General features: G+C 49.3%; 4 protein-coding genes, 1 long non-coding RNA gene and 1 pseudogene across 18 annotated transcripts; 4 read left to right on the top strand and 2 right to left on the bottom strand.

Moving 5' to 3' along the window:
• Nucleotides 1-63,684: 63,684 nt before the first annotated feature.
• Nucleotides 63,685-69,437, bottom strand: LOC118649747. 2 transcript variants are annotated; one of them, XR_004965728.1, is made up of 3 exons: nucleotides 69,341-69,437; nucleotides 64,335-64,523; nucleotides 63,685-64,220 (listed from the first exon to the last, which is right to left on the bottom strand). It is a non-coding gene; the product is annotated as an uncharacterized LOC118649747 (long non-coding RNA). The 2 variants fall into 2 exon arrangements; XR_004965729.1 differs by lacking the exon at nucleotides 69,341-69,437 and adding an exon at nucleotides 67,750-67,814.
• A 2,546-nt stretch (nucleotides 69,438-71,983) lies between these two features.
• On the top strand, nucleotides 71,984-207,330 carry ANK1 (ankyrin 1). Of its 10 annotated transcripts, XM_036297064.1 has the most exons (44): nucleotides 102,728-102,766; nucleotides 103,027-103,123; nucleotides 107,438-107,539; nucleotides 128,079-128,177; nucleotides 132,724-132,822; nucleotides 133,406-133,504; nucleotides 134,510-134,695; nucleotides 136,519-136,617; nucleotides 137,043-137,141; nucleotides 137,433-137,531; nucleotides 139,596-139,793; nucleotides 141,125-141,223; nucleotides 141,645-141,743; nucleotides 145,236-145,334; nucleotides 146,708-146,905; nucleotides 147,499-147,597; nucleotides 148,420-148,518; nucleotides 152,679-152,876; nucleotides 154,556-154,654; nucleotides 156,756-156,854; nucleotides 157,099-157,197; nucleotides 158,281-158,373; nucleotides 158,793-158,865; nucleotides 160,386-160,482; nucleotides 161,615-161,693; nucleotides 163,785-163,882; nucleotides 163,973-164,197; nucleotides 165,135-165,289; nucleotides 165,891-166,102; nucleotides 166,579-166,783; nucleotides 167,145-167,241; nucleotides 167,499-167,727; nucleotides 169,291-169,416; nucleotides 169,525-169,644; nucleotides 171,271-171,349; nucleotides 171,663-171,737; nucleotides 173,115-173,246; nucleotides 174,101-174,247; nucleotides 188,015-188,573; nucleotides 191,546-191,843; nucleotides 196,867-196,950; nucleotides 197,975-198,040; nucleotides 198,375-198,507; nucleotides 204,808-207,330. In XM_036297064.1, exons 2-43 carry the CDS (start codon nucleotides 103,085-103,087, stop codon nucleotides 198,471-198,473), a joined length of 5,655 nt encoding a protein of 1,884 aa, XP_036152957.1. In that variant the 5' UTR covers nucleotides 102,728-102,766; nucleotides 103,027-103,084; the 3' UTR covers nucleotides 198,474-198,507; nucleotides 204,808-207,330. The 10 variants fall into 10 exon arrangements, 9 of the variants coding, with proteins under 9 accessions (XP_036152955.1, XP_036152954.1, XP_036152961.1 ...); XM_036297062.1 differs by lacking the exons at nucleotides 102,728-102,766; nucleotides 103,027-103,123 and adding an exon at nucleotides 71,984-72,109 and having other exon boundaries at nucleotides 197,975-198,115; XM_036297061.1 differs by lacking the exons at nucleotides 102,728-102,766; nucleotides 103,027-103,123 and adding an exon at nucleotides 99,943-100,067 and having other exon boundaries at nucleotides 197,975-198,115.
• On the top strand, nucleotides 182,777-183,298 carry LOC118649746 (60S ribosomal protein L29-like). Its single transcript, XM_036297071.1, has one exon. It carries the CDS (start codon nucleotides 182,792-182,794, stop codon nucleotides 183,281-183,283), a length of 492 nt encoding a protein of 163 aa, XP_036152964.1. The 5' UTR covers nucleotides 182,777-182,791; the 3' UTR covers nucleotides 183,284-183,298.
• A 2,534-nt stretch (nucleotides 207,331-209,864) lies between the features above and the next one.
• Nucleotides 209,865-213,924, top strand: NKX6-3 (NK6 homeobox 3). Its single transcript, XM_036297240.1, has 3 exons — nucleotides 209,865-210,322; nucleotides 212,188-212,357; nucleotides 213,685-213,924. The coding sequence occupies exons 1-3, from the start codon at nucleotides 209,941-209,943 to the stop codon at nucleotides 213,922-213,924; spliced, it is 792 nt and encodes a 263-aa protein (XP_036153133.1). The 5' UTR covers nucleotides 209,865-209,940.
• A 13,888-nt stretch (nucleotides 213,925-227,812) lies between these two features.
• GPAT4 (glycerol-3-phosphate acyltransferase 4) lies at nucleotides 227,813-268,462 on the bottom strand. Of its 4 annotated transcripts, XM_036297194.1 has the most exons (14): nucleotides 268,343-268,391; nucleotides 253,182-253,236; nucleotides 250,675-251,675; nucleotides 241,486-241,555; nucleotides 241,018-241,318; nucleotides 239,763-239,837; nucleotides 238,943-239,032; nucleotides 238,676-238,769; nucleotides 237,972-238,087; nucleotides 237,059-237,114; nucleotides 236,529-236,614; nucleotides 233,532-233,660; nucleotides 233,374-233,453; nucleotides 227,813-231,571 (listed from the first exon to the last, which is right to left on the bottom strand). In XM_036297194.1, exons 3-14 carry the CDS (start codon nucleotides 250,861-250,863, stop codon nucleotides 231,463-231,465), a joined length of 1,395 nt encoding a protein of 464 aa, XP_036153087.1. In that variant the 5' UTR covers nucleotides 250,864-251,675; nucleotides 253,182-253,236; nucleotides 268,343-268,391; the 3' UTR covers nucleotides 227,813-231,462. The 4 variants fall into 4 exon arrangements, with proteins under 4 accessions (XP_036153087.1, XP_036153085.1, XP_036153086.1 ...); XM_036297192.1 differs by lacking the exon at nucleotides 253,182-253,236 and having other exon boundaries at nucleotides 268,343-268,462; XM_036297193.1 differs by lacking the exon at nucleotides 253,182-253,236 and having other exon boundaries at nucleotides 268,311-268,452.
• Nucleotides 259,650-259,899, top strand: LOC118649801 (annotated as a pseudogene).
• Nucleotides 268,463-285,081: the final 16,619 nt, after the last annotated feature.

Below are 285,081 nucleotides of genomic sequence, written 5' to 3'. Positions count from 1 at the left end.
ATACATTCTTTGATTGGCTGCATTTGGGGGGATCTGAAGAAAGCCCAATATTGCCTTCTTTTCTAATCATTTGCAATGCAATGGAAATTTGTAGGCAGGCAGTGGAACCATCTAATTTTTTGGTGCAGTGAATTCTACCACTGAGCATGTAGCTATTTCCTTGCAGGGTCTCTGCTGCACTAAATGTCAAGTGGTTTTAGCCATTTGGAACAACAGCCGTGTTTGCCCAGGGCCTCAGGGAGCCAAGCCGAGGAGGCACAGAAAGGAAAAGCAAGCCCCAGAGTGGGAAGTGACCATCACCACTCTGCTGTGCAGGCGATGCCGGCGGCCCTTCCCGTGTAAGCAGCGCTCCCAGAAGGGCCCTCAGCCTTCCGCGCACGGCCGGACCAGGCCCTGCTCCTGGACTGCAGAGGTGTCTTTGGTTGGTCCAGTGATTGGAACCACAGAGGAGAGATGAGGGGACCTGCATGAGACTGGAGTGGTTGGGCCAGCCGTATCACTTATCACCAGGATGGTAGATGGAGGGTCATGCGGGCCCATGTTGCCCATTTGTAAAGGTCCTCAAATTTACACTTCTGTTGTTATCTCCAAATAAGTTTATACATTTCATCCAAGAAAAAATTGACAAGATCAAAGAGAATGATTGGTCTGGTGGGGCTCAGTGCTTGAGCGTTGACCCATGCACCAAGAGGTCACCGGTTCAGTTCCTGGTCAGGGCACATGCCGAGGTTGTGGGCTCGGTCCCCAGTAGGAGGCATACAGGGGCAACCTATCTGCTGTTTCTCTCTCATCGATGTTTCTCTTTCTCTCTCCTTCTCCCTTCCTCTCTCTGAAGTCAGTAAAAACATATTTTTAAAAAAGAGAATGGTGTTCATCACACATCTTTACACCCAGGTTCCGTTGCTAAATGACATCACTAGTATATGTTGCAATATGAATTGATATTCATTTGGCTTTTGGATAGTATAACTCTGTTGCATTGCGTGTTCATTACTAAACGTATTAATTTATTCATTGCAAGCTTTAAAAATACAACTTTGGTAACCCTGCTTTGGCTTCTCTTCTTATTTTAGTACCTTGGGAACCTCAAAAAGTGGAAGTGGCCCTGCCCCTCTTGAGCTCTGGGAGGTGCTTGCAGGGGCTGAAGATGTGGGAATATTTCAGCCTGCGGTGTGTCCATCTTCCAACCCAGCGCCTCCCTCCCTGCTGCAGAGGCAGTGGGGGGGGATGCTGTTCCGGGTGCTCCTGTCATCCCCCCCCCCAACCATCCGCCAGACCAGGAGAGCAGGTTTTTGAGGGCAGAGATGTTATGCCCTTAATTATGTCCAGAACTATATGGTTTGCACATCATTTGCTTCCCAAAGCTGCTGTTTAAAGTGGGGCAGAAGCTGAAATTCAGAACCTGGAGCAAGTGACCTCTCTGTCAAGGGGACCGCGAGCCAGCCTCCGGGACCTCTCTTCTCTTGCTCACCCCAGCAAACTAGCAAACTGCTTGCTCACCAGTTCTGCCTGTCTCCTCTCAAGATAGCAATGCCTTTTTTTTTTTTAAAAAAAAAAAACAAACCTCAATCTAAGGCCTCCTTCCCCCATCTTCCAATAAAAATGAGCAAGCTTTGGGGAATGGATACTGTGTGCCAGGCTCTTTTCACACATGTTAACTCATTCCCATGCTTTGCCTTAATCATGCCTTTGTAAGGCTGATTTGTTATCCATTTCTTCCTCCATCAATGCCAAAGCCCATCACTCTCTTCTTTAAGACGCCTTCCTGAATGTCCCTCCTCACTTCCACCCGTCAGTCTTACTCTACACTCTGCTATTTGTCGACATGTCATTTTTTCCAGTGTGTGTGCATGTGTGCGTGTGCGTGTGTGTGTGTGTGTGTGTGTGTGTGTGTGTATCACACCCATTCTTGTTTCCTCCCTTCTCCTAAGTTGTAGGCTCCGTGAGGCCAAAGTCTAAGTCTTTGTACATAACCATCAGTGAATATTTATGGCTTGAATTGACTTAGAAGCTACCTTTAGTAGGTTCAGACTTTTTTCTTGGTCTTTCTATTTGATTTTGGAAGACTTGGCTCTTTTTCCCCCTGAATTATTCTGACCAAAGCAAAGTCTGTCATCATCATAAAGTTTTTGTAAAAAGGCCGATAAGCTTTGCTTGACTCCATATCTCCATTTTTGGCTCTTGAAAAAAACAGTTCAGCTCATTTGGTTGGGCATTATTCTGTGCACCAAAAGGTTCCTGGTTCAATTCCTGGTCGGGCTTAATCCTCAGTAGTGGGAGTGCAGGAGGCAACAGATTGATATTTCATTCTCCCATCAATGTTTCTCTCTCTCTCTCTGCCTCTCCCTTCCTCTCTCTTTAAAAATCAATACAAAAGAAAAACAGCTTAAAAATCTATGTCTTACAGAGCATTAGGCCAGGAGTCAGATGGTTCTGGTTTCAGCTCTTGTATTTATCAGCTACGTGTAGTGAACAAGCCTGAATTTCTCTGAGTATGAAATCTCGGTATTTGCTGGGAATGCCAGCACATTATTATTGCAGGGCTGGTAAATGAGAAAAGGGGACTTTAAATCATACATTCATTTCATTTTTAGGAATGGAATGAATTTTCTGTTTTGACAAGATTTATAATCGTAGACTTAGTTATCTACATGGGTCCAGTCTATAACTTTGAGATGGGCTTTATTAAAGTCCTGCCTGGCAATTGTATCTGCATATCAAAGGGAGAACATAACAGTGGTTCCGAGCCCTGGCTGAGTAGCTCAGTTGGTTAGAGTGTCCTCCTGGTACGCCAAGGCTGTGGGTTTGATCTCTAGTCAGGGCACATACAAGAAGCAAACAGTAAGTGCATAAATAAGTGGAACGACAAATTGATGTCTCTCTCTCCCCCTCTCTCTCTCTCAAAAAAAATAGTGGTTCCTAAATTTTCTGAGAATACCATTGCTGTGAGGGCTGTGACCGACCAATCTGGGCTGTGGAATATCACAGATAATGGAACACATGGTGCTATGGGCAGTCAGACTCCTCCAGGGAGAATCTGTGCATCTTAGGAGTGCAAGCATGATGCATCTTGCAAGAAAGGAGAACTTGTGTCACGGACACCCAGAGCTAAAGCAAACAAGATGCACTGGCCAGCCAGTTATTATTATTTTTTAAACAACTTTAAAAAAAATGTGACTGGATGCTTCCCCTCAGAGAATATTTCTCTGAGTTTTTGCTAAGGTGCTAATATACTAGGTAGCTTCAGTAAATACATTCCAGTCCATTTCAGAGTATGATTGACAATGATAGCTGCAAAGCAACCTTCTCTGTTGACCAAAGGTGGGGTCTGTATTTACTGAGAGCCGCATGCCCTGGAGCCATTACCTCATTGGATCCCTCAAAGGACCATCAGAGGGTTATGATGAGGTCAGAGCTGGGCTCAAACCCAGACCCACCTGACTTCAAATCTTATTCACAGACCTCTGCACTAGGCCGCCGCCTTAGGCATTTGTTGGACCCTCAGGAGAGTCAAGGCTGTGCTAGGCATGGCAGGGGAGTCTGAACTGATGCTGTTTCCCCTGCCTTCGTGTGAAGGACTTGCAGGTTCGTGGGAAAGCTGCCAGAGGAGGAGGTGATCCAAGCAGCACAGTGGAGGCCGGTGATGTGGATTCAGGACAGAGCGCTGGAGTCTGGATTCCAGTGGGAACAGGGGTGTCCACAGGCTCTTCTGTGGTCTCAGGATTGGCCCATATAATGGGCAGGACCTTGTCCAGGCACATGGGTAAAGACAAGAGGCCAGATAACAGAGCCACTGAAAACTGAGTCCTTGGGGTCACTTGCTCTGTGTCTGGCTCTCCTGCCTCACAAGACGGCTCTTTCCCCCCTACTTCTTGTTTTGGAGATTTCTCTACCTATCATATCGTCAGCATCTCCTCCATATAATTGTTTAATGATGTTCTGACATTACACACATAGATACTGAGTAGATACTGGATTTTTGCTTGATATGGAGAGGAACCCCTGGGCCTCTGAGGTCCCCGGCTTTATGTGATGTGATTGTTAGAAGCCGGCCTTGGGGTTGGGTGTGTCAGGGGCAGGTGAGAGTAGAAGATGAGCACAGCCCGGCTCTTGCCCGAAGTTCTCACGTTCAGCCGCTGGATCCCTGGGTCTCATTTCCTGCCCCATGAAGTCAAGTGGGTTAAGTAGTGCCCATGGAGAGCAGTGCAGTCAGGGAGAGAACTGGCACAGGAGATTAGGAGGCGCAGAATACCATTAAAGTAGAATTGGGAGAGGAGCGGACAGAGTGAAAGGAAGCATTCAAGGAAGAGGCAAGGAGGCACTTAATTATGGACTGGCCAGAGCCAGGACTCCTATTCCCAATCCTGAAATTGAAGGGACAGCCCCAAATACCAAGTGAGACCTGCAGGAAAAGAGACCCTGCAGGGTCTGTCCTAATGGGCCCTCAGCTTTGCTAGTGTCAGAACCATCTGTGGGGAGAGGGCTTCTTACAAGCAGACCTGCCCCACCTCCCACCACAGAGCCTGCTGGGAGCTTCTTGGAGAGCCCTGGTGCTAGCTGACTGACAGGAACAAGATGATGGAACGTAAAGGAGAAGCAAACCCGGAGATGAAGGAAAGAGGTGAGGAAGTAGAGGATTTGCATTCGCTTGTTACTTATTCTGCGTCCAATTCCCCAACAGAAGCAGGCAAGTAATGAGTTGACTTTAGTGCTGTGGTCAGTTCCATGGGGAAGTCAACTTGGCCAGGGCCTCTGGACTGGGCCTGGGAGGGGATGGGCTGGGGAGGTTTCTGGGATGGAGGCTGGTTCTTCACAGGCTGCTAGTGGTCAGCCTGGTGGACAAGGGGCAGGTCATTTAGCTGAGGCAAGAGCTTGTGTGGAGGGTGAGCAAATGAGGTCTGGAAGAGGCAATGGTCCAGGAACTGTGGGCCCAAGAGCTGGAGCAAAGAGAGCAGAATGAGGGAGGGCAGGACGAGGCTGCAGAAGGAGCTGAGACAGGGGCCCAGGCTGGGTTCAAAGGGCAGAGGCAGCCCTGAGGGGCTCCAGGCAGAAGGCTTCTTGCCTTCCATGAAGAAATGGGTTGGCGTGGGGGGTGGGGGGACATGGGTGATGCGGTGGTGAGCTGGGCATCTGGAAGCTGAGCGGTGATAACCCAGCTGAAGGATTGGCTGGCTTGATCTGGGGTAGCTGGTGGGGATGGAGAGCAGGTGACAAACTGGAGATATTTGGGTGGTTGAGAAAGTTGGTCTTTCTGGGTAATAAAGTGGGTGCAAGCAAGTAGTCCAGCATGAAGCTGTAGGTTTCATTTTGACATGTTAACATGCGTGTGTGTGTGTGTGTGTGTGTGTGTAATTAAATGTCTACAGGACCTCATTTCTGACTTGGTATTGGGTAGTTAGTTGGTGGGAAGGGGAGGGGGAACAGGTGAGGAGGAAAATAATAATTCCTTTTTTGGGGAATATATCGTTAGGCAGCTTCTTGGGGCTCTGACTTGATAGAGGGAGAGAGCTAATAGCCAGGTTCATAAATATCAGGGAACTTGTCAGGCTCACGGTGGAGGGGAGAGGCAGTCAGTTCAAGCCCAAACTCTTTTGGAGTGCAGATCTTTTAAGTGATGGCTTTATTTTATTTTTGAAAAATATTTTTTATTGATTTCAGAGAGGAAGAGAGAGAGAGAGAGAGAGAGAGAGAGAGAGAGAGAGAGAGAGAGAGAACATCAATGACGAGAGAGAATCATTAATTGGCTGCCTCTTGTATGCCCCTACTAGGGATTGAGCCTGCAACCCAGGCATGTGCCCTGACCAGGGAATCAAACCATGACTCTCCTGGTTCATAGGTTGATGCTCAACCACTGAGCCATGCCTGCTGGGCTAGTGATGGCTTTAAATAGGGCACATGCACGTGACAAAGCTCCCAGGGTCCTGTGGAAGGGAAGGAATCTGACTGGTGGATGCTCATGCTGGCAGGGAGGGCAAGCCTGTAGGGCCGGAGATGGGCTGTTAGGAGCAGGGTCGCCCTGCCTCCTAAACAAATGACTTTGGCTTCATCACCCTTATGGTGAAATGCTATGCAATTACTCAGATGATGCTTGAACAAATATGTTTTTAAGAATATGCTTCTAATAAAAAACTAGGAATGCATTTAGATATAATGTAATTTTAAAATGTAATGTAATGTAATTAGAAGACAAGGTAGGGATGCCCTGCTGTCAAAGGGCATGGCTGGGTCCTCCCCGCCTGTGTGTCTTCTGGAGATGAAAGCTGGAATTTATGGATAATGTCACTCCCCCAATAAAGAATTCCAAGGTGACGTGGACTAGAGCCAAGTAGGTGCTGGCTCCAAGTGGAGCTGGAGCGTGGTCCCGAACGTCTGGGCAGTCAGGCCTTGGCATGTGGAGCTGTCCATTGTAAACCAACCTGAAAATGTGTGTGCGCTGGGTCTAACACTCCACTCTGCCGCCAGAGCCATCTTCCAAAAATGCAAATCAGATCTCGACAGTTCTTCCTTTAAATCCTTCAGTGGTCTCCTAACTGCCCTTAGAATAAAGCCCAGGCTCGTCACTTCCCAGGCGCCCCTGTGGAGCCCACAGCGGCCTGTCCCATCTCCTCTCTCTCTTTCCTACGGGCTGCGCTCTGCTGTGTTCTGAACTTGTTCCAGTGCTTAGGGTGCGTGCGCTTTCTCTGCCCTTAGAGATTCCCGTCTGCTGAATCTTTCACTTCAAACCCTGGACTTCAGTTTAAACATTGCCTCCTAAATCCGAGGTGAGGTTGGGCCGCCCTTCCCCGTATTATGCTGGCGTGCTCGTGGGACCAGAAAATTAAGAGGACTTTTGTGTGTCAGGAGGTCATCTTTGATTGTGATGTCCAAGCAGCCATGAAGAGATGAGGGCTTTGGAATTAGGTGGAGTCAGATGGTCCTGGGTTGGTGTCCTGGCTCAGATGTTACAGCTGGGTGACTTTGGACTAATTGTTCAGTTACTCTCCCTAAGCCTTCGTTTTGCCATTTGTAAAGCGGGGAGAATGTCTACCACGCAACCATGCAGGGTTGTTGGAAGGATGATATGAATTAACTTATGTAAAGCACCTGAGAGGTAGTAAGCTCTTAATAAATGCCTGGTCCAAGGCCTCAGTTCCCACTCACGTCCATCTCCTACCCTGGTGCAACCATAAAATCAAGACGGGGGAATTAATATGCTGTGGATGCAGTGGTGATGGGGTGTGTGTGTGACAGAAACACACATCTGCACCCAGAGCACTGAATGGATAAAAGATATCTAAAAATATATGGCCACCAGAGCTTTCCTTTTGAAAGTTAAATCAGATTTAAGAGGTGAAAGTCTGGGCCCACTGAGCTAAATTCTCACGTTGTATATACTTTAAACATAGTGCGTTCCTTTCCGTCAAGGTTACACCTCCAGGTTGAGAGTATTCAGCCAGTATTGCTGCCAATTTCTTAAATGAATTAGGAAAGACTGTGGAGACACGTGAGCCTGATGTGAAACTTCAATTAAAGTGAAGAACCGGAAACAGCGCAGGTCAGAAAAGCCTGAGTCCGAGATGCCTGTTGAGTTGTCTTGAATTTATGGCGATGCTAGATTCTCCTTTGGCGTGGCAATTGGCGAGTTCACTGTGATGCCGTCTGAAGGAGCTGCTTCGGTGTCTGCCACTCTGAAATGAGCCCGCGGATCTCAGGTTCTGCCCTGCCTGCCGTGGGATGCCTCGGGAGGGGCCAGGCGTGCGATGGATTCAGTCCCAGAGTCGTCTCTGCTTTAGGACAGCACGCGCTGGAAGAGCCCATGCCGATCTGCCGGCACTGAGCGATGCCTAGGGAGCCATGTTCGGGCAGCGTTCTCCAGCAGCCGTGCTCCACTATCTGCTTTAGGGTTGTCTTTCTTTTAACGTTGTCTTCTTGCTTGTCGTATGTGTCATAGCCTTTTGACCTCATTCTTGGACAGATCTGCATTTATTTGAAGGACATCTGGGCTGCACGCTGTGTGGTTGAATCTTAGCACTTTAACCCACATGCTTTCAATATTGTCCCACACAGGACAGGACAGAAAAGAGGCAGATGGGAAAAACGTTCTTCATGATTCTGTACCAAGGGAAAAGCTATACCATCATTAGATTCTTCAGGAAGAACGTTGACGATCTCTCCCACGAACTCACCTTTCCCCACCCTGCGTGCGTCGCCTGCGTGCGTCGCCACTGCTCTTGCCAGCCTTCAGTCCTGCGGTCACCTCCTCTGGTCTTGTCCCCCAGCCCAGGCTTTCTCTTGCAGCAAGAGTCATGGTTTTTCAGATGCACTTTGGTAGTTGTCACTTCCCTTCATAAGACCTTTCAGTTACTTCCCATTGCTTTTAGAATAATGTCGAACCCTTTCCCATGGCTTCCGAGGTCATCAGGATCTGCCTACCCCTGGGTCCTTCTCCCCGCTCCCAGGGTCTGTGTTGCTCTGCGGCTCCTGCACCTTCTCCTGCGGTTCCCTTCTCTCTGGAGCTCAGTCCAATCCAGGGGTGGGCAAACTTTTTGACTCGAGGGCCACAATGGGTTCTTAAACTGGACCGGAGGGCCGGAACAAAAGCATGGATGGAGTGTTTGTGTGAACTAATATAAATTCAAAGTAAACATCATTACATAAAAGGGTATGGTGTTTTGTGTTTTTTTTTAGTTTTATTCATTTCTAATGGGCTGAATCCGGCCCTCGGGCCGTAGTTTGCCCACGGCTGGTCTAATCCCTGCTCATCCTTAGCAGCCCAGCTTCACCTCCTCCGAAAAGCTCTCTTGAGTCTGGGTCAGAGATGCTACAGAAGGGGTGCCTGCCCTGAAGGGAGGTTGGTAAGATGGTGTTCCTGCAAGGGTCCAGGGAATTTCCCAGGCCTTTTAAAGCTAATGACACTCTCAACGAAGTCCTGCGGACCCAGTCAGGAGATGACACGAATGCATTGTCTTGTATTTCTCAGTTACCAGAGCCTGAGTGTGCTCTGGATCGTAGGAGCCTCTCCTTCCTCCCCTCAAGTCTGTGAGCATTGAGTACGTTGGTTGTGGATGAAAAGAACAGACCCTGGATCGAGAGTTGCAGATCTTTTCACTTTCTTGGGTAGCTTTGGACGCTTCTCTGAGCCTCAGTTTTCCTACCTCTAAAGTAAGGGGATTCTAAGCCTCCCCTGGGATACTTGTAATTCTGTTGATTCTGTGAATTTACAAGGCCACAGGGCAAAATGGTTCCAGATGCCAACTAGCTTCCCCTGGCCTATGGTGTGCTGGGAGGGAAATCTGGGTGGAGGAGGTCGCCCTGGAGCCCAGATCTAATGGGTACCAGACTGTAGGGCCCAGCGTGTCAGCAAAAGTGTGAAAGACCACCAAGGATAGGGTTTGGGTTCGGCTTCTTCACACTCATCCCATCCAACGAATTATTTCTACAACACTGACCCTGGGCAGATCGAGGAGAGGAAACCGTCCTGGCCAAGTGCAGGGGCCACGTGGGCTGTTAGAGGTCATAGTGCTCAAGGTGAACAGCTCCGGCCCTTCGGGCGTGTGTTTTTACGGAGCCTGTGTCACCGGCTCCCCTGGGACTCTCTACACCTCGCGGAGGCCAGGAGGGCGCCTCCTTCCACGTTTGTAACAAAGAGTGACCTCTGGGAGGGCAGAGCGGACCTGCCCCAGGTGAACAGAGAGAGCAGGAGGCAGGGGCCCTTCTATTTTCAGTGCAAGGTGACTGGGCCTGTCACACTCAGAGCTGCTTTCAAGGTCATGAGCAAGGCGAGCCCCCTCCTGTGGAGCTTGGCGGCCTTGACTCCAGTGGGGGAGGGGCTGGAGCAGCCCGTTCTCCTGTGTTTTCTTGGAAAGCAGACCCAGGCAAACCCACGGCCCCGAGCACGGGCACCTGCTGCGGGATAGACTGCACAGTGCGGCCTGTCAGACAAGCCTGGCTTTTCAGAGACTCCTCTTTTAGAGGTGAACTGCCCATGTTGGGAAAATGCCAGCTTTGTCACTTACCGAGATTCTAAGGAGCCAGTGTTCTCAGGAGAGGTCAGAGCTCCAAACTGAAGTGCTTTTTCAGTTCCAGTCCTGGCCCACCGGCCGCTTCTCCCTGGAAGGCAGCGCTCACTGCTTCAAGGGCAGCCCAGGCGCTGCACACCAGTCCCGTTTTCTTCAGTGGCTGCTCTGGGGGACTGGGAGGGGAAGGCGAGGGCTGTCCCCATGAGGGGCATCTAGGTCTGGGCTGTTGTTGAACTAGAACCCTCTCCAGGGGTCGCAGAATAATTAGGCCCCGAAGAGCCCTGGGAGCAGGGCAGTGGATGCCATGAGGACAGGAGCCATTGTTACCTGGAATTCGGATCGCCAAGCGTGTCCTCCCAACAGCCCTGTGGAGCAGTGGGGGTCAGGTCCCCGGTTCAGTACGACGCAGGAAGACTGAGTGTGTTTCACTCTCCCAAAATGGTTCCAGATGCCAGCTAGCTTCCAAGAGGCACTGGAGCTGGAGCGGGAACCTTGGGCCGCCTCTCTCTACAGTCCCAGTGTTTATAACAAGCAGGCGGTAGCAGATGCAGGGTGTTGTGGATTAAAATTCGTGTTGTTTTCTGTTTTTCTCGTCTCTCAACTGCCTACCCAGCTACCAGCAAGAAAACAGCGAAGCCCAGCCAAGGGTGGCTGATGTTCTCTCCACTGAGAGAGAGAGAAGGGAAGGCAAGGGCAGCAGTGACCCGCACAGGGGCCACACACCAGCCGCTGTCCAGGTGAGGACCTTGGAGAGCTCAGCAGGGTTAAGTCACTTGCCCCAGGCCATCCTTTGGCTCAGAGCCAGGCTGGGTTCACACACAGGGGCTGCCTGATTTGAAATCCTTCACCTTACAGTCTCTGGGGCGATTGTGAGGATTAAACAAAATCAAATAGATAACGTGCCTAAATGGGGAAGGATGAGGAGCAAAGAGTGAAAAACATGTAACAGCACTTCACGCAGAGCCGAGAGCTGGGTGAGAACGCTGCATTTCAGTTGCCTGGACTGTGAGATAAAACACCCCTCCCACTTGGGGAGAGTAGGCATGCACTCCTCCCAAAAGAGCCAGCCCCAGAGGTCGGGAGATAAAGATAGAGATGGACACACAGGTAGACAGATAGTTACACACACATAACAGGCGGGGGCAACCAGGGCCTTAGGAAGGGGCCATTAGGAACTAAGGATGGCCCTGACTTTGTCCCTAGATAGTGTCTGGGTGAGCGTGGGAGGGTGACTCCACTTCCCGGGCCTCTGCTCTCCCATCTGCCTTGTGGAGGGCCTGGAGGTGGCCACTGACGTAGCATCTCGGAAGGGACCTTGGAGATCTCATGCCCCATCCCCTTCATGGGGAAACTGTCCAGAGAAAGGAAGTGATTGTCCAGATCACATAGTTATTTTCAGTGGCCAAGCAAATACGAGAAGCAGGCCCCCAGGCTTCGCTCTTCTGGCCCTGGTGAGAAAATCTAGCCCTTATGAGCTATGGTATTTATTTATTTATTTATTTGCACAACCTGGTGGGAGGGATGCAGAGAAGGGAAGAGGGACTCTGGTCCTTTTGTTCCACATGGAAACAGCCCCACCAAGTAAAGGCGGCACGAGGAAGAGTGTGCAGCCTTTGGCTGTGGCCCTCTGCCTGCAGGTGGAGGGTCTCAGTGATTCAGGACCCTCCAGCGCCTCTGCAAGGGACGAGGCTGCCAGGGAGCTCGGTTTGGGCACAGAAGCTTGAACCTTCCCTGGGCCTGGTGGAAGGAACTGTGCCCTGGATAGATTATTCCAAACTGGTCCTCGTCCCACTGCCCTAATTAGTGCTCTTTGGAGCCACGTGCAGCTCCAGGTGTGTTCAGGGCCCGATGGGCTGTGAGTGGCCTGATGTGGACACAGTTTATTCCACACACCTCTGGCCTTTGGGGCACATTCATCAAGTGCAGCTGCTCCTTCTGTAGGTGGGAACTGAGGCCTGGGTGGCAGGAGGGACCTCCGCAAGGCTATGGCTGCGTGGGGCCTGGATCTCAGACTTCTGAGTGCTATTTGGGTACAAGGTCTGGTTGCCCCTTGAGTAATGGCATATGTCTATCTGTCTGTCTATCTAATCTTAGTTGTCTACTATTTTGTTCTGCTTCTTCCTTGGGGAAAGAAGGAATAAGAAACGCTCTTTTGTCCTAGCTGGTTTGGCTCAGTGGATAGACCCTTGGCCCACAGACTGAAGGGTCTCTGGTTCGATTCCAATCAAGGGCATGTACCTTGGTTGCAGACTCAATCCCTGGCCCTGATTGGGGCTCATGTAGGAGGCAACCAATCCATGTGTTTCTCTCACATCAATGTTTCTCTCTCTGTGTCTTTCCCTCTCCCTTCCACGCTCTCTAAAAATCAATGGAAAAAATATCCATAGGTGAGGATTAATAAACAAGCAAACAAACAAAGCCTCAGTGTAGGTACACTGCACTTTTCATACTTGACTTAAGCCCATCTTTTCAGCTTTAACTTCTTCCTTCCTTTCCTTCATCTCCTCTAAATATGTGCTGGGCCATTCCCTACACGCTCCCATATCTCCTCCCAGAACCTGCCCCCTCCATCCCCATGCTCTACTGTGCTGCCAATGCTGGACACAACGTCCAAAACCCCTCTCCCCTTGGCTATCCAGTAAGCTCCTATTCATCTTTGAAATCCAGAATAAATGTCACCTCTTTCAGGAAGCCTTCCCTGACTTCATTAAGCAGAAATCATTGCCCCCTCTTTTGTGTTCCATTAGCACTGCTCATCTCACTCTCACAGCACTCATCTGTTTAAGTCAGAGCTGGGTGAACTTTTTATGGTAAAAGGCCAGATGGTAAATATTTTTAAGTCTCTGTTGCGAGTATTCGGCTCTGTCATCGTGGCAAAAAAGCACCATAGGCAGCACACAAATGGATGAGCATGGCTGTATTCCAATAAAACTTTATTTGTGGACGCTGACATTTGAGTTTTATTTCATTTCCACGTTAGGAAATGTTATTTTTTGCTTCCCCAAACCATTTAAAAATGTGAAAACTATTCTTAGCTTGTGGGTTATACAGAAACGGGCAGCGGGCTGGATCTGGCCTTGAGTGCAGTGTGCCAGCCCCGGGTTAAATGCTTGTTCTCCTTGTTAGACCGTGCACAAAAGCTGGACCTCGGTCATCTCTGCATCCCCAGAACCTGTTGATTCATTAAACACACACCCAGAGAATAATCATTGCTGGTTTCTTAAACAATCCTTTGAGGCAGGGAGACAGAATAGGCATGACTCCTCCTATTTCACAGACGGGAAGACTGAGGCTGTAGGACTGGTGCCCTGGAAGAACCTTGCTTCTGATTTCCATTCCAGCAGGGGAGTTGCTGCCTCTGATCCTGGGGGTGTTGTGGTTGCTGTGCCCTCCTCAGTCGCTGGGGACGCTCTGAGGAGCTGGGCCAGCAGGATGGCTCAGCTGCTGGATGCCGGAGAAGACAGCCAGGAGCACCTCTTCCCATTGCGAAAATAGTTGCCGTCTGGTGCCTGCCTGGGGAATAGGGCTGTCAGCGTGGCTTGGTTTCCTTTCTGCATCTCTGGCATGGTGCTGCTCACATGAGCGGCAGCCCTGTGGGTGCTGCTGAGGAGGAATTGTTACACATAGCTAAAATTAGATGCTTTGTTTGAATTATGTTAATTTGACTTAATTGCTGGGGAATGTCAGTGTTCTTCAGAAATCCCAGGGCTCTGCGGGTCTGGGTGAACAATAACCCGTGTATTTGTGTCATGCCTCCCTAGTCCCAGTACTTCCACCTTCATTTTCTCATTTGCTCTCTCACAACAAACTCAGGAGGGCAGCAGCCCAGCTGCGATCCCCTTTCTCCTGGATTAGTAAGCCGAGGCCTGGGTGGCGAGGTTACATTCCCCAGGCCACAGCTCTGATTTCCAGGTGGCTTCCATTCTACTGGCGCTGTCGTTTAAAAACATGGTGGTCCACCTCACTCCTCCCTGCTCCCCTTGTTTGAGCTGTTGTCAAGGCTGGCTGCATGCATGGGCAGTTACTAGTAGTTACACAGGGTCCTGCCGATAGCAGAGCATTTGAGCTTGCTTTAAATGCTCTGCTATGGCCATTTGGAGATTATTCATCATTAAAAATTCCTACTTTAAAATAAATATCTTTTCATTAATTTTAGAGGGAGGAAGGGAGAGGGATAGAGAGAAACATCCATGAGAGAGAAACATCAATCGGCTGCCTCCTGCATGCCCCCCACTGGGGATCGAGCCCACAACCCAGGCATGAGCCCTGACTGGGAATCAGACCGTGACCTCCTGGTTCATAGGTTGACAACCACTGAGCCACGCCGGCCGGGCAAGGTGAGGTTCTGCTGCGGCTTTTGGTGCGAAGGCCAGCAGGTCAGCCTCCAGCTCCTCCTCCGCCAGGAGCACAGGTGTGCCGCCAGGAACAGGCTGTCCTGCCTCTCCGCGACCCTGGCCCCGCCCCAGCCTAGTGTCCACTGCTGGAGGGTGCATGTGCTCCCACAGCTGGGGTCTCACTTTTCTAACCTCAGCTGTGCCTGGTGATTCTCTTCCTGGGGTCCTTCTGTGACAGCGTGGAGGTTCCATAACATATCTTTGTTTTTCTAAAAAAAAAAATTAGACATGGAAATGATTTTGATTTGCTAATTTGTAAATACAAGTCTTCCCACTCAATCAGATCTAGGTTTACATTGATCAAATGGCCTTTATTGGGGAAAAAAAATTCCACAAAGCCTGTCTGAGGCCTTGATGGATTGTTCCTGTAAACATAAGTATGCAGAATTGCTCGGAAAAGTTAAAAGTGGTACAGGAGGGGGGAGGTTTCCATTGCCCACACATCTCTCATGCTGGTTTCTAAATAAGATCCATCAGTCCGACGAGCGTCAGGTACGGGGATGGTAGAGGTTTTCCTTTGCACCTTCAGCGTTCAGGTTGGAGGTCAGGCCTCTCAGTGGCGTCAAAGAAAGTGCGTAGGTTTTAGTGTTGGACAGTCCTTGGCTGATCCAAGCTGTACCACAGGCTGAATGAGCTCCTCTGAACCTCAGTTTTCTAACCTGTAAAACAGGTTACCTGTCCCTCCTCCACCTCTCCAGGCTGAAAGGAAATGCTAAATGTGTGTCTGTCTCCACCAGCCCCCTGCCATGCACACTCAATGTCAGTCCCTTTCCCTGGTGGGGTGGGCATCTGCCAGCACCAGTGTGAGGAAGAGGACAGGCAGCTGGGGGTGGGGAAGCATTGCTGCAGGGGTGGTACCCTCTGGAGCCCCTGGTGGCCGCCCACCTTTAGGCCCTCTGGCGGTGCTGGCGGACCTGCATGTGGCTGGGGACCACTGGTGGGATCAGGGTCTTCTCTGGGCGCCTGCAGACACGCCAAGACCGGGAGCGGGGCTGGGACACTTGCAGCCTGTGGGTTAAAGGAAATGGGCTTCTGGACTTGGGCAGCAAGCGCCAGGGGAGGGCGGTGACTTAGAAGGAGCCTGCGTGCCTGCATGGGCGAGTGCCGGGGTGCGCGTTGCCTTGAGCAGGAGCCTAGGATGCAACCAGGTTATTGAAAGCCAAGCAGGTGTCCTTGGGCCTCCTTTCTCTTGCCTGGCAGCCTCTCTGCCCTGGGGACTTGCAACATTAGATCATCTAAAAACACAGCAAAAAGAACAAAGAAAGATGTTACTGTCCCTCGAGGGGCAGGGCCCCACGTGAATGGGTGATCTAGGGAATCAGTCATCGCCCTGGAACCTCTTTGCTTTCCAGCATGCGGCCGTGCTACCCACGTGCTAGGAAGAGGGGCCCTGGGAACAGCTATTCCTTCAGTCAGCAGTTGTTGAACACCTGGCACAAGAGACCAAGGGAACTAGACGTTGACGGCGTCTACCTACTAGGTGTTCGGAGAGATGTGTCCTACTGTGGAGTCTCGGCATTGAACCTGGGTGGCCCGTTAGGAAGAGCCGGGATTTGGGAGTTGGATGGGTTTGGGTCAAGGCTAGGCTCCACCTGGCCACGTCACTGGTGCTTTTTCTCACCTTGTCCGTTCTCCAGTGTCAGTGTTTAGGTCACATATCCAACTCGTGGTGTGGAGAGGGCAGTGGTCGCTCTCCACGGCTTCTGGGCTCCTGGAGCTGAGGATTCGGGCTACATCCCGCCTCCCCATGCTGTGCATCCTCCCCTCACTCCTCCTGGCCCCAGGTTCTTTAGCCACAGCCCCTTCTGCTAGCCCTTAGCTGGGCCTGAGTGCTGGGACCTAGCTTGGCTGCCACCCTGCACTCCGGGGCTGCAGAGGCCTGGAGGAGCAGGAGAGGAGGGCTTGAGGTCAAGGATAGGAGGGCGAAGGAGTAGGAAGATGGGAACCTGGTCACCCCCATGTCCCTTCCAGAGCAGCTCTGTGCCCTCCCACCCACCACCCTAAGCTCCATACATGGGCAGGATGAAAGATGCTTCCTGTCTGGACCACCACCAACGCCCACCGCCTCTCCTGAGAATCGTGCTGGGGTGGAGAGTTTTGTCTTAAGTCATACCGGGAAGGTCCGTCACACGGGAGGAAGGGGGAATTTAAAGGCGGGAAGTCATGACAGGGAGGGGGAAGCAGAGGGAAATGAGGCCAGAGCTCGGGAAGCAAAATCCTCAGCTGTAAATTTTTCCTTTGCCTGTGCCGGAAAGTGGACAGCTGTGCCCGAGGCACTCTGGTTATGGGCCAGCCGCCTCCTTGTTAGCACACGGTGCCTGGAGACAAAGGGAAAGGAGGGGGTGCTCTCCTGTACCCCGTGTCCCTCTGCGTCAGTTCCCAGAGTGATGGGTATTTACCCGGCACCACAACAGGCCTGCCGGTGCCTGGAGGCGCAGGACCCAGGTGTGCCGCCAAGAAGCGCAGGTGAACTTTAGGCAGTGATGACTTTGCTAAACTGTTCTTAACCATAACACCCTGGTCCTTTTCTGGGGCCCACCACAACCTTTTAACTTAGTGGGAACAAATGATGATGGATATGAAGAAAAGATCTGGAGCAGAGGCATTTCCCAGATCCGGCTGGTCCTTGAAGAGTGGCAGTGGGCCTTTCTCTGAAAGTAGCCACAGATGCTCCACATCGGCAGCAGCTGCTGTCTGACGAGGTGCCCCTTAGACAAATCCCATGCCTCGTCCACCAGAATGCAGCTTCCCTTCCACTTCCTTCGGGATTCCGAAAATCTGAGCTGCTTCAAGGACCCACTTCTCTAGGGCGTCTTAGTACTTCCGAGCCGTGTTGGTGTTCCGCTTGGCTGGATCTGTTTGGCTCTTGGAGAAACACGTCCAGCCAAGGCCTGAGGTAGAGGCATTGCTGTGCTGGTAGCCTGGTTGCCCTAGGAAGACATGAGGCGCTCCAGGAAGGAAAATCAGCTGCAGGGCTGGAGGAAGTGGCCGCAGCGTCCAGGGCCTCAGAGGCCCCTCACTGTCCGGCTGTGAAGCAGGCGAGGCACAGAACCACCCCATTGGGTGGTAGCCCCTCACGCCCCAGGAAATATCCGTGAACCTCAGCCGGTCCTTTGCCAGTTTACAGAGAGCTCTGGTCTGCACTAGTTTAACCCTTAAAGAGGCATTGCGATCCCAGCTCGAGTTTTGGAGTAGGGTCGCTTGGATAGAAATCCTAGCTTCACCATTGGTAACCTTGAGCCAGTTAACCCCTTTAAGCCTCAGTTTCTTATCTGTAAAGTGAGAATGAGGCTAATAATGCCTGTCTCGTGGGGTGTTGTGAGGATCAAGTGAGATCACGAATGTAATTTGCGTGGTTCAGCGTGTAACTTCGGCCGTTGATATTACCATCTTCATTGTGCCAATAAGGAAAGTGGAGAGAGAAGCTGTCCCCGAGAGAGAGTGGCGCTGTCGGGCGGTGATGGATCAGATAGCACTTTAAAAAGCATTCTCAGAGAGGTGCTCAAAACATGGGAGGGATAATGAGACTAAATGAAACTTGGAGGCAATGGGGGAAAATGTAGGCATGTGTTTCCTTGCAGGTGAATCAATCAAGTCTTTTAACTAGAATGGTGGTTTTTTCCTCAGGAAGGCGAACTGTAGCGGAGGGAGGGAGCACTCAGGTAGAAGGAGCAGGTGCAGAAAACAAGATCCTGCACGCGGATGGCTTCCGGCTTCGGCCCTCTGCAGTGTGCTTGCTTTGTCTTCAGTGGAAAAGCATTGAGAGCTTAATACTGTTTCCATAAACCCTGTTACCGGTGGTTCTGCCACAGACGGCTCTGCCTTTGTCACCAGGCCCTGCAGAGTCCCCGTCCCTGAAGGGGACTGGGGCGGTGGAGGTGCTCGGAGACTTGGGGATCTCAGGCAGCGTTTCTCAGGTCAGGGCAGTGGGAAGCCGATGAGATCATTCCAGGGAAAGACCTGGGCAAGCCTCTCATCTTTCAGAGGCTTTATTAAGCCTTTCTGCAGGTATGCCATCTTTTAAAAATATATGTATATTTATTGATTTATAAAAAAATCAATAAATCCTGTGGCTGGAAGAGAAAGTGAGCCACACTGGACAGACACTTTAAAAAAAAAATCTTTAATCTCCCTTTATAATCCAGAGGAAGGAAGGGAGAGGGAGAGAGAGAAGCATCAATGATGAGAGAGAAAAATCATTGATTGGCTGCCTCCTGTATGCTCCTACTGGGGATTGACCCCACAACCCACAACCTGGGCATATTGTGCCCTGACCGGGAATTGAACCTTGACTTCCTGGTTCATGGGTCAACGCTCACCCACAGAGCCACACTGGACAGGCACCTTTCTTTTTTTTTCTTCTTTTTTTTAATCTTTAATCTCCCTTTATAATCCAGGTTGAGGATAAAGTGAGTGCCCTGGAGGCTTTAGCACCCCCAAACAGAGCTTGAACATGGCAGTCAGGAGCGGCATAGCCACAGCTGCGAGGCCTGGCCTCTGTTAGCCCAAACATTGCCCCTCCGTCCACCTCTCACCCGCCCCGCCTGCCACTGCCCCATTTTCATTTGCCAGGCCCTGGACCCAGCCCTGGACCCAGCCCTCGGGGCAGTTGTCCCAGTGCTGCTAGTTCTCCCATTTCAGAGCAACTCAGATCCACAGAAGCCCAGTGACAGGCCAGAAGCCACACGGGTGGTAATCTGCAGCCAGGGTTCTAATCCAGTTCTAACTCCAGGGCCCCAGCCTTTCCCTATGAACTAAGCCGTATTTCTGGAAGGTCATTCCAGGTGAAGGTGACAGGGAGAGCAAAGGTCCAGAGCCACAGACCTGACAGCCATGGGGGGCACATCTAGCCATGGATGAGTGATCAGTGCACCTGGGGTGCGTGCCAAGCAGGCTGGGGGGCAGCTCCTCCCCGCAGCCCCGGTGAGATGTTAGGTTGGAGTTATCTTGCAGCATTCTCCCGGAGGAAGTGTTTGGAATGACTAAGATGACGCAGAGCTGGGCAATGCAAGGCTCGTCTGTTTCTGAAATATTAAAATCACTCTGAAGTGAGTTAGACTGAGCAAAGTGATGACAGCAGCTTATAAATAATAAACCGGTCAGGGGCTGCTATCACCTGGAGTGTGGGAGCTGTGGGGCACTCTCTCCTCCCTCACCCTAAAGGCTCTCCTCCCAAGCCAGGGGAGGGCTTCCGGCGCTGCTGGTGCTGGGCTTTCCTAGAGCTATGGGCCCACAGCCAGCACAGCCCCTGCCCCTGCTCCCTGGCAGCTCCTGCAGTTTAATGGAAACAGATTCCAAACACACGTTTCTACCACGGCTCCACATGCAGCGTGTGTTAGCTTGCTGGGCTACTGTAACGAAGTACAGTGGGGCCTTGACTTACGAGTTTAATTCGTCCCGTGACGGAGCTCGTAACTCAAATTACTCGTATGCCAAATCTTAAAGTGAACGAGTGAGACACGTGATGCTGGGCTGATGTTGTGGCGTTCACTGTGACGTCCGCTGCGCCAGCTAGCGGTGGGGTATCTGAAGCTGGCTCGTAACCCGAATTTTAGCTCTCAGGGACTCTCATAAGTCAAGGTCCCACTGTACAATAGAAGTGTACTGTCTCACAGCTCTGGAGGCTAGAGGCCCAGGACCAAGGCCTGGGCAGGGCTGGCTGGTTCCTTCTGAGGCTGTGAGGGAGACTCTGCTCCAAGCCCCTCTCCTGGCTGCTGGAGGGTTGCTGGGAGTCTCGGGCATTCCCTGGCTTGTAGATGCATCCCCCTGATCTCTGCCTTCACATTCACATGGCCTTCTCCCTGTGCGTGTCTGTGCTGTGTCCACACATTCCCTTTGCAGAAAGGACACCCATCCTATTGGAGTAGAGCCCACCTGAATGACCTCACGTTAACTCTATTACCTCTGTGAAGACCCCATTTCCAGATAAGGTCACGTCCAGGTACTGGGGGTTAGGACGTCAACGTATCTGTTTTGGGGGTGGGGGGAAACATAAGTCAACCCAGAAGTCACAAGCTGTGAACAGTGTCATCCTGAAACCTGTGACTGTCCTTGGAGAGAGCTCTGGGCTCTGAACCTCTGACTCTCAGAGCTGGTAGGGGCCTCCTCTAGGGACAGGGGACCTCTAAAAGGGGGCCTGTGGCAGAACGCCAGCTGCCCGAATCCTGGGCCAGAAGACTTGCTGCCACACTCTGTGCATCCCCTGCTGGGACTGTTAGGTGTGAATGCATATATTTTTACGGTCGGAGGAAGGGAAGGAAATGTGCGTGTGCCAGAAACTCTCACATCTCATTTAATTTCTCTGAGAACATCTGTGCTGGATATGACCATCCCAATTTTTTTTCTTTTTTTTTTTTTTAAAAAATTGTGGTAAAATACACGTAACATGATATTTACTATCTGAACCATGTTTAAGTGCACAGTTCAGTGGCATAAGTGCATTCATAATGTTGTGCAACCATCGCCACCCTTCATCCCCAGAGCTCTTTTCATCTTGCAAAACTGAAACTCTATCCTAGTAAACAATCACTCCCCATTCTCCCTTCTCCCCAGCCCCTGGCAACACCATTCAACTTTCTGTCTCTATTGACTATTCTAGGTGCGTCTTGTAAATGGAATCATACAGTATTTTTCTTGTGACTGGTTTATTTCACATAGCACAACGTCCACCGAGTTCATTCATGTAGTAACTTGTGTCATAATTTCATTTCTTTTCAAGACTGAGTGCTGTCCCATTGTATGAACATGCACCATCTTCCTTATCCATTCATCTATCCATGGACACTGAGGTTACTTCTACATTTTAGCTAATGTGAGTAATGCTTCTATGAGCATTGTACAACTATCTGTTCAAGTTTCTGTTTTCAATTTGTTTACATACACAAGAGTAGAATTACTAGATCAGCCCAGCTAGCGTGGCTCAGTGGTTGAGCATTGACCTATGAACCAGGAGGTCATGGTTTGGTTCCAGTCTGAGCATATGCCCAGATTGCAGGCTTGGTCCCCAGTGTGGGTGTGCAGGAAGCAGCTAATCAGTGATTCTCTTTCATCATTGATGTTTCTATCTCTCTCTCCCTTCCCCTCTGAAATCAATAAAAATATATTTAAAAAAAGAATTACTGGATCATATGGTAATTATGTGTTTAATTTTCTGAGAAATTGCCATACTGTTTTCTACAGTGGTCGTGCCATTTTACATTCTCACCGGCAGTACACAAGAATTCTAATTTTTTTATGTTCTTACCAACACTTGTTTTCTTGATAGTAGCCATCCTGATGGGTGTGAGGTATATCATTGTAATTTTGATTACATTTTCCTGATGATTAGTGATGTTGAGCATCTTTTCATATGCATATTGGCCGTATTTGTATATCTTCTTTGGAGAAATGTCTAGTCAAGTCCTTTGCCCATTTTTTAAATTGGGTTCTTTGTTTTTGTTTTTTGAGATTCAATACATCCCCATTTTAAGGATGAACAAAGAAAGGCTCTCAACAGGTAACTGGCCAAAGAGTGCACTGCACAGGTAATGGAAGAGCTGGAATTAGGACCCCAGCTGGCCCACAGCAAACTTCATTTTCTTTTCCCTTTCCACTGTGTGCTGCCTTAGAAGAGGTTGCTTGTCGCTAATGATTGCTTGGAAAGAGGGGAAGAGGAATAAGTCAAATCAATAGGATGTGCTGAAGCACCTACTGTGGGTCCAGCCCCTGCCTAGATTCGATGGAGATGTCAGGAGGGCATGTCCTTCAATGGCTCCCAATCCACTGAAGGAAGAGAAGATTCAGACGCATAGATGAATCAGAGAAACAATAGGGTCATAGTAAGGTCCGCATTAGTCTGAGTAGACAAGTGGTGGTCTTGACTGATGTTCCTGGGGAGTGGGGAGTGTTAGCTGAGGGCCTCTTAGATCAGGACCCAGCCTGATGGGAAGGGCTGGCCTGGGTGGGTATGTGGTCTGGGAGGGAATCGATGGACTTGCTCCATTGGCCATGGTAGCTGCAGGGAGGGCCACTTCTTGAGGACAGTGACTACCTTGGGCATGAGTTTGGAGGACAATAGGAGAAAAGGATGGGAAGGGACAGACGGTCACATGATCATGTGAGAGCCTGGAGGGCAGGGAAGGAGCTTGTCCTTGATTCTGGAAGGAGTGTTATCAAGTTTTTCCATATGCACTACTGGGATGCAGAACCTAGGTGTCCCCATCAGAGTGTCACTGACAGGACCAAGAGCTCCGTGCCTGTAAGCTTGGGTTGCTGCCTCTGAAGCGCCAGGGATTTGGCTGGTGTCCATGTCAGGCCCACCCCTGGCCTCAGCCTCTTTCAGCTCAACTCTGGGCGGGCTCAGAATTTATTTCATTGACTTCCTTTAGAACTTGTGTCTGTTCATCTTCCCTAAAAAACATGATGGCCACATGTTTCTCAGGCCTCTGGCAGCCTTGACGAGTTCCTAGATTTTTGTGTACAGCTCCTTCCATGATCCATGGAGCTAGGGGTTAGCAAGAGGCCCCTTGATATTGGGGGTCAAGAATCCCCAAGTAACAGTGGTGGAAGGTGTAGGGAATTCTTTAGGATGGAGTGACACTCATGTCCCTGGTGCCCAGCACAGGGCATGAATCATGACTGGAGCTCAGTGCATGTGGTTTGAACGAGTAAAGGTGAGTGAATGATGGAGAAGGTGACTCTGCCTTGTTTTCAGAAGTGACTGGAGCCATATTTCATTAAAAAGTGTCCATCAAAATCTCTACTTTTTTCTTTTTTTAGCAGCAAATTTAGCCAGCCTTTGTTCTTATTATCTTGTTCACGCACATGATCTCAGGGTCTGGTGAATTGTCTGCTTTCTTAGATGACCTTCCACGGGGCACAAAGAGATGACCCTCTCAGGTGGCTGTGTTTGTGTTTCTTGGAGGGTGGTCTCCGGACCACCTGAACCCCAGTCATCTAGCACAGGTTCCTATCACCCAGTCCTGCCCTCCTCAACCTACAGAACTGGATTCCCTCGGGGTGGACCTCCAGACACTCATTCTTTTTATCCCTTCGCCTTAAGTAAGTCTTCTGTACACTCAAGTTTGAGAGCTACTGCACTAGAAGACCAACAGGATTGCTGAGTTATTGGACATGTGGACTAGTAGCAATACAGAAAGTACATGTAACTCCTAGTTACCATTTTGACTGAACATCAGCTTTTTTTGAGTGCGGTGTCACCAACTCAAATGTGAGCTGCCGTATCCTGTAGAGCGTCCAGGTATTAGAGCGCACCCACCCCGAGGCCTCCGAGGGTATAGCCTTTGCAAGTTCTCGGGCTGCTCTCCTGCTTGGGGGAGCATTTCACATCATGGTCCTTCCCTTACCCCTGTCAGTGTGCAGGGTCTGTCGTAAAAATGCAGTATCTGGTCCCGCTGCAGAATGACTGAATGAAGATCTGACGATGGGGTCCCGCGACCTGCATTTTAAGCATGATCCCTAATGATTCTTCTGCTCAGTAAAGTCCTAAGAACCACAGTCGTCACCTCTCTGCCTGGGACCTTAAAGTTGGCTTGGGGGTCCTGGGGGCTCCGGCTGGTCTTGAGAGACTGGAGGAACTGGGGGCGTAATCTCGTCCAACCACACAGTTTTAGAGATTAGGGAGAACTCGCTTTCCACCATCTCTCCACTGCGGATTTGCCAGGTGGGTAATTAATCACTTTAACTATGAACAATCATGCTTAAGCTACATAATCTTTACTCCCTGGAATGGAGATAAGAAACGCCCTAACCTTTGTAATAGAGATTGATAGGATTGAATCAACTGGTATAAATACAGTTGTAACAAGACAGCAAGACTCAGAACTTAGAATACAGAACTAAGAAGAAGACAGAACCAGGAGGCACAGAACCTACACAGAACGTTCTCTAGAGACAGAAGAACTTCGCTGGAGAGAACATGGCAAAAGATCCTGGACTGAACCTGACTACAGAAATTGGCAAGAGAACCTGACTAGAACCTAGTGACTGAACCTGGCTGGAGAACCTGGACAGAACCTGGCTGGAGATCCTAGCGAGGGAACATGGCTACAGAACCTGGCTGGAGAACCGGGAGAACCTAGCAAGAGAACATGGACACAGAACCTAGCTGGAGATCCTAAGCAGAACCTCTCTGGAGATCCAGACCAGAACTTGGCTGGAGGTCCTGGCTGGAGATCCTGGCTAGGCTGCTGATCAACTGAACGCTGTCTCCGTGTCATTCCTTCCTCGCCGACTCCGTCCACGCCTTTGGGAACCCCTGGACCCCCTGGGGTTGGACCCCGGCAGAGATTCACAAGGGAAGCCATTACATATCGAGCTTCTCCCACGTGTCTGTCATTCCCATGCTAAGCGCCTCTCTTCTCATTTAATCTCTCCAAAGAAGGTCAAGTGTTCTCAGGCGAGTACTTCCCCTGCCCTTTCTGATTAGGACGTGCTTTCCCTGGGCGCTGAAATCCTGGCCATTCCTCTCCTTCCTCCCCTCCTGAGCCTCACCTTTTCATGTCTTTCCCTTTCGCTAATCAGGCCTTTCTTCCCTCTGGAAGTCTGACTGGCCACGATAAACTTGTTCCAGGGACTTTGCTAAGCTCTTCAGGAAAGATTTGGAACAGAGCACTTTTGACGCAGCGTTTCCTCATCCCGGTCTTCAGTGAGGTTTGTAAATAATGAATCAGACCGGGGTCAATACCTGATGGCAAATGATTTAAGGTTCCTACCAGATGATCTGTTGGAAGAGGTTCGCAGGTACACTTCTCAATTATTCACAAGATATATCAAGTTATAAAGCATTCACGAGATGATGATAGATGCGCCTGATGAGATGCCATACACTGTCCGGAATCTGCATCCAGGCCTTGCACTTTCAGAAGGTCCCCGAGAGGACACACTCTGCCTCAAGAATTGCACGTCATCTTGGTGCAGTGGCTCTGAACTGGGACTGATTTTGGCCCCACCTGCCGGGGAACATTTGGAAAAGTCTAGAAACGTTTAAGTGGTTGCAACTGGGAGGAAGGGTGCTACTGGCATCCGGTGGTGGAGGCCAGAGAAGCCGCTTAAACATCCTACAGCTCAGCCCGCACAACAAAGTTTTATCCAGGCCCAATGTCACTAGTGCCAGTGGGAAGAGCCCTATTTCAATACTCTTACCGCTCCCCCCCTCCCCAAATTAAACAGAGTTAGCGCATGATCCAACTACTGTCACCAAAACTTGCTTTAGAAAGAGCACTCACCCGTCCATAAATATTTGCAGGGATTCAACTGTCTGCCTGGACCTGGGCTAGGTATTGGCGATACAGAGATGAGAAACGCTGTCATTTCAACAAAGGAACACAGTTTTTTGGGAGATAATGAAAAAGAAAACCAAGCAGCATAACAATGGAGAGGTGCCGTGCTGCTAGCAGCACAGGCTTCCTTGAGAAGGCCACGCTTGAATGGAATCCTTGAGCATAATCAGAGGCTGATGGGTGGCTGCAGGGGGTGGGGGACAGCCTGGGTGTAGGTGCTCCAGGTGTGGGAACAGCACATGCAAAGGCTAGAGGGAGGACCTGGCATGCTTAGGAGCTGTGAGCCATTCACTCTGGCTGCAACAGAGGGTACCTGGAGGCGGGGGGAACTGCCAGGGCCAGAATCCCCCTTTTCACAAGCTCTGTTCCCTAGGCCTGGCTGACAGCATTTAAAGACAATTCTGTGGGTGTCACAGTATCAGCTAGACACGACGGGAAAGAGGGATGGGCGTCATCCAATGAGCTGTCAAGTGGCTTATTGATGAGAGAGGCTCTTCTCCCTCTACACAATTTCCCAGCTCCTCCCAGTTCCCACCCCCTGCAACCCTGGAGCAAGCCCATCATAAGAAAGGTGGGGAGAGGAGCATCATGGCGGTGTGGGGGCTAGCCTGGCACCGAGCTTCCCTTGGTGACGCTTGTCTTGAGAGGTCTCCTCCAAGGCCTCTTCATGAACTTGTAGCAACGGGCACCTTAGCTGCTCCTCAGGGTGTTGGGGTCTGTTGTCCCCCATGCTCAGACTCCATTTGTGAGGTGGATGTAAAAATGATATTTGGACAGAAAAAAGTATGGAGGTTCCTGAAACAAAATTGAACAGAATTAGCACATGAGCCAACAATTCCACTTCTGGGTATATGAAAGAATTGGAAGCAGGAACCCCATGTTCACAGCAGCATTATTCACAGCAGCCAAAACGCGGAAGCAGCCCATTGGCAGATGCATGGACACACAAAACGTGGTCTATCTATACAATGGAATATTATTCAGCCTTCAGAAGGAAGGACATTCCGACACATGCTATATGGGTGAGCCTTGAGGAGATTATGCTAAGGGAAACAAGCTAGTCATGAAGGGACAAGTATTGTATGATTCCACTTACATGAGGTCTACTTAGAGTAATTCAGTTCTTGGAGATAGAAAGTAGAATGGTAGTTGTCAGGGGCTGGGGTGGGAGGGATGGGGAGTTGTTGAATGGATGCTGAGTTTTAGTTTTTCAAGATGAAAGGCATTCTGTAGATGGATGGTGGTGATGGCTGCACAATGGTGTGAATGTGCTTAATGCACTGAACTGTATGCTCAAAAATGGTTCAGATGGTAAATTCTATGTTATGTGTGTTTTACCAACAATAGGAAAAAAAAGAAAAGAATTACATTTGGGAAAAGGCACGATGTCTTTTTTTTTTTTTAATTAAATCTTTATTGTTCAGATTATTACATTTGTTCCTCTTTTTCCCCCCCATAACTCCCCTCCTCCCAGTTCCCGCCCCACCCTCCGCCCTCACTCCCCACCCACTGTCCTCATCCATAGGTGCACGATTTTTGTCCAGTCTCTTCCCGCATCTCCCACACCCCTTTCGCCCCCAAGAATAGTCAGTCCATTCCCTTTCTATGTCCCTAATTCTATTATAATCAACAGTTCATTCTGTTCATCAGATTATTTCTTCACTTGATTCTTAGATTCACTTGTTGATAGATGCATGTTTGTTGTTCATAATTTGTATCTTTACCTTTTTCTTCCTCTTCCTCTTCTTAAAGGATACCTTTCAGCATTTCATATAATCCTGATTTGGTGGTGATGAACTCCTTTAGCTTTTCCTTATCTGTGAAGCTCTTTATCTGACCTTCAATTCTGAATGATAGCTTTGCTGGATAAAGTAATCTTGGTTGTAGGTTCTTGGTATTCATCACTTTGAATATTTCTTGCCACTCCCTTCTGGCCTGCAAAGTTTCTGTTGAGAAATCAGCTGACAGTCGTATGGGTATTGCCTTGTAGGTAACTGAGTTTCTTTCTCTTGCTGTTTTTAAGATTCTCTCTTTATCTTTTGCTCTTGGCATTTTAATTATGATGTGTCTTGGTGTGGTCCTCTTTGGATTCCTTTTGTTTGGGGTTCTCCGTGCTTCTTGGACCTGTAAGTCCATTTCTTTCACCAGGTGGGGGAAGTTTTCTGTCATTATTTCTTCAAATAGGTTTTCAATATCTTGCTCTCTCTCATCTTCTGGCACCCCTATAATTCTGATGTTGGTACGCTTGAAGCTGTCCCAGAGGCTCCTTACACTATCCTCGCATTTTTGGATTCTTTTTTCATTTTGCTTTTCCGGTTGGGTGTTTTTTGCTTCCTCGCATTTCAAATCATTGACTTGATTCTTGCACTCCTCTGGTCTGCTGTCGGGAGTCTGTATAATATTCGTTATTTCAGTCCGTGTATGCTTAATTTCTAGTTGGTTCCCCAATATAAGATCGAGGGTCTCATTAGTTTTCTTGTAGATCTCATTAAGTTTATTGGCGGCTTCTAAACAGTTCTTGAGAGACCTTAAAAGTGTGGTTCTGAACTCTATATCTTCCATTGACAATTTTGTCCTGTTTCTTTGTCTCCGCATTTTGTTATGCTTCCTTGGTGCACCCCCTAGTGGTCTTTGTTCGCAGTCTTATAATTAAACCTTGATTGTTGTAGCTAATACCAGGGAGGGTTTGACCTCCAGGCCAGGTGGCTATGAGAATCAGCTGTGTCAGCAGTGAGAGAACTTCTGTCCTCTAGGGAGGTGCTAATCTAGCCTTTGCCTGAGGCTATCCGGCAAAAGCCTCAGTACAGGGCTTGGGCGGGGCGGGTCGCACAGGATCAACAGGGTGGGCCGGAGAGAGCAGTTATGGCGGCTCTCAGTCCTGTCCCCAGGGGCTCTGCCTCTCTGAATCCCAGCACCCGCTGCAAAGCTCGGAGAGAAAGCTGCACTCGCTCTGACCGAAGCCAGACAGTCCCGCTTCTCCCGTTTGAGTCTGGGTCGCTAAAGACTCGCCGGGATCTGGAGCTCAGATTCTGCGACTCCCTCCCGATTGAAAACGCCAACCGCGCCCTCCGCCGCCAGCCCGCTCCGCGCACTCCGCACCTCAGAATTTGACTTCAGCACTGCGCCTCCTCTGAGTGTCCGTATGCGTTTCTCTTTCCTCCTAGTTGTAGGACTTCCACTCAGCCAGCGTTCCTGTGGTTCTGGGTGATGTCCCTTCCGTTTTTTGGTTTCACTTTTGAAGTAGTTGTTCAAAGCAGCAAACTCCGGCGTTAACCTATACCGCCATCTTGGTTCTCCCCACGATGTCTTAAAACAAAAGAGAATACAGGTTGTCCCTGGGTGGCCCTGTGCATTTGTATTGTGGATTTTGTAACGTAGAAGAGAGGGCAGGCTCCAGACCCCTCCACTGAAGGGGTGTGAGCAGAGTTCCCCCCGGTTCCAATGAGGCGGCTGCGGCTGTGAGGAGAAGTGAGAGCTGATAGAGAGCCCAGTAGCTGGTAGGTTTGGGGCATGAGGCAGCTCTCAGCCAGGGACACTGGAGACCCGTGGAGTGGCCGCTCCACACTTGAATTTTGGAAAGATTTTCTGGGGCTCCTGTGGGCAGTGGTTTTAGAGGCTGGTGCAGGGACAGGAGGGAGAGAGTGGTGAGGAGGAGCTTGAAGGTAATTAGGAGGTGATTAAATGATCCAGCTGGGAAGTGATGAATGCCTCAGGGAAGTTGCGGGGGTGGATGGAGAAGAGGGAATTGATTTGAGAAATATTTCCAAGGCCCTCCATGGGGAGGAGGGGAAGCGTGTAGGCGGCAGTGAGAAAGTTAATGAGTTCCGTTTGGGATGTGTCCTGCCTGAGGTGTCCCTGGGTCACCTGCTCAGGCTGCCAGTGGGGTGTGTGGATTTGGCACCGGAGGCGAAGAGCCAGGCCAGAGATACAGATTTGGGAGGCATCGAAGCACAGATAACAGCCCGAACCGTAAGTGAGGAAGCCATTCAAGTATTCATTTCGCAAGTATTCGCTGAGCTCCGACTCTGAGTTAAACGCTGCCAGGCGGAGCAGGTGCACGCACTCAGTTCGTTATGTGCTCAGGTGGGATTGGTTGAGTAGTCACTTTTGTATGGACCGGGCACCGCGCTGGGAATGAAGACGAAAAAGGCCCAGCTCAGCCCCATGCAGGCTTGCAAAACTGTTGTTTCACGGAGACCATCATCTTTGGATGGTTGTTGAAAGTCCCCCCTCAGACTCGCTCAGAGAAGGTAGGCCTGGGGCACCTGCAGAGCTAACAGCCCCCGAGCATGTGAGGCTTCTAGCAGCTTCAGTCAGTAGTGGCTCCTTCATTGTACCCGGTGCTGTTCCTATAAATGAGCAAAACCCTCCAGGGCTCTTGGCCAGCTCTTTAATGCTTTAATCCATGGGGGTGAGATCTCGAACCCCTCGCAAGCGCAGTGTTCGGCTGCCTCGTGAGTCTGTCTCTTTGCCAACTCGGGTGCCTGGGCTTGTGTTTCCAACTGGACGCTTTAGGCTCTTTGCGCCTATTGATCCCGGGCTCACGGAGTCTTCGGGAGGCCAGAGGATCTTAGGAACTCAGCCCAGGTCATGTCTGCAGCCAGTCTCACAACCGAGAGCTCAAGGACCAGCCACAATGGGGTTGGCAGGATTGGGCATGATGTGCTGGGTCTCTGAGGCCACGAGGCCTCCTTATAAGGGCGAGTGGATGGAGGGAGGCTGCTAGTTACCGCTGGGTCCCTTCTTGTCACCTTGGTACCAGGCTGGTCACAGTCCAGCCCCATACAGCTGTCCTGGGCTGCATAGTGTTCCTCGGGAAACAGTATAAAAACCCAGGGGTTTGGCTGCATGAGCACACAGCTTTGAGCAGGGGAGCTCTGGGCCCCGGAAGAAGCAGAGAGAGGGGTGATCAAGCCTCCGGTCCTGGATGGCTCTGTGCACTCCCCCATCCAGGTTCAACGACAGGCAGGAGTTACGTGGATGAGGTGGTTGGAGTGATCATTTCCCCTTCTGATCATGTTCACCCTCTCTGTGCTAATCTCTCTTTAGGGCTTAATTTCCCTTAAATTCTCCCATTTATTTTATTTACGATGCAATTACTGTGGCAGAAGCGGATGAGGTTTGCTGTTGTTGACAACGCAGCCCCCGCGTGGTTACCAGACAGTAAATCCTGTGGCTCTGCTATGAGGCGATTTCACAAGCAAGGAGCAGCCATTGGTGGGGGGCCGGGGAGGGTAGGCGGTTCCTCCAGCCACTGGAGCTGAACACCTCCAACGTTCTCATGCGCAGTCGCCAGCAGCTCACCTCTGCAGGAGAGGTGGTCTGCGGCCCATGTGGCCACCAGTAAGTGTCCGCGGTGTTTAAGGAAACCCGAGTACGGGCTTTTTCATATATAACCCAACAGGAGAAATAATATTCCATTTGGCTTCTGGAGGAAATGGTGCATGAAGCTGACGCATTCCTGGCACCTAATGTTACATAATAAGAACAAATATGAACTGACTTTGGCGCTTTTTCAGTCCCTGGACTCACAGGAACAGCCTGAAAGAAAGAATATTTTTTTTATTTTAGAAGTAAGAGACCTCAGCTCTGGACCCCAGTTCATCTCTTACAATTTGTATGACATTCCTATGGCACTTTCCTGGGCCTCAGTGGCTTCATCTGCAAAATGGAGTTGGCAATACCTCACTGACAAGGTTACTACTTAGAATACTTTTCAACTAGTCCAGCTAACAATGTTAATATTCATTATGTATTAATATGCATAATGAAATGCATTAATGAGAAAGCAAACTACCAAGCAGTACAGATCATATTATGCCACTTTGGTCAGAAAATAAATATTTGAATACCAAAAACTGCCTGACAGGACAGCCACCAAGCTGTACACAGTTTTGGAATTACCTTTAACGTGTGAGATTATGACTTTTCTAAGAAGGCATGCTAAGAAAGTAATCTATGAGTCTCCTTTAAGATTTAGCAAGGAGAGCAGTCATCCAGGGGGAGGCTGAGAAACACCTTGCCCTCCGGTCCTCCCAGATGCCGGTTCTTGAGCTTCTCCCCTGTGTGGCCATCTGTCTGGAAGGCTGGAGCGTGCTCCCGCATTCATTTCCGCCGCAGTCTTGGGCGTAGGCCTGGCTGTCTCTGATGCACTCAGTCAGGTCTGGTAGCCCAGAAGCGTGGAGTCCTGGAGACAGGAAAGTCAAGGCACCGAGTAAGAACTAACAGCCGAAGTAGCAGCGGAGTGGGGATGCCCAACCAGGCTTTTCCTTCTGTAGCTGAGCTCTAAAGTGGTGTTCCCAAAGTGTGTTCCACGGTGTTCTACCAAAAAGCGAAACACAGTTCTATGCTCCAACCAGTCTGGCATTTCTTTACTGCAGGGCCCCTCGGTGCCTTTATTCTGTGCATTGCAACAGTACAATAGCGGTTATGTTCTGCTGTGTTGCCAAACACTTTTGACCATGGGACCCTTTAAGAATGGAGCATGTCATTGTACTAGTTTCCACAGAACACACTTTGGGAAATGCTACTCTCTAGGATTATGCAAGACTGTCAAACTCTGCATCCTAGCAAACATGACCATCAGCTACCACGTTGTTGGAAGAGAGCTTTATCCAGTGCACGTGACTGTGCTCCTTGAGAGTCAATTCCCACTGAGGGTTGGTGTTTGTCAGTCTGTCTCTTCCAACAGTTTATTGTCCAGTCAGCCCTTCTCCTCAGATACACAGGAAGCCTTGCCTCCCATTGATTTTCCTGCTGAGCTATGGTTCAGGGGACCTTGCTGGGATTCTCACCACTCATGCCAGGGTTTCGAGGATGAAGCATTTCTGAGGTTGTGAAAACAGCAGAGGGGTTTCTGGAACAGCAGTTACCCTGTCCACAAACTGCTTGAGACTGTTTGACTTGCTTTACATAGTGTTTGTGTATTTGACCTTAGATGTTGCTCTATGCGCGTCAGGAGAGGTCTCTAGGGCCTGCTTCACCGCTTACAGGTTCTCATTGGCAACCCTAGAAGGACCCCCCTGGAGAATGCTCTTATCCTATCTAATAAAAGAGCAATATGCAAATTAACCATCACTCCATGACAAAGATGGTGGTGCCCATGGGTGGGGGGACGGGACACACAGACGCTGGCATCATTGCAGGTTGGGCTGAGGGACTCCCCGCCCCGTGCACGAATTTTATGCACTGGGCCTCTAGTTTACTTATAGACGCCTTCATTTACTTTATTTGGCCCATACTTGGGAGAGATGCTTATCTTAAAACCAATTCGTGTTGGATACCTATTCGGTTCCTGCACTGTCTTGTGAGCGTTCCCTGTATTAATCCTCACAGCTGTCCTATGAGGTAGGTACTTTTATTACTCCCGTTTTTGCAGATGAGGAACCTGAGGTTCAGAGAGGATAAGTAACATGCTCATGTCACACAGCTAGAGTTTCCCCCTGAAGCCACAGCCCTGAGTGAAACCCTTAGCATCTGGGTGTCTCATGAGTAGACCTGGAGTTCATCATTTTATCCTGGCTACGGTTTTAGAAAGGGTGTTCGGCCTGTTCCTTGGCTGCCCCATTTCCTTGACAGGGCTGACCTGGCTCGTTTGTAGATTGGGGTGCTTTTGCCTGTGAACCCCTGCAATGGAACTTGTCTAAGCCCCGGCGAGGTTGCACCTCTTGCTCAGAGGCAGCACACAGGCAGAGCAGGGCGCTCCAACGTGAGGCATAAATCTTGAGCTATTCTTGGCCCGCAAAGATGAGACTTTAATGATCTGGCTCCTCTGGGCCTTGGAGACTTAGCAGAATTTTAAAGTGTCCATCTAGAATTAGGCTCCCCCCTCCCTGCCCCCAGCTGTCTCCACCCTCTTTTAAGTCATAAATGTTTGAGCAGATTCTGTCTATATTGGTCTTGGCTTATTTGCTGATGGTGGGTATCAGGAGGGAGATGGACTTGTCCCAGGTCCTTCTCTCTGACCGTGTCCCCCTCCTCATTTCCCCTTCTTTGACAGTGGGATCAAACTCTCTGTGGCAGGGGTCAGTCAGAGGATTGGCGACTTTCATGAGAATCTGTGCTGTGGACGCATAGATGCTTCTAGTGGATTGGGGCCAGAGTCGCCTGTCAAGCTGCCCTTTGTTGTTGTGGCCACCGCCGCCCCCCTGATGGGACTTTAACACTCTAGTCCCTTAGAGGTCGGGAGACGGACGGCTCCTAACCCCATGCTTGAGACTCTGCACAAATAGTTTCATTCCTGGAAACATTAGCCAAGGAAGAAATCAATCAATCAATAAGTATTTATTGAGCTCATAGTCTGTATCTGTCCAAAAAGTAGCCACTAAAGCAATATGGATTCAAGAAACTGAACTCTTGTCAGAGGGTCAGGCCCCAGGAACATTTTTGTAGGTGCCGCTGGGCTCACTGCCTTCACCTCCCAGCCTGAGGGAGCTTGCTTTCCCACGGTGGCCCCTGCCTGCTCTGTATTCTAGCACCCTGGGGCCTCAGAGACCCCCATGTGGGGCCACCCAAGCCTGCCTTCTTTGGGTGGATAACCCCTAGGATTTGATTCTGTTGGTCTCTGTTCAGTATCCCCCTCCCTTAAACTACCATCTCTGAACATGGGGTGTCAGGGGTGACCTTGGGCAAGGTTGAGTCTGTTCTCACTCTCTACCTTCCTTCCTGTTTTGAATTCTCTCTATTCTTCAATGCCCTTTGTGCACCCTCCTCTGGAAGCCTCCTCCTGTTAGCGGTACCCCCAAACAGTTCATGAGAAAGGCCTTAATTTGGGGGGGGGCATTAAAAATGTAGTTTTTTTATTATTTAAAGTATTACATATGTCTCCTTTTTCCCTGATTAGCCCCCCCCCCCCCCCAAAGTGGCCTTAATTTTCTAGGCACTCTGTAAATCGTGTCCTATGTGGGATATTTTACATACGCATGTTACTTAATCTGCACAACAGCCCTGTGAAGTAGGTTTTATTGTTGTTTGTTTTTTCAGACAAGGAGACTCAGCTGAACTTGCCCTGTGTTTCATAGATGATAAATAGAAGGACCAGAATTCAAACCCAGATCGGCCTGACTCTTGATCACCAAGCTCTCAGATGCCCCCCACTGTCTCCACTCATCATGTGAGTGGCTGACCTGGCATTTAGTGTCCATAGCCTGTGTCATTATTGTTTTTTGTAGGGTGACACTCATTTCTCCAATGGGACTCAAAACAACCGGAGGGATGTCCCACAGTACTCGCCCAGTGGTGCACACACATGGAAACAGATGCTAAACAAACGTTTCTAGACAGATGCTTTGGGTGTTACCCCCCGGGCCTAAGTGGATTTTGAACAGAGTCCATCCATGTCTTAACACAGGAATGAGTTAAAGAGGGGATTCAGAGCATGTAAAGGTAAGAAGCTTGTTAGGGGGGCTTGTCAGTTCTCATTAAGGGAGAGGAAAATAGGAGAGGGACACTGAAATAATATTTAGTAAGCACCAAGGCATCGTAGCAGTACATTAAATATGAGGCATACACAGTAGTCTCTTTTCATGCATTGCCTGAAAACCCTATGAGGTGGTGTTATTATCTTTCCTATTTCTCTGATGGGAAAATGAGGCTCAGAGAGATTGAGTGGCTTGTCAAGGACACAGACCTACGAAATGAATGGGGACTCAAACCCAGGTGTTTGTGATCATAATGCATCTAGCTGCCACTTTGCATAAGGCCTCTCCTGTCTAATTTCTAAGCCGTGTTTGAGCAAATGATTTAAAGTGAGTCTTGTGGGTGTTAACATGAGGTGAGGTATAGTCATGTTTAGAAGACTAGAGCAAAGGCGTCAAGCTTGCATTTCTGTGCGGGATTATTAACCTAAAATATCCGGACACTAGAGACTCTACAGATGGCTCTCATGAAGTTCCCTTGAAATTAAAAGCAAGATGTGTGTTTTGCCTGGGAGATGGAAAGGGGCCATAGCTTTCATCCAATTCTCGGAAGTGTCCATTGACTCAAAAACAGGTTAAGGGCTGCCAATTTAGAGGGACAGAAAACAGATTCCCAAAGGAAATTTCACCCATGGACTTCTGATGGAGGAGGCTTTGTCCTGAGTCGTTGACAGTAGAATTCCACAGTCCTTCAGGAGGGATGAGTCAGAAGATCTCAAAAGCTTTAGATTCAGAATGTCCGGGCTCTGAATCCATGGAGACTGCAGTCTGCAGGCCGGTCCTACGGTAGGTGATGAATTGGATGTGACAGAAGGTGGATGGTACGGGAGCCAGGAGCTGTAGGATCGTTCCCTTGGCAAGGGCAGGTCCCGGGTGAGGCGCTGCCCTCTTGGGTTAATGCATTCGGCGTTCTTGCTGATGCCAGGGGAAAGGAGGAGGAGGATGTGCCCGGCTGCAGAATGCACCGAGAGCAATGTCCAGATTTAGATAACCCAAAGTGTTGTCGTGGTCACTTTATAAAAATAGGGCCAGTTATCCTGGGTAGGCAGAGAGCTTTTCCCTGACTCTTTTACTTAGATTGATTCGATTTTCAGCACGCTTGAACACAAACACATGGCAGTGCATCTGCTGGTGCCCCCGTACATAAAGTGGCTTCTTTAATTGAATTGGACTGTGAAAAATGCTCTAGACATGACCCAGTGATCGGAAGTGTTGACCGGAGGAGGATGGATGGCTTCGGTGCAGTGTGGTTTGTTATACATCTTCCTCCACGCAAGCAACATTCTAAACGGGCGGGCTCGGGCTAGGTTTGCAGCCCACTTTCTTCACCTTGGAATAGAAAATGGAAAGTGAATGAGTCTAGAGATCACCTGGATTCTAGTTGGGCCACATCTTTGTGATTTTGATCATTTAACATTTTTATGTCCCGTCGCAATGCATCTCATTTATTCTATTATCTATCTACCTACCTACCTATCTGTCTGTCAACCGTCTTTCACCTGTTCAATCAACATTTCTTGAGTATCGCTATTAACCAACACTGCAGGTGGGAATACAATCGTGTCTGAGCTCTAGATACTAGTGCTGTGCTTCTCAGTGTTAATGTGCACACAGATACCCTGGAATCTTGCCTGTTAAGGTGCAGACTCTGAACTGTAGTTCTGAGGTGGGGCCCGAGTTCTGCATTTTTAAGATGCTCGCAGGCAGTGCTGATGTTGCTGGCCCAAACACCACACTTTGAAGAGCAAGTGGCTCCAGGTCTCCCATCTTCTCAGCATTACTGTGAGGATCCAGGGGGTTAATGTATACAGAGGGACCTTAGAAAAGCAGAGGTACTTGTCAGATAGCATGTCTGGTCTTGCAATGTACCCTTTCTGGGCCTCCAGACCATTAGGTAATGTCGATGGTTTCTTTTGGAAGTGTCATTTGGCCTCCTGGTTGGCTCCTGGTGGAATGGGGGCCAAGCTGAGCTGCATGGATACCAGAAGACTCAAAATTCAACCTGACCTAGGTTCAACGTTAGGTCAGGCAGTTACATAAACTAAGGTCCCTTCTTCCCCTCCTCTCTGTTTCACGTGAGTTTTTCTATGAAAGACATTCTCTTTCTCCTGAGATTGCCCAGAACAGTGACCCTCTGCAGGGAGATGTGGTTTTGCTACTTAACTAACTGGCAGGATTGAAAGCCATAATAAGTAGCCAAGTATTTAATTTCAGATTAATTAGTACATAAATACTATGTTAGCCTGATAAAAGGAAATGGTTTCTGTCTTTTGTGGGGAAATGGTCATGTTGTATATTAAGCCTAGGGCAGTGATGGCGAACCTTTTGAGCTCAGCGTGTCAGCATTTTGAAAAACCCTAACTTAACTCTGGTGCCATGTCACATATAGAAATTTTTTGATATTTGCAACCATAGTAAAACAAAGACTTATATTTTTGATATTTATTTTATATATTTAAATTCCATTTAACAAAAAAATCAACCAAAAGAATGAGTTCACGTGTCACCTCTGACACGTGTGTCATAGGTTCGCCATCACTGGCCTAGGGTGAACTAGTAGCCCTTCATTAGCCAATACAATATGAACCCAAGGGAAGGTGAGATTGGGGGTGTGGGAGGATTGAATTTAGAGAAGACAAGAAGCAATTTATTCTGGTTTCTGTTTGCTGTCTTTAAGATATAAAAATTAAAATAAATTTGATTGTTAAAAGGAACAACACATCGATATAGCCTGGAGCAAAATCAATAATAAAATTTCAAGTTGAAAAATTACGGAGGGAGAAAAACATTAAACGTTTAGACCCCAGAAGAAAGAAAAGTCTAAAATATATTTCATTGATCTTGTCAGAGCATTTTCAAGTTTACTATTTCAAGTTGCTAGTTTGCCTTTCCAATGCAGAAACTCCAAAAGTTTATTCGAACAGTGCATTAAAGTGACATTGTAAGCAAAGTTGCCAAAACATTTTTGTAGAGTAAATCATTTTTCAGCAAACCCTGACTCTCTTTGGCATGTCAGTATCAAGAGGAAAGCCAGGGAAAAGAACCGTTTTGTTCTCTTATAAATTGACAGTAGTCATGTTCCTGAAAAGTTGAGTGTCAAATGAATTTTGTAAATTGTGTCTGATTTTTGAGTGCGCTAGGGGAAACCCATAAACACAAAGAAGCCCTTTGGCTAAGGGAATGCTTTCTTTTTCTCTTGTTTGGCAATTTTTAAATTTTCCTAAGTCTGGATTTTTGTATAGCTCGTCTGTTTGAAGCAGGTGCCCCCTGTGGATGAAGGGAAGAGAAGGCAGGATAGTTTGTCCCAATCACAGTCTTTGGGGTGCAAGCCGAGTGCTGGGAGGACATTTCAGTGTCAGGCCAGATGCCCGAGCTCTGGAGCCGCCTTCTTCCTGGAGGACCTTCAGGAGCCGAGCGAGTCTTACGTACTGTGGCCAGGGCGCGAGGAGGGGGCACATCGCAGCTTTGGGGCCAGACGGACTGAGCTGGCTCCTGACTCCATTAATTCAACTGTGTCCTCCCGGGGAAGTCATTGGACCTCCGTGCCCTGCAGCTCCTCACCCCTGTGATAGCTGGGGCTGTTTGCTGTAGAAGCTGCTTATGGGGTGAAACAAGGTTGTGCCAGGCAAAGAGCAGCTGTTCAATAGATGGTGACCACATCCAGTGCGGGTGGGGCCCCTGGACTACACGGTGGTTTCTCCCAGATGCTTTCCCTCTGCACCCCCATTCCCGTTCCTACTTTGTGCTGCTCTTATAGTCCACTAAAGGCGCTATCTCTCCCAGGTCTGCGTAGAGAGTGCCATGATCAATCGCTAAGAGGTAAGTGGTGACATCAGAATGTCACCGTTGCCATCTAGTTTTCATATCAAGCTGCTGCCCCCAGCTCTACCCCAACCCCAGGTGCCCAGATAGGGGCAGAACCTTAGGATGGCCAATCCCTCTTACTGACCCACTCTCGGTTTCGGGACTAATGACTTAGAGCAGCCCCTGCCCTGACCTCTCTGGGCACTTCCACCCTTGATGCCTTCCCAAGGCGTTCTTGTTTCTCCTGCTTCCTCTTTCAAGGCTCAGCACTCCTAACTCTGCTCTTCCTTCCGCCTGAATTTTCCCTCCCACAGAGGTGGCCTGGTCTCAACCACCCAATAGCTGTGTGACCTGGATACACTAGTTTTCATCTTAAAGCCTCCGTTTTCTTAGTTACAAAATGGGAATGGTGATGTCGGACTGATAAAGTCTTGAAGGTCACAGATAATATACAGACACAGATAATATACAGAAAGCCCTTGCCATGGGTTATTATTAAGAGCTCCTTTAAGGGTCCAAACCGGTTTGGCTCAGTGGATAGAGCGTCGGCCTGTGGACTCAAGGGTCCCAGGTTCGATTCCGGTCAAGGGCATGTACCTTGGTTGCAGGCACATCCCCAGTAGGGAGGGTGCAGGAGGCAGCTGATCGATGTTTCTCTCTCATCGATGTTTCTAACTCTCTATCCCTCTCCCTTCCTCTCTGTAAAAAGCAATAAAATATATTAAAAATAAAAAAGAGCTCCTTTGAGGTAAGGACTGGAGGCCAGCGGTGGAAGGATGCAAGAGGTGAGCCAGTTAACAGATTTGCTTTTATTTCGTAGAGGCTTTCAATACTCGGATGCGAAGGAACTCTTTCCGGAGGCAGAGGGGTGACGGGCAGGCAGGAGGGAGGGGGCATAAACATTATCGAGTGCCTGCTCTGTGCCAGGCACTGTGCTAGGCCCCTCCTGCTCAGTTAGCTTCATGCGAACCCTTTCCCCTGCCTTCAGTTCCCCTGGGTCTAGTTAGGAGATCCAGTTGGTGGCAGCGTGGGCTCTGGCTTTCCTGCTGACCTGCACCATGCCATGGCTTCATTCCTCCTATGTTCTCCGTGGTTCTCGGGGCTTTTGAGAGGGAAGGAGAAAGGAAGAGAGAGGGAGAGGGAGATTCAAGAGAAGCAGCTGAGTAAGCTGATGGTCATGTTAATATTGATCAAGATGTAACCGGTTCTTTCTGTGAACCCTGCGGCCCCACTATTGATCTGTCAGCACTAAACTCGAACAGGAAGGCATCTGACTGTCAGAGCTCAGGCGTGCGTGCCAGCTCAAACGTTGGAGCCAATTTTGCGTCAGAGGACACAGGTTGGATTTCTGTGGAGAGACCTTCTTTTCCAGAAACCGTGGGGATTCCTTTAAAGGACTTCCCTTTGGTGGCAATGCACTCTTCCTGCCCGAAAAAGAAGAAAGGTAGGTTGGCCTGGTGACGTGCAGTGGCTTTGGAGTGAAGCATACCTGTCTTTGGCCCCTGGCTCAGACACTGCTTTTATTAGCTGTGGGACCTCGGGCATATGGCAGAACCTTTTCATTCATTTGTTTTTCATTTGATGACTATTTATTGCATACTTGCTATGTATCGGCTACTTGGGATATTCCAGTGAGTAAGTTAGACCTGATGCCTGTTTTAGTCACGTTCTTTTTTTTTTCTTGCTTGGAGAGGTAACTTTTTATGTTAAATGTTTATTATGAAAAATGGCAAATATACACAGAAGAAGAGTTTTCACTGATCCTTCACTTAACTGTCACCCAGCTGCAACACTTGCTAAGCATTGGGAAGAGCTGTCAGCCAGTCGACTAAACTAGTGCACCGTAATGAGAGCTAAAGGAAGCTGCTGTGAGACCTTAAGTGAGTTACTGCGCCTCTCTAGCCTCAGTTTCTTCATCTGTAAAATGGGAAACATGCGCCTACTTGATAGAGCAGTGAAGAGGATTAAATGATGTATTTCTCATAATGTGATAGGATCATGACTGCAAGATTGTGTGGCCCCCATACATGTGAGCAGTCATACGGCTGCTGGGAGGATTCAGTGAGAGAATGGAGAGCTGTTGGTGTGGGGTGATGATGGTGCCATAGCAGCAATGTGATAAGGGAGCGTGGATATCATTGTTCGGATGCTGGCTGCTTATAGCAAGTGCCAGGCCAATAGCATGCACTTGATTGTTGATGACAATGATGATGGTAATGGTGATAAGTTTTCTCAAATTTCAGGATGGTTAGTGGAAAAGAGTTAAGAGGGTATAAGAGGGAAAACTGTGATTGACATGTGCTAATGAAAGAAACTGAAGAGATCATTTGGAAAAGGAATTCTCCTGTTAGGTCAGAACAGTAAAGGTAGTATTAAATATTAAAATGCTGAAATGATGTAAAACCCCCAGTGTGTGATGATACCTTCCCTGTGCAAGGTGCCTGCCGGGCTGAGTTCTGCGGGGCTCACGGTCAAGGTCAAGAGCCTTCCTTCACCTTGAAGGAGATTATTCCCTGTTTAGGGAGATACAATAGAAGCTCCTGATAAATTATGAGAACAAATTATTTAAATAACAGCCCAGAGAAGCGCTGACACAGGTGAAGCCGATTAATTGGCGCATTAATTGTACAGACATCAAGTGCTCCTGAGTTCAGAGAACAGATCGCTTCAGGCAAAGACACAGGGGCAGCTCACCAAGAAGCTGGGTTTCCGTTAGGTCTTCGAGGAGGAAGAGGAGGAAATTGAAAGTGCGTCCTTCCAGATGTGGTCCAGAGGTCAATGAAGTAACGTCGTGTAGAGTGGGTCCAAGCTTCACACAGTTTGGTGATTTTGGGATCATTTTTTAGGTTTGGTTCAAATCCCAGGTGCCCTGTCTGGCACTGCAGAGTAGAAGCCCAATAAATAAAGCCCAGGTTTGCCCAGCTGGCATAGCTCAGTGGTTGAGCATCGACCTATGAACCAGGAGGTCATGGTTTGATTCCTGGTCAGGGCACATGCCCGGGTTGTGGGCTTGATCCCCAGGGGGGGAGGCAGCCAATCAATGATTCTCTCTCATCATTGATGTTTCTATCTCTCCCTCCCTTTCCTCTCTGAAATCAATAAAAATATATTTAAAAAAATAAAGCCCAGGTTTTAGGGGCTGTAGGGCAGGCCCCACTCAGAGTGATGCGACCTGGGAGCAGGGTCCACACAGGTGAGGGAAATCCTTTGCATGCCAGCCTTGGGCAGTCGACCTCTGCCTTTGGACTTGGGGTGTCCAGTTGTAAAATGGGGATGGACAGACTGAACTCTCTGCATAGCAGGAGTTGTTATGAGGATGACAAGACAGGACGTTGGGGGACAGTTCATCCAGCTGTCTAGACTGGGGCTGTTTTCAAGTTGGTTTCATCTAATCCCACTTTTGAAAAGGGTGAGCTTTTTCTTCACCGTCAGGGATCCATTTCCGCAACCCCCAATATCCTGAGTGGTTTGCTGAGAGATTGTCCACACAGGACATAGTCTTAGGGTATAGATGAAAGTGTCCCCAAGTGGGCAATGGGCTAGGGCTGGCCGTTGTGCCTTGTCCCCTTTGGTCCAGCTCTACAGAGACAAACGATATTGAGCTAAGGTGTTAATGACTGTTAATGCTTCATGACTTACACTTGCCTTGTGAAGTGCTTGCATTTTAGCCAAGACCTTCCAGCAATATCCTATTACAAAGGAATTACTCTGTGGTGGAGTCTGTGTGATCTGGTGGGAAAACGTTAGATATTTATAAGGAGGTGTGGTGTGTGTTAGATGTTTGTGGCAGAATAATGCGTATGATATAGTTCCATTTTTTAAAGAACAGAATAAATCAATTGGATAATCACTGTGAGGACATATCTATAATAATAAAAGGTAACATGCTAATTAGACTAGATGTCCTTCTGGACCTCATTCTGGATGAAGCTAGAGCCAGAGGGAAGCCAGCCTGGGTCCTGGGTGCCAGAGGGAAACGGGTGCCGGCAGCCGGGGGAAGGAAGGCCTACTCTTGCACGAATTTTGTGCATCGAGCCTCTAGTCCTATATAATAAAAGGGTAATATGCAAATTGACCTAACAGCAGAATGACTGGTCACTTTGACATGCACTGACCACCAGGGGGCGGACGCTCAATGCAGGAACTGCTCCCTGGTGGCCAGTGTGCTTCCACAGGGGAAGCACCGCTCAGCCAGAAGCGGGCTCATGACTGGGCAGCACAGCAGTGTGGTGGGAGCCTCTCTGCCTCTGTGGTAGTGCTAAGGATGTCCGATTAACGGCTTAGGCCCGCTCCCGGGAGCAGGCCTAAATCATCAGTTGGACATCCCCCAAGGGGTCCCAGACTGCAAGAGGACGCAAGCCAAGCTGAGGGACACCCTCACGTGCACTAATTTTCATGCACCAGGGCCTCTAGTATGCATATAAATGCATGAACAAAAAATCCAGAAGGATATACATCAAATTAGTAACAGGGTGAATTTGGGGAGCATCTGAGCTAGGAGGTAGGATGGCCAAAAATGAGTATAATCTTTTGTATGATGTTTCTGTTTTCTCCAAGGAGAACATATTCACATGTCAGAGCAGAGGGTTTGAGTCTGTGTGCTGACTCTCTGAACCTGCTCACGGGTAAAATGAAGATGAGTAACCTTCACTGAGCTGTTAGGTGCTCGGCACGTAGAACCCATTGATAAGAGTCTGTGTCATGGTCCCCTCTGTAGCAGAGAGTGACTGGATGCTCACTTGTCCATTTCCTCTTCCTGTTCCACAGGAAGACTACATTTCCCAGCCTCCTTGCAGTTAATAGTCACATGACTAGTTCTGGCCAATGAAATGTGTGCAGAAGTGATTTGAATACCATTTCTATTAAAACATTTTTAAAAATCATCACCTGAGGATATGTTTATTGATTTTAGAGAGCCTGGAAGGGAGAGAGAGAGAAAGAGAGAGAGAGAGAGAGAGAGAGAGAGAGAGAGAGAGAGAGAGAGAAATTGATGTGAAAGAGAAACATTGATTGCTTGCTTTCTGTATGTGCCCCAACTGGGGATTGAATCTGCAACCTAGGTATGTGCCCCTACCAGGAACTGAACCCACAACCTTTTGGTGTATGGGACGATGCTCCAGCCAACTGAGCCACCCAGCCAGGGCAGAAGTGGCCTCACCACAAATTCACCTGCGCCCTCCTCCTCATATTTATCTCCCGGGTAATCGTTAGAGACAGGGTGTCCCAGGATGGAAGGAGCCTCCATCTCCAGTGTCCACCGGGAGGACAGCCATTTGAAAGGTCACCCAGCTCACGTTAGCCTGTGACATGAGCAGGAAGTGAAGCTCTTGTGTCAAGCACTGAGATGGGGGCTGTTTTGTTGTCAATACCAGGTGTATTAATTGCCCTAATATCGTGGTTGGCAAACTGTGGCTTGCAAGCCACATGCGGCTCTTTGGCCCCTTGAGTGTGGCTCTTCCTAAGCCTTAGGAGTACTGTAATTAAATTAATAACAATGTACCTACCTATATAGTTTAGGTTTAAAAAATTTGGCTCTCAAAAGAAATTTCGATCATTGTACTGTTGATATTTGGCTCTGTTGACTAATGAGTTTGCCGACCACTGCCCTAATGTATCTTCTCTGTTGGCTCTGAATTTGTGAGTCTGTTCTACTGTCTAAATCTCAGTTTGTTCATTGTAAGGTGGGGAAAAGTCACTTATTCTTTTGGCCTTTTTTGCCCGCCTCAGAGGGTTATGTATGAAAATCCAATGAGAGATCGATGGGGAAACTTCTCTGTGGCTGCTGAAGGGATGTGGAAGGCAGGTGGAGACTGAAGAACTGCCTCTGGGAGTCCTCTGGGCCTGTGGTGAAGACAGGCTGAGTGGGTGAGGCCCTGAGAGGGGGGTCTGGCCTCAGGCCATCTAAAGGGGTGGGGTGGGCGGGTGGGGAAAGAGGGGCTGGGGAGGAGCCTGTGGCTGGAGGTGGTTGCTGCAGCTTCTCCCATGACCGTAAGATCCATGGGTGGGGCAAGGATCAATTCCAAGGGTCGATTCACTGCAGGCTGATAAGAGACCCGGTGAGTTTTGGGGAGTTGGCCATTGCCCAGGCCAAAGCAAAAACTTGCTCGGTAAGCAGTAATTAAGAAGCAATTTGCCCTTGGCCCCTGTTCCCCGGGACAGGAGCCAGCTGGCCTGGGGAGCCGGCTCAGATGGGGACAGGTGACGCACCTGCATGTGCTACAGCTCTCACAGCCCCGGGCAGACGTCTGTCCTAACTCTAGCCCAGCTCATCTGGTGCTCCTGTCCTGGGGGTGAATACTGCTGAAAGGGCGCACAGGTGGGTCTGCCCCACGGCCACGTTACAGTGTAATGGTCAGTGTGGTCCTGTGGGAAGAGCGCCGGACTCTGATCAGGGCTTTGGTGGTCTCCACAGAGAGCTGCGCGAACCAGGCCATGCACAGCCATGCTCTGGGCCTCAGTTAGTCAAGGGAGTCTTGTGTGTCCAACCGTAGACCCTGGGAGCCAGTGCAGCACAGACAGACAGCAACCCTGCCCGCATGAAGCTCCCAGCCTGGCTCACCGCTCCCTGCCCTTTAGCTCAAGAATCCTCAGCTTCCACGGGCCATGAGCTCGGACGTCTGAGGCATTCCATGTTGCAAAGAAAATGGAATGGATTTGGAGATGAGGTAGGGGGAAAGGATGGAAGGAAGCAGGACTTTTTGTGATTCCAAAATACCAAGCAAGTCTCTGTGTACTACATGTGCTGGTGTACTTTTTGCCTGTGGAAGCTTAAGGTCGTTTTGGTATGTTCAAGCAAGTAGTGGGAGAGGAAGAAAAACAGGTGGGGATGAGGAACAGAAAGGCCCATTTCCTTTTGCCTTTACTCATGGTCAGACTAGTTCATAGGAAGGCATAATTTATGTACCTCTATGCAAATACTCACGCAAATGAGTCGGTTTCCTGACTCACGGTTTCACAGTGGAAACTCCCAGTCTCAGAGCCCTCTCCCCAAGGCACACTCCTTTGCATGGGGCCTCTCTTAAGCTTTCTGGAGAGCAGACCCTGCGGCAAATCACAACTCCCCAGCAGGCAGGCGCCCCAGCCCGAGGCCACTGAAGAAATGGGAGAGGCACTGAATGAAGAAATTGCTAGTCCCTTTGTTCAAACATTCACATTTATCTTGCGTAAGTTGCTAACCTCCATTATCGTGTGTAAGAATTGCTAACCACCCCCCTGCCCCTGTTTTGGGCTAACGGAGTGTCTCTTTCAGAATAAAAATGAACTTGGTCAGTTAGCTGCATAAAGATACCTTTTTCCTTCCTCCCAACCTTAAGCTGGTGCAAACCCAGTCTCTGGCCAGGGAGGGGGAGCCAGAAGGCGTCTCCGTTCTTGCTTCTGACCTTTCCTCTCCCAACGCTGTGCCTCCTCGCTCCCCTCATTGTTCTTTCCTTGGATGAAGAAATTGCATTTTCTATCATCTAAAGCAGAACCGACCACGTAATAACAGCAGCTGACATTCACAAACGATTGGCAGTTTACACAGCTCTCTCGTAGACTTTTTGTCCCTCCTCGCTCTTTGCCCCGTCTCTTTGGAGGTAGGTCTGTACTTACAGTTGTGGAAACCCCAGCTCAGGGAGATGAAAGGTCTGGTCAGGGATCAGGTGGTGAGGCTGGAGCCCAGAGCCTCTGACTCTGTAACTGCTCACCCTCCACAGCAGTGTGTGTGTGTGTGGTGGGGGGTATGTCTGTGTGCACAGGGTGCGGTCAGGATGTACAGTGGTGATGGAAGGCTGCCATCTGTGCTGGCTATCCTGCCGGCAGGTGCGAGGCCTGTGGACATCCATCCACCCTCCTGGCCTGGGCCTGCCTGTGCCCCACAGACTCCCCGTTCCCCTGGGTCTGGCTGTCCTTATTAGACCAGGCCACACCCACCATTCACCTGTGGGTGCCCTGAGGGGGTGCCAAGGTCCTCCAGGTGGAGGTGTTGGTCAGGGCAGAGCACAGCTGCCTCTGAGACTTCAGCTTCACAGGCCAGGGACACACCCGAGCCCCCTGGGCTCCCTCAGTGGTTTCGTGATGAGATTGACGGAAGTCCTTCCGGACCTTCCCTCTGATTCCTGCCTGCTCCTCTCTGGGGTTAACAAGTTCCATGTATTTGTGAGCTGCTATAAATTTGTTCTCAGATCTCCTTCTTCAGACTTCGAGAGAGATCTGCCTGCTCTGGTGTTCTAGTGTTTGGTAAACAAGTCCGTGCCCGTTGGTCCATCTCACTGAGATTTTCTGGACTCTACTCCCATCGTCATCATCCCCTCGGCCTCCCAGGGAGCCCAGGGAAGGTCTCGAGGGACAGAACGGATCTCGGGACTCCCAGTCGCATGGTCTGCATTTGCTGTGCACTTGCTCTGTGAGCTGACACAGGGCTGAGAGCTTTACATGCACTGTCTCACCTAACACAGGTTGTCACTCATTTTATCTGAGTAATGGGTGCACAGGGTTAAATGTCAGCAACAGCCCCCATCCCTCCCTCCCCTGGCCCAGCCCCCCCTGGCTTCTCTTCTTTAGGTCTTTGGGTGGTTACCTTCGTGTCTAAATATTAATACACTAGAGGCCCAGTGCATGAAATTTATGCATGGGTTCGCTCCCTAGGCCTCGCCTGCGAGCAGGGCCATCTTCCCGGCTGCCGGCAGCTGGCCCTACCCCCCCCCCCCCCCCCCCCCCCCCCCCCCGCCACTCACCCTAGTTCCATGTTCGCCATCGGGCAATCAGAGCCTGAAGGCCGGGGGAAGGGACCCAGAGGTCGACCGTTCCCGCCCACTTGCTGGCTCCACCCCTGCCTCCGCCACGGGTTGCCCTCGGTGTGTGGGGTGACTGGTGGGGTGGGGGCCTTGGCCTGGCACCACCTGTGTCCCCCTCCACCCACCCCCAGTTCCCCGTTTGCCATGGGGCGATCGGAGCCTGCTGGCTGGGGAAAGAGACCAAGAGGTGGTCATTGGGCCTCATAGTGACTGGTTGAGCAGTCGTTCTGGTCGTTCCACCATTGGGTCAATTTGCATATTACCCTTTAATTATGTAGGATGTTCTCATTTGATCTGCACAGAAATTACATGAGGTAGGTGCTCTTATTATCTCCATTTTACAGATGAAGAAACTGAGTCTTAAAGGAGACACATGGACTGCCCAGGGTCACTTGAGCTGGGAAATGGCCCGACTCCAGACCTTTATTTGAAAGCCACAGTGGAAGAGGGACTCTGTCCTTCCCCTCTCTTTCACCCTGGTGTCCCCTGGGTCCCCGCCCCCCCATCGCCATCCCCAGTGTCATTCCCTGGCTTCCAGGGCAGCCTGGTTAGTGACCAGCACGGTGCCTCGTAGTTTCTACCTGGCTCAAACCCTGGCTTCCTACCCGCTGGACAGGCTGACCTGCCCCTGTCTCCCATCCAGCGCCATCCCTGGGTTTCAACAAACCACTTGTAACACATCAGGTTATTTCGTTCAGAAGGGATGCTCCCGGCAAGACAGAGCGGGACTGGCCGGGAGAGCCTGTGCCCGGTGGCGTGTGCTGCTCCTGTCCCTCGGGACGTGCCTCACCGAAATGCGTCTGTTTCTGAAGTCCCCCCTAGCCCCCTCCCATGACTATGGTATTTAGTTATAGCAGCCTGAGCAGACTAAGACAAATTAAAATGTGAAAAAGTAGACCCAGCTGTAGAATTAAGGAGTATCATTAATGACTATGTGTTTTTTATAGTACCCTTTTTTAGAATGGTTTTAGATTTATAGAAAAGTTGTAAAGGTAGAACAGAGAGTTCCTATATACACCACACCTGGTTTCCCTTATTATTAACATCTCCCATTACTGTGGCACATTTGTTACAATTAATGACCCAGGGTTGATACAGTTTTATAACTAAAGTCCATGCTTTATTCAGATTGCTTAGTCCTTCCTCATGTCCTTTTTCTGTTCCAGGATGCCACGGTGTATTCCGTCATCCTGTGTCCTCAGGTTTTCCTTGGCTGTGACTGTTTCAGACTTTCCTTGTTTTTGATGACCTTGACAGTTTTGAGGAGTGCTGGTGGCTAATAATTTTCTAGGGTATAATTTTGGGTGATTTGGTTGTTATCAGTCATTGACAAAGATGAGGCCCCAGTCCTTAGGGGGTGCCCAATCCTTATATTGAGGAAACCCCACATTGGGTGAGGATTTGGGGCTAAATACACCTTTTTGCAGGGCAACATTTATTTTTATTTAAAAAATACTTTAAAATTGATTTCAGAGAGGAGGGGAAAGGGAGAGATTGAAACATCAATGATGGGAGACAATCATCAATCAGCTGCCTCCTGTACCCCCTCACCCCCCCAAACTGGGGATCGAGTGCAGGGCAATATTTCAAGGAACTCTTATCCCACCCATCTGAGCGAGCCAGAGATGGAAGGGCCTCTCTAGGGCCCTGGGGAAGCCGAGCCTACTGCCCGCCAACACTGTCCATTGCACAGTTGTCTCCGGGGAAGGGGCCCTGCTTTACCGTGGCCCCCTGATTCCCTGTGCGGCTCAGGGAGGGAGCAGGCTGGGTGGCACACGGTGGCTCTGGGTGCAGACTGCCTGGGTGTGTATTCAGCTCTCCCACCTACCGCCTGGGTAACTCTGGCCAAGTGACTCCGTTTTCTTATTTCCATCAAGGTGCGGATAACAGTAGTACCCATCTTAGTTCATTCCTGCAAAGCGCTTGGAGCATGCCTGGCACAGAGTCAGCACTATGATTATTACATAAAAGTACCAATTAAAACGGAAAATTGCTGACACAGAGGAGGCAGGTGAGTTCCTCTTTCTGCACCTAGCGGATACAGGTGATGGGGTTGTTATATATTTGAAGATCTCTTTAAGACACAGCACAGGAGAGTGTGGCACATAGTACGTGCTTAGCAAACATTAGCTATTATTAGGATAGTATGTTTCACAAGCACCCTGGGCTCCTTGCCATCCCTCAGACCCACCCGGGTGATCCAGGTTGTATAACCTGTGGGCTGTGTAGTCAGATGGACTAGGGATCAAGTCCTGACTGCTTTACCTACCAGCAATGTGCCTCACTTTCCCCTTCTGTAAAATGGGGATAGCAATAATGCCTCTTAAAGAATTGTTGTGAGAATCAAATGAGATGATGGGTATTGGCATATAAAAGTGCCCAATAAATGGTAGTGATTAATGTTCATACATATATCCATGGCACTGTTTTTGTGAGAGGCATTGTTTAGAGGCTCAGAGAGAGACCACCCATGGCAGGAAGGGGTAGATATGTGGAAGAGGTGACATCTGAGATCCAGTCCCTGGGGCTTAGGGTGCCCGAGCTTTCCCTACAGCCTCAATCTTTAAGGTGAATATGCTTATGCTCCTGGTATTATTTATCTGTCTGTTATCTGCTAAACTCAACACTTTAAAAGATCTATCCTATGCCACAGACCTGCCAAAAGCTTTCATGCATATTAGTTAATTTGCTTTTCACAGACAGTAGGTAAATGAAGGCTCAAATAACCAACCCCAGGTTACGAGACTTAACAATGGAATGGGAAGCCCACAGTCAATGTGTTTGCTCCCCAACTTGGGAACAAAAGGGTCATGTGCTTGAGAAATAAAAAACACACTGTCTTTATTTATGAAAAGTAGACCTAAATCTCACCTGACCAAGGTCTCTTTCTGCCTTGTTCACCTTCATCCCTGAACATAGTCTAGGAAGTGGCATCGAGTCCTTGTTTAAGAACGGTTTGCTGAAGGATGCATGACTGTAGAGATTTATGGCTAAACAGCTCGACTGCATCCTTTATCTCATCCAAGCCTTAAAACCACCCTGTGAGAAAGGGCTTGGTGAGACGATCCCCATTTTCAGGGTCAAGGAAATGTAAGGAAAGCGAACCCTTACGAGGGCCTTCTCCAGGCAGATGTTTATTGGTGTAATGTCATGGGATCAGGCATAGTTGCTGTGATGTGTCACACAGCTGCTGACTGTAGAGCCAGACAACAGCCAGGCCCATGTACTGCCCCCCTCGCCCCAACGCCTCCTGCCTTCATGGCCCTGGACTCTGGCTGAGTGGTTGCCAGTTGGAAGCCAGGGCCCTGAGAAATGGAACGTGCCTAGGACCCCAAGACCTGCACCATCCAGGGGAAGGCAGGGCCCCAGCCAGCGGTGCTGAGACTATCAGCACAGGGCCTGCCACCGTGTCTGCGTGAGGTTGTGCTGGCTGCATGGCGACTGCTGTCATCGGGTGTTCTTGTTCTTTAATCACATAGTACCTGCCATTGTGGACAGGAGCAGAGCAAGACGTTACTGGAGGGTGCAAACCTGCCTTCATTTCTTTGTGTTGCCAATGACTTCCTCTCCCAGAAAGAGCCAGAACTGAGGCCTTTGTCTTCCTAAAAAAAGTATTTTTTGGTTAACGAAGGAACTGACTTGTCAGCAGGTTTCCTTCCTGGGAAGAGATGTGCATGAAAGGAGGTCACTTTGACAAGGCCTGTGAGTTGAGCTGGGCACAGGGGAACTTTCGGGCAAATTGGGGCCTATCAGAGCGGCGGGAGAATTTCTCTGAGCCTCAGAGAGCCATGTTGTTCCTGATAGAGTTCCAAGGGGGAGCATCAGCCCCCCCCAATCCGAACAGCTGTGCTGGGCCCAGGACCAGAGAGGGTGTGGGGGTCAGCACATTCGACCCCAGCTGCTCTCCTTCCCGCCCTCCCCACCTCGGGAGTCAGCGGGTCCCCTCCCCTTTCGCGGTGGGGGCTTTGAAGACACTGGCCAGAGGCATGGGGGGGGGGGGGACTTTGACGGACGTGAGGGCCCCTTGGGGCTGGGAGGCTTTGGTCTGCTCTGGGGGAGCCACAGACTTCCTGCTGGCAGTGCTCCCGGGCAGTCCTGACCCCCATCATCACCTCAGAGCGGGAGCGACCTCAGCTGCCCTCCAGTCCGGGAGTCCGAAAACTTCTGTAAAAGGCCAGGCAGTAAATATTTTAGATTTTGCAGACCACACTGTCTGCCACAACTGTTATTCCTGATTGATTTTTCAACCATTTAAAAATGTGAAAAACGTCCTGAGTTCGTGAGCGGTACAGAACAGTCCATGGCTGGATGAGGCCTGGAGTCCCCGCTCGCCCACCCTTGAACTAGTCTGTGCTCCTCCTCCTGCCTCCTCACCTCCCCCAGGACAGCGTGGTTATCCAGCCTTGGCCCCAGTGTCCTCCCAGCAGCCGATCGATTACCCATTACTCCTCAGACTGGATGTGGAGAGACTCACTGAGGATGGCCCTGGGACGCCTCCTGCTAGCTACACCCCTTGTGGCTGCTTCAACTGATTCCCTTACCTGGAGTGAGTCACCCCCGCATGACCATCCTAGTCCCTGTGGGAAGGTGCTGGAGATGGGGGGTGCCCGGTGGAGACCAGTGTGTGCAATGTCAGGAGGAGAACAGTAGGCGGCAGCACTGAGTCGCATTTACTTATCTTCACCCTCTGCAGGTCCTTGGGCCCAACAGGACTGTAGCCTTTGCAGCCCATCATTCCACAGACAAGGATGCCAGCTGCAGAGGGGAGGGCAGATGTTCGGGAACTCTAGGCTCCATCTGCCACATCGCGCCCACTAAGGCTGGGCCATGTTCTCATACTTTGTGTTACCTCTTTGATGCCTTCAGGACATCGCCAGGGTGACCACTACAAGACTGCCCTGGACCCTGATAACCTCTTTCTGCAGATCCAGATCCAGACGCACTCATGCAGCTCTGGCTGAAACGGTGGGCGGGGGCGGGGCCAGGCTGGAGACTGGAGAGCAGGCTTTGTTGTGATTTGTGTCCAGGTCTGACGTATCACCTGAGTGTTCTTCAAACCTGTCTCCTGCTCACCAGCCCATGCTGCTCTCTGCTGCAGTGACTGTCCTGAGATGCCCCTCGGACATGGCACTCTGGCATGTTAAAACCTCCATGCTGCTCAGAAAAGAGTGAAAACCCCTAACTTGCCATGCCAGGCCCAGCAGCCCTCCGTGCCGATCTCTATCACTCTCCAGGTTTATGCTGCAGCCACACTGCTCTTCCCGCACAGTCTCAGCTGTTTCTTGCCTCCATGCCTTTGCCCATATGGGGCCCTGTGCCTAGAGCGCTGGCCCTTTCGATCTCCCAGCTCCACCCTGCCTCCTCCTGGATAACCTCTGCTTCTCCTTTAAGACTCTGCTCAGACAGGACCTGCAGGGAACCCAGCCTGAACGTCTGGCTGCAGCCCTGCTCTGCTCCTTCACTCCCCACTCGTCTCTGTCATCCTGTTGGCCCCTGTGGTGGGGGTGGTCCCCAGAATGTGACCTCCAGGAGCGCCAGACCTGTTTTGTGTGTGTCTTCGTAGCCCTGGCACTAGCAAGGCACCTGGAACACAGACACGCTCGGTAAATATTTGGTCATTGTATGAGTCGGAGAATGAGAATTGGAGGCACCATCTGGCCCTCCATCGGGCAGACGCTAACCTGTGGTTTGGAAACCAGGGCCAGGAGACGACCCCCGCCTCGGCAGGGTCCATTCCCCGCTGTGGCCATCGTTTTTGTCACAACTCCCCTCCCAGTGTCTAATCTAACCTAAATCCCTGGTGTTTCCGTGTAACCTTGTTCCAGCGACCTCACAGATGGGGAGCAGCTGCTTAGCATCTGATGGAGCTTTTAATATAAATTCCAGACAGATTTTTCCCTCTGCTAATGGCAAAATAAAAGGCCCCAGAAAACAAATGCCACCCCCTTTCCTGCATCGTGGGGCTTGTGGGTGGCACCTCCTTCAGATAACTGCTGTAATCACAGGGCCTTGGGAAGTGTAGACACTACTCTGAGTCACCCAAGGTGGCTGGGAAGACCTCGGAGGTGGGGCGAATCCACCTGAGGTTGCAGAATTCATCTGAGGAGCGGGCTATACAAGCGGCCCCTCATATCCTTGGAGAGGGTCTGATGCGTGCTGTGCTGGCGTGGGCTTCGGGTGGCCCTTACCCCAGCTGGGGAGTCTCTACCTCAGGCTAGGTTTGCCTGCCCTGCCCCCCACATTTGACCTTGCATTCCAGCTTCTGGTGGGGAGTAGGGTTTGGGGAGGGTATGCTATTTGCCTGACCTCCCCCCCCCCCCCCCCCAAGCACCACAGTCTGCTTTGGGGCCGGGTTTCTAGAGATTTGCCCAATAGGCCCACTTCTCTAATCTCCAGGGGATGCACCAAGGGGAAAACAGATTGAGGGAGGTGCAGCAAATTACCTTCTGACGTGTGGTGAGGCCACCCTGCCATGGGTGGAGGATAGTGGAGTCAGATTTAGCAAATGAAAATGCACGCAAATGTTATACCAAAACGTTACTCATTGTTATCCGAAATTCAGATTTACTGGGCATCCTGTATTTTCTCTGGTAACCCTGGAAGAGAAGTCTCCCTTGAAGGAGGTAGGCACTCCGGTGTTAATCAATGAAGAAGTGGGTTTGCCCTAGCTGGTTTGGCTCAGCCGATAGAGCTGTCAGTCTGTAGACTGAATTTTTTCGATTCCAGTCAAGGGCACATACCTCTGTTGCGGGCTCAATACCCGGCCCTGGTCGGGGCATGTGTGGGAGGCAACCAATCGATGTGTCTATCTCACACTGATGTTTCTCTCTGCCGCTCCTCCTCCTTCCCACACTCCCTGAAAACCAATGGGGAAATATCCTCGGGTGAGGATTAACAAAAGAAAACAGAAGAAGTGGGTCCTCATTCTGGGTACCTCATCTGGCACCCAGGTTGCTCCTCTTGGCTTTGCTTTCCTGGGGCGCCAGGTCTTCAGCCAGCCCAATGGCAGAGGTGGTCTTTGTCTCATTGGCGCTGGGTGGGAGCTGGGCAGCGAGCCCATGAATCGGGCGTTTGTCTCTGGGTTTATTTCCCCTTGCTATCCTGAACCTTTAGTTATGTTCCGTGACACGTTCTGCCCTGGCAACGTGGTGCTGAGGGCACGGAGGGAATGGCATGGTGGGTGCGGGAAGCGGCAGTGGGGAGGGGGGCCCTGGGGGGCCAGAGCTGACTTTGAGGAGCCTGCCCTTTCCCCCTCTCTCTCCTCTCAGTGGGGAGTCATTTTTTCTCTTCAGTCTTGAAGGATCTGGGCTTGAGTTTTAAAATATTATTATTTTTTTAAACATAGCTACTTTTCTTTTTTAAAAAAAATACATTTTTAATGATTTCACAGAGGGAGAGAGAGAAACATCAATGATGAATCATTGATCATCTGCCTCCTGCACACCCCCTACTGGGGATCGAGCCCACAACCTGGGCATGTGCCCTTGACCAGAATCGAACCCGGGACCCTTCAGTCCACAAGCTGATGCTCTATCCACCGAGCCAAACTGGCTAGGGCTTAAAATATTTTTTAACATTTATTTTTTAAAAATTCAATTACAGTAAAATTTACTTCCCCTTTTCTTCAGCCATATGAGTTGTTACAAATGCAGTCATGTACCACCACAATCAAGATTCAGAACATCGCTCCATCACCCCCCGCACCCCAAATCCTCTCGTGCTGCCTTTGTAGTCACATCCTCCCCAGCCCCCAGCCCTGGCAACCACAGTTCTATTCCTTGCCACTACAGTTTTGCCTTTTCCAGAAAGTCATATAAATGCATCTGGCTCTTTCTACTTGGTATTTGAGATCTATCCAGGTTGTTACAAGTATCAATGGTTCATTCCTGAGTAGTAATTCCGGGCATGGGTGTGCCAGCTTGTTTGTTCACTCACCTACCAAGGACATCTGGGTTGTTTCCAGGTTGGAGTGGCTATAAATAAAACATGTTTAATGTTTTTGTGTGAACATAGATTTTCATTTATCTTGGATACCTACCCAGGAGTGGGGTTGCCAGGTCGTGTGTTAAGTATACATTTAATGTGAGAAGAAACTCTCTGAGCTTGATTGTTACTAGGGAACTAGTGGGTACCCACAGCCATCCCACACGTTTCAGATGATGGAGAGGTCCAATGATGAGTCCAGAGTTTCAGAGAAAGTCAGCATCAGGGTCCAGGCCAGAACCTGGCCCCCTACCTCCCAGGTCACTGTTCTTCTGCCTGTATCTTCCCTTTGTCATCTTTCACGGCAACTCCATTCTCATGAGAGATCCTTTCTGGAACACACTGGGCAACCCCTGAGCTTCTGCATCCACTGATAAGGAATGTGAGCCCGGGTGGCGTGGCTCAGTGGTTGAGCATCGACCTATGGACCAGGAAGTCACAGTTAGATTCCTGGTCAGAGCATATACCCAGACTGTGGGCTTGATTCCCAGTAGGGGATGTGCAGAAGCAGCTGATCTATGATTCTCTCATCATTGATGTTTCTTTCTTTCTCTCCCTTTCCCTTCCTCTCTGAAATCAATATATCTAATCTAATAAAAGAGAAACATGCAAATTGACCGCACCTCCGTTATGCCACAAGTCATGCCCACCAGCCAATTAGCAACTATATGTAAATTAACCCAACCAAGATGGAGCAAGCAGGAGGCTTGGTTGCCCCAGCGATGGAGGAAGCCAAGCTTCCCGCCTGCCCTGGCCTGCTGTGGCCTCCGCTCAAGGTAACGAAGTTTCAATTATAGAAGAATTCCCAGATACCTGCTTCCAGCCAGCCTCCACTGGGAGCCTGCAAACAGCCATCAGCCTCTCACCCAGGATGGCCACACCCTAATGGGGTGAGGGTCCCCACTGGGGGGCTTGGCCAGCCTGCAAACAACCATCAGCCCCTCACCCAGGCTGGCCAGGCACCCCAGCAGGACCCCCCACCCTGAAGGGGGTGTGGCCAGCCTGAAAACGGCCCTCAGCCCCTCACCCAGGATGGCCAGTTACACCAGCGGGGACCCCCACCCTGAAGAAGGTGTGGCCAACCTGCAAACAGCCATCAGCCCCTCACCCAGGCTGGCCAGGCACCCCAGCGGGACCCACACCCTGATCTGGGACACCCTTCAGGGCAAACCAGCCGGTCCCCACCCGTGCACCAGGCCTCTATGCTATATAATAAAAGGGTAATATGCAAATTGACCCTAACAGCAGAATGACTGGGAATGACTGGTCACTATGACACACACCACCAGGGGGCAGACACTCAATGCAGGAGCTGCCCCCTGGTGGCCAGTGTGCTCCCACAGGGTGAGCTCTGCTCAGCCACAAGCCATGCTGATGGCTGCCAGTACAGCAATGGTGGTGGGAGCCTCTCCCGCCTCCTCAGCAGCGCTAAGGATGTCCGACTGCAGCTTAGGCCTGCTCCCTGCTGGCAAGTGGACATCCCCCGAGGGCTCCCGGGCTGCCAGAGGGATGTCTGATTGCCAGCTTAGGCGTAATCCCCTGGGGAGCGGGCCTAAGCCAGCAGGTGGTCCCAGACTGTGAGGGCACAGGCCGGGCTAAGGGACCCCCCCGAGTGCACAAATTTTTGTGCACCGGGCCTCTAGTATATATATAAAAGCCTAAGCAACCATTATGACTGGACGACTGGCTGGTATCTATGACACGCACTGACCACAAGGGGGAAGATGTTTAATGCAAGAGCTGCCCCCTGGTGGTCAGTGTGCTCCCACAGCCAACCTCCTCTCTCCCCCGTACCCCCCCCCCCCCCCCCGCCACTGGGTGAGACAGCTGGCCAGGCCAAGGGACCCCACCCGTGGATGAATTCGTGCACCGGGCCTCTAGTATCTAGTGTGTGTGTGTGTGTATTTTTTTTTTTTTTTTTTTTAAGAATGTGACCAAAGAATGTAATCCACTTGGTGAAGAAGCCTAAATGGCCACCTTGATGAGCTGAATTGCTCTTCAAGGGTTCTGAGAGGATTGTAGACTCAGCCCTGGCCCTAGTTGTTTGGCATGATGGAGCCTTCTACAAAATTACTCTCCTATGATTCATCTACAAAATTATTCTTCTGAGATCTTCTCAAGCAGAACCGACACAGAACTAGTTTTCTACGTTGCCTTGGGCACTGGGTCCTGTTTACTTTGTCTTGCTCAGTTCTGACTGTATCACCCTTGTATCTGTCATTTGGGATTTCAGTCCTGTCCCTGAAAGTTGTAGTCTCGACAGTAATTCCTTTATCAGCGGCAAGTTTAGAATGAAGACGGTAGGCTCCGTACTCCCTGGGCGTCTTGGCTCTACCGCAATTCCAGCTTTTGAATGTTTCAGTGCAGGATTAATTGTTATTCATGCTGTCATTGTTATGTAGGTCACTTATTCTTTGGAGCAAGTTGATGGGATTTTATTATCTGTGGAAAGCAGTCATACCAGAATGGATAATACTTTTGACTGATGATTTAGCTTAAAAATAGTTTCCTATTTTAATAAACCTCATCAGGAACAGATGACCCCAGAAAGGAACTGCCTGCTTATCTGGTAGCCTGTGTACTTTGTAGACATTTGTGGGTTTTGAAGAAAGGGAGAGGGGCTGTGGCTGGGTGGTCTTGGAGACGGGGGCCCAAAGCCGAGCATGGGGCATGGATTGGCTGTCCCAGTTCGACCCGCTTGCTTCTGCATAGAGACCTGCAGTGTCCCTCATGTTGAGAAGAGGCGGGCAATGGCTGGGTGGATGTTTCCAGTTGGATTCATGTGGCACAGAATGGGATTCCACAAAGAGGTGTTTAGTACGCGCTGGGTGCCAGGCAAAATGTGCTAGGTCCTGTCACTTACACTATCTGGGGGACATACAGGCACAGATAGAGGAACCTCACTTGCAAAAATGAAAAACCGGGCCGTGTCAGACTTCTTTGTAAAAGGCCGGTGAGGCGATGGCAGTCTTTTAAACAATGAGCTCCTTTAATGCCCTTCGTATGGAGACTCAAAAAGAGAACCTGAATTTTGGAAGACTGTTTATTCTAGGGAACTATAAATGCTGGATCTTATACAGTGGGTTAGACTAGGAGAAAGCAGGTCATAGTGGTGAGGATTAGGACTCTGGAGTTAGATCCAGTTCCACTCACTTCGTGTGTAGCCTTGAGCACATAGCCCTTAGCCCCTCTGAGCCTCAGTTTCTGCATCTGAAAAATGGGGGTAGTGTCGGCCCCACCACACAAGGTTGCAATGAGGACTAAGTGATGTACCTACAGCCCCTCAAAATCATCAGCTAAGATCATGCAGGCAAAAGAAGAAACCTCATATTTTTCTTCTAGGAAATGCCACAATCGTAGCCTTTCAAGGAAGCTTCTGACAACTGACTCAGATGCCCCTGCAAACGATGGTCCCCATCCGAGGCCTAGGAGGATGGGAAGGGACATCAATGAGACGGTGGCAGGCTGTGCAGTGAGCAAGGGACCATAGCCCTTCCCTATTGGTCCTAAAGTCAGAAGAGGATTTATTCGGTTTTATTTTAAACAGTGAGTCTGCCCCCGGTTTGAGGCCAATGGGACCAAGACAGCCCAGCGGCCGCCAGGGGGCGCTCTCTCGGGGACCCGTGGTGTCAGGGTGGGTGCGGGGCTCAGCACACCTACCAGATCAGGGAGAGGCCCTCTGTGTCTCTGCAGGGAGCAAAGCCCCGGGGCTTCTATGGAGACGGCCCTTGCCTGGCTGTTTCCAGGGTTCCCTGGAGGGACAGCCGCCAGCACCTTCCCCTCCCGGCTGCTTTTGCACTGTTTGCAATGACTGTCCTCAATGTAGCTCCCCCACTGAAGAGGTAAAGGACTGTGAGCATGCGTGTAACGTGTGTTACAAGTGCCCTCTCCCCAGCCCCGTCGCTGTCGCGTGCGCAGGCATCATCCAGCTCACACAGGCACCAGGGCCTCTCTGCGACTGTTTCAAGGATGTAAGAGCTTTCGGTACAAAGCTCACCACAGAGGAATACACAGGGGGCACTTGGACCCCAAAGGAGAAGAGTCACCCCATCCGTAGTGACCATGATGATGATAATTATAAGGAAAGAACGGCTCTATAGCGGATGTGACTTCTGGGGTGCACCTTAGCGGCTGTTAAGGAAGGGGATTCAGGCAGGAAATAGAGGCTGGTGGCCATGATGGAGCTTGCAACTCGCTCCCCCCCCCCCTCACCATACCCCCCCCACCCCTGCCTCCACCCCACCCCTACAACACACATCTCAGATTGGCACTTTAAAATTTGGAACATGGAGAAGGTGCAAGTGGAGGAGGTTGTTTCATAGAAAGTTAGACCATGAGCTGGAAGGAGGCCACGATGCCTGTACAAATGCGGAAACACGGCCCAGAGAGGTAAAATGGCTTGTCTGAATCATACAGCCAAGCAAGTGCAGGGCTGGGGGGCACGGGTGGGGATGGTGGGGTGTCTGGAAGGAAGAGGGAATAGCACCCAGACTTCCTGCCCCCCCCCTTTCTCCTCTGGCACACAGCCTTTACTATGAAATTAAGCATTCAACGTGGGTGAGGGAGGATTTGTAACTCCAAGTGGATGCTGGGGGCGGGAGGTGGGGGGGTGTTAAAATCCCTCTCGTGAGCTAGGGAGGAAGTGTCCTGTTTCCTTTCTGTGGTCCTGGAACTGAACTGGAGTTGAATGATCTCAGTCCCTTGTTTCTAAAAGAGGAGTTGCAGAAAGTGGGGTGGTTACTCTTTCTCACTCCAGCAGGGGGCGCCTGTGTGGATTTGTGTTTGGGAGCAGAGGGGAGGAATCTCCTGTGCAAAAATGGGGTCAGAACGGTGCTATTTTAATATTAGAAAATAGCTGTCATTAACTTGCAATCCCCTCTAACCTGAATTTTCTTTGAAAGAGCTTTTATTTTTATTTGTAAGTTGTGAAGAGAGTATGAGAGTTTGCATCTCCTTATTTCTTGGAGGTTTGAAATAGTCCAGCTCTAGGGTGACCCACCCTGGATAAACTCTAGCCCAGAAAGTTCCAGGATGGTCCTAGCCCCAGTCAGTGCTTCTTAGAGAATTCTGCTGTGTCCACACCAGCCAAGGGAAGGGCCGACTTATGAAAATACAAGGTGCGAGCCCCATATATTTCTAGGATAAACTTGACAAAAGCATTTTGTAAAGACTGGTTATTTATTCCTGGCATCTGGCAGCTTTGTTCACCTTTGCATAGAAGCACCAAAGGTCAGAGGGAAGAATGGATTCCTCAAAATATGAACCGATCTGCAAATCAGCAAATCTTTACTGATGGCCCACTGTGTCTGAGACGGGGTTGCTGACCTTTAGGGACTTCTATTCATTCCAGGAATTAATAGACCAATTCTCAGAGTTATTAGGAAAGACAAGACAATAGATCAAGCACTGCATTATGCATAAACAAAGTCTGGGCATATTGACAGGAATGGAATGAATACAGATCGGGATTATTAGGCAGGGCTGTGCAGGATGAGGAACTAAAGGTGGGGAAGATGTGGCTGGATTGGGGAGGGGAGGGGAAGCTGAGATACAGAGGCGCGAATAAGAGTGATGAGTTTATTGTCAGAGGGAGGCTTGAAAGAACTACAGCCTACAAACCAGTATACAGAGTACAAATCCAGTTTTGAAGAAATACGTTTTATTCATATGCAAAGAAAAAATGACTGTAAACAAACGTATCAAAATCTAGTAGTGTTTATCACACGATGGAGGGAATAAGGATGATTTTTAGTTTCCTCTTTTTACTTGGTAGTTTCTAACTGTTTACAATGAAATGATTTATTCTCACAGCCGGAAGAAAAACAAAACCCAATGTTCCTTATTAAGAGGGAGATGTCTGTCTGGCGGGTGTTGAAGGGCGGTTGGCAGACGCAGCGTGTGGGGGCACAGTGAGCATCACTGGCATGAGTGTGATGAAGTGGGAACCAAAGGCTAATTCCAGGGGGCACAGAGGCTGGAGGAGTTGCCCAACTTTTCAACAATTGCCATCAAAGATTCAGAAAGCAGTGATCACTTATATTCGTAGAAGTATTTTTCATTACTTAATCCAAAGGGCAAGGAACACCATGAATTTAAACAATTATTGTGTAGCCAGAGCCTGTATAACAGAAAACGGGGTTGGACTGAAGTGTCACATTGAGTTACCCTGATGGTCCTTTGTGACAGTTGCCTCACTTTCTTGCTCCACCCACTTGGGACCAGTGGAAGGTAAGAAGAGAGGCCCATGAGGTCTTCACCTTTGAGTCCACACACAGCGGGAGCCCGTGAAAGGAAGACAGACCCTTGATCCAGGTGGGCCAGTCTGGAGCCAGCCCCCTGCACTCACTGGCTAAGTGTGGGTGGAACTGGGAGGGTTAGTAGTTTATTTGGCATAAACTCGTATGCAGATGCCTCTGTAACTAAACTCCCTTACACGGCATTCAAGAGAATCCCACTCTTTTCTAAACTCTGCTGTCTAGAAAGTCAGACTTGTGAAGGTGGGGGTGAGCTCCCACCTTTCCTAGACACGCGCCCGCGTTCTCTGGGGAGAACTCATTTAGGCATTCGAGACATGTCCTTGTGCCCCACTTCTTGAGTCACAGGATCCACCATTGCTCTGCCTCATAACGGAATGGTGGGTTCTCTGTTGAAATAGTGAAATGGAAACAGTAAGAATCTGCAAAATCCAAAAATGATTTTGCAAAGGCATCATTTTTCATGTTTGTGCTGACATCTTTCCAGAAGTGAAAGGATTTTTTTTTAAAGAAAATTTTATTATAATGAATCATAGCACAAAGAACATAGTAGGCACTTTATACATCTGTTGCATGAATGAGTTATTGAACCAAAGGGATAATAATAATGTATTCATAGAACATATTTTGAAGTTTAAAATATATTTTAAATGATACTGTATACTGCTTATGGAGACAGATGTGTGTTATAAAAGTACATAGAAGTGTGTGGGGTGGTAGATACTAGATTCATAACATTAGGTAGCAAGGAGGTGATGGAGAAGGTGGATTTAACTATTTCCAATGTTTTATTTCTTGAGTGTTGGATACATAGCAATGTGTCGTGTTTTTCTTTGTCATCTTGTATGCTTTAAATATTGCATGCTACACTTTAAATATAATCAAAACTACATTTAAAAATATCTCTAATATGAAGATTGCTTTGCTGGAGAAAAAGGAGAGGGCGGTAAAGTTGAGTAAATAGGCCTGTTTCTTCCCTGAGTTGGGCGCCTTTTTTTCATGTTGCTCACTACCTCCCACTCCCTTTCTTATCTGTATCAACCACTTCTCTCTTCCTAGACTGTCCCTTCCAGCGTTTCTAAGTAATTATATCTTCAGCTACCGGCTAGAAGAAAAATAGTTTGTGCATCAACATGGAGGCTCTTGATGAGAGCCAAGTGCCTTCGTTTCTTATAGGCACCACCATCTGCATGAAACAGTCGTGCTTCGTACATGAGAGGAGACGGCCGTTGGTTGGGCACCAACTCTGTGCCCATATTACACGTTACTTCACTTAATCCTCTTAATAGTCCGAAGTGTAGGTGGTAGCTTTCCTATTTTATAGACGAGCGATGGCGGCTTGGTGGTGCTTAGAAACTGGTCCAGGATAAGGTGCCTGTGGCAGGCGGCTGACCGCCGTTGCCCGTGTTCTCGCCCTGTGCTTCCAACAAAGGGATGGAGGTCCAGCCGTGTTTTGACTCTCCACCCTGTGACGAGTGGCACACATTTGGGAGGTGCTTGGAGGATTAAGGATACAAGCTGGGTGATTCCAGAGATCAGTGAACTTCTCTGGTCTGCAGGGGGTTCGGCTCATCACCCTGATGGTAACGGCAATGGTCCTGTGGTCTCCAAAGCAGGGTCCATGTACCCCAGCAGTGTGCAAGAAAATGCAGGAAGAACATATTTCATCCTTTTTAAAAAAACATATATATATATCTGAATATATGTTTATTGATTTCTGAGAGGAAGGGAGAGGGAGAGAGAGATAGAAACAATGATGAGAAAGAATCATTGATTGGCTGCCTCCTGCATACCCCCTAGTAAGGATGGAACCGGCAATCTGGGCATGTGCCCTGACCAGGAATCTAACTGTGACCTCCTGGTTCATAGGCTGACACTCAATTCACACCAGCTGAGTGATAGTTCATCCTTTTAAAATTTCTGTTTTGTTGTGTGTTTTATAATATACATAATGTTTTGGCATCGTAGTACATGTATATGATTTGCAGGTACATAAATGCCCATATATTGAATGCATGTGCTAAAAAATATTTTTATTAATAGGAGTGTGTGATTTTAAGTTTGGAGACTTTGCAAAATCTACTCAACTGAACTGGTCTGTCTTGTTTCCAGTCAACCATGATGTTAGTATTTGAGTGTTCAACGCACTCGAGTTTTCTAGCCCCGATGCGTGTCCTTTCTGGTGCTGAGTAAAGTTGGACGTGTGGTCACAGAGACCCTCTTGGGAATGTTGGTGAATCCTGAAGAATTGGAGAGGAAAACAGGAGGCAGGTAGCTATCTCACTTTTCAAGAAAACAGATTTCACAATGCCGACTTCCTGAAAAAGATGTAGAATGGGTTATTAAACAGATGGCTTATGACCAGTGAGGGGGAAATAGTGGTCTCTGGCAACTAGCATGGGTTCATCAAGAATGAGTCACGCCCAACTAACCTCATTTCCTTTGTAATACTTGACAGTAGTTTACTGACAGAAATCTCTTGTTCGTTCATTCTTTCATGCATACATACATTCATGGTCCACTTGGCAGGCAATTACCGAGCAGCTCTTGTGTTTAAAACCCCATGTTTCGATGGCATCTGGCAATGAACATATTGTAATATCTGCCCCCAAAGAGCTTTCCTTTTAATGAGAGAGACAAACATGTACACAGATAACTATAATGAAATAAAGTAACGTCTTAAGAGCCACATAGTGGTTATGTTACAAACAATGCAGTTGTATTATAAACAAACGTGTCCAGGAGTCAGCATGAGGAGAATGCTGTAAGGACAGGGACTCCTGATAGAGCGTAAGGACATCCATTTCAGCGAGGAAAGAAAACAGAACCTCGCTCTCTATTTCTTAATATCTCATTTCCGTTTTCTCTTTTGCCCATGCTTTATAGTGACAGAGTCTCTGAGGATGTTGCTATGGACAACATGGAGAAAAGTGAAGACATTTGGCTTGGATGATGGTTGTTAAGTGGCTTGAAACTAGTTGGGCAACCGTACTCAAAGTGGGTCACCTCATGGACCAATGCCGGCCCACGGACAGGGCTTAGGTGACGTGGTCCGGGGCCCCATCCTCAGCCGGGTGCTAATGAACTTCCCAGTTTCCAGTTGGCCTGCAGACATAGCCAGCTTTGTCACTGAACTCTGGGAAGGTGGAGCATTAAATGTATATCAGTGAATGGAGACCATAATTGCTCTCTGTCCTGTGTTTCGTCAGGGTCTCCAGATGAAAGCCTTGGAGAAACATGGATCAATGAAAGGTGTGTCTGGAGAAAAGAAAGGTAGCCGTAACAGCTAAGCTACATCTACTGAGCACAGGCTATGCGCAGCCAGCATGGCGAGTGCTGTGCAAGCATGATCTCGTTCAGTCTTCACAGAAGCCTGTGAGGCAGACGTTCTTGTTATTCCTACTGGACACGGTCAGGTTTAGGGAGGTAACCCAACCTGAGATGGAGCTGGAATTTAAGACGGAGGCTGTCCAACCACCAAGGCTGTGTGAAGGCCTGGGCTTGTGGCCGGGATGGAGGCGAGGCAGCCTGTGCGAGGTGGGGCGGCAGCTGCCCAGTGTGAGCATGAAAGCTGAGAGGAAGGTGGTGGCAGGTGGGACTGCGACCGGGAGGAGGGAGTCGCCAGGTGGTGGCCTCTGTACGTGAGGCAGGACCTTCCGAACCTCGGAGACACATCGTTTTGGAAGGTCAAGGGGCGGAGGCACCCCTCCTGGTCGGAAGAGGGATTCTGGTGCTAGATGACTTTCCTGGCTGTTTCCACGTGGAGTTCTGTGATCCTGTATGACTTGATGGACCTGCAGTCCCTGCGTGTAGACAGTGAAACCCATTAACAGAGACATGATCTGGCTCAGGGCAGCCTCCATGGAGGAGCCCAGATGGCCTCACGGTGGAAACCCAGTTTCTTTCCAGAGAGGCCAGGCCCATGACCCGAGGGGTGGAAGGAGCAAGTCTGAGTTGCTAGTCCCTGAGATTTGCTTTCTGGGCAGGAATAGAAGATAACCTTCCACCTTTATACCTCCTGTCATGGAACTTTGCCTTCACTGATGATTCCGCTGAGTTTGGACATTCAGCATTTGTCACTATGGCTACTTGCCTCCCCAAACACCGCCTCACTTTAGGAAATGCCAGACTATACATAATCAGACAACTGTGCCAAATCTGAGAGCACAGCTGACGATTTGAGGAGTCTAAGTGCCCTCCAGGCTGGAGAATGACCCTTGAACGGAATATTCAACACTTTAAATGTTATTGTCATTAGCTCAGGGGTACAGCTAGAATTTGGGGGTACCTGAAGCAAAATTAATCCTCTCTCTCCTTTCTTCTCTCTCTCTCCTTCCTTTATTCTCTCCCTCCTGCTCCCTCTCTCTGTCTCTTTCTCTATGCCTCACCCTAACACACACTCCTCTCATTCTCCAGTACACATGGGTTCACTGTAAAGTGATGGTGAGAGAACAGCAGTGATAAATTAACCCCAAACAACACGATTAATTTATTTTCACAAAGCAGGAGAAGCAGTGCAGCATGGGAGAATTGGGGATTTTGTCAGAAGAACTGATTCTGGCCTCAGTCACTGATTAGCTGTAGGACCACAGGCAACTCAGTTTTCTGAGTTTCAGTCCCTCATTTTGTAAAACAGAAGTAATACTGATACTTGTTAATGATCATAAAAACTCCAGGATTGCTTTGAGTATTACATACCGTAGTGTCTGTCAACATGTTTGCAAATGGCAAATTGCTCTACAAATGTACGTTATTACCACGATTATTATAAGATGGAGCCTCCTGCTGGCTTGGAGATTCCCACAGAGGTGTGGATTTGGTGTAAATGCAGTGTTTGTTTTATGGGTCCTCACAGGATTGGGGTAATTAGATGAATAAATCTCTGCTAAGCCAGCATGTGTAGCTGCCAAACCAGGTGGTCATGCCCTTAACTTGCAGTCAGTACAAAGAAGAACTGCAGGCAACAGGATCGCAATGGGGATTAACACTACTCCTCAATTGCCCAGCCAGTGTGGCTCAGTGGTTGAGCATTGACCCCATGCACCAGGAGGTTGTTGGTTTGATTCCCGGTCAGGGCACATGGGGCTTGATCCCCTGTAAGGGGGTGTGCAAGAGGCAGCCGATTGATGTTTCTCTCTCATCGATGTTTCTCTCTCTCTCTCCCTCTCCCTTCCTCTCTCAGTCAATAAAAAGATATTTAGGGGGGGGACAAAAAGACCACTCCTCAGTTAAGGACAGTTCTTGAAAGTATGTCACCAGGCAAGTGCGATCCCTGGATGGAGCCTCATTGCTGTGGTCAGTTGGGTCTGGTTGTCTGGGTGCAGGAAAACAGTTACATACATTTTCTGGAGGAAAATCAACAAAGTCTCAGAAATGTTCATAACCTCTGACACCAACCAGTCTTGAAAAATATCCGGGAAAGATCTTAAGGGAATAATCACCTTCAAGGACACAAGAGATTCATTGTAATGTTTAAGTTGGCAAAAGAATGAAAGGGAAGAACCTAAGTTCCCAGCAACAGAGGATGGACTAAATGAAGTAGCCAACAGCCCTAGGATGGCTGACCCTGCAGTCGTTAAAGACGATACAGACGTGTATTTTTCTCGTGTGAAAAAAATATTCCGATATTGTTAACAAAAGCAGGTGAGAAAACACCATGAGTTCTATTTCTGGAACTGAGTAGGTATGTTAATATGTGTTATGTGTGCATTCTTAAAAGTCTGTGGGGATGGTCACTAGAATAACAACACCAGGTAACATTTCTTGAGCACTCCCTGCGGGGCAGGGCTCTGCACATGTGCTACCCGTTTCGTCCTCTCAGCGCCCTCTGGGAGTGAGCATCCGTACCTTCTCCTGGCGGAGGTTGCTCAGGGACTGAGAGAAGTCGGTAAGGTGTCCAAGGTCATGCAGCTCCTAAGGGCAGAACCAGTCTGTGTGACGCAGAAGCCCAGGTCATGACCCTGTTCCCACACAACCTTCGAGTCATAATAGTGGTTATATTGGGACAGTGAGTTTGTGAGTTATTTTATCACTTTTTCTAAACAATCTGATTTTTAAAAAAGTTTATCTTGTGATAAATCCCATTACCTGTGTATTTAAAGAAAATAGCGTGTTCCCACCAAATGGATAGGTTGCGGAAATCAACTCAGGGAAATCTATGATGCTCATGGAGATGAATGGGTACCAGAGGCTACTGGGATTTTGAAAAACCGGAAAGAAAACCCACAAAAGCTCATTGAATTGATTTGTCAGGAACAGGGGAATACATAAGCCAGGTCGTTTGTCACTGCTGACACACACCGTCTAGAAGCATGACTATTGTGTCCTTTGATAATGATAAAATGCTTTCAGATCGAGCACTTATGGTCCTTATAACGATCCTGTGAAGCAGGCAGAGAGGTATCTTATACCCATTTCATAGATGAGAAGAAAGGAGGCTCAGAAAGGGTAGGTGATATGTCCCAGATTCCGTAGTCTGAAGTAACAAAGGCTGATTAATAGATATTTTTTGTATCGAAAATTCATGGGACTGAGAAATACCACATTCAGGCTAGTTATTATTACCTCTAGGACAGAGATGGATGGGATTGAGGTGCATTGCATGGGGGCTTCCGTAGTATATAATATCTTACTTCTTCTAAAAATCTGGCCAAATTTAATGAAGCTGAGAAGCACACACATGAGTGTTTGTACAGATAGTTCCTGTAATGTTCTTTTTGTTTGATATATTTCATGATAAAAATTTTAGCCCAGCCGCCATGGCTCAGTGGTTGAGCGTTGACCTTTGAACCAGGAGGTCATGGTTCCATTCCCAGTCAGGATACATGCCTGAGTTGTGGGCTCCATCCCCTTGGGGGACATGCAGGGGGTAGCCGATCAATGATTCTCTCTCATCATTGATGTTTCTCTCTCTCTCTCTCTCTCTCTCTCTCTCTCTCTCTCTCTCTCTCCCTCCCCTCCTCCTCCTCCTCCTCTCTCTCCCTCTCCCTCCTCTCTTAAATCAATAACAAAAATGTATTTAAAAAAAATTTAAAGTAAGAGATAGATGCACAGAAGGAAAGGCTGCATGGAAATACATCACAATGTTGGGGGTGCCGAGGGAGACAAATCATATGCAATACCCTCCGTTTCCACATTTTTGTCAATGAGGATGCCATTACTTTTATAATAAAACATCTAAAAACCTCTTCTATCAACTTATTTATTCATCATCTTGTAAAAATGAACATTGAGACAAGAACACTGGAAACATTCAGCAGCCAGATGTTGAATCCCATACCTGTGAAGGAACATGGATTGCCTGTGAACTGAAAGTGTTAATTCTGAAGCAAAATGGCAGACTCGGCCCGCCCCCCCCCCGCCCCCCCCTGCATCCAGAAAGCCTGATCTGAAAGCTGGCTCCTCCTCTTCTTGAGTAGGTTTCTTGCTCTCCCCTTACCTCCATTTCCTCGTCTGTAGGCGGAGCCTAATGATGATGAATACCTCAGCGTCATCATGAGGATGATATGGGTGAGTGTCGAGTGCCCTGAACGGGGCCTGGCACACTGTGTGGAAGTTTGCACATAAAAACATGAAACCAAGAGGAGAGGGGCATGTGAAGGGCTGGGCGGGGGGAGTGCTGGCCTTTTAGGAGGTCCTCACAATCCTTGCACTTGACAAGTTGGGACAGATTTTGTGGGTTCCTTTCATAGATAGAGCCCTGGCCGGTGTGGCTCAGTGGTAGAGCATCAGCCTGCGCACTGAAGGGCCGCGGGTTTGATTTCCGGGGAAGGGCATGTACCTGGGTTGCAAGTTCATTCCCCAGCCCCTGTCGACTGGGGCCCATGTGGGAGGCAACCAGTCAATGTCTCTCTCACATCACTGCTTCTCTCTATCTCTCCTACCCTCCCTTCCACTCTCTCTAAAAGTCAACGGGAAAAATATCCTCAGGTGAGGATTTTTTAAAAAAGAAGAAAGATATTATATGGAAGAGAACTTGTGAAAGCTCTTGGCAGCAGTCTGCTGACAAGGGAGTGACAAATGTCACTTCAACCCACATCATATAATGTGCCCATCCTTAGCCTGACCATCACGGCGAACACTGTTCCAGGGATGAATGTTATGAGTCCAGATCTTTAAGATCAAGCTGCTTATGGGACCTGCCCTTTGGCCTGGTGGTTTGGTTTGTCCCTTCTGTGTCTGGCTTTTTCCCTTTTCATGTGTCCATGAGACAGAAGCTTAGGTGGCCCTCTCGGGGGTAAATTCTGAGGCACCTTGGCTCCCAGGGACACTGAGCTGCTGGAGTTTGGGGGCTCAGGGAACTGACAGAGACCATCCTGCCGCCAGAAGCACCATACGAGGACCTTGCAGAATCAAGCCTGCCCGGCCTTCTACCCTTGCCAAAGATTTGGAATTACAGCTTTTACGCACAGAGCATTTTCTAAATCACTGCCACAGTCCATGATTACTTGTTGGCGTGTTCTCCTCCCAGCTTGGGAAATCTGAGAAGAAAGCTGGTGTTCGTCTTCTGGGTGGTGAAATGCCTTCTTGCTCTTATCATCCGGCTGGTGGCATCCACGGGTCCATTTCGGGACCTTTGCTGAACTCGCCGTGTAGCCAACCTGCTGCGACTCCATACCATCCCTGCGCCCGAGTGGGCCCAGGGCAGCGCTCAGCCCTCATGACCCAGCCTGGCCCAGCCTGTTGCCAAATGAGACCACTTGTCCTGTGTGGAGTTCTTTGACACCATGCCTACCGTGACCTGCTTCTTTTGTACGTGTTCGCTTCCTGGCTGCCTCACAACAACAACAACAACATCCCCCCCAAAAAGCCATTGTTTTGAAATCTGTGCTTCCAAAGACGTCAGCTAAGGACTTGTGCTCTCATGACTGCGGCGATGTTATTTTTAGTCAAAATGTGGCCTCGAACGTGCTCTGCCCTCCCCACGCCACATCAGGTGCTGGTCGCCCTGAGATGCCAGCCTCGGCTGCGGGCTTCCCAGCTGCTGTGGACACGGCGGGTCACCGGCGGGCGGACCTTGGCAGGCCCGTTTGGACCCGCAGGGGGGCTCGGAGCCAGATGGCTGCCTCTTGGGGGACCTGGAGCGGCCTCAGCCCAGCAGGAGGCGGAGAGGCACGGGAGGGAGGCTGGAGGCCTTGCTCAGGCAGGACGGAACCCGAAGGTGTCCGTGCATCTGGAGAACCGTAAATGTGGGTGTATTACACGTCAGCGGCAGCCTCCGTGTCAGGGAGGCCGCTCCCAGATGCCGGGGTCCTGCTGCCATCCTCCAGGCTCAGTGTCCGCTCCTCTGGGTCATCCATGCCCTTCACCAGCCACCGGCTGCCACGCCAGGGCACAGTGTTCTCACCGGATAAAGCCACGGGGTGCGTGCCACCTCGGCCCCTTGCGCAATGGCCGGATGTTGCAAAAGAAGCCTTCCAAGCCAGGCCTGCAGGAGGGGCCTGGCCCAGGCTGGCCGGGCAATCCCCACGTCCTGGCAGCGAGTGTGGGGCGCTGCCTTGGCCCCCAGGAGCGCGGTTCGTGGTGACTCACCTCTGGTTCCCAGGAAGGTTGTTATTTTTGGCCCCAGTGTTTTAAGATTGTGCCTAGATTCCCTCACATCAGCAGCTGAGGCACAGGGCCCTCTGTCGGGCACGTGGAAGGACAGAGGGTCAGGCCACGTGTCCTGAAGACCCAGGGCTGGGTATGCAGAGAAGGCCATTGGCTCCGGGGAGAGTGCTGGGGCCATGGAAGGAACGCTGCCCTCATCCGGGGGCATCGTGTCCCCTAGGAGCCAACTCCAGGCAGCCTGGCCTCTGAGGACTCCTGAGCCCCATGCTCTCGGCAGCCAGCGGAGGGGAGAGGGCGGCTGGGGCTCCCCTGGGCCCCTCAGCACAGCTGTGGAGGGGCTGCCCTGCCTTGCTCCTGCCCGAGGAGCCTTGGGCAGAGACTGTGCTGGCTGAGGCCTGGTATGCAGCCAGTCCAGTGGTTGAGCGGGAGCAGACGAGGGCACCCCTGTAATCTGCAGGACGCAGGTGGGCGCCTCCCCTCTGCCCGCGCCCCTGCTGCTGATAAGCCTGCCCCAGGGCCTCAGAGGCCCCAGGCGCCCGCCCCGCAGAGCAGCGGTGCCACCGCAGCCCCAGCTGTTCCTCCAGCAAAGCGCACCTGCCCCTCGAGGGATCCTGGTGAGGGACCCAGCGGCATGCCCTGCCCGATGGGCCTCTGCAAAGTGAGTTCTTAGCAGCTGCTGCGAGGGGGCGGGTGGGGCCCGGGAAAGGTGAGGAGCCCGCCAGCGGCTGCGCGGCCCCAGGGATGGGGATGTGACAGTGTGTCACCCAGGGCGGCTCTGGGCCTCATAATTACATCTGCGCTCACTCGCGCTGTCGCTGGAGGCCTCCGTGGCCTCTGCTTGGCTCCGTTAGTCCAGCTCGGACTGTTTACAGCACGAGGTTTGCTGTCAGATTGAGTTCCCCCTCCCTGGGTCTCTGAGTTATGCTCTCTCTGCACTAGAGGTTGGGAAGAACTACCTTTGGATTATAGTCTTTCAGTTCATCTATTGGGGTTCTGGAAGTTTCTTTTGACTTTACTGAGCAATGTATTTTTCAGGTGTGTTAACATAGGCCCTGAGGGAGGATAAGGGTACCTGTGAGGGTGGCTGCTCTGCTGTGGGGACCTGGGTCACCCCCATTTGGAAGGAGCTTGCTTGTGTCCTCAAAGACCCACAAAAGCCAGTCACCTCGCTGTCATACCTTCTCCATTCCTGAAACACGGAATTGTGAGGGTTAGGTTGCTAACTAACTAGAGCAGTGGTTCTCAACCTTCCTAATGCCGCGGCCCTTTCATACAGCTCCTCAGGTTGTGGTGACCCCCAACCATAAAATTATTTTCGTTGCTACTTCATCACTGTAATTTTGCTACTGTTATGAATCGTAATGTAAATATCTGATATGCAGGATGTATTTTCATTGTTACAAATTGAACATAATGAAAGCATAGTGATTAATCACAAAAACAATATGTAATTATATATGTGTTTTCCGATGGTCTTAGGCGACCCCTGTGAAAGGGTTGTTCGACCCCCAAAGGGGTCGCGACCCACAGGTTGGCGACCCACAGGTTGAGAACCACCGAACTAGAGGAAGGAAAGTCTAAGGCAGAAGGGCAAAGAGCGTCGGCGTGGCTGTGGGAGATAGGGTCTGATGGATATTTTACAGTGATAGCGGAGTGCCACAGAGGGTTGCTGGTGCCCCACCCCTCCCCGGCGATGATAGCACCTATCACTGTCCAGCAGCACCTGGCTGTGCTGTTTTTAAACTGTCCGGTGCCAGGGAGGGGCTCAGGGTCTTGGTGGTGGATTCGGAGGCCAGAGTTGGACCCCAGGCCACATGCTCAGAGGGACCCTCGTCTAGTGGCCAAAATGTACTCTACCACTTGTCTGAAAGTCTTTGGGTGTCAGGATGCAACATTAAGTGGGAATTTCTTTCCAGTGGTTTGGCATCTTTGAAATGTGTCTTCTTGATGATTGAGTCCCCTCCCCCTCCCCCCAACCCCCCCCCCCCCCGCCCCCCGCAGGAAGGGGGAGAGTGTGTGGGGGAACCGGGGTCTCCTGCTCTTAGTTCCCGGCAGTGCGAGCCAGGGTCCGTTCACCTGAGTCTTTTCTTTCCACGGGACACCCCCAGGCCGCAGCTGAGTGCTGAGTCTCGGGGGCTGCTCGTGACAGATCTCAGAATGCAGGGGAGCGATTGAGCGGTGCAGGGACCCAAGGGCTGGCTCCAGACCCGAAGGCAAGCCCAGCGTTTTGCAGGAATAAAGAATGCCTTATGCACAAAATATCTTAAATCCCCAGGAGTACTTTCACCAACCCAGTAGCTGTGGGACAGCCGCTTTGTACTGCCTCAGTGTCTTTTCAATCTGGGAACTGGGTCTGTGGTGAGGCTGAATCCGAAAGCACTAGAAAAGGAGCCGAAAGCCTTCAGGGTTGTTTTTATAAACAGGGTCGTGTAAGCTCAGCTGACCCTTGACTTCCAGGGTCAGTTGTAATTCGTTTTTAGGCTCAGGTTCCACCCCTCGCCCCAGTGTAATTTGGCCAGTGGCTGCAGTGTCAGTGGACTTACTTTGAGTTTAATCTAAGCGACACATATTTAGAAAGGTGGGATTTGTTGTTGTGGCTAAAAAAAAAAATAAAAGAGAGAAAGTCAGAAAGATAACCGAGTTCTGGCTAAAGGTAAAGTAACAGAACACCTCTGACCTCCGGGTCTGCGAACACTCACCCCACCCCTGCTTGTGTGGGGTCCTGGGGTGGGCACTGGAAATAGAGCCCTGTGAACCAGGACACAGGCCCCTGCTCTGTGGAGCTCACCTTCCAGCGGGCCCAGGAGACAGACTCAAACAAAATACGCGCGCTCTCATCTATTAAAGACGAGAAGGGCCGTGGCCGGGAGCAGCCAGGGGAGCAGCGGAGGAGTTGTGCGATTTGAGTAAGGCACTCCGGGAAAGCCTCAGTGCGGTGTGCGCTGGCCGTTGTGTTGCCAAGTTGGATTCTGCATGACCATTCCCTCAGGCTTAACGTGTGCTGTCAAGAATCTTAAACTTTGTTGAATATCAGCAGCTACAGATTTCTCAGTGACATCACCACCGTGGAGATGGCTTACCTTTAATGTCCAACAGGATCCCGGATGCTCGCCTATGCTGCCCGCGTCAGACGCTTACAGTTTTGGGTCTGCAGCTGCTTTTCTTTCTGGCCGACCCAACCCGCTGGATGGTATCTTAGTCAGGCCTCTGTTCCTTGGGTGGCCAGGAGTTCTTATATCAAACTGCTGGTGAATGTATTTGTCTGTTATGGTTTTGGTAGGAAACGTTTACACGATGGCTCGTTGAATGTGTTATGGGCACTGACAAAACATGATGATTTGGTTAGCAGCATTCTTAAGGATAAAGAATATTGCTTTTCAAAGCTCCTTAAAAATAAAAAATAAAACATTGAGTGAAAACTCGAAGGAGGGGAGGGAGAGAGCCACGCATAGCTCTGGGGGAAATAGCACATGCAAAGGTCCTGGGGCAGGCATGTGCTGTGGGAAGAACCAGGAGGCCAGCGTGGCTGGAGCAGAGGGAGGCGGACATCGTGGGAGGGGGCGAGGTCAGAGGGAGAGACTGGGGAGGGGGCAGGGGGCAGAACATGTAAGTCCTTGCACAGCGTTGTAAAGACATCACGTCTACCCTGAGCAGGACCAGGAGCATTAGATGGTCTGGAGATTAGACAGATGGTATGCTCTGACTTCTCCCTGTGTCTGCGACTTCCTAAGGCCTTTGAAACCAAACTCCCAACCACAGGCTACCAAATAGAATGACCGACTGTAGTGCGGCACACGGAGTTACCCCCAAACTCTGCTGGTGCCGTGGTTCTCAGCCTTCCTTCCTCTGGGATACACAGGCTGCTTGTTGACACAGGCACCCACACTATATTTCACGGCCCGACCCAGGTATTGATAATCCCCGTCTCCCTTGCACTTTCCAATTTAATGAGAAAATTAATAACGCCACAGGTGCTCTTTACTTAAAAAATCACCATGGGACAAATTAAAAAGGAAATGGCAGCCACTCTCAAGTCACAATATGCATGCAGTGCAGTAATTTGCAATCACAGCTGCTGATGACCCTTCTTTGTTTTCTTTGGACCTTGGCCTACAGCACAGCTCTGGAGCTGTGGTTCTGCAACACTAGCTATTGAGAAGGCGTATCCGGTATAAGCATAACCAGGCAGAGTGGCCACGGAGGGGAACCTTGAATTTGCTCTTAGTTTTAAAAGGTAGCAGTGGTCTTTCCATAGGTGGTCTGGCTTTCTAGGATCCTTTCTTTAAAAAAATAAATATCTTTTTATTGATTTCAGAGAGGGAGAGAGAGATATAGAAATATCAATGATGAGAGAGAATCGTTGATCGGCTGCCTCCTCCACAACCCCTACTGGGGAACGAGCCTGAAACCCGGGCATGTGCCCTGACCGGGAATTGAACTGTGAGCATCTGGTTCATAGGTTGATGCTCAACCACAGAGCCACACCAACCGGGCTAGGATCCCTTCTTGATGGACAACCAAGGTGATTTGTAGAAAAGCACATCTCCCCGTGTCAGAGCCCTGCTTTAAATCTTCAGCGGCCTCACATTGCTCTAGGATAGGGTCTGGACTCTGTACTGTGATCCCTCCTCCCCTGGCCTGCCCACCATTCCCACCCTGCTGCCTCCTCCTGCTCCCACGAGAGCGGCTCCCGGCATGGTGCGCACTGCCGTTCCTTCAGCAGGCCGCGCTCGGAGAGCTTTATATTGTGAGCTCCACTTCTGGGTGCCTGTGCTTGTCTCGCTCACGACTGTATCCTTGGCCTGGGGCTTGGCACATGGTAGGTGCTCATTAAACATCACGAATGAACAATAGATTACTTGCAAAGCGCCTCACGGCTGACGACTGCACACGGGTTTGGTCACAAACCTGCCACTGAAAATTGAGGCTCTAGTGGTTTACGAGTGTGACTTTTCAGATGCTCTGCTCTTGGATTTTGTTTTTTTTTTGTTTGTTTTTTTTTATTATTAGTTAAGGTATTACAAATGTGTCCTCATCCCCCCCATTAACCCCCAACCTCCCCCCCCCCACACACAAACTCATGCTCCCATCCCCCTGTTGTCCATGTCCATTGGTATGGCTTATATACATGTATACAAGTCCTTCGGTTAATCTCTTCCCCTTACCCCCGCCCTCCCCTACTTTCCTTCTGGGGATTGATAGCCTGATCGCTGTTTCTCAGTCTTTGGGTCTGTCCCTTTTCATCAGTCTATGTTGTTCCCTATAATCCACAAATGAGTGAGATCATGTGGTACTTATCCCTCTCTGACTGGCTTATTTCACTTAGCATAATGCTCTCCAGTTCCATCCATGCTGTTGCAAAAGGCAAGAGTTCCTTTTTTTTTACCGCAGCATAGTATTCCATTGTGTATATGTACCACAGTTTTCTAATCCACTCATCTGCTGATGGGCACTTAGGCTGTTTCCAAATCTTAGCTATGGTGAATTGTGCTGCTATGAACATAGGGGTGCATATATCCTTTCTGATTGGCGTTTCTGGTTTCTTGGGATATATTCCTAGTAGTGGGATCACTGGGTCAAATGGGAGTTCCATTTTTAGTCTTCTGAGGTAGCTCCATACTGTTCTCCACAGTGGCTGCACCAGTCTGCATTCCCACCACCAGTGCAGAAGGGTTCCTTTTTCTCCACATCCTCTCCAACACTTGTTGTTTGTTGATTTGTTGATGATAGCCATTCTGACAGGTGTGAGATGATAACACATTGTCGTTTTGATTTGCATCTCTCGTATAATTAGTGACTTTGAGCAGGTTTTCATATGTCTTTCGGCCTTCTGTATGTCCTCTCAGGATCGTTTCTCCTTCTTCCGAACTCTCCTGGCACTTTGTTGGGACTTGCCTTCAGGCGCTTCTCATTTTCTACCCCTTGACATTTATTTACACACATCATCCCCTGCAAGCTGGGGGTGGCCGCCCCCAGCTGACTCATCTTTGACGCACTATTCCCCCGCTCCCCTCCGGCATCGACCAAGGTCTTGAACATGGGGCTGAAAAACTAGATTTGTTAAATGAAGTCATTTCAACCCAATGGATGAGTCTGAGCTCTTGCTCCCCCTTTACTTGCACAAACCTTGAGCGTGGCCTGCGTGTCAGGAATGGATTGGGTGGTTTATTTGGAAAATAAATCTCCAACAGGCCCTGTGCAGAGGTCAGGGGTCCCAGACTGGTGCCCCAGCTGGCCCAGCCCGGTCTCTGACTTGCTGGGCCAGGCTCAGAGTTCTGTCATCATTTTCTGACAGGCAGCGACAACTAATTAGGGACGCAGTGAGAAATGACATTGTCTGCTCCCCGGCCTCCCGCTCACCCTTACCACCAGTGCCCTCTGAGGCTGATTTTTCTCCTGATTTTCCCTTCACAGCCCTGCAAGGAAGGAAAGCCGGTTAGTGGAGGAGGGGACCTGCGGGTAGTGGGCCTGACCCAGCAGCTCCTGAAATCCAGGCACCCGGGGAGGGAGAGGGTCAGGGAATGGAGAAGGGGTGGATTGCTTCAAGGGAAAGTTTGCTTATGGACAGATTAGAAAAAGCAGAACAAGCAAACCTCCCCTGCGCCAGCCCTCCTCTCCCACCCAGGGCTGGAGTGGAGGAAGCTGCAGGCACCGGTGCCACCAGGAGACGGAGAAGGCAGCAGGAAGCCTGCCTGACCCTCCCCAGGACGGGACGATCCTGGTCAGAATACTGCTCTGTCCTTCCATGAGTGGACTGAGAAGCAATCTTTTGTAAGAAAGAGCACCTGCCTGGTTTCAACTTCCTTCCCAAAGCGAGTGCCTATAAAAGCTGAAAAGGAGCTGGCCCGGGGCCAGTCCTGCTGGTTCTCCAATGGCCCAGCCATGGGGCTGCAGACAATGGAGCAGGTTCCAGCTGCTCAAAAAACCAGTTCCAGGCCCCACTCCTCACCCTGGCAACCTCACCTCCCAGTGGGGAGGGGTGGATCCGGTGACAGTGCAAACCTGAGCTTGGGGTTTTCTCCAAGGGCAGGGCATGGCTAGGGGTGTCATTTTAAAGTCTCTCCAGGGCTGGCTAATGCTTCTGTCTACACGGTGTGACTTGAAGGTACCGGCAGACTCCCCTAGTCCTCCAACACCTTCACCACCGATCTGGGAAGCCTGAAGTTCCATCATTAGCTCTTATTCCTTAGGCTCTTCAAGGGGTTTTGATCTCTAAAAAAATCTTCCATTGAATGCATACACTCAAGCCTTTATAATCGGATCTGGAGTCATACAGATGCAAGGTACGCATTCTGTTTTCTATTAAAGCATAGTTGACATACAATATATTAGCTCTAGGTAGACAACAGAGTGATTCAACATTTATATACCAAACGAAGTGATCACCACAATAAGTCTAATAACCACCTGTCACTGTACAAAGTTATTGCCATATTTTTGGCTTTATTCCCTATGCTGTATATTACAACCCGGGGACTTACTGATTTTATAGCTGGAAATTTGTACCTCTTATTTTCCTTCACGCTTTTTGCCCATTTCTCCACCTGCTTTCCCCTGGCAGCCATCAGTTTGTTTTCTATTTCTATGAGTCTGTTCCTATTTTGTTTTTTTCCTTAGATTCCACCTGTAAGTGAAACCATATGGTATTGTATTGTTCCTTCACTGTCTGACTGACTTCACTGAGCATAATACTTTCTGGGTCCATCCATGCTGTTTCAAATGGCAAGGTTTTATTTTTTTTTTTATGACTGAGTAATATTTCGCTGTACATGTATAGCACATCTTCTTTATCCAGTCATCTGTTGATGGACACCTGTGTTGCTTCTATATCTTGGCTATTATAAGTACTGCAATGAACAGAGGGGTACATATATCTTTTTGAATTTGTGTTTTCATTTTCTTCAGATAGATACCCAGAAGTAGAATTGCTAGGTCATATGGAAGCTCTATTTTTAATATAGTGAGGTACCTCCATACTGTTTTCCATAGTGGCTGTACCAATTTGCAACCCCACCAGCAGTGTGCACGAGGGTTCCCTTTTCTCCACATCCTTGCCAGCGTTTATTGTTGGACTTTTTTGATAACAGCCATTCCAACAGGTATGAGGTAAAAACTCATTATGGTTTTGATTTGCATTTCCTGATGATTAGTGATGTTGAGCATCTTTTCATATGTCTGTTGGCCTTCTGTGTGTCTTCTTTGAAGAAATATTTATTGAGGTGGTCTGCCAATTTTTAAATTGGGTTGCTTGTTTTTTTGATGCTTGTAGGTGTAAATCTTCCTTGTCTCATGTACTGGTTGTACTGAAATTATTATTTTACATGCCTTTCTTCCCACTAGTCTACCCCCAATACCCAAACTGCACAGTGCGGGTGGACTCGCCCAAGAGCGCTAAGGACCAACTATCTGACTGCAGTGGTCCAGCCTCTGGGGTCTGCAGCCAGGCCACCTGGGTTTGAATCCCTGCTCTACCACTTTCTAGGTGGCGCTGGTGGGCCAGCTGTAAACCCTCCCCGTCCTCCCATTTCCTCATCTGTAAACTGGGGACAATATGAGTGCCCTAGAGTTGTTGTGAGGAGTACATGAGATTGGAGCCTGGCATATCAGGAAATGTTGGTTATGATAATATTTTGAAATCACACATTCTTCCCTGGGTCAATAACTTTAAACATTCTACGAAATTTAAAAAATACCTTCCTACCTTCAACATAGCTTCAGTTCAGGTAAGGGCTACATTAGTGGGAGACTGGAATAGGGAAGGATTAATTCTGCTTGTCAGTTGAACAAGGGTGCTTATCAGGGGAGCTTCATAGAGGAAGATAACTATGAATGGGCCTTGAAGAATCAGTCGAATTTTTCAAAGCAGAGGTTGGGGAGGTGCTGGCTGCACAGGACACAGGATCAGAAGGATGCAAAGCGTAGAAGTACCTCGCATGCCAGGGGAAGGTGCATGATCCAGGTATTTGGGGACAGGTGGGTGGTGGACAGCGGGGGAGGTGAGGATGAGGAGGTAGGCAGGGGCTAGCTTGTGAAAGATTCTGCATGTCAGCCTGAGACTTTGGACTTTATTCTCTAGGTGTTGGGGAGCCAGCAAGGGTTGAGTAGGGAAGTGTCATGATCGGAAACTCGCTTTGTCAGGGTTGAGGAAGGGGGTTCATCGGAGTGGCAGAGAGTCAAAACCAGACGGGAAAATGTGACAGCTGTCCAGGTGAGAAGTGATGAGGTCCCAGCTAAGGGGAGTGGCAGACAGTTAACATTATTGAGTAGCTACTGTGTACCTGCCATGACGCTGTGTGATTTACACACCTCAGCTGCTTTAATGCCCAGAGCAGCCACCTAGGGATAACCGCCCATGTTACAGATGAGGAAACGAGTCTGATGCCGTCAGGAAGATTGAGGAAGTCAGGTTGCTGTCTGAGGGTATTGACAGACTCTTCATAATGGAGCCCCTGTGGTCTGGGATCTGGTCCCAGCTTGAAGTTCCTATAACTTGATTTTGAGGCACAACCAGAGGACAGCAGGTTTGGGAACAGACTTAATGCTAATCCCGCTCACAAAAACTGGTGTTGACACCATCCTGTCAACTTCATAATGAAAAATACAAGTTCTCTGGTTTTCTCAGGGGTTCTGTGTTCTTGTTCACTTGTGTTCTCTGGCCACTGAATTCTGTCCCATTAAGAAAATCTAGCCCTAGCCAGTTTGGCTCAGAGGTTGGAGTATCGGCCCTTGCACTGAAGGTCGATTCCTGGTCAAGGGCATGCAACCTGGGTTGCAGGCTGGATCCTGGCCTGGGTTGGGGTGTGTGCAGGAGGCAACCAATCAATGTGTCTCTTTCATATTGATGTTTTCCTCTCTCCCCACCCCCTTCCCTCCCTTCCACTCTCTCTGAAAATCAATCTATATATATAAAAGCCTAAGCAACTTTTATGTCCGGATGACCAGCCAGCAGCTATGATGCGCACTGACCACCAGGGGGCAGATGCTCAATGCAGGAGCTGCCCCCTGGTGATCAGTGTGCTCCCACAGCCAACCTCCCATGGCCAGCCAACCTCCCATGGCCGGCCAACCTCCCGCGGTCCCTCTGCCAAGCCTGATCAGGACTGGGAGAGGGCCCTGATGGCCGGCCAGGCCGAGGGACCACATCCATGCATGAATTTGTGCACCAGGCCTCTAGTAGTAAAAATAATACCCTCGGGTGAGGATTAACAAACACACACAAAAAAGAAAATCTAAATGGCAAGGCAGTTATAGCAGTGTTCTGGGAAGCATGCAATCAGAGAAGCAGGGGGTGAGATTCTTGAAGAATATGTCATCAAGACGGTGGTGAGGCCTGATGAACCATTCATGCCCCACAGCCGAGAGCATCGCATTTGTTACAAATTGCTGATTAAACAACATTGGAATAGAGCATGAATCCCATTGCCCGCACCAGCGCCAGTCTGGTTGGTGGCAGCTGCCTGGGACCCTGTGAGGAGAAAGATTCTGGAGCCACTTTTAGGCCTGTGGGCAAGAGCGTGTGATAAAGCAGCAGCCACTGCCAGGTGCCAGTCGGGGGGTGTTGATGTAGTTGTGGGTGTGTTGCAGTATGTGTTGATTTTGTGGGGTACCTCTCAGGAGATAATATTATGTTGCATATTTCAAGTTTCTTTTTTTAAATATATTTTATTGATTTTTTACAGAGAGGAAGGGAGAGGGATAGAGAGTTAGAAACATCGATGAGAGAGAAACATTGATCAGCTGCCTCCTGCATGCCTCCTGCATGCCTCCTGCTGGGGATGTGCTCGCAACCCAGATACATGCCCCTGACTGGAATCAAACCCAGGACCCTTCAGTCCGCAGGCCGACGCTCTATCCGCTGAGCCAAACCGGTCAGGGCATCAAGTTTCTTATCTGTCCTAGCTACCTCTATCAGGTTCTGGGGAGTTAAATTCAGGTTGGAGAGCCGGGAATTGGCCGTGTCTACATGCAGACGTGGGCAATGGCAGTAGAGGTCTTTTCATTGCCAAGCGTGTGTGGAATGCCATTCAGCATTACCTGTTAGAATGGAGCTTTACAGCCCAACTTCCTCAAGCTTTTGATAGAATCAAAACAAACCATGACTGTTGGCCTCCAGGCTGAGTCTTCCCTCCACCTTCATCCTTTGGTGACAGTCCAAATGCTGCCCACCTTTTGGGCCAGAGAAAGTCCCACCATTCTCTTTAGCTCACAGCTTCCCCCATCCTCTGGTTTCCTTAAGCTGTAGTTGATCCATCTCTACTTTGGGGCACGAAATGACTACTGTGGAGTTAAAAAAGTACGTGATTATTGAACACCATCCGTGACTCGTGTGTGTATGTGTATTTGTGTGTGTGTGTGTGTGTGTGTGTGTGTGTGTGTGTGTGAGTGTAAGTAAATGTGTCAAGGTTGTTACAATGGATGATCAATTAAGTGGAACCTGTTCCATTACTACCTTTTTTCTTCTCTTTATAGATCCTTCATAGAAACTGCTTTTTATTAGAATTTCAGTCTCTCAGATTTGGTTAAAAAAACATTTGCAGCTGGAGTGATGAACTGACAAATTGGCAGTTTGGGATTTTCAGTTTCCTTCTGAATTGTCTTCCCATGGGGTTTTGAAATGTCCTTGTGTCACCCTCTGAAAAATGCAAATATAATAGCACTTGGCACTGACAACCCCAAAGAAGTTGGGTGTCAAGTGCTGAGTTAGTATTAGCAGGTTGTTGTGAATGTGTCAGGCATTAGTGCGTGAAGTAGCTGGGAGGGAGCCTGGATGTGGAGATTTGGAGGTGGATGCTGAATGGTCCAGTCCAGTGGTTGGCAAACTGCGGCCCCTAGAGTGTGGCTCTTCCACAAAATACCACGCATGGGCGCGCACATACAGTGTGATTGAAACTTCGTGGCCACACTCAAGGGGCGAAAGAGCCGCATGTGGCTTGCGAGCCGCAGTTTGCCGACCACTGGTCCAGGTGAAAAGTAATGAAGATCCAGTCTAAGGTATTAGTGTTAAGTGGAAAGCAGTGAGTGAGAGATCAAACGGGGAAATTGGAAATGTGAGAGCCCTCACTCACACTCCTGAGCCTGTGTCAGGCCCTGTTCTCACAACCGTTTAGATACTCACTCATGTAATCCCTGTAATGGCTCTAGGAGGCCGTTGCATGTAGCAGATAAGGAAACTGAGGCACAGAGAGATTTTTTAAAATTTGCTCAAAGCTACATGGCTAGCGAGTGGTAGATCTGGGATACAAAGCTTGGAAAGTTTAGCTTCTTACTCAGTACCTTATTCTGCTTTCATACAAGTGGTAGAAACAGAAGACTCAGGAAGAGAAGCAGGGGTTAGCGAGGGCTGGCACCACTCCTCCATGTCACACGGTGGCTTTTCACATCAACTCCTGGAGCCCACTCCCCAAAAGCTCCACGCTAGGGGTGCAAGTATTTGGCCCTGTGGCACGATCTTGGCAGGCTGTCTTTGGCCCTTCATATCACCCACTGTGCTCATTCCCTCAACAAAGTTTAGTGGACGCACTATTCATGGTTGCTCTCCCCTGTGCTTAAAAAACCCAAAGCAGAATGCCCTCAATTAGTATATATGCATCTGAACCTACAACAGATGCATGGCAGGATATTTGCTTAATTTGCAAAAGCTTCACCATGGGGTTTCCTTAAGTAGCCAGGTTCCAAGCGCCTAGGAAAATTATTATACATAAAACCTTCTGTGGAAGGCAAAAAATATATACTTCAACTGAATAGATTCAGATACACTATATGTGCTAAAAGTAACCAAAAGTATTTCCAATTTTCTCCTTGTCTTTCGTATTTGTCAGTGAAGTTAATGACAAACATCAGTCACCTAAAAAGAAATCCCTGAGGTAGGTGGTAGCACTGCATCCATTGTGTTACGGGCTTTCTGAAGAGATGAAATGTAATATGTGAAAGTTCACATGTACAAGACAGGAACATTATGGAATCGGTTATTTATGTCCCCCAAAGATGTTTTGCTTTAAGAAGGAATTTACTAACTACAGTTGGCTAGTGCAATAGAGTTCTTTAATGTTATTAGATCCTGGATGTCAAGGAGACGGGGGCGGGGGGTGGGGGCGGCTAAGGTAAAAGAGAGTGGGGTTGGGAAATACAATGAAGTGTTAGGAGTCTTAGCTAGCTCGAGGTCAGTCAGAGTGACAATGACCAGCCTTTCCTGGAATTGTGTTATGTGGGGGAAGTAGAGCCTTCAAGTCAAATATCACTGAAGCATATTGGCATAAACTCCACTAATCAGGTTCTCTCCACAACTGCTCAGAGCTCTAACACGCTCCCTTGTTTTGAGACTCTCTAAGGATAAAGTTTGTATTTCCCACATTTATGTGTCCAGTGCAACCTTTGGGGTGGCATTGCACAGGGCTGGTGTTCCTGGGAACACACTTTGGGAAATGTAGTATCAGGCTACTTTGAGAAGATGGTGTTCCGGTTTTCATTTCAGGAGAGACCTTAGTAATCGGAACACATATGTAGGCAGGAAACCACCAAGGAAAAGGGTCTGGAATCATGGCTGGGGGAAACCTTGAAGGAACAAGGAAGAGAAGCCAGACTAAAGAGGCTGAAAGAAAGTCCCTAATTGTCACCAGGATGCCTCTGGCAAGAGCAGAGACTCACCCCATGGTGTTTCCAAGGTCAGCACCAGGTAAAGGGTCAGGCAGACATCCTATGAAATCAGATTGCAATTTTATATGAGAAAGAACTTTCCAACAATTAGAATTCTCGGAAGATGAAAGCATCTGGTCAGAGGCCTGTGAAGTATTTCCAAGGAAGGATAAAATTGCATGGACCAGGAGTAGGACTTAGATGACCTTGGAAATGACAACCTAGAATGACATGATTATAAGATACACAACTCAAAGAGGAATTGGGGTTTGGTTAGCATAAACTGCATTGGCTGCATTCACTTTGGTGCTAAGGGTTGACTTACCTGCCTTCTAATTTCTTTCTCCTCCTGAATCTGTGGGGCCTGGATAGTTTGCATGGTTGGTTTAACAGCTCTCTGTGGAAATGAGAAAATAATTTAATTAGGGGGAATGGATTTTGGATGCGCAAAAGAGCTTTTTCTGTTGTGGATATTTTAGGAATGCCTATACCATGTAATATAAAAATGTAGTTAAAAATCTTGGGTCTTTCTGATCAGCTGGTGTCTAGTGATCAAGTCAATGAAATACTTGAAATTTTACCATCTGAATAAGATGGAATTCTTTCATCCAATTTGGGATCCAGATTTATACTTTGTTTACTTAGATTTGTGGAGGTGATTAGGGAGGCCCTAACTCCAAATGTGTAAGCTGAAATAAAAATTAATTTATGCAATGTACTACCTGTATGTTGATCCATGTAAAATGCTTAGTGTTTAATTCACCAATTCAGACCATCTGAAATGCTTTTCAATAGGAGGCTCCTTTCCCCCAGGAGTGTTGGGAAATGCCCCGGGGGCAAGGATGGCTTGAGAGGTACTTAGGGACAGGCCTGCATGATACACTGACTCACTCAGTATGGTGCTCCCACTGGGAGGTACGATCCCATTTTGTGGAGGGGGCGACTGGGGAGCGGAATGGTTAGGTGACTTGCTTGCTGTCACTCCCTGGTTAGTGGCAAACAGATAAAGGAAGCATGGGAAGGGGTGACATTGGGGGGCCTTGAAGGATAGCAGCTTTGGTCTCCCAATTTGAAATACACCCCCCCCCCCCCGTGCCAAGAAATGCCAGGCACATCCTCACCCAACACAGATGGGCTTCTCTGCCGCATGCCAATTTCTTTTTGGCCCTGTGTCTTGGCCTTGAGATTTGCATGTTTGATTTAACAGCTCTCTATGGAAATACTTCTCCTTCCCTTAGCTGCTCCATGAGGGGTAGACTTTCCCAGAACTGGGGAGGGTGGGGGTCTGGGGGACAACTTGGAAATAAAGGGGGAAGGGAGGTTGGAAATGCAGTGAGATCAGAGCTTGAGCACCCCGGGCTCAGAGAGCCTGGAAAGGAGGGCCCACGCCATGATCACTAGGGTGCAGTACCCAAGAAGAAGGCACGTGGCACATCTGCTGGGTGGGGTGCTCATGTGGCACCGCCCTATGGGTGTCTCTCGGATCACACAACATGCTGTCCCTCCAGGCAGGGAAGAGCCACTAGGCAGGGCGTCCTAGCTGTGGGTTTGTGGACAGTCCAAAGCTTGTGGACTGCCTAGGAAAGCTGCAGAGGGCAGGGCGAGGTGGAGGTGGCCGAGGAGATTTGGGATGAGATTCAAGGCCACAGCTCCGGCTGGTTTTCGTGTCTTCTCTCCAGCCTTCTGAACAGAGGCCCCAGTTAAAGCAGAAAGTGGCACTTTTTTCCCCAGAGAGGGAGACATTCCACAAATATAGAAGAACAGGGCAGAGATGCTTCTCTTTAGCATTTCCCCTTAGGGATTTTCCAACTTCTTAGTGTAACGCTATTACAAGTTAAATGCCAGCCCCGCCAGTGTGGCTCAGTGGTTGAGCGCCAATCCATGAACCAGGAGGTCACAGTTCGATTCCTGGTCAGGGCACATGCTCGTGTTGTGGGCACGATCCCCAGTGTGGGTGTGCAGGAGGCAGCCAATCAATGACTGTCTTATCATTGATGTTTCTCTCTCTCCCCCCTTCTCCCTTCCTCTCTGAAATCAATCAAAATATACACACACAGAAAAAAAGAAGTTAAATGTCAGACCACTTTTGATTTTGTGTGTGTGATATTCTCTCCCCACTCACAGCCCATCCCCCCCGCCCCCTCGCCCCTACTGTCAGGTAAACTATAATACATGTACCTACAGGAAAGACAGTGAATCCAGCAGCCCTCAAACCAATCCTCAATGCCTGGAGTCTAACACCCTTGACCCACTGTTTGTCTCAATGTCTGAAGTTGTCCTGACGGTGACGATCCACACGCACACCCAGGCACACACACAAACATATACGCGTACATACATACAGACATGCACACACATGCACATATGTGCACACACACATACATACACAATCTCTCAAAGTTGCCTAGGCAACTATTGGAGGCACCCAGGCCTCGGACTCCAGGAAATCCATTGCTCTGTGGACTTGGGTGGGAAGACTTTAATAAAAGAGAGGAGTCTGCTCTCTTCCTCCCCCCTGGGTGGGTGTGGGAGGGTGTCTCATCACCAGGAGGAAAGGAGAATGAGCTGATGCTGCAATAATGAGTCACTCAGGTTAACTCAACAAGCTCCTACAGGCATTTGAAAAATGTTCATGCTGTTTGCAAATTCAGTCAGAGTCCAAGAGGAAATAGTTGAAAGTTAGTGATTCAAAATCGAGAGCTAACTGTGGGCCTCCTGTCAGGTCTGCTTGGCCAGCGGCCTTTAGGCGAGCTGGTGGCAGGAGTGGGGGAGGGGGGTGGCAACCCTGGAGCTCTGTTTCAGCTGCCTGTCACTTCAGCTTCCCTGCTTGGCCTCTGGACAGGGTATGCACTTAGCAAATGCCACATAATAATTAGAGTAAGTGGCCTGGACCAAGCCCTGATGTAGGACACACCCAACTGTTAGAGAACAGAGACCTGTCCAGGCTTTCTCTCATCTCTTTCCCAGCCTGATGTCTCGTTTATTTATCACTTCCTCAGAGTTCCCAGGTTTTCTATCCTTCTACCGCCTTGTTGTCCTCTAGGGCAGAATGTTTACAGGAACAGGCTTGGCTCCAGATTGCTGAGTTCAAATCTTGACTCTACCACTTCTATGCTGTGGGACCTTGGGCAAGTTTCTTAACCTCTCTGTGCCTCTGTTTTGCACTCACAAAATAAGGACAATTAGAGCATCTACCCTCTAATGTTGCTGTGAGGATTAAGTGAGTTAATACTTGTAAGATGCTTAAAATGGTGCCTCACACATTGTAAGTACCTGCCACAATGTTAACTATTATTATTGTCTTTCGTTCTTATTTTGGTTCCTCTATCAGTGCCTCAAATTTCTTGTCCCCGTGGGCATCAAAAGATGCATAGAATGTGTAGGTATGGAGGAGGGCCTTCCAGGCATATCTTGGTGATGGGAGGGGAGGGAGAAGGGCACTAGAATGTTCCTTTCTGTGTCAGACTGACCTCTCTGAACCTGTGCATTTTCAGCTACCACAAGGTCCATCCCTGCCTGCATTCAGGCCTCTGCGGCTGTGTCATCTCCTCAGAGGGGTCTCATGCATCTAGCACTGCATCCCGCATCACTCTCCATCCCCTTCCCATTAGATTTTCCTTTATGGCCCTTATTGCTCCCCCTATCTCATTGCCCATCTGTCCACATCCCCTCTGTCCTTGTCCCCTGTCTCCCATTAGAATGCAAGCTCCATGAGAGCAGGCCTATCTGTTTGTCCAGTGCTGAATCCTAAGTAGTGCCTGGCACCTAACAGGCACACGTTTTTTAAATGAATGAACAAATTGAACAACCATCATCTCATTTTCCTCTTTGTGTAACATCTTTGTGAAGGATGGAAACTCCCTTCAGTCTCATGACAGGAGGCATTTAAAACTTAAAAGCTGTGCTGTTGTTAGAAATGAACTATTCTTTTGTATAATATTCACACAGTGCCAGAGTAGGCATATTTATCTTGTTGCCTAGCATACATACATATATACACACACATATATAATTAATTTGCAAGCATTTGCTTCTGGACCCACGCGCTCTGTCGGAAGCATGTGTTCCCTTTGACTGTCTTCTATAACCAAACACGTGAACAGAGGTGGCCCCAAATAAGCTTTGGTGGTGTTGACACTGATCCCCATGATTCCCAAAAACTGGCAGACCTGAAGGCTTGGTTCCAACCTCACCGCTCCATGAAAGATTCCCCCTCTGATCTCATTCTCTCCTTTGGATTCCTCCTTTTAATCAGACACTGCCATGGGCATCTCTTGAGCTATTGTCTCACTGAGTCTTTAATGTGTTCATTGTGCTTTTTATGTCCGATATGGCTATATCTTCACCTCTACTGGTTTGCCATCTTCAGCAGGGTTGGAACCATAGAGTATACATATTGTGTCTGCCACTGGGTTCTCAAGTTGCACATGGCAATTCAACAAGTTCCTGTGTGAATGGAAGAATAAATTAGGAGAAGCAGACCTATTTGTACCACCAAGTCTTGTATTGATAACTTACCTCTGTTACCCTCACCCTAAAATCATTTGAAGGACTAAAGACTGAAATGGATTTTGGTAATGATTTTCCTTTGGAAACATCTATTAGAATCTTTGTATTTTATTTCAGAAGTCCCAGAAATGTGTCTCTCTGGAGGCTAAGTATCAGCTCAGTCATTATGGAAATGATAATGGGTTTTTTTTAGTGATACTTGGTTTACTATTCATTTCTCTCAGTCGTTCTCTAATATGCACCATTCCTTTATTTAGGAATTTAAGGTGAGGGGTGCTGAGAAAGGTCATTTTGAAAAGCAACTTGTAGGAGTGGACTACATGGTGGATGTTAGAGTAGAAATAAGGTCTTTACTTCATAACATTTTAGAGATGGAAGACCAATACATCCCACACATCTTATTTGCTTAGAAGATAAGAAGCCAAGGTTTAAAAAAGGGACAATATAGATGTGCTTCATCATCGCTCAGGTTAGAAATGTCCAAACGAGTAACATACCTTGGGATTCACCCAGTGTGTGTGTGTGAGTGTGTGTGAGTGTGAGTGTGTGTGAGTGTGAGTGTGTGTGTGTGTGTGTGTGTTAGGGGTGGGTATGCTTCTGCAGATAAGCAGCATGAAGAGAAATGTAAAGGTGTCTGATGATTTCTAGCTTATTTCCTTGCCTTTTTTTTGTTTAAATAATTATCAAAGGGGTAATATGAATACTGTATGAAAATATATTTGAAAGAGAATCCAGCCAGAATTCACAAGACGATTGAATAGAAAGATAATGGTCTCTATTCAATTATTAAGAATATGATCAGCCTTGTGTAACATATTATGTGTGGCACCTGCTCTCACTGCCTTGGTAGTAAAGAGAAAACAGGACTGGGAGCAGACGGTGACGCCAAGGTGTTCTTCAGGGGGAGCCGCTAAGGATCCTGTTGAAGGGAGCTTAAGAGGATCTTTTTAAAATATATATTTTTACTGATTTCAGAGAGGAAGGGAGAGGGAGAGATAGAAACATCAATGATGAAAGAAAATAATTGATTGGCTGCCTCCTGCACGCCCCACACCAGGGATCCAGCCCGCAACCTGGGCATGTGCCCTGACCCGGGATTGAATGTGACCTTCTGGTTCATAGATTGATGCTCAACCACTGAGCCACACCAGCCAGGTGAGGATATGTTTTTTTTAATTCTCAACTGAGGATATGTTGTTGTTTTTTATCATTGATTTTAGAGAGAGAGGGAGAAAGAGAAACATCGATGTGAGAAAAATGAATCAGTTGCCTCCTGTATGTGCTCTGACTGGGAATTAAATCGGAGACACTTTGGCGCATGGATGATGCTCCAACCAACTGAGCCACAATGGCAGAGGATCTTTTCTTTTTTAATTGAATTTATTGGAGTGAGATTGGTTAACAAGATTACATAGGGCTCCAGTGTACAATTCTATAATACATCATCTGTATATTGCGTTGTGTGTTTACCACCCCAAGCCCAGTCTTCTTCCATCACCATTTATCCTCCATTCCACCTTCTTCTACCTCCTTCCCCACCCGTTCCCTCTGGTAATCACCATGCAATGCCTGTGTCTACTACTTTGTTTGTTATTCTTGATCCCTTCACCTTTTCACCCCGTCCCTGACCCCCCTTCCCCCTGGCAGCTGTCAGTCTGTTCTCTGTGAGTCTGTGCTCTATCTTAGGAGCCTGTCAAGTTGTGAGGAATGGCAAAGTGCAGGAGGTGGTAGGTAGGCCAGGTAGTAAAGTCAGCGGGTTTAATTGCTTTGAAATGTTTTGGCTCCGGGAAGAGAAAGGAGACCTCTTCAGCCAGCATTTGGCCAGCGAGGTCTGCCCCTGGCTGCCAGGGCCCGAATGGAGGGGAAAGAAGCTGGACCCCACGACCTCATCTCCCCTCCTCGGGGTTGAGGCCCCGGGCCAGCTGGGAAGGCTTAGCACCTGCTTCCTGGAGCTGCTTTCGCCGGGTGACAAGAGGCTGTTACTGAAGTTACCTTTCTAGAGAAGTCAACTGGAGTAGATGGAATTCAAATCAACCTGTTGTTTCAAAACTCTCCATTCCCCAAACCCTCTGGGGAAAGAGTCTCAGCTCGGTCATCTCTCATTAAACCCTTTGGGGCCTGGGTTCGACCAGTGGCCTCATGTTTTGCATTGAACGTGCTTCATTCGGGTGGTAGTTGGGGTCTTTTCTGCCAAGAGAAAACAGCCAAATTAATGAGAGGCCCTAGTTGCACTCACATTTCCAACATCGGCCAGTTCTTCCAGGAGGATGCTGAATTGCACTTTTCTCACCTACCCTAAAAATACCTCAGACGCCTGCCACCAAGCAAAAGCCAGCTCCCTTCACTCTGCTTGAGTAACATCCGAAGCATCATCGCACTCGTGGGTGACTTAGGGCAAAGTACTTAATGTTTTTGTGCCTTGGCTTCGCCTTTTGTCAAGTGGGATGATTACAGTAGTTCCCTCATTGGGTGATTGTAAAGATTACATACGTTAAGGTATTTAAAATGTTTAGAGCAGCACCTGGCTTGTACGTTTTAGCTGTTATTTGCCAATCCTTTCCTCTTCCCTGCTCTTCATTTGTATCTCCTTGTCCCTGCTCAGAGGTATTATGGGCCAGAGGGCATGGGAGGGGTCACATAGCACCATCTTCCCAGGCCCCATTCCCAGTGGATGTCCCAGGGCTGCCCCTCTAAGCTGGGAGCGCCTGGCTCCAGAGGCTGGACACACTCGGGGGAGCGCGGGCCCCTCTGGGATTCTTCAGGCAGGTCAGGCTGGCGATGGGCCACCCATCCTGGCTCCGTCCCTTCAAATAAAGGAAAGGCTTAAGCGGACCTCCTGGCCAGCCAAGCAGGGCTGTCTGCACTGATCGCTGGGCATCCTTCAGAAACTCCGGAACCATAGGGCTCTGCCGGCACTCAAGCCCACTTGGCAACTAGAAACACAAAACGCTTTCCATGTTAGCACGGCCCAGGGAGCAGCGAGTTTGGGTCTGCAGTTCCCTCCCGTGTCAGCAGGTCGCAGAGGGAGGTTTCCAAGCAGTGGACCCCGTGTAGTAAGTGGGACCATTTTGGCCGTGCGTCTCATACACGTTTCCCAAAATGTGTGCGCTCTCCACCCGGCTCTGGACCGCCCTGTCCGCTGGGCAGTGTGTTCTTAGTGTCGCTTCTGGACGTAGCCGGCACCTCCCACCGCGGGGAGGATGAAGCATGGCGACACAGCGCGGGCCAGAAGGCTGGGTGACGGGGATGCTGGTACAATTACATGTGTGCATCTCACGACATCCCAACACCTTCTCACCCTTGGCAGAGAGAGGCGAACCGTTGACCTATCTGCATCATGGCCTCGGGAGCTGGGCCTGGACTGGCAGTTTAGTGCTGATGGAGATTGTGGGGGAGAGGCTGGAGGTGGGGGTTGGCGTGCAGGGTCTGTTCCTGCAGCACAGCCCAGGGCTCTGGGCCGGCCGCGCCTGTAACGTTCCCCTCTAGGGGAGGGCAGTGCTTCCAGAGCGGCTTCCAGGGCCCAAACAGCTTGTGGGGAGATGAGCAATGTGGTCAACCAGCCCGAACAGCTGTTATGCCCGACCCGGCTCCACTGATGTGATTCATTTTAAAATCAGAATTGGATTCCTTCGGATTCCAATTCAGCTGACATTGATTGGGCCTCTGGCGGGTGGTCAGCACCGTGCCAACACCAGCCTGTGTTGTTTTGACTCGGCCTGGCTGGAGCTCCGTTTGGTTGACTTGGGGAGCAGAAGCCTATCCTCCAACTCAAGAGGCACGTAGGGAGGGCGTTTCTCTGTGCTGGGCATGGGATTCCAAGATGAGTGACTGTGAGAAGGCACTTCGTTCCCTGCCCAGGTAGTCCTGGATGGCCCCAGAACTGCTCAACAAAAAGCATTTGCTAGTTCTCAAGGCATTTACTTCTTTAGGAATTCTGGTTCCATTTCTTATTCTAAAAGAGAAATGGATACTGAAGCTGAAATTTGTTATTGTACATAAAACATTCTGTTCTCTTCATCTGGTTATTTGATCAGAAACAGTGGCGTCTGGATGCCTGTTTGCTTCTCACTATTTTCTCACTATTGGGAAAATAATCCTGTCCCCTGCTGACTTGCCATTCTCCACCCTTCTCTCCAGCCCAGGGACAGGGTGCCTGGGCACAGAGACCACTGGGAGCGCAGGCCTTGCTTGGCCCCTCCCATTGGGAAAGTCTTGGCTATGGGCTCTGCAGTGTTGGGGGGATATTGGTGTGGAGGGGGATGCAGATGGATCCAGAGCATGTGATTTGAAAATCAGGAGAGGGGAAAAGAAGAGATATGTTTAAAAAGCACATTGATTTTTCACAGTGGGAGAGGGGGTATATATATATATTTAAAAAATCTCAATACTGAAAAATTAACCCAGGGGACAAAACTCTTTTCCAAGTCAAGGATGCAAATTCCACTGAGGACAGGTCTGAGTGGGCCTGCAACTAAAGAGATCCTTTTAGAAGGACAGTCAATATCTGGTCCCAGAAATAAGGGGAACCCCTGTGTGTATGTGATGAGAAAATCCTAGATTTAGCTTCCCTCTCTCCCACCTCCCTCGCAGTGATCTCAGGTTTAATGTTGGCCCTCTCTGGAATCCATGTAACACCTTTTTCATGGGTTTAAAAATAGACTCCAGGCTGGCCAACCCTCTTAAAAGGAACATGATAGAGATCAGTGCCAGCACCGTGGGACCTGACACCCGACTCTGATCACCTCCCTAAATAGACCTGCACTTGGGATCCCTTGCTCCGATGAGGCGGGGCACCCTAATTGGCCACTGGGAGCTCACCACACAAGTTAGACAGAAAAACAACCAGGACTCTCTTTTTCCCTCTCCCTTTCTTCTCCCGCTACTACAAAGGCTAAAGAGGAATGACAAGGTCTGAAGGGAGACAGACTAGATTTCTTAGTCCACTCAATGGAATAGCTGCAGTGTATACTCTATAAAGTTCCTTCCTAAGTAACTGGAGAGGGGGCTGGTGCAGGAGGGGGCTGTGGTGTCTGTAAGAGGAATAACGTTTTCCCAGCAGCGATGCTCTTGATGGTTTACAAGCGCCTGGGGTGGTGAATGGCTGGCTCGGTGGCGATAACCCAGCCTTCCTTCTCGGTAAAGGGTGGAGTTCCTGGTACCCACCCTTATCGGCTGTGCCCAGAGACTTCAGGAGCTGGGGCCACTCCCTTTGTGGGTGAGGGGCGGGACAGATAGAAGAATGGTGGAGAGCCAGCAGCACTTGTTAGCAGACCACAAGGTAGCATTCCTGCAAGAGTGGCTGTCAGACTCCCCGCTGGGGAGCAGGGCTCCCTCTGTATATGCAAGTGGAGAATTGTTTTCTCACTGCAGCAAGAATGGAAATTGAAAATGGTGGGTTATAAACCTAGGAGGTCTAGTTGCTATGTCAGTGCAGCGCACTGGGGATTCTTGGGGTCCTGTTTTCAGAGGTGGATGTTTGACCTTGGCTAAGCAGTGACTAGGCCCTAATTTCCCGGGGTAGAAACAAGATCAGTACCACCCCATACATCTGGGGGTGGGGTGGGGAGGTGTTAACCTTTGACAAATGCTTTGGCTGAAAAGAAGGGAGGTAAAGGATGAAAACAGGATGTCTGCTGTCATTTATTGAGTACCTACGATGTGCCAGAAGTGGTGCTAGGCATTTTCATATTATTCTCACAATACCTGGAGAGGTGGGCCAAATTATTTTCATTCTACTGATGAGGTAATCAACGAAAAGTTATTTCCCTTGTCACAAGTCATGCAACTCAACTGCAGTGGGCTTATTAACTTCGAGTAATTTAAGGCTGCTGCCCAGTGCACTTGTGATTATGTCAGTTCCAAGTCTGAGTAGATTACAAAGAGGGTTAAAGCAGGGGCAGCAGGAGGGGCCCTCTGTCCTCCAGTGAACTGTAGGGGAGAGTAGTGGTGGCTGCCCAGGGTGTGAGGGGCCAGGAGGCCCTTCTCTGGAACCTGGGTCTGCCCTGAATCTCAGCTCTGATGTTCCTTTAGTGAGGGCAGCTGTGTGCAGGCTGGCCACCACCGGAAGCTGCCTGTTCCTAAATCAGTGGTCAGCAAACTGCAGCTGGTGAGCCACATGCGGCTCTGTGGCCCCTTGAGTGTGGCTCTTCCACAAAATACCACGTGCGGGCGCGCATGTACAGTGCGATTGAAACTTCGTGGCCCATGCGCAGAAGTCGGTATTTTGTGGAAGAGCCACACTCAAGGGGCCAAAGAGTTGCATGTGGCTCTCGAGCCGCAGTTTGCCGACCACTGCCCTAAATCATCCCGGGAGGCAGAGTCATCCGAGAATCCCACCCAACTGGGATTCTTTGCTTTAGCTTTTGAGCAAAAAAGAAGTTTCTGGAAGAGCTAAAGATTCACAGGATAATTCAGAGCAGGGGGTCCTAGGCTCCCACACTATCCAAGGGTTTTATGAGTTGCACAGTAAATTTCTTCCCCCTTTCTCCCTGCACTGTCTCTTCCTGATGTAGCTTAATGTGGCCTGGAGGACAGAGAACGCCAAAGACGAAGCCTCCAGCATTCCATTATGCTTGTCAACTGTGGAGAGAGTTGGTAAAATATTTAGCAAGATTGGAAAAAACTGTGGACACCATGAACCTGTAGGATGGAACAAGTGGTCCAGGGCCTCACTGAGAACCCCTAGTTTCTCTGTAGCCCATCAATCCCTGTCTGTCCCTTTGCGTTAGTTTCAGTGACTCTCACTGGCAGATCTCCTGGGCACACTCACTACCCTCAATAAAACGTGCAGCCTTGAAGGATGAAGAACAGTAGGAAACCGGCAAGGGACAGGATGGTTATTTATTGACTAAGGGTGTGGCAGGGATGGAGGGCTGAGAAGGGACAGTTCATTAACGAGGGAAAAAGTAATGGCTTATCTTTCTGAATTCCTAGAACCCAAAGAGACCCCTACAAGTTAACTTGTTTATTCTCTGCTTCTATATACCACATCAAATGATGAGTTATCTTTTTAAGTCCCATCGTTTACAGCTGGAAAGTTCTTTCTGTCTAATCTAAATCTTCTCTACATCAATTTAACCCATGACTTGCAGTGTCCTTATGACTAATGGAAACGGTGGGTATGGCGTCTTCAGTCAGCGAGCATTGATTTGGCACCACTGCCCATCTAACCACACAGGGAGCTGGTGGGAAAGTGAGGGGGAGGGGGAGGGCTTCGGAATGTTTGAAACAAGCTGCCTCTGCCTGTGAGAAGCCTATAATGGAATCATGGGGCCCAGGCTACCACGCCTGGGAAAGGGCACCATGTAGTTAGCCCCATGCTGGGCGTCCAGGCTCTAGTGTTGGAGGAGTTTACATCTTAAGCGCTATATCCTTCAGTCTTGTCTTCTTTATGTGTGTCTATCATCTGAGTCCCTTTAACCTCAGGCCTTACTGAGCAAAATGTCTGTAATTGTTTTCTTTCCTCTCCTCTTGGGCTTTGCCGGACTCTTTGCATGTCTAAGTTGCAAAGCTTTAACCCTAATGAAGTCATGGCTAACGTCAAAAAAATTCTTTAAAGTACAGCGTAGGGAGTGTAGGCAATAATATTGTAATAACTATGTATGATGCCAGCGGGTACTAGACTTATCAGGGGATCACTTCATAAAGTATATAAATGTCTAACCACTGTACACCTGAAACTAATATAATATTGGATGTCAACTGTAAATGAAAAATCAAAAAAAGATAAAAAAGATGAAGCAAGCACAATTAAAACTGTCATCTTGACAGCTTGCAAAATTAAGACCATTAAAAAGACTTTACCAGGGAAAGAAATAGAAAGAATTCTTGGCAGTCCTGAGTATTCGAGCCCTCTGATAATACCTCAGCGTATTTCCTATCGCTCTCATATACTGTGGGTTGTATTCTGCTTCTGGCCCACTGTGACTATCTCTTCTGGGTTTGTGTGTGTGTGTGTGTGTGTGTGTGTGATGGTATATACCACAGCATGTATAGTATAAAGAGCACTGGGCTAAGTAGTTATAAGATCTGGGTCCTGATTTTAGACTGGGAATTTTTTGCTATTTAACTTCAAACATTTCTTGCAAGATCTCAGGATAGTTCATCTTTAAAGACAGGTATTCTTAAAACTCAGTAGTAGGAAAACAAACAACACAATTAAGAAATGGGCAAGAGATTTGAACAGATACATCATAAAACAATACACACACACACACACACACACACACACACACAAATACATATAAGGATGGTAAGTAAGCCCCTGAAAAGATGTTCAACATCATTAGTTCTTAATGAAATACAAATTAAAACCACAGTGAAATACTGGTATACATCTATTAAAATCTCTAAATTAAGACTGACCATACCAAGTGTTGGCAAGGAAGTATATCAACTGGGCAGGAGGGAGGGATTATTAAGGAACAAGAGGAAACTTTTGGAGGCCCATTACCTTGATTGTAGTGATAGTTTTATGGGGTATACATAAAACTTACCAAATTATACCTTTAAGTATGTGGTTTATATTATGTCAGTTATACCTCAATATAGCTATTAAAATAATAGTCTTTCAGTTCATTGAGTGAGTCAATTATATCAGTGTTTTGAAAGTATTGTACATACTATTCATCTTCCATTTGAGTAGGGCATTTTCTCTCTCTCTCTAAATATTAATGTTGGAACAGTGCTTTGGAATCCCTTGAGCTATTCCACTGGGCTATGATCAGGGCTGTTCCAGTAACCATAATTTATTAATTGAAGCTCTTGATGTAGAAGATTGAGTCGATCTGAGAGGCACGGGGCAAGAGACCTGTAGCATGACCTGTGTTTTAAAAACGTGTGCATGGCGAGGGGAGGGGCTGCATCCAAACACCCTGCCCTTTGGAACATCAATGTGGGCGTTTCCCAGCCACCTCTCAGGGGTTGCCTGTCCCAAAAGGAAATTCGTCCTCTGATGATATTGAGGGTCTTGGGCCTGGAGAACTCTGATGCTGCTGTCATCAAACACCAGTTTTCTCATCCACCTGGGAAGGAGTTAGTTGCCCTGTACACTTCAGATCATTCTTTTTTTTGGCCACCTTTCCCCTTAATCTTCATCTATCCCACTAATTTGGGACTTTCTCCTAATTGTGGAATGGCACCTTGCTTTGGGAAACTCAGAGTTTTTCCCTAGCCTTGAGGAACACCCTCCACGTGATCTCTTCCTGGCCCTGGCCACGTAGTTGTTAGGTATCTTGGCAGTGCTGTTCATGGAACAGCTTTGGGTCAGTTGGACCCTCTATTTATTAGTGACCTTGGCCCTAACTCTTAACCTCTCTGGTCTAGGTTTCTCTGTCCATGCAACCATCCTAGCATTGTCTGTGAGGGTTCAATGAGGCAATGCAATATGTCCATCACCTAAGGTGCTCAGTGTGTTAATTCCTCACCAGCACACAGCTCTCCTCTGGGCAGGAGCCAGGGCAGGAGGGGTAGAAAAAGAATATTTGGTATTGTGTCTAGATGCTATTGAAGAAAACATGAAACCAGGCTCATAACAGCTATGATTTGAACAAACGATATTGTCAGAGGCCCAGGCAACCGGCATTGCTTTTGCTGACCATGTCTCATGACTCAGTGTGGAGTCTGCTGTTAACAATTCCGGCTGTCACCCCCAAGACTTGGCCAATCTCGACATCCTTTTTGACATCTGCCCCTGAAATGACCTCAGGAAATGGTGAGGGTGGTCTCAGAGCAGAAAACTGGGCGCTCACTCCCGCCCTGGGTGACATTTCAGTAACACCGCAGACTTCAGGGCTGAAAGAGACATAGTAACAGATCTGCGTCCTGCCTCTCAGCTTCATTTCGCGTCTCCGCTGGCGGAGTCTAGAATCGGCTGATTAGCTGGGATCTCAGGAAACGATGGAAGAGCCCAAAACATGCAAATTGGTGATGGGGCAAAAATAGACGGTGCTGAGCTCACTGGGCAGTCTTTGCAGGCTCCGGGACCATTCACTAGGGCAGCCTGTGGCAGAGGGCCGGAAGGGAGCGCCATGCAGCTTGGAGCTCCTCACCTCCATTGGACGTGTGTGTGCCTTCCTCCTGCAGCGGCAGGACGCGCAGGGCCGGCACCTGCAGCTCGGGCCGCACCCCACCCGCACACTCCACGCACCCCCTCCTCTGGGCTTGGCAGCAGGTGCCTTGCCTCCGGAGATCGCTTCCCATTAACTTTCCCATCTGACATAATAATGGAGAGAAAATGAAGAGATCCCATTAGTGGCTGGCTGGCTGGAGGGCGGGCGGAGGGCGCAGAGTCCGCACCCGAGCCGGAGCCGAGCGCCGGGAGCCTGTATTTTTAGCCAGATGCCGCGTAACTTGCTGGCGCTCCCCGGGCCACCGAGCAGATAACGGGGGAGGGGGAGCAGGGAGCCGGGCTCGGATTGCAGCGCGGGCGCCGGACGATGGCAGCGAGACAGGGCAGGTCCCGTCCAGACCCTGCGGTGAGTGACGACCTGCCCGCGGCCCGGCCGGGGACTCGGTGCGCTGGGGGCCGCCGCGTGGGCTTCGGGCCGCGGTTGCCCCTCGCTGGCAGCGGGCTCGGCGGCGCCAACTTTCGGGAGGGTGCGGGGACGCGCTCTGGGCGGCCGGGAGGCTTCCAGCAGAATCCAGAGGAAAATTCCTCTGGCCCGGAGGCTGCCGCGGCCGAGGGGCTGGGCCGGGAGGCGGCCCGGCAGCCAGCGGCGCAGGCGGAGCGCGGAGCCTCCGCACACGTTCCCGGAGGGGACCCGGGCGCGCGGGCTGTAGCTGAGGCCACATCCCCCTCGCTTGGAGGAGGGTCCCGCTGAGCAGATTCTGCTGGTGGGGCCTCCCGGGGCTGCCCCTCCCGGGGACCCAGCTGGCACAGCAGGGATGCCATGGACTTGGCCTTGGCCAGAGAAGGGACCGCCTCGTTCAAGGCGCTCCTGACCCCTAAATCTTAGCAACGCGATGGCCAGGAGGCCCAGAGGGAGCAGGCAATGAATGGGGGCGAGAGGAAGGCAGACCTGTTGGGTGCCCGGGAGCCTGGGGCTTGCCCAGCACCTTGTCATCCTCGCAGCACCCCCAGCAAGCTGTTTCGTTTCCTCATTTTAGCAAAGGGGACATGGAGGTTTGGGAACTTGTGCCAGGCAGAGCATCAAGTGGCAGAGCAGGGGTTCACACCAGGTCTTCCCCACGGCAGGGTCCACTCTGGCTTCCCACATCCCTGCAGCAGGCGATGGATGCAGGAGGAGCACAGGGAACGGATGGGTTTCCCCCGGCTTCACGGTTGTGTTGGGAGATAAGGCACCCCGGATTCCTGCTCACGCAACGTTTCCTCAATGACACCTTTAATTTGTTCATTTTATCTTTGCCAATGGTCGTCTGCTTGGGGCGCCTGGAGGCACTGTATGAAGCTTTAATGGCACAACTTCTGGAAAGGAGGAGGAAAGAACCCCCATGAAAACACAGGCTGGCCCAGGGGTCCCTTGCTTCTCTGTGGTCAGTGGGATACAGGCAGGGCCGCACAGGTGGCTGGCTGGCTGGCTGGCTGGAGCCGCTTCCTGGGAGGCCTGCCGTGGGCTCCGGGGGGCACCAGGCAGGAGTTTGGAGTAGCACCCAGATGTGGAGGGCAGGCGGACAGCGGAGCAGACGGCCCACATCCTGCTGTTGGGAATGCTGCCTGCTGTCCTCAGCCTGCTGGTCAGCTGCAGGGCCCGCAGGGAAAGGACTGGGACTCTTCTGGGGACTCTGACAATGACTTTGTCAAAGAAACTGCATTTTGCCCAAACAAGACCCTTTGGGAAAGAGATACCGCCGTATCGTGTTTACAGAAATGGATAATAGCTCAGTTCCCATTCATCTTTTGAGAAAGGAGTGTGGCACAAAAAGACCTTGAACAAGTAAGTCCTGAGTTGTCTGGGGGAACTTGGGCCATCTCAGGCCCCAGCGAAGGTGAGGGGGCCTGTGCTCTCTTCCTCGGCCTGACACTGGACTTTGCCTGGCCTGTGTTTCTGAAACCTCCTGTGTTACAGGCACGCTGACATTTAGAGGGTGCCTCCGGCCTCCCCCTCCCGGGACACAGGAGCCCCCTGGGCTACTTCCTTTTTGCTATATTGATATCACCCCACTCAGGAAGTGCAAGTTTAATAATAGTCTGGGTGACTCAGGTAACCGCGGGTTCACCTCCCTTTTCCTGGGCAGCCCTGAGGGCAACTTGAGTCCCAGGAGGAATTCCCTTCCCTTCCCCACAACTTACTTCCTCCCAAAGTGGGCACAGCCCCCCAGCACAGGCGGAGGGCTCCTCCAGCCAGAGCTGAACTCTCGGAGCTGAACTTGTGAGGAATCGTGCGGGCACTAGAAGGTGATTGGCCCATGAGGCAGTACAGCACCGGGATTAAGAGAAGAACCGTGGAAGCAGACTCCCCAGATTTAAACGCTGGCCAAACCATGTATTAATTGTGACTTTGGATAAACTACTTACTTTCATTATGACTCATTCACCTCATCTGTGCAAAGGAGACAAAACCACCTGCCTGATGAGATTATTAGGGGGACCAAATGAATTAATTTAAGTAGAGTGCTTAAAACATAGTAAGAGCTTTATAAAACGTATTTTGGTATAAAAGGAATTTCAGGGAAATTACATGGATTAACCAGCAGAGCTGTTGGCTGGGGACACAACAGAATGTATTACCCCTCGCGCCCCCCCCCCCCCCCCCCCCCCCCCCCCCGCACAATGCAAGCACAAGCCATTTTCTCACAGGTAAACTAGATTAAAATGAAACTCAAGATGACGAAGGGGCAAGACACACATGGGCAGCCATGGTGGGGTGCCTAGGGAGGGGGACAGGTCCTTGGTGGTGATGCAGGACTTGGACATGTGGGCTGGTTTTCTGGACAGAAGGAGCAGCCTCCGTGAGGTCCTCTAGTCTCTTCATGGACAGTGGGAGTCAGAGAGGGCTCTGATGTATCACAGCCCAGAGGTACTCTGGTTAGTGTGCCATTATTATTATTACTATTATTATTGTCATTGCTATTTTCCTGGCTACTATTTACTCAGGTACATATTCTAAAAGGGATGTAGTGTTTTCTTTTGACTCCCTTTCTGTCCTATTGTATCAGACAGACCATTCCTGGAATCGCCAGGAGATTGCACCTGGGACAGGTCATTGAATTGCAGGTAATTGAATTAGATAGATGGGGAGTATGGGCTCAGTAGAGCAAGATGGTGAGAATGGCTCTCATATTACAACGAAGGCCATTTGCTCCAGAGCTGGAACATTCCCCGGCACCTGGGTGGGGCACAGGGAATGCGTGTAGAGTGAATCAATGGGCGCATGCATGCACAGGGGACCTCTCTATAACTGAGTCACTTTGTTTTTCAAATCACGAGGGCAGGGACCGATATTCTGATGTATGATCGTCTCTCCCTTTGCTCAGCAGGATCCTGGACTGGAAGTAGAACCTCAGTAAATATATTGTAGACTTACACTGAGTGATGCACAGTGAGAGAGGCACCATTATCCACAATTCACCGGTGAGGTACCCGGAGGATCCTGCTCATGTCCTGACTGCTCCATGCCTAGCGAAGACCAGAGAGAAAGTGAAAAAGTCTTAGCCATGGAACTTCATTTCTAATTGTCTAGGTGACCTTAGTCAGGCACATTATTTCTGCCATCAGTTTTATCATCAGCAAAAGGAAGGTCTAGGCCAGTGATGGCGAACCTATGACACGCGTGTCAGAGGGGACACGCGAACTCATTTTTTTGGTTGATTTTTCTTTGTTAAATGGCATTGAAATATATAAAATAAATATCAACAATATAAATCTTTGTTTTACTATCGTTGCAAATATCAAAAAGTTTCTATGTGTGACACGGCACCAGAGTTAAGTTAGAGTTTTTCAAAATGCTGACACGCCGAGCTCAAAAGGTTCGCCATCACTGGTCTGGGACAAGCTGATTCTTTTTTAGAGGCCTGTCTTGGCCTTGACACAGGGCTCAGGGGCCCGAGCTGGGATCTGTCGGGACCCTTTCTCTGCCATGGATTAACCGTTTGGTTGGCAAAGGCATGTGGCCAGCCCAGGCCCTACAATCTGTCGGGGTTGTCTAGACACCCTCAGGTTTGAAATTGCTGAGAATACACCTCAGGGTCGAGGGCACAGGCTTTAGTCAGGACTGATTTCCTGACTGTTAACTAACTAGAACTTGGGCAAGTCGTTAACCTCTCCAGACCTCAGCTTCATCACCTCTAGAATGGGGATAATAATGATGCCTACCTCACCGGTTGCGATGAGGATTAAAAGACATTGTTAGTACACGTGCCCAGAGACTGGTAATAGTGTTATAATTTCATCATTACGTCATACAAACTGGAAACTGTTCGACCCTCTTCAGCCTAGTGTAGATCGGGTTTCCCTTACCCTCTGTCTGTGTGTCTGTCTGTTATAAATACGGTATTCTCCTTCACTTCCTAGCTTCAGGGCTTTGAACAGTCAAGCAGTATCATTAGTAGATATTGCATCTATGTTTACCCACAGTTCTCAGGTTTTCATCCCAAATCCTATTATTGTGCTGTAGAAGATAGTTTGGTAGGTGGGATAGATGGGAGATATGTCCCTCTAACACTTTCATTCTTGGGGAATAATATAGTATTTTTCCTAATAGTTGGATATAGGAAAATACTACTATATATTTACACACACACACACACACACACACAGTACTTGACAGAATTTCTGAATCAGCAGGCACAACCAGACATTTTTCCGAGAATCTGATTTCTCTGGGAAGCCAATAGATTGATCCTCATTTCTGAAATATTTCCTCCACCACAGGTAATCTTGCTGAGGAACCTGGGGACAGTAAGTGCCCTGTATTTTGAACCAAGGGAGGTCTTAGCCTAGTCCAGTGATGGCGAACCTATGACACGCGTGTCAGAGGTGACACCCGAACTCATTTTTCTGGTTGATTTTTCTTTGTTAAATGGCATTTAAATATATAAAATAAATATCAAAAATATAAATCTTTGTTTTACTATGGTTGCAAATATCAAAAAATTTCTATATGTGACACGGCACCAGAGTAAAGTTAGGGTTTTTCAAAATGCTGACATGCCGAGCTCAAAAGGTTCGCCATCACTGGCCTAGTAGATACTTCACCCTTCATCCTTCATGAAGGATTCAAAAGAGGTAGAAGATTTGGTCCCTGCCCCAAGAAGGAAACAACTTGGCCGGGGAGACAAGATGTGCATAAGTCAAATCACTTGAGAAAGAGGTATTTAAAATACATTAAAAAACAAAAAATCCAGCTCCCATTTCTAGATTTCAAGATGGTCAATCTTGAGTATCCAAGGACAACATCACAGAGGAGATAGGGGTTGTGTGCACCTTGAAGAAGGGAAAGATTGGAATTGGCGAATGAGAGTGACAGAGAGGGCTTCAGGGCCCTGGGAATCATCAAGGTGTGGCCCTGGAGGCAGAAGAGATGGGGGGGTGGGGAGGGCAGTGAGATCCCAGTGTGCCTACCTTGTGAACAGGCAGATGCAGAGCTTCTGGGAAGGGGTGGGGGAGGCAGGGGAAGGAATTGGTCTTCTAGAGCAGGTGTAGGCCTGAGATGGCTGGTGGGGAGGGCAGGGCAGCCCTCGCTGTGAAGGGGGTGTCTGTAATCTTTTCTGCCCCATATTGACTGTTTAATTGGCAGAGGCATGAACCCAGGCTTTTAATTGTAGAATCCTGGGGCTGTTGGCTGTAGATCTGAGGCTTCTGTGTTTAGGGCTGATCATCATTAGCATGCGTGTGAGTTTCCTGTGGCCGCTGTCATACATTACCGCAAATTTAGTGGCTTAAAACAACAGAAATGTATTCTCCCACCGCCGTGGTGGCTACAAGTCTGAAATCAAGGTAGGGGTGGGGCGTGTTCCCTCTGGAAGCTTTCAGGAGGGAGTGTTCTTTGCCTCTTCCAACTTCTGCCGGCTGCTGGCTTCCTTGGCTTGTAGCGGCATCACTTCTGTCTCTGCCTCTGTCTTTACATCACCTTCTCTTCTGTGTATCTTCTCTGCTGTGGTTTTTTTTTTTTTTTTTTTTTTGAGTACTCATCTAAAGATAGGTATTTATTGATTTGAGAGAGAGAGAGAGTGAGAGTGGGAGGGGGGGAGGAGAGAAGGCGGGAGAGAGAGAGAAACATCAATGTGAGAAAGAAACATTGATCAGTTGCCTCCTGGACATAACCCAACTGGGGATTGAACCTGCAACCTTTTGATGTATATGGGCCTGCTCCAACCAACTGAACCATCTAGCCAGGCCTCTGCTGCTTTTTGTTTTGTTTTGTAATTTTTATTATTTTTTATTGAATTTATTGGGTTGGCATTGGTTAATAAAATGATACACGTTTCAAGTGTTCTATAATCTGCTGTTTTTTATAAGGATACTTGCCATCGGATTTAGGGCTAACCTAGGTAATCTAGGGCAATTTCATCCCAAGACACATAACTCGATTACATCTGCAAAAACTCTCTTTCCAAATAAGTAACATTCACAAGTTCCAGGGATTAGGGTGCAGACATATCTTTTGGGGGGCCACCATTTAGCCCATTAGAACATGCTTGCTAAGGAGGAGGAGCATGAAGGAAGGAGACAGAGTGTCCCAAGGGGAGAAGGCACCATGAGGCACGGCTAGGTCCTCTGGTGGAGAGGCGCACACCTATGGCCTGTCACGTGACAATCTTACCTGTCAAACTCTACCTGAGTAGGCACATGTGCTAAGCACTGTGCTCAGCACTTGTGCTGGTATAATAATTATGATAATATGTATTATTCCTTTTAGCTTCACAGCTGACATAATAATTATAATAACACATTTCCTGTTAGCTTCACAGCCAGGGGATGAGGACGGCCTTATCCTCCTGCCTTACAGATATGGGAACAGGAGGTGCCTGAGAACATAGGGACGAGCGACATGCAGGGGAGCTGCTCTGAGCCACCTCGCCCCTTCCAGGCCTGTGCTCTCCCACCACGCTTGTCTGCATTCGTCAGCTTTGGTTGTCCCCAGTGCTCACTCTCTCTGGCTGTCACTCATCCTTAATACAAACAGATGTTCCTGGGAGCAGCATCCTGAGAGGCTGGTGGAGGTGGCTGAGCGACAGATCATTCAGGTTGAGCGGCACCTGCGAGTCAGAGCTCACATGCCGCTGGCAGCCGAGCAGGGAGGTTGAGCTCACTGGATTCAGGGCCAGACTGCCTGCTTCAGAGCCCTGGCTGCGCCCTGACTGCCGTGTGACCCTGCACCAGCCCTTTCAGTGCTCTGTGTCTTGGTTCCCTCATCTGTACGTGGGGGCCACAATAGGACGTACCTTGGGTGTTCTGAATGAGGATTAAATGCGTATATGCGTGTGTGTAAATATATATTACCTGTAAAGCGATCATAATGGTTCTTAGTGCACAGTAAGTGCTATGTGCTGTTTACTTAAAAAACAAACCCGCCAAATAGCAGCCCGTGGGGCTTGCATCAGTGACTCGCTGACAGGGGCTACGTGATACAGCCACCTTAGTGAGGACAGAGAACACTTGGACCATCAAAGCAGTAAGATACCAGGCTGTGCTGAGCATTCAGCTTCGAATGGAGTCCCCTCTCAATGGCTGGTGCCACCTGTGTCCTGGCCAAGGGGCTCTGGACCCCATATCACACTTGGGTACTATAGTGGGCACCACGGCGTCGTAACCGGAGGGTGCAAAGCTGCCTGCCACTGTGACCTTGGCCCTTTCTCGGCCCTTTCTCGCAGCCCTGAGCTTGAGCGGGATCGTGAGGTTGTTACCACGCAGAACACACTCACAGCCTGTTCTTTCTCCTCACAGGGCGATGCTGCTACCAGCTTTCTCAGGGCAGCAAGATCAGGGAACTTGGATAAAGCTTTGGATTACCTGCAGAATGGGGTAGACATTAACACCTGTAACCAGGTAAGTGGGATGGGGACAGGCACGTGGTCTCTGAAGAGTGGCTCTGGCCTGATGCCACTCCCTGAGAGTTTTAATCCGCTTCTATTAACCTTTTCCCGTGGCCTCAAAAATCCCCCAGGGCTTCCTCCTGCTGAAGGCCCTCGCCCGGCTGCTCACATCCCTGCCCCGGGGCAGGGCCCCACGGAGCAGGGCTGATGCCTGAACAGTGTGGGCTGGCCCCGGGCTCCATCCCCTGCCGCCTCTTCCCTTAGAAGTTGCCATTGGTCCCTGCTGTGGCCTTAGAATATGTGGCTTTTGAAAGTGGGCAGGAGGAAGGGCTTTGAAGGATGTTGAGCCAATGGTGACATTACATCTCCTTTGTCAGCAGCAGCCTTTGAGGATTCTCTGCAGGCTGAGAAGGAAGTAGTGATGCGGTCTCGCCCACAGGCTGTTGACAAAGGCGAGACTGGCTCCGTTGAGAACTGATGTGCCAGCTTCTCTGGAGGTTTCTGCTGCTAAGACCCAGAGCCTTGCTTTCTGGAGGGCATGCTGAGGAAACTGAGCCTATGCCGCCGGACTGGCTGGAGGGCAGGGCCAGCCCACGAGGAGGAATTGGCGGAATAGAGAGGAAATAAACCCCTAGCGTGAGAACAGGGTGCGGCTTGGGCTTGAGGATTGGGTGGCATTTGTTTGTTTTTGCCGATTAAGTTGTCCAGGCGCACGTGCTAATGCAGTTTCTAATTTAGAATACATTTACTCACTGTGACTTTTTTCTTTACCATTTAAACCATATAAAAATTGTTTTAAATGATGCTGAAATACACATAACTTAGAATTTACCATCTTAACCATTGTTAGTGTATGGCTGAGTGGCATTAAGTACATTCATATAGTGGTACAACCATCCCCACCCTCCATCCACAGAACTCTTTCATCTTGCAAAACTGAACCTCTGCCACCATTAAGCAGTAGCACCCTATTCCTGCCTCTCCCCAGCCCCTGGCAACCAGTCTACTGTCTATCTATGAGCCTGACTTCTCTAGGCACCTCATATAAGTGGAGACATGCAGTATTTGTCCTTGTGCGACTGGCTTATTTCAGGTAGCATGATGCCCTCCAGGTTCATCCATGGGGCAGTGGGCTGGATGACTTTTACAGGCCAGTGGGGAAATGCCCGGAACGCAGGTTCACTTTTCCACTGGCATGTGCCTCTGCCCTTCCCCCCCCCCCCCCCCCCCCCCCCCCCGGCCAGACCGTCCCCTCCCTCTGGCTTAAAATGCAGAATACCACTTGCTTTCTCTTCCCGGGCCAAGACCCCATTGGGATTCAGTTGGTCTCCTGTGGAAATTCACAGCTAAAAATCAGAGGGGATGGAGCGGGTGGTGTGTGATGGGAAACAGAAGTAGGTGTGTGGTAGGAGGCGGAGGCCCCTGGCAGTGAACTTCAGAGGGGAGGTGAAGCGTGTGGACTGCACTTCAGGTCGAAAACTGGATGAGGATGGGGGAAGCCCTCCTCCTCTTCTTTTGTCCCTCTGTCCAAATATACAACATGGACCGAAGGACATTCCTCACCAACCATGCAGAGCTGAAGGTTGGCCTTTGGAGAGCAGACTGAAACTCCGAAGCCATTTCTTTCGTGGGAAGAGGCGGTAAGAGTCAATCAAGTACGGGGCAGAGTGAGAGTCCCAGAGTGACTCAGGGAGGCATCCCAGGGACCCCTTGGACAGTACCCCAGAAGCAGCTGGAGGTCCTGTTGTCCCCACCCAGCCCTGCCCCCACCAGGGGAGGGAGTTGGTCTCTCTCCCCAGGGGGATGCGTTTCTGGTGCCAGAGGCCAGGCCTGAGGCTGCCTCCGTTCAGCTCAGAGCTGTAGAGACCCAGTGCACCTCCTCTGCAGTGCAGTTTCCGGCCGGGGAGCTCCGAGCCTCAGAGGCCTTCCAAGGGTTAAGATGCCAGCTCTCAAAGGAATCCATTTAGCAGAAATGGGGACAACCGAATGCTCATAAGCCTTGAGCCAGGGCTCATTTTCGGTGTGAAATTGGGAGATTTTGATGACACCCGAGCAAAGGCTTTGTCCTGATTGGCCTTCCGTGGGTGAGCCCTGAGCATAGCTGGCTTGTCCCTCTGCCTGCCGTCTCTCCTGAGAGCACTTCAGGGCAACCAGGCATTATTTGCACTTTATTGACACCACTTCCTATCGATCGATCGGCTCGGTGCCAGTGACAGGTCACGCTTGGCCCTGCTAGAGACTGAGGGGAGGCTCTGGCCTCAGACTGGAGACTGCAGTCCTGGCTCAGACCAGCCTTTTCTCTCAAAGAGCAGAAGGTGCGAGCAAGGCAGTGAAGGTCAGAGGGAGTAAAAGGAAGCTTTCGCCCTAGTGCAGAGCCCCTGGCTGCTGGCTTAGTCCCGGCTCCCCAGATCCTGGCCCTGTTGGTCTTTGTCCAGTTCCGTGACTGTGCAGGGGCAGGGAGCTGCAGATGGGCTGCCCCCGGGGACTGCCAGCATTGCCCGAGCCTCATTCTGGTTTCACAGGGCATTATGGCTTTTGCTCTTGAGTGGAGAGTATGGGTAATATGGGGGAAGGACTATAGCAGCTGAACTTATGCCCTCATTAAACACATTAGTGCACCCATCGGGACAGTGCTGCTGCTGGGTAATGTTCACAGGGCTCGCATCCTAATGGCTCCAGTGCCTTCTACTCTTTAAAAACATCCACTCTTTAAAAACATCCACTCATTGTTTTGGGAAGATAAAAACAGGCTCTTGTCCTGGGGCCATGGCTTGAGAATGTGTTTTGCTTGAATCTTTTGAGCTGGTGGACTGTGACAGCAGCAATACAGCAAATGCTGATCCTTATATAAGTAACACACTTTCAAATAGTATGTTTTGTGGAAAGAATGTATGCTGCTTGCCATAATAGGAAGTAATTACTCTAAGTGTGTGAAAAGAGGAACTCGGCTTATATAAGAGACATCTGAATATTCAGGGCAGTTTCCTTATTGCATAGATTGTGTCTACTCATTTTTATGATCATCATCATTATTATACTTAGAAAAAAGAACAAGTTCACACATAAGGACACACATGCGCACATGCACGCGCCAAGATCTTTACATGAATGCTGGGTTCTTGCATTTATTCAAGCATTGCTCACGCTTTAGACCCATTGTCTTCAGCCAGTGTCTTCCTGTACATTTCCACCTGATATGGAGTGCTGAGCTTTAGAGATTTCATAGTAAAAAAAAAAAAAGTCCTGTCTTCATCTTCTTTGAACTGTAGTCCATTGGCAATGAGAACTATCAATCAAATACCCACATGAATAGATATGCAAACCAAACTATATTAGGCACCGTGAAGGAAAGGCATAGGATTTTATGGGACTATATGAGAGAGACTTGACCTAGAGATGGAGGTCAGAGAAGGCTGTTGTGTGGAAGAGATAGTTGAGCTAAGGGATGAGTAGGGGTGAGTGAGGTGAAGAAAGGGAAGAACATTCCAATCATAGAGAATAGCCTGTCTCTACATCCCTGAGGCAGGGGAAAACTCGGAGAGTTTCAGGAAGGCCAAAGTGGCGGCAGTGCAAAGAGCAAGAAGGACCAGCAAGGTCGGAGAGTGCGGTTGGGATTGTGCTGGACCTTATATTCCAGGCAGGGGCACTCATCACAACAGTCTACAACGGGGACAGTGTGCCCCAGGGCCCAAGCAGTGTGTGTGTGCTTGTTTGTGTGCATTCTGTTAATCCTGTAGCTGCTGACTGAGAGGAAAGAGCTGCCGGAGGGGACAGAGCAGCAGCAGTGAGGGCAACTTAAGAGCTTGAGGCAATGGCTATTGACCAAGAGGAATGGAGGTATTTCAGCATTTAACAACCTGTACAGCCGTGTGGGCATGTACTGGCAGAATAGCCACCCCGCTTACAGATGTTCACAATTCTGACCTTTATCCTAAGAGCAGAGGGAAGGGAACCACAGACTCAAGCAGAGGAGTGACGTGATAGGAGGTGTGCTTTAAAGGACCACACTGGCTACTGTGCAGAAGGCATATGGAGGGGCCCAGAGGTGGATATGGGGGAGCCAGTTATGAGACTCTTACACTAGCCTGGGAGAGAAGTGTTGGTAGCTTGCATAAAGATTGTGAGTGTGGAGATGGAACAAGGTGAAGAGTCTCAGTGAGGAATTGGAGGCGGGAGGGCAGGGAAGGAGCCTGTGGGGACGACTTCTGAGAGGTCTGGCTTATTGAGAGGTGGAAGCATCATTCACTGAGACCAGGAACACTGGGGGGAGAGGGGGGACCCAGTGTGTGGAAACGCGGTAAGGGGATAAGAACAGGGTTGTGTGGAGGTTCTCCTAAGGAGTCTTTGGGGCATTGACGTGAAGACTGCTATATAGTAAGCAATGGGATATTTGAGCCTGGAATAGATAAAGATAGAGATTTGGAAGTCGTTCAGCATTCGAGGAAGTCAAATGCTGGCGTTGGCTGATGAAAGCTGGGATGAGAGCATGTTGAATATAATCCCACCAGTGCCTTTGTGGGATCATTCCATATGTATTTATTAAACACCTACTCTGTGCCAGGTACTATTCCAAGCCCTGAGCAAGACAGACAAAATAGACCAAGTCTGTGCTCTCGTGGCAGTTATATGCTGGTAAAGAAGACAGACATAACCAAGAAAATGAACAAATGTATGTCAGCTAATGAGAAGTACCATGGAGGAGAAAGGGATTTTAGATGGGGTGGTTAAGGAAGGTCTCTCTAAGGGCACGACTTCTGAGAGACCAAGAGGAGCAAATAAGATGAAGTGGTTTCTGGGGGAAAGCATTCCTGGAAGAGGGGAAGCATGTGCAAAGGCTCTGGGGGCAGGAGTAAGCTTGGTTTGTTTGGGGAACAGCAAGAAGGACAGTGTGGCTGCAGTGGAGTGATTCAGGGGAAAAGTGGTGGGCACGGAGATGGGAGAAATTTTCAGGGCCAAATCTTGAAGGACTTACGGGCCATAGTGAAGACTTGGATTCCACTATAAGGGTGATGGAAAGCCATTGGAAGGTTTTACACAAGAGATGTTCAATCTGATGTAGGTTTTTAAATGATCACCCCAGTGCTGTGTGGAGAATAGACTTGGTGCACTGGCACAGAAGCAGGGAGACTGGCCAGGAGGCTGAGGCAGTAGACCAGGTAGATCCAAGTGATGGCTTTGAGTAAGTAGGGACACTGGAGGTGGTGAAGCCAGACTTGCCTCCCTGGGTTTGCTGTGTTGTTGCCCTGGCTACGGTGGTCTCAGCACACACAACACAAGGCTGTGTAGGGGCCAGGGGCTCGCTACTCAGCCTGAGGCCATGTCATTCTTGCCACTGCAAGAACCAAGTACAATGGGATGATTCGTTCAAATCTCAGCTCAGAATCCATTGTGAAGACATATCTGATCCCCAGAGCCTGGAGGAATCTCTGCCTTTGCAATTGATTAGCATCTCTCTTGCAGCTCAGTGCAGCATGGTAATGTTGAACACATCTTACCTGTCCTAGTAGATGCGAAACCATCTGAGAGTGAAGTCCATGACTGCCTATTCCTTATGGCACCCAGGTTAGATCTCTACGTGCTCAATATTTGTTTGAATAAATGGCTACATAATTATGCACATTCTAATATCAACTTCATATGTTCCATTTCCAGAATTATTGCTGGATTACTTAATCAAATCAAAATATTTTTATGGAGGCCATAGCAATTTAAAAGATACTTTCTGCAGTGAGCTAATTGATCTTACACATTTACCAGTTAGCCCCCCATAAAAAGAAAACAAGAGGAGAATGCTCAGGGCCTCTGTTCTCCTGAACTCCTAGAAATATGGGGTCAAATTAGATGCTTCACTGGGAACCACCAGCTATAACTCCAGGGGCAAAAAAACCTCATTATTTTAGTTTTCTGTTCTATTCTTATAATGCTAGCAAACACAGGCTCACTTGGCCTTCCTCATAAGAATGTTATTTGAGGCTCCAGGAGAAAATTCATGCCAAAAAGAGAAGCCCTGTTGTCTGCAGTGTTGGCATCAGGCGAGCCTTTGGAGCATTCCAGGCTCCTCCATCCCTATAGCCTGTCTTATTCTCTCCATAGTACTTATTGCTACCCAACTTAGGATGCATCTGTGTGCCTCTCCATTTTTCTGCATCTTTTCCCACTAAAATGTAGGCACCTCAAGGGGAAAGGACTTTATTTCATTCAATGCTCTTTTTCAGGATTCTGCCTGGCACATAGTAGGTGCGCATCAATTCAGTCAGTAGATGTTAAGCCTCCCGTAACCACCAATGCTTAGAGTTTATGTACTTGACGCGTAGCCCATGGAGGATTGCTCTAAGCACCACCACTTTTAGGAGTGTTGTGAAATAGTCATTCATAGGATAATGACTCTGTGGTTCTGATTCTGGCACTAGCCCCACTCGTCGAGTGTGTGGCAATATTTGCTGCAGTATCCAGAAGCTCGAGCATCTGAATATTCACAAAAACAGAAACCACTTCCAATGCTAAAACACAGCCAGTGAAAGCATGCAAAGCCATGCTTGTCCCACTGACGTTCCCTGAGTTCCCACCATGTACATTTCACGTGCCCCCATCACTGCTGGGTACTTGTTTATCTTGAAGGTACAGGGGTTTAGGCATTTCTAATAAATGGAGCACCTGTAGCAATAGTTTCTGCTGCAGAGTAATCTTTTCTACAGAAACCAAATGCCAAGTCTTTTGAGCAGGATTCCTGGGGCTCTGGTGATTGTGATAATTGCTCCCTTTCCAAATTATAGAATCTTAGCGCTTAGAGGTCATGGCATTCAAGTCTCTCATTGTGTGTCTCAGAAAGCTGAGGTCTAGAGGTTACTTCTGAGTATCATCTGAGCTTTATGACTCTAGATTTGATGAGATGGGCTTGAGAAGACCACCTAAACTTCCTCTGCTCATTTATTTATTCCACAAACATGTGTGGGGCACTTACAAGGACCGAAGCACCTTGCTAGAGACTAAATTCATTTATCCCCTGCTCTCAAAGAACTCAGAGGTAGTGAAAGAAGTCCAGCTTGTACATAGAAGGTTACAAACTCAGTGTTGTAAGTGCCATGCAGAACAAGCACAGAGAATGTTTTCATTCATTTATCCATTGATTCAACAAATATTTATTAAGCTGCTCGAATATGCCATGTACTGGCTGCTCAAAGCTGAGTGAGTCCCAGTGCCTGCTCTCACGTTGCTTCTGGTCTGGGGTTAGTGGCTAAAATACTGATATCGCAGAGAAGGGTTTTGAAGGAAGAGTAGGGGTTTGCTGGGTGGAGAATTGGGGAAAGGAAAATGCAGCAGAAGGAATAGATTGTACAAAGGCAGGAGCAGTAAAGGTCACAGACAGCAAAGTAGGGGTAAATGGAATGAAAAGGGGTGAGGATGAAAGGCTACAAAGGTTATGTCAAGGTCAGTGTAGATAGAGAACCTGTTACTTTTCTCTGTCATCTTCTTTCTCTTGGGAACTATTGACAGTTGTAGAAAAGGCATTCAACTACATAGTTCCCTAATTTTACCTTATATTAAGCCTTCCTAATATAATATGTTAATGCTAAGCCCTCACTTACTCCCTTCCAGAGGCTCTGGGGCAGCAATGAAGGAGAGAGAAGAGTATATTATTGAAATCCCTCCCCACCATGGGAAAGTGGTGGTCCATGGTGGGCAGTTAAACAAGAGAAGCAAATAGATGCCCATGTCTGATACCATGGGTTCTTCTGAAGTTCTTACCAGAAAAGGTATTAGTGAAAAAGTTGGAACTTAAAAATCTCCATCTCCTGAATTATTTTAAATAGGCAAATTACTTCTGCATTTCAGCAGAAACAAACTGATGTTCATCTTGCTAGTTATAATGGCCAATTTACAGTTTTAAAGTAAGTTGATTACTTGTCATGAGTCAGAGTGTTTAATAATCACAGATTCCATTTCTACAGTATCTCTGCTTTCCTGAGCCTTTCCCTGGGCACGACCACCTTTAGTGCTCACGTCACCCTGTGAGGTGGACAGAGCAGAAGCAGGACAAGTGAGGCCAGTGAGACTCAGAGAGGCGCAGAGCTGAAGAGTCTTCCTGAACTAGAGTCTGTGTCTGGGTCTCCCAGCCCGAGTCTCTCCACTGCACCCTACAGGTGGACTTGGGACTTGCAGCAGAGCCCTTGAGTCCCCTGAGCCACCTTCCTTGAATTGTTTTCCTTTCCCCTTCCTTCTTGGTGAAGGAGGAGTTAAATGACCAATTCAGTTATGTGAAGATGCCCGTTTGTAATGACAATGGGACATCTCTGGGATCCTAGGATTGAGGAAAAGAGTGAAGAGCATCATCAAGAACAATCTGGAAAACACTGCAAGGAAAAGTGCATGCCCCCACATCCCCCCTCCACACACACACACACACACACACACACACACACACACACACACACTCCCCTTTAAGGTTTGATTGCTGTGAATTTACAGTGTGGAGACCTGATGTGATATGCCTCCTCCTGGGAGACTAAGAAAGAAGATCGTGCTGTGTGTGTGTGTGTGTCAGGCTGTACGAATGTGCATTCAGTTCTGCAGAGTCCTATGGACCATGCACTGTGTGCCAGGCCCCATGCTAGGACCGAAGCTACAAAGGCGAGATAATAGAACCTCAGAAATCCTACCCATTGAAAGACACAGACACAAGAGCAGATAGATGCAATTCCACTTAATAAGGGGCCTTGCTAGAGTTCTCGTCGAGTGTCATGGGAACATGGTCGAGAGAACAGTTCGCTTTTGGGGGCTGGAAATAGGGTATGGCGTGCCGAAGAGAGAGGGCAGGACAAGTCACAGAGAACAAGGACATTTGATCTGGGCCTTGGAGGAAGAGTTGCCTCGCTGGTTTTTAGAGGAAATGTTAAACCCAGTGCCTACTCTTTTTGGTCGGAATGGACCATGCATGTACGTTTGCCTGGGATTATTTCCATCTGATTGTGAATTCCTTGATATAATTTTTTTGTCATTTTTGACAATCATGTCCCTGATCTTAATTGTTTTGTGATTTTTTTTATTTAACAACAAAATTAATGAATGGTGGTTATTTAAAAGTGCATACTATACAGAAATACATAGTTTTCTGTAAGTCTTAAGTCTTCTCCTGTACCCCAACTCTCTGTGAACAGCTGGGTGTGAACCTTGTCAGATCTTTTTCTGTGCATCTCTACATGCATATCTTAATTGCTTTCTGGGAGCCGTTACATAGTTTTATTCTGGAATTGTGGAATGAAGAGGAAGCTAGGAGACAGAGCAGTTCTAATGTTTTGAAGATACAAAGATTGAGGCCCGGGGAGGTGAAGTGAGGAGGACTGGTGGGGAGGACAGTGTAAAGGCCTCGATTCCTTACCTACTGTACTTTTCCCCGAACCCCACTGCCCTGCTTCTGAAGGTCTGGCTCCTTTTCTCTTTTTAGAGGAATGCCAAGATCTCGGACATAGAAACTGTTTCTAGTCCATAGGAGATATTCTTAGCTGCTGAGCTGAATTTCAAAGTCCCGTTCTCTCATTAACTTGAGCTCACACTTCCTCCTCCAGTCTCCCAGAGGGCCCCGAGCCCTGCAGCTGATCTGCTCTGAGCCCTGGCACTTCGCAGAGCGTGGAGGCTGTGTAGGTTTTTTAACTGAGAGTAGAGAGGTGATCTGGGGTTGATTCATCTCCTTGCACAGCTCTGGAATAGTTGTGGGTTCCTTTCTTTTTTTAAAAATAGATAATGAAAAGGATTAGCGTGTCTTTCCTCCTCATAAAAATATCTAGTAAACTATGAGTCTTCAGAGCTACCTGGATGGGCCTAAATTTAGATCGCAATAAAACAAAGGAGGGGAAGTGCTTGGATCCGGTCTTGTTCCGTTCCATCTGCATCACCTCTTTCTTTCCGAGTTCGTCCTTTCCTCTCTGTTTCTGCTCTTGTTCTGCTTTCCCCATCCCTGGATAAGGGGCAGGTTGGCAAAGGAGATAAGGTGTCCTTTTCCGCCAGGGTTATGCCAGTTGCTCCAGTCCGTCTGGCTTCTGATCCATTAGCTCCCAGAATCATGTATCTTTAGCAGACCTAGCCCACCAAGCAGTGTCTGCGGAGCCAGCCGTATCTGGGTGAGAAAGAGGCTGCAGGTGGGATGGCCCTGCAGAACCCGACACCTGTCCTCCCAGAGAGGCTTCCCCATCAGCTGGTTCCCACGTGGGGCTGCAGGCTGCTCTTCTGTCATCGTTTGGTGGCACTCCAGGGTTTTCATCCTGGAATAATCTCTGAACTCTGGTAAGGCTTGCACCTCTCCATTAGACATGAGGCATGTCTGCTCAGCTCCTCACATTGGCTCTGAGTCGTGAGACATGCAGAAACCCTGACGGCCACCCGTCCTCTACTGCCCTAGCCCAGTGGTCAGCAAACTCATTAGTCAACAGAGCCAAATATGAACAGTACTTCTTCAAAATAGACTCGCCCAGACCGAAAACCGATTTCTGTGCATGGGCCACGAAGTTTCAATCGCACTGTACGCGCGCCCGCTGGTAGTATTTTGTGGAAGAGCCACACTCAAGGGGCCAAAGAGCCGCATGTGGCTCGCGAGCTGCAGTTTGCCGACCACGGCCCTCACCAGAGACCAGAGTTACACCCTGCCTCTGCTTCTTCCTCTACCACTCTCTCCTACCTCCACTTTCTTCTTTAAAAATTTAATTAGTTTTGAACATATAAAAAATGTTGCAAGAACAGTACAAAGAACTCCCACACTTCTTTCACCCAGGTTCTCTGTTACCATTTTACTGCATTTGTTCTATCCTCTCTCTCTCTCTCTCATCTATCTATTACCTATCTATAATATATACTATATATGATGTAATTCCCCATCACCCTAAACATTTCAGTGTGCACCACCCAAAAGTAAGGACACTTTCCCACATAACTATCCTACTAGCCTTCCGATCAGGAAATCAACATTGATTAGCACAACCATCCACAGACTCCATTAACATTTGCCAACTGTCCCAACAATGAGAGATTGTTCTCCCTCTCCCTCCCTTCCCCTCTCCCTCTCTCCCTCGCTTCATCCTTTCCCCTTCATTCTTCCTCCTTAAATTCTCCTTCTATCATCTCTATCTCTATCTCTATCTCTATCTCTATCTCTATCTCTATCTCTATCTCTATCTCTATCTCTATCTCTATCTCTATCATCTCTATCTCTATCTCTATTTTCTCCATCTCTATCTCTATCCTTTTCTCTATCTCCATCTCCATCTCTAATCCTCTCTGTTCCAGGAGTCTATCTAGAACACACTGTACTCAGTTGTCATGTCTCATTAGTTTCCTTCAATATGAAACACTTCCTCAGCCTTTGCCTGGTTCTCATGTTTATGACAGTCTTCCATTCCATAATTTGAACCCCAGCTGTGTCTGCTGATGTTTCCTTATGACCCAACTAAGGCAGTGCATTTCTGGTAGGAATACCCCAGAAATTATGCTCCCTTTCTACCCCTCCTGATATTAACCCCGATCACCTAGTGCAGTGGTCGGCAAACTCATTAGTCAACAGAGCCAAATATCAACAGTACAACGATTGAAATTTCTTTTGAGAGCCAAATTTTTTAAACTTAAACTATATAGGTAGATACATTGTTATTAACTTAATTAGGGTACTCCTAAGGCTTAGGAAGAGCCACACTCAAGGGGCCAAAGAGCCGCATGTGGCTCGAGAGCTGCAGTTTGCCGACCACGGACCTAGTGAAGTTGGTGTCTACCAAGTTTTTCTACTACACAATTATTGATTTTTTTTTCCCTTTGTAGTTTATCAGTATTTTGTTGGGGTGTGTGTGTATGTGTGTGGGGGGGAATATTCTGATGTAATGCCAATACCCTGTTCCTCATCAAATTCCCAGCCACCTGCCTTGGCATACATTTGTCTTCTACCTGTATTAACTACCACTATGAGATTCCAAAGAGTGAGTCTCCATCTCTGTCATTTATTCTACATTTATTAGCTGGCATTCTACTAAAGGATAAGCTTTTCCTCCTCCCTCATTGATTCGTTGTGGGTTATATCCCCCCCATTATATATTTCTACCTGTGCAGAGTCATGGGTTTTTACTTTATTTGATGGGTAGTAATCTCATATGCTAATTTTTCATTTTGATGTTCAAAGCTTAATTAAGCCAATAGGAGCCCTTTCAATCATCTGGCTTCTTTGTTCTTCGATATGTCTTCAGCATTCTTGGAGCGTGTTCTTACTTTTTGGCACAAGTTGTCCCAGGGCCATTTTGTACTTTCCCTGCCCCGACCCTGGACCAGCCATTTTACCAAGGTTCCTTTCAGTGGAGGATGATATTTAGACACCAAAATATGGTCACTTGATGTGCCCATTGCTGCCGGTTGCTGCATGTGCCTGAGTGTATGCACACATCTGTAACTATTTCTACATCTATCTAGGCACATGCATTTTAAACATCCATGACAACATGCCAATACTTCCCATTCTTGTCTGACACCTCAGAGTTATGTCTTTCCAAGTTTGTGAGTCCCTACGAACAGTGAGAAACATGATTCCTACTAATTCGCATCATCCTCTACATATTTATTTACAATATCCAAACCACATCGGAGTAGCCCTCCTCTTTCTCACACACCAGACGTACTTCTGCCCCAGCCTCTGCAGGGAACACCCTGGTTCACAGCCCTGCTTCCTCAGATGCCCACATCCCTGAGCTGGGAGGGAAAGGGAGTGAAGGGAAGGAAGAGAGGGGAAGGTGGAAAACTCTCATTCACTTTTGATTTCATTTCTGTTTTGGCTGAAAATTTAGTGCAGGCAATTTGGGGAAAGAAATCAAAATTTATATTGTTGTAGTAGTGTTTTTGCTAGCTGCTTAATTCATTTCCTCATCTAGTCATCCCACAGTGATGGTCACTCCCTCTTTCCTTTCTCATCATCTCTTGTTTGTTCATCATCTCCTCTGCCTTCCTTGGTTTCCATGGTCTTTGCCTTTTTTATTCCCTTATTTTTTCTCTCTTTTCCATCAATTTCAGGATTTGAAAGGATTCAGAATCCTTTCAATTCTTTTTTTTTCTCTTCATAAACTGTGCTTAATTCTTATTTGCTATTCTGTTTCAGGGCTGTATATAATTGCAAATATATAATGTAAGTGATGTTGCTTCACAAATAGAAACCAATAATAGAGCAAAGCTAGAGGTCACAAATGTATGGGCTGGTTGGTACTTGGGGAATTAAATGTCCATAACATCCTATATAATAAAAGGCTAAAATGCAAATCGACAGAATGGTGGAATGACCAGTCAGTGTATGATGTGCATTGACCACCAGGAGGCAAACGCTCAAGCCGGGGCTCATGGCTGTTGAGCGCAGTGGCAGTGGCGGGAGCCCCTCTTGCCTCTGTGGCAGTGCTAAGGACCCCTTGGGGGGTGTCCACCTGCCGGCTTAGGCCGGCTCCCTGCGGGGTCCTGGACTGCGAGAGGATGCAGGCCAGTCTGAGAGACCCCCTCCCCAGTGCATGAATGTCATGCACCAGGCCTCTAGTAGAATATAATACTTATCTTCTCTCAACAGATATAACAAACAAAAGAGAATCCAGATTGAATAGCAAAGTGGGAGATTAAATATAAAAACCTACACATTTCCACATATACATCCTCGATCTTCTGATTGGTTCTTTACTGACCACACGGGTAAAGTGAAGTGTGGCATGAAGGCAAAGTTACCTCTCTTTGTTCACTCTTGGGTCCTCAGACTTCTTGGCTTTCTCTGCTACTGCTCTTGACATATTCTTTCCAGGACTCTAGTCCTTTCCTTATCCTTTAAAACACGTTTTCCAGTGCTCCATTGCCTCTGAGACTGGCTAGATAGCAGCCAACTAATCTGAGAAACTGAACCAGTAACATGGTAGTTTATGAATAAAAAGGTCATACTTTCTAATACTACATTAGCACATTACCCTCTGGAAATGCACTGCTTAACTCAAAGAAAGGAGGTGGCGGACTGAAATAATGAGTGTCAGGGGTGTGGGGTGGGAGGGGGCAGGTGAGCCTTGAGGTCCTCGGGACACAGTGTGAGGCTGCCAGTCCATGGAGGCTGTATTTGCAGGTAAAAATAAGTGCCTGTGAGAATAGCAATGCAAGGGCTGTGTGTCTGCCCAAGAATGTAACCATCAGCTTTTGAAATGTTCTTTCAATTTTGAAAGAGATGTAGGATCTTAGGGTACCACATCCTTTCTATTTGAAACTGTCCTCTGCTGTGGACAGGATAAGAGTTAAATTTCCTATGACATTCTACTGTATTTGTACATTTAGAAATCAATTAGTGTAATTGGGGCAATCAGGGACGCGAAACAGAAGAATGATTTGCTGAGAACAAATGCCTGGAATTGTGTATTTTGCCAGTGGAATTTCTCACAGTTGGTACAAGAAAATACTCCAAATTAAATCATTCAGGCTGAATATGACTTTTTTCTTCTTTTGAAAAATGTTAAAACAAACACCGCCTGGCTGAGATCTCCTCCAACTCCCACCACACAGATTGCTTCTCAGACAAAATCCTCTAAATTGACATTTTACCTGAAAAAGAACAAAGGCGGATGAAAAATTCTAGGTGTGTGTGCTTGGCATGAATATTTTTGCCAAAAAAAAAAAAAAGGAACCTTAAAGGATTGTCCGCTGTATTAGAACCATGTGGAATGGGATCATGTGGGGCTAGTGAGCCTCAGAGGCTCAGTATAAGGAGCATGTAGGAGGTAAAAAGCTTCCAAGAACATTGCTCCCACCCTACCAATGAGAAAAGGCTGGACGTTGTACTAAATTATAATTTTTCCTGGTCAGCCAAGTTAACTGGAATCCAAGGAGGGACAAGAAGTCCCTCCAAGGAGAGGGCCACAGTTTCATCTTTGGCAGAGAATAGAAGAAAGAGGTGGAGACCGTACAAGCTAAAATCAAAACAAATTCTTAGAGGCCAAATGTGGTCCAGTGTGTCTGTGACAAGATTTTCTCCACAGGCCTCCATGAGGTGCTCATGAGAAATATAGGGATAAGTTAGGATACCAGACTGTGGAGGCGAGAGGCGAGAGGCGAGAGGCGTGCATGTGTGTGTGTGTGTGTGTGTGTGTGTGTGTGTGTGAATAACAGACAAAGCTTTGCCCACTTCTCTAGACTCTTCCTTCATGTGAAGCAAAAGCACACCCTCTCACCTTCAGACCACAGGCAAAAATTCGTTCTCCATGGGATGGAATAGAAACAAACTCCTCTGCCTTGGGGAAGGGAGGAAACAGTCCTGCCCCAGGTCACAGGCAGAGATCCAGGGCTGCCCAGGGAAAGGTAGAGGCAAAACCCTCTACTCCTGGGCAAGGGCAGGAAACAATCCTGGACCAGGATTCTACATTAACAAGGAGACCTTATTCCTCTGTTATTACTGGAGGGAGAGCAATCAACTTCCACACAAGACCAAGTGTAGATATAAGGGGAAGGAATGCTAAAACAAATAAAAATAATCCAAATTCCAGGCACACAGCCTGCCTGACTGAAGCTGGACCAGGATTAAAAGGAACTTCTGTACCCCCTCACATCTCAGCATCTTGTTATAAGGAAGAGCATGCCCCTGCTGGGAGAGGGGTGAGAACAGAGAGAAAGACCCCATTTTGAGGCACAGGCGTGCAGAGATAGCTGGAAGCTGAGGGGAGATTGAGAAAACAGAAAAACCCTGTCACCCAGCTCCTCCTCTAAGCTCAAGGTAACAGCAGCCTACTTCTAGAGGAATTTGAAGACTGTGGTATACCGAAGGTAATAACAAAATCCAGACCTAGGTCAGCTCTTGATTAGATTGATTCAGCTCCCCCATCCCCACCCACCCCCTGCTGGACTAAAACTTCACAAAGGAAGAGGCATGTCCATTTCTATGCATGAATGCTATTTACTTCAGTGTCTGTTGCTCTTTCTGCACATAATGTCTGGCACGCAATTAAAAATTACAACACACACATAATACAAAAAAATTATTGTCAAGAGACAAAACAATCAATAGAACCAGACTCAGAGATGACCTAGATACTGGAACTATGAGATGGACTTTAAAATAACTGGGATTCATATGTTAAAGTATATAATGGGGAAAAGGGGCAACATTCATGAACAGATGGGGAATTTCAGAAGAGAAATAAAAACTATAAGAAAGAGTCAAACAAATTGCTGGAACTAAAATAAAACGACTTTCTTGGCGATGAGGAATTTCTTCAACAAGCTCATAGCAGAGGAAAGAATCAAAGAATTTGAAAATAAGTCAATATAAATTATCAAGACTGAAACAAAATATAAAAAAGAGTGGGGAAAGAAAAGTAGACCAGAGCAGCCAAGAACTGTGGGACACTATCAGCTAGTCTCCTGTCTGTAACTGGAGACCCAGAGGAGGCATCTTTAGGAAGAGGAATCTGACAAGCTGGTGTTTTTCTGAGAAAGGCATGTGGTTAAAAAATGGCCACAAGTAATTTTCACTTTGCTCCCCTGCTTCCAATTTAGCTGAAGCATTTACTCTCATATTCCTCTACCTCCTTCTTGCTTATCCTCCAGTTATTTGGGGGAAGATATGTGTGGTTCCATGCTCCCCTGGCCCCTGTCAGCCGTCTGTCTGCCATTTGCCGTCAAGAGGAATGGCTGTGAAGATTATATAGTGTAGATAAAAAGATACAAAGCAAGACTCAGCAGCCTGCCTTTTAGCAAACAACTTAATTTAACTAAAACAAGACACACCGATCCTGGCTTTGAAGGGGTGGTATAGTTCATCTTCTGTTTATCGTTATAGCTAAGAGCAAATAGCTCACAGAGCTTGCACCCCTTTACCCCTTCTTATTTTAGCAATAAAAAAAACCAGCTTAAAAAATAAAGCATTAAATATAGTATTTATCCACGAAACACTCCTTTGGTACCATAAGTGGTCTCCTGTGTAGACCAGCTATGCATCTAATAAGATAATTGTACAAGCTCCTTTGTGTACATGTGCAGTATGTTAGTTTCCAGGCATTCTGTGGTATGGGCTACTGGATGGTGGCCAGCCAGCTTCCTGCTGAGGCCAGTTGCTCGAGAAAACTCGCTACAGTAGGTTGGGATGCTTTGCATCCCTTGAATTCAGATGCTTCCTGGAAGAAAGAGGAAGGCACTTGATGAGGCTGGAAGTATAGTTCCTAAAATTTACCCAGTGGGTTTAGAATCTGAACTCAGGCATGGCTTCCCATGTTGCCATTGTTAATGAACTTGCAGCCCTGGCTGTGCAGAGGCTGCCTTGTACAGCCTCCGCCAAGCTTTGCCGAGCTCCTTGACAGAGCAGCTTCTTTCTCCTCTGTGCGACTTCTAGGCTTATGCGTGCCATTTGGGGCATTTTCACATGATTTTGCGTTTATTTTTAATGCATCTGTTTCCTCTACTAAAGTGAGTTCTTTAAAGCTAAGAGTTTGTGTTTTATTCATCTCTAGCCCGGTGCCAGGCACAGAGCAGATCCTCAGTAAACATTTGCTGAATCAGACTAAGTAAATGCTCAGCATGAGGTGACTGCTGTGACTACACTGTAGTTGAGACAGGTGTTTGTCACAACCCTGCTCCTGTGTGACTGTCTGCATTAAGTCCCTGGGCCTTACACACCTACCGTAGCTGTGCCAAAGTGGGCTTGTTCTGTGGCTCTGATGAGGGCATTGGATGCAGATCACCACAGTCAGACTTGAAAGTAACTGAGGGTGACTCTGTTGAAAACAAACAAATTAAAAATAAAGAGAGAAAATTTTAAAACCATAAAGAAGAAAGAGAACATTGAGCCAGGACTGGATGGGAGCTGAGTGAAACTATGACAGATGCAGCTGCCTGGTAATAAAAAGGGGAAACATGCTTTCATCATCTGATAAAAAGAAACATACCTGTTCTGGGGGGCAACCCTCTTTTTTCCTGGGAAATCCAGCTTGGTTCTATATGTGGCTGTGCCCTGGAAAGGCTGTGTGACCTTAGCTAATCATTTGACTGCTCTGGTCCTTGATTTCCCAGCATTCAGGGTCTCTAATATCACTTTCTCTCCAGCATGCTCTGCAGAGACAGTCTGCCTAGAATCCCCTCTGAGAGAGATCCTGACACTGGCTCCAAATACCAGGACCAGCCTCCCCGAGCCGTATCAATGAACCGGAGGTGTTTTCCTTCTAGATTTGCCAGTCTCCCTCCTTTGAGGCACTCAGGACCAAGGAATGCTCATGGAAAGTGATGGTGCTGTGCAAGTGAGCACGAGAACTGCCCCCCCCCCCTTCCCGCCGCCCCCCCCCTTCCCGCCGCCCGCACCCACCAGCCCGCCACACGCTGCTGCCACAGCTGAGTCCCCTGCGATAAGCCGCCTGCAGCAGCTTCCCGGCTCCCACAGCTAAAAAACGCCACCCCAGTTCCCAAGTAATCACAGAAGGCCTGTGCTCAGCGCCAGATAAGGCGCTTTGCCGATCGCAGTGCTCGGGAAGGGAGAGACTCCAGTGCAGACCTGCATGGGGGGCCGGAGGGGGGGCGGGGTGTGAGGCGCGCCGGGCTAGTTAAGGACACAGAGCTGGGGAAGTGGCGTCCAGAGCACAGTCACTTGACAAATTGCTTTTCAGTGAATTTGTGTTTTGCAAATTGATTTGAGGGGAACTGGTTTCCTTCAGCACAATGCTCTTCCCCCTTCCCCAGATTCCTGTCCTAACAGATTGCTGTCTTGCCTTCAATCACTTTCTCCCTTTCTCTTATCAAAACTGGCTTTGACCTAGACTTTATCTGATAACCTTATTCACACTGGGGTGTGAATAATTCACACCGCTTTGGACCCTACATTTCATGGTGTTTGAAATCTACAAGAGGAGGAAACCCAATTTGCAGACATTGGCGGGGGAAATATTAGGTGAAGGAGTTCTCTCACCACTCACCCCCGCCTCTTGCCCCTCACCCCCACACACCTTGGTGAGGCTGGTTGTGCTGATGTGCAAAAAGATTTGGCCCACGGGGGTGGGGGGTGGGGGTAGGGGGTGGAGTCTGATCTAAATAGGAAGTAGGTAAAGTTCCCTTCCGAGCCCACTCTTCTTTGGCATCCAGGGCACCTGCGATAGTTACCCTGTCTGAGGATCCTAGGCAAAGAGAGTTGTAGACACCTTCCATTCTCCCAGCATGGGGCACCTGTCCTGGTCTCTGCTTCGGCAATTCCTCATTACTTTCCTCTGCTGGTTTCAGCAAAGCAATGGGGCTAATTTGTTAAGGGCCAGCGCACTGCCATCCCCAGGTAGAATATTTGGTTTTAACAGGAATCTCCTGGAAACGATGCCCTGACACAAAGGGAGAATAGTAGTTTCAGGAGCCCATGATGGGGCTGTGGAGATATTTGAAGATAGGTGAGTAAGGGACCCCCCAAATGACACCATCAGGAGCCAAGCCCCTCCATCTTGGTGGCCAGGCTCTGTCTTCTGGGTCACCCCCCAGAAAGGAACATACTAGAACATAGTTGACCAAAACAGGAGACGGAAGGAGGGATGGGAGAAGAGGTGAGAACTGTTGATGGGGAAGGAGCAGGAGAGGAGCAAGACATAAATGTCAGGATAGAGATTGCTTAGTGACTAAACCCATTTTCTATGTGGAGCCAAGATCTACTCATGCGTTGGGAATGAAATTTAGTTCATTGAGATCTTGTCAGAATAATTTGTGGCTCTAAGCAGCACTCTTTGAAGTCAGCTTTTGCCAGAAAGTTTGGAAGCATTGAAGTGCATGTCTCCGAAGACCAGGAAGCAGGAGAGGGATACGGAGCACTGGGGCCAGGCTGCTTTCTCCAGGCGCAGACTTAGCCTCCCCAGGTAGAGCTGACACTCTCATTGGTTCCTGTGAGCTGCTGGTGGCCTGGGGATTGGGCATGGGAAGCGGTTGCTCCACCCCCCCCCCCTTTTCCTTAAAATGTAACTGCCAGCTTTGGTCACATTTGAATGGCAAGGTGGCAAAGAAGCTATTTTCATACTAATTCTTTTTTTGAGACTACCACCATACTAAATACCACCAACACTGTAGGTGGTTGGAGGTATTTAGTTTTCATATGACCTTCTTTCAAAATTTATTATTTTATTAAATGGACATCTAGCTCTACACATGTTTAGGGTGCACTGGTATTGCCTCTTTCCTTTTCCTGGTTGCGGCCGTGAAAATGAATGAACAAGGGGGTTGAAGTTGCACCGTTTCCATTAAGTGGATGCCTAAAGCCTGGGCAAGATTGGAATTTCAAGGTCATCCGTGGCTTTGTGAGAGCTTCCCACACTCAATTCATATCGAGGGGGCGGTGGTCTTGCTATCATCCCCTCTTTCCTTCCTTCCCTGTTATCTGATGCTCTTACAGAAGAGCTGCTCGCAGAGGCTGGACCGGCCCTGCGTGTCTAAGCTGATACCACTCAGGGCCCCTCCAGCTCCCCCCTCCTGCCCTTCGCAAGGAAGGGGCCCTGTTCCAGCGACTTGGAACAGCAGGACACGCAGGATGCACAGTCCCACTAACCACACCCTCCCTGCCTCTCTGCTCTTCACAGAATGGGCTGAACGGCTTGCACCTGGCCTCGAAAGAAGGCCACGTGAAGATGGTGGTTGAACTTCTGCACAAAGAGATCATTCTAGAAACCACAACCAAGGTACGTCTCTTGGGGAGTGAGGAAGCTTTACATTGACAATTCAAATGTGTGGTTCCTTCAGGTGTTGTCCAAAACCCTGGCATGGAAAATAGCCCTCCATGAGCCCATGTTTGCATCCTTCTGAAGTTATCTTGTCTTTCCAATCATTTCCCGGTTCTGTGAATCCCTGAAGTCACAGGCCCCTGTTTCTGCAAAGATTCAGTAGGCCTTTATCCGTATCATAGACCATCGATCTAAAAATAAACCCCATGTTCTGGTGGCTTCATTCTTCCTCAGGGTCCTCAACTCAAATATGGGGACTAAGCACCGTGAGCCCCACAGTCAGGTGCCGTGGGTCCACATCCTGAGATACTTACTTCCTACTCTGTGACCTTGAGCAACCTACTCTGTGACCTTGATTGAGCAACCTAGTCCGTGGAAAGTCTCCTCATCTGTAAAATGGAGAGTATAATGCTCAGTTGCAGGATTGGCATGAGCATGAAATGAGATAGTGTAGTCTCTGAAATGCCTGGCACTGAAGGCTGCGGAAGAGTCCAGATCCCTCTTGCCTACCCTTCCTCAGCAAGTCTTCGTCTGTCGGTCAGCCCCAGGCTGTCTCCTCTCCTGACCGATTGCCTTGCACAGCCTTCTCTCTTACCAGGAGGCACCCGGCAGGGGCTGAGTCACACCTCTCACAGCGTCTGTTCCTCTCCACAGCCATAGATTATAAACACCAGTGGCTTCGGTCCAGAAACCAAAGTCATGAGACGAATGCATCTACAGGTTGCAAACTCAGTTTTATTTCTTATATACATACATCATATCTGTTCAGTAAGCAGGATGCAGCCAGCATTGAAACACGAAACTAAGCAAAAAATTGCCTCTAATTTACGAACTCGAGTCCTGTTTCCTCCTCCCTTCCTTCCTCTGTCGTTTCCCGTGGATTTTCTCTTGGGCTTACCCCTCCAGCCTCTTGTTTTCCATCTGCTATGGATTCAATGTGGTCTCACGTCGGCCTCAAGTTCAGTCCCACGCAGCGAACATTTTGCCGTCTCTCCAGCAGAGACCCAGAAGAGCACTGTGCAGGGAACAGATGTAATTTATGGTTATGAAGTGAACGACCCAAATATTGTGAAGGTAGAATCATCTCTTGAGATAAAATTCTGTAATTTTCATGTCATTTCCCGGAGGTGAAAAGATCTCGCAGGTAAAACAGGCAGAGCTGCTCTTCCTGAATGTGTGTGGGCACTTTTAACGCCAGGACAAACACCCTGCTCCTGCTGTGGGCAGGGGGAGGCAGTGCGCTCTCTCCTGACGCTCTGGCTCACCTGGCTGCAAGCGGAGTGCCATCTGTGTGGGCCGGAGCAGCCTGTCTTCCCTGGCATTCCCCCAGGAGCTGCAAAAACACTGCGCTTCAGCACTTTGCTCTTTCCGAATTTCCCCCCTTTATTTGTTATTTTGCAAGCGAACCCTTGGCGTGTCTTTGTTATTTATAGAAATGTTATAAGTCAGCGTGGTTTCCGAATGCCATCCAGAGGGAGGGAGGAATGGTGAAACTGAACCGGTGGGCTGAGATAGTCCGGGGGACTGTAACGGGCCTCGCAAGCCCGAGAAAGATTTAGAAAAGAATAAAAAGCTAAACCCGATATAGTTTTCTAAACTGGGCTTCGGAATTTTAAAAGCACAAAACAAATGCATCCTGCCCCCATCCTGCCACCTGCGCCGCTCAGAGGCCGGAGCTCGGCATCGAGGCTGGAGGTGCTCGGAGCAGCTTTAGTCCCTCCACTCACCCACCCAGCACCCCTGCAGCCACCCTCCCTTCCCCGGGCTCCTGGACGCCCTGGACATGGAGACGTGGGTCTGGGTGGGGCAAGTATAGCGGATACTTTCTTCCTGCTTCTCAGGGGTGTGCTCCTTCATACCAGAGAGGGGCAGGGACACAGAGCCCCTCCCCTCTCCCTGTGACTCCTGACCCAGGGCCGGGGGGCTTTCTGGAGCCTTACTGTGTGTGCACAGATGCGGGGTTGGGGTGGAAGGGTGCAGGGGGGTGCGGGTGGCTGCTTCCCAGGGTCTTCCCTCGGCTTTTATTTGTCACCAGTGCTGCCCTCAGCCCAGATCTGGAAGATGACATGGGCCAAGATCCACAGCCAGGGTTCCCCATCTAACCAGCTCCCCTTCATGGTGTAGACAGGCAGCCCTGGAGTAGAGTGATTTCTGGCGGGAAGGGACAGATGATGGGAACTTTCAACACAGCTTCTGGAGGGCGAGGAGCCCAAGCCTCAGTCATCTCTGCCCCTCCATGCCTGACCTCGCGCCCGACACACACACGTGCCCAGCGAGGGACCCACGAATGGATGGACGCAGTGCACCTCCTTCCGCTAAAGGAGAGGCTTGGACTCCGGAGTCCCGGTTTCTAGAGGAGGTTCTGGTGCCAACAGTCCTGCCCCACTTCGCACAGCCAGCGTGTCGGAACCAAGTGCCACGGCCTCTGACGTGGGCTCTGTGGACTTCTATGAAATACGAGTAAATAGCATCTATACATTCGCTTCTGGCACTTACTCTCTGACGGCTATCTGAGGAAGAACTCTCCTGTTCGTCAAACGAGACTTAAGGGGATAGCAGAAAGACCAGTTCGGGAAGCACCAAGCAGGACCCTCCTGCCTGGTCCAGGCCACGTTTCAGAGGCAAAGATCCGAGCCCCTCCCGGCCCCCAGGGCACCTGTGCTGGGGCCGCCTCACCCACCTGGGGGCGCTTGGGGCAGCGGTGACTGGGTGGCCACAGAGCTTAGGGCCCATGCGGCTCAGTTCTGTGGAGAGCGGCTACAGTGTTTGGACAGGTTCAAGCCTTGGACTGATGAGAAGGCACGGTCCTCTCGTGGCCACGTCCACGTCCCAGCTTGGAGGGCAGAGCCCTCCCAGCACATTATAGGCAACAGCTATAGTTGTAAGCTTGAACCTATGGTCCGAACACGTGGCCCCACGTGCCTGAGTGATGTGGGCTTGATAGAGTTCAGGTGCATGTAGTTGAGTAGGCGTGAAACCAGCGAGAATGTTGTAAACATCTTGATCATGCCCTTACTCTGCCTCATGGCATCTGCTATAAAATAAAGACACGGCTTGTGGGCGCTGGCGCTGTCCATCAGAGGAGCAGCGTCCCACCAAGACCCAGCTTTCATTCTCATGTCTGTCTTTTCTAAGCCTTTCATCACCCCCACTCAGGGTCACTGAACCAGGCTGAGCTGGCCTGAGTATGCCATGGCCGTGCCGGCTCCCCACAAGTTCCAGGTGGGCGAGGACCCTTCTCTCCCAGGAGACGGATGGCCAAAATGCGTGCAGTGGTGTGAAGTCCCTGCTTGTAGGGCATGAGTTTCCTGAGACCGACAGACTAGCGTAGTTAAAAACTCTACACCACCTGCACCAGGAAAAAGGAGGTCGTTTGAGATCTCTGCTCCTATGTAGTAGAGGGACAGATGGGTCCAGCTGTGGTCTTACCCCCCGCCCCACCCCCACCCTATGTGACAGCGGTTGTCAAGCGGGGCCTGTCCTGCCTGCCTCTCGCCGAGCATGGGTGCCAGTGGGGACACGTAGGTGAGTCATCCTTGGAGAAAGTGCTGATTCTCCAGCCCCAGGACATGTGGGCAGGAAGGAGCGGGCAGGGAGGCTGGCATCCTGGAACCCACAGAGCCTTCTGGACCCGAACGCCGTCCAGGAATTCCTGTGAGATACCTGGAAGAATCCCGACCAGAAAATCTGGGCGTTCCACTCGCCTCCTCAGAACCCGGCCGGTTTCTTCGTCTCGGTTGTCGGTTCTTAGCTTTTAAAAAGTTGACTTTAAAGCCATTGTGTATCTCACTTTCTTCTACTATTTATTCTTGCCCACTTTTCTCAATTATTTGGTGAACGCTTGCTCATAGCATTTACTTATTAATGTTTCAAATAATCTTTTTTTTTTGTACTTCTTTGGCAGGTTTTTTTCTATTTATTTTTCCCCATTTACTTTCATGTTTTTCTTCTTTTCCTTGATACAGTTCATTTTATTATCCCCCAACTCCTTTAGATATTTCTACCCTTTTTATTCTGTTTGATACTTTACTCCCTCTCTTCCTCTCTCGCTCCCTCTGTCCATGTTGGTCCAGCTTTCGCTTGGTGGGTCACAGCATCCGGGGTGCTGAGCCGGTAGGGTCTTCCGGCCTCTTTTTCCGCAGAGCCCATTGTCCTGCAGGTACAGGATGGGAGGCGCCGGAAGTCCAGAGAAGACCGCGTGCCTGGCACACCTTCAGGGTGGGTCCCCAGAAGGCTGGCTGTTAGCAGGTGACAAGCCGTTGCGCCTGCCCACGGCCGGTCAGTGTGGAGAAGTCAGTTGGCTTTCTTATTCTTTGACATTATTTTTTCACGGAGAACAGGAGGAATGTCCCTCTTGCTGTTGGGTCAGGTGTGTTGTCTACCCCCTTTGACCTGAAAGGAAGCCACTGCGCACCCCCAAACGGCATCCTTGTTCCTGTACCTTTAACAGTCACATAGGGAGGTGTGGTGGGAAACCTCCTCTTCTCCCTCCCGTGTGTTTCAGAAAGGGAACACGGCTCTGCACATCGCTGCCCTCGCTGGTCAGGACGAGGTGGTCCGGGAGCTGGTCAATTATGGCGCCAATGTCAACGCCCAGTCCCAGGTGTGGCTCTCTCCGGTCCCTGTGCTAGAGGGTGCTCTTTTCTCCTTCCCCTGTGTGTCTGTGACGCCGCGGGCACTGGCTACTGGGCTGCACACACTGCGTGGCTGAGTCTAGGTTTGCTATGTCTCCAAGCAACGAAGAAGGCGTCTTTAGTATTTTTTCACACTTCTACACATTCTAAGCATGATGTGGTTGGTCACTGTGGGCCTCATCCCTGTTCAGTAAACCAGCCAAATAATATATTTAATTGTGGCCCATTTGGGGAGAGAAGCTGTGCATGGGGGCTGGGACGTGTGAAAATACAGAAGTGTGTGGGAGAGGCTGATTGACAGAGGCGAGGGGCAGAAACAGACTTCCATGGAGTGTCGCCCCCACCTTGTGGCCTTTTGTGATCATCCCATTAGGCCATTTCAAAGGGCAATGAGTTTTTTAGACCTGGAGCTACGGGTGGGGGTGTTGTCCTGTGGGCTCGGTGAAAACAGGGTGTGAGAGCGCTGTCCTCCAGTTTAGAGATTTTTGCACTGGTTTTAACATCTCTCACTGTTGTGGGTGACGTGCAATGACTTTTTCTCTTGGTTTACAGAAAGGCTTCACACCCCTGTACATGGCAGCACAAGAGAATCACTTGGAAGTGGTTAAGTTCTTACTGGAGAATGGAGCTAACCAGAATGTAGCCACAGAAGTAAGTACCTTGGGAAATGGCCGCACCGCCGGAAGTCTCCAGGGGTAGGACTTGGTTGCGGGGCATGTGTTCCTGAGGCGCGGCCGGAGGTGCTGCCTGTGTTCTGATCAATGTAGTGTCATTGAGCGCTCTTGACCTTCAGATCCCTGCACTCCTCCTGGCTGCTGTTGGCTCTGCAAGGCAGTAAGAGACAGAGTCATGGGTCTTGAGGAATGCCCAGGCACATAGCAGAGAAATGACATCAGAGTCTAACATGTCGCTTCTACTATAACCAACACTGAAGGCAGGACAGGGGTGGGGTAGCTATGTATGATAGGCAGGTCTGCTTTGGACCTTAATGAGAAAGTCTCTTGCCATGAATCCATGGTGCACCCTCGACAAGTCAATTAACTCTGATCCTGAATTTTGTCATTGATGAAATGATGACGTTGAACCTGAAGCTAAGGCTTCTCTTGAGCTTTATCACTGTAAAGACTCAACAGTTACATGACTCTGTTATCATTCTGCTTCGCCAGTTCGTGGGGTCCCAGTATACAACTGAGGGAATGAATAACAGTAAGATCTCGGTGCCTGACATGGTTTCTAGCTTTTGATAGGTGTTCATTAATTTTTGTGAAATAAGTGAATACCCGTTCGCCGTGTTTAAGGCACTGTCTTGGCACCAGTAGATGGGGTGAGAAGAGGTAGGGAAAGAAACAGATGCTTCTCATAGCACTCAGACTGGGAACAAATTGTAAAGGCAAAATAAGTCAGTGTTTAAGAAAAACGACGCTAGGTTCTGTGAGGTTGCAGAGGAGAGCGGGGTCAAGAAAGGCTTCAAGGAGGAGGTGGCATTGATGTGGGACTTAGAGGAGGGTGGGAGGGCTTTGAAGAGCAGAGGACTGGAGGCCGAGGGCCTGCCATGAGCGAGAGCCCTGAGGTGTGGTCACGTGGGTCCTGCCTGAGGCCAGCCGGTGGTCAGCCACAGTCAGAGCAAATCGACCTTTCCTCCTCCCCTCTGGCCAGGACGGCTTCACCCCTCTCGCCGTGGCTCTGCAGCAGGGCCACGAGAACGTGGTGGCACACCTCATCAACTACGGGACGAAGGGGAAGGTGCGCCTCCCTGCCCTGCACATCGCGGCCCGCAACGACGACACCCGGACGGCGGCGGTGCTTCTGCAGAATGACCCCAACCCGGACGTGCTTTCCAAGGTGAGGGCAGCCCGACGGAGGACCAGGAGAAGTCTAGAGCCTGGACCATGGAGACCCGCGGGTTACCGAGGCAGCTCACCCAGACCAGAGGTGGTCCTAGCCGTTACACGGAGCACCAGCCCCACAGTGACTCCTGGAGGTCCCCAGTAGGACATCTAGGAGCCCCACTTTAAACCCCCGGTGGACACTGAGAAAAATGTGCTTGGTGTGGAGCAGGGCAGGTTTCTGTGGCTCCCGGCCATCCAGAAAATGCCCAGGTGGGCAGACTGGGTCTCTGGCCAGAGTGCACCTTTGGAATCCCAGCAGATGGTGTTCTAGAATATTGTTTTCCTTGCTGCCCCCTGGTGGAGGGAGGGAGTAACCCCATATGTGGAGGGTCATCCCAGGGGGCCTGCATGGCTAGCCATCTGGACATGCTGTTTGACGTTTTGAGTCACTGATGACCCACTCCCTGTAAGTTTAGGTGGTTCATTTCTCCTCTTGCTGTGGGAATTGACTTGCATTTGGGTTATTCTTAGAGTCCCCTCACCCCATGGTCCCTGGGTTTGGTCTGGAGAAGTGCTGACTGGGTAGGTAGGGCCTGAGGTTATGGACCAGAAAGATGGCAATAGACCCACCAAGGGGTCGGATGTCTGCGTTTGACCAGCCAGCTGAGTCATTATACCCTTTAAAGGGGCTGAAACATCCCTAGAACTGAGATCATGGACCCAATCCCACTTTTTACTCATTAATTAAAATCTCTTCATAAGTAAGCACTCAGATGAAAGTGCCTACAGAGTTGGAGGCAAACCTAGTCCATGGTTTGTCCGGGTGAACCACAGAACAAAGAATGTGGGTCACTCGGGGGCAATCCCTATTTTTTAAAAAATATGTTTTTATTGATTTCAGAGAGATGAAGGGAAAGGGAGAGAGGGATAGGAACATCAATCATGAGAGAGAATCATTGATCCGCTGCCTCCTGCACACCTCTTACTGCATCCTGGGCATGAGCCTTGACAGGGAATCGAACCGTGACCTCCTGGTTCACGAGGCAACACTCAATCCCTGAGCCACACTGGCCAGGCTAGCTTTTTATTTTTTAGGTTTTTGTATGGTGGTAAGTTTTGTTTTTTTTAATTTATTGGGATGACATGGTAAAGAAGATTATATAGGTTTCAAGTGTGCATTTCTATGATACATGATATCTGTATATTGCTTTGTGTGTCCAACACCCAAAGTCAAATCATCTTCCTTCACCATATATTTGGTCCCCTGTACCCTTTACTACTCCCTCACCCCCTTTCCCTCTGGTAACCACCATACTCTTGTCTGTGTCTCTGAGTTTTTATTCATTTATTTTTGTTTGTTTACTTGTTGCTTACAGTTTTATACCCCAAATATGAGTTAACTCAGATGGTTCTTAACTTTTTCTGCCTTTTTGCTTAGCATGGTATTCTCAAGGTCCATCCATGTTGTTGCAAATGGAAATATCTCATCTTTTCTTATGGCTGAGTAGTATTCCACTGTATATACGTAGCACATCTTCTTTATCCAGTGATCTCTGAAGGACACTTTGGTTGTTTCTATGTCTTGGCCACCAGGAATAATGCTGCAATGAATATAGGGGTGCACATAGCTTTGCAAATGATTTTCACCTGGATTTTGAATATAACCTGTCACAGACTCTCTCGACCCCTCCGGCGAATGTTCCCATCAGCCTAACTCTGCTTGATGTGTGGGGTCCTCTGGCCTGGCCGGCATTGTCGGAATCCCTGGGCTGATGCTGAGACAGAAATGGCAGTACATGGCGCGTGACAAGTTGTCCCCCTTCTGTTGTGCCCCAGACAGGATTTACCCCCCTCCACATCGCAGCTCACTATGAGAACCTCAACGTGGCCCAGCTACTCCTCAACCGGGGAGCCAGTGTCAACTTCACGCCACAGGTGAGCTCTCTGGCGGGCCAGGGCTCGGGGGCCTAGAGTCTAGGTGCTCCCACCTCTCTCCTGTGGCAGCATGAATTCCCCTGATTGCAGGAGGGGCTGTGGCTCCTCGTTGGTGGGTTTCTAATCACATGCCCCTCAGCCCCCCTGTGCCCCTTCTAGGGGGGGGAAACCTGGAGGGTGGGACTGGCTTGCTTTCCCAGTGTGCTGACCCTGGAAGACCGGGCGTGGCCAGCGTGCCGTGATCAACAACAATAATACAGGTTTTGAAATCTTTCTTTGGCAAGAAATGTCCTAAGAGTAGGCTTAATGTGGCTGTTAGTTCTGCTGCCGTTGCAGGGCGGGGCCGGGGGCATGAGGGGTAGGGTAGGGAGCAGCTGCTTTCCCCAGGAGGATGCATGCCCTGACTGGTCCTGTTCTCCCTCCAGAACGGCATCACGCCGCTGCACATTGCCTCCCGCCGGGGGAACGTGATCATGGTGCGGCTCCTGCTGGACCGCGGAGCCCAGATAGAAACAAGGACCAAGGTGGGTGCCAGGGGCTCCGTGGCAAGGCCAGGGGAGGGATTCTACCTTTCAGAGTCTAACCCGGGGTGGTGGGTCTCAGTGATGAGCTGGTGGTGGGCCTGCAGCCTCCCGGAGCTGCACACAGCCGGAGCCAGGGGGCAGCAGGAGACAATAACAAGACAGTGATGGAGTCAAGCTGGTCCTAAGGAGGCATCGTGCTGCTGCGGTGGGAATGATGCTGGGCAGCCTTCTCTCCAACGGCCTCTGATAGGTGCCTTTGGGGCTTTCTCTTTGTGACTCTGTTTTTTAAAGGATGAATTGACACCTCTCCACTGTGCAGCTCGGAATGGGCACGTGCGAATCTCAGAGATCCTGCTGGACCACGGGGCACCCATCCAAGCCAAGACCAAGGTGCGTGCCTCCTTTCCACGAGGAGTATCTTTTAGGCGGGACTCCAGGCCAGCCAGCCTGGGATCCTAATACTGCTAACTGAGCCAGTGTGCATGACTGCCCCCAATGCCCGTTACATAGGAGGCACTCTGTATAGCCCTAATTATTATCTTGATCAGGGCCAGCAAAATGTTCTCTAAGGGCCAGATAATAAATATTTTTAGGCTTTGCAGGCCTTGGCCTTTGTCTCAATGACTCCACTCCACCATTATCGCAGGAAAGCAACCATGGATAATAATATGCAAACTAGCAGCTATGTTCCAATAAAACTTTATTTACAAACACAGGCAGCAGGCCAGATTTGACCCCCAGGCTGCAATTGTCCATAGCTTTAGATCAAACCTTTTCTATTTCACCCTGGCTCCAGAAAAGACAGGAGCTAAGCACTGGGAAAGGTCTTCAGAGCCAGGCCAGGATGGAGTAAAGTTAAAAAGGAAACAAAGCAGTTCTTTTCAGTGTCCATTAGGGACCAGAGCCAAGGCCCATCCTTCGGTCCTCATAGCAGGTCTTGAGTCTTCCTGGGGCTAACGCTGTCAGACCACCCGGTGCTGCCTACACCTCCTCCAGGCCCCGTTCCCCATTCTTTGGGGTGAATTTAGAGGATGGGAGTTTAGAATAGTGAGGCAGAAACCACTCTGGAGGTTTTCTGTGAGAAATTCTATGTCATAAAGTTATAGCATAGTTCTTAACCAAGCAAGGCAATTTATTTCCTGACAAATGATCATGTGAGTATTCTACAGAGCTCTCTGTAATTTGGGTCATGATTCACAGCACCAAGCTAATGTGTGTGTGCGTGTGCGTGTGCGTGTACGTGTGTGTGTGTGTGTGTGTGTGTGTGTGTGTGTGTTGGGTGAAGGTATCCTCTACTAAATAAGTTTATATCTCATTTAATCCTCCATCGAAGGCTGCTGTGCTGCTGTGCGCCTTTGAGCATGCCTCTTACCCCCTCTGTGCCTCCGTTTCTTCATATGGAGAGCTCTCCTCCTCTCTCCCAGGGTTATTGGAATGATTACATGAAATAGCATCTTTGAAAGACTATGTAAAAGCAAAAGTCCTCAGAGAAGTGAAGGTGTAATTGCTACTACCACTTATTAGGTCACGAAATTCTCAACATCTTTCCACAGAGGGCCTGTATTTAAACTCATAAATGTCCTAAGTTAGTAATGCTCTTATATTATCTAGATTATTAAAATGGGACTAAAAAAAGGTGGTTATGAAAATTCTTTACTGAGAATTTTCTTCTTTTCAATTGGGAAATATGGTATGACCTGTTTAAAATGCAGCGAGTGGAATGAAGTGTGTGGCTTGCGAGGGCTGCTATAACAAAGTGCCATCCTGTGGGGGAGGGGGCGGCCTTAAACCACAGAAGGTTATTGTCTCACAGTCTGGAGGTCAGGGCCAGCAGGGTTGGCTCCCCTGAGGCTGTGAGGGAGAATCTGCTCCTGGCCCCATCCCCCCCCCCCCCCCGCCCCCGGTTTCTTGTGGTGTGCAGGGAGTCTCTGGTTTGTAGAAGCATCACCAAGATCTCTTTCTCATCTTTGCACAGCGTTCTCCCTGTGTGTATGTCTGTGTAAAATTTCTCCTTAAAAAAAAGTTTTTTATTAATTTCAGAAGGAAGGGAGAGGGAGAGAGAGATAGAAATCTCAATGATGAGAGAGAAGCATTGATCAGCTGCCTCCTGCATACCTTGCCCCTCTTCCCTCCACTGGGGATTGAGCCCACAACCCAGGTATGTGCCCTGACCAGTAATCGAACTATGACCTCCTGGTTCATAGGTCGATGCTCAACCACTGAGGCACACCAGCCAAGCCAAATTTCTCTTTTTTATAAGGACAGCAGTCATACTGGAATAGGCCCCACACTAATGACCTCATCTTAACTAACAACACCTACAATGACCCTATTTCCACATGAAGCATCGTATAGGGAAGAAGCAGGAAGTGAGGTTGGAATCATTGCCCTGAATTGCCTTGTTCTGTCTCCAGAAGCCTTTGTGATTACTTGTTTTCTTCCCTCTCCACCCAGAACGGCTTGTCCCCAATTCACATGGCGGCTCAGGGAGACCACCTTGACTGTGTTCGACTTCTATTGCAATACAACGCAGAAATAGATGACATCACCCTGGATCACCTGACCCCCCTCCATGTGGCAGCCCACTGTGGCCATCACAGAGTGGCCAAGGTCCTTTTGGATAAAGGGGCCAAACCAAACTCCAGAGCCCTGGTGAGTGGGAGGCTGTTGGAGAAGGTGCCAGAGGGACAAAGACGAAGGGAGGCAGGACCAGAGCTGCTTGGCTGAGCCTCCAGGGAGGGGCACTGACCTGGAAGGTGTCAGTGCATGCTCACGGGCATGGCGGTGCACAGGCAGGACAGTGACTCCTGCTGACAGCAGCCCCAGTAACAGGCTGAGATCAGGGGAGGTGTTTGGGCCCAGGAGCCCTGACTCAGGAAGCAGAGTTCATGGTTTGCACCTGGGCTAAGGGTGCCACTCCACCTGAGCTGGGCCCAGAGCCGAGGGACGGTGATTTCTTAGAGACCGCCTGGCTTTATATGCTCTGAGGGTGAGTGAAATGGCCTGGATAAGTATGCATCCTTCCTCTGCAGAGTGTTCATGCGGCTCTCAGAGGTGAGTTCAGGCCTAAAGCTAATCCCCTCCTGGGTGGTTCAGGGACCTGGGGGGTTGGAGCTCTACCCAGAGCCTGCCCCGGACCCCCTCTCTAGAGAGAGAGTTTGGAAGGCAGAGTAGCCTCCAGAGACTGCAAGGATGGTTCAATCATTCATTCAGAAAACTCTCATCAAGCTTGTACCACATGCAGGGCGCTGTTCCAGGTGGTCGGAGTTTCTCAGCCTCAGCACTGTTGACATTTTGAGCCTGATACTTTTTGTGGCAAGGGGGCTGCCGTGTGCACTAGAGGATGTGTAGCAGCATCCCTGGCCTCTACCTGCTAGGTGCTAGTAGCATTTCTCCTCAGTGGTGACAATCAAAATCTCTCCAGACATTGCCACATGTCCCGGGGTGGGGATGGGGGGACACCCTCACACACACACACATACTTAGAGAACCACTGCCCTAGGGGGTTAAAGCACCGAAAAACACCAGCGAGTAGACAAAAACAAGCAAGCAAATATCATTGCCCTGGGGGAGTTTCCACTTTAGCGTATTACTTTAAGGCAGAGCTGATGCACAGAAATCCGTTTTACTAAACGTGAGCATCAGTCTCTGAGAGGAGGAAATGCGATTGGCTTCGCAAACACACTCTTCCGTGTAAACTTCCCCTTGAAGAGACTTTAAACAGCAGGCTCTTTCAGTGCATCCAAGAATATGATTAAATTTTTAGAAAAGGTTTATAGACAACATGCTCAGGAACATGCCTGGTGCCTGAAGTGAGAGCCACATGCCTCTGCAGCGATTTGCAGTGAGTGACGTTCTGGGCTGTGGGGAATTGCTGACAGGCTGGGGCAGAGGCTGCCTCTCACTCAGCAAGGTGGTCCGGGTGCCCCTTGGGCTGGCGTGTCAGCGCCCGCTTGTCTGTCTCCCTTTGTGCGGGGCTGCAGAATGGCTTCACCCCCTTACACATCGCCTGCAAGAAGAACCACATCCGGGTCATGGAGCTGCTGCTGAAGATGGGAGCCTCCATCGACGCGGTCACCGAGGTAGGAGAAACTCTGCAGGTGGGGGGTGGCCTCCCCCCGCAGTTTCCTCCCAGGGCCTCCTGGAGAGTTGTCCTGTGTAGCCATGTGTGGCCACAGGAGTGTGCGTGTGCTTGCAAGTCTAGACTGCTCCAAAGAACATATCGGGGGTGACCGAGACAAGGGAACCTGTGTCAAGTCTCAGGGAGCTTTCCAAGATCAGAGGCAATTCTTTGAGTTGTAAAAGTGGGCAGACTCGTCCTGTAGTGAATGATGTTTTCCCTCCAGCCATTTTCCTGGAAATGAACCCATCTCATTTAACCCCCTTTTCTTGGAAAACTAGTCTAGAGCAGCTGGAGGCAGGAAAGCCTTAGCGACATCTGGCTGTCTCTTCTTGGAGGAGTGGGGAAGTCCTCTCTCTTCTCACTCCTCTTTTCTGTTCCAGTCCGGCCTGACCCCTCTCCATGTGGCCTCCTTCATGGGGCACCTGCCCATTGTGAAGAACCTCCTGCAGCGGGGGGCATCGCCCAATGTCTCCAACGTGGTAAGCCTGTGGGGACAGCAAGGGCTCTTTTCTTGACACCAAGAGCTCAGGGCCGCTTACACACTGGCCCAAGGAGCACTCAGAGGGCTGCTTACACACTGGCCCAAGGAGCACTCAGAGGGCCGCATACACACTGGCCCAAGGAACACTCAGAGGGCTGCTTACACGCTGACCCAAGGAGCCTCAGAGGGCCGCTTACACACTGGCCCAAGGAGCCTCAGAGGGTCGCATACACACTGGCCCAAGGAGCACTCAGAGGGCCGCTTACACACTGGCCCAAGGAGCCTCAGAGGGCCGCTTACACACTGGCCCAAGGAGCACTCAGAGGGCCGCATACACACTGGCCCAAGGAGCACTCAGAGGGCCGCTTACACACTGGCCCAAGGAGCACTCAGAGGGCCGCTTACACACTGGCCCAAGGAGCACTCAGAGGGCCGCATACACACTGGCCCAAGGAGCCTCAGAGGGCCGCTTACACACTGGCCCAAGGAGCCTCAGAGGGCCGCTTACACACTGGCCCAAGGAGCACTCAGAGGGCCGCTTACACACTGGCCCAAGGAGCACTCAGAGGGTCGCATACACACTGGCCCAAGGAGCCTCAGAGGGCCGCTTACACACTGGCCCAAGGAGCACTCAGAGGGCTGCATACACACTGGCCCAAGGAGCACTCAGAGGGTCGCATACACACTGGCCCAAGGAGCACTCAGAGGGCCGCTTACACACTGGCCCAAGGAGCACTCAGAGGGTCTCATACACACTGGCCCAAGGAGCACTCAGAGGGTCGCATACACACTGGCCCAAGGAGCACTCAGAGGGCCGCTTACACACTGGCCCAAGGAGCACTCAGAGGGCCGCATACACACTGGCCCAAGGAGCACTCAGAGGGCCGCATACACACTGCCCCAAGGAGCACTCAGAGGTCTGCTTACACACTGGCCCAAGGAGCACTCAGTGGGCCGCTTACTCTCTGGCCCAAGGAGCACTCAGAGGGCCGCATACACACTGGCCCAAGGAGCACTCAGAGGTCTGCTTACACACTGGCCCAAGGAGCACTCAGAGGGCCGCATACACACTGGCCCAAGGAGCCTCAGAGGGCCGCATACACACTGACCCAAGGAGCCTCAGAGGGCCGCATACACACTGGCCCAAGGAGCACTCAGAGGTCTGCTTACACACTGGCCCAAGGAGCCTCAGAGGGCCGCATACACACTGGCCCAAGGAGCACTCAGAGGGTCGCATACACACTGGCCCAAGGAGCACTCAGAGGGCCGCATACACACTGGCCCAAGGAGCCTCAGAGGGCCGCATACACACTGGCCCAAGGAGCACTCAGAGGTCTGCTTACACACTGGCCCAAGGAGCACTCAGAGGGCCGCTTACACACTGGCCCAAGGAGCCTCAGAGGGCCGCATACACACTGACCCAAGGAGCCTCAGAGGGCCGCTTACACGCTGACCCAGGGAGAACTCAGAGGGCCGCTTACACACTGGCCCAAGGAGCCTCAGAGGGCCGCATACACACTGGCCCAAGGAGCCTCAGAGGGCTGCATACACACTGGCCCAAGGAGCACTCAGAGGGCCGCTTACACACTGGCCCAAGGAGCACTCAAAGGGTCGCATACACACTGGCCCAAGGAGCACTCAGAGGGTCGCATACACACTGGCCCAAGGAGCACTCAGAGGGCCGCTTACACACTGGCCCAAGGAGCACTCAGAGGGACGCATACACACTGGCCCAAGGAGCACTCAGAGGGTCGCATACACACTGGCCCAAGGAGCACTCAGAGGGCCGCTTACACACTGGCCCAAGGAGCCTCAGAGGGCCGCTTACACACTGGCCCAAGGAGCCTCAGAGGGCCGCATACACACTGGCCCAAGGAGCACTCAGAGGGCCGCATACACACTGGCCCAAGGAGCACTCAGAGGGTCGCATACACACTGGCCCAAGGAGCACTCAGAGGGCCGCTTACACACTGGCCCAAGGAGCACTCAGAGGGTCGCATACACACTGGCCCAAGGAGCACTCAGAGGGCCGCATACACACTGGCCCAAGGAGCACTCAGAGGGTCGCATACACACTGGCCCAAGGAGCACTCAGAGGGTCGCATACACACTGGCCCAAGGAGCACTCAGAGGGCCGCTTACACACTGGCCCAAGGAGCACTCAGAGGGTCGCATACACACTGGCCCAAGGAGCACTCAGAGGGTCGCATACACACTGGCCCAAGGAGCACTCAGAGGGCCGCTTACACACTGGCCCAAGGAGCACTCAGAGGGCCGCTTACACACTGACCCAAGGAGCACTCAGAGGGTCGCATACACACCGGCCCAAGGAGCACTCAGAGGGCCGCTTACACACTGGCCCAAGGAGCACTCAGAGGGTCGCATACACACTGGCCCAAGGAGCACTCAGAGGGTCGCATACACACTGGCCCAAGGAGCACTCAGAGGTCTGCTTACACACTGGCCCAAGGAGCACTCAGAGGTCTGCTTACACACTGGCCCAAGGAGCACTCAGAGGTCTGCTTACACACTGGCCCAAGGAGCACTCAGAGGTCTGCTTACACACTGGCCCAAGGAGCACTCAGAGGTCTGCTTACACACTGGCCCAAGGAGCACTCAGAGGGCCGCATACACACTGGCCCAAGGAGCCTCAGAGGGCCGCTTACACACTGGCCCAAGGAGCACTCAGAGGGTCGCATACACACTGGCCCAAGGAGCACTCAGAGGGCCGCTTACACGCTGACCCAGGGAGCACTCAGAGGGCCGCTTACACACTGGCCCAAGGAGCCTCAGAGGGCCGCATACACACTGGCCCAAGGAGCCTCAGAGGTCTGCATACACACTGGCCCAAGGAGCACTCAGAGGGCCGCTTACACACTGGCCCAAGGAGCCTGAGAGGGCCGCTTACACACTGGCCCAAGGAGCCTCAGAGGTCTGCATACACACTGGCCCAAGGAGCACTCAGAGGGCCGCATACACACTGGCCCAAGGAGCCTCAGAGGGCCGCATACACACTGGCCCAAAAAGCCTGAGAGGGCCGCTTTAGCCAGTGATCCCTAGATCTCCTCTCTGGGGACAGAGTAGAATTCTCAGAAGAGCAGAAGCTTCGGACTTGGGAAGAACGTCCATATATACTGACACTTTCCCAATTAAACTTGTCACACATCTGCAAGTTTTGGGGGTGTATTTTGGACAATAATTTAGGAACGTCTGTGTTATCTGGGAATGCATTTGCAGTTTTAAACATTCATGAGCTCTGAGGTTTACCTGTGTGTATACTTAGAATACACACACACACACACACTCACTCACACACACACACACACTGGGCATCAGCAGCCTGAAGGCTGAAGGAGCTGCTTGCTGGGGCAACTCCACCTCTTGGATGGAAACCTGCCAACCTTCTCCAGGCTCACCCTTCAGAGCCCTGCGTGTGCCCTTGGGGAAACCCAGCATGTATTAACAGGTCTATAATTTCGTTATTTTACAGAAAGTGGAGACCCCGCTACACATGGCAGCCAGGGCAGGGCACATGGAAGTTGCCAAATATCTGCTCCAGAACAAAGCCAAAGTCAATGCCAAGGCCAAGGTGTGTCCTGGAGGTGGGAAGGACCCTGGGACGCAAGCTATGCAAGCTCCATGCGGAGAAACCCACCCTATTAGAGGCCTGGCCCCAGTGCTGGTGGCACAATGATTCCTTGTCGCTCCCATGGCCCTGCACTAGACACTCGGTCCTGCTTGGCAGGGGTTCTCACAAGGCCAGAGACGGGTTTGCTCAGAGCTACGTGTCTTCAGGGTGATGCAAGTCCAGGAGCATGGCTGGCCTGCAGTGCTTATTGGGCTGAAAGGGTTTCATGGTGGTTACAGTCATGGTGTACGAAGAGAAGCGACTTTTTAAAGAAAGTGTTGCCAGTGAAAATCAGTCAGGAATGACTTGATCTAAAAACGGATGCCTCCCCCTTGTTGGAAAAGGCATTTCGAGGGGCTGGTGGGTGAAAAATAAGACTAGCTGCTGAGTCAGCAAGTTGATTGGCTTGGGCCAACACCAGACTTTCCTACCCCACAGCTGGCAGGGGCTCTGCTTAGAGTTAAGACTCTGGTTTCTGGTTGGGCCACGTGAAGGAGGCCTCCCCCTCCCCCACTACTGTGCCCAACAACACAGAGACCTCACCCACTGAACCCCTTCAGCGTCAGGCATGAGCAGGAAGGGTTGGGATGGGGTGAAGAAGTCATCTTTCCCCTTCAGCAGTGTGGACTCTAATGACCCTTGGCATAGAGAAACCCAAAGCAGCATCAAAGAGGTAGATGTAGTGTCCACTGAGACTGCGCTGAACGCGGTAATCACCACTACAACTTGCTGAGAGCGTATCACCTACCAAACACTGTGTGAAACATGTTATCCACACTCTCTGCTTGATCCTAGCCGTAGTCCTAGCACAGTGATGGTGAACCTTTTGAGCTCGGCGTGTCAGCATTTTGAAAAACCCTAACTTTGGTGCCATGTCACATATAGAAATTTTTTGATATTTGCAACCATAGTAAAACAAAGACTTTATTTTTGATATTTATTTTATATATTTAAATGCCATTTAACAAAGAAAAATCAACCAAAAAAATGAGTTCGCGTGTCACCTCTGACACGCGTGTCATAGGTTCGCCATCACTATCCTAGGAGGTTGATATTATTACTCCCACTTCCCAGATGGGAAGGCTGAGCCTTTGGGCAACTAGGTAGAAATAACTACTCACTTAAGTGGTTGTTGTAAGGATTGAATAAGAGATAGCATATTGGTTTCTGTAACTCAGAGGTGTGATTTGAATGCCACCTCTTTATGTAACTAGCTGTGTGACCTTGAGAAAGTCACGTAACTCTCTGGGCATCACCTCCCTTCTTTGAAAGATGAAGCTTTGGATTAGTTAACCTTAGTAGCCCCTCTTCTTCTTTTCCACTCCGGGTTCCAGGATGACCAGACCCCACTTCACTGTGCAGCTCGCATCGGCCATACAAACATGGTGAAGCTCCTGCTAGAAAACAGTGCCAACCCCAACCTGACCACCACTGCCGGGCACACCCCCCTGCACATTGCAGCTCGAGAGGGCCACGTGGAAACGGCTCTGGCCCTGCTGGAAAAGGAAGCGTCCCAGGCATGCATGACCAAGGTACAGCCTCCTCCTCCTGTTCTCCAGCAGCGACTACCCCAGGCCACTCACTGCTGGGCCTGGGGGCAAGGGAGGGGATTCCCACCTGATCCTCTGTGTTGCCTTAATTGTGCTGAAAGCAGGGGGGCGGGGGGGGGAGGGGGGAGGGGGGCAGCACCCCACAGGACTGGCCACCATTTGGGAGCCTGATATGTCCTGGTTCTCTCCCAGAAAGGCGGTGGACTGTAGTTTCCCATTCACCCATTCAGCCTTCATCCATTTATCTCGGAATCGCTATTGGCTCAGCACCTGCTCTAGACAAACCAGCAGGTTCTGGGATATTAGAAGGAGTAAGACTCAACCCCTGCCTTCAACGAGCTAATGGTCGAATCACAATGAAAGATGGTTTTCTGCTCACCAGGACAAGGGGGGCCGGGGGTGGGGGAGGAAACCTGCTGATTCCTGCAGCCTCTCGGAGGGATCAGGAATTCCGGTCCGTTATTTGACGGGCTTCTCTACGCTTGTTAAGGCGGGACACCTCCTCTGGCCCGGCCCTTGCTCCAGGGAGGACGCCTGTGGCTCCCGTGGCTCTGACAGCCTGTGTTTCTCCTCAGAAAGGATTTACCCCTCTCCATGTGGCGGCCAAGTACGGGAAGGCTCGGGTGGCAGAGGTGCTGCTGGAGCGGGACGCACACCCTAATGCCGCCGGAAAGGTGCGTGTGCCCTCGCCTCCCCCTCTCGGGTTAGAAGCCTGAGCAAAGGGTAAACTCACTGCTTGTGAAGGGCGTGACTTGCCTGCGCCCATTTTATACATCTTCTCAATGGGCAGCTATCAGAGAGAATGACCTTCAGGAAGACTTGTCTTTCTGTCAAAGGCCTTGACCTTCTGGAAAGACCCGGTGGCCTTCGCTGAGCCAGGGTGCTGATGGCGCTGCCCCATCTGGCCCAGCAGGAGTGAGGAGGTAGCCCTGGGTCCGGCTGCTTGTGCCCTTAATGACTTCTGATCAAGATTGGTTCTGGAATGGTTTTTGTTGTTAATCCTCACAGGAGTATTTTATTTTCCCCATTGATTTTTTTTTTTTTTTTTTTTTTTTTTTTTTTGAGAGAGAGGAGGTGGGAGGGAGGGAAGGAAAGAGAAAGAGAGAGACACATTGATTGGCTGCCTCCCACACACGCCCTGACCCAGGTATGTGCCCTTGACCGGCAATCAAACCTACAATCCTTTGGTCCATGGACAAATGCTCTAACCACTGAGAAACCCAGCCAGGGCATTCTGGAATGATTTTAACCAGATTTTACCTGCGTAAAAGAAGTGACATGCACTGGGGGGTAGGGGAGGCCAGGGGATTGTCAAGGGCGGGGGGGAAAAAAGGACACATATGTAATACCCTTTGTAATACTTTAAGCAATAAAATAAAAAATAAAAAAAAGAAGTGTCATGGACCCCAGAACGGTGCTGCTATAGCTAAAGGGATCTCTGAGAAGTCCACTGAGTGAAGGCTGTTCTCTCTGTCGTGTCCCCCTTCCCCCCGCAGTACGGCCTGACTCCCCTGCACATGGCCGTCCATCACAACCACCTGGACATCGTCAAGCTGCTGCTGCCGCGGGGCGGCTCCCCTCACAGTCCTGCTTTGGTAAGCCTCCGACCGCCAGCAGGAGCCCGGGAGGGCTGTTCCAGAAGCAGCCAAAGGGCTCCGGTGTTTGCTTTTATTTTTGCCTCAGAAATCTCGCCTCACTGTCCCAGCTCAGCTCTCCCCTGGAGCATATTTGCCATTTTGGGGACCAGGAGTGGGTGGGAAGTGGGTAACACTTCGTAGCATCAGGTTACCTCACAGAGGTGGATTCTTTTTACACAATAGCGTGTCCCCGAAGCGCCAGTGTCAGCTGAGTTTTGCACGTGGGCCACCCAAGGTCAGCACGCACTGGCGTCTCCACGTGTGGCCCGTCTCCGTCAGTCTCGTTCCGGCGCAGTGACCGCACATTGAGAAATATGCGGGGCTGTGAGTGAACTTGCCGGAACCTTGAAGAAAGGGACCTATTTTGAATGTGAATATTCACACCCCCTCCTCCCCCAAAATCTATTCCTCTTGTGAGTTCAGACTTTTAGGTCGTGGTGGTTTTGAACGAGGCACAGCCATGTATGTCACAGGTAGACACGTGTCCAGTGTGCCGGCACCTGCAGCCTCTGAAGCGCCTGCTCAGGGCAGCAGCCTCATGGCCACTTAAGGGAACGGAGGAAAGGGAGCTGACAGGCTGGCTTACGTAAGAGCAGACTGGCGGGTGGGGGTGGGGTGATGCAAGGTGTTGGGAGGAAGCTGGACAGAGGATCACTTTTGGGGACAGGCTGCCCCCTGTGGGACAAGAGGGTGTGCAGTGTTTGTCTGGGACGAGAGGGTGGCTGTGGGGCTGGTGGCCGCACTAGGAGGAGGGACCAGGAGAGGGAGCAGGGCTTGGGTCAGGACACAGGCAGTCCCTGCATTCTGGAGCTCACCACCCGCCATCCGATAAGGCCGCACGACTCGGAAGGATAATTTCCGGGGGAGCAAACCCCAGTGCTCAGCCGAGCAGCAGGAGTGTGCAGGCTGCCTCTGAGGAGGGAGCTGTCAGGTGCGCTGGTGTGCGGGTCCAGCTGACACCTGGGGATGCAGGGCAGTCAGGGACAATCAGTTCCGTTTGTCTTCCCGCTTCAGAATGGATGCGCCTCTGAGTTTTGCAGCCTCCCTGTCCTGCAGACAGTGTCTCCCAGGTGCCCCTGTCTCCTTGGGCTCCCGTCCCCGCCGCTGTTGTAGCAAAGCCCACGTCACTGTGTAGACAGAACATGCGGCCCTGCTCTGATGTCACTTACTCCTGCACCTAAAAATAAAAAGCTGGCTCCCCTCCTCCTTCCGCCCCCTCCTTCTAGCAAAGAAACCAGGGCCAGGTTCATGGTATTTAAAGAGAGATTTATCCAGGCACGAACGCTGTACAGATGGGTTTTGTTTCCATGGCAAAAAATAGTTTACCAAGTCGTCTGGCAATTTTGTAGAATTTCTCATGCAAACCTCTCTGCACCCAAACCAAACCCTCCCCTTTCTAATTTTGATGCTAATGTTGTTCTAACATTTCGGCAGCTCTCTCTCCAGCGGGCGGGCGGGCGTGCCTTGGGATGAGCTCATTTCCTGGGGAAAGCAGAGCCTTAGACTGGCACCTCGCCCTCCCTAACCTCTCCCTGACTCTCCTGCCTCCTTGCCCCTTGTCCTCGTCACCTACAGGTCATTCACTCCCTTCAGTCCTGGCTTCGGGAAAGCTCAGAGGGGCGGTCCCTGTTTTGAGACGGACAGTTGTAGCTCAGCTGTAACCTCGGTCACCTGGCAGCCAGAGCCACCTCCAGGGCCCGCTTGCCCTTTTGGCGGGACAGGGTACTGTCCTTGCCAGTGTGACATCACAGCTGCCCAAGAGCCTGGGACTCCTAACATACTTTCATGAGTATACTTCAAATTGCTCCAGTCACTGTCCTCTGTACATGAACAGAAGTCCTAGTAATCGTTGCTTTTATGTAGTGACTGCCTGCTGTGGGCCAGGCACCCGGCTAGGTGTTCAGCTGCCTCCTCCCAACCCCCCCCCCCCCCCCCCCCCCCCCCCCCCCGACAGCTGTGCTGAGCAGACATCCCCCGACACGCATCTGAGAGAGAGTGATCTCCGTTTAGGGATGGCGCCAGAGCTCAGGCTTCACCCACTGAACCACAGCTCTTTTCGTCGCTCTCTTTTGATATGATATAAAATTCATTTTGTGTAATTACCTTTATTATCATCAAAATGCCATCTTGTTATGGGAAAACAACCTACAAAGAAGAATTTAATGTTTTCTCGTAACGTAATCAAATTAAAAAGGAGAAACACTCCAATGAATTATCTTACATAATTATTTAAAGGGAATGATTTTTTTTAATTCAATTTCATTTGGGGTGTAAGTTACAACTTTTCATTTCTCCACGAAAACCCACTTGGCAGATGGCTCTGCCCCTGACCCCCAGTGCTATACAACTGTATTGGTCAGCCCCCCCCACCCCACCCCCCCCCCGCCACCACCCCATTTTTCCTATTTTCTCATCAGTGATCCTGGCAGAATCAGAAATGTTGGTTTTCCCAGTAAGACCGTGGCTGGCAGGAGAGACTCCATTCTCTGGGACAGCGCGAAGCATGCTGGCCAGGGTGGGGGGCCCATATGCCTTATGCCATCTGCTCTGGGGCTGGGTGGACATGTGCTTACGCAGTCATGGTCCTGCTCCGAGGCCCTCAGGCCTGACATCCCCATGGGCCCTGAGTGCTTTGGGACCATGATCCTCAAAGTGTGGCTCTCGGACCATCGGCATCAGCATCACCGAGGAGCTTGTTAGGAACGCAGAATCTTGGGTCTCCCTAGAGCTTCTGGGTCAGGATCCGCATTTTAACAAGACCCCCGAGTGCTCTCAGACACACTGAAGCATTAGAAGCGCAGCACCCGCTGGAAGAAGCTGGGATCTGGAGTCAGAAGGCGAGGCTCGGGCCAGCTGCTATTCCATTTGCTAGGTGACATCGGATAAGGCACTTGGCCTCTCAGAGAACTGGCTTATTTATCCACAAAGTGAGGAAATAACCAAAAGGCCTACATGGTGGCGGTGATGCTCAAGAGGGACGATGTGAGTGAAAGTGGTTTCAGTGGTGATGGTGATGACCAAAGTCATGGCCACCTGCCCGCAGTGGGGTGAGGCGCCTACTCTTGAACGGAAATCTATGCACTGCTTCCTTCACTGAGAAAGTCCTACCACCAAAAAGAAAAGAAAAAAGAAAAGCTGGCTGAATAAGCTGACAAAGCTGACTTTGGGGCCAGCTCCTTTATCTCATCGTGGACTAAACACCTCCTATGGGCCATACCAAGCTTTATTACTCTTACATCTTTTAAAAATATATATATATTGATTTCAGAGAGGAAGGGAGAGGGAAAGAGAGGCAGAAACATCAATGATGAGAGAGAACCATTGACTGGCTGCTTTCTGCATGCCCCACACTGGGGATCGAGCCCGCAACCCTGGCCTGTGCCCTGACCAGGAATCTTACCGTGACCTCCTGGATCATAAGTGGATGCTCAACTACTGAGCCGTGCCAGTTGGGAAATTACTCTTATATCTTAGTTTTGGAAAGTGCCTTCAAATATTATTGTATTTGATCTATTCAACAACTTTGAGAACAAGGTAGATGTTATTGTCCACCTTTTGTGGCTTAAAAAATACAAACGGAAGTCCAGACGTTGCTGAAGGGCTTGCATGCATTGCACGGCCAGTCAGAGCGGAACAGAACCGACTCCACGTCTCCAAGTCTCTTGCCAGGCGCCTGTCCTCTTCCTCCACCTGCTGAAGCCGGCAAGCCCAGTGCACAGAGAAAGAAGAGCTCTGCTGCCTCTCCTTTATGAAATGTTGGGGGCTTGTTCTTAAAGCAGGAAGGAGGGAGAGGGAGCCTTGTATTTTCTCACCTAGTTTTCTCAGGGTTCCATAGGCAGCCTACTTGCACCCCAGCATCTGTTAGTGAGAGCACTCCCTGCACAGCCGTTGATCAGAGGCTGATAGAGAAAATAGGGGGTGAGAAAACGAACCATAGACTTGGTTCGTTTGTTTCCTGAAGTTGCCCTCCAGGGTGACACCTGCCCTGCTTGGGGCGGGGGGAGGGTGTCCAGCCCGCCAAGGTCCAGGCCTCATCCCCCCGCCCCCCAGAGGATTAAATGTGAGGCAGGTGCTCACGTCATCTGCTCAGCACCCCTGGAACCATTCTTGTGTTTCAGAACGGCTACACCCCTTTGCACATCGCTGCCAAGCAGAACCAGATGGAGGTGGCCCGCAATCTGCTGCAGTACGGGGCGTCCCCGAATGCAGAATCGGTGCAGGGTGTGACACCCCTTCACCTGGCTGCCCAGGATGGTCATGCAGAGATGGTGGCCCTGCTACTCTCCAGACAAGCCAACGGCAACCTGGGGAACAAGGTAAACAGGGTGCCTTCCGGCTGGCCCTGGGGTCTCAGTCATGGTTTAGTGTTAGCTAATGGACATTATGTCTGAATATCGGGCACCCCCTGGGGCCCAGGTTCTGAATTAGGTGGGGTGTGTGTGTGTACGCGCGCACAATCCTTACAACAGCCCTTTGTAGCTTTTATCTCAGTTTTATAAGTGGGGGAAAAAACCAACAGATTCAGAGAGGTTGCATATTCCCAAGGTTGCCTGACCCCGAGCCTATCTGATGCCAACGCCTTTGCTGACTCCTTTTAGATAGATGGGTTCAAGAATCAGCAAAAAGGTCAATAATAAAATCCACAATACACATTCCCAAACATAGGCCAGTATTGCATTCAGGAATGTATTTAGTAATTTGGTACTAACTATTCTTTTTCAGTAGGGAGGATATGCTTTTAAATGCCAATCTATGCATGAAAATAGGAGTTCTCAATCCAGGGATTACTAGCATATGAGTCTGAAACCTTTCAAATGTGTATACAACATTTTGGGAGGATGGGCCTATGAGCATTCTTCTGGATAAAGTCTTCATGTTTTCCTTGGCCTCTCCAAGGGATGCATGACCCGAGAAAGACTAAGAGTCACTTCTTTTTAAAAATAGTTTTATTGAACTCTAATTCACATCCTGTAAAATTCACCCTTTTGAATTGTACTCTTCAGTGGCTTTTGGTATAGTTGTAGAATTAGGCAGCCATCACCACCATCTAATTTAAGAACATTGTTATCACCCCAAAAGGAAACCTCATACCCATTAGCTGTCATCACTTCCCATGTCTACCAAACCCCCCAGTCCCTGGCACATCTGTCACTATGAACTTGGCCTATTTGGGACCTTTCATACAAAATACAGGCTACTTCTTTAGATGATAAATAAACATAATATAGCTTCAGAAAAGCATGCGTTTCCTGACATTTTTGGGGAGTGTGCACAAATCAAACGAGATCTCTGGTGTATGACTCTCCTCATGAGAAAGCTCTGATGAGAAATCCAAGAATACGGTGTTTTTAGTCCCAGCAAGAGAGCCTCTATCCTTTCCACAGTGCAACACTGGCTGTGATCTGATCACACACTACATTTAAATGGCACATCGTGCTTTTCAGTGTGTTTTCATCTTTCTCAAGTGATCTTTAGTTTGCTCTTGAAATAGATCAGTGCTAATCCATATCTTCTAGATAAGGAAATGAAAGGCTCTGAAGTTCATCTTGAATCTTGGGAATAGGGAATGTTACAATTGGAAAGTACATAAAGCTCATCTGGTTCAGAGGTCGGCAAACTGGGACCTATTGGCCTAATCCGGCCCGCCACTTGTTTGTGCTAATAAAGTTTTATTGGAACACACATGCCCCACTTGTTTATGTGTCAGCCATCCCTGCTTTCTCACTGTAACTGGCAGGGGGGTGGGGGGGGGCGTAGTTGCAAGAGAGATACAAGCCGAAAATATTGACCATCTGGCCCTTAACAGAAAATGTTGCTGACCTCTGACTGACTTTAACCACCTCGTGTTTTAGAGAAGGATACGAAGGCTCAGAGCTGGAAGAGCTTTGCTGGTCGGTGGCCGCAGAGCCAGGTTCAGCTCCCAGGCCTCCGCTCTTCCATTGTGGCCTGAAACTCTTTACTGGCTACAAGATGATGCAATTCTTTTTCTTTCCAGAGCGGACTCACCCCCCTCCACCTGGTGGCACAAGAAGGCCACGTTTCAGTGGCAGACATGCTGATCAAACATGGTGTCATGGTGGACGCCCCCACCCGGGTAAGGCTCTCCTCCCCGCCCTGCGTGCGCCCATCGCACTGCCCAGTGCCTGCCTCCCTCACGCTTCAGAACTGACTCCTCCTCGGAGCTTAGAAACGCCAAGGACGCAGCGACATATTCTTCTCTGCCCCTCCCTAGGGGTGGCAGTGGAGTTTAAAGACACCAATCCTCATTGCCTCACTTTCCAGTTGGGAATTTTGAAGTTTGCTAGACCTTTGAGCCTCTATAGTGAGAAACTGAGAGGAACGTTTAATCATGATTCCAAGACCCGTCTTATTGGTACATGAGCCGGGTGTCAAAACGCCAGGCTTCCCAAGATTCACTAGACAATTCAGCCTTTTATTCCAGAGTTCAGTCGAATGCAGCTCAGCTTTTGTGGACCTTTCTGTGTGCAAGATGCTCTGTGAAGCGACTGAGGATAACGGTGCACAGCCCGGGCGGTGAATCTGCCTCGAGGCATCTGTGGCTTAGTGTGGGCGTGACTGTCAGAGGCCAGAAGGGACAGCCTAACGTGATTTCCCGAGTAAGAAAGGCCCCAGAGAGCCACTCAAAGCACCAAGGAGGAGAGGGTTTCCATTTGGTAGAAGAAGGAGGCTTCGCTAAAGAAGTGGCATTCTATTCCTTTTTGTCACAAAGCAGCTGTGTTAAAGAAGGGACAGTGTGACACCCCTCCAACCCCACCCCACCCCACCCCCGAAGTTGACTGGAACACCAGTCAACAACATGACATGAGGTCTTCCCTGAGAAAAATCTGGAAACTCTATTTTATCCCCAGTTGTTTACAGCCTCAACAGAAATCTGCTTGAAAACCAAGGATGTTCTGGATTTCTGAGGCTTCTTTTGTGGGCCCAGTTTAGTCTTTTGGGGCCCTGGCCTGAGAGAACCTATTCTGTGGATTAGGACCTGGTAGGTCCCTAAGCCATATCATTACTCGGGGTTCAGCATAGGGTCTGTGTCGACATGGTGTCTGAAATCTGGCCCCGGCCCTCCAGGGACACTTAGACTACAGGGCTCAGAGGGCCTTGGCTTGTCGGATCTTGGAGGGAGCACCAAAATATTCAGCAGAACAGAGTCCTTGAAAATAAGCTCCTTTGTAGCCAAAATGCAAATGAATAAATACCCAAAGCCCACTCATTTCAAACAGTGACCAGTTCCTATAAAACCCATTACACTGCAGCTCAGCGACGTGGACAGCCTTTGGGGGAATTTGCAATGGGATTTCCCACCTTTCTAGTGCGAATATATCTGCTCTTATCCAAGTCACAGTGATCTCCATGCCACCAACTGTACTCACCTGAGCCCCTTCCCAGCAAAGGGCCTGATGGCTGACCCCCTCAGCAGAACCTCTCTCGGCTTCTACAACACGGGTCTTCTGCTTTCCTCCCCTCTCCTGGCAGGCCCCTCCCTCACAGTCCTCTTCTCTGGTCTCCCTCCGTGTTGCCTCAGCACATGGGCCCCCTGTTTCTCTCTCTGCGTGTATCCTGGGTGACCTCGCTCCTCTCCCAGGCTTTAACTCCTCATAGGTGTCTCCTCGCCTAGAACTCTTCACCGGGCCCCAGCAGTGCTCCGGCTGCCTGCTACAATCTCCCCTCAGCTCCCTCCTGGCACCTCAGACTTCACTTGTCTGACACTGAGCCCTGTTCCCTCCCAGGCCAACGGTACCTGACTGGCCATGGCCGTACAGCTTATGCCTCATTGCAGCTGTCAGCCTTCCAAAGCGTTTCCCTATCCGCATTCTCTCTCTCTCTCTCTCTCTCTCTCTCCTCACCCAAAGATATGTTTTCACTGTGGGGTATTTTTTTTTTAATAGAGAGAGGAAAGAGAGGGAGAGAGAGAGAGAGAGAGAGAGAGAGAGAGAGAGAGAGAGAGGCATCGATGTGAGAAACATTGATTGGTTGCCTTGTTGTATACGTCCCGAACAGGGACTGGACACAACATTTTGGTGTACGGGATGACACTCCACCCAACAGAGCCACAGGCCAGGGCCATGCTCTCTTTTCATCAGCTCTGTTGTGAGGATTTTATTAATGCACAGCTTATAGAGGCTCTTGGTATGCCCTGAAGCCCTGCTGGTCACCCGTTCTCATCTCTTGCTTTTCAGATGGGTTACACCCCCCTCCACGTGGCCAGTCATTATGGAAACATCAAGATGGTGAAGTTCCTGCTACAGCACCAGGCAGACGTCAATGCCAAGACCAAGGTAGAGGACGTCTGAGACCTGCCTCCTATATTGACCCTTCCTAAGTGCCAAATTAGTACGCAGCCGTAGTGACTCTGGGCTCCCTCGGGGCTCTGCCACAATTCTGAGCTGTGACCCTGGAGGAGGAAATGGGGAAAATGCATGTTCATGTTGCACATGGAAGACGGATAGACGCTGTGGTGTGTGGGCAGGTCTTTCTCTCAGAGCTCGCTAATCCTGCCAAAATGTCTACCTCGCCTTACAGCTAGGATACAGCCCCTTGCACCAGGCGGCCCAACAGGGACACACAGACATCGTGACACTGCTTCTCAAAAATGGTGCTTCCCCAAACGAGGTCAGCTCGGTGAGTGCCCACCCGGTTCCTGATTTCGGACAAACTGGTCCTGGACGGCGCTGTGAGCCTTAACCACAGGGTCTCGGTCTATCCTTACTGCGTGTCTGGGGCCTGGACGGGCTGCTGTACCAAAAGTCGTAGCTGCCTGGGTCCCCCCAGGCCAGGGCGTGCTGTGGTTAGATTCTCCTTCTGGTGAACTGAGGTTATCTTTTCAAGCACCATTTACCCTCCCCCCTTTAGTTTTGCTTAAATGCAGTTGTTGAAACTCTCTCTAAAATATGTGAAGCTGCTTTCAGTATGGTACAGTGAACAACACCAAACGCCCTGCGTGGCTCATGACATGGCAGGGCCTCAGGGCCGTCCTTAGCAATGTCGGTGATCGTTGTTGAGTGTGACCTTCCTCGCCTGACTATGCACGGGTTGTGCTAGGTCATCTCTAAGGCTGCTTACAGCTCAGAGAGTGTGCGGACTTTTGATGATGGATGTGGTTGCTGAGAGCCTAACTGTGGAACGGGCTGAATCTGTGGGGGCCCGGGACACATCCTAGAACTAGAGAACTTAAAAGAAAAAAAAGCCTCAATATCAGTTTATTCTCGCTTCGATCTTTCTCTTAAAATGAGTGTAGAGAATACACCCCTCCCCTACTTCTGGTAATTTGTGGTTTCTGATTGGCCTGAGGGAGTTCGTTGAAGTATATGGATGACTTTAACCATCTTATTGCTCAGTTACTGACACCCAAAGAACCGGTGTTCAGAGCAGTGAACAGCACTGCCCTGTGGCCTCATCTTCCTGGCGCCTTCCTGTCTCATTTCTCCCCAGTTGGCTCCCTCATGGAAGTGTTTGACTTGTCCTGGCAAAATTTCCCTGCTCGTGTGTCAAGGTTCTTGCACTCATCACTATAGAGTTAAAGTATCCCTGCCCTCCTCTCTCCCATACCTGGCTAACGTCTGGCACACGTCTGGACTCACAAATGTGCAGGGGTCCGAGGTGCAGTCTGTCCACCTAGAACCCTCATAGCGGTTAGAATGTGAGCTGTCCTCCCAGACGCCATTCCCTTGTCTGACCGCGCCCTCTCTCTGCTGTTTTCCCCAGAATGGAACCACGCCCCTGGCAATAGCCAAGCGCTTGGGCTACATCTCTGTAACAGACGTGCTCAAGGTTGTCACAGATGAACCCAGCGTCGTGGTATGTCTGCTTCTTTGCATCCTCCACCCCAAGCACACAGCCTGACTGGGTGCCCCTATGGGTGACCCTCAGAGCTGGCCCTCTTCTGGTAGAAAGAACCAAGCCTAAAGGTGGGAGGGTCTTCTCCGTCCGATGGAGTTGCGCTGCCACCTAGTGGTAGGAGGAATTGGGGGCTGACCTAAAGGGGCAGCAGTAAGACGGGCCTGGGGCAGAGGCCATGGGAAGCGGGTGTGTCATGTTTATCTCCCCTGTGATTCCTGTCAGACTTCGGCTTCCAGGCTGACAGCCTCTTAGCTCTGATTTCTTTTTCATTTGGGACAAAGCTCCTTTCCCCCCTCCTTCCTGTCTCCATGGTCATAACCAGGTAATTGCTGTCTGTGTTCTATTTGGGTTGAATTCTCTGCTTTTTCTCATTTTAGTTAGTCAGTGACAAGCACCGGATGAGTTTCCCTGAGACAGTAGATGAGATCCTGGATGTTTCTGAAGATGAAGGTAAAGTCTGGGAATTGACATAAGTCGGGGTACAGGCGGGGGACACGTGGGCTCTGAGCACTCCCCGAGTGCTTCCTGGCCCACTCAGGGGTCCCTATAGCACAGCACAGCACCTCGGGCCTGAACTGAAACCAGAGAGAAACTGCTTTTCAAAGATGTTCTCTGCCCTCAGAAATACTTCATTAATGTAATTTTTTAGAAGGAAAATCTACATCTTGGAGATTAAAATACAACATCCCATGACGCTTCATAAATATGGTTTGCATATATTATGCACAGACTATGATTCTACTCAGATCAATTATCAGAGCTGTGAAGAACTGCCATAAAGTTCTGCCTGGTGCTTTCCTTGAGCAAACAACAAGCTGTTTACTTTAAAATCTGTATGAATCTGTTGAATAAGCTGCCCTTCTGACCTCCTCAGGGGTCAGACAGTTTGGGGGTATATCCATTTCCAACTTCTGTGAACCAGGTGCTTGTAGGAAAAAACCCCTTGGATGTCAGTAGTTGGACTGGACTGGGTTATCCCTCTGGCCCTTGAATGAATAACTTTGCAACTAGATGATTAAAGCTGTGCTCGTGTCCCCTGTGGTGATATGCCTCTCGCTTTAACTGACTGCAATCCTGTCCTTTCTTAAACTTGGCTCTTCTTTGCTTTCCAGGAACCGCTCATATATCTATAATGGGTATGAAATACTTTCTGTTCCCTGTGGTCCTTTCTCACAGTGCATTTCACCCCAAGCAATCCAAGCTCTCACTAATCCATTCCTGCTTTCCACCCCTCTCTGGCGGTTAACACTCCAGAGCCGGGAGCTTTGACTAAAACAGGAAATGTACACCCATAAGATCCATGCCCTGGTGGGGAGCTCCCGCCTGCCCATCTCTGTGTCTGTGCCCATGCCACTGTGTTTGTGATCATAACTGCATGAGCTGTTGTTGTATTTCATTCTGTCAGCTCCGGATCACAGAGTCAGGACACTCACTGCTAAGGGACAGCAGATGACACTGCAAGGAAAGAGAAACAGAGAGGCAGCCTGTTTTAGGCATAGTGTGCACCTGTGGTGACAGGTTTAGGAGGTAGTGAGGCTCCGCCTGCCATGGTTACAAGAACCCCTCAGCCCTTCAGAACGAACGGGTGCAGTTCCGTGGCAGCTTGTGCTTCTGTGGTGTGTGGAGTGGAAAAGAACAGAAGCAGCCCTTTCTCTCGTGTCACTGCACACTCTACAAGGGCTCTTTGGAAATGGAATTTGCCAAGCCAAAAAAAAAAAAAAAAGTTCTTTCTGGTTGTATTTTTATTTTTTCTTCTACAAAGGCTGGTACAGACTAAGATGCTAGGAGCTTCTGCCCTGCTCTGGGTACCAGGGCTGGAGGAACAGGGCTGGTCGAAGACGTTGCTAATGGTCCCCTTCGAGCATCTGAGCCTTCCTCCACTCCTTGGCACTGAGGACCAGGCAGAGCACTTGTTTAAAAGAAAGAGGAAGTCTCCATTCCGTCACTCACTTAAACTTGTGTGGTTTCAGGAGAAGAACTCATCGGCTCCAGGGCGGAGAGGCAGGACTCCAGGGACGTAGATGAAGAGAAGGAGCTGCTGGATTTTGTGCCGAAGCTGGATCAAGTGTAAGAAGTGCCCACCCCATGGATGGCCGAGGTCCTGCCCTGGATCTCAGAGCAGAGAAAGTCACTGGAAGGCCAGCCCCTGGGTGTGCCCCTGACAGGGATATAGTTGCTGGTCGGTTGGACTGTGGGTCCAGCACCTTAGGATAAATTAACTCTGTAGCTTGAGCATCAAGTGGGGACATGGAGGCCTCCCTTACAGCATATTGGCCGGGAGTATCTTCCCTCCTCTTCCGGTACCTCTGCCTCCCAAATTTCTTCCTCCCTCATTCACAGTCTCATATGCACACCCCTTCTCCCTCTCACACACTCTGAGTGTCTCACCCAGAAAAATCCATTGAGAAAATTCATGTTAGAAACTGGTGCCTGAGCTCTAACACTGACCACATCCTTCCACACATTAGGGAAAACCCACAGAGAGACTGTCTCTGCCCTGAACATATTTCTCACTCCTCCCTGTGACGCTGGGAGCTACTCTGCTGTGGGCACATTAGCACCCGGGGATTTTCTACAAATAAATCTAGAAGAGACCACTGTGTGGAAACACTGAGCCCTCAGCGTTTTCTGGACAGACAGACGTGTGCCAGCGTAGTCCCATGGCTTATACAAAGCAGGACAGTGGGACAAGCAGGAAGTGAAACAACAAGGATATGTAATCAATTTGTATTTTTTGAACATCACTTAGAAAGAAGTACAAGACTTGGCCCCTGGCCATAAAGAAACTACAGATTTATTTGGTAGGATCAACACACAACCAGAGGTCATATAGCAATGCAGAATAAGGTGTGGAGGCCAGAGCGAGGGTTCTATCAGCAAGGGCTCTGAGGCTAAGAACTGGGCTGATAAGAGTAGGGAGGATCCCTGGAGGAGGTGGGCCCTTCTGTGAGGTTGTGAGGGACAGTGGGGCTCCGGGGAAAGGCTTTGAGGCGAAGGGAGGGAGCTGGTCAGTGGTGGAGGCTGAGTTGTATTGCATGTGCAAATGGGGGGGGGGCGGGCGGGTGGGTCCAGGCTGTGGTGAGGGAGCAGACTGGGTAGTTATTATGGGGTACAGAGGTGTTTCACTTAGGCCTCCCATAGAAGAAGGGGGACCGCTTGGAAGGATTGTCTCTGATTTTCCAATTGTCTTGGTGCACAGGGTGGAATCTCCAGCCATCCCGAGGATTCCCTGTGTCACACCTGAGACAGTGGTGATCAGATCTGAAGAGCCAGAGCAGGTAAGAAGCATCCTTTCTCTTGTTTTCCATTTTGTGGCGAGCAGAGACCCCCGGGACAATGATTGCTTCCAGATGACCTGGAGTACAAGAGGAGCTAACAGTTGAAACACGTGTAGCATTTACCGAGCCCTCAGATGCGAGATTCTACTGCTCCTCGTAGCCCCTGGGGTGTCAGTGTTCTCATTATCCCAGACGTGACTGACATGGCGTCTCGCAGAGCCCACGGGCGTGGGAAACACCGTGATGCTGGTTCAGTCATGAGCAAGGCTAAGAACCGACACCAGAAGTTCAGCTCAAAGGCCCATGTTCTCACGGCCCCGACCCCGGTGCACGCATGCGCTCTCTGCAGCCATGGGGCAGCAGGTCTCGGTGCTGGAGAGCTAGCCCGAGGCTGCACCTGCCCCTACAGCGAAGTTTCAGGCACATCACAGGACCCTGCGCTCCTCTTCTTTCACATCAGTGAAAAGGGAGCAGTTTCTGCCTCACCTTCCTTAAGGGATTATTGGGAGCTTAAAATACCAATAGGAATAGAAGAGGGTGTCAGAAAGATTGTTCCCACTGGGATATTACTCATTGCAGTACCCTACGGTGTGGCTCCCCCGGATGGCATCTGAATTTGTCTCCAACAAGGGTCGGAGGGTTTAAAACAATTTCATTTCCCCTTGGTTACTTTTATGCCATTGGCACTCCCCCCCCCCCGCAGAACAAGGGGTTTTTCTAGCCTAAAAAGAAAGCAGTGTGGCGTTTGAGGTTGGAAATGACAGCCTGAGGCCTGATAACTGAGCCAGAGCATGTCTGTGTCCCACAAAACCTGGTCTCTTCCACTGCCCCTGACGGGGCGGGGCGGGGGCGGGGGGCGGTGTCTGAGTGCAGCAGCCATAGCCCTGGCCCCAAGTGGCTGTGAAGCTGTCCAGCCAGCCATTCTAGGCTGGATGTATTGTGGTGGCGGATATTGGTGTCACTCATTGGGTGGCATTTGGGGGACATGGCCAGATACGGCCCTGGTCCTGCTGGGGCACACTCCCTGGGTGCTGCCCAAATCAGCAAAAGCAGCTGGGTGGAGCTGTGTCCTGCTATTCCTTGACCAACCCATTCTCTACGACTCCTCAAATCAGCAGGTGTTACTGGAGTCCTACTGTGTGCCCTGCATAAGGCCGGATGGCAGACTAGGAGACCCAGACCTGCCTCGTAGGAGCTGATGGTCCAACCGGCATGGGTGGACTCAGCTACATGAAACCATTTAGCACAAATTGAGGGAAGCGTAAATATCCAGGTGCTCAACAGTGTGGCGTGAGTTCTTCCAGATCAGAGCCAAAGGGAAAGATTGATGGAGGAGGCGAGACATCAGAAGTGAAGAGTGAAGGAGAGGGACAAGGGCGTCTGCATCTGTGGGAAAGCATGAGCAGAGCAGAGGAGAATAGGCCTGGAGGGGATGGAGACAGGTCCAGGCCCTGATGGCTTTCAGGAGTCCTTGTGTGCGGCAGCCCCATGTCCTGTAGTTGCAGCATTGCTGTGAGGCAGGCTCTGTCCCATTTGTAGATGAGATAACAGGAAGCCGCCCGTCCGTCACCCCCACCCCCAACACACACACACACACACACACACACACACACAAGGGCAATGGTCCATTCCAGTCACCTCGTGTACCTCAGGTGCCTACAGGACAAGGAGCTCACCCAGAGCTAAAGAACGAGTAGGCGATGGTACAGGGTCTGTTGCCAACTCTAGTGTGAAAACCAAGCCACCTCAAGCAGAGGGTTCAGGCTGGGGTGTAGCTGGAGAACAGGGGGGTAGGTCAGCAGTGGGCGCAGGACCTAAAATTGAAGCCAGACTGGAGGGAGGACCTGCTCCGTCTGTTCCGAGACTCCGTCCCAGGGTCGTGAGCCGAGGAGTGGCCATGCTTCCTTTGACTCTAGGCGCGCCTTGCACCCACAGGTTCAGCAGTGAGCCGGTGGAGGCACTTCCTCCGCTGGTCTCCATGGTTACTGGCGAGGAGGTGCTCCTGAGCCTCCCCAGCCGGGCTCAGCATCGGCGGTCCCGCGACCAGGACCTGGGAGGGGCTAAGACAGTTGTCCTTCTTCTCCTCCTCAGGCATCTAAAGAGTATGATGAAGACTCACTCATCCCCAGCAGCCCGGCCACAGAGACCTCAGACAACATCAGCCCGGTGGCCAGCCCCGTGCACACAGGGTGAGTGGCCCCTGCGCGGGACTGGACCCCCACGCTCCCTGTCTCAGAGGGAGCACGTGGATACCCAACACGGATCTGCCTGTGCCCTAGGTTTCTGGTGAGCTTCATGGTGGACGCCCGGGGAGGCTCCATGAGAGGGAGTCGGCACAACGGCCTGCGGGTGGTGATCCCGCCTCGGACGTGTGCGGCACCCACTCGCATCACCTGCCGCCTGGTCAAGCCGCAGAAGCTGAGCACGCCGCCCCCGCTGGCCGAGGAGGAGGGCCTGGCCAGCAGGATCATCGCGCTGGGGCCCACGGGGGCTCAGTTCTTGAGGTGCGAGGCCTCTCTGCGCAGGGTGTCCCTGCCCTGTCCCTGCCCTGTGGGTCCATCGCGGCCACCTCGGCAGCAACCACAGAGCCATCCGCCACAGGGCAGAGAGTGGACGAGCCTGGTGCCCCCATCAGGGGGCTGTCCTGACAGGAACAGTACCCCGAGCCCCCCGCCCCCCACCGCCCCCTTTAACTGCCTGTTCCTGGTACTCGAAGGAGTCCACAGCCCGGGTCGAGCTCAATAGTCTCCAACCCCGTATGACACTAGAGAAGGGACAGGAAGACAGAGCTACTTTGGGGACCCCCCTCCCCACCAGGGTTTAATTATTTCAGCTTCAAAATGGTCTTATTGGACTAAGACAGCTTTACAGCCTCACCCCATGGCCGGCAAGATCAATGGGCTTCGAAGCCCATTCATTCCTCACCTCGTCTGCGGCAGGCAGGCGGGGCTTCTGCCGGAGCTTTGTTATTCTTCAGGCCCCACAGCTGGCGGCTGGCAGCAGCTGGCGCGTGGGGACAGGTCTTGCCCAGGAGGCCCTGCCTTCTCATCTCTGTCCACTCCCTGTCTCCACCCCAAGCTCACATCCACCACTTGTAAAGCAGCCTGCAGAGGCCTCTGTGCTGATTCCCCTTCAAGTGTAGTCCCGAAAGCCTCCATCATGATCGCTGTGCTAGCAGGAAGCCGGGGCCCCGAGAGGCGCTGTGCAGAGATGCCAGGCGGGCTCCAGGGCAGAGCTGTTTGCCTGGTGGTGACCGACAGGGGCCATGGGGTGGCTCAGGAACCTGAGGCAGGTCTGCTCCACAGTCGGGACCTGCCCACAGGACCCCTTCTCCCTCCAGGCAGGAACCAGCTGCCCCACACCCCCCTCTTCCCTCCCTTGGCCGCAAGGCGCGCGCCCCCGAGTCCTCACACCTCCCCACCATGTGCTCTGTGCCCGCAGCCCTGTGATTGTGGAGATCCCCCACTTCGCCTCCCATGGCCGCGGGGATCGCGAGCTCGTGGTGCTGCGGAGTGAAAACGGCTCCGTGTGGAAGGAACACAAGAGCCGCTACGGAGAAAGCTACCTGGATCAGATCCTCAACGGAATGGACGAAGGTAACTGAGCCCCAAGGCCCCAGAGCAGGCGCCCTTCTTCTGGAAGATGGCATTTGAGGCTGGACTTTGGGGGTGAGCTGTTGGCCGCCTGGAGTTTGAAGAGCCCTGAGAGACTGCAGAGGGCCCGTTTAGTGCAGTTCCGGGTCCCTAGGGCAGTGGTTGGCAAACTGCGGCTCGCGAGCCACGTGTGGCTCTTTGGCCCCTTGAGGGTGGCTCTTCCACAAAATACCACGTGTGGGCGAGCACATACAGTGCGATTGAAACTTCGTGGCCCATGCGCAGAAGTCGGTATTTTGTGGAAGAGCCACACTCAAAGGGCCAAAGAGCCGCATGTGGCTCACGAGCCACAGTTTGCCGACCACTACCCTAGGGCATCTGAGTGAGCACCTGACCCCTATGTGCCACCTGCATCTCCTTCTGCTGGACCTTCTGGATGCAGGGATTTCTCCCTCCCGCAGTTCAGCCTCCCCCCATCCCAGACCCCCCACTGGGTGGAGGCCTGCTCCCGGAGAGAGCAGTGCTGAGGGGGCTCTGGGACATGGTGGGGCTGAGCCTGGGCTCAGCATGCCGGGGCTAAGGGCACCATGCCCTGTGGTTCCAGAACTGGGGAGTCTGGAGGAGCTGGAGAAGAAGCGGGTTTGCCGCATCATCACCACGGACTTTCCCTTGTACTTCGTGATCATGTCCCGGCTCTGCCAGGACTACGACACCATCGGCCCTGAAGGGGGCTCTCTGAAGAGCAAGCTGGTGCCCCTGGTGCAGGCGACCTTCCCAGAAAACGCCGTCACCAAGAGAGTGAAGCTGGCTCTGCAGGTGACGTGGCCTCCTCCTCACCCGATGGGGCGCCCCCTGCCCCGCCCCTACCGCACCCAGACAGAGTTCATGAAAGGTAGAAAGTGTTCAAGGCCCTCGGGAAGACAACCCTCACCCCCACACTTTTGTCCAGGGCCTGAAAGTTTCATTATAGATTTGACCTTAAAGCTCAAAAGACAGTTGGGTGGGTGGGATCAGGCAGCAGCTCCCTGTGAAGTTGCTGAATGTCCCGGATAAGGCATTAACCCACGTGGCCTCCTGGAGGGTACCATCCCGGCAATGAGGAGCCGCAGGGAAATGGCGAGAAAGGGTTCAGAAAGGAGAGCTAAGCAGTGACATCTGCCCTGGGCAGTCCTGGGTCCCACCTTTCCACTCCGTATAGATAGCCCACCTTCCCCTTGGGGACTGTGCTGTTTCCTGTCCACGAGCCCCTCTGAGGCTCTGGGGCTGAGTGTCCCCTGTTCGGCCCTTCGCAGGCCCAGCCTGTTCCAGATGAGCTTGTCACCAAACTCCTGGGCAACCAGGCCACGTTCAGCCCCATTGTCACCGTGGAGCCCAGGCGCCGGAAATTTCACCGGCCCATCGGGCTGCGGATCCCACTCCCTCCTTCGTGGACGGACAACCCACGGGACAGCGGGGAGGGAGACACCACCAGCCTGCGCCTGCTCTGCAGCGTCATTGGTGAGAGGTGACCCCTGGCTTCTGGCCTGTCTCCTGTCTTCCTTCCAGCCACTCCAGGGGGAGACAGGAGAAGGCAAAGATAGCCGTCGTCTCGCATTTTATTGGCTTGACCTAGTGAGGTGCTCTCCAAAGGGATGGAGGGGTGATGCCTCTGAGTAGAGTCCACACCTTCTGTGGAAGCACCCCTGGCTGCTCTGGGAAGGGGGCTGTGGGTCGCTAGGAGGAGCGGGAGGAGAGTATGGGAGAACAGGTGTGCTCAGGGTGCCTGTCTCTGCCCTGCACACCGGCCTCCCTGCTTTGGCAAGCTCTGTGTCTGTGTCCTGAAGACTGTCCCCCAGCCCATTCTCTGGTCCTGTTGTAGGAGGAACAGACCAAGCCCAGTGGGAAGATATAACAGGAACAACCAAGCTTGTGTATGCCAACGAGTGTGCCACCTTCACCACCAACGTCTCTGCCAGGTGAGACGTGTCCCAGCCCAGGGGACTTCTGGGCCCTGCATGGAGGGGTCAGCGCTGCCCCTGCCGGTGGCCACCCTCATGCCCCCACCTGCCCATCCCAGCCTTGAACCTCAGTGTCCTCCACATCGAACCCTGCAGGGACCCCCGGAGGGCCAGAGAGGCCATGGCATGGCTTGCAGGTCGCTCCTGTCTGGGTGGCAATGAAGCTCTCCATCGGGCATTTAGGAACGTGCTTATACTTAGCCCTCTCTTTTCAGGTTTTGGCTGTCGGACTGTCCTCGGACGGCTGAGGCCGTGAACTTCGCCACCCTGCTGTACAAGGAGCTTACCGCGGTGCCCTACATGGCCAAGTTTGTCATTTTTGCCAAGATGAATGACCCCCGAGAAGGGCGGCTGCGCTGCTACTGTATGACGGACGATAAGGTGGACAAGACCCTCGAGCATCACGAGAACTTCGTTGAGGTGGCCCGGAGCAGGGACATAGAGGTAAGCACCGCACCCCTTTGTCACTGGCCACTCGAGGGCCGGCTCACTTTCCACGGTGAGACGGGAAATCCTTTCTCGGTGATGGGGGTCGGCTTCCTGCGCTGTCTCTTTTTTTAAAATATATTTTGATCGATTTCAGAGAGGAAGCGGGGGAGAGAGAGAGAGAGAGAGAAACGTCAATGATGAGAATCATTGATCAGCTGCCTCCTGCACGCCCCCTACTGGGGGTCAAGCCCACAACCCAGGCATGTGCCCTTGACCGGAATTGAACCCGGGACCCTTTAGTCCACTGGCCGACGCTCTATCCATTGAGCCAAACCTGGTAGGACCTGGGCTGTTTCTTTGATGCCCCTCTTGAGAAGCACCTGAAGGTGAGGAACGTCATTGTTGGCCCAGTGATTTGTGATGATGAGAGCTGACATTTGTTAAAGTCCTTAGGTACCAGCTAATAGTAAAAGTGCTTGACTAGCATAATCTCACCTGGTTCTCAAAACTGTGTGTACTTTTATCCCCAATTTACAGATGAGGAGACTGAGGCTGAGAGAGGTTAAGTAACCTATCTAAGGTCACATAACTAAGAAAACAGTCGGGAAAGGATTTGTCCAAGTAGACTGACCCCAGAGCCCACACTCTGACCTGCTGTGCTAGGGTTTTGGTAGCGTCCAGATGAGGAAGCAGGGGAGAGGGCATGACAGATGATGACTGGATTGGAACCTGCCACTGGCCCCAGGATATTGGCTCATGTTAAGATGTGTGATAAGCCAGGACCTTCCCAATAGTCTGGTCTTGAAGTTTGTGCTGAGCCTTTGTGGGTGGCTGACGGCTTAGAAGAAAGAACTAACTAGACAAAGCATTTATTCTGTTTGGGCCTCAATTTCCTCAACTGCCCAATGGGGTCAATTGAAAGCAGTATATACACAGTAGGGGCCCTTATGTTAGGGGTGAGATTAAAATGTTGCTGGGCCCGAGCCGGTTTGGCTCAGTGGATAGAATGTCAGCCTCGGACTGAGGGTCCTGGGTTCGATTCCAGTCAAGGGCACATACCTCAGTTTGCAGGCTCGATCCCCAGCCCTGGTGGGCAGCAACCAATCAATGTGTCTCTCTCATATCAGAGTTTCTCTCTTTCTGTCTTTCCCTCTCCCCTCCATGCTCTCTAAGAAATAAATGGGGCTGGTGAGGATTAACAAAAAAACAAACAAAACTTGCATGGTCCTTCTAGCACTTTGCATACACTAAACATTTTGGACGGGTGTGAAAAACGGTTTGTTTTTTCAGAAGTCATTTTGTGATATCCTCGTGGGGTTCTAGGGCACCCTGACAGCAATCCTGGTCAGCCACACAGGGATACATGAAGGTCCCTGCTTGCAGTAAAACCTTTTCCAGTAAGAAAGCATAACCTGGAAATATAACCTTTTCCCAAACCAACAGTGGTTTCCCAGAGCAGACCTGCACCTGGTGCTATAGGAGGGGTGTGTCTTGAGGGAGGAATGGCCAGAGCTGAAGGCAGGACAGCACATCTGGGTGCTTCTACGTGACAGATGGATTGCTTTCCCTTCCCTGCAGGTGCTGGAAGGGACGCCCCTGTTCGCAGAACTCTCTGGGAACCTGGTGCCCGTCAAAAAAGCTGCCCAGCAGCGGAGTTTCCAGTTCCAGTCATTCCGGGAGAACCGTCTGGCCATTCCTGTAAAGGTGCCGACCTCGCTTCCGAGTCTAGAAAGTTGGGGAGGCAGAAGTCTCTCGGCCAACCTCGTGGCCTGTGGAGCGCCCCCTGAGTCCCCTCTGTGTGATTGGATTTAGGTGAGGGACAGCAGCCGAGAACCAGGAGGGTCCTTGTCGTTCCTGCGCAAGGCGATGAAGTACGAGGACACACAGCACATCCTCTGCCACTTGAACATCACCATGCCCCCCTGCACCAAGGTGAGCTGCCCCTGAGGAGGGTCCTGGGCCAGAGGTGGGGGACGGTCCCTGAGGAGGTCGTAGGTCGACCACTTCCAAAGGGCTTCCCCCTGTTGAAAAGCTGCCTGTGAATTCCCTGAGGCTCGGGGAGGCTCAGGAAGGCTCTTCAGTCTCCTCTGACATTTGGCTGTGGCCTGGCAGGGACAGCAGGCCTGGCCCTTTCTGCAAAGCTCAGGAACAAAACATCCGTGTCAGGTGGCAATCTGCGTGTTCACCCTAGGGACTATGTCCCTTCGAGGAGGTTCGAAGGGACCTGAAAAGCATCTACCTGGCACCCCTTGCTTGAGGCCTCTGAGGCTTAGAACTGGGCATTGAGTTGCTCAAGGTCACCCAGCCATTTGATAGCTTTTTTTGAGCCTCTTTTTCAGGTGCTTCCGCAGGGAGGCAGGCCCTCAGAGAAGGGACCCCTGGTGTCTCAGTCAGTGCAAACACCCAGGTTTTTGAGCTCAGCAAAGGCATCTTGACCCAGTATGGCCATTTGTTGATATCCGTAGGGGTGTCCGTGTCAGCACTTATCACAGGGACTTGGGAGTGATCATATGTCTCCATGTTTTTGCTGGTGTTGTTTTAATAATCAGCCTTCCCTGCCAAAATAGAAAAGCAGCAAGGTTACACTCATGCATCTGTGGCTCAAATTCTCCTTCCTGTCTGGGGACCAGGGGGAGCCAACTTCTCTTTCAAAATAGAATTCCTGCATCCTTGAGCAAGCATCGGGGTGCTTTTCCACGGCGTTAGGCCTCGGACCAGTGTCACAAGTGGGTCTTTTGAGCAGAAAGGAATCCAGAAAACCTCTCTTTTTTTAGTTCATACCCCAGCTTCACCATATTAGCTGAGTGAACTTGCACAAGTTATTCAGCCTGTCAGTGCCTCAGTTTCCTCATCGATGACATGGTCATTGTGAGGATTACACAGGGCCTGGAACATGATAAGGGCCTCGCGGGTTTGTAATTATTGCTATTATTTTTTAAATATATATATATTTTTATTGAATTTTTAAAGAGAAAGGAAGGGAGAGGGAAAGAGAGGTAGAAACATCAATGAGAAACTTTATTGATCAGCTGCCTCCTGCGCGTCCCCTACTGGGAATCGAGCCCACAACCCAGGCATGTGCCCTGACAGGGAATCAAACTGGTGACCTCTTGGTTCCTGGGTTGACGTTCAATAACTGAGCCACATCAGCCAGGCATTATTACTATTATTAATATTATTATCACTAGAGGCTCAATGCACGAAATTCGTGCAAGAGTAGGCCTTTCTTTCCCCGGCTGCTGGCACTGGCTTCCCTCTGTCACCTGGGACCTGGGCTTCCCTCACAGCCCTGGCTTTGTCCAGAAGGTCGTCCAGAAGGATGTCTAGTCTAATTAGCATATTACACTTTTATTATTATAGATTACTATCATCATTATTAAATTATGTGCAGATTAGCAACACCCTCTCACCCCCACACTTCTACTCTTTGTGTTCAGGCTCCAAAGAAGTTGGAGTCTTACTGTTCTCTACCCCACAGCTTATAGGCTCGAATCCCCTTCTCCAAGAAGGGGGAGAGCCTGAAACCCACAGCACCCTTTCCTTGTCGTCCTTCTGCAGGGGGGCGGAGCTGATGACAGGAGACGGACTCTGACACCGCTGGCCCTGAGATACAGCATTCTCAGCGAATCCACACTGGGTATACACCTCCCTGGCATGCTATGTGCCCGCTACCTTTTCCAAGGAGGTTGTGAGTGAGCCCACTCCTCTCACGCTCACAGCAGCTCCCTGTTGATATGACTGACGCAGCAGGTGTCAGGTTGATGTGTTATAAACACAGCAGGTGGAGCCTTTGGCTTGGGTCTCCTCCTGACTCTTCCAGGGTTCTCAATTAACCTGGTGCTCACTGAGCTTCACCCCGGACATGGGCACCCACCTGAGGTCATTTACTCACCCCTGTCGATTCTGTGTCCCGCCAAGGCTACTCAATGAAATCCCATGCTTCTCCCCAGGCTTTCTCAGCGGGACAGACCGAGCAGACATGAAGATGGCCATTATATCCGAACACCTGGGTCTCAGCTGGGCAGGTGAGCCAGGGAGTTTGAGGTAGAAAAAGCACTTTGCCTGTGTATACCTCCCCCTAGTGAGCACCTGACGAAAGCATTTCTAGACCTCTTTTTACCATCCATTGTGTTGTGATTGTCTTAGGTAGGTCTGTTGCCCAAGCAACACCTTTGGGGCCAATAGAAAGGCAGGCGCTCCCTCTCTCTCTCCCATTTCTATCTGGATTTCCTCTGTAAGAGAGAATCAACGTTTGACATTACAAGAGGCCTTAGAATTGATCTAGTTCACCTCATTTTACAGATGGGAAAACAGAGATCCCACTAAATAGAGTGACTTTAAATATGTAGCTAGTTAGGGACGGAGCCCAGAAAACCCAGCAAATAACAAACACTCGAGCAAAAGATAGGTCACCTGGCGGCCTGTCCACCGCCCCCTACACACTTCTCATTGCCTTTCCTTGCAGGCTGGTGTTGCTGAGGGGAAAGGGGAATTAAAGGCTAAATCTCAACATTTTTTCATTTACAATCTCTGGCAGTCGCTGAAATCTACCCCATGTCTTGTCAACAATAAGGGTGGGTCACATTTGAAGTGAAGAGTGGGCAAAATAAAGTGAAAGCTCGAAACGTGCTTTACACAGTCATAGGCCCGATAACTGAATTCTCCCCCATCTTTTGGTGAGATTTTATATGAATAGGCCTCCTCAGTCTCCCTGCAGGAGGGCTTCAGACAAACTCAGAAACCTAAGCAAGAACTTGCTGAAGGGCAGTGTGACCAAGGTTCACAACAGGAATTCAGAGACTTCATTCTTTAAGCCAAAAAAAAAAGAAAAAGAAAAAGAATACTGCTGATTCTCAAAAGGCGTGTGTGTGTGTGTGTGTGTGTGTGTGTGTGTGTGACAGGCACCTTCTGATTCTCACTGTAATTTTCCCCCTGGTCTTTCTCATCTTGAAATTAGACTCTGATGCTGTTCTCCTTCTAAAGCACCTGTGAGACGTAACAATAAAAATAATGGGAGGGAGAATAGACGAACATTCTGTGTTATTGCCTGGCTTTTAGATGGGAACTTGTATTTTCATTTAAAATGTAAATAATGCCTTTCCCTGAAGAAATGTAACTACAGGAATGCATTGCCATTCTAATTGCTTCCTGGTGGAATGTAAGTGGCCTCCTGGTGCCATACAGACAGCCTTGGAGTGGGCGTCCGCAGGCTCGGCCCCACTCCTGGCTCTGCACCAGCTCTGTGACCTTGGATAAGTTGCTCACCTTTCTAAGAGGCTGCCTGGTCATCTTAGATTTCACTTGGTATTTCTCAGTAAGAAGGAATATCCAATCCAAAGGTGCTTGGGCGCTGGAGCCCAGCTCCGGCGTGGCTCACACCGGGTCTTGTTCTTTGCTTGCAGAGCTGGCCCGGGAGCTGCAGTTCAGCGTGGAAGACATCAACAGGATCCGTGTAGAAAACCCCAACTCGCTGTTGGAGCAGAGCGCAGCCTTGTTGAACCTCTGGGTCATCCGTGAAGGCACAAACGCCAAGAGTCAGTACCATTAAGCTGAGGACGCCTCTCTTTCCAAAGCCTGTGCCAGGACCTAGTCTTCTCCACCGTAGTTCTGCTTTCAGAATCCATGTTTCATGTTAGCCTTCGGATCCGATCTGTTTTGCACTCTGTCCCTCTCACACACACACACCTCTCAGGCTCACTGGGTCTTCTGGGCAATCTGCCAGAAGAGGAAACCAGAGAACCTTGGCCTCCAGCTTGCCCCCGTCCTCACAGTCAATCACAGTTGCACCAGGACCCCTAGGTAGCAGCACACGTGTAGGGTATGTGACTTCCTGTTGAATTTCTCAAACAAATGAGGACCGTCCTCTTGGGACAGAGCACGGGTGAGCGAAGCCTGTCCTCCTTCTCCTCCCAGAAGCCTCTTTTCCTCCAACCTGGGGGAAGATTTGTCTCACTCTTTTCAGCTCCTCCTCAACCAAATTCCCGTAGTCAAAACCACTAAGAGGAAATGGAGTGTTTCCATTTGCATCTCAAGTCCACTGGCCCTGAGATACAGCATTCTCAGCGAATCCTCAGGACCAAGCATTTTAACTATTCTCACGCTCCTTCTCTCGTAGTTTTCTTCTTAAATGACAGTAGTCTTTCCAGGCTTTGAAATTGGCCACTATTAGGGACTGGACTAGATCTATTAAAGGACAAGGACATCTTCTCCACAGAGGCAGTTGGCTTTGATTCTGACCAAAGAGGAATGCCTCCATATTCTGAAATAATAAACCACCTCCCCCCATCTCCCGTTTCCCTCTCCCGGTGTTCAGAGCCCCGAGGCATTCTGCACTGCCCGGCACCCATCAGAATTCCCTCGCAAGCCCTTCTTTCCTTCTCCCCGACAGTGGAGAACCTGTACGCCGCCCTGCGGAACATTGACCGGAGCGAGATCGTGAACATGTTGGAAGGCTCTGGCAGACAAAGCCGCAATCTGAAACCGGACCGGCGGCACACGGAGCGGGACTACTCCTCCTCGCCCTCCCAGATGAATGGTGAGTGTCCCCTGTGAGGAGGTGGGGCTGGGCCAAGCCGGCCTCCCAGCCTCCAGCCAGAGACTCTTCATGAAACCATCTCCCCCGTGGGTGGGAGGTCTGTCTCCACAACTCCCTCCCCAGGGTGGTGAGGAAAAGGTGAGCAAGAGAGACAGGCCACGCTACCCCAGCAACAGGCTGCCAGGGGGACCTGGGGTCCTAGTGGAAGAGTTTGGGGCAGCTGCTAGACTCCTGCCCCTACAGGTCGCACGTCCTCTGTGCAGCTCTGCACCAGGCCCGGGCGCTCTCTGGGCATCCGTGTCCCCATGTGTAAAACAGTCAGTAGCTGAGGAGCAAAGGGCATGGAGCTGCTGGCCCAGGCTCTGGTGTGGGTTAGCTGGGTGCTACTTTAAAAGTCCTATTTATTGCAGCCCCCCCTGTGAGGCTAAGCAAGTTACTTTTCTTTGAGTCCAATGTCTCCTTTTCTCTCTCTCCCTTTTTCCTCACCCCGCCTATTCCCCCTCACTCTTTGTGATGTGGTTCAGCATGCACAGGAGCCCCCAATGTGACCAGGCCCCTGGGGGGGTGACCTTTGCCCTCAGCACTCCCACTGCTGTCTCTTGAGGACCACTTTCCTTTCAGCAGCTGTGGAAGGAGCCAGCGCATGAAGGAGCGGGCCAGAGACTCCCACTCCCGGCCCTACAGCTGCCCTCCTCTAGCCGTTGGGCACAGAGGCAGAGCAGAGACCTGCTCTGTGGTGGGAGCAGCGGGCTGGGTTCTAGTCCCTCTCCCCTCCTGACTCCAGGTGCGGCTGTCATCGTCTCTTCTTTAAAATCAGCAATTGGGTTAGATCCCTCAGATTCCTTACAGACCCTGAAAAACAATGTTTAATTTTGTGAACTATCGTCCTCTGGTGCCTAATATCACCCTGGACAGCTGCATGGCGCTGTTCCTGCTCCCCAAGCTCCTAGGTTAATGCTAGTCCCCAGCTATTCACACGTGTGCTCCTGTGCGGGCACCTGTGGCGCTGGGCATGGTCCTGAGTGGGTAAGTTCTAGGCTGGTCTGGGCACAGGGCCTCCTGCCAGGTGGAGTTGGCTCAGGCCGAGCTCCTCACATCTTTCTCTCTCCATGTCCTGTGTCTCCCAGAACATGCCATCTAGCGGCCCTGGGTGCAGGGTTCATCGTCTGTTGATCATGTCCTGTCGCCTCTCTCTTCTGCCTCTGACCTCATTGGACCTCATTCTCTCCCACCGCCTGTCTCCACTGTCTCCGCCTCGGCCAGGTGTTCGGGGCCGTCAGCCTCCGCACATGCATGTCATGGGGGACTCCTGGCCCTCCCCTGCCCCGCGTCTCACAGCTGCGTGCCAGGGCATGTGTGTGCGTGCGCAGGGCTTGTCTCTGGCTCCAGGTGGAGGCTGCAAGCTGTGCACTGCTCACTCCTCACATCCTGCGTAAAGGGCTCTAAGACAGTGGTCCACCTCGTGACTCGGGGACCTGGCCGGAGCCGGGCAGGGCTGCGAGGTAGACCCACTGGCTTCCACACAGGAAAGAGGGAGGGCGGTGCGGGAATGCTGCCAACTCCGGGAAACCCAGCTGACAACGCCCTTGTCTGTGTGATAACCCATCACTTGGTTGGGTTTCTTAACATCCCAGGCTTTTTAGTGAAGTCAGATCAGGAAGTTTTTGTTTTCTTGTGCCCCAATTATGTGCCTACAGGACAATGGGCCCATAGAATTACTAAAAAAAAAAAAAAAAAAAAAAGGAATTACAACAATTAAAAATCTGTTAAGAGGGTAGGTCCCATGTTAAGTGTTCTTACCACAATAAAAAATTTTTTAAAGAGTTACTGCCCAGACATTTATGAGCGCCTCACGTTGGCCATTGGCCGTAGGCCTCCCAGCCCCTGTCTGTCCTGGAGGCTCAAACGCCTAAACAGAGCTCTAAGTCCCTGTGTGGGGCTGGGTCTCTCTGTGCCCCGTGGAAAGGTCTCCGTTTCAGTTGGCCAGCTCATCTGGCAAATACTTTCACGTGCCAGGTGCCCTTCTAGGCAGGGAAGATAAATCAGTTCTCAAACAGCCTCCCCCTCCACAATAAACCACCCCAAACTCTGCCTCCATGGAGCTTACCTTCTGTTTGGAGAGTCCAATAGGAACCTAATATGTAAGTGGATTATATAATGTGCTAACAGGTTACAATAAGTGGTGTGGAATAAAATGGGCCCTAGGAAGGAGGGTGGGAGTGCTGGGGTTGGGGGGTAGATGCATGGTGGGAGTGGGGAGCATTTGAACAAAGACTAGGAGACGAGGGAATGAGCCATGGGAACAAGCACACATTCAGTGGCCCTGAGTGGGAGGCTGGTGTGCTCATAGAGCAGTGAGGGGCCACAGGGGCTGGGCAGAGGGAGGGAGAAGAAAGGAGGGAGCAGAGACCAGAGGGCCATGGGGCCAGCTCTTACAGACTATCCTCGGGATATTGGGTTTTACTTGGAGTGAGGTGGAGGGCTATGGGAGGCTTTGGAGCAAAAGAGTAACATAATATAACTCAAGTCGTTGGGGTTTTTTGTTTGTTTGTTTGTTTGCTTTTTGTTAATCCTAACCCAAGGATGTTTTTTCCATTGATTTTTAGAGAGAGTGGAAGGGAGGAAAGGAGAGGGGAGAGAGAGAAACATCAATGTGGGAGAGACACAGCGATTAGTTGCCTCCTGCACACGCCCTGAGGGCCAGGGGTCATTCCTCCAATCCAGGTACATGCCCTTGAGTGGGAACAGAACCTGAGACCCTTCCGTGCATCGGCCGACACTCTAACCACTAAGCACACCAGCCAGGGCCTAACTTAAGTTTTTAAAGGATCCCTCCCACTGCTTTGTTGGTTGTAGACAGCGACGAATTGAATGTTTCTGTGCTTCCTGGCTTCTCTGTCCAAACTCATCACCCCTCCTGAACCCCCTCCTCCAGCAGGTCTCCTGATAGACACAGGCTGTGTGCCCTGCGTGCATACCCATGCCAGGGCCTGAGCAGACACTCAGAAACTGACTCCCAGCATGGTCCCTTTTGCCTCTCTGGGCACCAGCATTGGCTTTTGTTTGTTTTTTCTACCTTCTTCCCTGTCCCAGGAAGACCACCCCACATCTGGGTGCCCTTCTGGCTTGGAAAGAAGGAGCAGGGGGTCAGAGGTAGAAGGTTGGGAGACAGCAGCCTCCTGCAGTTGCTCTGGCTTTCTCCTGGGCAGGAGCAGTGATGGCTTGTCCTGAGGCCAGCCCAGCCCTCTGCACGGATGCTCACGGTCAAACCTTGCCTCCTTTGTGCTTGACCTCGTTTCTCTGCTTCTCTGAGTCTCCTTATGAAGCCATGGGGACTAAGGGCAGGGATTGGTTGCTCCCTGGTGTCAGGGGAATAGGAACCTGAGGTTTGTTTTCCTGCCTTCCTGGCTCTTCTTGCCATCTGTCCTGGACTGGCCGAAGCAGAAGGGGGCTGAAGCCAAAAGTCCACTTGCTTCCCCTACACAAGAGGGGGGCAACCCAGGCTCTTGGGTAATAAATGTGTAGACAAAGATTACCTAAGAGCAGGGGAAAAATAGCATGTTCCTAAAAATAAAACAGATTTCTCCTACGAAATGAAAAAATGGACACCTCACACCCACACTTGTCAGCTCCATTTCATTTGATAAATTGAACATATATGAATGTCTTCTTAGAAATCAAATGTGTTTTATTTCTGTCAACTTTTAAAAAATACAGCTGCTGAATTTGGCTCCTGTCTGAGGTCAGGGTGCCTGTCCACTCCTCGTCCAGCTTGCTACTGACATTAACAGGATAATCATTACATCCAGATAAGCAGAGACCCACATGATAAGCTGAGATGAAGAGAGACCTGGGGAGGGACCCCTGGACTGTCCTCTGTCCAAAAGCAGTCTGTATGGTTGCCTTTTACCTGGTTCCTCTAACAAGCAACCCAAAGGAGAGGTCTCTAGACTGAAGGATGTGCTGGTGACTAAGGTATGGCAGCGTCGCATGGGACTCCTAGAGAGACAGATACATCTGAAATGCAACCCAGGGAACTCAGCAGACCTTATTATGGTCTGGGTGCCACCTGTGAGATGTTCCTTATGAGGCTGTGCTCAGGCCTGAAAGAACATTGCTCTGACTAAGTAGTAATCCCCACCAGCACTGAGTATGGCCACCTACAGCCTCAGATCCAGGCTTGTGAGGCCGTGGGTGGACCAGTGAGGTCTTCTGAAGACTGAAAGGGAGCAGTGAGGCATAGCCCCTAAATTCTTTTACCAGGGGAAGGGCTCCAGGATAAACAAAAGACGTGAGAGGGTGTGCATGAATTAGTTCTCTTTACAGACATTTTCATTTAAGTGAACACCATGGAGTTTTAAGGTGGGAAAGTCACAAAGAATACCCAGGAATGAGCCTAGGTATTCTGTGGCCAGTAGAGCTACCATCTCCCAGTCTTTATCAAGACTTACTGAGATTCCTGGGAATGACAGAATGTTCATCTGGCCATATCTGAGGGGCTGTTTAAGATGCATTGCACATCTGGCCAAGAGGAGGTAACTGGGACTGAATATACCCTCCTGTTTAAAACAGCCCCCGAATGGACAAAATATACAAAGTAGACGTTTTCAAGACATTGGACATCTGGCAATAAAGGGCAGTGATCCATGAGACCTGGAAATATACAAAGCGAACCCTATTGCTAATTTCTAGGTCATGGCATAGGGAAGAGAAATCCAAGAGGACTTCCTGGATTGAGGAGAAGTTGCTGAGAGTCCAGGGAGACTAAGGCAGCTAGAGGTCCCAATATAGATCATCAGGGAAGAGAAAGCTGCACAGACAGAGAACTCTGGAGAACTGAAGAGATTGCCTCTGGAAGTTTTGATTGCGTATAATCAGCTATACCCAACAGGCCAACGGATCTCTCACAGGCATTGCATAGGGAACAAAGAAAGGTTCTGTCTCAGAAATGGAGGATAGCAGTGCTCCACCCCTGCCTAATCAATCTTATAAGTAAAATTAAAAAGGATCAAACTATTTCCAAGTAACCTAACTGCACAAAAAACAAAGCTTGAGAATATGGAAATATCCAGCACCAAACAAGAAAAAATTCATAATGTCTGACATTCAATTAAAGATTATCAGACATACAAAGAGGCAGGAAAGCATGACTCATAATGAGGAGGAAAAAAATCAATCAATTGAAGCCGACCCCAAACTGACACAGATGTCAGAATTAGCAGACAAAACAGGTCAAGTAGTTATTATAACTGTATTTTAGGATTCAAAACATCAAGTAGAGACATAGAAGATATTTTTAAATGATCCTAACCAATCTTCTAGAGATAAAACTATAATGTGTAGGATTAAAAATACACCGGGTAGGATTAGACATTACAGAAGAAAAGATTACTGGATTTGACTACATAGTAATAGAAACTCTCCAAAATGGAACACAGAAAGAAAAGAAAATTTTAAAAAACAGTGAGGTATGTGACAATTTCAAGTGACCTTATATTTGTGAAATTAGAATTCCCAACAGAGAACTGAGTGAAAAAGTATTTCAAGAAATAATGGCTGAAATTTTTCCAAATTTGATGAAAGGTATAAATACACAGATCTAAGGAATTCAATGAACCACATGCACAAAAAACATGAAAGTAACTATGCAAAGGCATATTTTAAACAAATTGGTCAAAACCAGTTATAAAGTCTTAAAAGCAGCCAAAAACAAAAGCCACAATATGTAAAAATGAACAAAGAATATCAGATTTCTCGTTGGAAATAAGTGAGAAGACAGTGGAGCAACATTTTTAAAGAGCATCTCTAAAATAACCTAGAATTTTGTACCCAACAAAAATAACTTTCAAAACTGAAGGCAAAAGAAACTTTTCCAGACATACAAAAGCTGAAAGAATTCATCATTAGGAGAACCATGCTACAAGCAATGTTAAGGGGAAAAACAAAAGCCCTTCAGGCCAAAGGAAAAGGATAACAGGATAAATACATTATTTTCTAATTAGATGTCTCTTCAGAAGCCCTGAAAACAAGGAGAAAGTGGAGTGAAATATTTAAAGTGTTAAGAGGAAAAAAATGCAGCAATCTAGAATCCTGTATCCTGAAAAATTATCCTTCAAAAGTGAAGAAGTAAATACTAATACAAACAAAAATTGAGGGAATATGTTGCCAGCAGGCCTGTCTTGCAAAAAAATATTGCCCTGACTGGTTTGGCTCAGTGGATAGAGCGTCGGCCTGCGGACTCAAGGGTCCCAGGTTCGATTCCAGGCAAGGGCATGTGCTTTGGTTGTGGGCACATCCCCAGTGGGGGATGTGCAGGAGGCAGCTGATCAGTGTTTCTCTCTCATTGATGTTTCTGACACTCTCTATCCCTCTCCCTTCCTCTCTGTAAAAAAATCAATAAAATATATATTTTAAAAAAATTAAAATAAGTTCTCTGGAGAGAAGGAAAATAATACAGATCAGAAACTCAAATCTACATAGAGTAAGGAAAAACATCAAGAAGGATTAAGTAAAGATAAAATAAAAGCCTTTACTTTTCTTATTCTTAGTTGATCTATAGGATAAGCTTGTTCAAAACAATAGCAATGTATTTATGCTTATATATAAGCAAAATGAATGATGAATGACAGAAGACATCTATGATAGAAGGAAGGGGAGGGAAGAATTAAGATTATTATGTTATTATAAGGTATTCACATTGCCCATGAAGTGGTATGGTGTTATTTGAAAGTAGACTTGTATTACTTGGAAATGTATATTGCGAACTCTAAGGCAATTGTTTAAAAAAGGTTTTTTAAAAAAGAAGCATAACCAATATTCTAGGAAATTGATTCATATAAAATATTCAAAATCACAAAAGTCAAAAAAAGTGTAAGACAAAAATAGTAACAAAGAACGAGGACAACAAATAGAAAACAATAATAAATATGGTAGATATTAATCCAACTATATAGATGATCACTTGAGTGTCAATAGTCTAAATGCATCAATTAAAAGATAGAGATTGTCAGAGTGGATCAAAAAACACAATTCAATTATTATCTACACGAAACCCACTTTAAATATAAAGACACATACAAATTGAAAGTGAATGGATGATGGAAAATATACCATGCTAACACTAATCAAAAGAAAGCAGGAATAGTTATATTAATTTCAGACAGAGCAGACTTCAAAACAAGTAAAGTTAGGGATAAAGAAGGGTGTTACATAACAATAAAGAGGTCAATTTCTCCTAGAAGACGAAACAGCCCATAATGAATATGCACCTAAAAACAGAGCATCAAACTATCCAAGGCAAGTACTGATGGAACTGCAGGGGGAAGAGATGGATCCACTATCACGGTTGGAGACTTCAACATCCTTCTATCAGAAACGCACAGATCCAGCAGACAGGAAGTCAGGCCATAGGTGAACTCGGCAACACCATCCATCAACTCGACATAAGTGACATCTATGGACTACTTCGCCCAACCACAGCAGAATATACATTCTTCTCAAGCTCACATGGAACATTTGCCAAGAAAACTGCCTTTGGGGCCATACAACACACCTTAACAAATTTAAAAGAACAGAGATCATGTAATAAATCAATATAATTCATCATATTAACAAAGTAATAAAACAACAACCATATGATCATCATAATAGATATAGAACAAGGATTTGACAAATCCAACATCCATTCCTGACTAAAAACCAAAAAAACCTCTAGGCAAAGTAGGAATAGAAAAGAATGCATTCAACCTGATGAAGGGCATCTACAAAAAAACCTAAAGCTAACCTTACACTTTATGATGAATGCTTTGACTCTAAGTTCGGTTACAAGACAGTGATATGTACTCTTAGTGCTTCTGTTCAACATTTATTAGGGGTGCTAGCCAGTACAATAGGGCAAGTAAGAGAAATAAATGGCAACCACATTGAAAAGGAAGAAGTAAACCATTTACTCAGACAACAAGATCGCATGTATAAAAAAATCGAGTGGAATCTATGAGAAGTGATTAATAAATAAGTTCAATAAGCTTGCAAGATACAATTTCAAGATATAAAATCAGTTGAATTTATATACTAGCAATGAACAATTATAAAAGAATACTATTTACAATAGCATTGAAAAAATTGAAATACTTGGAGATATATCCAATGAAAGATGTGAAAGACTTACACATTGAAAACTACAAAACATTTCCGCGAGGAATTGAAGAAGGCTTAAATAAAGGCAGAGGTACACCTTGATGATGGACCAGAAGACTTGATATTGTCAATTCTCTCAAAATGATCTATATATTTGATGCAATCTCAATCAAGATCCCAGTATGCTTTTCCCCCCAGAAATTGACAAAGTAGTTCTAAAATTCACATGAAAAGACCTAGAGAATGAACAGAGTGGGAGAAATGAACAAATTGGGACTCATCCTACCTGACTTCAAGATTTATTACAATGCTATGGTAATCAGTACAGGGTGGTATTGTCATAAAGATAGATAATCATTTTCTCTTCTGGTCCCTGGCACTTCGGGAGTCGCGGGCTTCTGGGCAGAGATGGTGAAGTCCAAGAACCACACCACGCACAACCAGTCCCGAAAATGGCACAGAAACGGCATCAAGAAACCCCAATCACAAAGATACGAATCTCTTAAGGGAGTAGACCCCAAGTTCCTAAGGAACATGCACTTTGCCAAGAAGCACAACAAGGAGGGCCTGAAGAAGATGCAAGCCAACGCCAAGGCCATGAGCGCACGTGCTGAGGCCATCAAGGCCCTGGTCAAGCCCAAGGAGCCCAGGCCCAATATCCCAAAGGGCGGCAGCCGCAAACTCAGTCAACTTGCCTACATCGCTCACCCCAAGCTTGGGAAACACGTTGCCAAGGGGCTCGGGCTCTGCCAGCCAAAGACCAAGGCCAAGGCAGAAACTAAGCCCCAGGCTGCAGGGAGCTCCCAAAGGGGCTCAGGCTCCTGCTCCCAAAAGTGCCCAGGCTCCCGCTCCCAAAGGTGCCCAGACCCCCACAGTAGAGGCCTCTGTCTGCCTATGTGAGGACGGAAGGACTGGTGGGGCCCCTGGGCTGCTGTCTGCGTGGCGCTGGAGTCCTTCTGTGCTATTTGTGCAAATAAACCTGCGGCAGGATCTGTCACACAAAAAAGAAAAGAAGATAATCAGTGGAACAGAAGAGTCCAGAAACAGAACCACGTGTGTATGAATGACTGATTTTTACAAAGGCGCAAAAGCAATTCAATAGAGAAAGGAAACTGTTTGCAACAAGTGGTACTGGACCAATTGGATATCCATATGCAAAAATGAATTTGGATTCATACTTTGCACCATGTACAAAAAAAAACTTGAAATGGATTATAAATTAAGTCTAAAACCTAATAAAAAAATTTATAGAAACATAAAACTATAAAACTTCTAGATGAAAACATAAACGAAAACCTTAATGACCTTGGGTAAGACAATGATTTCTTAGATAGAACACCAAAAGCACAATCCATAAAAGAACAAATTGATAATTTGAACTTCATCAAAACTTCTTCTCTGCAATATGCCCTGTCAAGAATATGAAAGACCAGGCACAGATTGGGAGAAAACATTGGCAAATCTGATATAGGTCCTGTATCCAGAATATATAAAGAACTCTCAGAACTCACAATAAGAAAACAAACAACACAAATTTTAGAATGGACAGATACTTAATCCATAAAATGTTCAGATGGCAAATAAGTGCATGGAAAGATTCTCAACGTTAGGGAGATACAAATTAAAATTACCAAGAGATACCACTACCCATAAGAACAAAATGAAAAAGATTGACCATACCAAGTGTTGACAAGGATGTGGAGGAGCTGGTACTTGCATACACTGCTGATGGGAATGGAAAACGGGACAGCCACTTTGGAAAACGCTTCGGTTGTTTCTTGAAAAGTTAAACGTATACATATGACCCAGCCATTCCACCCCTAAGGATTTCCACAAAGAAAAGACAGTGTATGTCCACACAGGCAAGCAGCTTTATTTGTAATAGCCCCATGTTGGAAACCCCAAATGTCCATTAGCAAACTGTAGTCTATCCATCCAGTGGAATACAGCTTAGCAATAAAAATGCAAAAATCATCGATTCATGTAACAATATGGATTATACCCAACTATTAAGTTGAGTGAAAAGCCAGACAAAAAAGAGTGCACACTGTATAATTCCATTTATATAAAATTCAAGGAATCCAAACTATAGGAACAGAAAGCAGATCAGTAGTTACCTGGAAATGGAATGGTGAAAGAAAAGATTACGAAGCATGAGGAAACCTTTCAGGAATGATGGGTGTTCCTCTCTGCATGATGGTTCCAAGGGGTGTATACCTATGTCAGAGCCCATCAAATTATCTACTTTAAATACAGGGTGGGGCCTGGGTGGCTCAGTGTTTGAGCGTCGACCTATGAACCAAGAGGTCATGGTTCGATTCCCAGTCAGGGAACATGCCCAGGTTGCAGGCTCAGTGCCCAGTGGGGATCATGCAGGAGGCAGCCAATCAGTGATTCTCATCGTTGATGTTTCTATCTTTCTCTCCCTCTCCTTTCCTCTCTGAAATCAATCAATAAATAAGTAAATAAACACAAGGTAGAGCAAAAGGAGGTTTACAGTTGTTAATATGCAAAATACAGTTCATAAAGCTGTTGTAATAATCATAAGCTGCATGTCTTCCTCCATACAAACAACTGTAAGCCTACCTTTGCCTTACCCTGTATGTGCACTTATTGTATGTCAACTGTTTCTCAATAAAGATATCTTTAAAAGATATTAATGGGCCCTAACCAGTTTGGCTCAGTGGATAGCGTCGGCCTGCGGGCTCAAGGGTCCCAGGTTCGATTCCAATCAAGGGCATGTACCTTGGTTGCGGGCACATACCCACTAGGGAATGTGCAGGAGGCAGCTGATCGATGTTTCTCATCGATGTTTCTAACTCTCTATCCCTCCCCCTTCCTCTCTGTAAAAAATCAATAAAATATATTTTTTTAAAAAAAGATATTAATGGGTCCTGGCTGGTTGCTCAGTGGTTAGAGAATTGGCCCCCAGACCAAAGGGTCATGGCTTTGATTCCTGGTCAAGGGCATGTACCTTGGTTGCAGATTCTATTCCTGGCCTCAACTTGTGCAGGAGGGAACCAGTCAAAGTGTCCCTTTCATATGGATCTTTTTCTCTATCTCTAACTACCCCCCCTCCTCCCTCCCTTTCACTTTTTTTAAAAATCAATGGAAAAAATATCCTCGGGTGAGCATTTAAATATATATATATATATATATATATATATATATATATATATATATGTATGTATATAGCAGATTCTAGTGAAAAGACCACTCTGACCAACTGTGCCTTAAGCAAGTCGCTGCACCTCTAGTTTCCTAATGTAAAAAGTAGGAATAATATTACTTTCCTTGTAGGGTTGTTGTAATAATAATTTAAAATAACATGTTAGATATCTTTTATACAAAATAGATGCTCCAGTAGTAATAGAATATAATAACGCTTTCAAAATAACAAGAAGAAAAGTAATTACCTGAATCTAAAGTGCCCTGCTTGCATATCTAGAGAGATTTCTTTGGAGGGTTTGAAGGCCATTGCCCCTGGCTTCCCAATTCCTTAGGTCACAGATTCACATACAATGACTTGCAGTTCATATGGTGGTAATATTTGACCCACCCATTTCTCTTACTCTCCCACATCTCTGTTCCTAGTTTGGTCAGATCTGAAAGGAGTGTCTCTTAGTCTCTGCCACTGCACAACCCTACCCACTGGCCATCCCACTACCTCATGGTCTCTTTATCCTCCTCCTAATGTTGAGACCTGGAACCACGCAGACTTGTAGCGATCAGTCAGGAAGAAAACTCTCCTGGGAAGATTAAGAGAAGATGTGTGTCAATCACATAGCATGGTTCTGGGCTCATTGAGACATGTAAATGCTGGCCATTGTGGTTTTACTGAATATGGATGAGGTCACCTGTTCTTGCTCCTGTGTCCCCCTCAGACACCCAGAGAGCTCTGCAGTAGTCTTTGGAGCCAATGAATTCCCAGTCCGGTCTAGGCACGTGGGAGGAAAAGGAGACACCATCCCTGCCCTCAAAGAGTGCACAGTTCATGAGCAGCTGAGTGGGGAACATGGCTGGATTCAAAGAGGGGGAAATCAACGTGAATGGAAGTCGTTGGGAAAACATCATGAAAAAGAGGACAAAGAGAACCTTGTTTGTGTGTGCTGTGTGTTTGCAATCCCCAACCCTTTAGCCTGGTATAAGGCTTGTAATTGGACCTTAATTAATATGTTTTGTTGAACAAGTGAATGAGGGTAGCTGGAGATGGTATTGTCAGAAGGAGAGAAGGGCTGGGAGCAGCTGAGGCCCAGAGCTGGGAATCAGGAGGGCCCATTTGGCTAAAGAAAGGCCCCGCCCAGGAAGGAGCCTGATGCGGGGGATGGGGTCGTGGTGCGGGATGAATGGCAGAATGAAGAGCCTGGACACTAGCTTAGAGTATCTAGCAAGGTACTCTGCAGGGGGCAGCGCCACCCATACCCAGGTCCTCCCTTTGACTCTGTTGGGTCTTCAGAAGCTGTAGGTACACTCCCTAGTTCCCCAGACAGGCTGAGCCAAATGGAGACTCTTCTAGTTCCTTCTCCCACCCACAGATTGGCACCTGCTCTGCAGGGGAGTCAGAGGCCCTCTGTCCCCTTTTCACAGGGACTCCCCATTCCTGGCTAGAGGAGCCGCCTGACAGGACAGTGCCCATTCTGCTGGCACACAGGTTCTCACACATTTACACGTGCCACTCGTGCTCCTAGTCACCTCTGAACATCAGAGAACCAATACCAAAGCCAATCAGAAAACTAGCAGGGACTCCTGGCCGAGCCAGTCAGGAAGGAACAGACGTTAAGAACAGGCTGTGCTGACCAGGGTACCGGGCACAGTGTCCTGAGCCAGCTGGCTCCGGTCCCACCTGCTCACTGCTGACCAGGAGCTGGAACACAACTCACGGCCTGCAGGCAAGGAGCTCAGGGCAGAGGACTGAGGTGGCAGCTGACCTGCCTGGTGCCTCTTGGCCCCTGTTTCGAACCCTTAGAGCCCTCCCTTGCGTCTCTTGAGATTATTCAAGTTGCTAGAACCATTTGGCAACGTGAGGAAAAGTTACTTCATCCCAAACCAAATGATTTCCCATTTGAGCACTGCACCGAGGCCTGTGGGTGTTCAGTGTGCCCACTAAACCCCTCCAAGGCAGCTCGGTTTCTGGCCCTGGACCTGGGTGGGCTGCTCCCTCCCTTTAAGATACGTTCCTAACAGATGCTCCAAGGACTGTGCTAAAGGGACGTTTTGAGCAAAGAAAGAACAACATTTCTTTCTGCCCAGCCGTGGAGAAGTGGGGTTTTCCTCCATTGGAGACAGATTGGAACACAAGTCCTTTGGATCAAGGCTTCTTGATCTAGCTCTGAGCTGGAAAGGAATTCCATTCTCTTTGCCGTCCAGCAAAGGCGCCCTCCTCTTTGCCCCTCTCCCTGGCTGCCCCCACCCAAACCAGAGCCTTGTTTCTCCTGCCCAGGTGCTCTGGGCAGCAGCCACAAGCCCTGAGCAATGGAGTTTGAGCTTGGAAAGCCCCTCGCCCGGAATGTGCATGCCTCTCTGTGGCCGTGGCCGTGGCCGTGTGTGTGTGTGTGTGCGCGTGGACTTGCACGTGAGCGTGTGTGACAAAAATCGCTTCTGGAGCATGTTGCCCTCTGTCTGCCCATCCAGGTTACTCCTCGCTGCAGGACGAGCTGCTGTCCCCTGCCTCCCTGCACTACGCGCTTCCCTCTCCGCTGCGTGCAGACCAGTACTGGAACGAGGTGGCCGTCATAGACGCCATCCCCTTGGCGGCCACGGAGCATGACGCCATGCTGGAGATGTCTGACATGCAGGTGTGGTCCGCGGGCCTCACACCCTCTCTGGTCACTGCTGAGGACTCCTCTCTGGAGTGCAGCAAGGCCGAGGACTCTGACGCCACCGGCCACGAGTGGAAGCTGGAGGGGGCGTTCTCCGAGGGAACCCAGGGCCCCACGCTGGGCTCTCTGGACCTTGTGGAGGATGACACAGTGGATTCAGATGCCACAAATGGCCTTATCGATTTGCTTGACCAGGAGGAAGGTCAGAGGTCAGAAGAGAAGCTGCCAGGTCATAAGAGGCAGGAGGACTCGACAGGTGCAGGGCAGGACTCAGAGAATGAAGTGTCTCTTGTTTCAGGCCAGCAGAGGGTGCAAGCCCGCATCACAGAATCCCCCACTGTGAGTCGGGTGATGGAGACAAGCCAGGACAGGTAAGGGCTGGGCTGCCGGGGCGGGATGCCTTTCCTCTTCCTGGGTTTCTGGGTGACATTGTGCCCAGCATTGAATGCTTGGGTGCTGCTGCCCACCCTGACTCTGTGTTCTAAACATCCTGGGACAAATCCATTCAGTATCACCAGCTGGCCTCCGAAGCCGCCCAGAGCTCAGTCTGACCCCTGTCCTGTGAGAATGGAACTGTGGTCTGCAAAGGCCAGTTCCTCCCCAAGACACTCCTGGCTGTGGCCCGCAGGAGAGAGAGGCTTAGGGTGTTGGGATGGGGGCGCACACTTAGGAGAGAGGTTCTAGGCTTGGAGGAACCACGTCTCTAAGTGCAGCTGGGGCTGGGTGCCCGGGCCCCTGTCACTGTGGAGTGCTTATCGTTGAAGACCATAATTAGAAACCTACAAGCCCCAGGGCCTGGGAAGTCGTTCGTATGGTCACGCAGCTTGCGTGTGACAGAGCTGATAATGGTGCCCTTTCTCCTTTACCTTTTTGAAACAGTGAGGCTGGTGGGTTCATCTAGGGCAGGACAGAGCTTTCAGCTGTCAGAGCTGGCTGTTCTTGTGGGTGACTCCTCACCAAGCTCCCTGTGACGAGAGGGCCTGGTGCTGTGCCAGCAGCAGGGAAGCATCGGTGGCAGTTCGGGCAGAAGGGCCTTGTGCACCTCGGGGACCCAGAGAGCCCTCAGACACAGAGCTCACAGCCACACCGTGGACACCACACTCCCGGTGCTCGGAGTGCCGAGGGGGCTCGCGGCGAGAGGGAGAGGGGAGACAGGCCTGGGGCGGGTCTCGTGTTGGCCCTCCTGGATCGGCTGGCACAGGAAACAAGCGACCGCAGCTGTTTCTTCCATGTCACTGTGCTTCCTCAAAATTCTCCCTAAAGCAAGGACACAGTTTATGTGTTCCAGAAGGCTGTGGCCACCCAAGGAGCTCAGGCCCGGCCAGGCCGTGGGAAACCTGTTCTCATGTCCCCTTCCCGTCCACACTTCTCCACTCAAAATGTGGAGCTGACTGGCCAGTCCCCAGGGTCCACTCAGTGTGGCCCAAATACCATTGGAGGAGGGAGAGGAAGGTCGTTTAGAAGATGCAAGGATTTATTTAGTTCCCAAACTAATCCTTTGAGTCGGGGGAGGGGGAGAATTGGACAGACTGAGCCTGTGAGGGTTCAAAGTGAAATACTGGCTTTCCTATGAGAGAGACCATCTTCCAACAACCGTGATGGCCATTCATCCAACAACATTGATTGAACACGTAGCTGTGTGCTGGCCCCTGCACCGTGGCCACAGCGGGGTCACCAGATGAGGAACCAGAAGGCCTGGACGCTGGGCCGCAGGATGTTACAGTGTGGCTCTGGGGCCTTGGTCAGCCCTCTGATGGGGACGAATTTTGTTCACTCACTCAGCAATATGTCTTGACTGCCTACTATGTGCCACGCATTTATAAAAAATGCCTAGGTACTGGGGATACGGCACTGAACAAAACAGACAGTCTCTACCTGTAAGAAGTTTATATTCTAATGGAGAAACTGATGGTAACCAAGATAAAGTAAATAAAATTAAAAGAGAAATGCTAGATATTAAGTGCTAAAAAGAAAAATAAAGCAGAGAATGGGAGCAGGAGGTGTGGGGGGCAGGGGGAGAAGGGGTGGTTGGAATTATAGATAAGGTGGCCGGGGAGGCCTGGGAGAGTGACGTTGGAATAAAGACTTAAAGGAATTAGGGGTGACATCCAGCCGAAGGCCCAGCTAGTGCAGAGGCCTTGGAGTAGGGCATGCCCGGCACAGGCAAGGGACAGTGAGGAGGTCGCTGTGCCTACCGTAGATCAAGGAAGATGGGGTTGGGGAGGTAATGAGGCCAGACGTGTCAGGCCCTGAGGCTCATAGAAAGACTTGGGCATTTACTGGGAGGAATGCAGAGCCATTGGAGGGTTCTGAGCAGAGGAGTGAGGTGACCTAAGAGATGCCTTGAGAGCAGCCTGACATGACCCGGGGTAGAAGCTGGGAGATGAGCGAGGAGGCCAGTGTGGTGATGTGGACCAACATGGTAGCCGTGGTGGTGGCAAGAAGTGGCTATGCTCAGCGTATATTTTGAAGGTTGAACCAAAAGGGGGTTGCTTACAAATAAGACATGGAGTGTGAGAAACGGAAGTCAAAGGGCTCACCAGTGTCCTTGACCTCACAACTGAAAGGATGAAGGTGCCCTTTACCACCAACTGGGGAAGACTGGGCGGAACTGGCCTGACCGTGTCCTCAAGGTCCCTGTTAGGAATCCGGAGGAGAGGTGTTGAGACCGTTTCCCACCTGCAGTTCAAGGAGGTGGTGCTGGAGACAGGCACCTGGGCATGAGCAGCATGCGGATGGGGTGTAAAGCCATGGCCTGAGCGCGCTCCTTTAGGAAGTGGGTGCAGATAGAGCTGAGGTCTGAGAATTGGGCCCTGGGTGCTCCAATGTCCAGAAGTCAGGGAAATTAGGAGGAACCAACAAAGGAGAGGCCAGAGAGTGGGGGGAAACCAGGCAAATGGGGTGTCTCAGAGGCCACAGAAGAGTGTGTTTCCAGGGGGAGGGACTGACTACCTCTCAGGTGAGCACAGAGATGAGGACTATTGAGTGCAGGTGGCCTGGAGGGCTGGAGGGGAGGTGGGAAAGGTGATGGGTGTGGAGGCCCCATGACTGGATCTTTGGTGTGAGCCTAGTGCCTTGGGAGCCCAGAGTAGGGCCGTCCACTCAAAGGGAGGGCACCAATGGCACTGGTACCCGTGGCCCTCCCCATGTGGACAGCATGGATGGCCCACCTGTACCTGTCTGGACAGGGCAGTCAGCTATGTGATTTGCTCACACTCTCCCGTCCCTCAGGTGGGCTGTAAGGGTGTGTCCTGGGTGAGCCAGGGCTCTGGAGGGGGAGGGTATCTCAAAGAGCAGAGGCTGAAGGGTGACCAGGTGTCCTTTCTCTCTTCCGGGACTCCAGACTGCAGGACTGGGATGGGGAAGGCTCCATTGTCTCGTACCTGCAAGATGCTGCACAAGGCTCCTGGCAAGAGGAGGTCACGCGAGGCCCACACTCATTCCAGAGAACCGTCACCACCATCAAAGGGCTGGAGCCCAGTGGGTCTCGGGAGTATGAGAAGGTCCTGGTGTCTGCGACTGAGCACTTGCAGCCAGAGCAGCCCGAGGCCGAGAGCCTGCAGGCTGACTGGGAACGAAGACGACAAGGCCACCGAGAGCGGGTGCAGCAGGCAGAGAGCACCTTCTCCCAGCTGGTAGAGGTGAGAGCCCGCAGGCAGGGGCCTGCTGATGCCTCTCCCAGCACCAGGCCACCTCCTCTTCACTCAGCCCAGAGCCGAGCATGTTTATTTGCTTTAAGCATTGTGGTGTTGGCTTCACTTTCTCTAGAAGCTTCCTTGGTCTTGGTCTATCTGTCTGCCTCCTTGACCCCTACTGAGGGAAGGGAGGGGCTGACCTGTGTGGAGCTCCTGAGCGCACTCAGGCACAGCCTGTGCTGTCATCATCCTCACAACTGCCCGGCTCCCAGAGGTGATTCCCATCTGCAGCTGATGGTTGAGCAACTCGCCCAAGGTCATAGGGTCAGAAGTGGGCTTTGAGTCCAGTCTGGCTGACTCCAAAGCCATGGGTCTTGTTTTCTCTTTTCATCATGTTTTAGAAAGGACTTAGAGCTGGGTGTTGGGCTAACTGGTCCAACCATGGTCTGCATGGCTGTGGACAAGCTCCTCTCTTCTTGGCACCTTGGTTTCCTCACTGGTAAACGAGGAGTGAATGGATTATTGCCAAGGTTCACCCAGCGGAATTCTGGTTCCGGGGTGGGCTCATCAAGGGGCACAGGAGAGGGACGGGGAGAACCTTCCCACCACAGACTCGCTCTCCTCTCCTCCGGTTCCCTGGCCTCACCCTCCATCAGCTCCCCCTCCTTCCATCCCTTTCAGTTTGTCCTACTGTACTTTCTTTGTTCGTTCACTTTTATCTTCATGCTCCATTCCCATTTTCTTGCCCCTCCTCATTCCCACAGGCATCCACTTTAATGTGGTTTTTGTTTGTTTGTTTGTTTAGATATATTTTTATTGGTTTCAGAGAGGAAGGGAGAGGGAGAGAGTGATAGAAACATCAATGATGAGAGAGAATCATTGATCGGCTGCCTCCTGCATGCCCCACACTGGGGATGGAGCCCGCAACCTAGGCATGTGCCCTGACCAGGAATCAAACCATGACCTCCTGGTTCATAGGTTGACACTCACTGAGCCATGCCAGCCAGGAATTAATGTGTTTTTTGAAAAAAAAAGTTTTATTATGAAGAACTGCAAATAAATACAAAACAGACAGAATATCATATCAACTCTCCATGCACACACCACCCAGGCTGCACAATTACCTACTTATGGACAATCTTGTTTCATCTGAACCCCCATCCACTCTCTCCCACCTCCCCCAGATTATTTTAAAGTAAATTCCAGAGATCTTATTAATGTGTCTTTTTTAAATTTACGGGTTCTGATGAAATTGGCGTTGCTGGTCTGTGCCCATTTATTTTTAATGTGTGCATGAGTGTGTGTTCTGTGTCTCCTTTGGCTTCTTACTGTTCAGTCAGCACAGTTTCCTCACCCAGGAGCCCCCTCCTTCCTCCTGGTCCCGCCTGCTGCTTCTCTTCCTGTGCTCCTACCTGAAACCAGTGCCTGCAGGCACCCTGAGGACCGCAGGCCGCACGCTGGCTCCACAATGGTCCCAGGCTGCCGACGGCCAAGAGCTGCTAGGAATTAATCGGGTTTTATTTAGAGTGCGTCCTTGCCAAGTATGTGCCTTGGACAGGACAGGCGGCTGCGTCCATTTTTAACCCCAGCCCACCCCGGTGCACGTTTTGCTATCGAGCTATTCCTTGGTCCCCACTGCTGCTGCTCCCAGTAGCAAGTGCTCGGCCCAGCGCACAGGAGCTCTTAACCAGGTTTGGACTCCTGACTCCTGGGGAAAGAGAAAGACTGCAGGAGCGATATTTTCCATCTTTCCTCTGCAGTCAGCCTTTGGTGAGGGAAAGCCTGGAGAGAAAGCAGAATCACCCCAGAGGATCAAGGGAAAAACCCTCTAGGTCAGCAGTTCTCAACCTGTGGGTCGCCAACCTGTGAGTCGCGACCTCTTTGGGGGTCGAATGACCCTTTCACAGGGGTCGCCTAAGACCATCGGAAAACACATATATAATTACATATTGGTTTGTGATTAATCACTATGCTTTAATTATGTTCAATTTGTAACAATGAAACTGGGGGTCACCACAACATGAGGAACTGTATTAAAAGGTCGTGGCATTAGGAAGGTTGAGAACCACTGCCCTAGGTCATTTGGTCCATCTGACTCATTTACAAATGAGGAAACTGAGGCCCAGAGTGGCTGAGGGTGTGTCCAGGGTCACACGATGAACCAGCATCAGAGCCAGGAGAGGCCAGACCTCCTCCTTTTCCCCAGTGGGTGTGTCATTACAGGGGAGGGGGGGGGGGCGGGCGGGCACACCTAACGCCTCCCCAGCCTAGGACAGGATTGGATGGTGTGGATGAGCTGTTGTAATCAACTGGCAGGACCCAGGGGATGATCACGAGGTCCATTTAAGGTGATGGTGTACAAAGCACCCATTTGCCAGTATTTCCAGTGAATCTCTTGAGAACAGTGACACAGAGAGAGAGAGAGAGAGATGCCTCATCATTTGGGGCTTGGGAGGCAGGCCTGAAATGATCGTGAGCCCGCCAGTCTTCCCCTGGAATTGGACTCTTCTTGGCTGGGCCAAAACCAGATATGCTGTAGCTTCTATTTTTCCAGTGTTTTCTTGTTGAAATGAGGCAGTGCTGTGCCATGGTGGTGGCGGGAGTTTGAAATCTGACTCCTTCGTTTACTTACTCTTTCACACAGGCAAGTGCCTTAACCTGTCTGTGCCTCCTTTTCCTTTGTGGCAGGTGATAGAGCCTGCATGGTAGGATCATTGCAAGGCTAAACTGAGTTAGTATGTGAAAGTGTTTGCTGTTATTGTTGACTAGAGGCCCAGTGCACAAAATTTGTGTACTGGGGGGGTGGGAGGGGTGCTTAGCCCAGCCTGTGCCCTCTCACAGTCCGGAACCTCTCAGGGGATGTCCCCCAAGGGGTCCTTAGCACTGCCATGAAGGCAGGAGAGGCTCCCACCACTGCCGCTGCGCTCTCCAGCCATGAGCCCAGCTTCTGGCTGAGCAGCGCTCCCCCTGTAAGAACGCACTGACCACCAGGGGGCAGCTCCTGGTGGTCAGTGCACGTCATAGCGACCAGTTGTTCTGCCGTTTGGTCAATTTGCATATTATCCTTTTATTATGTAGGATAGTGGTGGTACTCACAGCCCTGTGGTCTTCACAGCACTCTCGAGAGCACTTTAATTCACCCTCTTTTAAGGGAGGAGGAAACTGAGGCCCAGAGGAGGCACCCAGCTTCCCCAACTCCCCACAGTGAGGGCGTTGTCAGGTCAGTGTGCTGTGTCCCAGATCTTTGTTCTCTCTGCCACGTGGAGGAACAGCCTGATCCCAAAAGTGAATTCCTTTCAGCCACAGCTGCTGCGGCCGCATTTGTGAATCAGCTCTGTAAAGACGGGCTTAATGCGCGTGGTTCCTGCTCTTCGTGGGCGGGCGTTGACAGTCAGCATGGGAAGAGCCTTTGAGGACAGGCCTGAAATAGACACGCTGGTTACACGCTTACATTTAGGGCTGCTGTGCCCGGTGAAGAGGCTGATGGGAACTGCACAGCCCCGCCACCTGTGCTGGGCCCTGCTGCGCTGGGCCTGGGCAAATCACGTATCCCAGGGCTATTTTTGAAATAAACCCCTAACTCTCCAGGGTACTAGCTGGTCCCATCCCCATGAGATGGGGAGAACATCATTCTGATCAGGCAATAGCAGCCCAGGGAAACACACGCCTAACTGCGGACACTTACTCTCCGGACATTTATTTTGTGGAGTCCCTGAACGAGAACGCTTCCCTGGGCAGAGCTGCCTCTAGTTCCATGGGGGCGGGCAGGGAAGAAAGGTGAGGGGCCATGTCCCTCCTCAGGCTCTCGGTGGGGCGGGGCAGGGTCTCCCACAGTGACTTTGACATGTGCTCCCAGTGCCCGGGACACACACACCTGCCGGCTTTCTTCTCGCCCCGTTGGACAGCCCCAGCAGCTGGGTTGGAAGCTAAAATTATCAAAGCCTGACGTCACCCAGGCAGGAGGGTAGAGCCTGGGGCTGCTCAGCAGCAGGACACTCAGGCGGGCAGTTCCAGTGAAGGGCCGGTCAGTGTTCTGCCTGGAGAGAAAGAGTGGGAGCCTGAGGAGCAAGGATGGGAGGGGTCCTGGAAGGCCTCGGGGGTCCAAGAGGAGAATGAGAGGTTGCACCCCTGCAGCGGCCAGAGCCCTGGCTCCACTGGCGCCCGGAGGGCGGGCTGGTGAGGATGTGGACTTTCATCACCCAGCTCCTGGTCACCTTGGTGCTCCTGAGCTTCTTCCTGGTCAGCTGTCAGAACGTGATGCACATTTTTAAGGGCTCTCTGTGCTTCGTGCTGAAGCACATCCACCAGGAACTGGACAAGGAGCTGGGGGAGAACGAGGGCCTGAGTGACGACGAGGAGACCATCTCCACCAGGGTGGTCCGGCGTCGGGTCCTCTTCAAGGTAATCGCCAGGCCGGCGGCAAAAGGCAGGCCTGGAGCTGGAGGTGGGAGTGCGGAGGCCAGAAGGTCAGGAGGCCGGGCTGAGGGCACAGTGCAGGGATGTGTAGGGGCGAGCTGGGGCAAGGCGCTGGCCTCCAGGTCAGGAGATGTGTTGGAAGAGAAGGGACAGGAAGGCCTCAGGGGACAGGCTCTGCCCTGGGAGCAGAGCCACCCCTCAGCGAGGGCCGACAAAGCTCATCTCTGGGATTCAGCAGACCATTCTCATCCTGCTTCTGTCCTAAGTTACACACAGTGTGATGGTGTCTGTGGAGGGCTTCTTCACTGTCAAGTGCTGTAGAAATGCAAATTAGGCGCCTCACTTCCTCTTAGTCTTCTCCGTGAAACTTGCATCATCGGCCCTGTTTGCCTGCTCCCCGGTGCTATTGTGGGGACCGCACACAAAGCTCTGGGCACTTGGAGCGGGTGGTTTGGCTGCCTCTACCTGCTGCGTTGGAGTTTCCTGCCGGGGTGAAGATTTGTCGGACTGTGGCTGTGGCTGCTGCTGCTGCTATTCTACCTCCTCATCCTCTAATCCTGTTCTCAGACTCCTACTTATGAATCTTGAGTTTTCTCCCTTTCTCTAATTGCAGGGGAGTGAGCTTCAGAATATTCCAGGGGAGCAGGTGACTGAGGAACAATTCACAGATGAGCAGGGCAACATTGTCACCAAAAAGGTGGGTGCAGAGAGTCCCCTGAACTAGGGGGAGGCATGCAGGCCAAAGGCTAAAGGGCAGGCCATGGACCCGCCTCCCTCACAGAGGGGTAAGCATGGCTTAGCTGGGACAGTTCAGGTGCCATGGGCTCCTGTCCTCCGTGATCCGGACTGACACTCCTCATAGCCACTTTGCCCGGATTCAGCCTGAAATGAGCTCCTGCCTCACTCTTCCAGAAGGACCGAGGCCCATGGAACAGCCCAGACCTAGTCCTGTGATGCCCAGCCCTGAAAATAGCTGTAGGACAGCAGTAGGGTGGTCCCCAGACTATCACTGGCCTCTTAAAATGAAAAGGATGTGGAAATGCATTGAGTTGGCAGCAGATTTTAACTCAGTAGACATGAAGTTGCCTGTCTAGGGTTGGGCACTCTGCTAGGTTTTGGCAGAAGGGGGAAGAAGGAGCAAAGGGAAGACCTCATATGTGCTCCCCTAGGGTGCTGTCACACTACATTGGAGCGGACCCCTTATGTCCGTCTGTCCTTCAGCGCATGAGCTTCGTGCGGGCAGGGGGCATGCTTGTTTATGTTTTCATCCCCCACTCCTAGCACATGGTAGGTGCAGAGTAAACAGCTGCCAGACTACTTAGATGAATGAATAAGGGAATGGGTAGATGGCATTGAATTACCATAGTTGAAAAGGAAATGTCCTCTGCCCTCAGGAGCTCATAGGTGTACAAGTATGACAGACAGCGTAAACTGCCATACATGCCAAGAGGCAGAGGAATTGTGGTGGGCTAAGACAGAAGTTACACGTGGTCCAACCGTGTCATTGAAAACCTGCTAAGACCCCTCTGCAATTCTAGTCCCTCTGAGGCTGTCCAACTCGAGTGTTTCCACACAGTGCTGGGAGTGAGAGACCGATCCCTGTTCTTGCCACTTGAGGACAAAGGCTGCCTCTCCCCCAACTTCATTCCTGGGAACCCGCTCTTTTCGAGCTCCGTCCTGATGGCTTCGCCAGCCCTTTCTCCCCGCCCTCTCTTTTCCAGATCATCCGCAAAGTTGTTCGGCAGATAGAGTCGTCTGGTGGCGATGACACCCAGGAGCACGAGGAGGTGATTGTCGAGGGGCCCCCGGAAGATCCTGGGGAGATGGAAGTTGATATTGATAACTTTATGAGACACATCAAGGTACTGTGGTGGCCGCAGCCTCTGAGGCACTCGCTCTTCCGAGTGTCCTGGCACCTGTACCTGCTGCTCGCCACTGCGCCCGGCACTTCGGGTTCCAGTCTGCGCTGTGCTCACCCGTCTGGGTTCCCCTTCGAGCCTTCCTCTCCCCAGGAGGCAGTGTTGCCACCCCCTCCGGATGATGCCTTTCATTCTCTTGCCCACTTGTTGCCCGTCTCTCTGTGCGATCTGTCCTGTGTTCTGTCTCTGCTGCTGTCTCCAGGTGGAGCGGAGAGGGAATAGCCTGCAGCCGGACCTGATAGAGGGCAGGAAGGGGGCTCAGATAGTGAAGCGGGCAAGCCTGAAAAGGGGGAAGCAGTGATCTCGAGCACCCCCCTCAAATGGCCTCTCTGGAGGTAACAGTCTTTCTGCATCCTTTCTGCATGGCTTGGTCTTCGTGGAGTGGCTGGGCCCGGTGATGGCTGCTCACATCTCACCCGCCCCTCCCAGCATGGTGCAGGGTGGTAGCGTTGCTGTGGTCCAGGGGCATGGATTCTCGTCCCCACCTTCCAACTGTGTCTCTGACTCTCGATTGCCTCATCCAGAAAGTAGAGTCAACACTAGCTGCTGACCTACCTCTCAGGAAGTGCAAAAGTACAGAGTTGAAAAATGCTTGGATGAGTGACAGCGCTTGGTAATCGCCGCAGTAACATCACCCTGGCAACCAAGCAGTGAGGACCTGGGAGATAGGGACAGGGCATCAGAGAGGGTAGCTGAGTCTGTCTAGCCTGTGCTAGTCCAACCCACAGTGACAGACTTAGAACTGGACTGTCCCTTGAACCTGGAGCCCTGCAGACGTCCCCTCCAACCTAAGGCCTCCATTCTCCTTGGTGGTTCTTGGAACCTGTCGCTCCCCTGCTTTCTAGGAAAGGGCGAAGTTCGCAGGCCCAGGGGTGGTGGGCCCCTCCTCGCCTGTGGGGCCCTGATGCATGGCGTGCGTGAGCATGGGGCCGTGTGGCTGAGAAGCCTGGTGTGCGGTGATGTGTCGTGAAGCAGGGCCGTGAAGATGTTCCAGCGGGCCCTGTGGTGCTGGGGGCTTCAGCGGCCCCTCTGACCTCGTCCTCCCTGAGGGATCCTGTACTGAGCTGCCCCGAGGTTCTTCACTGCACCCGGCTCGGGGCAGCTCAGTACAGGATGCGTCGGGGCGGGAGTCGGCAGGCAGTGAGGAAGCACCGTGGCCCCAGCGCAGCACTAACCCGGCTGCTGCCATCTAAACCCCCAGACCCCGGCTCTGGGCTGAGCAGCGAGCCAGCTCTGGCTTTCTGCTCTCGGCAAAAAGCAGGGCCGCCGCTGCTCCCAGCTGCCAGAAGTGCTGACTCTGGGCTTCCCGAGATACCTCGGCACTTGGCAAAAAGGGGCTGGCAGATCCAGCTATGGGATAAAATTAGACCTGACTCCTCAGCAGCTTCCCTTAAGGAGGTCACAGCGTTAACCCCAGCACTGCCAGGGGATCCTGCCAGGCTGCTGGTTTAGGAGATTAGCTGTGATCACCCTGGAAATAATCCAAAGGTGCAAATAATTAGAAACTCCTCTGCCTTCTGTTCCTGATGGCGGCAGCAGGGGCTTTAAACTCAGCTCCTGTCTGGCTTGGGTCCTCCTGACACCCCTGAACAGGAGAGAGGCAGCCCCGAAGCCAGCCTGGGGAGAAGGGCCGTGCCTAGGAATTTTTTTTTTTCTGCGGATGCTCTATCTGCACCACCCACAGGGATGTGGGTCTAGACCAGAGGTAGGCAAACTTTTTGACTTGAGGGCCACAATGGGTTCTTAAACTGGACCGGAGGGCCGGAACAAAAGCATGGATGGAGTGTTTGTGTGAACTAATATAAATTCAAAGTAAACATCATGACATAAAAGTGTACGGTCTTTTTTTTTTTTAGTTTTATTGATTTCAAACGGGCCGGATCCGGCCCACGGGCCATAGTTTGCCCACGGCTGGTGTAGACCACTGAGTTGGGTGTCAGGGACACAGAGCAGCCTGGCTCCAGCACAGTGCTAGGGCCTCTGCCCAGAAAAGGCCAGGGGTGTGTGGTGGGACAGTGGGGAGGGAGCCAGTAGTGAGGCGGACACCTGCCTGGGTCCCAAAGGGCCCACAAAGCCCTCCCCTCCCAGCAAGACAGACTGCAGAGAGGAAGGTGAAGGGGCTGCGAGCTCTCTGGTCCTTAATGCTACCACCCACTCGCAAGCATGTGCAGTCGGCCTTCATGATTCGTGGACTCCACACTTGCAGATCCACCTACTAACTCAAATGTGTGCTCACCCCCAAACCGACACTCGCAGCACGTCCACGGTCACTCGCGGGCCCACGCACAGTGGTGAGAAATTTGAGTCTGCTCCCAGCTGAAGTCAGACGAGGTGGCGCTCTGCCCTCTGGTTTCAGCTCTCATACCATATATAAACAAGTGTCTTTTTTGTAGTGTATTTAATGCCACGGGCTGATTTCCTTTCTTTTTTTTGTATTTTTGGGCTATCTGTTGTTGATTTCACTATTTAAAATGGCCTCTAAGCCCAGACGGTGAAGCTTGGTGGTTGAGCATTGACCTGTGAACCAGAAGGTCACGGTTCGATTTCTGGTCAGGGCACATGCCCGGGTTATGGGCTCAATCCCCAGTAGGGGGCATGCAGGAGGCAGCCAATCCATGATTCTCTCTCATCATTGGTGTTTCTGCATATCTCTCCCTCTCCCTTCCTCTCTGAAATAAAAAAATATATATATTTATAAAAATAAAATAAGATGGCCTCCAAGACTAGTGCTGCAGAGCTGTCTAGTGTTCCTAAGTGCAGGAAGCTGTGACATGGAAAAAACATGTGTTCCATGAGCTTCATTCAAGCATGAGTTAGAGCACTGTTGGCCATGCTTCCAATGTTAATGAGCCAATAATATATATTAAAGAAGGTGTCTTTAAACAGAAACTCACATCGCACAAGGTTATGTATTCATTAGTTGACAAAAATATTGCGAACGGAGGCTGGCAGGAGCCTGGCGCTGTATTTTCCTCAGGAGCAATGGTTCAGTACCGGCTAATCCAGTGTTTGTGGCCAATTTTGTAGAACATTACTGCAGGTAACGAGAATCGATGCATATATTTCAAAGAGGGTGAAAGCTGGGGCTTGAGTCTACTAGATTGAGGCCTGGCTCCTCTGATTTACAGGTTGTGAAGGGTAAAGGAGAACACCTGTATTCTGGCGCTTAATTAGTCACAGAGCTTATTTGTAGTGTGACCTGGACAAGTCTGTTGATCTTTCAAAGCCTTGGGTTCCTTGGTCAGAAAATAACAGTGACACAGATATCCCCCTTTCAGGGAGGGTGACCGGGGAGTTTATGTTTGTGAACCGACTTTGTAAAGTGTAAGTTCTAATCCGCTGTTTCTCAAAGTGTTATCTGCATCTCTCCCACTCAGTCATCTGAAAGTCTGGTTAAAATGCGGACTCCTGGTCCTGGCCCAGACCCCCCGGATTAAAGTTCTAGGACTCAGCTTCTGCATCAGCTTAAGTGATTTTGACATGCATATGGAAGAGTGAGTTATGATGGCTGGTTTTGGTTTTCCCTTACAAACCTCCTAGAGGTGATGTGGCACAGTTGTAGAGTTTAGATTTAAAAGGTGAGCTGGAAGGAATGATAGTTAGAGTTGGTTCCAAGATGTGGAACACCCCCAAAGGGCAGAACACCCATCCCCCAGAAGGACCGAGCAGACAACAACCGCCCCTTCTGATGTCCCCACAGTCACTCCCACCTTGGGAAGAAGTTTGCATGTAAGGCCTGGAGGGTCAGGGAGGGAAGCTTTTGTGTAGTTTTTAAGAAGTTAGACAATTGCTGTTCAGTCAAGGCCTGATTGTTTGGGGCAGACCATAGCAGCTGGTGAGTTTTGCTTTGTGCCCAAGTACTTAGGGCCAAGAAAAAGGGTGTCAGAGCTGTTAGAACGACAGCATGGAGCTGGGCGGCTGGAGGGCTGTGGGCAGACCTGGGACAGGGCCTGGTTCCTGGCAGTCCTCTGCACCTATCTGGCTCCGCCTTCTGGGACTCTCAGAAAGCTGCAGCGTGAAAGGCTGCTGGGTGTTTTGTTTCCTTTTTAAGAGACACTTTCTATTCAGACAGTAGGGTTGCAAGACTCGTGTTAGCTCTGACAGTAGAATATTTTAGGTTTAAAATGTAATCATCTCAATGGGAAGGGGCAGGGTGGTAGCGGGGCAAAGGGTCGTGTTTTATTGGCTGATTTAAGTTACAGTCCGCCCTCACTCCGGATATTGCAGGCGTATTGAAGTCTGGGCTGGTGAGAGGGGAGCGAGAGCCACAGACACTGAGTAGAGGGTGGGAACAGGTGGGACAGCTCAGAGAGATGCATTGAGGAAAAGAACCCGACCAGTGCAGCCACGGAGTGTGGGGGCTCCGTATAGGGTAAGATCTTTCTCAAGGGGCCCCCAGGAGAAGGGGTGCGGGACTGAGGAAGAATACTGGACGCGGCCAGGAGACTTGCATTCTGCTCCCCGTCCTGCTGCTGCCCGGACGCTCCCACTGGGCCTGTCCGCTCCTCGGGAGTCTCCGTTTACTCACAGATGTAACGAGCAGTCACCACAGAATGACCTCTTCTGCTCCCTGCCTGGGCAGAAAGGCGGGTGAGAGATTGTAGCCTGACTTCCCCAGATGTTACAAGGTCTCTGATTGGAGGCATGCTCAGCACTGGGGTAGGCAGTTGGGGGACCACCAGGAAGGGTAAGGCCTGCTGTTGCCCTCAGAGAGTCTGTACTGCAGCGAGGGGAAGAATGCAGACAGGAAAGGGAATGACGACAGCATTTCCAGAGAGTCCATTTGTAGTTCCATTCACATACCGTTTACTGTCCGAAGCACTTTATATACCTTCAGTTCTTCTAAACATCATAATAATCTAATGAGGTGCTTCTTCTTCTTCTTCTGTTAATCCTCACTTGAGGATATTTTCCCATTGATTTTTTTTTTTTTTTTAAGAGAGTGGAAGGGAAAGGGGAGAGAGAGAGAAACATTGATGTGAGAGAGACACATCAATTGATTGCCTATCTCACGTGCCCCAACCAGGGCCCAGGACAGGGTATCGAGCCTACATTCCCTTAACCTGAATCAAGCCCTGGACCCCTCAGTCCACAGGCCAACACTCTACCCACTGAGCCAAAGGAGCCTGGGTGAGGTGCATCTTCTTATTGCCCTTGTTTCCCAGCAGAGGAAACGGAGCTATAGAGAGCCTAAGTAACCTGACCAAGGTCACACAGCAGGAAATTGGCTGAGACAGGACACGAACCTCAGGCAGTCTGGCTCCAGAGTTCATGCTCTTAACCACTACGCTGTGTGATCGCTCTAAATAAAGGTAGTGACAGGAGGGAAGTTTCCAGGGTTGTGAGGGGAGAAACAAGAGTGAGCCAGCATCATCGGGAAGGCTTTGCGGAAGAGAGGTCTTGAGGGCGGCGGGCAGAATTTTAGGGGAGAGGAGAGAGCATAGTACCCCTGCCGGGAGAGCCACGAACAAAGGCAGGCAGCTGGCAGGCACTGGGAGCTCGAAGGCAGGGTACTATGACGGAAGAGTCTTGTCCTCCAAGGTGACAGCTCCTTCAAGCCACAGCGGTAGAAGGCCTCTGGCCAGGAACCTAGCACCACCCTCCCATTCCTGGAGAACCATTCAGCGTGAGTTCACCTTGGTCACCTCCAGCTTCCTCCCCAACCCTGTCACCCATAGGGCCCCAGACAGCTCTGCGTGGGGATAGAATGGGGTTCTGCGTTCCTGTGCCACTTCCTGCGCCACCCAGGAGAGTGGCAGCTCCTCTTTATTTAAGTGTCCTCCTTTTCCTCGTCCATCCCAAGGTCCCTGCAGACAGTCCCAAGTGGCTGGTCTTGGAAACAGAGTTTCACCCCAGGTTGGGGGATGAGGCACTGTGGGGTGGCAGGAGTGGGGTCTTGCTGCGAATCCCAGGCTGCAGAATGTGGAACTGAGGCTGCAGGCGAAGTGCTGTCTTCTAGCCTGAAGCACAGTATCTTAGGGAGACTACACTGGTCTTCCAGCGATCTCATGGCCACAGCAGAGGCTGTCCGTCCACGGGGCATGGGGAGACGAGCTAGAGGCCCTTGACAGTAAGAGCTGTGGACCAGAACCAAAGAGGCACTGCTGTCCCTTCGAGCCATGATCTTGTCTCCTCCATCTCCGGGACCCCAGGGATGACACATAGCAGATATCGATGCATGTTGGCTACACTGAACTGAAAAAGTAGAGGGTCCCACTGCCTAGCCTAGCCCCTCTCTTGGCACAAGCCCTGGCTCATGATCATAGCCCCTTTCGTAGGTACAAGACCTACTCATTTCTCCCCCAGGTGAGTGCGTAGGCATGAGAGCCTCCTGCCTCCTCTCTGAGGCTCTGAGCACCCACACAGGAGGGTTTTGTATGGGAACTAGGACCGGCCAGGTCAGCCACCTCTGAGAGGCAGCCTCTGGGGTGGGGAGTGGGGAAGGGTGGCTGGTATTGCAGGAAGGTCAGGGCTTCCCGCTCAACACCTTTCTGCTCGTCGCCTTGCTTGGGGAGGCTGCTTTTCCTGAATCAGACCCTGCCTGAGCAGCCAGCACAAAACTCAGTATTTGGGGTTTTTGCTGGGAGTTGCACCTTTAAATTCTAAGTATCTCCTTCTCTCTTTGTGTCCCTTAGGATCACACCTCGACACCCAACCCTTGAACTCCACACACTCTGCCATGCACACAGGAGGAGAGCTGGACCGGAGGGCAGCACAACGGCGCACATGTTCCTCTAGGCTAACGGCATGACCTCCGTAAGGGACTTCCTCTAGTCTCCTATTCGCATGAACGACCGACTGTAGACGCATGACCTACAGTCCTCAATCCTGCCTCTAGCGACAACCGATCTCTGTTCTGTTGGGAATCAGGACAAAAGCAGCAAGAATGGGGGGGGGGGGGGATAGAAAGCAAGCGCAAGAGAGCGCATGAACGCAGAAGTGAACAAGGGCTCTTTGTGGCTGGGGATGATATATTTTTTTAAAACATTTTCATTTTGACTTGTTACAGGGTAGTTATTTTTTCAATATCTCTAAGAAATCTATATGGGCTTCCTGGAAAGAAAAAAAAAAGAGAACTAGGCTTGAAATCAGTTCAGCACCTTAATCCTATGTCCTCATCTGCCAGTCTTCCCTACCCACACACACCCCCATTCCATTTGTGACAGCCCCTCCCTCTCCCCAGTGGACCGCCCCCCCCCCCCTGCCCCCGAGAACTCTCTACATGACATTAAGGACACGCACAGAGGCACCTCTCCCCTCTACTCAGTATACACACAGATTTTACTGTGATGTCTGAAGCTGTATAGAATCTCCTGTGGATAAACTGGAATTTTTTTTATGTTGCCTCTCTCTCTCTCTCTCTCTCTCTCTCTCTCTCTCTCTCTCTCTCTCTCTCTCTCTCTCTGCCAGTTTCAGTATTAATCATCTTCCCATGGAAAATCATGACCTTTGGAGTGCATTCGGGGTTCCTTGTGTTAGGGACTTAAGAAGCTGAGGGGAGGACCCCAGGCGTAGCTGTAGGGCCCACAGGGAGCCAGTGCTCCGTCTCAAAGGGTCTTGGCTCTCAGTTGGTGGCTGTCCCGGGATTGCACCAGCATGTTCACTAGAGAAGAGGTTTTCTATATCTTCAAGCACCTATATCATAGTCTGTGTTCAAAGTGTAAACTGTACAGTAATCAGCCTTGTGTATATGAAAAATAATAAATACTATGCAAACCAATAGAAACACGTTAGCAGTATGTGCACAGCACTAACAGCTCAGCTCTGGGCTTCTCCGGGCTGCTAGGAGCCACAGCCCGTCTCTGTGAAAGAGGGAGCAGGGCTAGGGAATGCATCTGTGGGTTCTCAGAAGTCAGCCGCTCCCAAGGTCTCCCAGAGCGAACTCGGTGCTCTAAGTCCAGGCAGCCGGTGGGATGGGGGGCCTAGGCTGACAGCCTCAGTCTCCCCACTCTGACCAAGCCCCTCCGCCCACCTGGAGAGGAGGGTGAGGGGCCCACTCCTGACCACATGCCCAGGGGAGGGCCAGCCGGAGGAGGAGAGAGCTGACCACCAGGAGGCCTGGGGCTAGGAAGGAGACCCCCCTAGGCCAGGCCTCCGGTCGGGGCAGGAAGGAAACAGACAGCTGGCTGTTCCTAGCCTCGGTGCCACCCGGGAAGAGCCTTAAAGTTACATCAGAGCCTCCGGCAGAGGGAGGCCCAAATCAGCACAAACCGCCCCGTCCTGCGTCCTGCTCGGCGGGCGCCCTCCAGGGCCAGAGAGAGATTGGCAGGCTCTGCTGGCTGTCCCAGAGCCACTCTTCGCGGGGGGCAGTCACCCTCCTCCCTGCCACTCTTCTGACGCGTCCTCAGAACACATTCACACTTTCCAAGTAGCACAGACGCCCCCTCAGTGTCAGAGCCCCCCACCGCCCTGGTGCCCGTCGCCAGCCTCGCAGGTCCTGGCGCAGCAGGGCAGCTGGGCGGCCGGGCTGAGTGGAGCCCCACCGGCCGGCCCAGGCGCTTCTGTTGGTCCCAGCGGTTTTTGCTTTCAGAGGGGCCAGCCCGGGAGAGGACGGCTGAGCTGGCGGCCTCAGGCCCCCTGGGCTGTGCCCCAGCAAGTGCAGCGCCCGCCCTCCCTGCGGGGCAGGAGCGCAGGGCTGCCGGCGGGGCGGGGCGGGGCGGCTCAGCCAGAGCCCGCCGGTCCCCGGGGCGGGCCACTCGGCTGGAGGAAGACAGGCACAGGGCTCTCGGCCCCATCCTGTCCCGTCCTGCCCCGGCCGCCGCTGCAGCCGCCCCGTAGCCCCTCGCAGAGCCTGCGCCCGGCCCAGCCTATGCTTTGGCACCTTCTGCTCTGTACGGCTTGGCTGCTTGGCCCCGCGGCCGGCCCTGGCGGCATGGCTGCCCGCTCTGGTTGCTAATAGGAGCTGTTAGGGGAGGAGTTTGGGGTCTCCACACGATGCCTAGAGAATGCTGCAGTCTGCACACTAGACGCTTTTTAGAAGTTTTGGAATCACCTTGATTTTTCTAATTGTTATGAAAATAAATCTTTTCTTGACTCTCTCCCACATGCTCTGTAATCGGGAGAGAATTCCCCTTGCCCACTATGATGTATAGACCATTCTCCCTACACCAGCTGAACAAATGTCAAAATTAATAAAGAAATTGACTCATGGCACACGGCTCCATCTGTCCTTTTCGGTTCATCCTTGGGGGGTTTGAGGGGCTGAGGCAGGAGTGAAGCCTGAGGGTGGATCAGTCAGCAGGGTGGCCTGCACCCTAACGAGGTGCCCAGCTTCCAGAAACCTGGACAGTCCCCCGTAATCAGGGCCACCCACTCTGGGAGCAGCTCCCCAACCCCTGAGATGGTGGGTCAGAAATCTGTTCCACCATCTCAGGGGTTGGGTGACTACAAGATGGGGGCTAGTCCAAGGTGGAGGGGGACATCACAAACCACCAGGGTACATGGCTGAGCCCGGGGCTGGCATACACTCAGGGGGAGCCCCTAGCGACCCCTGTGAAGGCGTCTGGCCCCTGCACTAATGCCATTCAAAGTTGAAGAACTTTTGGGAAAAGCACCCTGTTCCTAACAATTAGTTCCTAACACTGCATGCAAGGCTGGCCATCACCGCTGGCCTCGGTTTCCTCATCTGTCAAATGGGAGAACAGATTTAGCGCTTGTGTGTCATCCTGGGATCCCAGAACATGAATGCCTTTGCCAAGTTGACATTAAATAAGAACCAAATCACTCACTGAAGCTCTTCTTTCTCAGAAGTTCCCATCGCTGCCGGTGACAACGTCACAGGGGCAGGTTCCTAGGAATACCCCCAGCCCTCACTCTGAAGCTTCTCTCTCAGCATCAGAAAAGCCACCCAGACCACGGGGCCAGCCAGCGCTATGCAACCGCATGGCCCAGAGGGTTTTCAAAAGCACAAGTTCAATTGCCTGGGTGGGGCTGGGGGCAACACTGGGATTTGGAACTAAGTTTCCTAAAATAGCGGCTTGGTAGCACAGCCCACTCAGATGGATTAAAACCTTTTTCTTGTTTTTAATCCAAACTTCTAGAAAAACAATTCCACACACAGCCTTTGTGAGGCCTTTCTTGCACTGAGTTATGCTAGAGAGAGCATGGCTCAGAGACGAGCTCCACCATGAGCAGCGTGGAGAGTCGGGCTCTGAGCGAGAGGGAACCCCCTGACTCCTGGGTCCTCGGCCTCCCGCTGGAAACCAAGCTGGCAAAGGGCTGCTTCTGGTCTCCCACCTGCCAAAGCACGCCTGTGGGGACTGAGAGCCCAGGAGCTCACTGCGGTCAGGAAAGGCTTGGGGTGCCGGGCAGAGGAGGGACAGAAGTCCACCCGTCCAGGAGTCACTCTTTTTCCTGGCATTGGGTCTGTTCAGACCGGTAACATGCTGATTTCCATGAACAAAACCAGACACTGCAAGAAAGGATGCTGTCCCTTAACCAAGTCATTCACTGCTATTTCCCTGTTTGTAAAATGAGAGCCCAGAAAAGCCTTGTATGTTGTAAAAATTCAGTGGTGGGGGGAGGGGGGAGGCATGTAGGTGCTCTGTGATTCAATCTGGTTTTATCCATCAAAAATACACTGAGTGCCAGCCAAGTGCCCGGCACATGGAACCACTGCTGAAGCAACAGCTTCTCAGCCAACAAGATTCCCAACTCAGGTGCCAAGCCAGACAGAATATGGCAATTGCCTCAACAGAGGCACGAATGATTCCTTGGTGGAGGAGGAAGGGACGACAGAGGTGATCAGGGAAGGCTGCCCAGAGGCAGAGGCAGGAAGAACACACACCCAGCATGCCCAGAGCTGCCCCCTCTGCCTGGCAGACTCCCACCCTCAGGCTCTCAGGCCAGCCACAGGGATCTGCATTCCCCTCCCGAAAGCCCAGCCTCCCCACTTACCCATCCCAGCAGGGAGAAGGGAAACAGGCATCCACGCTCAGACTGCACACTCCCACGGAGGCTCGGACATCTGTCCCCAGGGGCCTGACCCAGCACCTCCGGACAGCGACCCCTGAACGGGGCCTCCTGCCTTCAGGAGAGCAGCTGCAAGAACTGAGACTGACAGCCAGCAGCTGCCTCAGGAGCCTCCAGCCCCCACCCACCCACCTTTTCCTAGATGCTGGATGGACTTGGGGACCAGGAGCAGGTGGACCTCTGAGAATGAACAGAGCTTTCAGAGCTCTCTCTCTCTCTCTCTCTCTCTCTCTCTCTCTCTCTCTCTCACTCACACACACACACACACACACACACACACACACACACACACTGGCTGATTTTACAGTCAATCTTTCAAAGTGCAATTTGTCTAGGAAAAGCCAATGTGAGGCCCATGTGGATTTCAACCAATGGCGACGCAGCTGGCGCGGCTCAGCCAGTCTCCGGTCTGTATTCTAATGGGCCATATCTTTATCAGGGAAATGTGGCTTCTCTGAACTTAAAACTTCTCATGGAGGGTCCCCAGACTCCGAGGCAGAGGAGGGGTCTGAGCTGAGGCGTGGGAACCGCCTTTCCCCGGGCCTGGCAGAGAGAGAGGGAAGGGGTGCAGGCAAGGCTCTCACCTGGCCCGGAGCACCTGACTTCCGAGCAGGTGACGTGGGCGACAGTCCCTGGGCGGCAGCCGGGCCGATGCCTTAGGCGGGAAAGCGGTTGGGATCCGGGGCCGCTTTTGAGCCTCCAAACCTACCATGGGATTCTGGGCCCGATCTCGGGGTCTCAGGGTTTAGGAGCCTGGATTTGGGCTTCCTGCCCCCCCTCACCCTGACCCAGGGAACATGGAGTCCAACCTGCAAGGGACGTTCCTGCTGAACAACACGCCGCTGGCTCAGTTCTCGGAGATGAAGGCCCCCGTGTGCCAGTACTCGGTGCAGAACTCCTTCTACAAGCTCAGCCCCCCGGGGCTGGGCCCGCAGCTGGCCGCCGGGACCCCGCACGGCATCACAGACATCCTGAGCAGGCCCGTGGCCACGCCGAACAGCAGCCTGCTCTCCGGCTACCCCCACGTGGCGGGCTTTGGGGGACTGGGCTCCCAGGGCGTCTACTATGGCCCCCAGGTGGGGAATTTTTCCAAGGCTGGGAACGAGTACCCCACCCGGACCCGGAACTGCTGGGCGGACACGGGCCAGGAGTGGCGAGGCGGGCGGCAGTGCAGCAACAGTGAGTACGATGGGGGGGCGTGGGGGGGGGGCGGGAGGAGAGGAGGTGTCGTAAGGGGACACTCACAGGGCCCACTCCACTGCCCACTCCTCCTCAGTGGCCATCAGACACCTCTCCCAGCTGGGTGCAGGGCACAGTTCTCCCCTCCACATCCCATGATTCTCCCCTCCATTTTGCTTGGACAGGGCGTCTTCCCCCCACTCCCCACCCTTACCAGCTGCCACCTCAGCTGCCCTCCTAGGGAACCTGGGGTCTCTGGGTCTGGGGAAGACCTCATGGCCCACACCCACCCGGCGCAGGGTCCAGCTGGCAGCTCACCTTACTTCTCCCACCCAGAAACCGTGTCCCCACTTCTTCATCCGCAGCAGACAATGCTGTCCCCAGTGAGGAGCAGCTGCCTCCGCACCGTCTTCCCAGACAGCCCACTCAGGCCGGGCTCCATCCAGGGGCCCAGGGTGCAGTGACCCCACTGCAGTCCCACCTGCGATCTAGGGGGCTTGTTTCCTACCATCCTCCTCAAGGTTCATGTCCATAGCCCAGCGACAACCGCCCAGCCCCCAGGGGCAGCTGCTGAGCCAGGTCGGACTCCATGTAGCTGTGGTGGGGGCTGTCCTGCCCCTACCCATCCCCAAACCTATTTTCTAAGAACCGGCTGGAGGAGGGGGCAGGACACGCACAGACAGGTGAGGCTTCCCTGGGAGGCAGGGAGGGCACAGTGGCTGCCGGAGCCATCCCCTGCCACGAGGCCCTGCCTGCACTCCTGTCTGAACGCAGGGCTGCCCACTGCAATAGGTCCCAGCCGAGGAAACCGGGAACACGGCTCTTCCCTCCCTCCGCTGCACTGCTCCAGGCGGCCCCACTGCCTGGCAGACCACCCCTCACGCAACCTGGAACAGCAAGTTCCTGGGGGTGAAGACCCCGTCTCTTGAAACTTATTTTATAACCTAGTTTGGGGGGCGCTTTAGGCTTCAGGCAGTCTTCCCTCTCACCTCCATCTTCCTCCCCATGCCAAACACACACATTCCCCACCCTCCTGTTCTTCAGTCCTGGTGCCAGCACACCCACGCACAGGAAACCTCTAAGAAAGTCAGTGGTTGAGTTAACAAAGGGAGAGAGGACTGAAAAGGAGCTCTCTAGAGAGGTCTCTTCCCCTTTCCGTGCCTCAGTTTCCCCACCAGTAGCATGAGGAGGCAGGACATGGGCCACCAGGCTGCACTGAACAAGGCCCGACAGGTGGGCTCTCTGCTTATTCTGGGGCCTGCAGCCCTCCAGCCCAGCTCCTTCCTAGCAGGCCACGTTGGCGGGGCGGAGGGCCAAGTCTTGAGCCTCTGTGTCCACACTCTCCAGTGGGGATGACTCCCAGGCCTGGGGACAGGGGAGAGCAGTAACTTGGGGCTTATGGCTCTGGAGACCTGGAAAATAGGATCTCAAGAACAAGGAAGTCAGGAGGGGAGGAATTCTCAGGCCCCTCAGCCCTGATTGCTGGTGGAAGGTGCCTAATCCCTCTCTTGGTGTCCCTGAGATGGAGGGGAAACTCTCTTGCCCCCGGGGGGAAGGCAGCATCGCCGAGTAAGAACATTAAACACAGGTATGGTCCATGCCAGGTCCTCAGTCTCCTCTGTCGCTAAGTAGCTGTAACCTGGGGCAGGTGCCTTTCCAACAGGTGTCTGCCCATCCAGACATGGCTGAGGTCAACGTCACTATTATCAGAATGTCAGGAATGCTGCTCATGGGAGAGGTGTCATAACCCACCCACCCACCCACCCACCCCCAACTTCAGCGGCTTCTCTGTAGGTGGGGGAGGGGGGAAACAGGGCAGACACCCCACTCAGCCTGCTAACCGCACTTGTCCTTCCTCCTGCCAGCCCCTGACCCCCTGGGTGACAGCATCCACAAGAAAAAGCACACTCGGCCCACCTTCACGGGGCACCAGATCTTTGCCCTGGAGAAGACCTTTGAGCAGACCAAGTACTTGGCTGGCCCTGAGAGGGCCCGGCTGGCATACTCCCTGGGGATGACCGAGTCGCAGGTCAAGGTGAGTGTTTGCGGGAGAAGGTGACTGCCTGGCAGAGAAGGGAGTGAAGGACAGGATGCATCCTTGCTCTCCCAGCAACTCCCAGCTCTCCGCGAGGGGCCTCCTGCAGTTTGGGCACTGCCCGCCCACCCAACCCTAGAGATGGCGATAATTACCTTAACCACAAAACGGCTGTCGAGACTGAGCCCAGTTTTGAAAACTTTATTTGTAGCAGCTCCTTTGACCCTCACAGCAACCTTGCGATGGATATTACTACCCATGTTACAGATTAAACACAGTCTGAGCTGAGCCTCACTCAAGGTCACCCAGGGGGTAAGTGCAGAGATGGGAGTCAAACCCGGATCCATGGGACTCCAGCCTCAGGCTTTCCTCTGCACCGTCTGGGCTGGAAATTTCGAGAGCTGGTGGCAGCCTCTGACCCAGATCAGGAGTCAGCCTCTGGACCACGTTGGGAGTGGATTCAGGCTATTAGTTGGCAGAGGAAATTGACCTTCGTTTACCAAACTTTAAAGTTTGGGAAAGTTCGGATGGGATGCCAGATGCAGGGAGCCTGTAAGACGCATGCAGGGGTCACGCTCATGCCCATACACCCCAGGGAGCCTGAGCTCTGTAAGGCCTTTTGCCTCCTGAGGCTCCTCGAGGTAGCTTTGATCTCTCCTGAGGGACTGTGAGAGCCGGGGCACCAAAGACCGCTGTGAGCTGTGCTGGGACTGCCCGGCTCTGTGGCATGGCGACAGGCTTAAGGGTAAAGGAAGTGCGGGGGAAGGTGGGGACTCAGGACAGTTCTGGGCTCTGCTCAGGGCCCTGGATCTCCAGCCACTGAGCCTCCTGGCCAGCATCCACTCTGCTGGAGAGAGAGCTGCGCATCTAAGTGGAACGAAACGATGTGACTCTCTTACATATTTTTCTGCTTTGGGTGCTTTTCTGAACTCTTCAACTATCTCAAGCATGGAGACTATATTATTTTTATAATTCAGGGGAAATTTTTTAATGAAGTTCAGTGAGAGACTGTGGAGCTATAAGAAGGGGTGACTCCTGAGCACCTACTGATGTGCCCTCACCTGGCTGCACCTTCCCCACCGCCCTGTCCCAGCAGCTTCCACCCAAGCACCACCGGGAGGGTTACAGTTCAGCCTACAGGGCTGCTGCACTCGCAGTGGTTATTGTGTACTGCCCCCTAAAAAACTCGCGTGACTACGACAGCCTGCTCTGACATTAAGCCACTGGTTTACTATGATAATAAGGACCGCGTGCACTTGCCACCGAGCGGGCCCCTCGGCCCAGGGCCGCGCGCGCCCTGGGTGATCCGCGGCCTCTCTCGCCCCAGGTGTGGTTCCAGAACCGCAGGACCAAGTGGCGGAAGAAGAGCGCCCTGGAGCCCTCGTCCTCCACGCCCCGGGCCCCTGGCGGCGCGGGTGCGGGCGGGGACCGCGCGGCCTCGGAGAACGAGGACGACGAGTACAACAAGCCGCTGGACCCGGACTCGGACGACGAGAAGATCCGCCTGCTGCTCCGCAAGCACCGCGCCGCCTTCTCGGTGCTGAGCCTGGGCGCGCACAGCGTCTGAGCCCGCCCGCCGCCCGCCGCCCCGCCGCCCGCCGCCCGCTCTCAGCGGGCCGCCTGCAGCCCCCTCCCCTCCCCGCTGCCCGGACGGCGGGCGCCGCGCTAACCTGGGGGCTGCAGCGGAAGAGGGAGGGGGAGGGGGAGAGGAAGGAGGAGGAGGAGGAGGTGGAGGAGGAGGAGGAGGAGGAGGAGGAGGAGGAGGAGGAGGAGGAGGAGGAGGAGGAGGAGGAGGAGGAGGAGGGTCAGAGTCGGGTGGAGAAGACCAGCCTGGCTGAGAGAGGAGGGAGCAAAGAGGGAGCCACAAACTGGTCCCGAGACCAGCACCCTCTCTGCCTCTGGCCCCCCTGGGGGCCCAGGCCTTGCCCGCCAGCTCTGCAGATTCCTAAGTGCACAGGTAGATAAAATGACCAAACTCTGCAACCGGGACCCTGGGTTCCAGACATACCACCGGGATCCAGCTGTGGGGCTTCCCCCGGGAAGGCAGCTGGCCCCGCGCAAGCGGCTCCCTTCTGCCCCGGGAGTTGAGAAACCAGGGTCTGGGCCCAGGGCAGCTGCTGGCTGACCGGGAAGAAACGATGGCATGTCCAGGACGGTACCCTCCTCAGACCTTGGCATTGGAGGGGCCAGAGCCAAATAACCCAGGCTGGAGGAAAGCCACCTCGGGGCGGGGAGGTGGGTCCCAGGGAAGAAGAAACACCGTGAAACCCCAAATCAAGGGTCACAGCCCGGAGGGCACAGTCCTGGTCTCCTTTCTCCTTTTTGCCCTCGATGGAGATGCCCCCAGACTGGAAGAGACAAGAAGGCGCACAGCCGGGAACGACGGAGGTGGTAGGCAGGGGCAGAGGAAAGACGAGAGAGCCCTGGCAGCTGCTGCCACACCCCAGAGCCACCCACCTGGGCTTTCTGGGTGCTGATGCAAGGACCACCCAGAAAGAGGGGAGGGACAGTAGGGCTGGCAGAAACCTCAGCATTCCCTGCTCCTCCCACTGGGTGCCCAGCAGGAAGGGGAGGCCTCCGCAGAGAAGGTGCACCAGGGCTGGCAGGGGACCCGGCCTGTCCTTTCCTTGGACGCCCTGAGCCTAGCACTGGAGTGATGCTGGGGCAGGCGGGGAGGACTGGGGCCAGCAGGGTGGTGTTTTTCATCCCAGGATGGTGTTTTGCTACCGGCAGGTGGAAGGGCGGAGGGAGGCAAGTGGGGCTGATCAGATGAATGCAGCCCAACAGGGACCAAGCATTTGCCCAACTTCATTGGCTTTTAAAAAATAAAGAGTAAAGCTCTGGTCGGTGTGTCTCAGTTGGTTGGAGCACCATCCTGTACAACAAGAGGTGGCAAGTTCAATTCCTGGTCAGGGCACATACCCAGGTTGTGGGTTCAAGCCCCGGTGGGGGCACGTGCGGGAGGCAACTGATTGATTGATGTTTCACATCGATGTTTCCATCCTTCTCTCTTTCTTTCTTTCTCTCTCCCTCCCTCCCTTCCTCTCTCTCTAAAGTAAATAAATATATATATAAATAAAGAGTAAAAATAAAAGTCCCAGAAACCTCCCCGTGGCTCCTATTCTTCTGTGAAACTGGCTGTGGAGTCCCAGGCAGGCCAGCCCCCAGGGGCCCTCCCAGAGGGCAGGCCTCTCCCCCAGGAGGGATATCAGTGCTCTGGGAGCCCTGAAGCTTTGCATGATATTGGTCAACTTGAAATCTCATTGGTATATGCCAGGCACTGTCCTAGGTGCTGAGAAACCTGAGTTTATTGGGGTCCCTGACCTCCAGGAATTCATAGCCTAGTGGGGGAAATCATCTGTTTGGGGAACTGGGTGCCACATAGAAAAGAGAATAGGGGAGAAAATACAAGTATTAATGTTAACTGAACACCTGCTAACTTCTCCCACGAGGAAGGCCTAGATTACCCCACTTGACCCCACAAGAAACCTAGGAAGTTTTCCTTGTTGCATAGATGAAAAAACTGAGGCTCAGAGAGAACCTGAACCAAGTCACTGAATTGGGACGAATGGACTCCAAGGCCCTCACACCAGTTTGCCTGCCGCAAGGGGCAGCCTTTTCTGCAAAAGGAAAGGCTGGAATGAGAGGTGCGTTCAGGGTCCTTCCCCCTTCATGATCTCTGCAAACACCAAGGCCCAAGTAGCAGTGAGCAGCCAGCCCTCTTAGCTGTCCCAGCTAGTCCTGCAGCCTGTCCCTTGGGCCTGCGGGCAGGTGAATCTGGTTGGTGGAGTCAGCTCAGTTGGAAGGTGGGAGGTAGACGCCAGCCAGGAAACTGAGGCACCAGCCTGATGAACCCAGAAGACAGGGTGGGAGGACAAGAAAATAGAGATTGCTTTTAAGCTCTAACCCTCAATATGCAATGATGGCCCCATGTGGAGTCTCGCCCCATAAAGGGGGAAGGATATAAGAAGGCAGCTTCTAAGAATCGAGCACCATCTGTGTGCTCCTGGTCACAAGGTGCATTGAGGAGCCCTCCGCTGACAGGGGTGTCCTGAGAGGGGCCCTGTGGCCACACCCAGCAGAAGGGGCAGCAGCCAGGGAGGACCTGCGGACACAGAAAGACAAACACCTCCGAAATCTCGGGGAGCCAGGCATGCAAAGTCATCAAGCAGGTACGGAGAGAAAGCCAGTGACCAAAAAACTGTGCTTGTTTGCCTTTGTTGTAAGCATATTGTAATCCTAACTGCTCTGTTATGACTATAATTCTTGCATGTCTAATTCAAGTCCTCTGGAGTCAGTATTAAGTCAAGCCTGGGGGAAGTTTTTTTCCTGGGAGACATTTGCTGAGCTAAACAAAACCTCCTCCAATCAAGGCTCTGGGACACCTGCCACTGGGCCCTGTGGCTCAAGGACTCCAGCCTTCCCAGCGTCGCCCCTCCCTCACTGCTGTCCTGAGCACAGGGACCACTGCTCATATCTTGCTCAGGACTCATCAGGAGATGAGATTCGGAGTTCGAAGGAAGAGAAGAGCCCAAGGTGAAGGGCCCAGACTCCTGCGGGTAGCTTGGAATGCCTTGCTCTCTGCAGATGTTCACATGTGTGTGTGTGTGCGTGTGTGTGTGTGCATGTGCACGAGTATATATATGTGTGCATGTGTGTGTGTTGCTAAAGGACAAAGGCTATCTCATTTCTGCCCTGGCTGGTGTGGCTCAGTGGTTAAAGTGTTCGCTCTCACACTGAAGGATCTCAGGTTTGATTCCCTGTAAGGGCACATACCTGGGTTGCAGGTTTAATCTCTGTCCCGGTCATGCAGGCGGCAACCAATTAATGTGTCTCACATCGATGTTTCTCTCTCTCTCTCTCTCTCTCTCTCTCTCTCTCTCTCTCTTCCACTCTCTCTCTAAAAAAATAAAATCAATGGAATAAAGAAGACTATCTCACTTCTTCCATCATAGAGAAATCACAAGCCATAAACCCACCTCCACCCACTGTTTATGTCTGGTCATGAAAGGGACTCCTTACATGCGATGAGTTAAAAAATAAACTTTTAGGATATTCATGCTTCTTGCAATTTCTCTGCTGCCACATCACAAACTTTTCAGGGCTGAGGCCAGGGGGAGGGATTAAGTCCTGTGCTCCCACAGCACGGAGTCCTGCTCTGACAGGCAGCCAGGAGGCTCCGCCAGACAGGCACAGCCCCTGCCACACCCCACAGCCCTCACACCTGTGGTTTCCATGTTAGAAGGACTCGGGACATGTCCCCAGCAGGACGGGGGTGAAGGTATAAAATGACAGTGGGCCAGAATGGCAATGTCCTGGCCCAGTGAGCGATCCCCACCACTTCCCTGGCAATTCCATGTGCTTGGGCTTCGACATTAAGTCACCTTCCTGGCCCCTCAGGACATGCGGGTGTGTGCGTCCTGCTAACGCCGTGGTACTCAAAAGCCTGGAGCAGCAGCAGCAGCAGCAGCAACAGCAGCAACAGCAGCAGCGGTGGCCTCTCCTGGGAACTTGTTAGCAATGCAGACACTCAGGCTCCGTCTGAGACCCTCGGGATCAGGAGCTGCATTTCAGCAAGATGCCCAGCAGTTTATATGCGCACAGCAGCGTGAGAAGTTTATAAGTGTGTGTGACTGGGTGAATGTGTCCAGATAACACTCTTCTTCTCAAAGCACAGAGCCTGGCCCAAATCAGGTGCTCAGTGAAATATTCCTGGACGGCTGTAGATGGGTGTAAGCAGACTCCTAGCATGTGTGACCGTGTATAACACAGTTGGAACCTGATGGTGAAGGGGGAAAGTCTCAGAGGACAAGAAAGTAGCAGCGACAGGGCACACACACACACTGCTTCCCCAGGCAAGGCTGCGCCTGCCTCGGGTACAAGGCTAGATTCAGAGAGGCCCACAGCCAAGGCACAGGAGTCCAGACCGACTCCTAGCAGCAGACAACAAGCGGCCAGAGGAAGTTCAGAAGCTCAGCCATCTGTGGGCATTTGGTAACAGGACCGAAAACCCAGCTTAGGTCAGATGCCTGTGAAGACATCACGGTGGTTCATGTTCATAATGATGCCCCAGAGCCTTCAGAAATATGAAGCTGTGTCCCTTGCCTTCTGCATAAGATGGCCAGAGGAGCATATCTTAGAAGGCTTTTCATTGGGAAATTATTTTGCTTAGAACAATTCACCACCTGATGATGCTCAGATAAACAAAATAGTACCGGATCAAAACCTGCTGTCAGATCATGTCATTTCAACTTGGTCAGAGGTTGAGTTGGGAGTTTATGGAGGAAACTCATATAAACCTGCGGGAAATGGAATTCCATCATTTGACATCATGTGAGAGGCAGAGGCCATGGGATTCCCTGTGGTCACCTTGTCCCCAGGGCCCAGAGCTCCACCCGGCATCAGGATCCACCCGGCATCAGGTCAAGATACCAAAGGGCATTGGGTTGCTCCCTATAACCCAGGAGGTCCACAGTGCAGGGAAGACTCCGGCGCCTTCTAAGAAAAGGACTCCTAACTGCTCTATTCACGTCCATGCATTTGTCTTCCAAAAGCCATGTGCAATCTAGGAGCCCCATTTTCCAGATGAAGTGGCTGAGGCAGAGAAGTGACCTGCTGTACCCCAGGTCCAGGGACAGTCAGTGGTGATTCTGCTCAGCTTCACAGCCCGCGCCCTGTCCTCTCGCCACACGGCCATTGCAATGACCGCACCTACCGCCACGCCTGCTGGTACTTCCCGCCAATGTTCTAGGGACTTGACTTGGCTCATTTAATTTTCAAAAACCCACAGGAAACAACACTATTATTACACCCATTTTATAGCCAAGGACACTGGAACACAGAGAAGCTATGTAACTTGCCACAGGTCACACAGCTTAACCCAGTCTGACTGACTCTGGAGCTTCCATTCTGAATCACCACAAAAGGGAAAGAGAAAGGGCCCATTTGAAGTAAGTCTGGGCTGTGAACTATTTAAAAAAAATATTAGAGTTATATGTGCTATAAATTAAAATCCATGCAATTAATGGGAAGTCTGCTTTTTGATTGGCACTGTGCTCGTTGCTGGGGATACAGACACAGAACAAGCTCCCCTGCTACTCAGAGTCTAGAAGGAGACAGGCTGACAAGAAAGGAAGTGAACACAATGCTATTAATGCCATGAGAAATGTCTTCACAGGGAACAGAAAACCCACAGCAGGCAGTGGTTAAGAATAAGAGAGAATTTAATTAATGGCAATGTACCTTAACAAAAATGCAATTCACGAGTGACGCACACAATACCATATCTCATCAAAAGCATCACATTCTTTAACATATAAGGAGCACTAGAATGTAGGCAACTTTCATCAGTAAGAATCACTGTCTCAGCACCACCTAAAATCAAGAATTTATGGCATTTGAATGAAAAGCAATGACCAGATCCCCATGTGACACAATCCTGTGCTCACTATTACACTCTATCTACGCCCATGGATGCTATTCCATTTGATCCTCAGATGGACTGGTCATCAGGTTTCATCCCCAGTGTGCAGAAGAGGGAACTGGAGCTTGGAGTGCTGAGGACACCTGTCCAAGGTCAAAACTCCTCATCTTCCAGCTCGAAGTCCAGGGCTGTGCCTACTCCCCGGGTGTATAAAGACCTGGAAGCTACAGAGGGCACAAGAGGACCAGATAAAGTTCACTACTCAAAGACACACTAATCTCTGTGTTGTAATGCACGATTGCAGCAAACATCATTTTTCTTGGTGTGGTTTCTGCTGTTTTGTAATCGACAGTCAGTGTCCCTGGATGGAGCAGACATAACACAGCCAGATACTCATTTAGGCAGTTTCTCAGGCTCCCCTGACGACAGGACTTAGACATACAGATTCCCGGGGCCCTTCCCGGCTATTCGGTTCAGTTGGGCAGGGTGTGGCCCTGGAATGTGCCGTTAACTAGTGCCCTAGAGCACGGGGAGTGGGCACATTTGCCAAACAGTGAGGAACACACACACACACACACACACACACACACACACACACACACACACATATTTTAGAAGCCCAACTCAAATTTAAATCCTGGCGTTGTTCATAAAGACCTTCACTGAGTTCTGTAGCTTTTCCTTCTTCCCCAGGTGACAAAGATTCAAAAAGTCAGGGAAGGCAGGCAGCAGGGGGGAAACCAAGCTGCAAGGGTCTGGTCTTCTTCCCAGTGAAAGAGGGAGGATGGCAGGGCCCTTGAGGTTTCCCATGCCACTTGGCATCAGCCCCGTGTCTGTGACACTTGTGGGAAGGTCTAACATAACCACACCTCCAAGGGCTGCTGGGAGAGACCCCGCTCTAAGGAATTGGCTAACCCACTGCCATTACGTCCTGGAAAAGAATGCAACGGTGAGCTTGCAGGTCGAGTACTGCTTGGCTGGGACCATCACATGCCCAGGAAGCCAGGGCAGAGAGGTCTGTGCTGCAGGATAGCATAGCTCAGTGAATGGCAGCTTCTACCCTGAGAGGAGTAAAAGGGTGCAGTGTGCTTCTGTGGTCTGGGCTTGCTGGCACTGATCCTGGCCTTCTTCTGGTGATGCCACCCGGACTTTCCTAAGGAACAACCCTCCTGCCATGTTAGATTGATCTACTGTGGGCAGGCTGACCCCACCCCTAAATCTGGACATAGATGAGTGACACAGTCCTAGGCCAATCAGTGAATGCCACCTCTCTGGTTATGGGATGGGTTAGTTCAGGGGTGCCAGGCTCAATTCCAGCCAATGAGCCAAGGACCTAAGTTGTTCTCGGTAGCACTTCCCTTACCTCTCTACCTGGCGTTCTTTTTGGCTGCTGCAGCCACCTTGCTTCTGTGAGGGGCACCTGCCTGAGAAGAAAGCCAATGGGAAGAAAAATAGATCTGAGAGAGGGAGGGAGAGCAGGATTGAACTGGTATTATTGTTTCAGGCCCAAATGCAGCCAGGCCTGATCTACTCCAGCCTTTTCAGGAGACAATAATACCTTTTCATCTTAATTGAGTTGGGTTTTTATACTTTATAACAGAAAGAACACTAATAAGGTAAGAAAATAATTTTTAAAAAATATTTTTATTGATTTCAGAGAGGAAGGGAGAGGAAGAGAGAGATAGAAACATCCCTGATGAGAGAGAATCATTGATCAGTTGCCTCCTGCACATCCCCCACTGAGGATGGAGCCCATAACCCAGACATGAGCCTGTAACCCAGGCATATGCCCTGACCAGGAATAGACCCATGACCTCCTGGTTCATAGCTTGACTCTCAACCACTGAGCCATGCCGGCTGGGCAAGAAATAAATATTTTAACTGTGTTAAAAACACACACAGAGGGGGGGAAAAAAAAAAAAAAAAAAAAAAAAAAAAAAAAAAAGCCCTGTTGCTTGCTTATAGGCTATCCCTGCCAGGGAGTCCAATTGGGGGACATATGGGGGAAGGGAGCTACCCTGGGTTAGAAGGGAGCTACCCTGGGTTTCCCAGTGTTCCCTCCCTTGCAACCATGACCTGAGAGCTGGGTCCTGCTACCCTTTCTCTCTCTTCACCCCCAAGCTCTGCACTCAGCTCAGAAGGCCAGGTTGCAGTGGCCCCTCCTTAGTGACAGAAAGGGACTGGATTAAACAAACAATTCCTCCCACCCCCAGTGTTTATTGGTTCTGAGTCTTGGTCAAATTCCTGATGAGAGCAGCACCTGGCTCTCCTGGGGAAGGACTCTGCGGTTCCGCGGAGGGTCTGCAGACTCAGGCTGCTTTCCAGAAGATGGCCTGGTCTATCCCCCCACCCTCAGGAGACCATGACAGTCCTGGGCTTTGGAGGAGCCCGGGTTGGAGCAACTCCAGCCCTGGCACCTCTGTCCTCTGCCTGCGCTTCTGTGAAAAGAGTGTGCAGTAGGCTGGCCCCTTCTTGCCCTTTAAGCTGTGCTGAACCTACACAAAGCAGAAGCTGCTCAGATCCAGTCTTGTTACCACGTCACTTACAGGCCCTGGAGTCTCCCACCTGAAGGTCTTGCTGGGGCAGCCTCACTTGCCTCGATGCTCCTCTGCCAGTGCCCCCCTCAGAAGCCTGACCTGTCCCCTCTAATACGCTGTCACTCCTTAGTGGGGAACCTTTCTCTGCCCAGGGCCATTTGGATATTTATAGCATCATTCCCAGGCCATACAAAAATTATCAACTTAAAAATTAGCCTGGCCCTGACTGGTTTGGCTCAGTGGATAGAGCATCAGTCTGGGGACTGAAGGGTCCCAGGTTTGATTCCGGGCAAGGGCATGTACCATGGTTGTGGGCACATCCCCAGTAGTAGGGAGTGTGCAGGAGGCAGCTGATCGATGTTTCTCTCTCATCGATGTTTCTAACTCTATCCCTCTCCTTTTCTCTCTGTAAAAAAGATCAATAAAATATATTTAAAAAATATATTAGCCTGCTATATGTGGTCAAACATTTCATTAACTCACCCTAATGCCCTGGCAAAGCCAGACCAAATGATTTCATGGGCCTTATATGATCCTCGGGCCGAATGTTCCCCACCTCTAGTGTAGAGCAGTGAACCAAAGACTGGCCCTCCTTTGGCAACAGCCTTGGGAACAAATGGGGCAAAAGCCCCGATTGCACAGATGGGAACAGAGCTTCAGGGGACTGGCAGGGGGAGGAGCTGGCTGCCCTCCAGGCCCCCCTGTGCAGGTCTGCTGAGGTGTCCTTGTCAGTGATAACCCCCTGGGACAGGACACAAAGAGCTCACATTCTGTGAAATATTTCTTTCCTCCTGTTTCTTCCAGGGGCAGGTGCCCTCGCCTCAGCAGGGACAGTGAGGTTGGAAGTGGTGGAGGAGGCCCGTCATCTTGCAGGTAGAGCATTTGCCCGCCTCTTTCCCCACAGCCAGAGGACAGGCATTCAAAAGCCCTCACTAGGCCTCTCTTTGCAGGCAAACAAACATCATTAATCTTGGTAAAGTGAGTGAGGGCACATTCATCCGTCCAGGCGAGAGAACGAATGCTGTGTCAATAGGAAACTAGTGTTTACCTCTGGCCTTTGCAGCCCGCCCCCGCCCCCGCACACCTCATCCCCCCGCCCTTGCTACAGAAAGCCCAGGGCAGACCAGCCCAAAGGTGGAGCCATAGTCAGAGGAGAGAAAATACCCCACCCCCACCCTCACACCCCCCACTCCAACATGGGGGGCAGGCCTGGGGCTGTGCTGTGGAGGGGGGCCAGGTGGCAGAGGGGCCCTGCTGAGAGGAGCTCCCTACTGCAGGGAGAGGACAAGAGTCATCGGGCCTCAGACAAGGTGAGAGGTGACAGCAGGACCTCAGGTCAGAGACGCTCATTGGACCGTGAGCCCTGGGAGACACGCTCTCCCACCTGACTCAGCCACACAAAGGTGATGGGAGACTCCTTTTTCTTTCCGTCCACGTGGCCATGACCTCTCCCACAGCAGGCCACATGCGGCTGCACAGGCGGAAGGGGATGCTGTCACTGACCAAGCTGCTGTTTAGCGCGCACCCACTAACCGCCAGGCACCACGTGTGATGACTACAAATCCCACGAAGAAGCAAGTATTCTGCCTTTTTCTCAGAGAGACCACATTGCAATGCAGAACCATTCAAGAGGTTAGCTGCAAGGCCATACACGGGGAGTGCGGGGGGCGGGGGAGGGCAGATTTGAACCCAGTGTGACTCCACAGCCACACGCTTCCACGCCAGGAAGGACCAGCCACGGGCACAGGAGGTCAAGTGTAAAGACAGGAAGTTGCTGAGAAAGCCCATCAGAGGCATTCTCCTCCCTCCACCCAGCAGGAATGCCTCCTGGTGGGAGGGCGGGGGAGAGGCAGGGCTGGGCCGGCTAACTTGGGTGTGTGCGTGCCTGTGTGTCCCAGGAAAAGAAACCCAACCGGCCGATAAGATCTCTCGTTTCCAGAGCAAAGAACCAATTAAACACAAGGCAGATGTGAGCAAATAAAGCTGTGGCGTCCAGAGAGAAAATCAATACCGGATTATACGTCCTGGCCCAATCATATACCAATTAATACAGAGCGGGTGGGGCTGGGGGCTGGGCACAGGTGAGTCCCGCAGGCTGCAGGGCTGACCTGCCTGCCCCCGGCTGCCCTACAATCCGGGCCTCTTCTGCAGGCCCTGATTCTAAAGGGCCGGTGTCTGAGGTCTCTGGGGGAACCTGTGTGGTTCAGGGGGAGGAGGATAGAAGGAGTCTCCCCTCAGTTGTGTGGGCACTAGGGGCGGAAGGAAGAAGGGCGAGGTGGGGGAGAGATGTTGGGAGGCTGGGACCCCCTGGGAAGGGACAGACAGTCAGACCAGGCAGACCGGCTGCTTGACCTTTAATTTGCTACAGAAAAAATAAGAGGCTTGCTTTTAGAAAGTGATAGAAAATTAGGCAAAAATGGGAACACTGGGAAACAAATTTCCACGCCTGAGAAATGATGAGGAAGCCCCTGGCTATTCTGTCCGTGTTTTCGTGAACTCAGAAAGCACAGCCAAGGAGTTAATCATTTTCAAGGGGAGTGATAACAGCAGCACAGGTCGGGTGGCCGTGGGGACGGGGTGGCCCAGAACCTTCCATGGAAGGGCTGCAGGCTCATCACCCGGTGCCAGGGACGAGGTGGCATGGCACACAGCCACCTTCCGGCAGAGTTATCAGGTAGAGCAAGCCTCCAACCGAGGGAGGTGGCTTTGCAGCAACTGAGGATGAGTCAAAAGTGCCGGCGTCCAGGGAGAGGAAATCTGGCCGTGGGCGCGAGGGCAGTCACAGACTGTGAAGTCCTGCCCTAGTGGGGGGCAGGACACATGGCCCAGAGCAAGCACGCCCTTCCTCCCAAATCCCCAGCTCTCTCGGGCAAAGGGGACCCTGCGTTGTTCGGGAAGCAGAGAGCACAAGTGGAAGGAAAGGTGGAGATCAGCGATGAGAAGGGCACCTGCCTCTGTTTTCCCCATAGGAAGCCCCTCTGGCCAGCGCCCCACCTGCACCTTGACTGAGCCTGGACCGCTTCAGCCCCAGAGGCCCTTTCCTCGTGGGAGCTCCGTGGGCCAAGGACTGTTGCATGGCAAAGAAAAACGAAATTTGCTAGCCGAATATTTTTTAGACATTTTGCAAGATGCACGGCCTCCCTGACAATTTTTAATGTACTAACTGCCTGGTCCAGTGAGTTGATTAATTGGTGCTGGAGAGATCAATAAAAAACAGAAAATTAAAACAATTTTAAAGTGATTAAGTAGTTTAACACCTGTCTCCCGTCACGTCAGCGCAGGAAGAAAAATAAAGCAGGTGTCGAAGGGGCCTCCTGAAGCAAGAGAAAACAGCGCCTGCCTTGGAGAAATGACAAATCACAGCTGGCGGATCAATCTGAGTGCGAGCAGCCCTTCCCCGAGCTCACCGCCTCGGCAGCAAGAACCAGGGACCCCAAACGCTGGGCACCTCCCCGGCCACTCCTGTAGAGCCACTCCTCAAGCTAGGGAGGCAGGTGTCTGTTGAGACCCTGCAAACAGGATGGGAGGAAGCAAGGTGAGCCAGAGAACACCTTGGCCTAGATCCGGATGGGAGAAGGCACCCGCTAACCTTCTCCAGGCCTCATTTCCAGCCATTCGGAGCTGAGTCTGCAATGTGTGTGTGGGGCTGGGGGGGGGGGGGGGGGAGGGGGACGGGGGGGGGAAGGGGGGATTCAAATGCAATGAGAATGCCTCCGGGAGCCGTGGGGTGAACAGAAGGAAGTAGTTGTAGCTCACTAGCATCACCAGGGCATCTTCTGGAAGCTTCAGGTGGCCACCCTGACTCCCAAGGGAGACAGCCTCTCAACCCCACCTTCCCTCGGCCTCCCACAGCCGGGCTATACCTACAGGAGGTGCAGGTACCTGTTGGATGGTGGCCCAGATGGCCCTGTAACTCCTTGTGCCAACCTCACTCCCCTCATTATTGTGAAAGCTGCACAGCAAGTCACTCCTTTCCTGTAGTTTCGTGTACTGGACTCAAAATCACCGGAAGTAAACGCATGGAGCACAGGAGACAAACATGACCCCCACTTTCCTGCCAGAGCCCTAACAACAAAGCAGAGGAAGTGACGTGAAGGGGAATTAACAAAGGCTAGGGGTGACGCCCCAGGTGAAACACTTCACAAGTCTCTCCTTTAACCTTGAAAGTGGACTTGAATTTTGCATGTAGAGCGCAGATCTGGTGTGACTTATTTTAGAAAGCTGTGCGGTCCTGTGGCCTCCCTGCCTGGGCACACCCCTGCACCACCCTGGGGGGGTGGGGGGGGGGTGCGGCCCAAGCCTCAGAGCTCTGGGGAGAAGCAGCTGGTCCTTGACCAATCCCTGCACTGGGACAGGATGGGCCTCGGAGGGAAAACCCCTCTGTAAATGCACACCTGCTGGGCACAGTCACACGCTGTTTTCTGCTCTCCTGCTTCCTGGTCTCCTTTAAGGTCCCCTGATGTGGCAGCTTCCATCCCTAAGACCAGGACAGAAAAGGACCCCAAGCAGCAGCACAGAAACCTTGCAGCAGGTTTAAAACATTGTTATAAAAACATCTAGAAATGTGATTTAAACACCTAATAACATGAAATGTTGGACATCGAGGCCCGAGCTGAACTCACCAGCAAGTCCCCCTTCGAAAGCCCTCTGTGAACACCTACCACTGAATGAGAAGGGAAGTCATCGGCAGTAGCTGGAATCAGGGCAGGGCCAAGGACGAGGCGTTCCAGCTAGTGTTTGTTTTAATAAAAACCCTTTTCTTAGCCAGGTTTGTTCCCTTTCCCAGACTTCCCTCTGGGAGTTCTGCTTCAGTATTCATGGGTGGGGCCACTCTATATTCATGTCTGGGGCCATATTCGTCGCAATGAAAAGATGTTAAAACCTTTACAGCCAACTTTAGACCAATGACAACCTCACAAAAAAGATTTCCAGTCTTCAGCTATTGGCTCACTTCTTACAATAATCCAGACAGCCAAATGTCCACATACCAAAACACAGTCGGTCTCTGGGCATTTCCTGCCACAAGGAGTCTTTGATTTGATCAGGATGCTAACAGGACCTGCAGTCTCACTTGTCTCATGAATCTCAAATGTCTGTTTGCCAAAGGCGCCATCACCAAGGTGCACTGCTCAGCCAGGGGAGGGCTGGCCGGTGGACAGGCAGGGTCTTGTGCTACCCAGAAGGCAACTGAGGGGCGGGGCCCAGCCCGGGGACCTCACCACTCTCAGAAGCAAACACAAAGTTCTTGACACGGCGCCCTCGGGCCTGCTGCTCCCCATAGAGTAGCCTCGGACTGGGACTGACGGAGATAAAGTTTCCCTGGGTCCAAGTTCCAAACTCGGCTGTTTTGTTTCTGTTAAAACGCAATTGTTTTTCTCTGGAGTGTGCGGTGACTGCTCGGCGTCAGGAAGATGTATGAAAACCTCCACTTCAATTCAGCATCCCTTTTCTCCCAGACAAACACGGTCGGATTTTAATAAATCAAAGAGCCACACTGTTTAATAAAAATTTATTGACTTACAAGTGATTATTTATCAAAAGACCATTAATAGCCGGTACTGAAATGATGTGTTACTGGGTGGTGCTGGGAGACTAATAGGAAATCAATGCAGCTGGCCAGCCAGAATGCATATGAGCAGCCCACCCCCCGACAGCTAGCGCAATTCCACCAGCCAAATACACCAGACGCTACCCCTGGTGCAATGAAAAGTTCCCCCTTTTTATTTATCGTTTACAAATGAAATGATCAATACTTTTAATCTAGAGCAAAATTTATTAACTTTCCCATCGGAGAGAGACATATTGACTGGGGGGAGCGGGAGTGTTGGTGCGGTGGAAGATGGATGGTGGGATGGTCGTCTCTTAACGTGTCCAAGAGCCAGTGTGCATGCAGCTGCCCTTCCAGCGGGTGTCCCAGGCCACACAGGCGAGTGCGGCCAGAGAAACCGAGGCTGGCCACCCTGGACGCACAGCAGGCGGATGGGACCTACGACTCAGGGACTCTGATGCATCAGGGACCGTGGGAAACACTATTCCTGACCATTGAGGTTTTGGCCAATTCCAAAGCCTCAATGGCTGAATGTATAGTCCCACCATTGGTAGGTGCTGCTGCGGCGGGCAGAGACAGGACGTGCCATAGCCTCGGCACTGGGCTGGGCTGGGCACTCGGGGCTCTGTGCAGCACCCCCCAGCACCTCACCCCAAACCTTTTATCACCTCTGAAGAGCAGCAACAGGGAATGGGTCTGACACAGTCAAGAATCAAGTTCCAAAGTTGGTTCTACTGTAGGATATAATTCCTATCTCCTTGTCTCACTTAGTAAAAGAGGGACATAACGAGGATGTCATCTCAAACTGTTCCATCAACCTTAGCCTGGCCTGGCCCACAGCTTTCTAGTGAACTTCCTCTCGCAGGGGAATTTTACTACCCTCTTTAGAAAGTTCCTTCTGGCTGGGGTAAAAAATCTATTTGAGTGAAAAAAGTCTTTCCATCAAACTCACCTGGGCCCACAGTCACCAACACGGCTACTAGCCCCAGTGTTTTGCAGGAAGCAAATGGTTTTAAAATGGCTTCTCAAAGTTTGAACTATGGTTTAAGTTACAGAAACTGCAGAGGTGGAAAAGGCTTTAGAGGTCATCTAGCCCAGGTCCTTAGTTACGGGGGAAGGAGCTGTCAGAGAAACCCAGTCCAAGCAGCCAAGATGCCATAGATTTGGAAGTGGGACTGGAAGCTGCTGGTGCTCACGACTCATGAATGCCACACTTGGTTCTGTTCTAAGAGCACCGTCTTTGCTGCTGGGATCACAAGAGGGAGCGCATTTTGTATTTTATATGCTTCTCTGTTATTATCCCTGAGTGCCATGAAGTTTTACCCCACAAGACCAACTCCGTTACCCCAAACCAAGCATTTTGACTTATGGATAACTTGGGGCCTGCAGGGTCCCCAACTAGAACGATGGAACAGTCTGAAGTGTCTGCATGCTTGTAACAAGTGCTAAATTAACATGTTAGAGATTTGTTGTGGGGCGTACTTCATCTCTCTTCTCCCCACTTAGTAAAAGAGGGACGTAATCATTGCTTAGTCTCCACAAGTTATTTCTTTACATAGTAGTGATTCTAAACCAGGTTCCTGCAATACTTTGTCATCAGCAGACAGTTTTGTTGAAAATAACGTGAGAAAAATAAAGATAAAATATTAAATACCTATGAAAATCATAAATGTATTCATCAGCAGGCTTTTTTTCCCCCAAGCAGGCTTTTTTTTTTAAAGGGAGTTTAAAGAGGGACCCTGGTCTTCAAGATCCATTTTTAAAGATGATTCCAGCAGCTTGAAAACACTGTAAATATCACCTCTTATAAAGGCTGATAATCGCTGTTTCCTCCTGAATACTTTGTAAAGCAGTTCATAAGGCAGTTCTTGCAGTCATAATAGTGTTTTTATTCAAGAGTAAAATGTTTCACTGGGTAGCAGGTAAGAGGAAATGGGGCAAAGAGGTTAGGCAGTGGTTAGGGCGAGTTACACTCAGGTGAGGCAGGCAAAGTGCTATCAATTCCGGAGCCTAAGGGGCGGGGCTTCATTCCCACGTCCCCAAATCGCAGGCTGGAGGTGGACTTGGAGGTGACACACACCACGGCTGGTGCAAAATCCCGAGAGGTGTGGTGACTGGGCCACGCGGAGTGGAGGGAAGTGGGGGGAGGATAAATGGCAGAGGCGAGGCAGCTCTCTACTGAGGGCTTGGAAACTGGAAGACCCTTAACCCGGGAGCTGAGGGTGGCTTGGCTCTGGATCTGCCTTCAGTGCCTGCAGGTGGGCGCAGGGGGCCATGAAGCCTGCTGCCTCCCTCTAGCTGTGTGGTGCACACACACCACAGCCAGTCCTGCCCCGCACGGACTCTCCCAGGCCCCCGCTCCTGCCTGGCCCTGTATTTCCTCATGGCTTTCCACTGTCCTTACAGACTGCCCCGGCCATCCTGCACTCTCTCGCCCACCTCGACACAGAGTGCCCACATCACACACCTCTGGTCCCAGGGCACTGTCTGTGCAGAACTCCACATCTCCATCCCTGCTGGGAATTCCCAGTTAACCAGGGAGAAGTGTGAACAGACACCGATATGCTTTCAAAGAGCAGCAGCAGAAGCTGTTGAACAATGCTAGTCCTCAGACCAGAAGTCACGCTTACACCCGCTAACCTTGGCTTCTGGGTTCTGTAACTTTGTTAAGAAACGTGTTGCTTAGGGTTACATCTAGGGGAGAAAGAGTGAAGGGAAAATCCCCTCTATTCATTCACCGTCAAAGACCATTTTATTTACTCATAAAACAACTCCGAAGCCTGGGCAGCAGCGCCAAGCTCTGCCCTTGTCCTGCCACATCTCAGGGTCCTGGACTTGGAACACTGAGCTCCATTATCCTTCACGCACAGTAGCACTTCAGTCCCCACAACAACCCTGTGAGGTAGGTATCACCACCCCTCCCCTCCCGATCCAGCTTACAGATGGGAAAACTGAGGCACGTGTTAACAAAGAGCAAGTCACATGGGAGTTTGGGGGGCACTGGAGTTTGAACGTGAAATGACTCCTGGTTCCCACCACACACTAGTCACTGGTCCGTCCTGCCTCTTCCCATGCCCTTGGGTGACTGCATGGGAATTTAACACTTCATTCTGCCGAAAGCCCCGGCAGACAACAGTTTCCTTTATCCAGTCGGCCAAGCCCAGGGCTGGGCGATGCGGGGCTGGCCGGCCACCCTGCCTTGCAGTGGAGTGGGTGGCCCTTCCCCCGGCCACGTCCCTGGCATGTGGGTGTCCCACGGGCCCAGCACGGGAATGTGGCCGAATCTTCCCCACTACTCAGCCCCGCGCGTGCACAGGTGGAGGGCTGACTTTAATGGCATTCATTCCTCCAACGGACTTAGTGTAAAAGAAACAAGAAGGCCTCTCGTCCTGGGCGGCAACACCCAGTAGCACTCGCTTCAGAGGGCAAGCCCAGGCCCTGCGGCTCTGAAGAAGCTGGCGCCAGGATCCAGAGCAGCCCGAAGACCTGAGTCTGGAAGGAATGCAGCAGTGGGGGCGGCGGCAAAGACTCCAGCTGGCTCCCATCAGGAGTGCCAGGATTCGGGCACAGTGGCTCCGGCCAGCGGGAGGTGTGGGCTCAAGACCGGCTCCTGTCCTCGTGGTTCCCAACGATCATCTTGCTGTACAGCTTCTGCTGCTCCTCTTTGAAAGCATCCTTCACCTTCTCCCTCTTCAGACCACCATCCCTGGGGAGAGGAAGGCTGCATGTAAGGACGAAGCTTCCTGCCCACCCTGCACCACAGCCACTGCCCCATGCTGCCCAGAACCGAGACACCCCTGCAGAAACAAAGGTCCCCCACGGCCTCTCATCAGGGTGAGCTCAGAAACCGGCCCTGGACTGTGGAATCCAGCCTTTCTACCTCAAAACTCACTCCTGCTCGGGGCCAGAATTCACCACTCATGTTCAAGGTACTGTCATTGCTTAAACCTACCAAGGAGTTTTAAGTTCTTTCTACTCCAACATTCATCCTCATCTTAAAAAAGACAAAGGAGGTATTCTGGCATTATGGAAAGTGAACCAAGCTTTAGAAACATCGAGACTTACAACAAACCGGTAAAATGGATCTGTGAAATAAAATCTGTAAAGTTCAGATCCAAGGATTCTCCAAGTTCATGCAAGCAATGAGCACAGGGGAAATACTGTGCTCTTCCTTCTGTGCTCAGGGCCAGTGCCATGGGGAATCCCAGCACTTCCTCACATCCCCAATAATGCTTCCACTTGGATTTGCTTCTAAAGTCCCACTCCCACCCGTCACCTCAACTCTTCATCTACACCCTAGAATTATCACATCTTCGATGACTAAAGAGAATCCATGCCCGTTCAGTCCCCACCTGCCCTTTTCTTGAGTTACGGAGCGGTAGTGGTGGAAGTCTCTGATGAAGCCCCATCACTGGACAGACCTTACCCCAAGACCCGACACTGCTCCACCCTCTCACATCCACAGCAAAGGCGTCCTTTCAAAGGCAGCCACCTTGTCTTCCCCCAGCCTTGAGAGGGACCGTGAGCAGTGCATGAACATTCTGGCTCTACAAGCCTGTGAGACCCGAGTTCAAAATCTGACCCCAGTGTTTGTTCTGTGACTTTGAACACTGGTTACTTAATCTGAGTTTCAGTCTGTCATCTGAAAAACAGGAGCAACAATTTCCATACTTCACGGAGCCCCTCTGAGGATGAAGTAAGATCGCATGGGGCACCCACAAATGTGAATTTCCACACTTTTCCCACAATGTCCACTCCAAAAATGCCCTCCAGAGCCCTGCACTTAACCTTGGAGATCCTAATAAGCCAGAATGGTTTCCCTGAGCCAGCACTCATCCGTCACTCTCCTGTTATTGGAATGTAACTACCTCATAGTCCAGTATAAGGGTCTGCAAACTATGGTCACAGGCCAAACACAGCCTGACACCTGTTCTTATAAGTGATGTTTTACTGGAACACACACGCTCATTTGTTTATGTGTCGACTCTGGTGGTTTTCCTGCCACAATGACGGAATTAAGCAGCTGCAGCTTAATGGTTCACATGGTCCACAAAGCCTAACATATTTACTGACGCTACAGAAAAAGTTTGCCAATTCCTGCCCTAGTAGGTAACACACTAAATGCAAAAATGGAAACCTGTGCCTTTCTAAGGATGATCCAATTTTGCCAAATATATGAGCTCAGAGCCCAGGACTCCTATGAGGGTTCCAGATCAGCATCAGGGCTCCCCCACCTGAAGGGACAAGACTGCTTGGTGCCCTGGTGGACGGGCACCAACCCCAGAGCTACAACTCACTGCTTTAGCCCAAGCATCCCGGGCTCCATGTCCCCCCGAGATCAGGGTAACAGAGGAGAGAGCAGTCAAACTGCTCACGCCCCAGGGCTGGTGAGCTTCATTCTCCACACCAGAGAGGGGAGGGGTCTTCGTAAATGAGGTCAACAACTTAGCATTTCCTTCAGAAACTGACATTCTCTCGGACCCAGCTGATAAAATCACATAGACTCACCATAGCAGGTCCACGAGTCCTCCCTGCCTGGCAATGGCGGATTTCACCCTATTTGCAAACTGGACAGCATCTTCATCTGCCTGTAAGAAAGTGAGCGAGACTACTGAGCCCAGGCTCACACAGAGCTAAGTGAAGACCTCTGCAGCGGGGGTACCTACCTCTCTGGTCATGGGAGGCAGGTACCAAACGCTGCAGACGATGGCCCAGCTGGTCATCATTCTCAGCAGGTACGTCACCATCCCATACTTGCTGCTGTTCCAGAAGGCATCACCGAACTGAGGGTCATACTGAAAAACAGTGGACAGCAGTTCTGACAATGAATGCGTCCTTGGGGCAGTGTCAGTATTAGAAAGCTGATTCTAGCCCCTCCACAAACACCTCTGAAGTAATGCTACTCCCGGTAATTCTGACCTCTAGAAACATGAACCTCCCTGACTGACCCAAAAGACTGCTGTAGATTCCCGGGGAGGACACCCCTAGCAGCTTTCCTCAGACAAGTGTCCTCGTCTGCAGCGTTTGCTACCAAGTTTTAAATACCATTTCTAGTGCCTTTGACCCAAGAGAAAACAACTAGAACTGCTTCTGTAATTACGCCCTAGCAAAGCTAGTTATCTGTTTGAGCGGGAGGCTCTGCTCTGACTGACCATCAGTGCTCCCGAGTAAGTGGACGCACAGCGACAGTACAGGTCTCCGCCCCAGAGATGCTGCACTTCCCACCAGGACGCAGGCTTGTAAGAGACTTTCATTTGCCAACGACTCTAACGGAGGCAAAGGCTGTGATTCAACAGGATTTTGTGGGAAATGTAGCCAATGCTGTGACCCTCACTCTCACCAATCAGAAGACTAATGTAAGTGGCCGGCAGGCCTGGTGGGAGGGGTCCTGGAGCGAGTTACAGAAGCAACAAAAGGAACTGAGCCTGAGGAGAATGCCTGAACAAAGCAGCATGGGACTGGTATCAAATGTCTGAAAGTCTATCACAGACAAGACGCGAGACTGGCTTAGTATGATTACAAAGCAAAGACCTAGCACCAGAGAGTGGAAAAATAAGAGGAGGTGGGATCTCAAGCTGATGCCACACAACCAAGCTGCCAGCCGTGTGGACAACGCCCCTGCGGGGAAGAGCTCAGAAGGAACACAGGCAGGAGGCTGTGCTGGGGACCCTGCACTCAGGGCGCAGACCTAGATGATCTTCCAGGCCTTTCAAGCCTAAGTTTTATGATTCACAGAATAGGAATTGGATAATTATGCCCAGTTGAGAACCTGAGTACTGAAATGAAGATATTTAGATTTAATTACAGAAAATAAGAAATTTAGATATAACTACCGAAGGCTTAATGACTTCACATTATAATACCAAAAGGAAACCAGGGAGAAGAATGAGTTGTAAACATGTCTGTGATTTTAAAGTGTTGTCCTGTTTTGTAAAGCACTAACTATACTGCATAGATTTAAAAATGTGATATGTGTGAGTCCTTTGCTTAGGGCTGAGTCTCTATTCCATGCTGGGCAGACCCTATAGAGAGAAAAACAAGGCAAAAAGCTCAAAACAGCAATGAACTGCTCAAAATCAGATAATGACAATTTTGGTGGAAACAATTTTGGTGGAAGTGTAGTAAGAGTCTTGAAATTGCTAAGGTTATCCAAGTTCGGTTACTGCAAACTGCACAAAACTAGAAAAGTATCTGTGGAGCCGAGCTCTTCATCTTACGGGGACTTTAAATTGTGACTGGAATGAAATGTTATGTGAAATTCACATGCCTTTTCTTTTAGAGAGGAGTCCTAACTGCCCAAGGGTCCAGGTTCCGAAACTGGTTAAAACCACCCGCTCCAGCGCAGGGTGCCCGGGGCGGCTCCTGACCGGCGGCATCAGCAATGCCCAGGAGGAGTCAGAAGCCCAAGCCGGCACCTGCGTTCTCACAGTCCCTCCGGGGGAGCTAATGCCGCCGAGACCCAAGGACCCACGCTGTCCAGTGAGCAGAGGCGGCTTCTGTCCAGTGGTCTGTTTTTAATAAACACGTACGGGGAAGCACTGGGTTCTCAGCACACTAAAATGCAGGGTGGCGTGCAAGCAGAGCAAACGCCACTCTCCACTCCTGCACCCACAGCAGACACTGCATCCCCCACAAACCTATCGAGCAGCCCTGACCCCTGGATCCGCTGCCCTGCAGCCACTCTTCATCGGCCATCCCTGCCCTGGTGCTGCACCCACCTGTAAGCATTTGCAAGAGGAGCACCTCTTCCCCCACTGCACCAGCTGTGCTGGCAAGATGAAGATAAGAAACAGTATTTTCACAGAATGCTCTGCAGACAATAGGCAGACCCTTACAAAAGTATGGAGACTAAATTCTAATTTAGTCTAATTTAATCGGCTCCACAGATACTTTTCTAGTTTTGTGCAGTTTGCAGTAACCGAACTTGGACTAATTTCCTCACAGCTCAAATTTCCTCACTATTTTACCCTGATTTCAACCTAAATACTTAAACATGTTAACAACAGCCTATGTTGTTCAGAATAATGTAACAGCAAACTTTTAGAAATAATATTGTGTGTTTATAAAATCAAAAGAATGTGAAGGGGGAGGTGAGGGAAGGAGAAAAAGGGAGAATGCGTCCCATCTCTCTGGGTGAGTTTGAACAATTAGAGGTACCAGTTCCTAAAAGGTGGGGGTGGACTAGGCAGGCCCTTAAGATCCACCTCACCTTATAAACTGCCCTGGCGCACAGATGAGCCGCCCTGCGCCCTCGCACCTTCGCCTCTCCACGCACACAGATCTACTGGGGAGCACCCCACTGCCGGCGGTAAGCCACCTCTTCAGGTGGAACACCTTCCATCCCAGCTAGGTTTATGAAGACAGGTAATAAGGGGGGAAACACAACGCTTATAAAGCGTTCCCCACTTCCTGAATTGGTGGGGGCGGGAGGCGTGGGCTGGAATCTGGCTGCTCCGCATTCCAGGACTCCCAGTCCCTTCTAACAGGTTGTGAACAAGGCCAAATTCTCCCAAGCACTCGGCCCACACGGCCCAGCCCAGGCTGCTCTGCCGAAGAAGATCAACCCGCTGATGGTGCCACCAGCGCCTTCCTCCACCTTCTCCGCGGCATCTTGTTCCTGGCAGCAGCCACAATGACCACACGCACCCTCAGAGGTCTTGTACCTTGATAGCAACAGGGTAAACCGTGGCTCCAATTTCAAAACTTCCCTTTTTGAACATCATCACGGATGTATTATTGATGCAGGTTCCTAAAATGCAAGAGAGAATAAAATGCTTTTTCTAACAGTTCTAATGACTCTTCAAACAGGATAAATCTGTCCTCTCCTCAGCTTATGCATGAACATTTAAGAGAGATGAGCAACATACTCAGTCACTTCCTATTCTCTTACAACAGGACCAGTCCTTGATGAGCACACACCAGCCTGGATAAAAGGCCAAAGACGCCTGCAGACTTGGCAGGTCTCAGCAATAACACTACAGGAAGCTGAAGACAATACTACAGAAGGGATTCTGCGTTTTTAGCCCCACAACCAATCTAAAAGGACCTAACGTTATTCGTGAAAACAGATAACCCCAACAAAGGCTGAGGAACTTGGTGCTGAGGCAACTCCAGCGTCCCCATCCTGCACCCCCCCCCCCCCCCCCCCCCCCCACACACACAGCAGCCTCGGTGGTGATGAACGGCTTCTTACCCTCTGGGAAGATGAGGATAGGTAGCTTGCTTTTATCCTGCACGTGCTCAGTCAGTCTTTATAAGAGAAAAATAAAACAGAGGGTCAGACAGCCTTAGTCCATTATCACCAGAATGCATTTATGAATAACCTACATAGATGTGATACTAGATGCTGCATAAAAACAAGTGAACAAACATGACTCTATATTTTATAAACCCCAAATCTAAATCTCACAAAGATAAAACTCCTAAGGACAGGGAAAATGAGATGACTACTATTTAATTCATACAATTATTCCATTAAGTATTAAAGTTTGTATACAGAGGACATTGCACAGACTTGGGACTGTCTGCAGGACACACCTGCTATGGGGCCTTGCAAAGAGCACCCCTAATAAAAGCCTGCTATAGAACTTCTACCAGCCTTGCTAAGCTGGGCCTACATCCACCTGGCTTTACACCCTGTCCCTGAGAGAGGCAGCAAAGGGACTTTAGTGGCAGGTTCATGTGTCCCTATAAAAGGTGGTCTCAGTTGGGTCTGGATTCCTCTCAATTTACTGCAAAGCTCCTGCCATTACTTGCACCAGATTAATCCTTTTTTCAAGCTTGAAACAGGGAAGCACTTTGTTGCATTGCTCTAAGTTTGTTTTTATTTGTAATAATAATTCCTTTTGAGATTTCAAATAGCATATGTTGTTTGTTACAAGGGGTGCAAGAAATTAGAAAGGTTTAGACACGTTACTAATGGCAAATAATATTAGGGTTTGTATACATTTTTATATTTCATGTTTTAGAAAAAACATTTTTATTATGAAAGCAGTATAGGCTCAGTCTAGAAGACACCACAATTCTACTGTGGAGGGATAACTACCTCTAAAATGCATACTTCCTCTGTAACTGGTCATATAGACGATAGCATTTTGTTGATTTACCTTTTAGCCACCAGGTGGCGATCTTTCACCTCAGACCGCTCAAACCAGACGTGAGGGCAGGCCTTCACCATGGCTCTCTGAATCACACCCATGAGTCCCCCGTGCACTTGACCCACCTAATCTCAGACAAAGAAATAACTGGTAGTGAAGCCATCTTCACACAAACCGCCCCCCCTCTGTGGAGAAAGCCCCAGATCCCACAAAATAACCACACCAACCTCTCACACTCTAACATTTTATTGACAGCCACAGGTTTCTTACTATTGAGAAACCACTATAGCCTCCCTGAATCTTACATTTCTCTTTTTAATCAGTGATACCAGAGGTGTGTAATTCAAAACACAGCTGAAAATCCCAAAATGAAATAATGAAGCTGAATGACACCTGTGTAAAGTGCCCCCTGCACAGATTCCCCAATGCCCTGGAGCCCAGTACGTTCAAATCCTCCCTCCCTGTCTCCCCCCCTCCATGCCTAATCTCCAGCCACATTTTCAGTCACTCTGCTCAGAATATCTGCTATCAAAGTCCCAAGGAGTTCTCAGAAGCAACAAAGGCAAAAATCTAGACCGGAGCCCGTACATAAACATGTTTACCTGCTCATACTCTTAAGAGCGAGCTTAGTGAGGGGCCCAGAAGCCTCCCAGACCTGACCGGTCTCTAAAGTAAGAAGCCTGCCCCAAGAAAGCAAAAGAAAGAAGTCTTACCATGGCATAATAGCCATCACTGGCTAAAATGATGACGTCAATAGGAGAGGTATGATTGGCCACACAGATGCCACCGTTTCTAGGCCTGTTTTTCCTGTTTAGAATGTATGCAAAGCAATACAATTTCATGTGAAACAATTCATTTGGAACTCATCCCTCACCTCAGCTTCACTAGCGCTAACTGAAAGCTCAGAAGAGCTCCGGTTGGCTGGTTGTAGTTGGGTTGTGTTTTGCCAGCGCCACTTTCCCTCTGTATGTACCACTCACCTGTCGTGGTAGGTGATGATGGCTGTCAGGGCTCGCACGCAGATCCGGTAACACATTAAGTGAACGTGTTTACTCAGGAACTCCTTAAACCTGCAACAACAGGACAAAAGATTTTTGATTTTCTTTTACATGTCCGAAGACAGGAAAAGTTACTGACTCCAACAATTTAACTATCACAGCCTACAGTCCTTTATGACTGCAAAGTATTTTGTAAGTATTAGTGTATATGGTAAAACCCTGTAATTTATTAGCATCTTTATGCCCATATATTAGGAAACAAAGCATGATGAAAATTGTTAAATTCACCTAAGTAAAGGGTTTAGAATTCATAGCCCTAGAATTTCCTGCACAGGTGAGTCTACTAGATTCCTTTCCTTCCCTTGAGGCAAAGAAAGGCCAGGGTCCAACCTCCTACCCAGCCTGGGCAGAGGAGAGGCTTATCTGCTCCAGAATTTCCCAGAAAAAGCAAATTTCTCCTTCAAAGAACAAAGAAGCCCTATATACATTTCTTATCCTTTTACCAATTTATTAACACAGTAGAATGCTTAAAGGTAAAGATTAGCTGGAAAACTTGCTAAAACTGAACTCTACAGTTTGTGGTTTCTTTCCTTTGTCTTTAAATGGGAAGAGTGTGAGGGTTAGAGGGCAAGACTGGTAATAAAAGACTACAGTGCTGATGCCATTGTTTATTGTTGGGTTATTTCATCCACCTAAGATTCTGTGGCTTGGCTGCACCCAGAGAAGTAGCCTGGCCTTCATTACTGCAGCCACGTTCCAGAACTAACCACCCCTCGGCCATGGACACTCTCATTCTACTCACCTCCCATTTGGCAAGTATCCCACCACAGTTGTGCCCACCACCAGAAGGCTAATGCCTGTGAAAGCGAGAGCGATCCTGTAATGAGAAGACAAATTAAAACACAGCAAACAAATCCTCGCACCATGTATAGAACTGAATGTGGGAAATGAAAGCGGCATCATGAAACCACCCCCAAGACCTAATCACCTAGGACAGAGGTGGGGAACATCCAGCCCGCAGGCCGTAGAAGACCTGATAAATCATTTGGTCTGGCCCTGTCCAGGCATTAGGGGTGAGTTAATTAAATGTTTGACCAAATATAGCATGCTAATTTTTAAGTTGTTAATTTTGTATGGCCCACAAATGATGTTCTAAATATCCAAATGGCCCTTGGCAGAAAAAGGGTTCCCTACCCCTGACCTAGACTTGAGTTCTATCTGGAAACTTGAGCAGGCCTATCAGAACCAGAGATCATTTTGATTCAAAACTGATAGCGACTATGGATTTGGCTCTGAACTGACACTATTTCCTCAGGCATCAGGCAGCCAGAATGATGGCAAATCCTATCGTTGGTTGGCAGTTCTGCCCGCAGGCATCTGCTGTCCTGCTGTCTTACCCTTCCCTTTGGCTTTAAGGTGGCAGAAGCAAAGCTTCCTGTGAAGCAACAGGAAGTAGAGCCTGAAGGTACCAGCATCTGGCAAAACACACGGTACAGAAAGACCGAGATCAATATTGCCTCTGTACTAGAGGAAAGAATTAGCCTGCCCAGGGAGGAGTGGCCAGAGAGCACATCATGTTCCCTTCCCTGTGTTTCGTCCATCTAGACCAGCGGTTCTCAACCTGTGGGTTGCGACCCCTTTGGCAGTCAAACAACCATTTCACAGGGGTCGCCTAAGACCATCCTACATATCAGATATTTACATTACAATTCATAACAGTAGCAACATTACAGTTATGAAGTAGCAACGAAAATAATTTTATGGTTGGGTCACAACATGAGGAACTGTATTTAAAGGGCCAGAAGGTTGAAAACCACTGATCTAGACACTAAATTGGTCTTTAGAAACCTATTTCGGTCTGATATGCAGAAAATCAGGGTCTTAAAAGGATGATCACCAGTACCCTTACAAGGGTCAGAGGGACTGGCCAATGAAAGAATCCTGCTATCCTTTCTAAAATGGGAAAACAAAGCAGGGACAAAGGTAAGCAGATCATGCACGGGGCTTAGGCAGCAGCAACTCGGGTCCTTTGGCGCCCCCTCGGGCCCTGCCCTCACCTCAGAGGCAGGAGGAAGCAATACCGAATCAGCACTCCTAAGCCCCACAGGATAGTGAGCCGGAGGCTGATGTACTGGAAGTTGTAATTGGTTCTGCTCAGCAGGTTCCAGGACTCCAACTCCTCTGCTGAGAATCTCTTTGTCACCTCATCATCCATAATGGTCTCCATCCCTTTCCGGCAAAAGTAGAAAATGTCAGAGAGCTCAAACTCTGGAGTATTATCCAGAGCCTTACTGCTACCACTTCGACGAATTTCTTTGATCTCTTCTTCTAGTGAAGTGGGATCTTTTGCAATAATTCCTGCAAAAGAGAACACCCCGTCAAGCAGCGTGCTGGGAGACAGCGTGTGAAGGATGCTCAGAGTACACAGCCCACCTCTGACAGAGTGAGGAGTCTGTGTGGAGTCCAGCACCCAGGAACATACTTCAAAGGGAGCGTTTAGGATAAGGACCAAGACCCAGTCTTACCATTGGTGTAGGGCTTGTAGAGTTGGTGGTTCCTCTCTTTGGCGCCTCTCTCCATTCTCAAGGTCGCCCACTACAGAGGGAAAACGGTAACAATCAAGAATAAAATCCTTTCTTTCAGGAAACAACTCCAATTCCATTCTGTGAAAGCCTCAAGCCCTATCACCTGAGATCAGTGTAGCCAAGAAAGCACCCATTGTAAAAGCAAGCTCAAAGCTCTCCTGCTAGAGCAGGCCTCCTGCTGGATCACTAAGACCAAGAGTTAAGTCGCCTCCAGGAAAGAGCTGTAGACTAAGAGGCATGGGTAAGTTTCCAGCTTCTCACTGCCTAAATCTCTGTCTCAGGTTCCTTAAGGAACTCCCTAGCTGACTGTACGCGGACCTCACATATTCCTCTTTACTGCCAAATAGCAGCTATTCACAAACAGCAAAATCAAGCTTCTTTTTTTTTTTCACTTTTTAACTTTTTTTTGGTAAAAGCATCTTTTTTTTTCATTATAATTTTTTTATTGTTTAAAGTATTACATATGTCTCCTTTTTCCCCAATTGACCCCCCCTCCGCTACTCCCACCCCCCAAGACAATCCCCCACTGCCCCAGTGTCTGTGTCCATTGGTTATGCTAATATGCATGCATACAAGTCCTTTGGCTGATCTCTAACCACCCGCCCTCCTCTGAGGTTGGACAGTATGTTAAAATCAAGCATTTTTAAAGTTATTGCCTGCCACCCGATGCTGCCTACCTCCTAAATTATTCCAAGAAAGCGACAATTTTAATTTTCAAGTAGAAAAATGGATTTAAGTAATATATATGTCTGGACTGTCCATTCACCTTCTGAGTAAACTTTTAACAGGAGAACCCCACTTAATATAGAAAGACCTAAGAGTGGGTCATTGTTAAAAAACAAAAAAAGTATTAAGAAAAAAGACCACTATTTTGAAATTTAAAAAATTTGACACATACGTCCCTTACATCACTCATGCCAACACTCTGAAAGTTGGTCTTTTCTATCTACAGAAGAGAATGATAGCACATCAACATCCTACATCTCAAGAACATTTAGACCAGGGATGGGGAACATTTTTTCTGCCAAGGGCCATTTGGATATTTGTAATATCATTCACAGGCCATACAAAATTATCAACTTAAAAATTAGCCTGCTGTATTTGGTCAAACATTTAATTAGCTACCCCTAATGCCTTGGCAGTGCCTGACCAAATGATTTATCAGGCCTTATATGGCCCGGGGGCCAGATGCCCCCCACCCCTGACTTAGACAAATGAAACTATGTACATAACAGGACTTGGGCAACTGCATAATATCCTAATTGTCCTCATTACTAAAATAATAATCGACTCTGGAAGAGATCTAGAAAAGAGAGTCTCTTCCCAGAGCTTCTCTTCCTTCATTAAAATATTTTAAAAAATACTTTTATTGATTTCAGAGATGAAAGGAGAGGGAGAGATAGAAACATCAATGAGAGACAATCACTGATCGGCTGCTTCCTGCACGCCCCCTTTTGGGGATTGAGCACACAGCCTGGGCATTTGCCTGACGGGGAATTGAACCCTGACCTCCTGGTTTATAGGTCAACACTGAACCACTGAGCCACACCAGCCGGCCTTCATTAAAATCCTCTTAACTAAATAGAGTCAGAGGCTGGGTCTCTCCCACTATCAAATAATGAGAGGTGAAAACATTAGCTCACTTATTACCTACAGGAATACATTGTCATCGAATAGAAAGTTATGTCCATGGTGATCAAAGAAATGGAACAGATATCTTAAAAGGTGTCTTTCAAACTTCTGTTTCCAGTTATGCAAGGTGGGAATGAACACTCTCATCCCATGACACAGCAAAATCCACATGGCCCAAAGCATTTGGTGTGGATTTTTCTGGCAGAGCCTGAAGTATTAGCAAGATTGCTCTGCATGGTCTAGCAGTGCCAAAAGCAGGACACAAGTTTAATCAGTGATCTGACCTCATCTGGAAATTTCTTCAAACTCCACTGTCTAAAAAAACAGATGGCTTACAGAGTCACCCACTCAAAGACAGGTCTAAGGCAAGAAAACTCTCCTAACCCATTTTCTGTATTTCAGATATTTAGCCATTGATGTCTTTTGGCTCTATGCGTAGATGACCTTTTCTAGAAGAAAATGTAAATATAACTCCTAAAATGGAGGAAGGTGAATTTCATCTGGGGATTCCATCTAGGGAAGAGGTGAATAAGGAGCAAAAAGTTTATAAGCCTGGCCATACAGAGAGGTCACTCAACCAGAGTTTAAAGGGCTTTCCATTTTGGCCAAAACTCTGTATTTGTACTGCAAGCACAAATAAAAGTACACAATCAGAATTGGTTCTGTAGTGACAATTTTGATACTCAGATCAGGATGCAATAGGCAGGTAATACATGACATCAGGCCTCCTGAGCATTAGAATTTATGTCTGTGAGGACTGCTTCACTCTGCAAAATTTAAGATGGCTGTGGTTTTTGTATTCTGTGTCTCCTAGCTCTATGACAAAGCTCGTTCATAAACATCCCCTTGCCCTCCTGCTTTGCACATTACAAAATGCTTCTGTTTAGGAAAGATCTGTCCAGTCAGAGTAGGGGAAGAGGGCAGAGTTGGAGGGACCAGGTTATCAGCTCAGAACATCCTGTGAAGGAATGGCCAGACACTACTTCACCCTGGCACAGAGAACTGAATGAAGCAACATCTGAAAACTACACAACTGGCGTCTCTGCGCTGTCACTTTAAAAAGTACAGTGTTCTGATACCCAGAATAAAACTGAGAACCCTAGGTTCACAGTTAATTTCCCTATCAAGCCCTCTCCTCCTCTATGAAATGCCATTCACTACACTGTCAGTATCAGACTGCTAAATTATTCCCTTTTTAGCTTCTAGCAGACAGAGAAGAAACCATTTAAGGACATTAACAATGCTGCACTCTTAGGTGACATTAAACCCAATGCAGACCTTGGCAGGTGAAATGCAGGCCCTGCCCTTAGAAGTGCAGAGGGTTCGATGGTGCACTTCTGTTGGGCAATCCTTCTATTGGGAACTAATTTAGGACCTAATCACATGAGTGAGGTCTAACAGTCTTAGCCACACTAATCTCAGCGCAAACCTTCCTCTCCTTTTCAGTCAGTTCCATTGCATTTTCCCATGAACTAACTAGATATACCCAAAGACTCAGATCTTAACAAATCCAGCTCCCATCCTCCATTACCTTCTAAGTCCCAAGCAAAGGCTACATCTTTTAACAACTCTTTTCTCTCCCTGCTTCAGCTATAACCTTTAAGTAAACTGCCAAATCTACAAATCTTGACTTTGCACCCAAGTTCCAACCTCACAATTCCAATCACCCGCTGGTCTTCCTGCACCAAGTCCAACCAGGTCGAGAATTAAAGGCAACACACCTCCTTCCAAGCCCCGGTGTGCGCCCCTCCCTCCTCTCTCCTCCTGAGGTACTGGGATCACGATCCCCGTCACCCAAGCCTCCAGGCTTCCCATCTGTCACCAACTCCTACCAGTGCTCCCGAGGCAGTCTTTCCCGGCTGCCTCTTGTGCCATGCCACTCCAATCTCTCTCCTGCCTACACTACTAATGCACAGCAGTTCTTTAATTGCTCTTCCCTTCCTCCAACCTATCCGAACACATGCTGCCAGTCTGTGTCACTTCCTTGCTCAAAACCCTTTAACTGCCCTGGCCAGTGTGGCTCAGTTGGTTGGGCATTGTCCCATGAGCCAAAAGGCTGCCACTTCAATTCCCGGTCAGAGCACATGCCCAGAATGTGGGCTTAAGCCCCAGTAGGGTGTCTGCGGGAGACAGCCGATCAATGTTCCATTGTCACATTAATGTTTTTCTTTCTCTCCCTCTCCCTTCCGCTCTGTAAAAATCAGTAAGAAAGTCTTTTTTTAAAAAAAAATACAAAACCCTTCAATAGCTTCTCAATGCCTAAAAAATATTCGGCTTTATAGTCTACCTCATTCCCTCCATGCACCCAACATTTTTGCTCTACAGAACTATGCACTGTCTCTAAAAAAGACTACTTTCTCATCTGTACATCTAGAATGATTTTGGCTTTTCAAGATCCAGTTCAAATGCCAACATCTTATGTGAAATGTTATCTACCCAATTCCTGCAGTCAGAATTCATCGTGGCCTATGTATTTTAGCTGGCATCACATTATGAATCAGTTATGCATGCATATGTTTCTAACTATAAATACCTTGAGGGGCAGGAGCCAGAACCTACCCGTATTTGCAACTCCAGCAGAATCTGATAGAGTGCCCTGCACTTAGTAGGCAGTCAATAGGCTACATTTAACCAACCAACTCCCAGTATTTCTTTTCATCAAGATCCATATGAAAAGATAAACCTGAAATGATAAAACCTAAAACTACTTCCAGTCACTTACCCCATCACAATCATATTCTCATCTTCTTGATTTCGTCTTCAAAGCGACTCAAGATTATGTTAAAATCACTCTTCTCACCGGGGCAGGGAGGACATTTCTGACTAAAATGACCTTTCACTTATAAATCAAGCCAATTGGAAACTCTGATGACTTAGGCCAAATTTAGGAGCTGGTGGGAAATGCCCTGGATTTAGAATCTCTTGCCCATCCCACCCCATTCCCACCACCTGTACAGTCTATTCCATTTTCTCATGGTTCCTATAACTCCCCACCAATCAATTCCACCTTGGAGTTTAGTGTTGGTCAGATTAAAACTCTCCCATCTTCTCTAACCTGACCTGATCAACCCTTTCCATGTCAGGCAAGAAAACTCAGCCCATTTGTTTTCATCATCTTTCTCCTTTATAACCAGGCTTTCTTCTCTCCTCCTGCCTAAATCATTCTCAACTTAGTTGAAAGTCCACTCCTAGAAATTCTACACCAAATAATACCAGCACTGTCTTGAGGGTAAATATGAAGCACAAACATTATAAGAAAACTAAAACATTTAACATACTGCCCTCTGCACATGAAGATTTTCCATGACTCAGCATTAATAGGACTGAATTAAGTCTTCCAGGAGAGGGTACAGAAAAGACACTGACTGATCCATATTCTATTGTCCCTCTTTGGCAGGTATCATTACAAGGTGCTTTTACACAGAAAAAGGAACTAATTGTAAACTAGTTATTCAGTCAGGGCTTACTCAGGTCCACCAAATGCACAGGAATATGGACTATTAGATATCCAGTTTTAATAATCTTTATGAAGATTATCTATTACAGTACAAAAATGGCTGACGAAAAGAAAACATAGATACAAAATTTTATGTACATGCTATTAACACAACCATAAAATATGAATGTGTATTGCCAAAGACCGAAAGGTAATGCAAAAAAATTTTAAGGTGTTGTGAGCTGGAGAACATGAATGGATGTTTAAAAGTATTTAATATTATATCTGTCTGGTTATCTATTGCTACATAACAAAGCAGCCACACCTCAGTGGCTGAAAACACTACCATTATGCATTTTGCTCAGGAATCTGCATCAGCTGGGTGGCTCACAAGCTGAGGACTGGGCCTCTCCGAAGACTTGCTTGCTCACTTCTGCATGTGGCACTGATGCTGGTTGTCAGAGCCCACTGGGGCTGTGAGCTGGAACAACTTCACGTGGCCTGCGCTTCCTCACAATAATGGCATCTGCGTCCCAGAGGCAAGCATCCCAGGAGCCAGACAGCAGTTACAATGACTTTTCTAACCTAATCTCACATGTCACACAGCATCACATACACCACATTCTATGTGTGAGAAACAAGTCATAGGCAGATTCCCATTCAAGAGGAAATCAACCAGACTCCATCTATTGATGGCAGATCCTTGAATCACTTGGGGAACTTTTAAAAATGCCCACCCAGACCAATTAAATCAGAATCTCTGGGGAGATTCTAGTGCTCCCAAATAAGTACTTTTAAAATGCTTTCTCAGGTAATTCAGATGTATGTTGGTTGAGAGAAACCCATAGAATTAAGATGGTCTTTGACATTTCTTCCAGCTGCAAAGTTATATATATCAAGTTATATGTAAGAGGGTTGATAAATATAACTTTGCAGCTGGAAGAAAGCTGAGAAGAGGCTAAATAAAGATCTCTCCTCTATTAAAAAAAACACCCACAGTATAGGTGTATTTTAGATGTATACATGAATATACAGATGTATGCTTTCCATGATCTAAAACAAGTTTGTTTTGAGCCTTGCTTTATGACATAGAACATTGATAGCATACTTATATAAATTTCCATTATACTTGAAAAAATGTCTAAATGTTCTTGGGTCAAATGTTTTATGTGTGTCTTTTTTAAACATGTAACTCCTAAATAAATATCTTACAGAAAAAAATAAAATAAAATAAAATAAAATAAAACAAGTTTGGACAAATCCAACTTATATCTAATACTACTGCTAATAAAAAAAATAGCATTAAGTTCTTACTGTCCATTAAGATCAACTCAGAGCAGTAACCTCTATTAAAGGGAGAGCCACCCTATGCCCTTGCTGATACATATCAGTTCTTGCTAGCCTACCCCTTACTCTAGCTTGTCACCAAGTACTAATTAACGATGATGCTCAACAGGAGCCATAGGGCATGTTGAATGCCTGATATCACCTCTTGGGAATAAGAGGTGAAAATATAGTTCTTGAATTCTAAATCTTGAGGTAAAAAAATGGGTACATACACACACACATTATTTCCATTATCATTTCTAAATCACAGTGCCCCAAACCAGTGATTCCCAAGATGTGGTCAGCAGAGTATCTGATGGTATAAAATTACCTGTCCTATGGATTAACCCAACAATAGATACTTAATGAAATTTCCTTCGTTAATTATAATCTACCCTAAAGGTCACAAGAATGTACATTTAAAAATATAGTCACAATAAGAACGATTCACCTGGCTATGACCTTTAAAGTGTTAATTTTGGGAAATATTGTCAAAATGGAGCAGAGAATATACATGGGTTCTAGGCCTTTGTCCCACCCAAGTAAGCCAAGTTAAAAAATTTTAGCTACTATAGAAGATAGGCTGATAATTCCTATTTCTATGTTTTAAAAAACAAGGATTTCCTTAGAGCTATGAATTAGTCACTGGCTTATAAATTTGAATTAAAGCTAATCATCTGTTGTCTTCTAAAAGTTTATGAGCTGTTCTACTGATTCTATACTGATGTGTGGTTTTTTTCACAGTGGCAAATGGCATGGGTAGTTAAGTTATATGGTCCGCATGAACCCTGGGCTCTACTGAAGATTTTCTTGGATTGAAATTCAAGAAAATGAGATTTCCTGGCTTATTAAAATAAACATTATACATTAGTAACTAGTCCAAAGACTGAGTAGATTACCACTTCTCAAACTTTAATGTGCATACGAAGCACCTGGATCTCAATGAAATGCAAAATATAATGCAGTAGGTCTGGAGTGGGCGTGAGCCCTCCATTGCTAACCAGCTCTTAGGTGATACTCATGCTGCTGCTCTCTATACCTCTTCCTGAGTAGCAAGGAACTTAATAACCCAGGAGACCATAAGTCGTACTCAGACATCATATTACTGAAAACAGGTTTCAAACAAGTGCATGTATACATAGCAGCAATATTGACAATAGCCAAGTGGAAACAGTCCACCAAGAGAAAGGCAAATTATGGTATAGACACAATAAAATATTATTCAGCCCTTAAAAAAAGTACTGAAACATGTTACAATGTGGATGAATCTCAAAAACTTTATGCTAAATAAATGAAGTCTGCCAGGCACAAAAGAGCAGATTTTATATGATTCTATTTATATGAAATATCCAGAATAGATAAGTCTAGAGACAGAACAGGCTCCTTCCTGGTTGCCAGGAGCTGGAAGAAGAAAAAACAGGAGCAACTGCTTAATAAATATGAGGTTTCCTTTTGGAGTAATGAAAATGTTGTGGAACTAGGTAGAATTGGTGGTTTTATAACACTGTGAATACAGTAAGGGCCACTAAATTGTTCACCTTAAAATGGTTAATTTTATGTCAATTTCACTTCAATTTTTAAAAATATAAAAAATCATACGCTTAAAGAAATATTAAATGTCAAGACAACACCCAATATTCATTGATATACATAAAAAAATTTTCCACTGTAATATAACATTTCATAGAGCTCACCATCTGAGCCTCTATTTCTTTACTGATAAAATATAGGTACCCTGTCCACTGCAGAATTATAAGGCAGCAAAGAAAAATGAAATTATTCGTAAGCCATTATTAGATACTATACGAACAAATAATCGAACATGTTTTTACTATTATGAGTGCATTTTTCAAATATACGTGATCTCAGTTGTGGGAAATAAATAAAGATTTGGTAATGAGTGAAAACAGATATTGCTAATAAATTACCAAATCTTTGGATAGATATTAAAAATCTTGGGCCCTGCCCTGGTAGCTCAGTTAGTCAGACCGCTGTCTCGATAGGCCAAGGTTGCACGTGCTATCCCCTGTCAGGAAACACACAAGAATCCACCAATAAATGCAAAAACAAGTGGAGCAACAAATTGCTGCTCCTCTCTCTCTAAAAACCAATAAATACATTTCAAAAATAAAAGTCTTGGGGCACAGAACAGCTTCAAGGAATACACTTCTCACCCACCTCTTTTACATTAGGACCAGTTTGGTTCAGCAGTATAATTAATTAGGTTCTGACATATGTTAAGGAATTTATTATCCATCTTCTCTATCTTTAATAAAATAAAACAATTCATCAAATGCCCCTTTTCATTAATGATTTTGGTCTGAAATGCAAGAACCTATTTAAAATAAAAGTTTGAAGGAGAGAAAATACTCTCCCATACTTATCAGTGAGGGAGTATTTCAGCAGCAGCTTTATCTCTCAGTATCTGTTACATAGGAAGTGGGATCTGGCAGCAATTTTTTTCTTCAATTTTAAGCTATTCTCTTTGAAATAAACACAGAACATGCAAAGTTAGTTAGGTTCTTTGCTGAGATGAATGGAACATACAAGTACCTTCCCTCAAAAGAAAGACTGCTAAAGGCTTTCCCAAGTACACATTTAGTTATTTTTTTCACTCAAAATGCTACTTCCCACTCTCCCAACTTTCTCAGATCCAATAGGGATAACAATCAACCCAAGAACAACCATTCTTTTCCTCCTCTGTGAAGCAACCATTTGTAAAGAGCACAACTCACCGCAAAAATTTTTAACAAAGTTTTCATGTAGAGCTTTCGAATACCAAAGGAGACTCCAAAAATAGCGGGGACTATGATGAAAACAAGAAGCAGGGTGAAGAGGACAGTCAGGGAGATGCCCAGGAGGTTGACAATCAGGCTATCAAAAGGCAGCAACAGGAACATGGTGGAGGGTCCAGGCAAGGCCATGACCTCCTCCCCAAGAACAAAGCACAGCCTTCAGATGGTCCTCTCAGACAGCACCAGTCGGGGAAACAGAGTCAGTTCCCAACGGAAAACAAACTCCATTCCAAAGTTCACATCATAGAGAGCATGGGAGGGGAATGAAGTAAAAAGGGCCACAGGAGGCAGCCCACAAACACCAGATCTCCCCGGAACAGACGGGCTCGGGAGGTGAATGAGGCAGGATCAATCTTCAGGGTGAGCATTCGAGTCCAGGCTGACTTTCTGTGACAGTGAGCAGCAAGGGCGGGATCTCTGCTCTGCTGCCCTTAGGCTGCTTCCAGAGTTTTACTTTTTTTCCTGCCCAAGCGCATTTAGCAGATAAATCTGTCCTGAAGCTCTGTCATTGCCAGAAGTACCAAGAAGAGTTGAACGTGGTGCCAGAAATATCCTGATAACTCCAGTGGAGGGGGGTGACTGCTGGCACTTCACACAGAAGGCTACTTACTGAACTTGAATATGTAGAAATTAAGTAACTGTTTTACTTAAAACTCCTTCGCAAGCTGAAAATTGGTTCATTGTAGAGAGTTCATATCTGGCCCCATTCTTCCTCCAGAGGCTCCTGGTGCACGCTGCTTCCAGGACCCTCCTACCTGGACAGCTGCAGTCTTTGCCAGCAGGACACAGATGCTGGCACAGAATGTCTCATGCTGCCTGTGGTGAGTGTAATTCCAGACGCTCCTGGCATTGGCTTCCTCTGGATATTCTTCTCCCTAAGGCCCCCTTTTCTCAGCAGTGACCTGGGTTCTTGGCAAGAAGTTGCTTACATGCTGCCAAAGCTGGGGGTGGAAACAGAAACACCGTCAGTCACAAATCCAGAGGACAAACGTCAATATGCTTTGGGGGTGGGAGAGTGTTTGAGGATTAGCCTAGAGTCAGTGCCAGCTTCTCAAGCCATCAAGGTCAAAGGGACTGAGCAGAGCAACAGGTGGCAGACACAAATGAGGGAGAAAAACACACCCATGTTTCATACAGTTTTCAACTCCAATGATATAATCTGTGACCACTCAGACTTTCTGAATACAAACCTATGGATATAAGGCACATCTGATAAGATAAAGAGGGTATACTGTGAAAAGTAAATGTCCCTCCTACCTGTCCCCCAGCTACCCAGAGTTCTTATCCAGGTACAACCGTATTACCAGCTTCGTATTCTTCCCACTATTCTATGCTTATACAAGTAAATCATAACTTCTTTTCTACGTGCCCCCAGTCTGGCAACAATCAAGATGGCATATTATGAACACTGCTCTTCACCTTGCTTTTTGTTTTGTTTTTAGCTCAATATATCATGGAAGAGTGTTCAATCAGCACATACATAGCTCCCTTACTTTTTGCAGGTATACTGTTTTTAACTGTAAGACTAGTTAACTGGTTTTCTGCAGTTGGACACCAATGTTTCTACTTTTGTGCTGTTACACATAATGTAATGAATAACCATGTTGCACACATGACTTAGCACACAAAATGAACAACCAAATATATTTTCATGATAAATTCCTAGAAAGGGAACTTCAGGGGAAAAGAAAACATAGAGTTTTAATTTCATAAGATATTGTCACATTTTCTATATAGAGGCTAAACTCCTCCAGCCTATCTCCCCACACTGGCCATTCTTTTTTAATTTAAGACTATTTTTTTAGAGCAGCTTTGAGTTCACAACAAAATTAAGAGGGAGGTACAGAGATTTCTCTTATATCCCTTGCCCCCCACATATGTAACAGCCTCCCCCATTATCAACATCCACCACACAGGTGCATTTGTTACAAATGATGAACCAACATTAATAAATCATAATCATCCGAGTCCATAATTTACATTACAATTCACTCTTGTACATCCTATCGGTTTGGACAAATTTATAATGATGTGTATCCATCATTACAGTATCATACAGAATATCTTCACTGCCCTAAAAATCCTGTGCTCTGATTGTTCATTCTTCCCTGCCCCAACCCCTGGCAATCAATAATCTTTTTACTGTCTCTATCGTTTTGCCTTTTCCAGAATATAGTTGGAATCATATTGCACATAGCCTTGTTAAATTGGCTTCTTTCACTTAAAATAGCCACTCCTTTTTAGAACTCTACTATTTCAAATACCTTACAGAAGTATTCCCGTTTTGTATTACTCATCCCTGACCACAACTTAGCAATGTGAATCTTGAATTTGGGAGCATCTTTCAAGCCCCTCTACAAACATTTTGGCTTCACACCAATTACCTTCAGGCTCTACTTCAATATATTAAGAAGTTCACGAATGAATGAACAGATAACTGAAATTACCTTAAATTTTGTCCAGTGCTTTATAGAACTCAGCTTTCACATGTGATGTTACAACCTGTCAACACATATTATTTCCATTTTACCAATTAGGAAACCAAGCAAGGTAGACACAGATCCAATTCTTCTGACTCCTAACCCATTACTGCTCCCATTATATTCCCACACATCTAGTGATTAAAAGCCATGACAGTTCAGTGGCACCGAGTCACAAATACTAGTTCCTGCATTTGATCCTCAACATCTTCCACTTTCACATTACCATTATTATTGCTAACACTTGTCGAATACTAACGACAGGACAATGAGCTAATATAATAAGCATATTACATATACTATGCTCACTTAATTCTCACAACAACCCTGTGATGGAGTTATTATTGTCATTGCTATTTACAGGTGAGGAAACTGAGGCTTAGAGGATAAAGTAAGCTACTCAGGGTCAAATAGCTAGTAAGTGGTAGAGTAGAAATTTGGACAAGTATATCTGTCATAGAGCCCCTGCTCTTTAACCACTATGCTCTCCTACCTCCCAGACTACCCTGAAATAAATGAAAACTTCCTTCATGCCAGTCCTGCTCTACAGAACTTCTTGTGATCAGAGAAAAACCACAAGGCAAATCTGGACTCATGTATCAGAATTTGGTGTTCTTCTCAGAATCCAAAGAACAAAACTGCTCTTTCATAAACTAGCCAAACTGATTATACATGCCAGATTTCTAACTACATCCCAACAGAGGTTCAGAAAATTAGATGTATTTCTGAGACTCAATCAACTTTTAATATGCTGTGACACTGTATTCCTTAAACGTGTCTACTCCAGCCTAATTCTAGGGTCCCCCCTCCATTCCACTCTTCCATACCACTCACCCTTGCCCAGCACTCCCATGGGAAAGAGGCAGCAAGATCCCTGTCCCATTGGACAGCTGCTGTCACTCTGGCCAAGGTTACCTTGAGGTCCTGTACCCAAGGTGACTGAAAGTAGGGTCACTTTGACTTTCCCATGCCAGAGTTTCTTTGAATTATAATCAACTGAGAATTTCAAAGGTTATGTTGGATTCATGTCCCCAAAACATTAAACACTTTTAAGCAATCAACTAATTTCTTCACCTATTTCAGGGGTTGGCAAATCATCATATGGTTATGGGCCAAAATCTGGCTATGGCCTGTTTTTACAAAGCTCATGACCTAGGAATTGTTTTTGTATCTTTAAAGAATTGTAAAAACAAAAAAATAATATGTGGCAGAGACCAGGGCCTGAGAAGCCTACAATATTTACTATCTGATCCTTTACAAGAGTTTGCTGACCCAGGACCCAGCTACTCTTCCTCCTGAGAGGTAGTGGACTTCCCCGTACTGTCCCACCCCACCTGAGTTCTTGTTTACTTACCAGTGCCAGGCTCCAGAACAGAGAACAGCCAAACTAGCCAAACAAGTTATCTGGCCAACACTATACAATCCTCTTATAAATTCTTAGAAGTAGAGAAAAAGCAAGCAAGCTGCAGTTATCAAACAGGGTTCCAAACATCTTGCTGGAGGAGCAAAGCAGTCATTAAAGGCAGAGGTAACTGTGCCATAAGGCCCCCGGAACACAGACTGTGATCTCTGGAAATATCAGAAAATCGCTCACATCAGAACTCAATCACACTACAATTTCTAGGTAACTGCTCACTTACGAGAGGGTATCACTATGTCTCAAGTAAATACAGCTATGACTCCTAAGCATGAGGCAGAGGAAGCCATGAACTCTAAGGAACATTTACTTGTACTCTTAACTTCCACAGCTTTCAGCCAAAATCACTGAGTCACTGGACCAAATTTTCCCTAAAAGCCCAAATGGTCCAGAGAAAAACAGAAGAACCAACTGGTTCTGACTTTTTTAAAAGGAAAGATGGCTTCATTCTAGGAATGTGACAGAGCCCACTGCTAAACTAGCTAAACTTTTCAACACTCTGAATGGCAAATCTGGGCTTTTAGGCCCACAATTTCCAGCGTACCTCAGTTCTCAGACGGATTCAGTGCATGCATTCAACAAACATTCACTGTTAGGTGTTAGATACTTGGTGGCGAACAAATATGCCTTGAGAAAAGTATTAACCAAATTAGCAGACACAAAGTCAAAATTTCACAAAATGATGATTACCAAGGAAGAGTGCTGGAAGAGAAAGTAATAGAGGGAAGTTACAAACTTAAATTGGGGCATTTAAACAATTCTGACCAAATCACAAGGCCAGTACTATTGTGATTCCTCACTGCAGAATCAAAAGCTTTTCAGCTAGCTCTCTGTGACACATCCTACTTCAGGAGACCATGACCACCAGACTGTGTCCAGAGAGATGCCACACACCAACTCAAAGGGAAAAAGATACAGCATTTTATTACAAATAAATGCTTCGGCTACACGGCAATAATGCATGTTTAAAGCACACCAAGCACAATGTCTGTCTCAGTAAATGGTATGCACCGGTGGGGTCCCTCAGCCTGGCCTGCGCCCTCAGCCTGGCCTGTGCCCTCAGCCTGGCCTGTGCCCTCTCACAATCCTGGATGCCTCGGGGATGCAGTATGAGTGAAACGGCAGGTGGCCCGGAGGAGCTCCTCATCCCAGCCCCACTGCGCCTGCCCCGCAATCATGCTGCCGCTTGGTAAGCCCGCTGAGCGGTGCTCCCCCTGTGGGAGCGCACTGACCACCAGGGGGCAGCTCCTGCATTGAGCATCTGCCCCCTGGTGGTCAGTGCATTTCATAGCGACCAGTCCACCGGTCACTTGGGCTTTTATATATAGAGACCATTATCAGAAGAAACCCAGAGTATTGTCTTCAGTTCTTGGTACCAAATTTTAAGAGGGCTAGATAGGCCCTAACCAGTTTGGCTCAGTGGATGGAGCATCGGCCTGCGGACTGAAGGGTCCCAGGTTCGGTCCGGTCGGGGGCATGTACCTTGGTTGCAGGCACATCCCCAGTGGGGAGTGTGCAGGAGGCAGCTGATCGATGTTTCTCTCTCATCGATGTTTCTAACTCTCTATCCCTCTCCCTTCCTCTCTGTAAAAAATCAATAAAATATATTAAAAAAAGAGGGCTAGATAGAGGGGAAGGCATTTCAAAGTATGTCACAAAACCCACAAGTCAAATACTACTACATGCCTAGCAAGCGCTAGTGCTCCATAAAAGGTAAGCTGTAAAGCACAGAAATATGAGTTAAAACAATAGTAAGATGGCAGAAAAAAATTTGTACCACAGTATCGGTAAAAATGAGAAAATACTCTCAATTACTGCTGGTTAGAGTGTAAAATGGCACAACCTCTATGGAGAACAATTTAGCAATTGCCATCACAATTTTAAATGCACATAATCTTAGTTCCAGCATTTCTACTTCTAAAAATTTATCCTAAAGATAAATTAGAACAGTGGTTCTCAACAAGGGGCAATTCTTTAATACCTTGTGGAACGTTTGGTAATATCTGCAGACATTTTTGGTTGTCACAACTTGGGATGGGGGTGCTACTGGCAGTGCACAGAGGGCAGGGATGTGTTAAATGTACTATGATGTACAGGCCAACTCCTACAACAAAGAATTATCCAGCCCCAATATCAATAGTGCTGAGGATGAGAAACCCTGTAGTAAAGCATGTGCAAAATAATATATGTGCAAGGTTACTGACTGAAGCATTGTTTGTAATACCAAAAGAAAAATCAATGTCCACTAATAGAGGATACAATGGAATATTATTCATCTGTTTAAAAAGACACACACACACACATACACACACACACACACATATGCACTAAGAAACAACCTCCCAGTTTGATACAGAATAATGTCCACAATAAATACCAATTGTAAGGGAGGGGAGAAAAGGAAAAATATATACAATTCATATGCACTCGCAAAGATACATGTCTGAAAAGATACACAAGTGACTGGCTAGATGGAAAGGAGAGTTTACTATTTATCTTTTTAGTATCTTTAAAATTATATTTGTCATTTTGAATAGGTAATAATCTCATGGTTCAAAAATCAAAAGAAACGTACTAGTGTTTTAATCCTGACTTGATCACTTAACCAGTAGTGTGAGTGACTTCAGGTACTTAATTTCTTTAAGCTTCTACTAAACCAATACCTACTAGAAGTAATGTTCCAAGATAACAAAAGTAAAGCACTTTCATAGTGCCTAGAGCAAGGCAAATACTCAAAATATATTACCTATTATTACTATTCTAAGCTCCTGTTACTAGAAAGGAGGATGGGGCATTTGAAGGTATTTCCCAAGAAGGCATGACATTACACTAACGAGAGATTTGGTTTCAAGTACTACCTGCCTAAGGTGCATACAATCCGCTGATATGGCTGGATCACGCGGATCCCATTCAGAAACTGCTGTGGGGCCTGCCTGACAGAGAGGGAAAACAGCCAGAGCCAGTACTGCCAGGCCACGCTAAGGGGAAACAAGGTCTGTAGAAATCAGGAAAAATGTTTCATGATCAGAGGTGGCACCCTCTGTGAGTGCTCTGGCAAAGACTAAGCCTATCAAAGAAGTTTTGAGCCAATTTGTGCGAGAGCTGGTAAGGAGATCTAACTACGTTACAGGACCATGAAACCTGGTAGAAGCCATTTAGCGTGAGCGAGCACTCAGATCAAGCTGGCTGTCATCCAGAAAAAGCAGACTGGCTCTGGCTACCCAGAGACAAGAGAAATGCTATTACAATTGGCAGGTACAGGGGTGCACATTTTAGCTTAATATGAAGAATCTAACCCTCACATTGCTGGTGGCACTGTGCAATGGTACAGCCACCTTGGGAAATAGTCTGGTAGTCCCTCAAATGGTTAAACATAGTTACCATATGACCCAGTTCTCCTAGGTATATAGTCAAGAGAACTAAAAACAACGATCCACATAAAAAATTGTGCCAATGTTTATAGCAGTATTATTCAGAATAGCCCAAAAGGTAGAAACTACCCAAATGTCCATCAACTGAATAAACAAAATGTGCTTTATCCACACAAGGTGTGGATGAAAAAGGTTTTTATGGAAAGTTACCTCCTAAGGTGATCTGATCATAAATTCCTCACTGGGCATGTCATGGTGGGTAGTCATGTCCCAGGCATTTAACTTTTTTTTTTAAGATATATTTTTATTGATTTCAGAGAGGAAGGGAGAGGGAGAGAGAGAACCATCAATGATGCGAGAGAATTATTGATCAGCTGCCGCCTATACACCCCCTATTGGGGATGGAGCCCACAACCTGAGCATGTGCTGACCAGGAATCAAACCGTGACCTCCTGGTTCATAGGTCGACGCTCAACCACTGAGCCACGCCAGCCATGTGCAGGCATGTAAGTTTAGTAAGAGGCTTACCTTTGCCTTAAGCCAGCCTTATCTGTCGTTTCTGGGCATCTGGGTTAATACAACTTTGAAATGCCCCCGCTTCAGATACCTCCTTTAAGCATGACCACCTTCAAGAGAAGATATAATCTTAACTATCACATATTCTGATCCCTGTCTTGCTTTCTCCTACCTCATGCAATCTATTTATGAACCCTGCTTAATCTCAAATGCATAAAGAAACTGCAAACTGTTACTCTCTGAAGCATTTTTCTCAATTTATTGAAATCTTGCTTCCAAAAGTATCCTCTATTTGACTCAAATAAGTTTTTATAAAAATTTAGGGAGTAGTGGAGTATAAGAAATTTGCTTGAATAGGTTTGTACGTTTTTACACTGATAAATGGAATATTATTTGGCCATTCAAAGGAATGAAGTATTGGTAGTTGCTACAATATGGATGAACCTTGAAAACATGGTAGCCCTAGCTTGTTTGGCTTAGTGGATAGAGTGTTGGCCTGTGGACTGAAGGGTCCTGGGTTCAATTCCCAGTCAAGAGCACATATCTCAATTGCAGGCTCGGTCCCGGCCACCAGGGCAAGTGTGGGAGGCAACCAATTGATGTGTCTCTCTCACATCGATGTTTCTCTCTCTTTCTCTCCCTCTCCTTTCTACTTTCTCTAAAAATCAATGGAAAAATATCCTCGGGTGAGGTTTAACAAAAAGAACACATCAAGGTAAAGAAGCCAGTCACAAAAGACCATATATTATGTGATTCCTTACTGTGAATTTAAATCTTTAGAGACAGAAAATAATTAGTGCTACTTAAGGCTGGGAAGAATAGGAAGACAGAGAAGTAGTAGGGAGAGAGAGAAAGAGGAGAGAGAGAGAGAAACATGATGTGAGAGACATATCAAATGGTTGCCTCCCGCACAAGCCCCAACCAGGGGTGGGGATCAAACCTGCAACCCAGATACGCGCCCTCAACCAGGAATGGAACTCATGACCCTCTGGTGTGCAAGCTGATGTTCTAACCACTGGGCCATGCCAGCTGGGCTAGTTAATAAAAACATTCTAAAATTGACTGTGGTGATGGTCACATATATCTGTGAATAAAAACCCGAAAAGCACCTTTTTGGCAGTGAGGTCCTCCCAGAACATGCCTCTCACTAAGGATCTCCTTCATCCTCTCCAGAAGAGAAAACACGAGAAGCAGCACCTGGTGCAGAGCCCCAATGCCTACTTCACGGAGGTGAAATGCCCAGGGTGCTATAAAATCACCAACGTCTTTAGCCGCGCACAAACGGCAGTTTGTGTGTTGGTTGCTCCATTGACCTCTGCCATTCAACAGTAGGAAAGGCAAGGCTTACAGAGGATGCTCCTTCAGAAGGAAGCAGCACTAAAAACAACTCCCATCAAGATGAGTGGGGAAGCATCCCATTAAACACATTTTAGATTCAAAAACACACACCTGAATTGTACACTTTAAATGGGTGAATTGTATAGTATGTGAACTGTATCTCAATAAAGCTGATAAGAATCTCAGAGAAGTTGTTCAAAAAGAAGAGACTGTTTAGCCCTGGCCAGTGTGGCTCAGTTGGTTGGGTGTTGTCCCAGACACCACCAAGAGGTCACCAGTTTGATTCCCAGTCAGGGCGGGTGCCTGGTTTGTGGGCTTGATCCCTGATAGGGGGGGCCGGGAGGCAGCTGATTGATGTTTCCCTCTCGTGTCCATGTTTCTCTCACTCTCCCTCCCGTTCTCTCTAAAAAATCAATAAAATAAAAAAATCTTTAAATAGACTGTTTAGAAAGATATTCACCCTCATCTGGATTCTGCAGGATGGTGGATATAGTATGGTGATTAGACCAGATGTTTTAAATTTCCTTTCCAATCTTAAAATAGTAGAATGTCAGAGAAGCAGTAAAGCGTGATGGTTCAATATGCAGGGAATCAGACAAGCTGCATCAAAACCAGCCTCCATTACTTTCTAGTTGTGTGACCTCAGGAAAATATATCAACTTTCCATGCTTCAATTTTCTCATCTGTAAAATGGGAATAATATGTATCCTGTGGTATTGCTGTGAAGACTGACAGAATGCAAGTGATCAGTATAGTGCCTGACACAAAGTACTCAATAAATAGAAGTTACTACTAAGTAACTGTCACTACAAAGCTGGAGGCAATAATAATAAATGATAAACTGCAACTCTATTAGTCAACCATTGGGAATTCTAGTCCAACCTCTTTTTTTTATGGCTCAAATAACTGAGCCTTGGAAGGGTTAAATAACTGGGACAAATTTAAAACTTGGCCAGTACCAGAGGCAGAACTAGAACTCAGATCTGCTCCCCAGGCTGACCTCTTTTTTGCCTTAGGGTACCACTCATTTTTCCTAGTGTACTGTCAAGACACAGACCCATCAGATACCCCAATTCTGATGTGATGGTAAACAAATGTGTGCAAGAACACAACAGAAATATGTGTGGTGCTAAGTTTAACATAAAAAAATAAATAAAAAATTTGCTTGAATAGGATGTTGCCGCTTAGGAGGAAAGTATATAAATGTGTCCAAGGAGAGAGGGTAGCACTCAGAGCTACTAGATTAGAGTGAAGCTGAAGTGCTAAAAACTAAGAATATACATACAGCCAACATTAATCCTGGATAAAATAAATGGTCCAAGACAAAGCCAGAATGATAGGCCAAAGGATAACTCAACTCATTTTGATGAAGACAGGATTATAGTCAGTTTCAGGGTCTTGGCCTAAGGTCACTCTGACTTTAAATATTTTCCCCTTGCCTAGAAAAGCTTAACTTGAATTGGAACTGGGTAATAAATAACATGGTACCAAGTTCGTCCGAAAGCAACGTAAGTCTTCAAAGCTGGGAGAACAAAAAAAAAAAAGGACAAACGATATAGAATATTTTGATATTGGGGGCCATCAGTTTAAAAAAGAACAAATTGACTTGCTGGAGCTCTAAGACCCTAGACCAGGAGTGGGCAAACTTTTTGATTCGAGGGCCACAATGGGTTCTTAAACTGGACCAGAGGGCCGGAACAAAAGCATGGATGGAGTGTTTGTGTGAACTAATATAAATTCAAAGTAAACATCATTACATAAAAGGGTACGGTCTTTTTTTTCAATAGTTTTATTCATTTCAAACAGGCCGGATCTGGCCCGAGGGCCGTAGTTTGCCCACGGCTGCCCTAGACATTTCATTACGAAGCCTGAACACTGCTCTAACAGCTCAATTTCAAAATTGGTGTTTTACATTTGAGTATTGTTTATATAACTGGAAACAACTTCCTGGTCTTTTTCTTTAAAAACCTATTTTCCTGGCCTGCCTGAGTAGCTCAGTGGTTGAGCATCGACCTATGATTCAGGAGGTCATGGCTCGATTCCAGGTCAGGGCACATGCCTGGGTTGAGGGCTCAATGCCCAGTAAGGGGCATGCAGGAGGCAGTCAATCAATGATGCTCTCTCATCATTGATGTTTCTCCCTCTCTCCCCCCTTCCTCTTTGAAATCAATAAAAAAAAAATATTTTTAAAAAAACACACCCCAATTTTTCTGGTTTATTTCACTCAGCTTTATTATTCTGAGAATCTTTCATGTGTTAGTAGTTCATTCCTTTTCATTGCTGAGCTGTATTCTATTGTATGGATATATCACAATATTATCCATTCACCTACTGATGGACAGCTGGGTTTTTCCAGCTTGGAGCTGTTACAGATAAAGCTGCTATCGACAAGGCTTTGCATAGACATATGCTTTCACTTCTCTAGGGAAAATCCGAAGTAGTGGAAAGACTGAGACTAAGGTATGTTTAGCTTTTTATGAAACTGCCAAACCTCATTCTAAACTGGTTGTACCATTTTGCATTCTCACCAGCAGTGTATGAAAACTCTACATCTTCACCAACACTTGACATAATCGGTATTTTAATTTTACACATACTAGTGGATGTGAGGTGTTATCTGAAAGTTTTAATTTGTATTTCTCTAATGACTAATGCTATTGAGCATCTTTTCATGTGCTAATTTGACACCTGTATGTATGTCTTCTCTGATGAAATGTTCAAATCTTTTGCCCATTTTTTATTAGGTTATTTTATTATTGAATTCGTTACAGGCCATTTTTTAGAAGTCAAGCTTTTCCTCCCCAATGACTAACAGTCTCATTTAAAATGGGAAAGCATTACTACTGAACTATACTTAAGAATGGTTAAGATGGTTTTAAAAAAATGAGGAAATTAATCCCACAGACAACAACAACAAAAAAAGGATGAGAAAGCATTTTTCTCAAAGGCACAAAACTTACGAAACAGATTTCTTTGTTCAACTCACCACAAACTCAAAACAATCCTAACTGTTCAAAGAAAAATCACTAGAACATGAAAGAAAAAAACAAAAAACCAATGACCACAACCACAAACTCTACATTAACCTCAGAACCGAATGTTACTAAGCAACATAAAACACTCCAACTTTATGCTCACCGGCAGTGACCCTGTGCTGCACAGTACAGCAGCCACCCACACATGACTCCTGCGCCTGAAACATGGCTGGGCCAAACGAAATGTTCCGTAAAGTACACACTGGATTTTAATGACTTAGGATGAAAACAATGAAGACCTCATTAATAACGTATATGATGGTCACATGTTTAAGTGATATTCTATAATTTGGGCTAAATAAAATATATTCTTAAAATTATTTTCACCTGTTCCTTTTACCTTATTTTAGTTTATTGTTAATCCTCACCCAAGGATTTTTTTTCCATTGATTTTTTTAGAGAGAGTGGAAGAGGGGGAGGAAGAGAGAGAGAGAGACATACATCGATTGGTTGCCGCCCGCAAGTGCCCAAATAGGACCAGGGATTGACTCTGCAACCCAGGTAAGTGCCCTTGACCAGGAATAGAACCTATGGCCCTTCAGTGCATAGGCCAACACTTGAATCACTAAGCCACAACAGCCAGAGCAGTCTTTTTACCTTTTTTAAAATATATATATATTTTATTGATTTTTTACAGAGAGGAAAGGAGAGGGATAGAGAGCTAGAAACATCAATGAGAGAGAAACATCGATCAGCTGCTTCCCTCACACCCCCCACCAAGGATGTGCCCGCCACCAAGGCACATGCCCTGACCAGAATTGAACCTGGGACCTCTCAGTCCGCGGGCCAACGCTCTATCCACTGAGCCAAACCGGTTAGGGCTCTTTTTACCTTTTTTAAGAGTGGGTATTGCCCGGGTTGCAGGCTCGATCCCTACAAGGCTTATATTATATTTCTACTGGGTAGCAGTGATCAAATACTTTTAAAGCAGACCCTGAAAATAATATATCTCTAACAGGTAAGAAAAAATATATATACATATATTTCCCCCTCCACCCCCCCAATTCCTCCAAGGTGTGAACAAAATGGTACAATACAAAGGGTTTACACCTGGAACTCAGGAGCTGTCTTAGGTTTGAGCTACAGCTCTGTTACTATCTGGTCTATTAGTTACTAGCTTCCCTGGATTTAAGTTTCCTCACTTTTTGTTTTTTAATTTAAAAAGTCAACTATAATATGCTCCTACTTTTCACAAAGTATTATTCTAGTATTGCAGATCTTGAGCTTATAGTTTAATGGGAAGTACACACAAAACACACAACTATCATACGAGACAAAATAAAGAGCCGCCAAAAAGGAGACAAGCCTCTGTGATTGTATGGCGTGTACATATGATATGTATGTAAGTTTTTTAAAGGTGAAAGAGCACCTTAATGGAGTTAGGAAAAACTCCAGGAACCTGTAACTTTCCTAACTCTACAATTCTGCACTCTTACAAAGCATTCATCATGCTACAGTAAACATCATTATGTAGATTACTTACTGCTCCAATGAATTGATGACATTTGGTCAAGCCCTCACATAAGTAAGCATAATGATACATAAGATGTAAATGACATACCACAATGAGGCTCTGTTACTTGAAGAAACAATTCTGCAGTACAATTCAAGCTTAAACCTCTGGCTTGTATCTCCAGAAAGTAAGAGATTTTTTCAAATAAAAGGTAACCTTTTGTGATGTGCATACAGATGAGAGAAGGGGTTTATTCTTTAGCAGAAAATAGCAACTTAAGCTAAAATCCTGATAGACTAACCACAGCACTCTTTTTAACACCATAAACACAAACAATCACACAAAATACACAAGCCCCCTACCCCATGTCTTCAGGGGTGATGATTTACCAAGACACCAAGATGCTGTTATTCCAGTAGTACTTGCATAAACTGGATGTTATAGAATAGTAAAAAGATAGGAAAATTCCAGAACAAGTGAAATAGGGAAAGTAATACAAATAGTTAAACAGCAGTTTGCAGCCACCTAGTAAATGCTATCTTCCCTACACTTCAGCCTAAATGGTTTGCACTTCTCCCCAACCAGAGGGTAAATAGCTTAAGGTCCTGGTGTACTCTCCCTCCAGGGAGCAGGCCCCCGCCATTCTCTCCCCCATCTCCTCCCCATAACCTCTAAGGCGGCGGTTCTCAACCTGTGGGTCGCGACCCCTTTGGGGGTCAAACGACCCTTTCACAGGGGTCGCCTAAGGCCATCGGAAAACATATATAATTACATATTGTTTTTGTGATTAATCACTATGCTTTAATTATGTTCAATTTGTAACAATGAAAATACACCCTGCATATCAGATATTTACATTAGGATTCATAAGAGTAGCAAAATTACAGTTATGAAGTAGCAACGAAAATAATGTTATGGTTGGGGGTCACCACAACACGAGGAACTGTATTAAAGGGTCGCTGCATTAGGAAGGTTGAGAACCACTGCTCTAAGGGATCCCATGAGACTTGCAACCAGGGGAGCAACGGGCAGCAGCAGCTCGCCCAGGCTGACCCCCGGACCCTGTCTCCAAGGCCCCCTTTCTCTGACTTCCCAGTGAGCCAAAGCAGCCGAGTCTAGTCTATCTTGTTGCTTCTTCTATGCATTCCGTTTCGCTCTTCTAAGTATAGCTTTGCTGCGGTCAGTAAGTTCTTGCTTGCTTTTCTACACTTTGTCTCTTGATTTAAATCTTTCCCTCGCCCTAGCTGGTTTGGCTCAGTGAATAGAGTGTCGGACTGCAGACTGAAGAGTCCCGGGTTTGATTTTGGTCAAGGCCATATGCCCAGGTTGCAGGCTCAATCCCCCAGTGTGGAGCATGCAGGAGGCAGCCAATCAATGATTCTCTCATCACTGATGTTTCCCTCTCTCTCTCCCTTCCTCTCTGAAATCAATATATATGTATATATATGTATGTGTGTGTGTGTGTGTGTGTGTGTGTGTGTGTATATATATATTTAAAAAATCTTTCCCTCAAGAAGACAAGAACTGAGGGCTCTGAGTCTCCCTGGTAACATCTTTGAACTGAGGGCTCTGCATCTCCCCAGTAACAGATACACATGATAACTATTGTTATTTAGGTCACAAACTCACAGAAGTCCGCCCTGAAAGAAATTTATAAACAACTGTGCTACATTATATAAACTGAACTCAAAGAACTCTATATACCTTGGAGATAGACTATGCCCATATTAAAAGAAAACTGAGACACAAATACTGAACTTACCTGTCTTTTTTGAGATAGGAAATTTTAATAGCATAAAGTGTGCTAGGAAATATGTACACGGTTAAAAAAACAACAACAAAAAAAACCCAACCCACAATTCATCCAGCCCAGGTTTCTTATCTGTTAATGGCAAGAAAGAATGTTTTTGGAAAGGGCTATTCTCCCCGATATCAATAAGCAAAACCTCTGGGGTATATTCCAACTACTACTAAATAGTTGTGAATGTTACCTAATCTTTTAAAAGCTTGTTCTTATTATCAGTCTGCTATTCTAGTTCTAGGGTCACAATTTTCCCATATGACTGAAAAGCTATGATTACTAGTAGACATTTGCCCCAAATGTAGTTTAAGAACTAATTTGAGGCCTATCTCCTAGTTGTATTATACCTGAATTTGGTGGGAACGTTTTTCACATTTAACTGCCCAAACCCTTCAGTGTAAGGGTTTTCAGTCATAGCCCTTCCACACATTTCTCTTTCCTGAAGACAACCTAGAGGTAAGCAGTGTGGTACAGTGGAAAGAGCAAGCGAGGAGTTGGGAGGTGTCTCCTCAGCTCCGTTCAGCCTCTTATTCCTGTAGATCTGGACAAGTCACTGAACCTCTCTGGACCTTGAGGGCTCATCAAAAATGGAAAATTAGCCCTAACCGGTTTGGCTCAGTGGATAGAGCATTGGCCTGTGGACTGACTGGTCCCAGGTTTGATTCTGGTCAAGGGCATGTACCTTGGTTGCGGGCACATACTCAGTAGGGGGTGTGCAGGAGGCAGCTGGTCGATGTTTCTCTCTCATCGATGTTTCTAACTCTCTATCCCTCTCCCTTCCTCTCTGTAAAAAAATCAATAAAATACATTTTAAAAAAAAATAATGGAAAGTTAGACAAGATGACCTGGAAGTTCTCATCCTGACCTGGAAGACTTGTTTTAACCTGCCCTCCAGCAACTTAATCATTTTTCATACCCTTTTCTAGTCCTTCTCCAGTGCTGGCTATGTTTCTTATCTGAAGGACTTCTAATAGCAGACTGTGTCCCAATAAAAGTACATGCTGACTATTTGACAGCAAGATTTTTATTCTGAATCTCAAGCTACTTTTGACATCAAGGATTTAACCCAAAGATACAAAGGAGGGGGAAATGGATGGAGACACAGATGGAACAGGCTTTGCCATACAGTGAGCTGTGGAGGCTGGATGATGGCTATCTGCTGATTTACTATTCTATTTACTTTTGTATGTCGGAAATCCTCCATCAATATGAAGTTGAAAAACGCAAAAAACACAAAACACACACACACACACACACACACAACATCACTGTCAAAGTGAGAAAAGAACACCGAACTGGAATGATCACAGTCTTTGGCATAAGGATAATTGCTGCTCACACCATTTCCCTTGGGCTGAGATAGAATCTACAAGACCTGAAACTAAGGAAAGCTACTCCAAGTCCGGCCAAAATGAAGGAAAATGAACCAAAGAGGAAATTCTACAACTGATCCCAAGGTTATCAGTGAGAAGATCCACGGCAGGAGGGCATGGCAGGGAGAGGCACGCTGTATACCACAGAGCGGAACGCCCTTCCACGGAGCTATGCTGTGATGGTTCCCATGGTGCATTTTCCCTAACTTTCCAACTGCAAAAGTCAAACCCCATGCGAAACGGAAAGCGAGGAAATCAACAAGATCCCCTGGTGGGAGGATGCCTCGCAGCGCGTGAAAGCAACACGCAAAGGCAAGGGATTTCGGGGGTACAGAAAGGAAAAACGGGGCTCCCTTGGAGAACGAGAGAGAATAGACATCCCGGGAAGCCGAAGGACACAGGAAAGGAAACCATGGGCGAGGGCACTTCCTCGCGACGCCTGACACCCCCTGCAGTCTCCCGAGCTGCATCCCCAGGCGCGAGGGGCTGGCGCGCTCGGGGAACCCCGGAATCGGGAGGACCTAGGAGTCCGTCGCTAGGACCGGGCGGAGCGGGGAGGGCCCGGGCGGAGGGCGGCCGCGCGGGGACCGGGCTCCCGGCGCAGGGGCGGCGGAAGGGGCGCGGACGGTTCCACTGCGGCCGCGGGGCGGAACGCTCCGACTGGCCGGGCCACCCCGGGCAGCCGCGATGGTGCCTCCTGCCGCCGGCGCGGCGCTGGGAGGGCGTCCCCGGCCCGCAGGCCCCTCGCCCCGAACCCCACGCTCGGTTGTCGGCTCCCCCGAGGCCACTGACCTTCAGGGAGGAGGCGGCTGGGTCGTACTCACCGTCCGCGAGGCTGCGCGGCTCCCCGGCCCTCCGGCGCCGGCCCCTCCCCCCTGGCCCGCCGCCGCGCCGAGCCGTGCGTCAGACGTGCGCGCGCCGCCTTTGTCTACGCCGCTCTGACGTGCCCCGCGCGTCCCCCCGCCCTCCCGCCGTCGGCTCCCACGCCCCTCACCCCAGCGCGCGCGCCGGGGCCGGATGGGGGAGGGAGGGAGGGGGTCCGGGGAGGGGGTCGCGGGGCGGGGCGGGGCGGGGAGGTGGTGACGCGTCACCCACCCCCGGTGGGCGCGCCCGGGAACCGCTGAGCCGCCCCTGGCGAGCGCGGGGCCTCGGTCCCAGACGGGCGGGTGCTGCCGAGACTGGGACTGTGCCCCGAGGCCCGGGTCTCCGGCCCCTCGCCGAGGTCCGGCACCCCCCTGTCCCCGCATTCCCGCTCTGATAAGAGGCGCGCTTCCTAAACGGGGTGTCCTCAGAGCCCGAATCCTGGCCGCTCCCCCTCGGTCTCGTAGCATCCGTTCTGGGGAGGGTGGTGTGAGTCGCCCAGGGCCGCGTCCTCTTGGGGACGTGGTGAGTGTGCAGTGAGGTGCATGCGGTTCTGGAGGTGAAGAGCTGCGCTCGCGGCCGGGCACTCAAGAAAGGTGAGCTGCCGGCGCATCACCCCTGTCTCCCCTGCCTTCCGAGTGCAGCCAAAGGGTGCAGGGCTGGCATGCGGGGTCCCGCCCGCTGCACCCTGCCCAGTGCACCCTACATGTGGAACTCATCTCGCTGCCAGAGGCTAGGGCCAGCCGTGGGCAAACTACGGCCCGAGGGCCAGATCCGGCCCGTTTGAAATGAATAAAACAAAAAAAAAAAAGACCATACCCTTTTATGTAATGATGTTTACTTTGAATTTATATTAGTTCACACAAACACTCCATCCATGCTTTTGTTCCGGCCCTCCGGTCCAGTTTAAGAACCCATTGTGGCCCTCGAGTCAAAAAGTTTGCCCACCCCTGGCGGGTGCCTGCTGGAGTTTGCACGTGAATTTCTCACCATCTCTTCAGACTTCAAATGCCTAGCTCAAGCTTAGCATCGCCCCTGAAACAGGTCCTCCTTCAAAGGCGTTTTTGCCTCCAATACCAAGCCCGCCCTTGTTTGTTCCACGCCCTGTTTTTCCGAGCTAAATAATCAGATAATAAATCTTGGTGGTAAAGTCCACATTCTGAGACCTCAAAATCTGACTTTAAGAATGACTCTGCGCCAAAACACTGGGTCACGCATCCCCACACTATATGTCACAACACCTATCATAAACTCAATGTATCCATTTAGCACACCTCCATTGAACCCTCACTATATGGGCAATTTTTTATTTTTTTATTGTCTAAAGTTTTTTTTAAAGTATATTTTATTGATTTTTTACAGAGAGGAAGGGAGAGGGATAGAGAGCCAGAAACATCGATCAGCTGCCTTCTGCACGCCCCCCACTGGGGATGTGCCTGCAACCAAGGTACATGCCCTTGACCCTTGACCGGAATCGAACCTGGGACCCTTGAGTCCGCAGGCCTACGCTCTATCCACTGAGCCAAACCGGCTCTGGCTATTGTCTAAAGTTTTACATATGTCTCCTTTTTCCCCAATTGAACTCCCTACCCCCTAGCCATTCCCGCCCGGGGCAAGCCCCCACCGCCCTATATGGGCAGTTTTTGCCAGAGTCTCAATGATGCAAAGTTGACTAATGAATGCATGGCCATGTCTAATCTTCAACTAGGTGAAGAAGGAACTGGACAGCGTACATTTTTGTGTTCCTCCCCAATGCTAGGGAGAGGGGTTTTAAGCGGCCACTATCTTAAATGCTCTTTAGGTTCTTATGTCTGTTGTGTGTTTTTTTCCTGCCCCAGAACCAGTCAAAACTTACACGTAGTCCATCATCTGCTCTCTCCTGTGTGTTCATGTTTACATTTTTTTCACAACCTTTGCCATTGGTATAATTCTTTCTATATAATAATTTTGAAACTTAAAAATGTTTCTCACATATTAGAGACCGAACAAAAACAGTGTTGATTGACTCTTTGCCCAACCAAATAGTGGACTTCATTATTGGGTACACACATACACACAGAGTCTGCAAACATTCACTGGCACATTCCCTAAACTTCGTCGGCACAGGAAGACAATCAAACTTCCCTCTGAAGAGAAAACCAACAAGAACTGGCTTAATACAGTTCCCTTAGGCTTCACAGTTTTGTTTGCAAAGGTCAGTGATCTGGGCAGATCACTGGCATATTCATTTTTAGAAACGAGTAATACAAATGGGAAAGATAAATGAGCAAGTAATGCTTGAAAACTAGACACAAAGCAGATTTATCTATAGAGAAGGCTCACTGCTTATGTCATGACCAGGTTTATGTCCTCCATTAAATTCCTTGTCACTGTGAATTTGGACTATCTAGAATTCAGCCGTGGGCAAACTACGGCCCACGGGCCGGATCCGGCCCGTTTGAAATCAATAAAGCTAAAAAAAAAAAAAAAAAAAAAAAAAAAAGACCGTACCCTTTTATGTAATGATGTTTACTTTGAATTTATATTAGTTCACACAAACACTCCATCCATGCTTTTGTTCCGGCCCTCCGGTCCAGTTTAAGAACCCATTGTGGCCCTCGAGTCAAAAAGTTTGCCCACCCCTGATTCTAGATTATTTTTGAATGTATTTTCATATTCTACAAAAAGCTGTGTGAATAATTTTTTAAAGCCTGATGTAAGATAGTCCATTCAAAGAAGGGGATCAGCCCTGGCCCATGTGGCTCAGTTGGTTAGAGTGTCGTCCTATGCACTAATGGGTCATGGGTTTGATTCCCCGACAGGGCACATACCACAGGTTGAGGGTTTGCAAAGGCAACTGGTGTTTCTCTCTCTCCTCAATGTTTTTCTTCTCTCTCTCTCTCTCTCTCTCTCTCTCTCTCTCTCTAATGAAAAACACATCCTTGGGTGAGGATTAAAAAAATAATAATTAAAAAAATTAAATCCTATAAAAAGAAAAGAAGAGGATCATAGTGTTAAGGTCTCAGTGAGAGGTTTAACAACACCATCCCCCCCCCCATTCCTAACTTTGAGCTCTTTTCCCAAAATGTGCCTCTACAGTCATTGTGTTCGCTGTGTATATGACATATAGTACTATTAAGCTGGGAAGATACTCCTTTGAAAAGATACTCTTTCCCGTAGTAGAGTATTACCATAAGTATGCTGTATAACTTCTTTCCCTTCCACAGACACCACTGACATGTGCAAAGCCTTTGACATTCATTAAGAAGCAAATTCACAATTGCTTACTAGAGAACCAGCAACATCAATACTCATTTCCAAGCACAAAGAAAACAAAAAGGCCCAAATTTACCAAAGGCATGTTATTTTTTTAAACTTTTAATTGTGGTAAAGTATATACAAAATTTACCATCTTGCCAGACCGGTTTGGCTCAGTGGATAGAGCATCAGCCTGCGGACTGAAGGGTCCCAGGTTCGATTCCGGTCAAGGGCATGTACCTTGGTTGCGGGCATATCCCCAGTAGGAGGTGTGCAGGAGGCAGCTGGTCGATGTTTCTCTCTCATCGATGTTTCTGACTCTCTGTCCCTCTCCCTTCCTCTCTGTAAAAAATCAATAAAATACATTTAAAAAAAAATTTACCATCTTAACCATTTCTAGGTGTACAATTCAGTAATGTTAAGTATATTCACATTGTTGTGCAACCAGTCTCTGGACATTTTTTATCTTGAAAAGTGAAAATTTTCCATTGTCCCTCCCCTAGCCCCAAGAAACCACCATTCTACCTTCTGTTTCTTTGAGTTTGGCTACTATAGCCTCATACTCATAGTCATATCTTATATAAGTGAAATAATGCAATATTTGTGTTTTTGTGACTGGCTTATTTTACTTAGCATAATGTCCTCCAGGCCCATCCCATGTTGTAGCATGTGTCAGAATTTCCTTCCTTTTAAGGCTGAATAGTATTCCATTTTATGCATACACCCCATTTTCTTTACCCATTCATCCTTGATGGGCATTTGAGTTGCTTCTACCTTTTGGCTATTGTGAATAATGCCGCTATTAACGTGAATATACAAATATCTGAGATCCTGCATTCAATTCTTTTGGCCATATACCTAAAGTGGGATTGCTGAATCATGTGGTAATTCTATTTTCAATACTTCGGGGAATTGCCATTTGAGATGCTATTCTTTGGTATATGAGTCTAGACTTGGGAGGAGAGAATTGGGCTAGTGATAAGAATTTGAGAGTCATCAGAATATGGATGACACATATGTTGAGTCAGACTCATACAGGTATGCTCAGACTTAAGAAGTAGAGACTTTGCAGTGAAGAGCAAAATGAAGACAGTTTCTAGTCCATTCCTACACTGTGGTCCCAATTTGAAAATACACACACTCAATTTTGCCAATTCACAGAAGGATGCGCTGGTTTTGATGACTGACTTGTAGTAATCAAACCTACAGGAGACACTGATAATAAGAGAGGGCTCCGTTATTAATTTAGGTGGATAATGGAAAATGCAAAATCAACTGGAATAACAGAATCCATAGGTCAGCTTATACCCTTAGCAGTAGGAAAACCTACTTAGGAAACCAAATCAGCATCAATAGGTTGTTTGTTGACTATAAAGGTTTTGTTTTTTTTTTTAATATATTTTTTATTGATTAAGATATTACATATGTGTCCTTGTCCCCACGTTACCCTCTACCCCCCCCCCCCCGCTCATGCCCTCACCCCCCCGTTGTCCGTGTCCATTGGTTAGGCCTATATGCTTGCATATAAGTCCTTTGGTTGATCTTTCCCCCTTACCCCTACCCTCCCCTACCTTCCCTCCAAGGCCCGACAGTCCAATCAATGCCTCTCCATCTCTGGATCAGTCCTTGTTCATCAGTTTATGTTGTTCATTATATTCCACAAATGAGTGAGATCCTGTGGTATTTATCCGCTCTCCAGTTCCATCCATGCTGTGGCAAATGGTAAGAGTTCCTTTTTCTTCTTCGTCTTCTTAAAGAATACCTTTCAGCATTTCATATAATGCTGGTTTGGTGGTGATGAACTCCTTTAGCTTTTTCTTATCCGTGAAGCTCTTTATCTGACCTTCTATTCTGAATGATAGCTTTGCTGGATAAAGTAGTCTTGGTTGCAGGTTCTTGCTATTCATCACTTTGAATATTTCTTGCCAGTCTCTTCTGGCCTGCATGGTTTCTGTTGAGAAATCAGCTGACAGTCGTATGGATACTCCCTTGTAGGTAACTGACTGTCTTTCTCTTGCTGCTTTTAAGATTCTCTCTTTATCTTTTGCTCTTGGCATTTTAATTATGATGTGTCTTGGTGTGGTCCTCTTTGGATTCCTTTTGTTTGGGGTTCTCTGCGCTTCCTGGACTTGGAAGTCTATTTCTTTGACCAGGTAGGGGAAGTTTTCTGCCATTATTTCTTCAAATAGGTTTTCAATATCTTGCCCTCTCTCTCCTTCTGGTACCCCTATAATTCTGATGTTGGTACGCTTGAAGTTGTCCCAGAGGTTCCTTACACTATCTTCATATTTTTGGAATCTCTTTTCTTTTTTCTTTTTCGGTTGGGTATTTTTTGTTTCTTTGTATTTCAAATCTTTGACTTGATTCTTGGGATCCTCTTGTCTGCTGTTGGATCTCTGTAAATTATTCTTTATTTCAGTCAGTGTATGCTTAATTTCTAGTTGGTCCTTTTTCATGTCCTCCATGGTCTCACTATACTTATTGAGGGATTCATTAAATTTATCGGCGGTTTCCATAAAATTCTTGAAAAACCTTATAAACGTGGCCTTGAACTCTATATCCAGTCGTTTGCTTTCCTCCATTTCTGCCATTTGTGACCTGTTTCTTTGTCTCCGCATTTTGGCAGCTTCCCTGTGTTGATAGAGTGGCCCTGCGTGCCAGGTGTCCTGTAGGGCCCAGTAGCTCAGCCTCCCCAGTTACCTGGGGTGGACACTCTTGGTGCACTCTTGGTGCCTTGGTTGTTGTAGGATCACTGGGAGGAATTGACCTCCAGGCCAATTGGCTGTGAGAATCAGCTGTGTCTAAAGTGGGAGAACTTCTGTGCTGAAGACACCCTTCTGGGGCAAGACTTGCTTCAGTGGGGCTTTGGTGCTCACTGAGTCTGCTCCCTGAGTGTGTCCCTTATGGATCTGAGGAATTGCAATCTGGATGGTCCCCCTCTGACCACTGGGTACAGTGGCTCCTGGATCTAAGGAGGTGCTAATTCAGCCTCTGCCTGAGGCTACACAGCAGGAGCCACGAAGAGGCTCAGCTGTGAAGCAATGCAAGCGCTGCGGGGCCTTTGGGCCTTCTCTTGGAAGTTCCGGGTCTGCCTGGTTCGGCTGCAGTTAGGTACATTCACATGCAAAAGCCTCTGCCGCAGCCTGGGTGGGGCGGGGTCTCAGGGAGTCAAAGAGCAGAGAAAGCAGCTATGGCCGATTCTCCGCCCGGAGTCGCGCGTCTCAGTGTCCCGGTAGTGGCTGCAAGCACCTCTGAGGGAAAGCCGCACTCAAGTTCGCCCGCTGCCCGAGAGTCCACTCCTCCCCGTATGAGTCCTGAGTCCCCAGAGACTTCCCAGAACCAGAGTTCAGAGCAGTCGGGAGTTTGTGATTCAAAAAAACAGCCGCGTCCTCAGGTGCCACCCCCTTTCCGCCCGCGCGCGCGAGCCGCCGTACCTCTGCACTTCACCTCCGCAGCTCCTCTCAGTGTGCTTTTCTTTCCTTCCAGTTGTAGAATTTACACTCAGCCAGCCTTCCTGTTGTTCTGGGTGATGTCCACTCTGTCCTTTAGGGTATTTTTCAATTGTTGTGGGAGCGGCAATTTCCCGGTGTTTATCTATGCCGCCATCTTAGTTTCTCCGACTATAAAGGTTTTTAAAAAGAAAAAAGGAAATGTATGACTCTGAGGGCTCTGGCAACCCCCCCCAACCCCCCCATCCCCCCTCCCCGGCCCCAAAGTTCTACTTCTATAGGATTCTACCTGACAAGCAGCCGAAAGAAAAACAACAAAGCCTTGGCTCAGCAGAACATCCTCTTGGGTGAATATGATAAACTACTTCTCTTTGCCCACTTGCTAAAATTCACTTTACCTGCCATTAAAACAACAGCCACCTTCCTTCCAAGGAAAGAAGAGGGGAATTTTCAATTACTTTAATAGTAATTCAAAATCCCTAGTGGAAATCACATATGTAAAAAAGGCCACTTGCCCTAGCCGGCTTGGCTCAGTGGATAGAGCATCGGCCTGTGCACTGAAGGGTCCCAGGTTCGATTCCCGTCAAGGGCACATGCCCCTATTGTGGGCTCGACCCCCAGTGGGGGGGGGGGCGTGCAGGAGGCAGCCGATCAATGATTCTCTCTTATCATTGATGTTTCTCTCTCCCCCTCTCTCTTCCTCTCTGAAATCAATAAAAATATATTAAAAAATAAAAAAGGCCACTTAAGCTAACTAAAATGTGATTTTTTTTTTTATTGAGGTAACATTGGTTTATCACATTATATAAGTTTCGGGTGTACAACATTGTAATTCAACATCTGTATACACTACAGTTTCTATCCATCACCATACAGTTGACTCCCTTTATCCATTTTGTCTCCCCTCCATCCCCCTATCCAATTCCCCTCTGGTGACCATCAATCTGTTTGCGTCTATGAGTTTGTTCTTGTTTTGTTTGTTCTTTTAAAATATATATGTATTCCACATCTGAGTGAAATCATATGGTATTTGTCTTTATCCATTTGACTTATAAACTGTAATTTTTGGCAAACATTCACTCATCTTTTAGAAACTTACTTCAGCGCTTAACTCCATCAAGAAGTTTTCTCATGTCCCCTTAGTGACTTACTAGAGGCCCGGATTCATGCACCGGTGGGGTCCCTCGGCCTGGCCTGTGGGGATTGGGCCGAAACCGGCTCTCCAACATCCCCCGAGGGGTCCCAGATTGCAAGAGGGTGGTTCTCGGGTGATGCACTCCAGAATCAGGCTCCATCCTCTCTGGTTCTGGGTGCATCACCTGAGAACCGCAGCTGCCAAGTCACCACAGCTCAGCAGCTTCTACATTGAGTGTCTGCCCCCTGGTGGTCAGTGCACGTCATAGCGACCAGTCAACCGGTCCCTTAGGCTTTTATATAGATAGATTCTCCATATTTCCCTAACACTCTCTGTGTGTCTCTAACATTATTTATTTTTAGGGATTACCTGTTGGTATGTTTGGCTCTCCTCACTGGGCTGTGAGTTTTGTTTTATTCGTCTTTGTATACCCATTAGTTAACAGTGTCTGGCACATAGCAGTGGCTCAATAAATGTTTGTTGAAAAAGTGAAAACTTAGGTGACTATAAGAAACTTGAAAAATTATGTATGCATTCAATAAAACCATGAAATCAACTAGGACTTAATGCAGTGGTTCTCAACCTTGGCTGCACATTAGAATCACCTGGGAATCTTTTTAAAATCCTGATGAGGGCATTATAAAAGCCAAGGCAAAGAGATGAGACAGAATAAAGGGCATTTTTCTAAAGAAAGGAAACTACTATTATATCAGGAGAGGAATTCTTTTCCACATCTCTAAAGATATTTTTCTTCATTTGTGTCAATATCATTATAGTGTCCTGAGTAACAGTTTTACAAGCAATGTAGAAATAATCTATATGTGATCATTTCTTTAAGAAATTTTGGACCTTTTTCTGGATATATGCTTTTAATTTCATGTAGGCTTTACAATAACCATGATGTATAAATAGCACAATTGGATAATTGGTGAAGCCCACCATTTTCTTATTTTTAATGTTTAATTCTTTTCTATTATAGTTTACATTCAGTATTATCTTGTATTAGTTTCAAGTGTGCAGCATAGTGCGAATAACTATGTATTGTGCAACTTGGATATTGGAAATATCAAGGGAGAACACTTTGTACAGCAATTTTAGATTTAAAAATAATTAAAAGCATATTTATATTATAATCCAATAAGAAATTGTATGGGGTACAGAGTACATGGCTTTCTAGAGATATAAAAATAAAGGATTTGGCACATATTAAGTACCTACTGGACAGGGAATCAAGCACAGGGCTAGAGAGCAGTATTTATTTTTCAAATAAACTATATATTCTGCATCATTAACATTAAACAACTGCTCAAATACACTTAACTTATTCATTTGTTTACTGAAAATATTTATTGAGAAGCCATTTATGTGACAATCATTATTTTAGGTGTTGGGAATACAGCAGGGAAGAATGCTAACCCTTGGGCTCATGTAGCTCACATAATAAAGTGGCAGCACTAAATATCAGCAGATGAGATTAGAAGGGTAAACTTGGATCCAAAATAAATAATCCTTTGTGCTATGTCAAGGAAATTAGGTATAATTATATAGGTTTCACCTCATAAGCAGTGAGCCTTCCCTTTAGTGTGTTTAAACTGATAACAATAGACTGTTTCTTCCTTTTATGTTCTTTCTGAAGAAAATTAGAATTTTTCTAATACAACTGTGCAGAAACAAAAATTAACAAGCATTATATTTTAAGAATGATATAAATTGAATCAATATTTAAGGAAATAATTACAGTTAGCTATAGTTCAGTCTTTTTTCAGTGAATTTCATGTATTAACATTCAAATTTTATTTTATTCTTCAATTAAACAATTGTTGAAAGTATTAAAAAAAAATCCTGATGAGGCCCAGAAATCAGAATTTTAAAAAGATTCCCAGGTGATTCTAATGTGCAGCCAAGGTTGAGAACCACTGACTTAATGCATGAAACTTGGTAGACAATATAGGGGGTATGTGGAAAAATAGTAAAAAGGGTTCTTAAGAGCAAAAATTGATATTTATCAGAGCTCACTGGATGGAAACATTACCTAGATAGGAAAGAATGTCATAAATTAGACCAGTTTATCTTAGTCTGGATGTTTCAGAGGTCAAGGGAGTCATTGGCCACTTTTGTCTTTTGAGATTATCACTATGGAAAAAAAAAAGAATTACAGGTTTACTGTTGTGGCATTTAGTACACATGTATATTTCCAAAATGAACAATTTTAATAGAAAAGGTGGCAATAAACAGTGTGCTATTTATAAAATAAGGCTTTACTTTAAAGTGCACTGTAGGCAATAAGACACAAATGTGAAATTCAAAGATGACTAATAAGTAGCATATTTTTTCAGTTCTGTTAGCAGTTCTGTGTTTGTGCATGTAACTTCATCATTGGAGATAATATTTAAAGTCTAGATTCCAGGTCCCCTATGACTATGAGGCCTGACCCCTAAGGTCTTCCAGGACTTTCCCTCCCCAGTGGCCTTGACCTGAGTTGCATTTTTTTCAGAGGCTCATCGATGAGATTTCAGAAACCTTGGTTTCATTAGAACTATAGTACAATGCATTCCAGGGGCAAGTCACCTTTATAGTTGGCTGCTCATGTTTTCTGTCTATTTTTACCAGCTTTAATTTTAGAGAGCGACCTCCAATCCTGGCAGCATACCCTGTGGGGGTGGCCACCCTCTTCTTGATCATCCCTAGTCAGGACTAGAAGACAGGACAGGAGTGGGAGGAAACAGGGTGTTTTCAATAACATTCCTTATCAGTTGAGGAAGCTGCCCTGTGTTCATTCTGTCCCTGGAAGCAGGCCTGTTTGGCTTCGGCTGTCTTTACCCTGTTAACCATCTGGCAACACACAGGGAGTGTCTGGGGCAGGCAGAAAAAGAAATAAAGCAATGTTGCTTGCTTAACCACTATGACTGCATTTATTTAGCCTGCCACTGGCACAAACCAATGTAGCCCAAGAAGTCAAGAATCAAAAGATTTTTTAAAATATTCTTAAAGCAACACTTTTATTTAAAACTAGAGGCCCAGTGCATGAAATTCCTGCACAGGTAGGGTCCTGCACCTCCCTTCCCCCAGCCGACTGCCACCACTGCTGCCGCCCCTGCCCCCTGGTCGGACTCCTGGTCCAGGGTACAATTTGCATATTAGGCTTTTATTATATAGGATTTATCATCCATGAATAATGATCTGAGAGAATGAATGATCTTTGATTAGAGGTTAAAATCTTCCAAAGACTAAAGATTCCCAGGACACTGGAAATTGAAGCTAGAGGCATACTTGGCACAAATACTCATGTATTTCTCCAACCCATTCCTTCTGGGTGCCCCAGGTGTGGCCAGCCTAGAAGCTAGCCGTGCCTATGGCGAGTCCTGTCGCACCCTTCCCAGGTCCTGAGGCAGGTAAATTGTTCAGTATGCAGTTTCAGAATGGTGTGAATGATACAAGGAAAGTGTGGGAACAAACATTGTTGTTGCTGTTGTTTATAAGAACAAAAGTCCAGCTTCTGGATCTAGGTAAATGACACTCCAAAAAATGTACCCAACTATATACATTTGAGGCAAACAGAGTTTTTCCAGACTCTTAGCCGATAAAGGGCGGCAGGGGTTGGGGGTGCTAAGTTTTTACAACATGAACGGTTGAGAATGCTTTAAGGTACATTGCTTTAGGCAGAAGCTGACAACCAAAGATAATTTCAACGACACAAGATAATTGCAAGTATGTAGCCAGAAAACTAGCCCTTTCCAGACGGAGAGGAAAGGGAAAGAGCACATTTCCCTGCCGCCTCCCACACAGTCCTTCCAGACACTCTGCCAGGCCTTTTAATCACATCGAAAAGCTTTATTTCCGTTTCTTCTGTTTCCGCGCTCCAAGGGCGTCCCTGCAAACCATAAAGGGCGCCATTCCCAGGTTTCCTGAAGGAAACCTCCTCCCTCTGGTCAGGAAGTGAGGGAGACAAGAGTGCAAGGCATTCAGGGCCTTCTGCGTGGTTCGTGGTTCGGAGCTGAATCCTGTCTCCCCACTGTGCGACCCGGAGCCAGAAGGGTCTGAACGAAGTTCCAATACCACCTCCTGCGCAAGGAATTCAAGCTTTGCCTGTGCGGCAAGAGTACCCCCAGGGCTCACCCGATCTGTAGGCCCTCAGAGTTCAATGTCGTTCTAATGTGCAGGACTGTGAACTGGGTACACACAACAGTTTTGTCCTTGGTAACTGTTCCCCAAAAGCTGTTGAGCACACGAGAGAGAAGCAGAGACGCATGGTGCCCACCGGGCTTGGGGGACCTGGAGGCAACACCGCCTGTAGGCGGAGCGGTCAGTCTCGCCTCCGCAAAAAACCGGGCGTGGGAACCCAGCGCACTTCTTTGAAGGCGATGCGCATCTGCACTGACTTCTAGAATCGCAGGAAGGCTCCCTGCACGGAGCGCTGCTCTGGGCACCAGCTCGGAGTCCGCAGGTACCTGGAGACCCACGGAGTCCGGGCCGGGTGCCGGGATGCCCAGCGTGTGGGTGGTTGCTGCGCGCGGGAAACTGGCCACGGGATACGCGCCCTCTTCGGAGTCTCTGGCCACGGGATTCGCGCCCTCTTCGGAGTCGCTGGCCACGGGATACGCGCCCTCTTCGGAGTCTCTGCCCACAGCCTCTTCAAACCTGCTCGCCGACATCAACGCGAGCCCCTTCCTGTCTGCGAACACCACCTGCTTCTTGGGTCTCTGGGGTCCGGGAGGTCGTGCCAAGCAGGAGCGAAAGGACGGCTGGGAGGGCAGCTGCCCTGGTCCAGCCTGCGGGAGCTGCTGCAGGGGTGGGCTGTGGCTGAGGCAGAGATGCAGCGGGCGGTGCCCAGACGACGTGCTGGCAGCACTGGGACCTTTGACGAAAGGGGAAGCAAGTTCCGATGAAAGGCAGAAGGACCAGGTGTTCCCAACTGCAGCCTGTGCCTCACTGCGCTCCTCCCCGGCTCACAGGGGTCTAAAGACACTGGATAAAAAGCAGCACAGGCGCCCAGCCGAGGTGGCTCCATGGCTGAGCGTGGACCTGTAAACCAGGAGATCATGGTTCGATTCCCAGTTATGAAACATGCCTGGGTTATCTGCTCGATCCCCAGTAGGGGACGCGAGTGTGGGGTGTGCAGGAGGCAGCTGATCAATGGTTCTCTCTCATCATTATGTTTCTCTCTCTCTCCTTTTCTTCCTCTCTCAAATCACTAAAATATATATATTTAAACCAACACAGGCAAAAAGTAGCAGTGGGTTGGGCCCAAGTGAGGGCTCTCAATTCCTGGCGACAGAAGCACTCACCCCACTCAGGTCCAGGCAGCGAGCGTGGCAGAGATGTCAGTGCCTCTAGTCTAAGACCAGTGTCCCCAACAGGAACTATGTATGTGCCCCTGACCCCCAGTGGCACTGAGGGGCCCTTTATGCCTTATGCCCTGGTTGGGGAAGTGACAAGAAGTGTGACTCAGACACTTTGCCCCAGGCCACCAGCACTCACCCTGACCAGGCAGCTGTAGGGGTCACTCCTGGGTTACCTATGGTGGGGGCTTTATGATGAGGAGAGGAAGGACAGCGATGAAATGGAAAACCCTTTCAGTTGTGAAGCAGACAGGCTTCGAGGCATGAGAAGCTTCCCAACACACTGCAGATGGTTTCTCCAGAATACTTCTCTCTGCCCTTCCTGTAAAGGACTCCACTTTGTTGCTTTTCCTATTATGTGCTACCCCTTCCTTCCCTCTTTTAAAGAAAATATTTTTTTTTTATGGATTCCAGAGGGGAAAGAAGTGGGAGAGAGAGATAGAAACATCAATGATGAGAATCATTGATTGGCTGCCTCCTGCACGCCCCACACTGGGGATGGAGCCCACCACACGGTGCTCCAACCGGGAATGGAACCGTGACCTCCCGGTTCATAGATTGATGCTCAACCACTGAGCCACGCTGGCTGGGCATCTTTCTTCCCTCTTATCTCCACCTTGTGGATTCTTCCCAGACTTTAGTTACTGCCTGCTAAGTTTTTGTGTTGACTGACTCTGCAGTGTGTGTGTGTGTGTGTGTGTGTGTGTGTGATCCAAAAGGAGGAAGCATTGGGTGTGGCATCCATTGACCAATATAAGAGCTCCCATAGGTCCTTGGGCATGGATCTCTGGTTCAATCAGTTTGTGGCCAGAGTGACAGTCATAGGATGCAATGAGGAATCCCACCTGGTGTGAGTACCTGGACGGCACTCCTGGGCTCGGTGTTGCACATGATCGGCTTGTCTCAGGAGGTGGACCATTTCCTGGTGTTCTTACCTCCGGCATCTTTCTCAGTCTCCTGTATAGACCCAGTTCACTCTCTCTTTCCCTCACATCTTAATGTACCTCAAGTCCTCAGCCCTCTATATTTTTCACTTTATGCCTTTCTCTTGGATGTCCTTATCCAATTTTGACAATTATTCAATTACTTTCATATGCTAACTCCAAGTCTATATCTTTACCTCAGCCTTTCTCTTGTACTCCAGAGTCCTTGGTAACAAGTCTGAATGGTGTGTTACCATTCTATTTCTTGATCTGAATGGTGGTAACACTGGGGTGTCACCCGTGTAATTTTCTGAGTGTGTGTTTGACTTCAATCAATCAAAAGTTTATTTAAAAAGAAGCAGCAAGGAGGTAAAATTGTGAGTTATATAGTGATTTGGAGATATTATTCTTATACAAATGACCTCAGAATATATACTGGTATATATAGATATAGAGATATACACATCCTATCTAATAAAAGAGTAATATGCAAATTAACCATCACTTCATGATAGAAATGGTGGCACCCACAGCCAATAAGGAGGGAATATGCAAATTGATGTGACAAAGATGGTGGCGCCAGCCGGAGCCATGGAGCCAAGCCAGCCAGAGAGCGGGCGCGGGAGGCTTGGCTTCCTTGGTTGCCCCAGCCAGCTCCATGGCTGCCGCCCAGACAAATCCATAGTGGCAGGGCCAAGGCAGAGGCGGTTAGGGGCAATCAGGCCAGGAGGGGAGGGCAGTTGGGGGTGAGCAGGCCAGCAGGGGGGGCAGTTGGGGCGAGAAGGCTGGCGGAGGGGGCAGTTGGGGGTGATCAGACTGGCGGGGGGGGGGGACAGTGGGGGCAATCAGGCCAGCAAGGGGGGGCAGTTGGGAGTGAGAAGGCCAGTGGGGGGGCAGTTGGGGGCGAGCAGGTTGGCAGGCAGAATGGTTAGGGGCAATCAGGCAAGCAGGCAGGTGAGCGGTTAGGAGCCAGTGATCCCCGATTGTGAGAGGAATGTCCCAGATTGGAGAGAGTGCAGGCTGGGCTAAGGGACACCCCTCCCCCTGCATGAATTTTGTGCACCGGGCCACTAGTTTATAGTATATTTTCACTTAATATATAGTGGGCATCTTTTCATATCAGTATATTATAGATGTAGCTCATTTTTCATCATGGTACATGGTATTCTGTAATATGTTTCCACTTTTTTTTATACAGATATATAGGTGGTTCTCAGGTTTTTGTTGTTTTTTTTTGTTTGGTTGGTTTTTTTGCTAGTAAAATAGTGTAACTAACATTCCTATATGCATACATTTATGAGAATTTCTCCATGACACATATTTAGAATGAAGATTGTTAGTTCAAAGGGTAAGCACATTTAAAATTCGGATAGGCACCTGTAACAGGAGATCTTTGAATAGTTTTTTGCTAAGGGACAACATCTGAATTTTCTCTAATTTCAACCCCTTAAAGGTGCAGAGTCCCTCGATTCCCCATCTGAAGAAGATGTGGGGACATTTTCAGGTGGGTAGGACTGCACATCAGAGCACCAGGTAGACCAGGAGCCCCCGATAGGGCTGGCATTGTCCTCTCAGTCAGCTGGTGCCTCCCAGGTGTCAGCAGACCTCGGGGCTGTGAGGGGAACACAGTGGGTAGGGTTCCCTTGTTCCCTACGTCAGCCTCCCTGGGAACTGGGATGTCATGCCCATCTTAGCGATGAGTGAATGGAGGCCCAACATGAGCCGCCTGGCTGGTTCCCTGGGCTGCATGCAGAACTGAGGAGGGTGTCTGAGCTGGACTCAGGCCCTGCCTTCCAAGTCAGGAAGCACATCTGTGGGTGAGGCCTCAGTCTCCTCATGACATCAGAGAGGGTTGGACTAGAAGGTCTTTAGCCTCAGCTCCACGTACCACCCTTCTCTGGAGAGTTGGAGAGCCTGGGGAGTCAGACAGCGGTGCTGGGATCCCAATTCCACTACCTACTAGTCCTGTGACGGGTGAGTCACCTCACCTTTCTGGGACTCAGTTTTCTCTTCTGTGAAATGGGTGATGCTAAATGACTTCCCTCAGGTCAGAAACAAATGGAGTACAGTTGACTGAGCACTCAGCGCAGGGAAGAAGGCTGTGGTTCCTGCAGAGGCCCCACAACATAAACTGACTCTATTCAGCCACCAGGCCCCTGACACAGAACCAAACACCAGGGGCAGATCCCACTCTGGAGACCAGCTCAAGTGCAGCCCCTTCCCCAGCAGTGGGGCACAGCTTGGACACTTGGGTGCACTGGTCAGCTCCTCTCAACTCTCCTGGGAGGAGAACATTATGAACCTTCTAGGGTTCCTTGAAGCCCAAGAGGGAGGGGTCGACCTCATCCCATATCTCTGACATGTCTCCCCCAGCACCTGTTACTTATTGGGGAGAGGCAATATTTATCAGGTTGTAAATAGTAAGTGTTAGATTTGAATATTAAAATCCTGTTTCTTGAACGGTCTGGGAGTTGTGGTATATATAGTTCACTTTCCTGTGCCCATTGAAATGAGATTCAGAATCTCACATTCCTCCTTGAATTCAGAAATCTTGCACGGTCATCAGCTTATTATATATGGGAGAAGGGAGAAGGGCCAGCTGCCCTCCCTGGCTCTTGA

The sequence above is a fragment of the Myotis myotis genome, unplaced genomic scaffold (genome assembly GCF_014108235.1).
Source record: "Myotis myotis isolate mMyoMyo1 unplaced genomic scaffold, mMyoMyo1.p scaffold_m19_p_3, whole genome shotgun sequence".
Lineage (NCBI taxonomy): Eukaryota > Metazoa > Chordata > Mammalia > Chiroptera > Vespertilionidae > Myotis > Myotis myotis.
The sequence above is the reverse complement of the archived record's forward strand: the minus strand, read 5'-3'. Positions and strand labels throughout refer to the sequence as shown.

What these genes read in the sequence shown, in the direction of transcription:
- ANK1 (XM_036297061.1), top strand. Translation starts at nt 100,029, where the DNA reads ATGGCAGCGAGACAGGGCAGGTCCCGTCCAGACCCTGCG. An exon ending in TTCTAGAAACCACAACCAAG is followed by an intron (nt 128,178 to 132,723) that starts GTACGTCTCTTG and finishes CGTGTGTTTCAG; the next exon opens with AAAGGGAACACGGCTCTGCA. An exon ending in GATCTGAAGAGCCAGAGCAG is followed by an intron (nt 161,694 to 163,784) that starts GTAAGAAGCATC and finishes TCTCCTCCTCAG; the next exon opens with GCATCTAAAGAGTATGATGA.
- LOC118649746 (XM_036297071.1), top strand. Translation starts at nt 182,792, where the DNA reads ATGGTGAAGTCCAAGAACCACACCACGCACAACCAGTCCCGAAAATGG.
- NKX6-3 (XM_036297240.1), top strand. Translation starts at nt 209,941, where the DNA reads ATGGAGTCCAACCTGCAAGGGACGTTCCTGCTGAACAACACGCCGCTG. An exon ending in CGGGCGGCAGTGCAGCAACA is followed by an intron (nt 210,323 to 212,187) that starts GTGAGTACGATG and finishes TCCTCCTGCCAG; the next exon opens with CCCCTGACCCCCTGGGTGAC. An exon ending in TGACCGAGTCGCAGGTCAAG is followed by an intron (nt 212,358 to 213,684) that starts GTGAGTGTTTGC and finishes CTCTCGCCCCAG; the next exon opens with GTGTGGTTCCAGAACCGCAG.
- GPAT4 (XM_036297192.1), bottom strand. Translation starts at nt 250,863, where the DNA reads ATGGCCTTGCCTGGACCCTCCACCATGTTCCTGTTGCTGCCTTTTGAT. An exon ending in CTTTGTTAAAAATTTTTGCG is followed by an intron (nt 241,556 to 250,674) that starts GTGAGTTGTGCT and finishes TTCCCTCTGTAG; the next exon opens with TGGGCGACCTTGAGAATGGA. An exon ending in CGCCACCTGGTGGCTAAAAG is followed by an intron (nt 237,115 to 237,971) that starts GTAAATCAACAA and finishes TCTCTTATAAAG; the next exon opens with ACTGACTGAGCACGTGCAGG.